Genomic DNA, 288,358 nt, shown 5'->3' on the forward strand with positions numbered 1-288,358 from the left:
ATTTCATTGCATTTGGAGCTCATTTGAGCTTATTAAGGCTAGAAGACAAATTTGGACAGACTCATGCTTGTACTGATCATAACTTGCCCAAAAAATGTCCAAATTGAATTCTGAAAGTTGCTTGAGTGATAAGGAATCATTGGGATAAAAGTCACCTCATTCTGTCACAAAATACTTTATACGCGTATAATGTCTCAAGTATCAAAATAAAGGTTAGAATCACAAACTGAGACTTGAAATGGGTAGATGAGATAAATTTTGGTTTTATTTAGTCGTTTTTTGAGAGAAAAAAATTCAAAAAAGGGGGGTAGGAAAAATTCATAATCCACATGAAGAAAAGACTGAAGAGATAGTAAAGAAGGTCCAAGAAAATGACGAAACTTCACGAAGCATGTCTCAAAAGCCATACGCACAATGGATAATGTCAGAGCTAAGAAAAGAATGTTAATCACTCTTCAACAACAACATGAGGCCAAAAATGACTTAAAATGGTCATCAAACTCCGGGATGGACTATAGAGACAAAAGAAAGTTAGTGATCGACTGAACGGAAGCAGCCATCAAGTGTAAAGTTGCCTATCAGGAATTTCATGCAACTACAAGTCCATATACACGAAGTAGATCTTTATACTATAAATCTTCTATCTTTTATGTGACTTAATAAAGCCTAACAAACAAAAGGGACTACCTGTACTGACAAGAACAAAAGGGGCAGATGTCTGTAGAAGCAACCAAGTGTCAGGCCAAATTTTGGTCATCATCATTGGTTCTACATGTGTTTGGTAGCTTGAAGGTGCCAAAGATGCCAATCAGTCATTTCAAGACTAAAATCCAAAAAAATGTCAAATACAAGTCCAAATCAAGCCAAACCTTGTAAGGAGGCTATGAATAGAGAATAAAAGCTAAGGGTTTGAGAAAAAAAAGGGGCTATGAATAGAGAATACAAGCTTCAACAAAAAAAAAACTAACCCCTAGCCAAAGATGCAATTTTTTTCAAATTTGAAGCCATGATAGCCACCTGCATACCTTGTACATCATGTATATGAATTTTGAGGACTAATGCACCAACATCGACAACCAGGTCATGTCAGGGACGGCATGAATTCAGAGGGAGGGAGTGTTGACTGCTGGGTCAACAACACGACATAACTCAACAAAGCCTTATTTTTTGAGAGTTATGGAATGCTGAGGATTATGATTATAAACATCATTTGTAATAAGTAGGTAGTCTAGTTGTAGAAGCCCGGGTGCAATGGCACTTCCCGATTGTAAATACCAAGCCATTTGACCCCTCAAACTCTATTTTTTGGTTAGCCTAAGGTAGCCTTAGTATATAAGGTACCTAGGTCACTTTTATAAATACACTTTTATCATAATCATAGTTTTAAGCTACCGTCGACTGTGTGTGAGCGAGGAAGAGAGAGAGAGAGTGAGCTTCATCCTGCTGGTTGTAAGATCCCCAATTTTTGGGTCTGTTTTGAAAATAAGAAAAATAGCTTTCGGGATCTATTTTGTCAAATTTTGATTTAAGATGCTTGATTGACATTATTGGAAGGTTCTAAAGTAAAAAGCAAGGCCGTTTCCATGTTCTAGTAGGTTAGACGGATGTTTGGTTCAATTTTGGAAAAATCCGCTATTTTTATCTTTTCCATGCTTTTTATGCTTTTAGGTGTTTTTTTGTAAAAAGCAAGGTCGGATCCTTGATCTACATGTTCCAAGGAAGCTATGGTCCAGTTTTATAAAAATATGCTTTTTGAGTGCTATTAATTTTAGTCTCCGTCGGATTTAAAAATGATCACCCGGAGCAAAAACGAGACCAAACGAGATTTTTACGGGAATTATTTTTATAAAAAGCGGAACCGTAAATACGTCGGGGCAGTACGGGAAAGTCATAATTATGTCGAGACATTGCGGTGCGGCATAGTCTAGCTACAATCTTCGATAGCTGGCTGGATACTGTTCAATTGGCCAATTTTGCTGTAAAAATTGAATGGTAAGGGGGGAAATTGACCACCAAAAGCAAAGGCATATTTTTAGGAAAGTTTTCAAAAGCAGGAAACTATTCCTAGCTGTGAAACTAGTGCTACCTTCAACTTGGGGTACACTCCAAGCAATTGGAAAACCTATAAATTCGCATAGACACCTCAGTTTTCAGTGTCGTCTATTGCGTCTACTACCGCAAGGCTATACATCACTATCTCCATAAGCTCTTCTCGAGAAGAAGAAGAAGAAGGATAATCTCTCTCTACTTGCTTACTATCTTCTCTCTCGTTTCACGGTATACGCGCTCTCCAGAAGCTTTCGTGGTGAATACCTCTATGTAGCTCTCATCACCGCTCTCTTGCGGCAAAGCAAGAAGCCTTTTGACAGTCCCTAATCGATTCTAAAGCACAGTGAGAAGCTCAAAACGCCATAGCCATCATCATCTCTCTCTCTCTCTCTCTCTCTCTCTCTCTCTCTCTCTCTCTCTCTCTCTCTCTCTCTCTCTCTCTCTCTCTCTCTCTCTATGTCGTTTTTCTGAGTAGTCAACCTCTCAGTGATTTTTTTTCATATACGAGTGCATGTATAGATCAACCAAATACGTATGAAGTTGTTCCATAATTATTTCATCATGTTTAACACTCTGATTTATGCTCATGTCGCATTTATGATTACATGTGTGCATAAAAAGCGCTTTCCGTTTCACGTCATAAAGACGGTAGGAACATTGTTTTGGTCATAACTCGCAAATCGTTATGAATCAACCCAAACGCTTTATACCAAAGATAAAACACATCATTTAGAACATTTTCTCTCTTTGGTGTCATGTGAAAATCACGCATGAGCTAAGAGATATGGTCAAAAAACAGCTTGCTACCCAATGCACAACCAATTTTTTTGACTCCAGACTCCTTGGAGAACCACTATATAGATTCACCGGATGGGCAAACCCACTTAACCAATTGAAAATGTTGATGAAACTTGGTGATAAATGATTTTAGGTCTCCGTTATCACCTCGGGAATGCGAGTCATTAATCATTCCATAATCGGTTTTACCTACACGTATAGGGGTACTGCTACCAAGGGAGAGTACCGGTTTTACCTACACGTATAGGGGTACTGCTACCAAGGGAGAGTACCATATGAGGTCATGAGTTAACCGAGCTGATTATGTATGATTTATAGTTTGCTTTGGTGAGTTGATTTCAGTTATTAGATGCCCATAAACTTATGTGAAGGTTTATGGCTAGAAATCCCGAACCGCATAGGCAGATATGATTTAAAGTGGCTTCCTTTTGGGGTTACCATTTGTTGTGTGAGTACCATATGGGTGAAGTGATGTGATAGAGTGCTAGTCTATATTATGGATTTGAGCTTGATGCATTGTTTTGAGGTCAAATAATTTCATTTGCATGCTATGCACACTCTTGAAAATGTCGAAAAGTTGTTTTTTGCATATGTGTGAAGTTATGGTTTATGGCTGACCTAAAGGTCGGTTTTGCATCATGTTTGGGTGATGGAATGTTATCGTATGATGTATGGGAACTTATGGATTGATGTGGATGTCTCATATGCATGGTTATGATTACTTTCCACCTTTTTAGGTCAAAACTAGCTCTATGTGCTAGGGAGGTGAAGTGCAGATGTGATGCATCAACTTATCATGGTTTGATGTCGTCAATTTTTTTTTTTTTAGTATCATGGTTAGTTGTTGGTCGGACTCTTTTTATGCATAAAAGAATCATGTCTTAAGAGTCATATGTGTGTGGACTCTGATTGACTGCAAAGGATATATCAAAACCCAAGTGTGGGAGTTGGTTCAGTGTGCTTATGATTTATGGTTAAGGGATGACATTCCCTCATGGATTATGGTTCTAATTTTATGGTGGAAGCCAGTGTGGCTCATGGTTTTTTTTTTGGATATGGTTATGCTGCCGAAATTTTGGCAGCCATGTTATGTCTAAAGTGGTTATGCATGATTGGTTGTGCCTCACCCAAGTTGGGTGGAGTGCTCACCCATGTGATGTAATTGGATTATGGTTTATGGTTTTGCGATTGGATCATAAAGTGTTCTAGATGGTTCATGGTAGACGTGTAAGAGTAGAGACCCTGCACAGTTTCATTGTTTGGAAAAGATTGTTTGTGCATATGGAAAGTGCTATTGTGATTAAACTCATGTGTTATGTTTCTCATGGTAGCATCACTACAAGACTAAGGTCACCTACAATGCTTAGCCTTAGACTAAAGGGTCGTTGCCTACGGCTTTGCTAGATCGGGGGTGTTGCCTAGGTCTTCTTCTTTTTTTGTTAGGCTCATCTACATATTTAGTGCATCAGGGGTTGAAGGACCTACACGGCTAATGCATCGGGGATTTTGCCTTGGCTTTGCCTAAAAACCCGATGGTGGGCATCAAAGAGGCATAGCGCCTAATTTGGTATGGTTGGTGTTGATACCCTACCACCTGCCGGTACTTGGGATCCTTTCAGAGCTCAGGTTCATGGAGGGAGGCGAAGCGACCTCAGCTTATGTCTGACTCAAGTAGGTTGGAGGTGTTCTGGCTCGCTCTCGATGAAGTGAAATTCTCTATATCCCTAGTAGAGCATATGTGGATGGGTGGACCGGTCGATCCCTACACAGGGTCCGGTGCTTTGCTAGTTATTTTGTCATAAACTTTTGATGTTAGGGTATACCCAAATTTTGTCATTGCATTAATACATGGTTGTCTATTTCACTTAGATGGTGCATTTAAAGATTCTCTGTTGTCATTTTCTCATGTCTTTGTGCACTCTATTTCACCCTCCACTATATTCTCTCTCTCTCTTCCCACAACGCGGTGTACACATATATTTACCCTCCACAATGTTATATTTTCTCGAGTACGCTTTCATTTGCAACACCCATGCACGAGTAGCACTAGTCGCTAGGTACCTCTAGATGCAGTCCGGCTCATGGCCTAAACTCCATGCTTGGTCGGGTGTTAAGAACTCCTCTTCTATGCAAACGCTTTCGCAACTCTGATGTATATTGAAAATTGTATAAAGGTGTAAATTGTATATTTTGTGCATAGACCCCTAGGGAGGGGTATCTCTCACCTGGTATCAGAGCCTATGCTTAAGGTTATGAGGATAGCCTAAAGCATGATACTAGTCGGGTTAGTTATGCATCGTGCACGCATTCATGCATGCTGTTTGTGAAAGGATATTGTATTCATGATGCATCTATATGTGATAATGGTCGGTGGTAGTTGCTTGACTTGTCTTCTTGAGTGGAAGTGGTTGGTTTGAGTTATGGTGAAGTGGTTGAAGTGTTCACCCAACAACGGCGTTGTAATTTCTTTGAATGTTTGTTTTGTAGTAACAAATGGCTCCCAGAGTGACGTCTAAATGCTTTAGCCAGGGGAATGAGGTTTTGGCCATAGTGTTCAACAATATGGCGACACCGTTGTCCAGGGATGAACGGGAACTCTTTTACTTAGAAATCAGGATCAAAGTCTTTGGCATGCCAGGAAGCACAACTTGTTGGAAGAGTGCTAATCGTAGTTACCTTACCCGTCACCAAGAACCGTTTTGTCAATTCTTCATCTATATTGACGATAATCCAAGAGATTGGTTTTCCAACCTCAAGCTACTTCAACTCAGAATATGATTAGACCTAGAAGACATGTTCTACTATTTGGCAATGCACTCCCAAATGTTAAGGATTGCCAAAGTTGCTGAGAAGTTTGAAGTTCTTGAAGCTATCATTATAAAAAGAGAAACTAGAGGAGAACTATAGACCACGTTGTCGCATGGGAGGTCTGAGAGAATACCTTGTCATGAGAGTTAAGAGAATATTTAGGGAGTTAGCTCCAAGACACCCATAATATTGTAATGAAATCATAAAGATTCAATTTTGATGAATAAAAAAAGCATAGACTCAGTTTTGGTTCACTTGTGTACTAAGTTTTCTCTCTCCTTGTCTTGTTTTAGATGGATCTTCTTGATTGTCTAGATGAACTCTCGAGTGACTTTGCACAAAGAGTCTTTTTCAATTATGCGGTTGGATTGAGTATCCATCGGGGAATTGAAGTGGTTCGAGTTTCAAAAATGACTAGAGATTACCTTGTACCCAACACATACGTAGCATGGGAGTTATATGTTGAAGCTCAGCCTGAATATTGAACACAAGTGCCTGATAGATTTATGACCAACCCACAATTTTGGCTAAAGGAAAAGATCCAAGAAGGCAACGTTAAAGTGCAATGATATGTTCTTTACCTTAACTTATGTTCTCTTGTGGATATACCAACTCAAGAACTCATACTTAGTAAGAAGGCCCTCATGCTAAAACAAAGATACGGTTTTTGTGAGAAGGTCATGGTCAGAGCATGGAAGAAGTCAAATGGTAGAAACCGATTCTATTATGTACCCCAGGATTGGTTCAATAGAGTCCATGGACCTATTCTCAAATACAACCCTCACAATGTTACTGTTACTTTTGATGACAACGAGAAACCAAGGTGCATTAATGACTTTGCCCAAGCACAACCAATGACAATGAACTCGAGTAGATATTTCTACAGGGGTGATGTAAATGAACGGCATGCTCATGTAAACTTCTTTAATGGATTACCACCCATGGATGTATCACGGGGAGAGGAATGGTACAAAAAGGAAGACGTGAATTTCAATGCACAAGGTGAAGTACTAAACTTTGATACTCGAGATGTGAACAAATATAGGCGTAGAACCTCGGTCATAGGAACCAAGAATTGGTTCATAGGATCCTTTCATATGTATGTATCTCCCTAGAAACACTATGTACCTTTTTGGTCTTCTACAATTATAAAAATGTGATTTTGCTATAACGCATATTGTTTGGATGATATGATATTCGAGTTTGAATCTTGGTTTTATCATTCTAACTAACTTGAGTGATGGGGTGTGTGTATAGATGACTGACATCTTACCTCGAGGGATATGGGCGGATATACTCTCCCGTCTTATGGTGGAAGAGCATTTCCAAACTGGAGTGGAAGTGCAAAGGCTTTTCACTACCATGCATAATGGGGAAGAGAAGAAAAGGTTGATGTCTATGAATTTTATTGTAACTAATAAATTTTGAGCTTGGTATCATTATGCTGCAGAGAACCTCGAGTTTAAACCACCTGAGCAAAAAACCTCGCATGTTGGGAGTATTGAGTGGATACAAGTTGGGAACGGAGATTGTTGTCACTAATCAAATATTGTGCATAAATGCTTATGAACTTACCCTAAGACCGACAAAGGAAACATGGATGGCCAGAAACATACTTCCTTTAGTAATGGCTACGAGATGCTTTGACATTGTTATGTTTAATGTATGGGGCCGTCAATGCGAAAACAACGACCAACATTCCTTTAGCCCGGTACTTTGGAAGTTGTTCTTTGACTCATTTGGAAATTCACTAATCTACAATCCTTGCCATGTAAAGGTTTTATACAATGCCTACAACAGACCTCAATTTCTATCAGATTATGCAAATATACACCACTCAGTTGGATGGGATACACCGGATGGTTTCCAAAAGAATCTTCCTACTTTGATGACTACTTCGGGTACAAGAAGGCAATTGTTCACACCAAAATGGGGGTACCTATAACAAAAAGATCCCTTACTCAAGAATGGTATGACTCACACGCCAATGAAGAAATGTTCCAGCCAAATATAAAAAACGATTATACTCAAGGAATGGGACAACTATGCCCATTGGTGGAAGCATGTCACAATGGATATTACCGAGTGCATTATGTCAGAGCCATTAGGATTTATTAGAAACTTTCAAGACACTTTGTAGACTTTTTGAAAACCCAAAGTTTTGTGATATATGAATTGGGTTAAATTATTTGTTATTCTTTCTCTTAATTCTCTCTTATCTTATCTTGAATTGTCTATTCTATATGATTTAAGGACTTTGAGAAAATTAGATTATTTTACTAAGAGTGACCTCGGTTGATATGGTGCAATAAGTTACCATGCCTCCTAGAGGAAATGCAGCTGCTGCTAACGCAAATGCGTCTATTTTTTCTCAACACACCATCATCAATAGAGACATCAATGCTATACTTTGCAAGTCTCAACTTGGAAACTTTAGCAAGGAAGGCAAAGTTCTTGAAGATGAGATTGAGTGCATGGATGACTACTTTGATTTGGCTCATTCATCAGCAGTAAACAAAGCTATCATTGCTAAGTTCAAACTAGAGAAAACAGCCAAGCATTGGCGGAGAGACCATTGCACAGAGAACAATGTTGATCCTAATACTACAACTTGGGATTATGATAAAACCCAGCTCAAGAAGAACTATCAGAACAAAGTTTATCATTCAGACTGTATGAATGAGTTTCTTGATTGTACTCAAGAAACCAGAGATCTAGAATTATACTATCAACATTTCTTAACCCTTGTCAAGTATGCTCCAGTAGGGATGACTCAAGAGGTCAAAGTAGCTTGATTTGTGTGAGGGTTACATAATTTCATGAAGAATAGACTCCAGATTCTTCGTCTTACCAATTTTGTAGATGTCCTTGATGTAGGCAAACCAATTGAAATAGAGTTATCTACTACTGGAAAGAGGAAACCAAATTTTGTTCCTGTTCGTGAAATCAAAAAGTCTCGTCCCGAGCAGGAAAAAGGTCTAAAAATCAACAACAAAGAAGAGAGAACTTATTACATATGAAGGCCAGACAGGATCGTTTGTGCTACACTTGTCTTGATCTGGTCATCAATCCAAGGATTGTCCATTTAACAATTCAAGCTTCATAGGATTGGTGGAAAATTATGTATATAGAAACTTAAATACGAATCGAAATTTCAAAAACTTTAGACCCAAACCATTGGCAGTTCAGAGGAAATTCAGTCATCAAAACTTTAACCAAAACCAGAGACAACCTCAAAACCAAGGGAATTTTAGACCAAGCAGCCACCTTTTGTTTGGAATGGACCACATGCCAACAATAACAACAATGGAAATGTTAACCGTCAACCTCGTCTAAGAGGAGGAGGAAATCAAAGACCTCAAGGAAGACCTCAAGTTAACATAGCTCAAGGGGCTAGAGGTGAAGGAAATCAGGCAAACGCGTATGTTCATGCTAGAATTGAACATCAGGGAGTGAATGAACAATTTTAAGTAATTCAAACCCCAGTGAAGTATCAAGCTAACCATTTTACCTTATTGATTGATTTAAGGAGTACACATTCTTTCATATCTCCTAAGTGCATGAACACCCTGATACATACCTTACAGTACTTTAGTGGGTAGCTTAAATTTTGTTTTTGGATGGTCATAAGACTCCTGCAAACTTCAGAGTCTTACCCATAGGAATCTATGATGGAATTCTAGGAATGGATTGGCTTAAAGCCAATGATGCTCACATACATTGTAAAGACGCTTCATTGACTTTTGAAAATGACCAAACTCTAAAGTTACAATTACTGGGAAACTGGAAAGCCTAAGCTCAGACTAGTTAATTTTACGAAACTTATGAAGAGTCAAAGGAAAAATGTAAGGATTTACGCAGTAAAGCTTAATCCTAAGGAGAAGAAGATAGATTCACATGGACCCAAATGGATAATAGAATTTGATGATGTATTTCCTAAATAACTTTCACAATTACCACCCAAGCGTGATATTGATCATGCAATAGATTTTACTCCAGGAGCTCAACTAGTTGCTCTTAGACCTTACAAAATGTCAGTATCTGAATCTACGAAACTCAAGGAGCAACTAGCTCAACTCCTTGAACAAGGCTTCATTCGACCCAGCGTTTCTCCATGGAGTACTCATGTTCTCTTTAATCGAAAGAAAGATGGTACTCTACGTCTTTGTTATTGATTATCATGGATTGAACCAGGTAACGGTCAAGAATAAGTATGAAATACCAAGGATTAATGAACTACTTGACCAATTACATGGATCTTCTATCTTCACAAAGATTGATCTTAAGTCACGGTATTACCAAATCTGAATCAAGAAGGAGGACATACCAAAGACAGGAATTAATACTCGTTTTGGACATTATGAATTTATAGTTATGCCTTTTGGACTTACTAATGCTCCTGCAACTTTTAATCGTCTTATGATCTACGTCTCTCAAGAGCATCTTGATGATATGTCATCCCCGACATGATAGTAGAGCTGCTTCTTCAGGGAGGCTTTCGTGCATCTTCAAAACAGACTCATACCGTGCATGTTGGGCCAGTAATATAGGGCCGAATATATCTGTATTGATGGTGAAGAAACCGGTGTAGAAAGCTTCTTCAAAGGCCTGGAGATGGTACGAGGGCAAAAACATTATTCACTGGTAGAGGGCATGTATCACCTCATGGGAAGGTTGAGCAGACAGTTCATATGCACATCTATATGTATCTTGGAAGAAAAATATGATGTCTGTTGCCTGTCCAGGTTTAAAGATCTCAAAAACTGCCATAAGGGTTTTACAGATCTTCCTGAGCATAATGCAAGAGAGGTCAGGCGAGCCAGTGAACAATTTAATGACGCCCGTTATGGTTTTCACCATGTATTGCTCACTCATTCTCTCACCTGCCTTCAAGCCTGGCAGCTTTGGGTAGTTGAGCCACGTGGGGTGGCTTTTCTTCAGCAATTCTTGTTCTTTCCAAGTCCGCATCCTTGGTAGAGGGCAAAAGCTAAGGTTGTCTCTGATTATTTTAGGCGCCTCTACTAGATATACTAAATACTATGGGTATTTAGTTAGCCATGCCTTTCTCCATTTTGGCTGAGAGTCCACAATAAGCTTAACACCTTCTGGTTTGGTGATATCTTCTTCATATAGTGGCACTATCGGCTCCTCTTTAGTCCTCTTGTTTATTGTAGTAGCTTCATACTTGATAAGAGGATATGGGAGAGAGGGTTGTAGCCATTCATGTCGAACGACATTTGCATCTAATTTTTGAATGGTCATAGACTTCAATACCCTCTGCTCCCACTGCATTGCTTCTTTGGCGATGTCTTTTATGGCCGCTTCTATTGCCTTTTGTAGATTGTCTTCTTCTTCTTGTGTCAGATCACGGGGCTCTTGGGATGGTCCCACAAGGATGTCCTCTTGTATTGTTGTGTCCACTAGATCTAACACATTGTCTATATCAATTCCTTCCATAGTTGTTGGCCCTGTGCTCAAGTGTGGCTCTTCAGTCTGCTGTTGGTCTTTTAGCTCATCAATCTGCTTTTGATATTCTTTCTTTTCCTATTCAGCTTGATCCCCCATGGTCACTAAAAGGTCGTTCAATTCATCATTGGGTTTCTCAGCCTCTTCTAGCTTCTTCTTGGTGTCTTTATTTTTAGTTTGCATCTTCTTGAGATCCTTGTCCCTCTTCTTTTTCAAGGCTGCTAGCTCATCTTTCATGGCCTTGTTCTCATCCTCCAAACGGCTTTGCATCACTAGGGAGCCCTCGGCCAGCATCAATCTTTGTCTCTTCTCTAGTGTCAACTCCTTTTGGAGTTCCTTCATCTGTTCTTCATACATATCCTTCTCTGAAGCAGTGCTAGTTGAGGTAGCGGCTCTGACTCTTCCCGGAGATGCCCTTAGCCTCTGGATTGTCTGATCTTTCACTTTTATTTTATCTTTCAACTCTATAACTTTGTCTTGGCTGCCCTCATGTTCTAGGTCAGCTTTTTCCTTATCATTCCTCAAAGTCTCCACTTCTTTGGACTCATTAGCAAGCTGGAGTGTCAAGTTGTCTCTTTCTTTCTCCACATCCATCAGTGATTTGTTGATTTTCTTATACTCCTCATCTGCTCTTTGAAGCTTTTGGTCTGCTACCTGACTCTGACTTTCTAGCTCTTGGCATCTTTTTAGTGTCGTGTCTAGATCAGCTTGCAGCTTGGCTTGCTTCTGTGTGTTCTCTTGGTCCTGCTTTTGCAGCGAGTCTACCTCAGCTTTGATTTGAACTTCATTTTCTTTGAGATTATCAAACTCAATCTCAGTGGCCATAGACCTTGCTCTGAGCCCAATGAGTCTTTGCATCACCTCATCCCAATCATTGGCTTGTGGCTTTAAATCCATTGTATATGTGGCCATTTCCTTCAACTCCACCAATCGAGGGCTCAACATATATTCTTTGGGTCTATTGCTAGACAATTGAAAAGCTGCATTAGCTGCCTCTTCTCGAGAGTATCCAGCAGCTAGTAGATCAAGGAATATTCTATAGTTTTTTTCTTCTGGATCTGGCTTCTCATCTTTTAGTTCAATTTCTGCCTTCTGCTCTTCCTTTTTGTTCTCCTCTTCCTTTGAGTCTTGTTGCCCATCATATTTGTTCAACTCCTCAATTTGTCGGTGTTGACGAGGACTAGGAGGAGGTGGTGATGGTGGAGGACTTGACTCTCGGCTTGATGGCGGGGTTGATGGTTTCTTTTTAAAATCCCGGTCAGCTTTTGTTTTCCTCTCTCTTTCTTCCCTCCTGCTCTTCTAGCAGCTGCCGCCTCACATCATCAACTTCTTCTTCAGTAAAAGGTATGTTCGAGATATTCTCAGCTGTAGCATCTAAGATCTCGAAATTATTTATATAATCTTCAAAGCGATCCCTTTGAGTCCTTCGAGAAGATCCAGACATAGCCTCAAGTGAGGGCTTCCATAATTCTCTCAGATCCCCATTTAGCATCCTCTCAACTCTGAAACTCTCCATTAGTCTTTCCAACCTTGCTACTTTCTGTGACTTTGTTTCCTTTATTGGCACTTGTAGAGTTTGTTTCTTCCCCTTCTTGGGCTGTGGTGGCTCTTCTGGCACTGTCTCTAAACGGCACTTCAACCTTGTGGCTACCCTTGGAGCCTTAGGAGGCTCTTCTTCTTTGTCTTCCTTCAGCTTGAGCCAATCATTTTGGGAGGGAGGTAGAGGCCAATTTCCCTTGGCATCCAATGCTTTATAGATGACTTTGGTTATCAACTCACCAGGCACAATATAAGTGGGATTTTTGGTCCCCATTCTCACAAGGTTGTAGTGAATGTAAGCGGCATAGTTTATCTCCCTCGGGCGGCTCTTCTGCATCGCCCAAGTGAAAGTGGTGGCAATAGCTCCAGGTGGCATCCTGTATTTCTGTGGCCGCTTGGTACATATGTGGAAGTACTGATTGTATAATTGGCTCATGATGGCCACCTTCGGGTTTGCAATATCTTCAAATGTATAGTTATTTTTCTTCTTTGAGTAGACCTTAATGTCATCCCACCTCTTAGTCACAATGTCTCCTTTGTTAGAGAGGTCAAGTGCTGCTACCACCACCTTCTCTGTGATGAAAATCATCTTATTAGGCTTGCCTTGCAGATCTGTAACTCTGGCTATGCCGTCCTCTTTGATTGTGGTGACAAATTCCCACACTCTTTTAACATCAATCCCTTAGCTGGCAAGGCTTCAAAGTAATTGTGTAGATCTAGTTTCTCCAAGTAGTCCCCCATCTTGCTCCTGACAAATTCATTGAGCTCTTGAGGGATCATGGGTAGCTCCATTGCATTTCCTTCCGGATCTTTAAACACTCCTTGGTAGATTCTCAGATCATTGGTTTCTAGTAGGTCATCTTGAATCCAAGTGCTTGTGGGCTTCAAGGTTCCCTCTGGGATAACAAAAGGCTCCACTTCTTCTAAGTAGTCCTTGATAGTCATCCTCTTCTTCTTTGCAGGCGACTTTGTGGCTGCCATGGATCCTGTTGCACTCAGTAGTCCAAAGTTAGCGTTTTTTACAGATTAGCTGATAAACTGAGTTCTGACTACCCAAATGACTTGAAAATTGAAATAAGAACTCAAAAGGGACTAGGAAAGCCATGCATGTGTCCACAGTAGGTTTTTGGCTGAAAAATAAGCATGTAGACATCCTACGCATAGTATGTCTACTTCCTTTGATTTTGATGAAACTTGAGATGCTTGTGACCCTTGACCTGTGCAACATGGCTATGTACTTGGAATTTGGTTTGGACATCAAAAAGTGCAATTTTGAGCAGATTTAGGCTTTTGGCTCACAAAATGGGTAGGATGTCCTATATGGATGGGTAAATGATATCCAATTGGATTGAAATTTGATATATAGGCTTCTTATACCATGTAAAAGACTCGCATGATGTCAATTCCTACACAGAAGGTCAATATGACCCTGGAGACATCCTACACGTAGGATGTCCCTTATCTCAGAATGACTTGATTTTGGTTCTATGGGTAGCCCTTATCATGTAGAACATGGTCCCGTTCTTAGATTTTGATTTGGATAAGTATGGTATTGTTAGGAGCATGTTTAGTGTTTTTAGGCTTAGAAAAGTGCATCTTTGACGTTTTGCGGGCCAAATGTGATGGGTCTGGCTTGAAATTTAATATATGAGCTTGAGAAGATGTTATAAAGATATGTGGAACTCAAAACACCAGTTGGAGGTCAAATAGGGCATTTAGACATCCTACGCGTAGGATGTCTATTTCATTATTTTTCATATCTGACTCCACAGTTAGCTTGGCAATGTGATAATGAGTATATTGTGCAAGTTTCATGTGATTTGGACTAGTTTTGGTAGGTCTATGACCCTTTATTGCCTCTATGCTCTGACTTTTAGTTTTTTTATATGCATATGAGATCAACTCTTGTCCAAATGTGATGAAACTTGATGGCTAGCATGTATAAGCTATGTAGAAGCTGTGTATGAGGTGAGATATTGAGTTGGGTGTCCAAACATGGCCGTGAGACATCCTACGCGTAGGATGTCTCCTGATAAATTCTTTTGGAGAAGTGCTACTAGTATATGCCCGTAGCCCCCCTGAGTCCCCTTTAAGCCTTATTTCAATAAAAAAATCAAAAAGATAGATCGAAACTCCCTGCTTGGCTTTCAGAGCCTCTGAGTCGTTTTCTGACTCTTAGAGTGCTTTTCGGCGATGAAATTTCTTGATGTTAGTCTCCATAGCTTCATGGTTCCTAGGGGAACCTTGCCATATGGTTTTTGTTGGCTTTGGCTTCACCGGAGCTCCGTTTGGCGATTTGTTGCTCAGGAAGCACCTGTGGTTGCATTTGCATGCCGTCGATGACTTGTGGTGGTCTACCACCATAGGACTTGGTTGTTGATGGACATCCGGTTTGGGCCGTGAGAGCCAGTTGACGCTTTGTGTGTCCGATGCCGTTTCGGAAGCTTAGTCCCGCTTCGGGTTGCCTTATGGCCATGTGGGCTATATAACCTTATAGAGCATGTCGAGATGCTCCTACCCATGAGTTTTGGTAGCATTTGGGTGACTTTCCACCAATTTACCACTTGTTGGCCTCTTGCAGAGCTCTAGAAGTTAGGGTTTTTCCCGTTGGTTTTTTGCCGCCTTTGTGCATTCAAGAGTGGTCTCCTATGCTAGGGTAAACCCCCTATGAATCCTTATTGCTATTGGGTTTGCCGTTAGGTTGCTACCTCTACCTGTAGGTCTCTACTGCCCTTTCCCCGTGTGAACCCTACACTAGTTTTCGCAATAAAACATCAAACATACGCAAAAAGCTCAAGGTGTTGAGCCTACCTCTCATATCTGGAGTCTGTCAGGTGGTCGTGCGCTTCGTAGAAGCAGCTGGAAGTCCGATTCGTTCTAGGTGGCTAGAGCTCTCTCTCAGGAAGGAAATAGTAGAAATGAGCTCTAAGTGAAGTGAAAAAATCTTATAATGGGGGTCCCCGGACCAATTTCTATGAAATTTGACATGTGCTCCTAACTTCTTGCAAGATGCGGTTTAGGCTCCAAAAGTTCTTGCTTTGGAATCCGTTTGCCCAGTTTCCGGAAAATTTGACGTTTCGATCAAAATTTGGCCAAAACACGCCTCCCGCTCCATTCACATAATTGCACCCCCATTGTACCATAGGTTGTCCTATAGTCACTGATTATCCCCATATTTTTTCGTTTTTCATTACGACCATATTTCACCTGCTTTTTGTATTTTTGAAGTTTTTCTGTCGATAATTAGTAAAACTAAAAAGAAAATAGCAAAATAAACCCAAAAAATCCCCAAAAATCACAGTAACTCAAAAACATCACCGCAAAACACTATGTACACTCACATGCAATTTTTATGGCCAGATTTCTTTGTTTTACCAATATTTTGCTCAAAAAATGGCTATTTTTACATATATACACACACCTAGAGGCCTAATTTGGCGTTTGGCTACATATACTTGTAGATCCGTGCTGTATAAGGGCATATGTACTTAGTTTAGTCCAAAAAAAAATTCAATCAAACGAAAACCCTTCAAAATAGTCGAAAAACATGCCCTTTTTTTCTCTTTTCACCTTCATTGGGTCCGCATTGAGAATGCCTCCCCCCCTCCTAGTCGGAGTCCTCCCGAACAACAAGGTATCGCCTCGGGGTATGTGCAATTCATGGGTTAAAAATTGTGCTAATACGCGGCCTTGTAATGTGGCCCTATTTGATGCATACTCAGTCAATGCATGGAAAAATTAATGCTGTGCAAGAGGAGGGAATAAGCAAGATGCTTATTGGTATTCGACGTCGAGGTTTCCTGTTTGTTGTTGATTTGGTTGGCGGATTTTCTTTGCAAGTAAAAGTTGTAACTCTACAGCTCTTTGTTTGATCGTTCCTTTTGCAAAAGTTGCTTGGTTTGCCGCTACTGTTGATATGGCCGTGGTTGTTTCCGTGGATGGAAGTGTCATGTCCGTTGTAGCTATAATCTTGTTCTCTGTTAATTGATCTTTGGAGTTTTTTTCTGGAGGCTTTTGTAGGTTTATTGCCTCGTCCTTGGTCGTCATTGCTGTTCTGCTGATCGGCACCCACATAGATCGGTTTGCCGGTTTCGTATGTAATGAGTGTTTGGCTGCTCGTGTTGCTTGTACTGAAGGGAGTTCCTGTTGCTTTGGTTTGGGGATCCAAATGCGTGTCGCCTTTAAGTGGTTACTGAGCATTCTCTTCGGGATCCATATCTTTTTTATTCCCTTGGTTGTTGGTTTAACTGTGTTCTTCTGTTGACTTCTGCTGTTGTATTGTGGTTTGTATGCCAGGTCGCCTCTATCCTTCCGTACCCATACTTGTTTTTTGCATGTTGCTAACCTTGATCTATTCACTGTGGTCAATGTTGTCTTATTTTTGTAGTGAACATGGTTGGCAGTTCCCTAGTTGTTCTCCATGGGTATCGTGTTGTGCTTTATTGGCACCCATCCTTTTTGTTCTTTATCCAGTGATGGTGGTGCCATCATCTGGTTCTTTCGGGTTGGCTGAGCAAAGGCTACCACCTGTTGTTCTTGTGCATGTTGAATTTTGATTGTATTCGAATTCCAATCTATCTGCACATTATACTCTTTCTGCCAAGGTTGTCCCAACAACATGGGGTGTAGTGTGCTCGCATCCTCAACCACATAAAACTGGGGTAAACATATTGATGTATTTGTACATGCAATATTGTCCAGCCCAATGTTCCTAGTGAATGTGATGTACTACTTTCCAACACTTGTTGAGTAGGATGTAGTTGATCTTTGAGCTTGAGTTGTTTATATAATTTGTAAGAGATCAGATTTGCTTGAGCTCCAGGATCAAACAATGCCGTTGATTCAACTTCATTGCTACCCACTTTGACTACAATTATTGGTTCCCCTGTGTCTTCACCAAAATTCGTTAATTGAATAGCATTTATTCGCAACGGTGATCCACTTTGTTGTTGTTGTCGTAGAAGCCTTCTTTTTGCAATGCGTTCTTTTGCTTCTGCTTGTGCTTCTTCTCGTACCCTCTGTTTCTCCTTCATCCGTTGTTTTTCTTGATGGATTTGTTGAAGCATATCCTGTGTTAGTGATAAATGATACTTTTTTAACCGACACCTACTAATCCAATTTGGCATTTCTTCTCCTGCCAATGTAGCAAGTTTGACAGCTCCACTTTGTGATAAATCACTAATCACAAAGGGTCCCATCCCTCGCTTTTTAAGTTTCTTGGCATGTTGCTTCAAAGTATAAACAAGTACATAATCACCTGTTTTGAACTCTTTTGTACACATATGCTTGTCAAAAAACTTTTTTTCTCTTCTGTTTTTAGCATAGATCGAAGCTACAGCTCGCAGTCAAAGTTCATCTAGCTTTTCAAGATCATCTATTCTTGAAGAGAGCTCATGGCCTATCCATTCTAAGCGTTTCGCTACTCGTAGAGTTGGAACTAAAAACTCTATGGGTAATATAGCGTTTAGACCAAACACCATGTCGTATGGTGTGGTCCCGATTGATGTTTTGTAAGCTACCTTGTATGCCCATAGTGTTGAGTGTAATTGTTGATCCCAGTCTGTCCTTGACTCTAATACAATTTTAGTCAAAACAGTGCATAGGGTGTTATTTGTGGCCTAAGCTTGTCCATTTGCCTATGGATGATATGGAGCAGATTTTCTATGTATGACCATGAATTCCTTTAGCAGGTATTCAATGACTTCATTAAGAAAATGTGTTCCTCGATCACTGACAATTTCTATTGGTAATCCGTATCGTAGAAAGACATTCTCATACAAAAATTGTGCAGTGGTTCTTGCGTCTGTTTTTTGTGTTGCTTTGGCTTCCGCCCATTTTGTGAGATAGTCCGTAGCCACAATGATATATTGGGTATGGGTGCGATATGCAGGGGGTGAAATAGACCCCACAAAATCAATTCCCCATTTTGCAAATTCCCGTGCTCCCATCATTGGCCGTAGTGGCATCTCATCTCTCTTTATCGGCACCTTAGTGCGCTGACATGCGTCACAACGCTTTACAAACTCCTCGGCATCCATGTGCAATGTAGGCCACCATATTCCTGCGGTTAAGACAATTTTTGCCGTCTTATCGCCTGAAAAAGGGCCTCCACTTATTCCTCCATGTGCATGTTCTAAAATCAGCAGGTATTCACTTTCACTTGCACAGATTCTAAGTTGATTGTCCTTTCCTCTCTTGTAGAGTTGATTTCCAATTAAATTAAAGTCTCGAGCCTCCAACTCTATAGCCCTTTTTCGCGCTTTTGTTATGTTTTCAAGAAATATCCTTGTTGTTAAGAAATCAATGATATATTGACTCCATGCAGGTGCAATGGTTACCTGAAACAATGTCGCATGATCCACCGATCGTTTGGTACTACATATAGTACAATTGTTAACATAAGCATGTGTGTCAGCATACATAGTTGGCCAATAACTCCTAAGTGTTTCAATCTTTGGTGTGTTTTCATTGTTGAACAATGAAATGCACAATCTTGGATGTGTGCCTCTTCAAGATAACACTCGAATTCCTTTGGATTTATACATAATCATAGAATTTGATCCGAGCCTAGATGGTACAATCGTCCTGCAATCAACTGAAAATTTTTTGTTTGTCAAAATGTTTGTTGTTTGGATTTGTCTTCCTTGTTATCAAATCTACCTCCGAAGGAAAGAATGCTAACAATTTCCTGAGACCATTTGGGTATCATTTCAATATTGAAAAGATAAGCATCAGGTATGTCATCATCTACTCCTTCAGGAGCTTCCCCGTTTTGTAGCCTTGAAAGATGATCCGCCCGTAGATGAGTTTTATCCTTTTTTACTACCATTGTGAAGTCAAACTCTAGCAATATAATAAACCACCGTACAATTCTCCCAGTATTGCATGGTTTACTTACTAGATACAAAAGAGTTTGATGATTTGTGAAGAACACAAATTTGTTTGCAAGTAGGTAATGCCAAAATTTCTTTACAGCATAATTCATTCCTAATCCCTCTCTTTCAGTGGTGGTGTAGTTCTTTTCTGCACTATTTAGCTGTCGGCTCGCATAACAAACTGGGAAATCCATTGTTCCGTCTCCAAGTTGAGCCAGAATACTCCCAATTGTGTATGCAGATGCATCAATGTGAACATGGAATATCTTTTCCCAATCTGGTGCTTTAAGTACAGGTGCTGATACAAGGTTTTCCTTAAGCTTTTGGAATGAAGTTTCACACTCCTCAGTCCAGTCGAAACCGACTAATAAGCGATATAGAGGTTGTGCAATGACCGCATACATATATATGAATCTTTGATAATATCTGCAATGTCCCATGAAGGATTGTACTTGTTTGTCATTAGTAGCCTGGGCAAGTCTACTATGACTCTAATTTTGTCTAGGTCAGTGGTTATGCCATTTCTTGAGACAATATGTCCTAAGATGCGGCCTTGCCTTACCATAGAAATGCACTTTTCCGGGTTGAGACAGATTCGATATGTTCTGCACTTCTCAAATACCTTTTGTAAATGGTCAATATGTTCTTCTTGTATAAACGAGTGGACACAGAGATCATCCATATATATTTCAAAGAATATTCTTAGGTATTCTTTGAATGCATGAGTCATTAACCTTTGGAAGGTAGCTGGGGCATTGGTTAGGCCAAAAGGCATAACTCTATACGCATATATTCCCCACTCTGTGGCAAATGCTTTTTTGTGTTAATCCTCTATTGCAATTGCCAATTGGTTATACCCCGAAAACCCATCTAAAAAGGAATAAGCCCGTTTTTCATCCACCCTCTCAAGCACATACTCTGTGATCGGCAAGGGATAATTATCCCTTATTGTGGCTGCGTTCACTCTTTTGAGGTTCACACACACACGCAGCTTTTCGTTCTTTTTAGGGACAACCACAATGGGTGACACCCAATTTGTATGCTCGATTTCATAGATCAATTCAGAATCCATTAGCTTGTCAATCTCCTCTTTGATTCATTTAGCGAATGTGTCATTATATGTGTAAGGACGCTGTTTGCTAGGTTTGGCATCTGATTTCAAAGGAATTGTATGTTGGCATATCGATGGATCAACTCCTTTGAGGTCTTTGTAGGACCATGCAAACACATCTTTATACTTCTTGAGAAGTTCTGTCAGCCTTTCTTCTTCTTCATGCTCTAAATCAGTTACTATATAGACAGGCCGAAGCTCTTCACCTAGTGCAGCGAGGTCTATCCGTTTTGCATTTTTTGGCCCATCGTAAGATTCCTGGTTTATTCTTTCCCTTATTGGTGGTGTCATTATGATTTTTCTGTCTTGGATGGTGAATTTTTGATAGTGGGATGGTACATTCATGTTCCCTTTTTTTGAATCCTCCTTACCGTCACTTTCTCCCTCAGTAGTCCATACCTCTCGTAACGACCATTTTAGTTCTTGGTATTTCTTTTCATGCTCCATTTTGGTCCACTCTGGATCTTTTGTCTTTTCCTGTTTTGATTGTTGAGATTTTCTTGATTTTGTTTCTGTTTTAGTCTTCCGTGCTTGTTTTATTTCCTCATGTGTCCTTTCCCTTCGAACTCTTGAGAATCTTCCTGATTTTGGTCTTTTACACAATCCTCTGCCTTGACAAGCATTAGATAGTGAGTTTTATCTTTTATCATGGGCATCAGGTTCTCTCTAATTTTGTTTTCTGCTCTTTTTTTTCTATAGCGTTGGAGAGGGGGAATGGGGGAACACGCCCAGCACAAACAAAGTGGCCTCTCTATAGCTCAGGGCACACACAGCACCCCAATCCACTTAGTGAGCACCTTTGACTCACAGAATTCACACTATCACACACACGATCAAACACAACTCGACGCGCCTCAGCGCACACGCACTCAAACAGACCACCAATCAACCCGCGCCCACAAAACGGTTGCAATCGTCGCCTACCCTTGCACACATATTACCACTCTCTCTCTCTCTCTCTCTCTCTCTCTCTCTCTCTCTCTCTCTCTCTCTCTCTCTCTCTCTCTCTCTCTCTCTCTCTCTTTGCACACACACTCATCGGGGGGCGCACACGCCATCACACACCCGGCATCACATGCAACAAAATAGAGCAGGAGAAGGGGGGGGAAAGGAAATAGCACGACAAGAAACGCCCGTTCTCAATGGGGGAAACTCACTCCTTGCGAAAAAACACTGTAGCCGCACTCGGCTTCACGAAATACATAGGGGGAGGCGCCCTCTCGGCCCTTTGCAAACAAAAAAACCTTGGCTCTTTTCCCTATGGCTCCCAAGCTTCACTAGGTGATCAAAAAGCCCTTAAAAATGACAAAAAGGATCCCTTTATAGAGGGGGAGCACCCACTTTTACTATACTTGGTCTCTTTCCGACACCTGGCGAGATTTTTATCTCCCTCTCACTCTTACTCGCTTTGCTCTACTCGACTGCTGCGGGACCTCACCTTTACATGAGGGGGGGAGGGCAATAGCGATGTCGCTATTGCTCCCCTTCCTCTCCTTCAAAACTTTGGCCGCGGGACCACTCCCCATCGGGGTGCTACGTCACCGTTTCAAACTGCCGGACTCCGCCGCCGTGCCTGGCGTGCGCCACCGCGTCGCCGCCAAAGTCTGCCACGCTCCGCCTGCGCAGCGCTGCAAGCGCCCACGCCATAGCCACCACTTCGCGGAGCTCCTCACACTCCCCTTCATGCTCACTAAAGGGCACACGGCCCAGCTTATATACAGTCGCCGTCAAGCCCGGCCTTGCGCATATGGGCTTTCTCTACGCCATGTGGCAGCTGCCCGTGACATGCCTCCAAAAGCCCCTAAAATACCACCATTGTTTAACAAAAAAAAAGTCACTTTTGCTTGCATAGGATGCCCTACCATTCCCTGCTCTTTTACCCACTGTTCCGGTCGTCAAATCCCACCAAAAGTCTGCATTCCAGGCTTCCATCCCTCACCCTGGCTTGGCATTTCGATCACACTGCGTCCTCGATCCATGGACTCCAAAACAAAAAAAAATCATTTGTAGCTGCACCTCCATTGTCTACAGCCAACTTCGACTGGTCATTTCTCCATGCTCCGACCTCGAAACGGCACGCCGTCTCTTCCCGCGTGTCCCACATGCTGCATACCAACTCTGTAAACCGTGGCGATGCCCAAAAAAGCACTACAGGCACACTTTCCAGTGCGGCCAAGTGGGCTCAGACCCGGCCCCCGAAAAATCTTCACCTGACCATATCTTGCTATCGAGAGCTCCGATTCACATTCCGAAAAGACAGGCATGCTCCACAACTCGAGCACTACAGGCATATACACTGACATCCACCTAGTCCACCTGTCCCCAGCTGCCCTGTCCGTCGGGGATCTGCTACACACTTTACCTTTAAACCGCAATATCTCGAGCACCGGGGCTCCATTTGACGAGCCGTCTAGACCAGCTTCTAGAGCACACTGAACACCACATTCTAACACATAAAACCCACATCTCGGACACAATAGGCCACCCACCTGCTTGGTTCTTTGCAGCACATCTTTGGCCTAAAAAACCACTTTGAACATACACCTCTGCTATCCTTGGGCTGCCTAGGGCTTTGGTACCTGCCCTAGTCTTTTGCATTGCACTCACATGCTACCTCTGCCTGGCATAGACCATCTCCTAGCTCGGACCAACTTTGGCTGCACCATCATTGCCCACCCCCTCGTTGAACATTTATGTTCAACCACACATGGACTTATTGTACTAAAAAACTGCACACCAAAAACATACTCTCTGTACACTGCAAAACCACTTAACATATGTACACCACTGGCACCTGCTACCCGCTTTCTTTGCTCCTGTGGGTTGCCCAACCCCCTACTTTACCTGTAATCACCCTCCTGGGTCGAACACCTTGCATTGGTCTTTTCCACCCACCTGCAACACTCTTGCATAGTGCCACACCAAGGCACACACCCAACTGCATATCCAAACTACCATCCACATGCTTCTACCACTCCAATCACTCCTTGGCAAACTGCCCACTCGCAACCAAGTACCTTCAAGAACACCAAATAGAGCACCTTCGTGCTCACCATCAAAAAGCCTGCTTGTATTATCTCTCGCACCAAACGGACCTAACACATCTGACCCGTCCTCCCATCCATGTAAAGTTAGATCCTCGTCTAGCAGATCCTGTACCTGTTCAACAGCATACTGCACAGCTACCTTGATTAGCATTCCCTTCAGCCACCACTCACATACCTCCTTACAAAGCCTGGACACCGCCTTGGAATCAGTATCACCTGTCATACAGGGCACCAACTGCATAGGAAGCACCCCTAACTTTAGCTCCGCTTTGCCCTTCTCACTTGCCATGAACTCAATTCCAGTATCGTCGAGCTCCTCCTTGTCAATTGGCCCTTCAAGGTCAATAAGCACTGCTTGCCTATCAGCTTCAACCACTTGCTCTTCTACTACTGCATCCTCAAGCTCTGCCAAGGAAGAGAGAAACTCGTTCTCTACCGCATCCTCTTCGTTCTCTTCCACAGGTACCACTGCTTCACACTTTTTGGCACAACTTTGCACCTGCTGCACCACCATGGCATACTCCACCGCTATCTTCATCAACATAGCCATTAGCATGGCACTGCACACCAGCTTTACCTGCACATCACCACCTGTAGGGCTAGACTACTCCACTTGGCCTTCACTAAGTACCTCGGTTTGCACTTCATGCTGCTCCTTGTACATATTCACTGCCTCTCCACTCACACGTAAGAGGTCGAACTCATCATACCTGGATTGGGATGACTCGGTCTCCCAACTCGTATCTGCGTCCATAGAGCTACTGTCACTCGACATAGTCTCCACTTCGATTTCAAGCTCAGGAATCTCCTCTAGCTTCACCGCTTCAACCTTGTCTGCAAACCGCACTCGTTGCTCTTTACCGCACTTTAATGGAGCTTCAACAGCTTCACTCGAGCTTAGCAACACTTCCTTTGCCCACTCTGGAACCACCTGCACTTCCTCAATAATTTGAACTGCTCTAGCCGGCATCTTCGGCATAGGAACCATCTTGTCTCTTTGCAGCCAAAGAACCCTTGGTTCTTCTTGCACTTGCACTCCTCTTTGCACCACCTGTGGCTCGGCTACTACTGCATCACCCTGCTTTGGCATCACAGCACCTTGCGAACACCACCTAGCCTCTCGTTTCTTCAAAATCTTCTTGGTACGCCCTTTCGCTAGAGCTACCGCCTCTTCATGCGACATTGGACCATCTACTTCCACCTTATCTTGCACCTCCTCATGCAGGCAATCCATGAATTTACACAACTTCCAAAAACTGGCATTTCCTACAGCAGTTACCTTGATCAATTTCCCCCAAAGGGCTTTGAATTCCCACTCAAACGCTTGAAAATCTCCCTCCAAGATTTGCTTCAAACCATCCAGCTTCTGCTTTACTTCGTCTAGCTGCGCATCCGCAACAAATCTGTTTCAAAAAGCTGCCTCCAGGGCTTCACAATCTGCCTTTTCTTCTTCACCCAGGCCCTCGAACCATAGCTTTGCTTTACCACGAACCAGGAGCGGGAACACCTGTACCGCACCATCTTCTCTCGATAAACCGCTTTCCAACACGAACAATCCGTAGTCTTGAAGCCAAGTTTCCGCATCTTCAACCCCAGTGAAAATGGGAAATCCTGCCCAAGCCATCACTAGCAGCACCTGCTCTTCAAAGGCCGCACCTTTGGCATCACCGAAATCACTGCTTCGACTTCAACTAGGAGCATCAGCATACTCCTCCGTGGGGGCACCAGAAGATGGAGAGGGGGAATGGGGGAACACGCCCAGCACAAACAAAGTGGCCTCTCTATAGCTCAGGGCACACACAGCACCCCAATCCACTTAGTGAGCACCTTCGACTCACAGAATTCACACTATCGCACACACGATCAAACACAACTCGACGCGCCGCAGCGCACATGCACTCAAACAGACCACCAATCAACCCGCACCCACAAAACGGTTGCAATCGTCGCCTACCCTTGCACACATATTACCACTCTCTCTCTCTCTCTCTCTTTGCACACACACTCATCGGGGGGCGCACACGCCATCACACACTCGGCATCACATGCAACAGAATAGAGCAGGAGAAGGGGGGGGAAAGGAAATAGCACGACAAGAAACGCCCGTTCTCAATGGGGGAAACTCACTCCTTGCGAAAAAACATTGTAGCCGCACTCGGCTTCACGAAATACATAGGGGGAGGCGCCCTCTCGGCCCTTTGCAAACAAAAAAACCTTGGCTCTTTTCCCTGTGGCTCCCAAGCTTCACCAGGCGATCAAAAACCCCTTAAAAATGACAAAAAGGATCCCTTTATAGAGGGGGAGCACCCACTTTTAGTATACTTGGTCTCTTTCCGACACCTGGTGAGATTTTTATCTCCCTCTCACTCTTACTCGCTTTGCTGTGCTCGACTGCTGTGGGACCTCACCTTTACATGAGGGGGGGGAGGGCAATAGCGATGTCGCTATTGCTCCCCTTCCTCTCCTTCAAAACTTTGGCCGCGGGACCACTCCCCATCGGGGTGCTACGTCACCGTTTCAAACTGCCGGACTCCGCCGCCGTGCCTGGCGTGCGCCACCACGTCGCCGCCAAAGTCTGCCACGCTCCGCCTGCGCAGCGCTGCAAGCGCCCACGCCATAGCCACCACTTCGCGGAGCTCCTCACACTCCCCTTCATGCTCACTAAAGGGCGCACGGCCCAGCTTATATACAGTCGCCGTCAAGCCCATCCTTGCGCATATGGGCTTTCTCTACGCCATGTGGCAGCTGCCCGTGACATGCCTCCAAAAGCCCCTAAAATACTACCATTGTTTAACCAAAAAAAAGTCACTTTTGCTTGCATAGGATGCCCTTCCATTCCTTGCTCTTTTACCCACTGTTCCGGTCGTCAAATCCCACCAAAAGTCTGCATTCCAGGCTTCCATCCCTCACCCTGGCTTGGCATTTCGATCACACTGCGTCCTCGATCCATGGACTCCAAAACAAAAAAAATCATTTGTAGTTGCACCTCCATTGTCTACTGCCAACTTCGACTGGTCATTTCTCCACGCTCCGACCTCGAAACGGCACGCCGTCTCTTCCCGCCTGTCCCACATGCTGCATACCAACTCTATAAACCCTAGCGATGCCCAAAAAAGCACTACAGGCACACTTTCTAGTGCGGCCAAGTGGGCTCAGACCCGGCCCCCGAAAAATCTTCACCTGACCATATCTTGCTATCGAGAGCTCCGATTCACATTCCAAAAAGACAGGCATGCTCCACAACTCGAGCACTACAGGCATATACACTGACATCCACCTGGTCCACCTGTCCCCAGTTGCCCTGTCCGTCGGGGATCTGCTACACACTTTACCTTTAAACCGCAATATCTCGAGCATCGAGGCTCCGTTTGACGAGCCGTCTCTACCAGCTTCTAGAGCACACTGAACACCACATTCTAGCACATAAAACCCACATCTTGGACACAGTAGGCCACCCACCTGCTTGGTTCTTTGCAGCACATCTTTGGCCTAAAAAACCACTTTGAACATACACCTCCGCTATCCTTGGGCTGCCTAGGGCTTTGGTACCTGCCCTAGTCTTTTGCACTACACTCACATGCTACCTCTGCCTGGCATAGACCATCTCCTAGCTCGGACCAACTTTGGCTGCACCAGCATTCTTGGCGCTTGGCGTCTAGGGTGTTGATTTGTAAAATCATAAAACTTGATATTCATGGTTGTCTCCCCACGCTCGCTCGAGTTGTCTGAACACTCGTTATCTGCATCGTTACTTAATTCCATATGCTCAGAGGAGTTATAAAACTCTTCTTGTTCTGGTGAGTCTACATTCTCATCTCTTGTTGGTATAAGGCATACCATGTAATAGGGTAGCACATCATAGCCATCTTTATCATAAAATTTTGTCGTTGGACTATCTGTAATGGTACAGACATCCAATGTTGCTAGTATGTGTTCCCATTCCAGAGGTTCTAAGGCATCTTCGGAAAAAGGTTCCGGAATGTAATCCTTGTCCTCAATAGCTCTATCTAAAATAAAAAAATCCTCTCTTTTTCAGCTCCCACAATGTGAAGCTCCGCACATCCATAGCTCTTTTTTCTGCCCTAACCATGCTTGGAGTTCGGACCCTGCCAATATAGTTGAATCAAACTCTTTCACTGGTGTCTGGTTCACATCCTTGTAACTATGGTCTTTTAGGTATATTTTGGTTGTAGTCTCCCCACGTGTGAGGTATATGTGGTGGTAACCCCAATCTTGGACCATCTATAATTGTCTCATGAATGGTCTTCTCAAGATGATCTCGTAATTGTTCTTTTTGTTGAAATCAACTATTGCAAATGTATGCTCATACTCGATTCCGCAAGAGGTGAGAATTACTTTTTCTAAAAATCCTAGAGGCTTTTCCATGAACCCATCTACCAGTTGCAATTTCATTCTGGTAGCTCTCAAATCCGATTTTCCCCAGATTTCTTTGGTGGCGATAGCGACTCCAGCTCCACTGTCAAGAATAGCTTTGGAAACTACTCCCTAGAATTCTACTGGTAGTGTGGTATTTCCATCTTCTCCCTCGCAATATTCTCCAACCTTGTTTCAAGGTACTAGCCTAGTGTTTAGTTGAGGCTTGTCCAATTCTCTGATCCCTTCTTGAAGCTTCGAGGTAGGGTCTTTTACTCCAAATTTTTCTAAGCATTTGCCTACAGTGGTCCACATGTTTGGTCGTAACCTCAGGAGTTCGGCTAACGTGATTGTGCATGCCACAGGGGTGGACAATAACTCAATCAACCCTAGTGAATCCATCACTCTGCTGGAAGAAAGTCTTTGAGATGGGATTGCTCTCACCTCAGACTTAGCTTCATACTCCCCTAGGTAAGAGGGTAGAGTTTTTAGCGAGTCTTGTTGGCTATCCCGAACTAATTGAACCCTGGTCTCCCCCTTGTGAATGCATATCAAAGCTCATTTGTGATCTTGCCTCAAACTCTTCAATGGGAGGTAAGATCTCATTTTTCTCCTTTCTGATGCTATTTATTTGGTGGTTCACCCTGTCAGCTTCATTTGCTTCCCTGATTTGCTTCCACAGGTCATCTAGATTGTTACAATCCTTACCCATTTCTACCAATGTTTTAGGCTGGAAACCATCAATCGTCTCATCTGTTGTATTTGGCACTATGATAGGTTCTCTCCTAGACTTACAGGCAGTCGTGAGTCTCTCCTTCGTGTCTACTTGTTTCTCTAGAGTTGGTTTGATAGGGGTTGGAGATGGTACCTCGTGCCAACTTGCAGGTTTACGCATCGGTGGAAGCTGAGGAGATGCTACCTGAGTTTGGGGAGCATAAAGTTGCTCTGTCACATATCCCTTGTTATAATAACATTCCTCCGTCACATGGTTTGTCCATTTTTGTTCAATAGCACACCACTTCGGTTGCTTAGCCTGAGGCTTGGCATACATATTAAATGTTTTTAGCACTTCCTCCACAAGCTGCTCCTGGATTACAGCTACTTCTCCTTTCGGTGCTGTCTTAGCAGACTTGCTTCCACTTTGTTGTGAGGATGAATCGTCGTCAAGATCCTTGAATTCACCCTCCTTGTAGACCGCACAATTGTCTACAAGGTAAAGAGCCTCTTTAGCTAACTCATTGAACATCGTGCTCCTCTTCATATGTAAGTCCTTCTAGAGATCTGCGTTCCTTAGTCCTTGAATAAATATAAGCATAAGTCTGGACTGAGTTGGCAGTTCTTCCACAGAGCAGAACTTCACATATTTTTTTAGTTGTAGGGCTGCCTTTTGCACAGATTCCCCTTCTTTCTGTTTGAATTTATGGATTTTTGAGACTATATTATGAGCTAGTCTCCTTTGTGAGAATTCCTCAATAAACTCGTCAAAAACCTCCTCCATAGACTCGAAATCTCTACGCTCCACAGAGTCAAACCAAGTAGCGGCATCCTCTTCTAGGGTAAGCCCAAACCCTGCAAATTGAGTAGGGAAGTCCAAAACTTCTTCAACACTAATTACACGCACAAAGGCTGCTACATGATCCCTAGGATCTCTGTTTTTCGTGTATTTCTTGTTTACCCATTTTTACACCTGAGAAGGTCTAATTCTACGATGGTCTACAAATCTCATCATTGGTTCTGCGCGTCCTACTCGATATGTTGATGCCTTTTCTACCTCCTCTGGGAGAATTCGTTAGTATTCTCGCCCATACCTGTCAACAAAAATGATATCCTTCCCCATAGCAATTTCATAAGAGAACAAGTAAAGAACCTTGTCTTTGCTTAATTCATTTGGGTAAGGCTCTTTGCATTAAAAATAAGAGACTACTCCCTCGCTCTCATGCTTGTAAATTCCCACATTCTCATTATAGGTAGAGACTCTGGTTGTTTTTTTATCATACATAAAAAGAGCTCCATGTCGATCAATTTTTGGAGGTGGCTTTTGAGCCTCTGAGACCATTTTTTCTTTTGCCACATTATCTCCATATCTGTTGTAATCCTCAGGGTTACTAACTATCAGAAAGTGGTTCCCCTTTTCGTCTCGGAATCTATCTCCATCACCAAGACTCGAATTATCTCCAGTCTCTGAGAAGGTCTTTCTTCTATACAAATACACTTGCGTCCCCGATAGTCAGAATAAACTAGGGCTCCCCTAGAGTTTGTTCCTTCTAAGAAGATTATAGTGAACTTGGCATCGTTCAAAGGGTTTTGGGAGGTACTTCCTCCTAGCATTGGTCCTTCACCGGAGAAACCTCCTGGCTGTTGACTACCCATCATGAAGAAGGACTTATCTGATGAAGTGTCAGTATCACTACCCTCCTCAATGATCGGTGCTAATGGATCTAGCCTTACCTGAGTTACACTCTCCTCCGTGGACACTAAGCTACCCTGATCACCTGCCACTTTTTGGTCTCTAGGAATGTGTCTTCCCGATCTTAAATTCATCAAACATGAGCAATGCAATTTATCACAAATCCAACCACTCACCTGGCAAGGGATCAGTTTTCGCACAACTTCTTGCCTTGCCGCTGAATATTGTACACAAGCGTTTATTTCGGCAATCGAATCAAAGCATTTAACCGCTAGAGGTGGTCTTAGTAATGATTGGTATAACTGGAGGGTTAACCTCAATCACTACTATACTCTATACACTTCGGATATTCTTGATTAAATCTACTAATCTGGAACTGTACTTTACTCGAGTGTTTGTCAGTCTAGAGGTAAAGTCTTAATTCCATCTTTGCTCCGTCAAAAGGTCAAACAAGGTCCAAATTCACTTCTGAAAGAAGTTTTGGAACTCTTAATTCAATTGGAACATCACTCTATGTCCACGGTCATATTTTGACTTCAATATCATGCCTTAGACATACTACGCGTAGCATGTCTAACTGCTCAAAATTGCTCCAAATTCAAACCACAGACTCCTCTTAAGGTGGTGATCACTCTGGTATGCTCATAGTTGGATTTGGAGTGTTAAATCATTGTGAACACATCCTACACGTAGGATGTCTAAGTGCTCTGTTTGACCCCAAACGTGAGCCACAGCTTCCCCTTGATGTCAGCAACCCAATTCTATGCTTAGGTTTTAGTTTGGATTTCAAAAGACCCCAAATTTAGCTATTCTAGCCTTTTTCAATCAAAAATGCTAAAGTCTGCTTAAAACCCAATTTTCTCACCCAATTGACATGAAACCTTTCTCATGCACTGAATAAATCATGTAGATCATGATCATGAAGACATCCTATGGTTTTGGTCTTAAAATAATGCCTTGGGTCCAATTTGGGTAAGATGTCTGGCAATTTCCGTCTTTTGGCCTTATCCTGTCAAGATATGGTCAAGTTCCCCCTTCAAAGTGAATATAGGGTAATTGCTACCTTCTAAACACACTGGTCAACTCAGATTTTCAAAATTCTCACCAGAACACCTTGTAGACATCCTACGCGTAGGATGTCTACTGCTCCTTTTCTCAGACTAAAGTGCTACTTTGCCTTCCCTATGCTCTTAGCAAGTGCCAATATGCCTTACAAGTGCAAAAATATGAAAATTTCTCTCAATTTAAACCTTTTCTGAACTTTTACGTTTTCGGAGTCCGCCTTTTAGCTTTTGGGCAATCCAATAAGGGAAAAACACTCGTCTATATGTTACTAGGGTGAAACCCACCCTCAGAACACAAGGTGACCTCAGTTTCCCCAAATTCCCTGCCAAATACCCCCTGGAGACATGCTACGCGTAGGATGTCTACGGTCTTAAAAATTAAATTTTTTCTGACAGAAGTACTCCCTATGCTCTACAGCTCTCTCAAAAATACTCACAGAAACTTTTGAACTTCAGTTCAGCTTCTAAACACTCTTTTTCGTCTTTTACAGCTCTTTGATGAGTCTAACAGCAAATATAACATGCATGAAGTGCTCCAGATCATAAATCATGATGTCCTACTTACCCTACTCCTACTCATCATGTGAGATGGTGATTTTGGTGTCTCGGTTTCTTCCTTACCTCTCCGGACTCTCAAGCTATCCTTTCACCGCTTTTACCACCCCAACTCCTACTCTCCTACCTAATACTACTTAAGTCGAAGGTTCTGGGCCAGACACTCGCTCCCTAGACTCCTCCTAAGACCTAGAGAGTCCCCCACCCTCTGATCCTATCTAATGTAAAATAAGACTCTGGCAAGCCAGAGAATCCCTATCCTCAAGGACTAGTCTCGGTCACCTACCTAGGGTTTTCGTCCCCGGCAGCGGCGCCAATGTCGGCGGATACGCCGCGACAGACGTCAGCACACCGAGAACTCACCTAACAAGATTTGTCAGCTAAGAGATGAAGCTCAACCCGTAAGCGCGTGGAAGCAAGCATAGAGTGTCAACCTACACTCGACCGACTATTGACTACTTCCTACAGAGGTCTCTACCCAATGTTTAAGTTACAGCCTTCAAGAGTACACAAGAGGAGATTTCCTACAACGCTTTCAAGAGCCAAATACCCATCAAACGTTCTCGAAACGCTACGGAACTTGAGGGAAATCCTATTAACACCAATAGGTCGCTCTCCCTAAGGTCCATGACCCAAATCCCCAACCCTAAACACCCGGTGCAGAATCACGTAGGATGTCTGATCGAAATTTACAAGCCGATGATTTCTAAAAACTAAAGTGCCTAATGTGTAGCTCTACTCATTGCGAACGCCAGATATGCTGAAATGCAAAAACGGACAATGTATGCTCATTGAATCACCCGATATAGCTCATGGGTCTATCTTGCAAAGCTGGCCGTACACCTGCAATGTAGGTGTTGGTGCGCAGCTCTCTTCGGGGGCAGCACGTTGCACTTCTCCGCACTTGATTCCGACCACCAGTGTGCGCGTAGCGTCAAGATAAACTCTCACTCCCTCTCGTACACAGAGTACGCTCAACTCACACAGACAAAACTTATAAAAAATGACAAAAGGTTCTTTGCATTAAGGTCAAAAGTGGTATAAATGCCTTACAATCTCAAACCCTAATGTTCCAATTTAACCACTTACTAAGTCTAAATGTCAAAAATGGGATACAATTTGGAAGCTTCTCCAAGCCCCACTATTTCCAAAGGTGAAATGACGGTTTCTTCTCAATTAAGAAATGATTACAAAGGAAATTAGTATCCCGCCGGGAAATCATCCTCCGTTGAGTGTGTCCAGCCGCTAACAATGAGTACAATCAACAACCATCCATCAATCTTTTCTCCCATGCCAAGAAGCAAAACCGCTCCTCGTGGAACTCGTCGCTAGAGGAGGGGATAATGTCATGGAGGTTTGAGAGTTCCATCTTCTTGAGTTTCCTATAGGAAATCACTAAGGAGATTCTGAAAAGTCTTGGAAGATCTTGGAAGAAAGTTCTGGAAGACTCTAGAAGATGGCATCATTGCTCATAACATCACTTGCATCATTGTTGATGTCATCGCTTGTGTCATTATCTGTATCATCTTCTATGTCATCACCTATGTCATCATCACCTACATCATCATTGATGTCATCACCTATGCCATTTTTTGCATCATTGATGATGTCATCGCCTATTTCATTGCCTACATCATCACTGGAAGGCTCTAGAAGGATCTAGAAGATTCTAGAAGGTTCTAAAAGTATCAAGGAGATTCTAGAAGTTTCTAGAAGCTTGGTGAAGATTCCAAAAGAATCTAGAAGTTTTTGGAAAGCTCTAGAAAGTTAAAGAAGGATCTAGAAGATTCTAACCTCCTCAAGAAGAACCTAGAAAGGTCTAACCTCCTCAAGAACTAGTATAAATATGGGTCTTGAACCACAAGCCTCTCAGTCTTTCCAACACCAGTTGTGAGGCTCCTATGAGGAAATCCCTCTTCTAGTTCTTATGTTCAAGTCTTGTCCTTGCAGTCAAGCCTTGTCTTGTACTAAAGTCATGTGATCCAAGTCTTGTATCTAGATCTCTTAATAAAGTATTAAGTCTTGTAATCAACATTAATCTTATCATCAAGTCCCAAGTTCTTGTACATTCTGAGCGTCTCCTCTTGCGTCTCCTCTTGCTCTATACGCGTTCATAACACTCTCTCTCTATGTCGTTTTTTGAGTAGTCACCCTCTCATTGATTGTTTTTCGTATACGAGTGCATGTATGGATTACCGGAATACGTATGAAGTTGCCCCATGATTATTTCATCATGTTTAACACGTTGATTTATGCTCATGATGCATTTATGATCACGTGCGTGCATAAAAAGCGCTTTTCGTTTCACGTCATAGAGGCGGTAGGAACACTATTTTGGTCATAACTCACAAACCATTACAAATCAGTCGGAACCCTTTGTACCAGAGATAAAACACATCATTTAAAACATTTTCTCTCTTGGTGTCATGTGAAAATTACGCACGAGCTAAGAGATATGGTCAATGCACAACCAAATTTTTGAGTCCAGGCTTCTTGGAGAACCACTATATAGATTCAACGGATGGGAAACCCCACTTAACCAATTGAAAATATTGATGAAACTTGATGATAAATATATTTAGATCTCCATTATCACCTCGGGAATGCGACTTATTAATCATTCCATAACCGGTTTTACCTACACATATAGGGGTGCTATACCAAGGGGCAGTACCATATGACGTCATGAGTTAACCGAGCTCATTATGTATGATTTATAGTTTGTTTTGGTGATTTGATTTTAGTTATTAGATGCCCTTAAACTTATGTAAACATTTATGGTTAGACATCCTGAACCGCATAGGCAGATATGATTAAACTCGCTCTCTTTTGGGGTTACCGTTTGTTATGTGAGTACCTTATGGGTGAAGTGATGTGACAGAGTGCTAGTGTATATTATGAATCTGAGCTTGATGCATTGGTTTGAGGTCAAATACTTTCATTTTCATGTTACGCACGCTCTCGAAAATGTCAAAAAGTTGTCTTTTGCATATGTGTGAAGTTATGGTTTATGGTTGACCTAAAGGTCGGGGCTGTTTTGCATCATGTTTAGGGTGATGGAATGTATCATATGATGTATGGGAACTTATGGATTGATATGGATGCCTCATATGCATGGTTATGATTGCTTTCCACCTTTCTAGGTCAAAACTAGCTCTATGTGCTAGGGAGGTGAAGTGCAGATGTGATGCATCAACTTTGCATGGTTTGATGTTGTCAAAACTGATTTTTTTATATATCATGATTAGTTGCTAGTAGGCCTCTTTTTATGCATAAAAGAATCATGTCTTAAGAGTTATATGTGTGTGGACTCTGATTAACTGCAGGGGATATGTCAAACCCCAAGTGTGGGAGTTGGTTCAGTGTGGTTATGATTTATGGTTAAGAGATGAGATTCCCTCATGGATTATAGTTATGATTTTATGGTGGAAGCCGGTGTGACTCACGGTTTTTTTTGGATATGGTTATGCTGCCAAAATTTTTACAACCATGTTATGTCTAAAGTGGTTATGCAGGATTGGTTGTGCCTCACCCAAGTTGGGTGAAGTGTCACCCGTGTGATGTGATTTGATTGGATTATGGTTTATGGTTTTGGGATTGGATTATGAAGTGATCTAGATGGTTCATGGTAGACGTGTAAGGGTAGATACCCTGTACAGTCTAACTACTTGGAAAAGACTGTTTGTGCATATGGAAAGTGCTATTGTGATTGGACTCATGTGTTATGTTTCTCATGGCAGCGTCGCTACAAGACTAGGATCACCTACATCGCTTAGCCTTAGACTAAAGGGTCGTTGACCTAGGGATTTACTGGATCGGGGGTGTTGCCTAGGTCTTCTTCTTTTTTTGTTAGGCTCATCTACACGGTTAGTGCGTTGGGGGTTGAAGGACCTACAAGGCTAACGCGTTGGGGATTTTGCCTTGGCTTTGCCTAAACACCTGGTGCTAGGTATCAAAGAGGCATGGTGCCTAAACCGGTATAGTTGGTGTTGATACCCTACCACCTACTGGTACTTGGGATCCTTTCAGAGCTCGAGTTCATGGAGGGAGGCGAAGTGGAATCAGCTTATGTGTGGCTTAGGTAGGTTGGAGCTGTTCTGGCTCGCTCCTGGCGAAGTGAAATTCTCTCTGTCTTTAGTAGAGCGGATGTGGATGGGTGGACCGGTTGATCCCTACACAAGGTCCGATGCTCTGCTAGTTATTTTGTCATAAACTTTTTGATGTTTATGGTATACCCAGATTTTGTCATTGCATTAATACACGGTTGCCTGTTTCACTTAGATGGGGCATTTAAAGATTCTCTATTGTCATTTTCTCATGTTTCTATGCACTCTATTTCATCCTCCACTATATTCTCTCTCTCTCTTCCCGCAATGCGGTGTACACATATATTCACTCTCCACAATGTTATATTTTCTCAAGTACGCTTTCATTCATAACACCCATTCGGGGGTAGCACTAGTCGCTAGGTACCTTTGGATGCAGCCGAGCTCATGGCCTAAACTCCATGCTTGGTCGGATGCTGAGAACTCCTCCCATATGCCAATGCTTTGCAACTCTGATGTATATCAAAAATTGTATAACGGTGTAAATTGTATATTTTGTGCATAGACCCCCGGGGAGGGGTATCTCTCAGTGCTACTCCCCGCTCACTCATCACATTGGAGATCTGACTGTACCATCGTGTTAGGCTCGGAAAGAGCTACGCGACAACGACAAGCATTCCTCGCGGAATGGAGCATACGGGCTCGCGCATCTACGAGCTATTTGTGGTTGTAAGTATATCAAGCAATGTCTATTTTTTTCATGCAAATAGTCACTAGAATCGTGACGACATAACTACGCACAGGTACTCGAAGACCTCAGTTTTGGGAACTTTTGAAATCCGACTCTGTCTTTATACGCATTTTTCTTAGATGGGTTTAGAGTGTGGGTTTTGAGTGTAGAGGCTTTGGGACAGGTGTATCCTAGTGAGGGGACAGTGTTCCTTAAGTTTTGTATGGTTCTGGCATGGTTTAGTGGCTAGGTGGTGTAGTGAGATTCTAGATTGTGGTTTAGTTGGCCTTCCAGAGTATTGTATGTGTAGGATGGTCTCAGCCTGACAAGCTAAGGAGATTTCCTCCATGTGCCTATCGTGTCATCTATGTCCTCGATTGACATTATGTTGTCTAGGTTGTGTTGCATGCACTTTATGGGTGGTGTGATTCGCTCCCGCAACATAGCTCTTCAGTCCAAATTTTGAGTTATTTGTCACATTTTTTGATCCAAAACCTCCCATATCTCACATAGAGAGTCTATAGCATGTCTAGAACCAATTTAAAAGAAAAAATGTTCAAATTGATGAAAATGTAAATAATCGCGATTATTTACATTGTGCCCAAATGAGCCCAAATCTCATCTTTGACCTCATGGGACCAAAGTAGATGATGTGACAAGTCCACCAGTCATGTTTTATGATATTTGGATCTCAAAAACCCAAAATTCCTTATATCCACTGTTTCACATTCTGCAGACCAAATCTGGTACCATTTCCACCCTGTACACTCAAATGAGCTCAAATGTGACTCAGAGTATCTAAATCACATGTTCTTCAAGCCTACGAAGTCAAAAGTGCAAAAATATGAAGAAAAGTCCTTATTGTAAATAATTGCAATTACTGACTTTGCTTGCAAATTTTTGCATGGAGTGGATGATTTTGATCTATACATGTTTTTATGCATCTATCCATGCTCCAAAATTGGTTTGAAGCAAAACGGACATCATTTGCCAGCAATTCAGACAAAAAGCATGTCAAAGAGGAATTTGTGGAATTTCCTAACTGTGAAATTGTATTTTTACTCATAGGCGCAATGCAAGCTGCTGAGAAAGCAAAGAGGAGAAAGACAGAAAAAGAAAAGTTGCAAGAGCTTCCACCATATCAATTGGAGCCCAGTTCTATGAAAACGGTCGAAGGAACCTACTTGTCGAAAGAACAGCTTGAGGAGCACAACACCATAGTCTTCACCGGGAAATTCAAAAGTGAAGATGGAAGTCAGGTGGAGTTGCAAATGCTACAAAAGGAAGTATATGACGTAGCAGCTAAGTCGGCTATGAGAGGAGCCAATAGGAGGTTGGGACTTCAAGCGTTTTAGATCAAGAACCATGTGGAGTAGATTTCCAAAGGGCTTACAAACTACTGTTGACAATTAAAGAGGATGGATTTGCCCAAATCACACATCACCAAGGACAGAAAGTCGTGGTAGTCATTAACAAAGATATAGTGGCTGAAGCACTAAAGCTGCCAACAAAAGATATGACAATGAGAGCAAGAGATAGGAAAATAACTGGAACAGTCACAAAGAGTATAGCTTCCGACACCTTCTTCGATCTTACGCTAAAGCAAGTAGAGGATCCCACCCGCCTATACCACCAGCACTTCCACTTCCTCACCAAGAAACCACCAAGGTACACTACCCCAAATCATTTTGTGGCAACCACATTCATGCAAGCATTGAAGTCATCAGGTAGACACACCATAGATCATGCTTAGTATGTTCTTAAAACACTCAAGAGCACAAAGAAGGAAGGAAAAGTCACATACTTAGGAGCTCCAAAAGTCCTAACCCGAATTGCATACCATGCCATTGGATGGTTGATAACTTGCCGCCAGTCCCAAATCAAAACACATGGATAATCACTGAGAAAGCTCAACCCTCTCCATAAAGATCAAGATCAAAAAAGAAAGGGATTTATAAGTCAGATGAAGGGTCAACTGAAAGCTCACATGAAGCCCATATCAGTGAAGAAAGTTCTGATAATGAAGAAAAAAGGGCAAGAAGGGAAGAGATGATGAGAACAGTAGTGGCACAATTGGAAAGGGAAAAAGAAGCTTATGAACAAAGTCGACAAGCTACAGGACAGACTTTAGTTCTATGGGATCCAAGGGAACTCAAGGGTCCTAGGATCAAAAACCCTAAGAAGAAGCTCCAAGAAAATCCTGTAGAAATGCTAGAAAGGATGTATGAGGAGGCTGAAGCCCTGAATAGACAAGAGGCATTGGACGAAGCTCAAATCAAAGCCAGAGAATAATCAACTGCTCAACAACCACATCAAGAAGAAGCTGAGATACCAACTGAAACATAGCATGAAAGGGAGGTGATGTCTCCACGACTACCCTCACCCATTCTCGAACAGTTGGATCAGCCTCTTCCTAGCCCAAGCTCTTCATCAACTAACAAATCATATGAAATCATGGATATAGATGGAGGTGGGTTAGAGATACATGAAGTTTGAAAATCCACACAACCTTCCGAAGACACAATATCTCAAGAAAAGCTACTTCCAAGTGAGGAGGTGAGTCAAAGTATCAAGGAATTAGGGGAAAAGCCTATAAGTCCGGAACAAAAAGAAACTAAGCTAATGGAAATTTCACCAGCGATGATGATAAAAGAGAAGGAATCCATTCAAGAGCAGCTACCAAAAACAACCAAAGATGTGACTCGACCTTTCCAAAGAGCCTCAAGCAGTATCCGAAGAGTGGGACACAAATGACAAAGTTATCAGTCAAGCAATATACAAAGAGTGGGACACAATTGATGAAGTTATCACTCAAGTCAATGAATATGAAAAGCAGACGCAACTGATGACTGAAACAATGCGGATAGCAGCTCTTAGCCGCAGTGCTAGAGCTCGAGAACTTGAAAAGGTGATTGATGCGCTCCAAGGCGAGCCTAAAGATAGAATGAATATCATTGAAAATCTTCAAAGCCAAATGAAAAGGCTCACATCTCACAGGATGAACTAACAAAGATACCAACAAATATCTTTATTGGGAGATTTCAGGCTGTGGATGGCACCAAAGTTGGGACTACCATTTTTCCAATAGAGCTCTAGACTTTGCACCAACAACAAGAAGTCATAGAGGGATCGAAATGTCTACAAATGGACATTTTCTTCAAACTACCACCATGGGGAACGGATTTTCAGAGACATTAGGAAGAGAATGGGGTCTAGGAGGGGCTCTTTATTTGGTAGTTAAGGGAGTCAAAGCTCTAGTATTAAGAAAGCAATCAAAGGACAACTTTTAAATTCAAACACGCAAAATGGCTAGTTTATTTGAATTCAAAATTTCCCCCCAAAGCGAAATTTAAAATCTAACAGGCAAAACCACATCATGTAAGATATCTATGGAAAGAGTTGGGCGTGTAAATTACAAATCTACAATCTCTGCTGAAATCAAAGATTGTATGTAGGAGTTATGGAGGGCCAAAAATCATAAAGTTGTCCACCCCTTTTTTGGGAGGGAAAAGTGTATCCTTTGAACACTCTTACACCTCTCTTACACACCCATCATCCTTGCACATATGGCATGCACCTATTCGTCAGAATGTTAATCACCTCCATAATCTCATGGCAAATAAAGAGGCCCTCCTAGAACCCAATCTCTTCCTAATGAGCACTTGATTCGATGAGCTCGATTCAATACAAAGGTGAGGCCACATTGACGGATAAAGATAGAGAGACGATGAAGGTTTGGATTACCACAGATCTAATCAACCAAGATCTCCACCTACTTCTTGGAAACCACAACCTACTGCTCAAGACAAAGGCCATAAATAATGACAAAGCATTTGTCAAGCAGCATGGGTACAAACTTGCATACAAAGAGTTGGTCTACTCAGAGATGGAATTGCCACTTCGGTTGATCTCCCAACACATCAAGGTACAGAAGCTGCCAAGATACACAGAGCCTAATATGCACATTGTTGGAGTCATGGCCATGGGGCTCTCTTGACAAAGAGTGGTCTGCTACGACTTGGGAAACTACATCCTAGAAAATTTGGTCGTGGCCAACCTCAAGAGAAATGAGAGAAATAAGGCTTACATGAATGGAGGACCGATGCTCATCAAGATAGCATACCAAGCACTTGGCATGATCGACCAACTACGGCCGGCCGATTCCCATATTCATCTCTTACAAAAGTCAAAGCATGTGGTCTGGGTGGTAGGTGGACCATCATCGACACCTGGTACTAAGTAAACAAGGAGACAAAGCTCCAAAAAGAAGACCTCAGATAGTGAAAAAAGGAAAACTGACATTGAGCTCAGCAACAAGATCAAACCTAGAAATAGAGACACACCATCGGGATTCTAGACCAGGTCGGATGAAGAAGATGAACATGAAGAAGAAGATTTTACCATCCCACTAGAAGGAGATCAACTGAGCCAAAGGACAAAATTTCAATCTTCTAGGCACAAAGATGTATGGAAGAAGCAAAAAAAAATGAGGGTGTGGGTGGGCTTCCCAGCCTCACTCTTATCTTATTGTAGACATAACGAGAACCACAAACATAATTGTCAATCCATGGGACGAAGATGACTCGACTAGTGCATGGAGGCTACAAGAGGGTGTCGATCTTTTGGAAAACAATAGACAACTCGCATCTAACTCAAGCTACTCTCAAATGACCTAAGTCAGCAAAAGCTAGTCACTGATGGGCAAGTAAACCACGATCATCACAAGAGGGTGTCAATCTCTTGGAAAACAATAGACAATTTGCATCTAACTCAAGCTACACTCAAATGACCTAAGTCAGCAAAAGCTAGTCGCTAATCGGCAAGCAAACCACGATCATTACATCATCAAATGACATCCGAATGCTATAAAACTTCTAGACAAATATATAAAACATAAGCACACATGCTTAGGGTCTCAAATCTCACTTTCAATGAGTGGCAAAAAATGCGATTATTAACAGTAGTGAGATTTTTACCCAGTCGTTTTGGACCCTGAATGCATCTAAATGCTTAGCAATTATGCGCCGATACCCAACCTATACTTACTTTGTGGTTTCCTAGCTTAAATTCCTACTTATGATGAAATTTAGGCCGCGGGTCAGCAACGTCAAATGCTACAATTTACCGTGGTATGCTTAGGTCAATGCATAGAGCTCTTACCTGTGGATGCAACGTAACAGACAGCACTGCAGTGTGATAATCAACAAGGGAGATAGAAGCAGAGGGCATTGTAGTGTGATAATCAACAGACGGCACTGTAGTGTGATAATCAACAAGGGAGATAGAACCAGGAAAAGGATAGAGGAGAGCACTGTAAGCTCACGCCGTGTATTTTATTACCCAAAACTTAATAGAAACTTTACAAAGTTGGCTTTTATACCTTAGCCAAGGTTTCTTAGGTCAAAAACTAATCATCTGGGAGCTCTATTCAAGTATTTATTAATACAATCTGGAAGCTTATAGCTTCAGCTCATAGATTACAATATTCACTCGTCAAATAGGAGTTACAATATTCTCGATTTATCAAAAGAATAAGTGTTTTTACAATGAAGCTCCCAAAAAATGTTAATGGGTTAGCTTGCTGCTAACATTCCCCCCCTCCTCAATTGTGTCGTCCCTTGACACAGTTTCATGGAATGAAGTAGTCTTTGGGTTGACATCTATTGAGGTGGTCTATAAGTGTGCTTGAAGAGATTTTTGATATCAGTTGCATCGTTCTTTGTTAGGAACTTGCAAAAATTGAGTAGTAACTCTATTCTTTAGTTCTATGGCTAAATATCCAACAAACCTTGTAGTTAAATTGTTGATCACTGGTCCAAAAACTTGTGTACGCCATGTGAAGAACCTGGTGTAAAAGGCTTCTTCAAATGCCAACATATTGCTCGATGGCAAGAACATGCATCTAGCATAGAATTCGTAAAGGACTACTTCTAAAGGTTTCCCACTTAAATCATAGCATCAGCCTTGATTACCTTCTAAAAAGGACATCCATTGGGATTTCACTTGTTCAAACTCATGGAAAAATTGGATACATGTGAGCAGCATTTTGCAAATTTTAAAAAGCATTGCACACGAGAGGTTAGGAAAGCTCTTGAAGAAGTTCATGGTGCCCGTTAGAGTTATCACCATGTATTCTTCAGTTGCCTGTCCTTGCTTTGGTGATGGTAGTTTCGGGTAGTTAAGCCAAGTCGGCCTTTTCTTTTTGAGTGCTTCATGTGATTGCCATGTCCTTACCCTTGATATATGACAGAATGATGGGTCGTTTTGAATTCATGTCGCTGCCCTTGTAAACAATATGAGGTACCTTGAATTTTTGTTGAGCCAAATTTTCCTCCATATGGGGTGGAGAGCACTTGGCCCTTGGTCTTGCATATCCTTGTAAAGTCTTTCTTTTATTTGCAACAGCTCCACCTTTATCAAAGGATATCGAAGAAACTGTTGATGCCATTGAGAATTGATTTGATTGGGAGTGAGCTGAGTTACATTGACATAGTGAAGTACTCTCAACTCCTAATCCATAGCCGCTTTCCATTCAACATCCATTTCTTGAAAAATATGCTCTTTAAGTGCATCTTCTTCAGCTTTGGAGAGACGGAACATTGGCATTGTTCCTTGTCAGTGATTGGTACCTGCAATTGAAAACTTTCTGCCTGATCTTCAGTTGGTTGTGTTTCTAAGTCAGCAAAGGAGATTGATAGTATCTCTAGGGTCGACTGTTCAGATGTACCTGCCTCCTCCAGTGTTTCCACATTCCCTTCTCTTAGCAACTGATTGGCCTTTTTCCATTCTTTTATCCCTTTAAGAAACTACTCTTCCCTTTACATGCGCATTAGGTGAGGACCCTTCCTTGTTTTTGTTCCAGCTTCAGCTCAATTCTTTGTTTTTTCTTTCTAAAGTTTTGTAAACTTCATCAGTTCCCCTAAGTGAAGCAACTGATGGGTTTTTCCTTATTTGCTTTAAAGATACCGCTTGGTCATTGAATCTCTGCTCTGAGTATTGCAAAGAAGAATTTGCTACATTCAACTGTACGTGGAGCTTTTGTACAGACTGGCTAGTATTCATAAGTTTATTTGTCACTTCAATCAGCTACTGCTCCTTGTCTTGCACGCATCTGATAACTTTGTGAGGAGTTCTTACACCACTTGGTAGGGGGGAGCTCCCGACTGCTTCCTTGGTCATCTACGAGGCATTCTAGCATCAGAAATTCATGTAATTAGCTCCAAAAGTTGGCCAAAAAGTTGTCGAGAAAGTTAAAAAAAATACAAATTGGACCATAAAATGCAAAATGAGCATAACTTGATCAAAACAAGTCCAAACTTGACCAGACTTCTAGTGCATATGGATAACTACATGCACTAGGTCATGTGGCTAAGTCAATTTTGGCTAACAGGTTCATGGATCGCGATCCATGTTAGAACACATATGGAACTTTTGGTGATACCATCTGGTAAAGCAAGCTTTGGGAATGCTATGGTTCACTTCTTTTTGAATTTGGATCATTACTTGAAAATTTATAACACTTTTTGGAAATTTCCTCAACTTAGAGAACTTTTGCATTTTGACAAGGGTTTTGAATTTCAAATGACTTGAAATTTTAGGGTTGGGTCATCTTTGGAATTTGGGACCTGGTGATATGATTTTGGCCTCGAAAGCTTGTAGGGGGTCATGGATTGTGATCCATGTTCAACAACCATTTGAGGTGAAACTTGGGAAACCTATTTCTATAGCATATCCTAACACACTGGTGATATATATATTAAATTTGGACAAGTTTCTCTAAAATTTTCCCATTTTCCCAAGTTATGGCCCAATTTGGTCCAACTTTGGCAATTTTGACCCTTGATGGTGGTGATCAATATGTTTAGTGTTTAGCTCTTCTGATGATTTGGGATTGAAGTGTTGCCCAAATTCTAGCTATCTATTGATTTCTGGCCCAATTGGAGTCTCTTTGACCTCTTTAGTTTCCTTGGCAAGTTTAGACCATTGTCTAAGCATTTCTTGTGTTGCCATAGGTTCACAAGTTTTCCTTGACCTTGCACTTTGCACTTAGACCAGAACACTCTCTGATATTACTGGACTTTGACAAATGAAGCACGTTTTAGGCCTCAAAAATTGAAAGGATGACGCAAAGCACATTTCTTGGCTTGTACACACACTTTGCACTTAAATCTGACAAAGTTTGGTTGTGGGGGTCATGGATCGCAATCCATGTTCAACACCCAAATTCAACAAAACTTCATGGGTAGAAGACTCCTAGCATGTTTGCCAAGCTGCTGATGCACTTTCTTCCAAGTTTGGACCAATTTTGTCATGATTGTGACGTATTCTTTGTCTTTGTTATTACATTATACACTCTTCTTGATTCATTATAGATGTGGATGCAAAGTGTGACTAACTCAGGAGGACCCCTGTTCTTGAATGGTCACAACCCTTCGCTTTAAAGTCATGACTCTTCACCAACAGCCACACTCCTTCGACGACTAGTCATGCCCCTTCAACCAACCGGACTGCGGCTCTTCATTGAATGGATGTGTCTATTTGCCTAAAAACATGTCTATTCACCTAAAGGATGTGTCTCTTCATGAAGGGTCTTACCTTTTAATTTGTGACTCTTCGTCTCCTATATAAGGAGCCTATTGTACTCACTTTTGAGGCATTCATTCAATCAATCAAACACACATTCAATCTCTTGAGTCTCAGCTTGATCTTAAGTATGAAGTTTTAAATCTTAAATATAAGATTAGCATTCTATTCAAAGTGTCATTATAATTTACTCTAAAAAGAATGCTCGTATGAAATATTCACAAGTTTTTCTTTAAATTTAAGAAATAAGGTTTTTCTTCTTTTAAAGAGAAAAAGAGCATGTGGTATCATAGCAAATTTTTTTCCGGGACTCGGAGGTTGTGAGCCTCTCGCCCTCACCGCTACCCTCTCCCCTCCTCTCCCAGAGTTGTATGGAAGCAGAAAAACGGTGGTACACACACCCAAAAAATCATGAGGGAGCATGAATTTTTCTATTCCAATCATAGAAATAACGGAGAGAATCACAGATGTGTGTGCGCGGCGTGCCACGTACCCGGTGAATTTCGGGCAAACTTCTATTGGTGACCTTTTGTGTGCCTCTTCATCAAGTGGTGTCCCTTCAGGATTGCACTGACACCTATTCATGTGAAAGGGTAACACCTCTTCACCTTATTGGCACCCTTTTGCATAAAGGAGTACCTCTTTGCAGGTGTGGCGCTCCCTTTGCTAGTGGCTGAATTCTCTTTGTTTGCTAGTGCACATCAAAAGGGGCACCTCTTTGTGAAAAAGAAGACACCCCTTCACTTTGATGGCACCCTTTCCCCAAGGGTTGCACATAGAGTGTACCCCTTCTCCCTTTCACACACCCTCTGGTGTTGCAATTCTTGATGTTGACGCTGAAATTTACTTGCACTGACTCCTTTGCGCAATTTCCCCAAACATTGAAGCGTTGGCTGAATTGCACCCTTTCCAAAACACTAAATTGCTGGGCTGAATTTGCCTCTGCGCTAGCATCCTTTCGCTAGCTGTTTTTACGTAAGCAATCTGCAGCGCAACATTTTTAAAACCTCACCAAAGGTTTTTATAACTACTTATAATGTGAACACACTTTTAAGTGCACCTCTTCAATAATTAACACTTATGTAACTAAACACAATGACAGCCAGCCAGTGATTTGAATTTCCGCAAGCTGCTCCTACCCCATCACCTAGTGTTGGCCTTGTGTGCATCTTGTGCGTGCGGTACATTTTGCAGCCATTTCCTACAAACCTCTTTCGCATATTTTGTACATGGACAAAGTTCCCAAGGAAGACTTACTGGCATATCCTTTCCCTACCTCGGAGGTCATTGTCATTCCAGACACTTTAGAGCATGAGCCCGAGCCAAAGTGTATCATAATTCCCGATTCCTCGACTCCAAAACCCAAACCAGTCCTAGAACTGGCTCCCTCACCCACTCTAGTTCCTTTGCCACAAGAAAAACTTTTGCCCCAAAAAATTACCCGGTTTATGTTACACACCACCATTTCTTTGAGTTCCAAACGTGGGTGGTGTGGCATATTTACTTGACATACAAGTCACGTCATTTGCCGCACTTTGAGTACATCCTTGGCGAGTCACCTCCTATTGACGAGGTCAAGGACATTTCCAATTCCGACCTTGGATCAGATTTCTTGGTAGCACTTGGAGATGAGTAGGCATCCGCTTCGCTCGACTACGTACCACACATGTCGCCAACCTCCCCTCATTATTCCCTTTGAGGAGTAACCATGCGGACATCACAAGAAGGAGAATGACAATCAAAAAATTCCCTCGCTCTTATCAAGGAGCAGATGACAGCACTTTCCATGAGCCTTGCATCACTTCACACTTGCTTGGAGTAGATGCAAACACAAACCTCTTCCCAAAGTCACCCTATTAGATTTTAGAGGACCCATGCTAATTCTTTGCCATCTTCTTTTGAAGCTTCAGTGGTCGACCACGAAGAACCACTAAAATGAAAGGCTTTGAAACTCAAATTTTCTCACCCAAAGTATGGTTTCTCAGAGACAACTAGACACAAAGTACCTTCGTGCGAGCAGCAAAAAATCTCATCATGAATATTCTTCGAAATGTTACAATTCTAAGCAACCTACTTCTTATTGGAATCATCAGCAACAGAAGCAGCAACATGAAGCTTCTAAAGTATCTCATCTTAAAAAGAACTCAGCCATATTAAGATGGGCTTACTTAGTGGCACATATATCCAAGTACTCGATCGTGAATGCCACGATGCTGGACCAGTTCCCCCTCGCAAGCCATGCCCTACATTTAAGTCTTTCTTATCTGCTGGTGGTAAAGTTGAAGATCTATTGATCCTTTCCTTGTGCAAGAGGATCCTTTGAAGATCTAAGAAGCAAAAACTCCCTCAGCCTCCCCCTTCTCAATTGGAAGTCTTAATACCTGCTGAAACAAGTGAAGGTTCAAAAGATTCAGGTTCTTGTGTGACAACAACCAATAAGCACATACCCCCTTCTTTGGCCATGTTCCACGTAGAAAAATTTTCTTCATCACTGCCCTTACAAAATAAAGTCTTTGTCTTTGAACAGATACCAAATGCAATGGTGAACGATAATTTTTCAAACGAAGATACCAATCCTTACCTTCAGTGGTGCAAAGGATAAATAAGATGCAGACTCTTGCAGCACGACTTTAGTCATTGCAATTGAATCTTTGGACACAAATTTTTCTCTCAGTCTATGACATTCCTTCATGAGGATTTTTTGTTCCAAACAAACCAATTGAATACCTACTGGTCATTATTCAATAGAAAACTCAAGTAAATTTACCAATACTTTCACTCGAAGCAAATAAAGATTCTATCTTTTCTTGGACAAAGCTCAAAGTTACAAATGATTTTGACAAAAGCACTAATCAAGTTGCAAATATGAATAGTTTTCAGTTTGGCAAAATAGTCATGGTCAATAATAGTGCCATACATGGGACTTAACATTTAGAGCTTTGGATGCAGAAGCAAGCATGAATACATTTTCCTTCTCCCGGAGTTTTTACAACTACCCCTGAGTTTTATTTTAAATGGGAGGGAATGTACCAATTGTGATGTATTCTTTGTCTTTCTTATTACATTATACACTCTTCTTGATTCATAACAAATGCAGATGCTAAGTGTGACTAACCCAGGAGGACCCCTGTTCTCAAATAGTCACAACCCTTTGCTCTAAAGTCATGCCTCTTCACCAGCAACCACACTCCTTCGACAACTAGTCAAGCCCCTTCAACCAATGGTTGCGGCTCTTCATCGAATGGATGTGTCTATTCGCCTAAAGACATGTATATTTGCCTAAAGGATGTGTCTCTTCGTGAAGGGTCATAGCTTTCATTTGTGACTCTTCGTCTCCTTTATAAGGAGCCTATTGTACTCAATTTTGAGGCATTCATTCAATCAATGAAACACACATTCATTCTCTTGAGTCTCAGTTTGATCTTAAGTATGAAGTTTTAAGTCTTAAATATAGGATTAGCACCACTAATCCTCACAAATTCAAAATGACCATTCAATGATTGATATTTTGATTTAACTTGATTTTTTGTGCTTTTGATGTCCATTCCACACCAAAGTTGCAAGGAACTCTTCCCAAGGCATGTGCAAACTGTCTGAACCAGAAATTTCTAGTTTGGACAAGTGGGGGGTCATGGATCATGACCCATGTTCATGAGAAATTTATTGTGTGATTGCAGTAGCATTTAGGCGCTTTTATCATCATCAATTTGCATCACTCAGTTTTGACTTTGGAGGTGGGGGTTCATGGATTCCGATCCATGTTCCACCCCATTTCCCAACTGTGATTGCATGGCTGAATTCTGCTAGTGATTTGGGACTCCCCCATGCACTTGTTTGTGAGTTTGAATGTGGTTTACCTTTCCTATTGTGCTCTGATAGATTCTCAAAATCTCATCTTGAATCTGATGGTTCTATTGTTTTGGATATTTGTTTGCTCATTTGACCATCTATAGATGTTCATGTACTGGTAAGGATCATACCTATGAAATTTGGTGTAGAGTGCGTGTCCGAGGTGGCCGTAGCAAGCAAAAACCCAAAGATTAGCTCTAGGTCACAAACTCTCTCTCTCTCTCTCTCTCTCTCTCTCTCTCTCTGTGTGTGTGTGTGTGTGTGTGTGTGTGTGTGTGTGTGTGTGTGTGTGTGTGTGTGTGTGTGTGTGTGAGAAAAGGGTTATTTGCAAATGAGGCTTGATTTGTCTATATGTGTCTGCCTTGTCCGAAGTGCATTGTGCATACTTACCTTACTTGCCCACCTTGTGCATGTCATACCACCTCTGGCTAATACAACTCATCATTTGGATACCTCGCAATTAATTGGTCATGCTTCTGCAATTTCGGTCCGTTTTAAGTTGGCCCAAATTTTGTCATGTGCCAAATCCTTCCATATTGACATGCTTGAAGCTCTTGCTTTGTAGATTTGGCGTTTGCTTTCAAAAGCCAAATCCAAATTTTTTGGCTCTGTTTATTAATTTTTTATCTTTATCAGGTTAAAAAGGCAAAAAAATTGCTAAAAATTACTATTAGCTCGCTAAAAATTTACCAAAACTATTCCTCACAGTCATATGTAAGTACTCTCACTCTAGGCATCTCATTCGTCAAAATTTGTCAATATGGCTCAATATTTTTCTTGATAAGAGCAGAATTCTGCTAAAATTTGACCAAAAAAAGAAGAATTTAATCATCAAAACACACTTTATATATTGTACACATAATCTCTCAACATCTTGCAGCCTCCGTCAAGTTGGAAGATTTATTATGAAGCAATGCTTTTGGTATCCACATCTGTTGCGGTTTTGATTTTTTGACCCCAACTTGCTTAACCTTATTTCCACAAAGGAGTGTAGATTGTTGGTGTTGAAGATATATTTGTTGTTTGCCCATCACAGATGCTCGCATCTGAGGTTGTACATCCCAAATGTGATATGTTTGTGCCAAGGGCATAACATAAGCTATGCCCGTGAGATTGTATTTCAAAGTGTCATCCTGCCACTGAGGAATTTCTTTGTAAGTGCGCATCCATGAAACTCCCAAAATTATTTTCTTATTCAGGTTCGTATCAGCCATGATGTGGAATTGATATGGGCAATGGTTACCATCAACGCTAGTTTGAGACATTGGCTTGTCCCAAACTAACCATTGTCCCTTTGTTAGCTGCCTTTAGATCAATATTAGTTGGTTCAATCATGGAGTCTGATAATTTAAGATATGTCGAATACCGCATAGCATTAACATGCACCCCAGTTGCTCTTTCTATCATTCCATCGACTGGCTGGACATTGATTCATACATACATTCCTCCAAGCCAACTTTGCTATATTTGGACTGTTGCAATAAGAGGAGAAGGTGGTTCAACTTGCCATAATGGAGCTGGATTTTGTCGTTCCTTACGCTTCAAGATTTGGTGATGTGTGATTGATCACAAATGGACCGTTATTTTGTTTTTTCAGTGTCTTGGAGTGTTGTTTCAAGGTGTAAATTAATACATAGTCACCCTTTTGAAACTCCTTGTTGATGATGTGTTGGTCATGAAATTCTTTCATCTCCCATTTTTGTGCATAGATGGCCGCTTTAAACCTCAACTTATCTAGTTGTGTATCTATTCTAGTCTATCTGGTAACTTGTGTCCCATCCATCCTAATTTTCATGCAACACAAAGTGTAGGAATCAAGAATTCCACAAACAATATGAATTTATTCCAAACACTAAATTAAAAGGTGTCGCATTCTGTGGCCTTTTGTATAGTACCCAATATGCCCATAAAATTGAGAGTACTTTTTGATCCCAATCCGTTCTTGATTTGCTGACAATTTTTGTGAGCATTGTGCACAAAATTTTGTTTGTGCTCTCAGCTTGCCGTTTGCTTGAGGGTGGTATGGCATTGAATTAAAATGAAGCACCATAAACTCTCACAATAGATACTCAACCATATTCTTTATGAAATGCATCCCTTAATCACTCACTATCTCAATTGGAAGCCCATATATTGTGAATATGTTCTCATACAAGAACTGACTGTTGTTATGGCATCATTCTTTTGTGTCGCTTTGGCTTCTTTCCATTTGGCTAAATAGTTTGTGGCCACTATGATGTATTGAGCGTGCGTTCGATATGCATGTGTGGTGAGATAGGTCCAACAAAGTCTATCCCCCATTTGGTAAAATCCCTTGCCCCCATCATTGGTTTCATCAGCATTTCATCTCGTTGTAGAGACACCATTCGCTTGAGGGTGGTATGGCACTGATTTAAAATGAAGCACCATAAACTCTCACAATAGATACTCAACCATATCTTTTATGAAATGCATCCCTTGATCACTCGCTATCTCAATGTGAATCCCATATATTGTGAATATGTTCTCATACAAGAACGGAGTTGTCATTCTGGCATCATTCTTTTGTGTCTCTTTGGCTTCTATCCATTTGGCTAAATAGTTTGTGGCCACTATGATGTATTGAGCATGCATTCGATATGCATGTGTGGTGAGATAGGTCCAACAAAGTTTATCCCCATTTGGCAAAAGCCCTTTCCTCCATCATTGTTTTCCATGAGAGTGTTAATAACATCACATTCACAAGCACCTATTGGAACCGGCCTTTCTTGTTAGCCCGACGGTATTTTTGGTTGGCCCGGTGAGGCCCGACGGGTGAGATGTCATACCTGGCGGGCTCGTCGGCTATATCCTCCTCTTGCCCCCATTTTTGGAGGTGGCTATATAAACAATATCTCATACTTACCTCAGTCTGTTTTTGCACACTTGTTGGCTTATTTGAGGTCTCAATTTTCATTCAGGTTGCTTTGATTCCTATGTTTTTTAACAACACGAATTGTTACGACTGACTTTCCCTTGGGTGTCTATTCGCCTGGAAACAGGTTTGGGTAGGGAGCATCCTTGCAGAGGGTATAGGTGGTGCAAGTGCTTGGGGCTCATTACTATGGTTGGAATGGAGCGCTCATTATCACTACACCTATGTATTGTTTGTTACGTATAGTTACCTCCCTTGGGTGTCTATCCGCCTCGAAACAAGTTGGGTAGGGAGCATCCTTGCAGAGGGTATAGGTGGTGCAAGTGCTTGGGGCTCATTTCTATGGTTGAAATGGAGTGCTCCTTATCACTACACCTATGTATTGTTTGTTACATATAGTTAGCTCCAGTGGGTGTCTATCCGCCTGGAAACAGGTTTGGGTAGGGAGCATCCTTGCGGAGGGTATAGGTGGTGCAAGTGCTTGGGGCTCATTTCTATGGTTGGAATGGAGAACTCCTTATCACTACACGTACGTATTGTTTGTTACATATAGTTAACTCCCTTGGGTGTCTATCCGCATGGAAACAGGTTTGTGTAGGGAGCATCTTTGTGGAGGGTATAGGTGGTGCAAGTGCTTGGGGCTCATTTCTGTGGTTGGAATGGAGTTCTCCTTATCACTACACCTACGTATTGTTATTTACATATACTTACCTCCCTCGGGTGTCTATCCACCTGGAAACAGGTTTGGGTAGGGAGCATCCTTGCGGAGGGTATAGGTGGTTGCAAGTGCTTGGGGCACGTTTTTTGCTTTATGTTTATATGTATATTATTTTACTTTATTGTACAATTGTTCAATTAAATTCTATTTTTTAAAAAGTTATTATTTTTACGATTGTATGAATGTATAGGTGGCTTGTGAACTTATCATGGATGCCAATGCTTGCTCTCAGAACATCCATGCAGCTACTTCTAGTCGCCCATCGACTAGTGGTGAAGTATCAAACAATGGAGCTTCCAATAAAGGGAAGTGCAAGGCCGTCGGTGGTAAGGTGCCACGACCTGAGTGTAAATTTTCCGACAATGTAAGATCATTTATAGATTGGCGTTGCAAATGATGTGGCAAAGAAAAATCAGGAGGTGCACTTCGTATTAGGGAACACTTCCTTGGATCAGGGAATAGAGCAACTAATAGGTCTAATGGAGGCATATGTAATGGTATAGGTCATGAGAGTGCCGCGAAACGCTTGAAAGAGTTGTTAGGAGGTGTAGCCAATGCAAGGCGACCTACAATACCGACTCCAAGCCATCATGCTTCAGAGCACCAAGGCAATGCTGCCTCAACACAAGGTGGACAAAATAATGGTGCACCCTACATGCCGACCAACACACACACAGACACTCACACACACAAAGAGCTAGCACTCAAGATGGATCACCCGAGTTTATGGTTGAAATGCATAGAACGAGGCAAGTAAGTCTAGAGCAAAGCTTTTGATCAATTGCTCTTGAAGAGGCACAACTGCTCTTGCACAAGCTATCTATTTTACAAGCGGTTCTATGTTGATGGTCACACGAGAGTCATGGAAGCATGCATGGAAGAAGATTGGTGAGTATGGGGCTGGATTTTCCCCTCTATCATATCATCAAATACGGACAACCTTCTTGGATAAATGCTTCAACGAAACCCAAAAAGAAGTTGATAGATTGATCTTGAAATCAGTTGATCAAACAGGATGCACTATAGTCAGTGATGGATGGTCAAACGTCCAACGCAGGCCGCTGATCAATGTTATGATATTCAGTCCTCGAGGGAGTGCTTCATTAAATCGATTGATAGCTCAGGTGAGATAAAGTCAAGGAGCTATATAGCCAATTAATCATAGAAAGAATTCATAAAGTTGGTGTCCAAAATGTAGTACAGGTGATAATAGACAATGCCAAAAATTGTAGAGCAGCAGGTCGTCTCTTGGAGGAGCGCTTTCCTAGCTTGTACACGTTTGGTTGCAATGCACATAGCTTGAATCTTGTGTTGCATGATTGGTATAAGAAAGAGGACATTGATTGGTTCAAAATCATTATAGATAATGCAAGGAAGGTGGTGAAGTTTATTTTGAAGAGACAACGTGTGCTGGGCATGTATCGGCAACGTATGTCCACAATATTGAAGCTTCCATGTGAAAAGCAGATTTTGCACTAACTTCTACACTGTGGAGAGTCTTTTGCAAAATAAAAATGTTGTTTTGGAGACATTTGTTTTTGCAAGCTTCTATGAGTGGGAAGCAGAGCAACCACTACGAGTAAAAACAAAGGTTCGATCTGTGAAAGTTCTTATTGACGATAGACACCTTTGGTCTGATGTTGGGGACACATACTTGGTGATGAGGCCTGTGATAATATTTTTGCGTTAGTTTGATCTTAAGTTACCCAATATAGGAAAGGTGTCATGGGTTGGTACTCACCTTTAGAGCCAAAAATTGTTTGATCAAGCCCTAGAGAGCACCTTTTAAAGGCCATGCTTCCATCACCATCTCTGTGGTGACGTCTCTGTTGATGTCTTTCCATGTTTGACATTTAATGAGTGCATGTGTGTGTGAATGCATACATGCGTGCATGGTGCGGTGCATGCGGGGAAGGGGGAAGAGCACAAGCCAGTGTGGGTGGAGCAGCCTCACAAGACTAAGATGAGGAGCTCCTTATTCTCATATGTAATGAAGAAAAGGGTATGTACACACGTGGGCGGGTGTCCGGACACTCGACGTCCGGACGGGCAAAAGGTGTAGCGCCTTTATCCCAACAATCTCCCACTTAAAGGCAATGCACCAATAAGTGAGGCCTACTAGCTAAACTACTAGTATGTACAAGAAACTAGGTGAGAGACTCTCTCAACCTACACCCACTAGCTCACTCTGTCGATCTACACGCAGTCGTATCGACTCTGGTGGTAGGCTAGTGTGCGTACCCACACTAGAGCCTGCATGTAAATCTCGTAGAAAACTCTATATGGTCAGCAAAGCTCCATGAAGCGTCATGCTACTGTCATCCATCGTACGGCTGACAATCCTTGCTACAAATGCTCCCACTGCAGCTGCTACGTCGGGCCTCGACAGTAACAAGTCAAACATGAGACGCCTGAACGCTGACAAAATCTACACAAGAGTGGTTATACTCACCTCATGCTATCTGCAAAAGCTGCATCCTCAAGACTAGCCATCGCGTATGGATGTGTCGACACTGACACTGGGGAAGCTACATCCCTCTCACCCATAGCAAAATTGTACATCCTGGCACCAACTCATCAGTCCCTAACATGAGCATGTCAAAAAACTCCATATCTGTCAGCTCTGTCTGTGTCTCTAGGGAGCAGATCTGCTCTACCTCTGCCTGCACAAAGTCTGACAACACCTGCTGTGTCTCACTAGAGTACTGCCGCTCTATCTCTGTCTCTATAGAGTCTACTAGCATGTCCTGCATAGCTAAATGCTTTGTCTCCTGAGCATGATGGAGATCAATGGTGAAAAAGACATGTCTCGTCTCTCACTCAAAGCATGCTAGCAACAAAACCAAGACTACGCCGTCTCGAACCTCAGACACATGCATAGGATATACCAGGCCGCTACGGGCTCCTCTAGCAATCATCACTAGTGACCTGCAATGCATTTTGAAAAGACTGCTCTCTAAGAAGTACCTGACAACCAAAAGCTGCCAACTGTCTCACTGAGATCAAGCCCTATCTTAGCTGAGGAACGTAGCGCACATGTCGTAGCGTGTATGACACACCACTGGGAAATGACAAACAAATATCTCGGCCACCCTCTATGTCAAACGCTGAACCATCGGCCAAGTGCACACAACCAAGTCTCTCACTAGAAAATGTGCTAAACCACTGACGACATGGTGTGACGTGGAAAATTGCATCGCTATCTAGTAACCACTGTGGAGAAAGTGTGCTAACCATAGACAAATCTGCAAGAGGTACACTAAGAACAAGCGTGATATCACCGTCACTGGCATAGATTACCACTCGAACTGCCTTTCTAACATCTGTCAAAGCCATATCTGCATCTCGCATACATCTCTGGTGCTGCCTCATACATCTGAAACAACGGTGTCTATTGTGCCTGTGTGACCGCAATGCCAACAACGCAAGTATCGGCAAGTACGAGACCGCCATCTCTCAATGTCACACATGTCTGCTGCCATAAGTGAACGCAAAAAATGGCAATAGTGGGAGATCACTCGACCACTACGCTAATCAAGCATAAACCAACCAGTAGCTCAATAGTGAAAACCTGTAACTTGCATGTTGTAGTCTCACGCTTGAAATATGCGTCGATGTGAGAACATGAAGCCAAACCAAAGGAAACCTGTAACCACTATGAGCATACCATAAATGTATGGCTAAGAACCAAAGTATGGTGAGAAATATGGGAAAAATATGACAGAATCTCTCCTATAAACTGAGCAAAATCTCAAGTACAATCTCAACCATAAACCATGTCAAACTGGCAACAAAGTGGGAGGTAACTCGACCACTACACAATGCTCAAAAGCATGATCAATTGCATCAAATATGACGCTAACATATGCCTAAAAGCAACTCCACAATCTACAAACTCTGCAAGCATAAACTGGGACAAACTGCTCAACTGAGCGTAAAGCGCATAACCATATACGCAAGTAGAGAACAAGCTAGCTCAAAACGCATACCACGAGAGAAACTACCTGCAAAATATCTGCAAAAACCTGTGAAACCTGTGACTGTTTATCTGTAGCCACACAAGCATACACAATTGCAATCCTCACTCCTGCGAGAGTGGGTACAAGAACACCAAACCGTGTCCAAACTGACAAAACCTGTCAAAATCTATCAAAGTGAGAGTAAGCACTCGATCACTGTCAAAGTGGGAATATATCGACCACTGTAGAAAATGGCATAACATTGCGAACTTTTATGGCGAGAAGATGGGAAAAAATGAACAATGAGTCAAAACTCAACGCAAACTGCAAACCAAAAAATTGCAGATAACTGCCAAAGTGGGAGTCAACTTGACCATTAAACCATCAGAGAGCAAACTCTGAATACGTGCAAACCATGGCAAGAATCTGGGAAAATTTTGGTAGAGTTTCCCCTGGAAACTGAGTACAAACTCAAAAAATCTCACCAAGTCGCATGAAAAATAGACACACAGTGTCTCAGTAAACAAATCCACAAATTATCTTATACGCTGCCAAAAGCCTGGCAAACTAGCTCACTCCTGACCGAGTGAATCTATGGACGTGTACCTGTCCAAAAACACCTGTAAATCTGCTACCTACGAGCTATACCTAGCTCAACCTGTATCCACATAGCATACATAGCCTGAAACTGCACCAAACTGTGCAAAAAACTGCTCTCTAGTGCTCCACACAAGCTGCACGGCAACCTGTGAGCAAAACCGCTGAAAATTGGCAACTAGTACCTCATCGATCTGTAAACACGTCAATCAAAAATGCTTTCCAAGAGCTGTGTGCGCTCAAGGAAAAAAAACCTGCTCTGGAATGGTCCGTGAGAGTCGTATCTGTCGGTATGTGCCGACAAAGCCGAAACTAGAGACGACCGTCAAAGTCAAAAATTCGGGGATCGCCGTCGGAGCCGTTTTCCATTGCCCAGCGAAAGTTCCAATGTTATGGCTGCCTGTGCTCGAAGTCAAGAAAATGCTCGATGTCGGCTTTCGCTGCCGGGCGAAAGCGCGCTAGTCAAATAGCCGCAAATCGGTGTCGAAACCGATACGCCAAGTCGAGTTGTCATTGCTCGAAGCCGTAGAGGAGGAATGTCGAGACGTTGAGAAAAGATGCCGAAAACGGTGTCGAAACCGTTGTCGGGTCACCGCAATCTGAAGGCGGAAAGAGGAGAAAAAATCGATGTAAAGGGCGGCGAAATTGGGCTGATGCCTGGCGATGTCCGGGCTTACTCACCGGTACCTTTACACGTTTGCATGTGTGCGTGAGCGCACGTCAAAAGAGGCGGGCTCTATCTCAACTCTCACTCGCTCGCTCGCTATCTCTCTCTCTCATGCTACTGTCTTCAAGCTGGCTGAAAGAAGTTCTTCTTGTCTCTGTTAGCTGTGTTTCAAGCAGGATCAAGGAGTTCGGGGCGGGGGGGGGGGGGCTTGGCGAGAACCCCATGTGAGCTTTCGAAGGTCGAAGAGTTGGGGGTGGGGGTGGGGGAAACACTCCCTTGCACACACAATGAACTTTTAAGGCTCAAAAGAAAAAAATCGATTTTTGCCTGCAACACTGTCGATTGCTACAGTGCCGATTTTGACTGTGTGTGCGCGTGTGTGTGGGGGGGGATAAACCTGCTCAAATGCTCCTGCCTAAGAGCTCATTCTCTTGAGTCTTGCTTGGTGCAGCACTGCTGCTCGGGTTGCACTTGCAATTTTCCCAAAGCTCCTATGGAGAGTGTGTGTGTGTATGTGTACCGACCTGATGCCCCGACTCGACTTCCCCCAATTGGATGCCTTCAAGCCTCGGTTCAATTGACTGCCACCTACTGCTCTCGTTACCTGCTGCCCGAATTGCACATGTCCGATTCCTTGGCTGCCTTAATTGGCTCACCCAATTCCCAATTTTCTTGCTTGCAATTCTCAGTTGCCGAGACCTCACAGAGTGTGTGTGTGTGTGTGTGTGTGTGTGTGTGTAACCCCATACTGTGCCGGCTCCAAGCCATGTGTAGTTTCTCGAGAGCTTGGCATTGCAGCCCGATTCTTCCACACTTGCTCACTGTTTGAGAATATTTTGCAAGCTTCGACCTGGCTACTACCCTGCTCTCAGTGCCCGCTTTGCTTATGGCTCAATTGACTTTGCAGGGCTGTGCCACTGTGTGTGTGTGTGTGCGCGCGCGCGCGCGCGCACCACCACACAACACAGGAACGGAGCATTGTCCTGGTCCAAAAGCTCAACACCAGCCAACTTCTTTTGCAATTGAAATTGCCCCCCAAAACACTTACAAAGCCTTCGACTGTTGCTCGATTGTTCTCCTGCACAATTCGATGCAATGCTCACTCGAGAGTTGTTGCTCACAGCCCTGCTTCACCTGTTGCTTTCTTTCTCTAGAGCTTGCATTGCTTTTTTTTTTAACACACGTAGCTTCAAGATCCCTTCTTGCTCGACACTGTTCTTGCAGATCTCTGTTTCTCCAGAGATGCTTCGAGAATCTCCAAGATCACTCACATGCCGAACAGGGGCTGCGCACGTTGAGTAGCCGAGAACCACCGAGATCCCCTCTGAGTGCTCCGATTCATGTCGGATTTGTTGCCACCACCAAGGTCAAGCTTGAGCTCCGGGCTCCGCCATAGCCGGCGAGCTCTGTCGCTTTCGAGTCGGTCATCGGAGAGCGGTCGCACACACGTCATTCGCTATCGTAGCTCTGATACCAATTGATGAGTGCGCGTGTGTGTGGATGCTTACATGCATGCGTGGTGCAGTGCTTGCGGGGAAGGGGGAAGAGCACAAGCCGGTGTGGGTGGAGCACCCTCACAAAACTAAGATGAGGAGCTCCTTATTCTCATATGTAATGAAGAATAAGGGTATGTACACACGTGGGCGGGTGGCCGGACACTAGACGTCCAGACGGATAAAAGGCATAGTGCCTTTACCCCAATAACATTCACCGACGCCCACTCACTGGTCCTTGCAACAACTCTTGCTTGGTCGTTCGGACAAGTTGCATCAGCAAGTGCATGCAAGCGATTGTATGCTTTTTTAGATTTTTTCACGCTCGTCCATACCTATCACAATCACACTACAATATCTCAAAGTGCGATAGAACTTAAATTTGCATCACAGATACGTTTGCAAATCCACTGGTACACCTTGGTTTAAGTTATCACAACACACCACACTTTGTATTAATCATTGTGCACCATGACTTTATTTGCAAATACAGTGTCCATATTTCAACTAAAACTATAACAACATACCACATTGATCGCTTTGCTCCATTATTACTAAAAGACTTTACTTTTGAATACAGATTCAAAAATTCAATAGAAAATATCACGACACATCGCATTGTGTATTAATTGCTTTGCCCCATGACTACATCATTATAAAATGGTACAATTTAAGTCAATGGTCCATGAATATACAAAAAGCTCCATTTACATATATGTCAGATAATCCAAAAGAGACTGTTGTTTACAAAGCTAATCAAAGTAAACTAAAATCTATGCATCATCTCACTAAGCAGACGTAAACACATCTCCGAGTTGAGCTCTAACATATCTAAATGCTCACTCATATTCAGCAATGTCTTTCTCTGCCTAGGCCCTTGTTGTAAGTAGTTTTTCCATAGTATGTTGGCAATCATGCCGCAATCAATTTGCTTTGGCTTTTGCCAAGACACATTGTAATGCTCTGAAAAATATTTGCACCAATCACATAGTTGCTCAATGCAAAAAGCAACTGCATAGGTGTCAGTGGCTTTCGAATATGGACAAGCAGTTTTTGGGTTGCAATGCAAAAAGCAACTGCATAGGTGTCAGTGGCTTTCGAATATGGACAAGCAGTTTTTGGGTTGCAAAGCTTGGGGGAACTCCAAGGATGTAGGGCATGCTCTGTGGGGTCTTTGATGTTGGTTGCTCGCTTCTCAATGCCAACTCGTATTGCCAACCCCCAATTAATGACACCCACACGTGGCACACCTTCCTTAGTGAAGTCAGTCATGATGTTCGATGGGTGCAAGTCACAGTGTATAATTCCTTTGCTATGTGCATGTGCCATATTCTTCACCAGAGCATCCACAAAAGAAGGCGCCCAATTGAGCATATGCTTGTACATCTCTAACTCTTGCTCTGTGGGAGGGCGTCTAGGATCTTCTTTTTGAGCCACCAGTATGTTAGAGAATTTTCCTTTGGGTGGTGGAACACACTCTAACATGTCACCCAAATCCATTCCATTGAAGCGAGGAAAAACAAGAGACCATGGCTCTTGGTGTGTTTGTGCAATGCATCTAACGATGCCCATGTGGAACAATTGCAGGCTCGCCTCTCGAGCGAAAGATTGGCGGCTCTCTGCTGCATCTCCTTTGAAGTATTTGACCACATATTGCACCTCTGGCGCACTACAACACTAAATGAAGATATCGACGTGTCTATATCGACGGCCATGCTTTTCCACGCATATATCGACGACATTAGCGGGCGTCGCTATACACGTCGCAGTGTGCGTCGATATACGCGTGGAAAGGCTTTATTTGCCACGCGTATAGCGATGCAAAAAAATTTGGGAGAAAAAAGCGAAACCGCGCGTAGGGGCGATTTTCGCCTGCTCGGGTCTTGGCCGAAACCTGCTGCGCAGGTATTATGTCCATCTCCACCCTCCCCAACCCCTCTCTCTCTCTCTCTCTCTCTCTCTCTCTCTCTCTCTCTCTTTCCTATCTCTCTTTCCTACACACACACACACACACACACACACACGATGTAGAGGTAGAGAGAGAGAGAGAGAGAGAGAGAGAGAGAGAGAGAGAGAGAGAGCGGTGTGTGTGTGTGTGTGTAGGAAAGAGAGAGAGAGAGAGGTGTGTGTATGTGTGTGTGTGTAGGAAATAGAGAGAGAGAGCGGTGCGTGTGTGTGTAGGAAAGAGAGAGAGAGAGAGAGAGAGAGAGAGAGAAATGTGTGTGTGTGTGTAGGTAATCAAAGAGAGAGAGAGAGAGAGAGAGAGAGAGAGAGAGAGAGAGAATTAATGTATGCTTAGGAAATTAAAATTAAAGAAAAAAAAATTAAAGAGAGAAATGAAATGAAATGTTATATTAACGTCTTCGAAAGGCCAAAGTGACCTATGAGACATGAGACAAGAAAGTTACAATGTGATGGATCTAATACAAAGTCAGAGTAAGAAGATGACAGAATAAAATATTATGGAATCCTAAACTGCTGGGTGTGGACTAAACGGCTAAACGAGCTAGTTGGGATAGGTAGATCTCCTCCATGGTCAGTACTCTGACCGGGCGTTGTGCATGTCACGATCGAGCCAAAGTGACCTAGCTAGATCCTCTGATGCAGCCTCTGTCGATGTTGTGTAGTCCTCCGCAGTCGTGGGAGTCTAGATCTCCCTAGATCAATCGCTCGCTCGATCATTAGAGAGATAGGGAAGTAGAGAGGGAGAGAGAGAGAGAGAGAGAGAGAGAGAGAGAGAGAGAGAGAGAGAGAGAGAGGTAAGTAGAGAGAGAGAGAGAGAGAGAGAAAGAGAGAGAGAGAGATAGAGAAAGAGAGTTATATATATATATATATGTATATATATATATATATATATAGAGAGAGAGAGAGAGAGAGAGAGAGAGAGAGAGAGAGAGAGAGATAGGGAAGTGGAGCTCCAGGAGTTATGGCAGAGAAATAGGAAAATAGAGAAATAGAGAGAGATAGGAAAATAGGGAAATAGAGAGAGAAAGAGAGATAGCGAGAGCGAGATCGAGAGAGAGAGAGAGAGAGAGAGAGAGAGAGAGAGAGAGAGAAAGAGAGATAGCGACAGCAAGATCGAGAGAGAAAGAGAGATAGCGAGAGCGAGATCGAGAGAGAAAGAACGAGAGATAGGGTACGTAGACAGAGAAGAAACTATGGAACTAAAAGAGGCAAAGGGGTTTTGCCTGCTACATGCATTGCCATGTACACCTGGGAGTGCACGTATGTGTCTACCCATATAGGATTTGACCAATAAAGACGAGATTTTGACCCCGTGGTCCTGATCTCCTTACACCTTTGGACTGAGGTGTACGGAGATTGGGCAAGACTAGAGAATGCGAGGTAGTTTACATTGTGAGGAGTATATATATATATATATATATATTAAAACAACATTCATCATCATTGTAGATGGCAACGTCATCAACTAACATGGAGGAAAATATTGCATGCTCATGCACGCTCTGCAAGTATCAAATCCTGCGTAAGCGTAGGATATGTAATGAGCATGTGCACAAGTACGGAGAGTTTGCTAGAGAAACCGTACAGAATCTGCGATACGACTCCTACGGAACAGGCATTGATTTCCGCGACATAGCACCTACATCTGAGAGAGAGAGAGAGAGAGAGAAAAAAGATTATGCGTGAAGGTCCGACCAATATAGAGCCACGGATGGAAGCAGAAAAGGGCTTACAGACAGAAGACAACGGCATGGAGGAGATGCTGGATGCCTTCTTCCAGACAAGCGAGGAGAACGCGAACGAAGCAGCACCAGAAGCCGTGCGCCTATCTCCTAAAGACATGTTGAGGAAGTTGGCACGTCAACCAATCTATGAAGGCGCCAAAATATATGTGCGTCGTACTTGTCTGGCATTTTTGAATCTTCAGTCAGTGTACGGGTGGTCAAATGCAAGCGTCACTGCTTTGTTTAGGTACATAAATTACAAAAGAGATTTTCCGATTGCAACGGTGATGTGCTCGGAGAGCTTTTTAATTTAATGTGGCTTAAACAGGTTATTGCGGGAGCAACTTCTCCCGGCTGGCAATGAAATGCCCCCCTCCAGGCCAGATGCAAAGCAACTTCTGACCTCAGTTGGCTTGGACTACAACAAGATTCATGCATGTCCAAATGATTGCATTCTTTTTCGCAATGAATTCATTGTCTGTCATGTCCTAAGTGCGGAGCAATGCGCTACAAACAAGATGCAAATGGCGAGACAGTGCCAGCTAAAGTGTTGCGGCATTTCCCTATTATTCCTAGGATAAAAAACATGTTTTGTTGTGGTTCCATTGCAAAGTTGATGCGGTGGCATTCTACGAATAGATCCACTGACGCAACATTTAGGGTGTCCGCTGATTCGAAGGCTTGGAGGCACATTGAAGATACCTGGCCACATTTTAAGAATGAACCACGCAATTTGCGTTTGGGCATGGCAATGGATGGAGTCAATCCATTTGGCTTGAGAAGCTCGTCATGGAGCACTTGGCCTGTGTGCCTTATCAATTACAACCTCCCGCCGTGGCTTGCTATCAAGAAGGGTCATTTGATTTTAAGCTTGATTGTACCTGGTAAGTTCAAGGCAAAAAACATGGATGTTTATCTAGCTCCACTAGTTGACGAGCTCCAGGAGTTATGGCATGGGATCGACATAGCAGATGCGGTTGAACCAGTAGGACAACAGCATGCAAGGATCCATGGACTTCTTATGTGGACTATGCATGATTGGCCAGGATATGGAGACGCTTCTGGTAATGGTTATTGATTTACAAAATTCTCGCTATTCGCAAGCCCTTTGTCTTGGCCTAATTCATGCTTTGATATATGCAGAACTAACAACTTCGGGATACAATGCATGTCCAATTTGCGGGTAGTCTTTGGATGTGCGCTATTCTACCTCTCTTCGAAAGACAATTTATCAAGGACACCACCGTTATCTTCCAGATGGCCATCACTTGCGCGAAGGCCATCTTGGTCGCGTCGAATGTCGTCCTATGCATGTACAAGAGTGGCGTTGCCGATGGGAGCAACATGAGGGGCAACCTATTCCAGGAATGAAACGTTTGTCCATTCTCCATACGTTGCCGTACTGGGGTGATCTACTAATTAACCATTTGCTGATCCAATGCATATATTCAAGAATGTGGGAGAGCTCCTCTGGAAGACAATCATGGGAATGAAAGACAATCGAGCTTCACGAGATGATTTGCAGTCGGTTGGAAAGATGCCAGAGCTGTGGCCTTTCACCAATGTAGCTGGTCAAACAAAACTTCCAAGAGCGCCATGGGTATTGCTAAAAAACGAAGAGCGACTAGTGAAAAGGGTGATTTCAGAGTTCAGGACGCCAACAGGATATATGCGATGTCTCAAGACAGCATTCACCCGTGACGATCAACTGTCAAGGTTGAAATCGCACGACTGGCATAAGTTCTTGCAATTCATTCTTCCAATTGCGATCAAGGGGTGTTTAACGGAGGAAGTGCGGACCTGCATATACAAGATTTCAGACCTAGTGGGGTGGATCTCTTCGAAGGAGATACGGGAGGAATCTATTGCAGTCACAAGGGCTAACTCCATTGAGGCAGTTTGCATGATTGAGAAGTATCTACCCACGAGCTGCCTAACTATCCAAATGCACTTGCTCGTCCATGTAGTAGATGAGGTTGCAGTGGCAGGTACAGTCCACAGCCGTTGGATGTTCTTTCTAGAGCGGTTCATGAAAACACTTAAGGGTTTTGTTCGCCAAAAAGCGCGTATACTAAATTCAACGCCGATGCAAAAATGGCTTGAAAGGTACGAAGAAGAGAAAGAGAGACGCAATCTAGAGCGACACGATTTCAGGCGAAGTCGAACGACTAGAGGCTTACCCTTGCCAGACTATCTCGCTCCTCTACCTGAATTCCCTACAATGGCATGGTTGGACAAGACAGTGAGAGCAACTCGACAGATCGGAGAACCCATATCTCTAGAAGAGGAAGAGCTGGCTATTGGATGTGACTGGAAGTATCATACATACATGGCACTGTGGTCGGATGGAAATCATTTCAGAACACAACAAATTGACAGCAGAAGAAACACGTTTGACAGTGGGGTAATGGTTAGTTTCATGCAAAAGAGGAGGGCCAGTGCTAGAGACACGAATGAGAGCACTAGCAACCTAGATTACTGTGGTCTGGTGTCAGATATCCTGAAAGTAAGCTTCAGGCGGTTTAAGATGTTTTTGTTGGATGTGAAGTGGTTCAAGGTGATTACTTCTGGTCGTAATGCAACGGTATGGAGAGATGGAAACAAACTTGTGCAAATAGATTCTACAAAGATTTGGACAGATGCGAGCGACACATTTGCTCTCCCCGAACATTGCAAGCAAGTGGTCTTTGTACCGGACCCTCGAGAGCGTCAATGGTGGTTTGTGGTTCAGGTTGCTCCAAGAAATAAACAAGTATTTGAAGGGCAAGATCTCCTGGAGGAAAGTCAGTTAGACCACGTCCATACTACTGTGACATTAGATGAGATGGACGAAGGTATGGCAGAGGAAGCTGGCAGATATACGAGGGATGACGTAGACGAGCCAGAATTGACACTTGTAGATGAAGATGCAATGGATGAAGACAATCTTCCAGAACGAGTTGGGACAGAGTTATGTTTGCAATTAGAGATAGACGATGATACGGTGCAAGATCTCATCGATGATGCCTCACTCGTCGAGGTCTAGGTCTGTAAGTGTTTGTGTGAAAACTTTGATTTAAAATTAAGCTTAAAGTTAATTTAAACAACTGTGTTCTGATGCTTTATTTTACTTTCTTTGTGTAGGACTTTAGTATGGCAGACGAGATTCCAGATCCCGCTTCCATGAGTGCAGATGCATTCATGGGCTTCGTTACACGGATGACGCATGCTCAGATGACAGAGGCTTCTCAGTACTGGGTAGCCAGAGGGTACTACGCCTCCGGGCTTCACAGTCGAGGGTCCGACGCCTAGGGGGAGGACACCTACGGGGTTCAGGACGCCTATGGGTACGACGCCTTCTTCTCCCATCACGACCGCTTCGACACCTGGGGGTGGGGCAGAGGCGGGTACGTCCTCATCTCCGCAGCACAGGCGCACTCGCCGATCTCGACGATCGTCAGGTGGAGGTGGTGGTTGCTGCGGAGGAGGATCCACAGATGCTTCGACCCCTCCTCGCTCACGACCCCCGTCCTACCCAGGCACACCTCTCGACACACCTCTTGGCACACCTCGGACACCTTGGGGGACACACGATCCTAGTGCCTCCAAGCTCTATACTGTACGGGGAGATGGTTCTGTTGACATGGATAGAGTCGGGACTGAGGTGCGACAACGGATTTGCCAACTCGTGGAGCTGTAGTTTTCGACCAGCATTCTGACGTCTTGGGATCAGCAAGAAAAGGAAAAAGTCACTTACATAGTGGAGACCATCCTGAGAGAGTACCAGCCTGCTCCGGGTTCTTTCGTTGTTCCGGTGCGGTGGATCAAGGGTGTTGCACGGGACACCGTGAAACATCGACGAGATGCAGCTTGGAAGGCTTTCAGGACCGGCTCGCCAAAGCCTTCGGGCATCCCACACGAGACGTGGCTGCAGATCAGGGAGGATGAGCGGACTGCAGCCACGCGGTTCAGACAGCAGCGTGAGGCCGCGCAGGTACGACAGATGACTAGGGGGACATCTCATCTTGGCAGCAGATGCTTCGACACCTTTCGCTATGAGTTTGTGAGTTTCTACTCCAATCTTAACTATGGCGTTTTTTAAAACGCGATGAAGCATGTATTCTTATTACTTTGATTTTTGTATAAACGTAGAATCTTGCGATGCATCGAGCTCCGACACGCGAGGAGGAGTCAGATGGATATCGCAGAGGTATCTATGAAGTACTGAATGATCTTGAAGCTTCAGGAGAGCCTATAGACTGGGAGGCCTTACAGTCTCGCTGATCGCTTGAGGTGAGACGTTAATATGTGTGAGTTGATTTAATTAAGTCAGTATATGTGAAGTAATATCAATACTAATTTTGTGAGTTGTCCTATGTGCAGGTTGCGACACCTAGTCATTAGTGGATCAGATTTCATATATATGCTTTGTGAGACACAGACACGCTTTTGTCTCTCTTTTTTGTACAAACAGTTAGTGTTCAGACAGTTATTGTTTCCCTTATGGTTATGATTATTGTCATTGTCATTGTATAGACAGTTATTGTTTCTCTTTCTGGTTATGCTTATGGTTATTGTTAATTTTGTTTATGGTTATGGTTATTTGCATTATGGTTTTGATCAAAGTGGTTATAGCCGGTTATGGTTTTAAGTTATGGTTATGGTTCGTTATGGTTATGCTTTTAAGTTATGGTTATGGTTCGTTATGATTATGCTTTTAAGTATGGTTATGCTTTTCAATTGGTACGGTTGTCTTTTATTGGCTTTAAATCTCATGTGAGATCCTACATGGATAGCATGTAGGAGGCGTATACATGATATGGTTTTTTTTGAAAAGTTTATGTAAAACCAAAGGGAACTCTGTCGAAATTTTTGCGCGCGGGAGCATGGTTGATATTTTGGTGCTGCTCGCTTTCTTGGGCAGAGGGCAGGAAGTCTGGCTGTGGCTGTGTCCATCTTTTAACTGGGCACAGGCCAGGCTACCTGCCCTCTACCCAAGAAAAAAATTTTCTACTATAGTCGTCGCTATGTGCGTGGCAATCTACGTCGCTATATGCGTGGCAATCTGCGTCTCTATACGCGTCTATACCTGCGTCGCAAATAGCGACTGGTTTCACAGCGACGCGCATAGCGACGATATCTACGTCGATAACACCTTTTTTTGTTGTAGTGGCGGAAACCAAGTGACTCCATCAATTATGCACTTTGACACAACTCCATAGCATCCTTTCCCAAGCTTTTGACCATGTTTGATAGCTTCAAGTGTGAATTAAACACCAATGGCACACTGAGACATAAAGCGCGTGTGTAGCAAATGCTCCATCCCAGCTTCTGAATCTGAGCTTGCACCTATCGTATCTTGAGAAGAGGTTGTTGAATAAAAGATGGTTCTAGCTTGTAGCTTGGCTAGATCTTCATCCGCTGGTGCATCAACACCCAAGTCTCTTAAGCATTGTGTCATATTGCCCACAATACTATCTATTAGCCTACGGATAGTCTTTGCTTCTACAGCTGAGAAGTGTGCCTGAACTGCTTCAATTATCATATCAAAGAAACGATCTCTGCGTGTCTCACTCTCTTATAAAAAGGTGATCTCCTCCATGGTCAGGGCACATATGTACGTGACCAACAAAGATTTGATCTTGGTTTTTAACTCCTTCATTTTCATAGGATCCATGTTTGCCACAATCAACACATATTTTATGATTTTTAAAGACAACATAACTTTAAATTATGGTTTTAATAGTTTTTTCCCTGATTCTTTTTGCCCTATTTGATGGTTATAGAGGCTACCTGACCTAGTCTTAAGTATTGGAATTGATCCTATGATGAAAAACCAACAAATGGTGCAAAATAGAAAGAAACATGGATAACGGAACAATACATTGAAAGTATCAAAAAATATGCATAATGAAATGCTTTTGTATCTCCCTCACAACTATCAATACCTCTCAAGAATAGACCTAGCAAGTCACCGACTTCTATCCTCTACCAAACACCAAACCCCGTGTCTAGCTGCCTGACTACCAAAGTGTAAATGGAATGGAAATCAAAATCATAGGTCTCTAAGTAAAAAGGTATGACTAGGTCCCTCACCACCTAACAATCACTTTCCCTGGCAACGGCGCCAATTTTAGCGGGTCACCGTGATGGACGTCTATAGCATAGTTATCTGGCACTAGCATAATGTCAATACTTAGTGAAGTGACTCAGATGGGGCATGGAGACTCTTTGAGGGTGTCAACCTCAAGAATTGAATCTATGAAATGAAGTCATCTAATGCACTAGCAAATATATCACCTCAAACTTGGCAAGCTGCATATGTCTTATATCACCACACTAGGTTGTCACGTCATTTGAGCACTCAAACAAAGTCTAATTGCTACAAAACTTTAGGATTGGTACCTCATCAGATTGTGACAAAACTTGGTAGGATTGTGCCTCGGGTGTCACGATCCATCATAATCAAGGTCCAAAAAATTGCATTAGAACATACCGAAAAGGTCACCTTATGGTCCAAGAACACTCTCTTATGGTCGAAATGTCAAAAAACAACCATTAACGCCCTCAAAATAGCTGATTTAGCTCACTAACACGTAGTTGTGAAACACAACAAAATTGAGAATGATTATGTGATTATCAGATCTCAAGATATGATGATTACAAAGCACGTGAGAGTAGCCTCTGTCAATCGTACGCTCCAAAACTCATAAAACCTTGTGATAATGATAAGTGTCATTTTCCCACTTACAATAGGTTTTTTGGTCAATGACCGACTTTACACAATTCAGACTCATTTACAGACTTTACAACTCAGATTTGGTGTAAACAAACTCAGAATCCTTTTAATTAAAATCAAGACTCTCTTATAATTACAAAGCTTTTCAAAAAAAAAAAATCACGAACATAAAAAATTTAGGGCTCATGAAGAAGGGGTTGACTAGGAGGGCACGCATTTGGTTCGGTTGCCAACAACTTGGATACTAACAACACTTTATTGATAGATGACACACCACATAAGGGTTTGCTTAATCCACCCGGTACAACTATCTCCCCACCCTCATTTGAAGGACATTAATATGATTTCTACATAGGGATATTTTAATTCCATAGTTACAATAATTTTATTTAAGCCTCTTAAGTGCCTCTGAATTTGTACTTGCAAATACACTTCGTAATGCTAACTTATCGAGGTGATGCCAATGATCTGAGAGAGAGAGAGAGAGAGAGTTGGATTCATATCACTCAACACACACAGTTGAAATAAAGATTCAAATTTATCCAAAAGATACATTGTTGTGGAAGTCATCCAAGATGCATACATTGGCACGATTTCAAGTTGGCCACAAGGATCTCTACCAAAAAAATTATTTTCACTTTGTTGCACTACTTTGCCAATCCGCCCAGTAGGAAAATAAAATTTTGAAGGGTCATTGTCCATAGTCTTCTCTAATGATGTCATGCTGGAGCTGCAGCACGTTGCATTGATCCCTTATTGTTATCATAGTAGTATATATTTTTGGTAAGGAAAGGAGCCCATCATACAACGGCAAAATAAGCATTTAATTGAAATAAGGATAAAGGCCATGCAAACTTTCATCGTGGACGTCGAGAAATGAATAGGCTAGATAATGTAACTCAAGTCAAGATATCATAAGGGAGTTTCCACTTAGAACTTCCTCATAACCCTAGACCATGAAGATGTTGTTCCTATAGCTAAAAGAGAAAGCAAGATCCTTGCTAAGTTTCTCGACATCATAATGTCAAGGATGGAAACATCCAAAGCGTTATCCATTTGCTGTTTCCTACGAGCGAGGTGGCGGAATGCAGATAACCTTATTATGCATGTGACATTGGATTGATACCTAGAAGTTTCTTGGGAACTTTAACAGCTCTTGGTCAATGTTGCCATTGATTCCATTAACACATGTATTAGCGTCAATTATTTGTTCCTTAGTATGGCCCATAGATCAACACATGATCTTTATAGTCTAGAATGTAAGCTCTCTTACGTGTTTTCTTATTTGCTAGTATCCCTTTACGTGTACAAAGCATTTTATGAATTCATATTAAACTTCTTATTGCTTGCTTAGACTTTAGAAGTTAGTGCTGACGATTCCCTTGTATGCTTGCACCCTTTGACTAAGCTTTCTTATTCATGATTGCCCTTGCAAAGTGTTAGGGTTGAAATTTCTCCTCGAGTGTTTGTTTGGATTGTTGACTATAAACTTCCCAAGGTTTCCAATTTCCTTTGAGATGAGCAATCACATGATTCCTCATTGCTCCGGAAAAAAACAAGGTCATGGTGGCTTTCTAAAAAAAATAAGAAAGTGATAAAGTGGATAGGTTGAGTTTCATTGAAAATTTCAGTGGAAAAGGATTGCCTCAACTTAGCCTTGAGTTGGTTGAAAATCAAGACTAGCCAATTGCAAACCATGGTAAAGGGAAGAAGAACGATGAAATATGTGAGAAAATAGTTCAAAAATCATGCAAATTTTACATTTATGCTAGTATTTTTAGTTCGCTTCTTTGTGAGGAGGAAATTCGATCGACGATCGCTTATTAAAAGAAACTTTCTCAAATATTGACTATAATTAATTTATAGAATGCAAAAAAAGGCAATCCATATGAGGTTGTGAAATGAGATGCGAAATAAAAAGGTGTGTGTGTGTGTATTGTATAATTTACTAGAATTATGCAAAGTGAGCTTCACTTCAGCATTCTTAAACAATAGAATGCAAGGAAAGGCAAGGCATGTCAGGATGTGAAATAAAAAGATCCATTACTATTTTAAAACTGAAATAACATTTAAGACAAGTCTCAATCATCACTGAAAACATTGAAAGTGTGCCTAACCCAACTCTCCTCTAAGGCTTCTTTTAGAAAGCCAAAAAGATATTGAGACTCTGGACAATGTTTGGAAACAAAGCTTTGCACTACATGCACATAACATTTACGATGGGAAGGAGATGATCCATTGTTAACTTGCAAGACTAGCACACATCATTTTGTTCGAGAGGATGCGTGTGGTTGATTAGCAAGAGTCTCAAGTAACAACCAGACGATCAAAATCAAGTGTAATCCAATCTTGCAAAGAAGTCATTCATACCCATGCCTCCACCCATTTGAGTTTTGTGCTTCAAAATTGAGGGCCATTCAACTACAACTCTTAATCTCTCACAATTGACAAGTAGTAGCAGAAGACGCATAAGGCTTGTGTTAGCTTCAAACCCCTAGAAAGTTAGACTCGATGTGAAATATCAAATTCCAAAGTGGGGCAAAACAAATTATACTTTGTATTATCATAAGACAACATTTGTGTGAGTGTTCGAGCTGTAACAAAACTCATGTATCTGTAGGGAAACCTAGAAGTAGTATGTAGGCGTGCACGCATGAGGCAAGTGAGGGGCTTATAATTTGAAATGTACTGCTTTCCTACATTCCCAAAAATACCCTAAGAATTTTATTTCAATTATTTTTTATAGAAGAGCAATTGACAAGCATAAGGTGCTTTTGGTCTTTGTAATGGGATCAAAATTGGTTGAAGATTTGTTCTTAAAATAGCTATAGGACATGCTTGAAGAGATAGGATGAAAGTATGAGATTTGTAGACCCATGAAGATTGCACCCATGTCTGGCATAGAGAGGAGTATTGCCTTGAAAGAGCAGCCACTATAATAAGCAAGCATCAGGTGCCTCCAAGCTAGATTGTTCTTGGCAAGATGAGTAAAAAATTGTTTGATGATTCATCAAAAGCTGATTGAATATATTAAAATGAAACTAACAAGAACAGAAAGGATGAAAGTGACTACAAGTATAGGGTCAATACACAATTGTAAGTGTCGCACCAAGAGGATGAGGGCCACCATGAAGTGCGGTTCAATACTTCCCTCCCAAGTTGTGGATCATGGAAATCAGTTGGGGTGCAGAAATGACTGAAGAGTCATGCGCAAGAGACTTTGAGTTAGATTGCTCACCTTTAAATGGTGCAAAAATAACAAGGCATCTATAGAGCAACAAGCAGACGCTGGCACTTTGTTTCGAGCCATACCTTTGCTAGTTTTGTGTTCGCTTTACATGGGCTCTAAAAAGCTCCACATAGCACTACTAGAACCCCAGATAGTCCTTGCCTTTTGAGACCAACATTGCAACAACTGAAAGTCAATAGGAGACTAGGAGTTTCAAACTTACAATGGAGAGTCACGTACAACACACCCCCACAATTTAGAATCAAAAGTTGAAATAAACTTGGAATCTTGCTTATGTGTTTGCTAAAAACCGTCCAACTGTTGGTCCTTGGGTGTCTCTAATCCCTCAAAAGCCTCAAATATCAAACTTTCTCAAATTGATAATCCAAATCTAATCGAAAAACTATCAATCTTGGTATTATGGAACTTGTCTTTCCATGAGGAATCTCATGCAATTTTCAGATTTCAAATTTGATGAAATTTGGATGGAGGTTTTGTGAGCTTCTAAAATAGAGCAAATTGAAGTCACAAAAGGTTGAAAAAAAAGTGACGCCAAATCATTGCTTCTCTGCTGCAAGCGCACAGCATTGTGAGAGGGGCGAACGAGGAGAGAACTTTTGCGTTCTCGTTTGATCAGATCATCTTTCACATCAATCAACTTTCCAAACTGCGAGATTGCGTCTTCTCCTCAAACAAAATAGCGGTAAGCAGAGATGGGCTAGAGCTTTCTGGGCCGCACTTGGCTGTGGCCAAGTCTGGAGCTTCAGCAAGCACTCAGCATTGCTTACTTCAAATTTTGAGCCTATTTTCGGCCAATCCAGCAGAATAAGTCACTCTGCGGGGTAAATCTTGCTCGCTCAATTCCTCTGTCTCATTCACATCTCTGCTAAATTAAGCAGAGGGAGCCCCTTAAGATGAATCCTCTCTGGTTAGGCTCCTAAGTTTGCGCAGGGCACGCGTATCAGGCTTGCAACTCACCATTTTTACTCTTTGGGGTCCTCTTGGAAGACAACCTATAAGCATGCATGTAAGGATTCGAAAGCCATGGATATCACTAGTAACGCTGGAGCAGAGAAGGAAGAATGTGTCAGCACCAAGACTTGGTCAGACCAAGAGAAGGGTTTTCGAGCCTATGCTCAACAACAGCTACATCAAAGAGCCTCCGGCAAAGCAAGACATCCTCCCCGGTTGATTGTCAACCGTCCAGTAAGTATACCTACTTTTTGTTCTACCTTCTTAGTTCCTATGATTATTCCAGCTTACCGACAATCTGAAACTTACTCAGAAACCGTTTTAAGCATTTTATCCAAAGACGTCTAATTTTCTAAACCTGTCTTGTTGATGGTACAAAGGCCCTGGGGACAGAAACTTTCATAAGGATTTTTGGAATGGTTTGACATTAGAGTGGAAGTCCAGCATGCTTAGATTGCTATTTTATTGAGCTTTTAAATCTGGCTCCAAGTTTTGTGAAAACGTTGGACAACACTCTATAATAGAAAATTGGCAATGACTATGACATGTTCTAGTGTTTTTTGAGATTTAGGAACTTATTTAGCTACGTTTTTGTTCATTTGTGATGCCAAGGTGCAATGTGATTGTACCTTGCGACAGTACATGAGCACAATTTGTTGGAAAAGAGAAGCTTTGTAGATAGCACTCATAATAACGAAGGAAGACATTGTTAAGCGAATAGCCTACCATTTAAACCACATTAGACCATTAGTGATGCCTTTGAAGAAGTAAAGTTGTTTTAGCACCTTTCTAAGATGATTCATGGGCTATTGCAGGGTGGTATCATATTTTTGGATTTCCACCTTACAACACAATGTTAAGTTTTCTAGTTCTAGGCTAATGTGCTGCTCAAATTTTTGCAATTTTTTTAAAAATCCCCGAAACCAAATTTGTTAGGACTTGGCCTATGCAAAAGCTCTCTCTTTCCCAGCTGGCATTTACATGGGTTCTGGCTGCCCAGCCCACTTTCCCTTTTTCAATCATGGACCAACGAGGTGAAGCGCCAACTTTGATGCCTTTCAGACTGAGCAATGGACACCTGCTTGTCATGCTGAGTTGACAACCTGACTCACGTCCCAACCTCCTTGGACCCACCCATCGTGCCCATAGCTCGCTTCCTCTGCTCCCAACCAATCACACTTCAGCCCTACCTGTGCAATCGCTTCCTTTTCTGGGTGTGTATGCATATGAATATAGTCGAGGGATAGGGGGGGATGGTGCTGTACAGTGGGTGGAAAAGTGAGTTTATGTAGGCTCAAGAGAGGTGGCACTCTGAATGGTGCTTTTGTTTCCTGCGGTTTTCAGCCATGTGTCACTTGTGATGATGCGGCATTTGATGGAGGGGCCTGTTTTGATCCATATCATGGAGTATGAGAGTTGCGCAGCCATCGGGGATCCCTATATAGGGACCTCTGGCCCTCCCCATTGTATCATTGACTCATCGCAGATATGCAGCCAGCATATCTGCGATGAGTCAATGATTCATCGACTCATCGCAGATATGCAGCCAGCATATCTGAGCATATCCCTATATAGGGACCTCTGGCCCTCCCCATTGTATCATTGACTCATCGCAGATATGCAGCCAGCATTTTGGCCTCCTTATTGTGCTTTGCTTTCTCTCTCTCCATCTGTGATCTTTGTTTCTCTCTCATCTGCAGTCACTCTCCCTTCATCGCTCTTATGGTGCGCACATGGAGCTGTTCACTTCTGCGTTCAGCCAAAAAGCAGATGCCACTTTTAGCACGTTCAGCAAGGGTTCCCCTCGTTCGCATGGCGGGAAGGAAACTCAGAGAGCAGCCAACCTGCAAAAGCTGCCATGACGTTGGCGTGGACGAGCTGGAGCCATACGCGCTTCTGCAATACTACTGTGATCAGATAATCAGCTCTGAACTCTGCGACCGATCGTCTGCATGTGCGCAAGATCATAATCGGTCGTCACCCGTTCAATAGTGAACGATCACCTACGTGAACGGCGCATGTGCCACCTAAGTCTTTGATCAGGTTGTGTATGGGCTGCCCAACCAGCGCTTGACGGAGATTTATGAGCATAGGCGGCTGTCCGTTGTGTAGGGAAGCTGCGATTGAGTCTGGCTGACCACACTCGGGGAGAGTGTTCTTCATCGGCTGCAGCCCTGTTCATGATAGTGGAGCAACGTGTGCTGAGGAGTGGGAACATTTATCAGAACTTGTTTTGAGGGGCTGATTTTATGCAAGAAAGAAGAGTGTATGGTTGGTTGCTGCCGTTTTCCACCGTTTGGGGCTGATATGCTACTGTTTGGAGTACCCTCTTTATCTCTTCCTGGTTTAGCCTCTTCACATGCCAAAGTTGTCAAAGTGCAGTAGAAGGCGTGGTGACAAGGGAACACGAGGGAGAGTAGAGGAGAAGAGAGAGAAACGCTAGAGAGAGAATGTCACAAATTGATGACGTGGCAGAGCAGCCCGGACACACGCACCCACAAAGTGATGACGTGGTTGCTTGTACGGAATCCTGCAATTCACTCTGACTGGCTGACGTGGTAGCTGTTGTAACAGACTTGGACACTCCAAGTCAAGAATCAATCGCGACAGCACCAAATAACCACTTCAAAACAATTCACAGATCACAATAGATTTGCACTGGCTCGGCGGAGTTGCGTGCCTAGAGATATTGGCCCCAAAGACTGGCGCCCCTTTCGGTATTTCTTTATGTATTAAATCAATGTCAAAGTGCAAAGAGCGGTTAGGGTTTCACTCTCAGACTCTATGTCTAGATGCTCTGAGAAGTGAGCCCTAATCCGTGTATTTAAAGGTTACAAGGGATGCCCAAAAGCAGAGCTCCAAAAGCTTTCAGTTCAAGCAGTTTCTCTCTCTCTCTCACAATGAGAGCAAAATAAAGCATATCCATTCTCTCTCTCTCATCTCAACTTTGCGTAGCCAAAAGCATGTAAAACTTGCATCGCTAGTTGCTTTTTTCTCAACTTCCGCAATTTTTAGAAATTCCGTACACTGCTGCCACGTGGCACTAGCGCCAGCTTTTAGGGTTTTTCAGCCACTTAGGGTTTCAGCCAGCAGTTAGGTTTAGGGTTTCCAGAAAGTAGGGTTTCTGCAAAATTAGCGTTTCTAGCAGAAATTAGGGTTTCTGCTATCGGTAGCACGCCATCACTTTGTGACATACCCCCCTCTTGAAAGCATTGTAATCGACCGCGATTACGCCTGCAAAACCAACAGAAGCCATAAACCGTCTTAGGAGACACTGACTGTTAGTACCTATGTACTAGGAACACACATCTAGCACATGTACCAAACTGACAGTCACATCACACGACATCACAGGACATCACATGACATTCAACATTCGTTCGGATCTTAGACCATGATTTATCGACAATGTAGCTAGCAATCGCATGTAGGTCCAATCGGGACCTCATCGATGTCCGATTGACTAACCCCTATTGCAACCATGTTTATTTGAGATCAATCAGACCAAAATGCTGCAGTCATTTCGTCTATCAGTTCTTGCACTTAAGAGAAGTCAAGAACAAATCGGTATCATAATCAGGAATTCCATTTCATTAAAGTCATACATCTGAATGCTGTCAGCTTTCAGTATCCCTAAAGCTCAAAGAGACATCAATGACTCTAGTATCTAAATCAATGCATTTGTTGACAAAGGAGTGGAGTGACTTCCCTCTTGTGCATCCTATTGCACCAGATCTCCGGCCAAGCTGAATTCTGGGTTCCGTTTGGAGTAGACTATGCTAAACCAAAAGCATCGAGGTAAAGTTTCACAATCTGAGGAGTATCTGCTAGGTCCTCCTCCTCCATCTACTTCGCATCCAATGCAGGATAGTTCTTGAACTTAACCAAGAACCGCCTTCGGAGTTTACCTTTCTTCGTATCCTTATGTGCCAAAATCTGTTCAGGAACAAGGATTTCCTCGTTTTCTTCCACTTCGGGTTGCTCATGATGAAACCGGCCTGTTCAATCCAAAAAGGGCGGTAGACTTTACTTCAAACCTTGATTTAGCTTTCACCCATTATTAGTCGTCTAGTCTATCTGCGCTATAATGACACAAGAGAGGGGAATGGGATACAGATGCTAGAATGCACCTGTATGAGAAGACCGACACCAGATTGGCCCCTAACTTAGGCGCCCCTTTCGGTATTTCTTTATTGTTCAAAAGAGGGAATAAACGCTGTGGTTCTTTCCAAGCTGCCCCGCACAACCTTGGCTGAATTTTGACTGTTCATGCCTGATTTCGGCAGCATAACTGTACTAGAACCCTTCACGGTCAGTATTCCCACGCATTAAATGATTTTCCCGACGCATACGGGCACTTTGCAAAACCTGGCGAGAATCTGCAGCACGCTGAATTCTCTGTTTTCAGCCCTGAAAATGCGCCAGAACACCTGTACAGCGGTCCCCTTGCGTCCCTGAACCTCCTGGGGGTATTAGGGTCCGTTTAGGGCCAAAACCCTAAACCTGCAAAAATACACAGCAGGCTGTAATTTACTGTTTCGGGCTCCGTTTCGCGTGCCGGTCGCATCCATAGCAAGTCCTCGAGCTCCCGCACCTGTAGGGCCACTTGCCCTTTGAAACGGACGAGATTTCTGGCGTGAAACCTCTCCGAATTCACCTGTACCTACGGGGGGATTAGCCGCTAGCTAATCCAGTACCTGTGCAAGAGGCTCTTGCCTCGGCAATCGCGCATGAACCCACACAATTGTACATTGGTCAAATGAAGAGCCCACTAGTGGGGCATAACATACTGCCAAAGGGGAGAGAGAGGGCAGTGCGTAGCGTGCAGGGCATCACTCCTGGCACCGCACTGTGCATAAGAGGGAAAGCAAGCACTCCATAGCTCTTAACCTGTGACGAAATCTGCAAATGAGCTCTCCTCCTCCTAAATTCAGCGCCAACTCTCTCTTGCATTAGAAACTGCACCAGAATGTGCCACTTGGCACATTTACAAGCATTTTCCCGTTTCGGGGTTGCCGCCTAAAAATCTCCCAACCGGTTGCTCAGTTGACTTCACGGCAAAGTAAGAAAATGTTCCCCTTGTCATTCCGGAGGTAATGACGCCAACACATTTTCAGGTCCCAAAATAGCAGTTTCCTAAATTTTAGGAGATGCTGCCATTGTATCTTTCTAGGTCATCCGACCCTCTTTGTACACTGCGGCCACATCCAGAACTGAAATGTAGCCTCTGTAGCAAAGGATTCCACTTTGGCTGGTCAATGACCCCACTTGGCTAACCATAGTCCTTGTCCAACCTTAGTGCTCTCTTGCCCTCAGGCCTGGTCTCCCTCTGGACAGTTCCACACTAGCTATGCAAATGCAGGGCAGTTAGATTTCCCGAGGGGTGTTTCCAAGAAGTGAAAGTAAATCAATAATAAGAAAGAAATCAGCAAAAAGGATAGATAGTAGTCACACGCTGGTGACATACCCCCTTATTGAAAACTCAAACGTCCTCGTTTGCATCTATGTCGTACATGCTCATAGTCAACACTGATGTATTCATCACCTGTCGACACATATACGACACATACATGCTCGTTGTCAACCCTGGTGTATTCAACACCTCGTCGACTCATGTATTGCCTGCGTGTGAACCCTGTTCCAATGACATAGTGGTAGCTTCGCACTCTGCCATTGCTTTGAGTCAATAACTTTCCAATGACAAAATGGTCGTCACCCATTTTGCCACTGACTTATAGTACACGTTGGATTCGTAACACTTTCGAGCATACCCAAACCGGCAGTTTAAGAATGCAGTCACACATGTACCCTTTAATAGAAGCAATTATTGTATCCTTGACAAAGTGACAAGAAATACTCACTTCTATAGCACTAAGCACACTTTTGGACATTCCATAAGAGCAATTGCCAAACTGACAATCTGTACAACTCTAACATTTATGTAATAGGTATTTCATTTGAGCTCACTTTAAATACCATGTACATCATTTGTTTCAAAAGCCATTGTCACACTGACAATCCATGTAGCTTTGAAACTCATGGGGTCAAGGTAGGTTGCAAATCGAAGGCTTTAAGGTAAAGTGATAACACAGTTGGTGACTCTGCAAGTTCACCTTCTTCCATCCACTTAGCATCCATTGGTGGATAGTTTTTGAACTTCACCAAGTAACGCCTAGCAACCTTGCCTTTCACTTTTCTTTCCTTATGTGCCAAAATCTGTTCTGGGACCAAGATCTCGTCAAGTTCCTCGACTTCCGGCTGATCTTCAGCTGGCATATCCTCTGGCACATCACCCACATAGGGTCTGAGAAGACTCACATGAAACGCATTGTGAATCTTCCAACTGTCAGGCAATTAAAGCCTATATGCAACATCACTGATTATGTCGCATACTTGAAAAGGCCCATAGTAACGCATGCTGAGCTTTGGAAACAATCTTTCCTTGCCCTTCATCTTCTTTAACCTTGTCTTTTCAAAGCGTAAAAGCACCCACTCACCTAGTGAATATACCACTTCACGATGGTGACGATCAGCTGCTTTCTTTTGCTTTGCTCGAGTCTTTTCTAAGGCCACTTTGACCTTCTTGTACATTTCATCCATGTCCTGAACATACTTATCTGCTTCAAATATCTTGTCCTTTGTATGCAGTATGGGAGGAACTTTCTTGCCACCTTCAACTATCTCGAAAGGTGCCTTGCCAGTTGATGAATGCACTGTATTATTGTATGCATACTCCACCAATGGCAAATACTGCTCCCACTTTCCTTTATGCTCTGACACATAACACTTCAGCAGATCTAGGACAGTAGAATTTGCCTCTTCTGACTGCCCATCTGTTTGAGGATGAAATGACGAAGAGAATTTGAGCGTTGTGCCCATATTCTTAAATAAGCCTCTCCAGAACAAACTTGTCATGCGTGGATCACGGTCGCTAACAATCGATTGTGGCATGCCATGATACTTGAAAATATTTCTCATAAACAAGCGTGCCATCTGATCTAGTTTTATCTTCTTCCTGACAGGAATAAAATGAGCCTGTTTGCTAAATCTGCAAATAATGGTCCAAATACCATCGTTTCCTGTCTGCGTTCTCGGAAGATCAAAGATAAAATCCATAGCAATACTTTTCCATGGTTTATCTGGAATAGGTAGTGGTTGCAATAACCCTGGTGCCTTTTGCCTGTCAAACTTGACCTTTTGGCATATTAGGCATTCTCGCACAAAGGCATCCACATCTCTTCTCAATGTAGGCCAGTAGAAGAATGTCTCAACCGCTTTAACTGTAGCATCGATACCACGATGCCCTGCATACGGTGGGACATGACTCTCTTCCATAACTTTGCGTCGCAATGGCTTTGTGACACACAATCTGCCATGCATCATCATGAACCCATCTTTGAGAAGATAGTGTTCATGACGTTGTCCATGCATTAGCTGCTCAAAGACCCTTGCAAAATCTTCATCATTTTCATACTGTTCCCTCATATCATCAAGTTCATGATGATAAGGAATTGACACAGCTGAAATTTGTGGCTTCCTTGACAAAGCATCAGCCACAACGTTCTTCTTGCCTTCCACATGCACAATCTGAAAATGGAACATAGACAAGATATTTGCCCATCGCATATGCTTCTCAGATAACTTTGTTTGTGTCAAGAAGTATCGCAAGGTCTGATGGTCCGTTTGGACAACGAAATCTGCTCCTAGCAGGTAGTGTTTCCAACTTAAGAGCGCATGAATCACAGCCAGTAACTCTTTCTCATAGACCTGCATGGTCATCTCTGGCCCTTGCAAAATTCTGCTCTCATAGGCTACTACCCTGCCATCTTGCATTAGCACTGCACCAATGCTACTACCGCAGGCGTCACACTGGACCACAAATGACTTCCTAAGATTTGGCAACACAATAACTGGATCTGAAGTCATCTTTTCCTTTAAGAGATTAAAAGCTGAAATCTCTTTCTGTGTCCATCTAAAGGTGACTGCCTTCTTTTGAAGAGCATGTAAAGGTGAAGCAATCTCAACGAAATTTCGGATAAACCTTCTGTAATAGGAGCATAGTCCCAAGAAGCTTCGGACATCATGCACCGTCTTCAAATTTGGCCATGACTTGATCGCTTCAACTTTTGCAAGATCCATTCTGACACCATCCTTTGAGACAATGTGTCCCAGAAAGTGAATCTCTTCCAGGAAAAATTCACTTTTCTTTGCATTGACAAGCAACCTATGACTGCGTAGCTCTTTGAACACAATGGCCAAGTGATGCCTATGCTCCTCTTCATTCTTTGAGTAGACTATCATGTCATCAAAGAATGTACAAACAAACTGTTGGTGTGGACTGAAAATTCTGTCCATCATCCTATTAAACGTAGCAGGAGCATTTGTGAGACCAAAGGGCATCACTAAGAATTCGTAAAGGCCAAACGTTGTTCTAAAAGCAGTCTTGTGCACATCCTCTGATCTAATGCGGATCTGATGGTACCCACTCTTTAGATCTATCCTGCTAAACATAGCTGCTCCTTCTAATTTGTCTAGAATATCATCAATTCTAGGTATAGGGAACCTATTCTTGATGGTATTCTTGTTCAGTGCACGGTAGTCGATGCACATACGCCACGAGCCATCCTTTTTCTGCACCAACAACACTGGAGAACAGAATGGAGATGAACTGGGCTGAATCAGCCCCTTGTCTAACAGCTCCTGTACTTGGCTCATTATCTCTTTCTGCTGAGCTGCACTAACCCGGTACGGAGGCTTATTTGGTGGGCTACTGCCTGGCACCAAATCTATCGCATGGTCCTCGGGTCTCTTTGGCGGTAATTGAGACGGTAATGAATCGGAAAAACAGTCACTATATTGTTGTAAAAACATTGACCTTTCTTTATCTAACACAGATAAATTTGATTCATCACAATCTGACACTTCACGTGCAAAAACCAAGTACGCAGAAAGATGCTTTTTCATTAGAGAAGTAATAGCAGAAGCTGATAAAGTGGGAATAGACTCCCCTTTAAGCTTTACATCTAGAATGTGAGTCTTTCCCCTGCTCTGTACAATGATCTTTTTGTTGTAGGCATCCAGGATTCCCTGTACACGAAACAACCAATGAATACCTAACAACACATCACATCCGTCCAGTGGCATGATGTAAAATTCTTCAGCATCTACATAGGACTGGATATGTAGACGCAACTTTCCGATGATGGGTGTCACAGCCTCTGTATGGCCAGGGCATGCCAAACCTGCCTCTGCTGTATACCCCATCTCCTCAGGTCTAATTCCCAACTTTGAAGCCAATTCTGGGGAAATAAAGTTGGCTTTGGCACCTGGATCAAAGAAGATAAGCACTGTTTGATCCCTAACCTTTCCCCATGCTCTGCAAAGCTCACTTGCATCTGAATTTGGCTTGTCGCCCACCATATCTGGCACTAAACCAGCCATGGGCTTCTTTCCTTTCTTGTCTTCCTTGTCATCAGAATTAGCTGGCCTTTTCTTTGTAGGACAATTGTAAGCAATGTGGCCAGGCTGCTCACAGATAAAGCATTTGTTTTCTGTCCTCAGGACCTTCTTTTGCTCTTCCGATTTACGAGGAAAACGTCTTTTCCATTTCTTTGCTGGTCCCTTTTCTGATTCAGCCGTAGCTTTATCTTTCCCTGCGTTGGCCGACTCCTGAGTCCCTTTAGGAGCCTCATTAGGAACGTGCTTCTTGGCTGAATTTTTTTTGCCTGATCCTGCCTTGACGCCAGTGTTAAATTCACAATCTTCTCCCTTGAGCAAACCATTGCCAATGTTTGATACCTCGATGAGCTGCGTCAAAGTAGTGACTTTTGTCTTCGTACAGTACTTTCTCAATCCTTTAGGTAGGCCACAACAGTATTTTTCAATCTGTTCTGTCAATGGCACAAACCTATAGGAAGTTACTGGAAGTAGAGCTTTCCAAAACTTCCGATTGTAATCATCCAGATTTCTGCAAGTGGCAGCATTAAGCTGGTGCCATTCTGTCATGACATCTGCTTCAAAGTAATCAGATAACCATGCTGCTGCAAAAATCTGCTTGAAGTAAATCCATGTGGACGGAGCTTGCCGTTGAAGCAATAAAGTTGTCCACCATTGTCCCGCATTCCCTGTCAAGAAAGTGGCTGCCTTGCGGACCTTTGAAGCCTCTGTAAAGTTTCCCCCTGCATAGGCCTTATCAAACTGCTGGAGGAATGAGAGAGCCTTCTTCCTGTCATCAAACCCTGTAAAGGTCGTGAAAGACACACCTTTGCCACCTTCTTTGTACAGAGTTGGCCTCTCCAGCGGCGTTAAATTGTCATATGGAAGTGACTGAAACATGGGAACACTAGTAGGGTTCATCTGTGTTCCTTGGCGGCTATTAACTTGACCTGGAAATGCCATATTTGGCTGCTGATTTGTAATTCCAGCCCTGAGTGCTTTGAAACCCTGGTTGCATACCCATGACACTGTACATGGGGTTAGGCATCATCTTTTGAGCACCCCCGAACACTATTCCTGGCGTGTAAAACTGATTTCCAAGTGCATGACCAGCCATGCTCTGGAATACCGATCCACCTCCAAAATAGCCAGGGTGTACTGAAGGTGGTGGGAAGACTTGTTGCATAGCCTGTAGGTTGCTTCCCTGTCCATTAGAACCAGCTATAGGCTGCTGAAAGGTGGCGGGCTGAACTGGTACAGCTTGAAAGACTGGCATTTCAGCCACCTGTTCTTGCACCTTAGGCACAGGTTGTGGAGATTGCATGTTCTCCGTCAAGTGTACAGGTGTTTCCATTGATTGTGCAGTATGAATCACCTGTGCTCGAGCCTTAACAGGCTTTTGAATATGATCCAGTGACCCAACTTGCTGAGACTGAACAAGAGGTTGCAGAAAAGCTAAAAACCTCGGGTTCTGCATTACTTGTGTGAACATAGTGACAGCAGTAGCCAACTGGGTCCTGAATATATCATCATCCGTCTGTGGTGGTCTTGATGACTCACCCACTTCATGTGTCTGTTGACCCTGTGAAGAGGAAACCTCTTCAGTCACATCATCTGGTCTGTCAGCCATAATTGCAATTTCCTGTGTCTGGTCTATGATCCCCTGTGTCTTCAAGCCCAATCTGACCAAGGCTCACTTCTATGGGAAAAAGTGATTTAATCCCGTCGATGGAACCATGTAACCGGCCTGTTCAATCCAAAAAGGGCGGTAGACTTTACTTCAAACCTTGATTTAGCTTTCACTCATTATTAGTCGTCTAGTCTATCTGCGCTATAATGACACAAGAGAGGGGAATGGGATACAGATGCTAGAATGCACTTGTATGAGAAGACCGACACCAGATTGGCCCCTAACTTAGGCGCCCCTTTCGGTATTTCTTTATTGTTCAAAAGAGGGAATAAACGCTGTGGTTCTTTCCAAGCTTCCCCGCACAACCTTGGCTGAATTTTGACTGTTCATGCCTGATTTCGGCAGCATAACTGTACTAGAACCCTTCACGGTCAGTATTCCCACGCATTAAATGATTTTCCCGACGCATACGGGCACTTTGCAAAACCTGGCGAGAATCTGCCTGAATTCTCTGTTTTCAGCCCTGAAAATGCGCCAGAACACCTGTACAGCAGTCCCCTTGCGTCCCCGAACCTCCTGGGGGTATTAGGGTCCGTTTAGGGCCAAAACCCTAAACCTGCAAAAATACACAGCAGGCTGTAATTTACTGTTTCGGGCTCCGTTTCGCGTGCCGGTCGCATCCATAGCAAGTCCTCGAGCTCCCGCACTTGTAGGGCCACTTGCCCTTTGAAACGGACGAGATTTCTGGCGTGAAACCTCTCCGAATTCACCTGTACCTGCGGGGGGATTAGCCGCTAGCTAATCCAGTACCTGTGCAAGAGGCTCTTGCCTCGGCAATCGCGCATGAACCCACACAATTGTACATTGGTCAAATGAAGAGCCCACTAGTGGGGCATAACATACTGCCAAAGGGGAGAGAGAGGGCATTGCGTAGCGTGCAGGGCATCACTCCTGGCACCGCACTGTGCATAAGAGGGAAAGCAAGCACTCCATAGCTCTTAACCTGTGACGAAATCTGCAAATGAGCTCTCCTCCTCCTAAATTCAGCGCCAACTCTCTCTTGCATTAGAAACTGCACTAGAATGTGCCACTTGGCACATTTACAAGCATTTTCCCGTTTTGGGGTTGCCGCCTAAAAATCTCCCAACCGGTTGCCCAGTTGACTTCACGGCAAAGTAAGAAAATGTTCCTCTTGTCATTCCAGAGGTAATGACGCCAACACATTTTCAGGTCCCAAAATAGCAGTTCCCTAAATTTTAGGAGATGCTGCCATTGTATCTTTCTAGGTCATCCTACCCTCTTTGTACATTGCGGCCACATCCAGAACTGAAATGTAGCCTCTGTAGCAAAGGATTCCACTTTGGCTAGTCAATGACCCCACTTGGCTAACCATAGTCCTTGTCCAACCTTAGTGCTCTCTTGCCCTCAGGCCTGGACTCCCTCTGGACAGTTCCACACTAGCTATGCAAATGCAGGGCAGTTAGATTTCCCGAGGGGTGTTTCCAAGAAGTGAAAGTAAATCAATAATAAGAAAGAAATCAGCAAAAAGGATAGATAGTAGTCACACGCTGGTGACACATGAGGCTCCCCATCATCAGGCACATCACCTTAAAAAAGTTTCAAGAGACTCACATGAAATGCATTGTGAATCCTCCAAGTATCAGGCAGTTTCAGTCGGAAGGAGACATCATTTATCTTTTCAGTGACATGGAAAGGTCCATAGTATCGCATACTAAGCTTTGGAAAAAGCCTCTCCTTTCCCTTTTTCTTTCTCAGGCGTGCCTTCTCAAAACGTAAGAGCACCCAATCATCCTCCTTCAATCTCAAGTCGCGACGATTGCGATCCGCTGCCTTTTTCTGTCGTTCTTGAGACTTCTGCAAAGTCTCGCGAACCTTGGCAAAAGCCGTATCTAAGTCTCGCGTATATTCATCCGCTTCAAAAATCTTATCTTTCGTGCTTAGGAAGGGTGGAACCTTCGCAGCACCTTCAACAATCTCAAATGGCGCCTTCCCTGTCGAAGAGTGTATCGTGTTATTGTAGGCAAATTCCACCAACCCATTGAGTCTTCTGATCCGAGATATAAGACTTCAATAAATCTAGAACCACTGAATTTGCAATCTCAGATTGCCCATCAGTCTGCGGGTGGAACGATGACGAGAACTGCAACCGCGTGCCAATGTTCTCCCAAATTGCCTTCCAAAACAAACTCGTGAATCTGGGGTCTCTGTCGGAGACAATCGTCTCAGGCATGCCATGTAATCTGAAGATCTGGGCCACAAACAGTCTCGCTAAGTGATCCGGCTTGACTATTTTCTTCATTGGAATGAAATGAGCCTGTTTGCTAAATCTGTCAATAACAGTCCAGATACCATCGTGACCACTTTGTGTTCTCGGGAGATCAAAAATGAAATCCATCGCAATACTTTCCCATGGGCGGGTGGGTATGGGTAAAGGATGTAACAATCCCTTTTCCTTATGCCTGTCAAACTCGACCTTCTCGCATACTAAGCAACTGCGCACAAACTCTTCCACATCTTTTTTGAGTCTCGGCCAAAAGAAGTATCTCTCTACCCCCTTCATGGTGGTAGCAATGCCGCGATGACCCGTAAAAGGTGGACAGTGGCATTCAGTCATAACCTCTTCCCTCAATGGGTGTGTAACGCACAACATAGTCTTTCTCATCAAGTAGCCTTCCCTAATGGAGTATCCTGCTACTGTCTCTCCATCCCGTATCCGTGTGAAAATATCTGCAAAATTTGTATTTGTGGTATACTGATCGACCATATCCTCGAAGCTCCTATGATGTATCGCGGAAATAGTCAGAACCAGCGGCTTCCGAGACAAAGCATCTGCCACCACATTCTTCTGTCCCTGCACATGGATAATCTGGAAGTGAAACTGTGACAAGATGTTTGCCCACCGCATCTGCTTTTTTGAAAGGTGCTTCTGTGACAAGAAGTAGCGCAAACTCTGATGGTCTGTAAAGACAGTAAAATCCGCTCCGAGTAGGTAATGCCGCCACTGAGTAAGAGCATGGATAACCGCCAAAAGCTCTTTCTCATATATCTGTGCTGTCATCTCCGGCCTAGAGAACAATCGGCTCTCGTAAGCAATGACATAGCCTTCTTGCATCAAGACCGCACCCAGGCTACGATCACAAGCATCACAATATACTTCAAATGACTTCTGCAAATCCGGCAAAGTCAAAACTGGTCCCGTAGTCAATTTTTCTTTCAATTTCTGAAAGGCAGTCACCTCTGTAGATCCCCACGAGAAAGGGACTCCTTTCTGTGTCAAGACATGCAAAGGGGAAGCAACCTTTGCAAACTTTCGTACGAACCGCCTGTAGTACGAACACAGTCCCAAGAAGCTTCTAACTTCATGGACATTCTTCAAATCGGGCCAATCACGTATAATCTCTATCTTGGCCGGATCCATTTGCACTCCTGCTGCTGAGGCAATGTGTCCCAAAAAGTGTATCTCTGGTAGGAAAAATTCACTTTTCTTTGCATTAATCACTAACTTGTGATCTCGTAATGCCTGAAAGACCTGAAGCAGATGATCTTTGTGTTCTGCCTCATTCTTGGAGAAAACAATGATGTCGTCAAAGAAAGTGCCAACAAATAGCCTGTACTCTCGAAAAATCCTGTCCATCATCCGGTTAAATGTCCCAAGAGCATTGGTTAAGCCAAAAGGCATCACCAAAAACTCAAATAACCCAAAAGTAGTCCGAAAGGCTGCCTTGTAGACGTCTCCCGGCGCGATTCGGATCTGATGATATCCACTCTTCAAGTCAATCCTGCTAAAGCCCGAGGATCCCTGTAACTTGTCGAGTATATCATCGATCCTAGGAATAGGAAATCTGTTCTTGATGGTGATTTTGTTGAGAGCTCTATAATCGATGCACATCCTCCAAGATCCGTCTTTCTTCAAAACCAACAACACTGGAGAGCAATACGGTGAAGTACTAGGCTGGACAAGACCCTTTTCCAAGAGGTCTTTCACTTGGTTCATAATCTCTTCATTCTGTGATCGGCTCACATGGTAAGGTGGCCGGTTCGGTGGTGTGCTTCCAGGTATCAGATCAATGGTACGATCTTCAAGACGAGCAGGTGGTAGCTCTCCTGGTAGGCCCTCTGAGAAGCAATTGGCATGAGAGTGGAGAAAATCTTGGCGTTCTTTATCAAGGTTAGACATATTTGTCCTATCCTTATCGCTCAATTCTTTCATAAAGATCGAGTAAACAAACAGACTGGATTTCATTAATTTTGAAATGGCCGAAGCTGATACAATAGGGACAGGCTCGCCCTTTAGTTTAATATCAAGTACAATTGTTCTGCCCTTTTCTGTAGTCAAAGTCGCTTTTCTCGCCCGATAATCCACCACGGCATTGTTCTTGTGGTACCAGGGTATCCCTAAGAGAACATCACAACCCTCCAAAGGCATTATGAAGAAGTCCTCATGCCCCAAATACCCCTGACAATGCAACCGAAGTTTGCCAATGACAGGTGTAATGGCTACGTCCGTACTGGGTGCCGCTAGAACTGCCTCCGCAAGTGGTCCCATCCGATCGGGTGTAATCTCGAGCCGCGCCGCCAATTCCGGTGAAATGAAGTTGGCCTTGGCTCCTCCATCAAAGAAAATCAGGGCCTCTTGATCTTTCACTTTGCCCCAAGCTCGGCAAAGTTCTGTACTCTCGTCCCTGGTGTCAGGATCGGTACCCACACAATCTGGAACCAGTCTTGTTTTCATCTTGCCTTTTCGTCCACGTTCCTTAGCTGCTCTCGAACTCTCAGGCCTGTCATCGTCCTTATCATTTTGTTCTTTCTGTGCCTTTTTAGGGCACTTCGTGGAGATGTGTCCGGTCATCTTGCCTTCACCTGCCGATTGAATTCTCCTCAAGAGGTACTCTCGACCTCACGCTGATCTAGCGCAGCCTTTCCCTGCCGCCTTGTCTTTGCCGATGCTGAGGAGGGCCTCCTCACAAGAAGGCCGGAGGTTGAGTGATGCCTCCCGCAGTGACGGTCTATGAGATAGCATTGCTCATACACATAAGCCAACGTCAGCCCAATCAGAGTGGGCACATCTTCAACAGAAGACTGGCAAGCAAGCAAAGCCACCTAAATTCGGGCTCAGACAGGAGCCTCTCCAAGGTAAAGACAACAAGTATGCCTACATCCGGCCCCCTTGGAACTCTCTCAGCCCACTTTGGGCTAACTTGGAAAAATGCCGAAAAATCCCGGACCGCCTCGGGTCTGGGTGGGCTGAACCTGCTAGCAGCCCATCGGTTGAGAATGAGGAGCGCCACGGGCACGCGTTCATGAGTGTGCATGGTTGAACTCGAAGAGGAAGTCGAGGTCTCCGCGTGGAGTACCTTAACGTCCAAAACGGACAAGCCGTCCGCGTGTAGCGTCGAGCCGATGCTCGCCGAAAAGAACCGACTATGAATCTGCCGCAGCCTTCGTCTGCGAACGAGGAGCACGTCGGGCACGCGTTCGTGAATGTACTTGGCTGAGCTCGAAGAGGAAGTCAAGACCTCCCCGTGGAGTACTTGAACGTCCAAAACGGACAACCCGTCCGCGTGTAGCGCCTTGCCGACGCTCGCCGATGAGACCCGCCGGCTACGAGCCGACGGCCCCGAAACTGGGTCATGGAGTCCCCGTGCGTGGCGGACTCTCCCGATTACCTCCATATGATGAAGTGGAGGGGGACACTCCCATTACCGGGCACTCTCAAACCCCCGCACGCGTCCGTAGTACCTAGAACGGTGAGGTGAGGAGAAAATCAAGGTCAGGACTATGTCCCATCGTCCGTCGTCCCCAACCGGGTCCATTGTGCGTCCCCGCGGCACCGAGCAGTGGTTTGCCAAGATCGGGTGGTCACTCGTCCACCGTCACCTCGGAGACCTCCGAATCAACCGGAGTCTAACATGCAAACCCCCCCCCTTAGAAAACTCTCGTCCCGAGAGTAGCATTGTTAGGGCAAGAAACTCCCTGGTTAATGCTTTGGAGGGTGTAGAGCTACGTGCGTCTACGAAATCCAAAATGGGCTGCATGAGCGGTCTTACCGAGAAGGCAGTGTCTATCTCAAACAGTCGTGCTTGCTGAAAGGCAGAAAAGCTGTGGGTACCAAGTCCGCTTGGCACTTTTGCTGGGGCTTAACTGATAGGAATATATACATTGAGTGGCATAGACCACGTTGCTGCGTTGATCCATGCCGAGGAACCTGTCTGTTCCGGATATTATACCTGATTGCTGCAGTGACGATGCAGCACTTGTCTTGAGGGTGAGAACCAAGTCGCGTTGATTCCCACTGCTTCTTGGAAGCTGATTTGGCTGACTTCGTGCTGATTCCTTCTTGAATGGCGACGAAGGTCCACTTTGCGTTTAGCTGAGTTGATTGCATGGTGCAGAGTTACATCCTGTGCACTGAAAAAGATTTGCTCGCTTCACATTCCATGGAGAGTAAGTTACTCTGCCGAATTGGATCCTTGGGCTTGATTGCCGAGGTGTTGAGGCCTCCTGAAGATTTCGCCTTTGGATTTTCCTTCTTGAAGCACTTACTGAGTGCTCATGTAGACCTGGAAGTCTTGATACGAGCTTATCTGTACGTTGCGGAAGATACCTTCTAGGCTTATTGAGCATCGGAAAGAAGCGTGGACCACCAAGTGCGAGCATTCCCCTTAAAGTAAGAGGCAGCTCTCCGAATCTTGGAGTGCTCTGAATAGCGTCCTCCCGCGAAAGCGATGTCAAACTGCTGTATAAAAGACACAGCCTTTGAAGCATCGTATCCTGAAAAAGTATCAAACTTGATCGAGTGGCCACCTTCCTTAAACTCTCGGACTTTCTTGCTTTTATCTTCGAGAAAGTCATACTGGTTGGTGTCACGTGACACATCCAACACTATGTGCCCGTGGACAAGCTACAGCATGAGCAGGGTTTCCGTCAGTCCAGTCAGTCTAGATTAGAAGTGATCTGGCACTTTTTGTGAGTCTATTCGTAGATCGTGCATGCCCAGTCTCTTAGTGTAGATGCATATCCTCTGGTTGCACACAGCATGATCATCAGCATTCCCATCAGAATCCATCAGAATCCTTCAGGGGAATTTTCCAGTGCATTTAGCCTATTTTACCTATTTTTGACATTTTTTACTTATTATTTTTAAGCGACTTTTGTTGGAAAGTAGGTAGGGCAATTTTGCTAAGTTTGTATATAAGCAAACTAGAGCTAGCACTATTTGGCAGAAGAGGCAACAGGAGCCAAGCTCAGCAGGCAACTTCTCAACAAGACCTTGGCGGTTTCCTCCACCAAGCAAGAAGACCATTGCCATCAGACCCCTTCCACTAGCGTTTTTGGAAAAGCTGCACTAGCTTGGCGTTTTTGCATTAGCAACTTCCCTCGCCAGAACCAAGCCCATCCTAGCGTTTTGCATCATCATCCCTCGCCGGAAGAAGCAGACAAGCCAGCGTTTTTGAAAACCAGCAGCCTAGCGTTTTTGGATCTACCCAGAGTTTGCAGATTCGAGCCCTTACAGCCTTCAGCCCGGCGATTTTCAGCATTAGAAGACCATCAAGATCAGCCCAAAGAAGTAGCAGATTCAGCCTGGATAGACCGTCGATTTTCAGCCTAAAGACACCTCAGTTTTCAGCCCTAAACCTGCATATTTTCAGCGTCAAAGACCCACAGAAACAACCCCCAAATCAACGTTTTTGGACGAGTCGCAGATTTCAGCCCATAGCGTTTTTGGACAGCAGTAGAAAGATTGCAGATTTCAGCCCTTAGGTCGACTTCGTCATCCCCGTCGTCATCGCCGACATAGCCTAGATTTGCATCAGCCACATGCATCAGCATTGTACCACTTTGTGCAATCAATAGTAGACCACTCTCGCCGACGAGAGTAGGGCCTTCGGAGGAGGGTTTTACAACGTCTCTGGTGTCGTATCTCTCTTCTCTCTCTATCTCTCAGTCTCATACACTTGCACGCACAGTGTCCATTCACTTTGTTTGTGATCATAGCATTCTCTCATTAAGTACGGAAGGCTCTACCTTCCATAAGAACAAAAGGAACCTTGAGCACAGTTCGGAGCACTCATCTTGAGCAAAGCGCAAACATTCATACCGCTGCACCTAACAGTTGGCTTTGTAAAAATTCTTCTTGTTCGCATAAAAGTTTCCGTCGTCGGAATCTGAGCTGTTTGTAGACGAGTCCACAGTAGAACTGTCAGTCTCTGGGCGAGATTTAGTCTTCTTTGCCTTTTTTTTGCCCTTTCCGAAGCTTTGTTTCTTGCTTCGCTTTTTACCTTTTCTGTCTTCTTCGCTCGAATCTGAAGAGCTAGAAGAACTGTCAGAAGAAGCAGAAGAAGAAGAAGAAGAAGAACTGGGTACTCCTTCAAATCGAACACTCTTCTTCTGTTTCTTTGCCTTGTTAAATGTCGACTGACGACCCAAATATCTCGAGAAGTCAGTGCCTTTCTTCTGCTTTTTGCCGTGCTTTTTGGCTTTCTTTTGCGTGTCAAAAAGCTGAGCAATCCGTGCATCAACCACCTCTTGTAATTCCTTCTCTAAATACTGTTTGTGATAAGAAGGTTTCTTGAGAGGGGGTTTCAGGGGTGTAGTGGTTTTCTGCCATTGTGCATGCACTTGCTGAAAAGAAGTCTCGCTCATATATTTTGCCAATTTCAGATCCTTCACAAAACTGAGCATCATCTTTGTTGCATCGCCGATCAATTGACGACGCTTCATCTCTCTTTGTTCCGCTTGAGTAGGCCGAGGCAGGCCATACTCTCTGCCGGAATCTTCGTTGTGATCCTTGCCCGCATCTCCAGATGCAGAGGGAATCGACTGATCCTTGCGTGAAGCCATAGGTGCCGCGGAAAAAACAAATTGGGGATCGGATTTCCCGCAGAAGAGAAATCGGCCATGCTTTGATACCACTGTAACAGACTTGGACACTCCAAGTCATGAATCAATCGCAACAGCACCAAATAACCACTTCAAAACAATTCACAGATCACAATAGATTTGCACTGGCCTGACGGAGTTCCGTGCCTAGAGATATTGGCCCCAAAGACTGGCGCCCCTTTCGGTATTTCTATATGTATTAAATCAATGTCAAAGTACAAAGAGCTGTTAGGGTTTCACTCTCAGACTCCGCGTCCAGATGCTCTGAGAAGTGACCCCTAATCCGTGTCTCTAAAGGTTACAAGGGATGCCCAAAAGCAGAGCCCCAAAAGCTTTCAGTTCAAAAAGCAGTCTCTCTCTCTCTCTCTCTCTCTCTCTCTCTCTCTCTCTCTCTCTCTCTCTCTCAATGAGAGCAAAATAAAGCATATCCATTCTCTCTCTCTCTCTCATCTCAACTTTGCGTAGCCAAAAGCATGTAGAACTCGCGTCACTAGTTGCTTTTTTCTCAGCTTCTGCAATTTCCGACAATTCCGTACACTGCTGCCACGTGGCACTAGCGCCAGCTTTTAGGGTTTTTCACCACTTAGGGTTTCAGCCAGCAGTTAGGGTTAGGGTTTCTAGAAATAGGGTTTTTGCAAAATTAGGGTTTTTGGAAAATTTTAGGGTTTGCAGGATTTTTAGGGTTTCTGGCAGAAATTAGGGTTTCTACTGTCGGTAGCGATGTCATCACTTTGTGACAACTGTACGGAACCCCACGATTTGCGTTGGCCTGCTGACGTGGCAGAATGTACGGAACTTCGCTTTTTGCGTTGGTGCTGACGTGGTTGGCTGTACGGATTTCCGCAATTGGCACTGACTGCTTTTGCTGGCAGATTTTAGCCAAAGATGCTTTTGGACCAAATTGCTTTTAAGTTTAATGCTTTTGGGGCTTTGCTTTTAGCATCCCTTGTAACCTTTAGAATGAACCCAAGGGGCTCACTCTGCAGAGAATCCAGACACAGAGTTTGAGAGCGAGCACCCGTGAGCGGTTGTACTTTGCTCAAAGATAAATATAAAAAGAAATATTGAAAGGGGCGCTAGTCTTTGAGGCTAATATCTCTTGGCATGGAACTACGCCGGGCTATGTCGACTGTGAAATTTGTGAAGTGTTTTGAAGTGAATCTCTGCTGTGTCGCGACAGAATCTTGACTTGGGGTGTCCAAGTTTGTTACAGTGGTATCATAGCACGGCCGATTTCTCTTCTACTGGGAAATTCGATCCCTTTACTCGCGACACTTATGGATTCCAAAAAGCATCAATCGACCTCTTCTGCAACCGTTGAGGTGGGAGGAGGCAACCCTGAAGATTTAAACGACTTAACTAAAGATGAGTATGGGCCACCTCGGCCTACACGGTATGAACTTTTGGAGATGCAACATCGACAACAGGTTGACGAGTGCACAAAGCAGATGCTTCAGTTTGTTAAAGATCCCCAGTTTGCAAAATTTTTGACTCAGCAGTCCATGGCTGAAGTGTATACTCAGTGATAGAAAGCCACCGAACCACCAATTAAAGCGGCAATCAAGAAACCTCCTACTCCGAGGATGTTTACAGAAGAGGAACTTCAAGAGGTGGTTCAGGCCCAGATTAGGCAGCTTTTGGACTCGAAAAGTCAATCAAAAAAGCAGCTGAAGAAGCGCAAGAATGGGACTGACTACCCTGGTTACTTGAGCTGTCGATCTTCTTTTCCATCTGCAAGAAAGCAGAAGAAGCATGTGTGTTTTGAAGGACTACCCAGTTCTTCTTCCTCTTCTTCTGACAGTTCTTCTAGCTCTTCCGACTCGAGTGAGGAGGACAGAAAGGGCAAGAAGCGAAGCAAAAGCAAAGCTTCGGAAAGAGCAAGAAAAAGGCAAAGAAACTCAGATTCCGACCAGTTTCTGATAGCTCTACTCTGACAGTTCGGACTCCGACAACCACATGTTTTATGCGAAGAAGAAGCACTTTTACAGATGCAACCAATACGACTTCCTCGAAGACATACCAAGAAGACTAAGGAATTTAAAGAGGGTGGACAGTCAATAAAATTTGAATCCTTTTCTGGATTCCGAGATGCTCCAAGGGCTTTGGCCTTCATCCAATAGTTTGACATAGCCTTCTCTGGAGGGCATTACTCAGAGCACTCCAAGATCAGGAGGGCTGCATCTTTTCTAAAAGGAAATGCTTGAACATGGTGGTCCACTCTTCTTTTGAGGAAAGAAGCTCCAGTCAAGCGGTTGAAATTTATTTCTTCTTGGTTGACCCGGGAGTACGAATGGGATGTGAGAACCGCTTGGAACTATCTTCGGATGACCAAGGGAGATTCTTTGGATGCATATTGCGAGAGGTTTTGGGACTCTTTTCTACTGACCTCTTCGTTTAAGGAGGTCACCTTTAAGGAACAGATTGAGTGGTTTTGCTGCGGACTCCCTACAGAGCTCCGAGATTATTGCCTTGAACAAAAGTCGGACTCTATTCAAGAATTAATGGGTCATGCGAAACGGGGTTTCTCGATACATTCGGGGAATTTGACCTACTCCACTGATGAAATCTTGATTCAAAGGACCAGACAGACTTCGAACAATGAAAATAGAAAGAAAAAGAGTCCCCAAGAAAAGGAAAAGAAAGATACATGACCCCGACTGACTCTTAGAGAAAGGGCTAACTATCTCAAAGAGGGGAAGTGTTTTGGTTGCGGGGAACAAGGGCACATCTCTGCAAAGTGCCCCAAAAAGGCACAATAAGGACAGACTGAAGGCAGACCAGAGAGTTCTAGAGCGGCATAGGAACGTGGCAGAAAATGCAAGATGAAAGCAAGACTGATATCGGATTGCATTGGAACTAACCCAAGCGAGATAGATGAAAGTACAAAACTTTACTGAGCTTGGGGCAAAGTGAAAGATCAAGAAGCCCTTATCTTTTTCGATGGAGGAGCCAAGGTTAACTTCATTTCACATGAATTGGCGGCGCGGCTCGAGATTACGCCCGACAGGATGAGCCACCAGCAGAGGCAGTTCTAGCGGCGCGCGAACGGGATGTAGCCATTACGCCTGTCATTGGCAATCTTCGTTTGCATTGTCAGGGGTATTTAGGGCACGAGGACTTTTACATCATGCCTTTGGAAGGGTGTGACGTCTTCCTAGGAGTCCCTTGGTACCATAAGAATAATACCGTGGTCGACTATTGGGCCAAGAAAGCGGCTTTGACAAATAAAAAGGGCAGAAAAATTGTACTAGATGTAAAATTGAAGGGCGAGTCAGTCCCTGTTGTATCGACTCAGTCCCTGTTGTATCGACTTCGGCCATGTCAAAATTAATGAAATCCAGTCTTTTTGTTTACTCAATCTATTTGAAAGAGTTGAATGATGAACATAGAGCGAACATGTCTGAACTAGACAAAGAACACCAAGATTTTCTTCACACACATGCTGATTGTTTCTCTGAAGGCTTGCCACGTGAGTTACCCCCATCTCGTCATGAGGATTATATACGCTGAACTTTGTGTTGATGTATGCTCATGTGTGTGTGCGTGTGGTGTGTGTTGTGCTGGGGAGCATATGTTAGTACCTAGTTCTAAACGCACTATTGGGCGCTGACGACGTTAGTGGGGATGTCGTGGTATTTAGTCAATACTATGCATGATGGAGCTGATGGTTATATCGTCTTGTGGGTGACTAATGGGTCTATACCTTGTACTTTCCTTCAAGGGCGAATCTGGGCTTATCCTGGATTCATCTAGGTATATATTATACTATTGATCTGATTCCTGGAAGCACACCACCGAACCGGCCACCTTACTGTGTTAGTCGAGCCCAGAATGAAGAAATCATGAACCAAGTGAAAGACCTTCTTGAAAAGGGTCTTATCCAGCAGAGTACTTTGCCTTACTGCTCTCCGGTTTTGTTGGTATTAAAGAAAGACGGATCTTGGAGAATGTGCATTGATTATAGAGCTCTCAATAAAATCACTATCAAGATCAGATTTCCAATTCTAAGGATCGATGATATTCTTGACCGACTTCAAGGATCCTCTTGTTTCAGCAGGATTGATGAAAAGCGGATATCATCAGATCAGAATCGCTTCGGGAGATGTCTATAAGACAGCCTTTCGGACAAGCTTTGGTTCATACGAATTTTTGGTGATGCCTTTGGACTTACCAATGCTTCAACGACTTTCAACCAAATGATGGATAGGATTTTTCGAGACCATTGATCTTTTGTCGGCACTTTCTTTGATGATATTATAGTTTTTTCCAAGGATGAAGCAGAACATCGCCACCATCTGCTACAGGTCTTTCAGGCATTGCGTGATCACAAATTAGTTATCAATGCCAAAAATAGTGAATTTTTCTTGCCGGAGATACACTTTCTGGGAAACATCGTCTTAGCAACAGGGGTACATATGGACCCGGCCAAGATGGAGTCTATCCGCGATTGGCCAGACTTGAAGAATGTTCATGAAGTTAGAAGCTTCTTGGGGTTGTGTTCTTACTACATGCGGTTCATTCGGACGTTTGCGGAGGTAGCTTCCCCTTCACGCATATTGACTCAGAAAGGAGTTCCTTTCTTGTGGGGACCGACAGAGGTGACTGCCTTGCAGACACTTAAGAAAAAACTGACTACTGGATTAGTGTTGGCTTTGCCAGACTTGCAAAAGCCATTTGAAGTTAATTGTGATGCTCGTGGTCATAGTCTGGGAGCGGTCTTAATGCAAGAAGGCCATGCGATTGCTTATGAAAGCAGATCGTTTTCAAGGCCAGAATTGACAACACAGATTTATGAGAGAGAGCTATTGGCAGTGGTCCATGCTCTTACTCAGTGGCGACATTACCTACTCGGAGCCGATTTCACGGTCTTTACTGATCATTAGAGTTTACGCTACTTCTTGTCACAGAAGCAGCTTTTGAAACAGCAGATGCGGTGGGCTAACATCTTGTCACAGTTTCACTTCCTGATTGTCCATGTTCAGGGACATAAAAACTTGGTGGCAGATGCATTGTCTCAGAAGCCCCTAGTCTTGGCTATTTCCGCAATCTATCATAGAAGCTTCGAGGATATGGTTGATCAGTACGCCACCAATTCGAATTTTTTTGATGTTTTTACTCGGATACAAAATGGGGAGATAGTGCAAAATGGGGAGATAGTGCCAGGATATTCCACACCGGATTGCTATTTGATGAAGAAAACAATGTTGTGTGTTACACAGCCGTTGAGGGAAAAGGTTTTGATTGAGTGCCATTGTCCACCTTTTACGGGTCACCGCTGTTAGATTTACACCAGTCTGCTGCTTCACAGGTCTAGGGCATACTTGTACAGCTAGTATGTCTTCGGGCTGGCCACCCATAGCTTAGGTTCCTCCTAGTCCGGTCGTCTTGAGTTTGGGGCCGGCCTCCCACTTGTCCGGGGGCCCACATATATTTCCATATATCATTTTTTCTGCTGGGTCGTGGATTAGGCCTTGCCCTACCTCCCCTTGGGCACCTATTTATAGGGCCAGGGGGGTACCCACTTCCACATCTCATCTCATCTCATCTCACAGAGATCACACATCTGTCGTACTGAGGTTCTCTTGCTCTGGTAGTCAGTGGGGGCCTGATCGCCCCCTCTTCACCATACCTTGCGTCTCTCTCTCTCTCTCTCTCTCTCTCTCTCTCTCTCTCTCTCTCTCGCTTCCGCATACGCGCACTCTCACATGGTATCAGCAGCTTAGGTTTTCCATGGCCTGGGACAGCGCATCTCCGCATCAGGTTCTCCACCCAAGATCAACATAACCAGCATTTTTATGCAAAATCTGCCAGCGTTTTGCAAACAACCAGGCGCGCAATGAGATGTGCTTTTTTCATCGCGGAGGATCCCCCTCCACCTGCGTTTTTGCAGATCAGATCAGCGTTTTTGTATCAAGCTGCTAGCGCTTCACTTCTGGGATCATTTCATCGTTGGAAACCTCCTCTGCTCCATCTGCGTTTTTGGGTTTTCAGCCCATTTTCGGCGGTTTTATTGGTCACTTTGTGTCGTTGACACCTTCCACAATTTGTTGGGCACCTAGGGTACCCATCAAGCCTTTGTTTTTTCAGCAAACAGAAGGTTTTTGATGCCAACAAGTGCAACAAAAGTGGTCTGCAAATTGACCTGCGTTTTTGCAGCAGGAGTGCAACGCTCAACTTCTGAACCCCGGATCTCGCCACCACCTACCTGCTTTGCATCTGGTGCATTGCCGGCGAGTATCCTCACCGACTTCATTAGATTTCAGCCATTACCCCTTGCTGTTTTCTCTGCTTTCAGCCCATTTGGGGCAGTGACAGTGATTCACCACCCTTCCCATACTCCTCTGCACCGCTCCGGACCTTGCCGGGATCGTACGAGCACGCTGAAAATCACTGGAAAGCAGCGTTTTCAACACCTCGCAATTGAGCTTTTGGGTGGACAACAGCCACATGGCTTGTGTTTTTCAAAGAGGATGAAGTTACCTCCTGCCAGGACACCATCCGGTGGTGGTCCGTGCGGTCTCTCTGTGACTGCTGCAGTACACGGTATCTTTGACATCGGCTTGATCATCTACGGGCGTACGATCCTTGGGAGATCCATTCATTCCAGCCATCCTTCGGCGATTGCGCACTCTAGAGGGGGTGGTGACTTGTGGTTTGCTATGGACACACCTATGCACTCATCAGAGGAGTTCACACGAGATATGGCCATGCTCATGGCATATGGGATTCCGACATTCCTAGAGAAGACACCACCATCTTGGGTGGACAGACACTTACCACTTGACCTCGACACGTCAGATCACTTGTTTACACAGGTGCATCTACATGGACTTAGGGAGAGGATCTTGGATCTCTTCTTGGACAGGTTCATTGCTTGGATCTACAGACGGGAGTGGGACTTCAGTGCTTTGGACTCTCTTGGAGGGTTTACCCGCACAATGCGGGAGATCAGGCATTACACGACTACAGTTGGAGTCACCTGGAGCTTGGCTTGGATGGTAGTGCAGTTGCTCTTCTACTCTCCTGATCATATGGATTGCTACCTTCAGAGTTGCTTACACTCACCCTTGGTAACCTTACAACAGACTTATCCCCGGACTTGGACAGTAGACCACTCCCAGCTCATTCACATTGAGAGCCACATTGAGATGCAGTTTGGTGGCGTTGTTGGCGCGGATTCTGTTTTGGTTGACACCGGATGATTGGAGGTAGGAGATACAGGCAAAAGGGCGCAGGCATCTCAGTCTGGCCTTTCCTCTTCTCAGAGGATCTTTAGAGTGCAGACTTCTCAATCTGGCTTCCCTTCTTCATACATGATGATTACGGTGCAGACAGCTTGGTCTGACCACACCTCTTCTCAGAGCCTCATATCTTCGGCTTCATGCGGTTTGTTTAGCATCCAGTATTGAGAGGGGGTGTTAGATTTACACCACTCTGCTGCTTCACAGGTCTAGGGCATACTTGTACGGCTAGTATGACTGTGGGCTGGCCACCCATAGCCTTAGGTTGCTCCTGGTCCCGGTTGCACGAGTTTGGGACCGGCCGCCCACTTTTGTCCGGGCGCCCACATATATTTCCATATATCATTTTTTCTGCTGTGTCGTGGGGATTTTTATCAAGCCTTGCCCTACCTCCCCTTGGGCACCTATTTATAGGGCCAAGGGGGTACCCACTTCCACATCTCATCTCATCTCACAGAGATCACACATCTGTTGTACTGAGGTTCTCTTGCTCTGGTAGTCAATGGGGGGCTGATCGCACCCTCTTCACCATACCTTGCGTCTCTCTCTCTCTCTCTCTCTCTCTCTCTCTCTCTCTCTCTCTCTCACATGCGCACTCTCACAACCGTAGCATCGACACCACCTTGAAAGGTGTGGAGCGTTATTTCTTTTGGCCGAGACTCAAGAAGGATGTGGACGACTTTGTTCGCAGTTGTTTAGTATGCCAGGAGGTCAAGTTCGACAGGCATAAGGCACAGGGATTACTACAGCCTTCACCCATTCCCACCCGCCCCTGGGATAATATTGCAATGGATTTCATCTTTGATCTCGTGAAGACACAGAGTGGGCATGATGGCATTTGGACTGTCATTGACAGATTTAGCAAGCAAGCTTACTTCATTCCAGTGAAGAAAACAGTCAAGCCGGACCATTTAGCGAGACTGTTCATTGCACAGATATTTCGATTGCATGGCATGCATGAGACAATAGTCTTCGAAAGAGATCCCCGATTCACGAGTTTGTTTTGGAGGGCTATTTTGGGAGAACATTGACACACGGTTGCAGTTCTCGTCATCATTCCACCCGCAGACAGATGGGCGATCTGAGATTGCAAATTCAGTTGTTCTGGATTTATTGAAGTGTTACATCTCTGATCAGAAGACTCAATGGGATTTTTTTTTGCCTTTGGTGGAATTTGCCTACAACAACACGGTTCACTCTTCGACGGGGAAGACGCCATTTGAGATAATTGAAGGTGGTGCGAAGGTTCCATTCTTTCTCAGCAGTAAAGACAAGATTTTTGAAGCCGAGTAGTACACGAGGGACTTGGACACTGCTTTTGCCAAGGTCCGGGAGGCTTTAGTGAAATCTCAAGAGCAACATAAGAAGGCAGCAGATCGACATCAACGAGAATTGAACTTAAAAGAAGACGATTGGGTGCTCTTACGTTTTGAGAAGGCACACTTAAGGAAAGGAAAAGGAAAGGAGCGGCTTTTTCCAAAGCTTACCATGAGGTATTATGGCCCTTTCTAGATAAAAGAAAAGATAAATGATGTCTCCTTTCGACTCAAGTTGCCCAATACTTGGAAGATTCACAATGCATTCCATGCGAGTCTCCTGAAACCTTTTAAAGGTGATGTGCCAGTTGATGGGGAGCCTGATGAGCAACCCAAAATGGAAGAAAGCGAGCCCGAGACAATCACTAGCCGTGCAAAATGGCGAAGCAACGGTGGTGTAACACTTTTTATATTAACAATTGAGCAAAGCTACAACTCCCGAAGGGTCCTCTGCTCTCAGACTTTGCATTCAGATGCTCTGAAGAGCGAGGCCCCTAAGGGTCCTTTTATTCTCATAAGGGATGCCAAAAGTAGAGCCCCAAAAGCAGTTGAACTTAAAAGCAATTGGTTCCTAAAAGCAATAATCCCAAAAGCATCTTGTTCCAAAAAGCAACTTTCCAAAAGCTGGCAGAAAAGGCATCAGTGCAAAAATTGGAATTCCGTACAATTTGCCGCGTCAGCACCTTGTTAGCGCATTCTATGGGCATCCGTACTGTAGGCTTGTCAACGCATTTCACGGAAGTCCGTACAGTAAGCATGCTGTACTGTCGTACAGTTTTCCACGTCATCTGCTGCCGGTACCTTCTGCCATGTCATCTGTTGTACTGTTCAGGCAGTACTGCCACGTCATCATTTTGTATTGTCCGGGCAGTATTGCCACGTCATCATTTTGTGATAGTGATTGAAGGTCCGTGTCTCATTCTTGCCTCGTGGGATGATCCCTTCAAGGTATAGACGGATGCGAGTAATGTCGCATTGGAGCTGTGCTGCAATAGCATGGCTGCTCAATTGCATTTCTCCGTAGGAAGTTAAACAATATAGGAAAGAATTACTTAGTGTACGATAAGGAACTTCTCTCTATTTTTCATTGCCTAAAGCATTGGAAGCATTTTTTGTATGTAGAAATTTTATGGCTCGTAGTGATCCAAGTCCTTAAGTGGCTCGAGTCTATGCCTCATGCACATTGGAGTGACCATCAAGCTAGGTGACCACAATTTTTTGAGAAATTTGGTGGTTTGATTGAATATGTTTCAGGTAAAACAGAGTTAATTCGCAAAGGATAGGTCTTGACTCTCGAGTCCAGGGCCACAGTCTCCTTGATAGGAGTATCTTTTGATAGCATGAAAAAGTATGCAGATTCCGAGTTTGGTAACCAATGGTTGCAGGCTCTTGCTACACAAGGACCCAACAAATATTTTATTCGTTATGGTCTCTGGTATTTTTGTCACTGTCTGTGTGTTATCTTCTCTTAGTAGGGAAGCCATATTGCAAGATGCATGTGATGCACTCACGGGAAGACACAAAGGCATGAATACGACTTTAGAAAAGGTAGAAAGATTCTTTTATTGGCCTAAAATGTGAAAATATATTTTTGAATATGTCAGATAGTGTTCCATTTGTCAAAAATTTAAAGCCCCTAGGGGTTAGCAGCAAGGTCTTATGATGCCGTTGCCTATTCTTGAAGGCCCAGTTTAGGACATTTCCATGGATGTGTTTAACCATTATTGATCGTTGTAGTAAGCTTTGCATGCTTATTCCTTGTAAGGCCACAATCACAGCATAAGATGTAGCACGTTTTTCATTAAGCATTGGTATCCCCTTTGTGGTTTGTCAAAGTCAATTCTTTAGATAGAGGCGTTAAGTTTACGTCCCATTTTTGTCAAGCACTCTTTGAAAATTTCGACACCAAGTTAAATTTTTTATCTCCATTTCATCCACGGTCAGCTTGCCAAATGATGTTTTAAAGTCATATGTTCATGATCAACAGTCTCATTGGGAACAATTTCTCCCACTATCTCCATAGTCAGTTTGCCAAATGATGTTTTAAAGTCGTATGTTCATGATCAATAGTCTCATTGGGAACAATATCTCCCACTAGTACAAGCAATTTTGAATGACTCCTATTCTAGTGCCATTGGTAGAAATCCGTATGCTGCATTTGGCCATTTGTTCTAGTCTTTGTTGACTAGATTGGTTAGTCAATTGCTTGACGCCAATGCTGAGGGCCAGTCCTTGGAAGAGGTTACTGAGAGTATGAAGCTTTAGCTAAGCAAGGCTTTAGAAACTTATTCAAGGTAGGCTAACAAGCATTTGTCAGCATGTTTTTATGGGATTGACACTCCCCAGTGCCTACATCTAGCAGACACCTGTGGTGATCCTATGCAATCAGAGAGTATGCAACTAACACAGGCTAACAAGATTTCCAGAATACATCCTAGGTTGTCTTAAACCATAGAAGTTGGAGTATAGCTTGTCCACATGCACATAGGGTTAGATGTACATATCCCCCCTTTTTTAAGGTGAGGTACTGGTACCGAGCTGCATGGCTTCCTTGTATTCCGCCAAAAACACTCAACAATTGATGAAGAAATCTTCGTCGACCCACACTGCGTCAAAAGTTCCGAAATCCTTGAACTTCAGAAAGTAATTTCTTGCTTGCTTCTTGCCGAAAGCGATGTAGTAAAATCTACTCCGGCTCCATGGCTTCGTTTATGATCTCGAGTTCATCCTCTTCAAGAATCTCCTCTAGGAGACTCCCTGAAAAAACTTCAACCAAGAAACACGAAAAACGTTGTGCAATGTGCATTGACCATGAATTAGGCAACCGCAACTTCATAGACACATCATTTATCTACTAACATAATATGGCGGAGTACATAACCCTTCACATGTGTCTCTCTCTGCCAGATGAAGGCTAAACGCCAAGTGAGATGAAGGGGAGCGGAAGAGAGAGAGAGAGAGGTCGCCGAAGGTGGCCGGCAGTACTCGTCTTTTTAATGACTGGAAATGGACCATACATCCTAAAACACAACTTTGGACACTTCTTTTCTACTTGTTTAAGCCTTTGCTTCAAGAGCGTTTTACAACGCCAACGCTAGGGCTGCCAGGGATAGCGAGGGCATGAAGAGAAGGGGGGAGGAGGTGAAGTGCGCTGAAACTCCAACGTTTTAAAACGCCAATTGCAGAGTGAGAGGGATGGTGGCGCCGCCTGCAACATAGGGATTTCTAGGGGTTCTCTTTCACGAGACGCCTTGCTCGCCGAAGGTCAAGGAACACACAACTCTGATACCATGTCAAAGTCGACGATGCGGAAGTGTAGAGACCAAGGGGAGAAAGCATGAGAGAGAGAGAGAGAGAGAGAGAGAGAGAGAGAGAGAGAGAGAGAGAGAGAGAGAGAGAGAGAGAGAGAGAGAGAGAGAGAGGGTTGGGCATCATTGATGCAGAGTGGTTCTCTGCTGTCCAAACTTATAGTTAGAGGCTTATTTCTTGGGGCCGAGCCTTGGAAACAATTTTTGTATCATGCTTTGTCCCATGCAGTGCCACATTTTGGATCATTAGATGCAAAGGGGCCTTAGGCGCACGATTATCCGTTTCATGAGATCACTTTTACGGATTTGGCTGACTTTACGTCAGGGTATGATTCACCGAAGACTGCGATGCATTGAGGAGATTGAGAGACAACCCTTGATTTGGAATGCATATGTTTGTGATCATGAGGGACGTCAGTTAGGGGAGCGGACTCATATTGACTGGGCAAGATGGGATGATGGGCCAGCTGCTTCTGTACGAATCTGGTTAGAGGCAGGTTTGCTTGATGTGGATTTCATTAGCATTGAGTTCAGTATACGCAGGGGAGCTGCCACCCGAATGCTAGAGTTTGAGGATGCTCTTCCTTCGGATTGGCGGTAGGCTATCCTGGGTGACTCGGATCTGCCCATGCATGAGGGCTGGTGGGATTTTCTTGATGATGACAGGCGTCCACGCTTGGTGCGCAAAGGCACTCTGTCTACTCGCTTGTAGATCACGGACATAGTAGAGGGCACATGCGCCTGACATTTCAGGGCTCTTCTCCTTTGGATGAGCAACCTGATTTGCATTATGAGCCAGTTCGAGTGGTAGGTGCGTTTGGCAAGCGCTAATGTGTAGACTTTGTGTTTTCTTCAGAGGAGGTAGCGTTATGGAGGTTGTGGGTCCGGGAAGGTTTACCACTAGCACAACTTGTCTGGGATCTGGGAGAGTGGATGTGGCCGAGACATATTGCAGAGGAGACGGTGTCATGTTTTGAGTACAACGCGCACATTTTGAGATATCATTTTTCGCCACCAGACTGTCCATCATCAGCCACGCCATCTACAACATTGGTTGGAGCAAAAGCTCTCTCATGCATTCATGTATCAGTATTGGTCATGCATTTGGAGCCTTCATGTCAGATGCCGTATTTCGTATTTCCTCTGGATGCTAACGCACGCAGGTCTCCCGGTTGGGACTTGAGCTGCTCGGGCAGGACACGATCTTGCTTGTCATTGTTGTTCGACACAGGTGGAGGAGACGCTCCACCATTGTTTCTCGATCTGCCCACATGCACATTATGTATGGAGTGTTGTTTGCTGCCTTTTTTTGTAGACTTGGGATTCAAGAGGGTTTTGTGACGTGGGGGGATGTCACCTGGCTTTTGCGACATCTGGGCTCACATACCATGTATGAGGGATCTTCCACAGATCTAGTATTTTTGCTAATTGCCTTGGGATACAGACGGGGCATTGGACATGATGCCTATTTTAGTACACGAGTTTGACATATAGCCTCATGATATTCTATTTGCTACGATATGCATCATAGTATTGTGGATTATATGGAAGGCTAGCTGTGCTCAGGTTCTGGGTGGTCGTCCTTCCCATGTGACCACTACTTTGGTTGTAGTTTGGTCTGAGCTTTTGCATATCTTGCGCAGCCAATGGGATTCTTCAGTAGGCCTCTATAGGGCAGCAGAGAGGAGACGACATCAGTTTCTTCGACTATGGGCGTGTACTACAGTTCTTTTCAGTATGGATAGAGGCACGATCACGTGGCATTATGCCCTTCCACTGTGGTTTATTCATCATTCTTCTCAGTTTCCACCTTGATGTACACACAGTCCTGCCATTGATCATCCACAGTTTGTACTTATTCTAGAAGATAGGCTCTCTTGAGCATCTTTAGAAGTCTCTCTGTACTCAGTAAATAGCAACTGTTCTTGAGAGAGAGAGAGAGAGAGAGAGAGAGAGAGAGAGAGTCTCGTGAACCAACCAACCTTGGCAATGGATTGATTGTGATACAATGGGGGCAAGGGGTTGCTTATATAGCAACCTCAGTAAATTGCCCTACCCAGACTTTGACAAATAAGTAAAATAAATACTTAAAAGCCAAGCTAAATAATGGGATCACATTGGGCAGTTCACTTGAGATGCCAAAACTCTAACAACATCGAGGGTATGTTGAAAAGGGTGGAAAAGTATTTCTATTGGCCTCAACTCAAGAAGGATGTGGACGAGTTTTTGCGCACTTGTTTGGTGTGTCAAAAGGTAAAGTATGAATGGCACAAATTGGAAGGACTCCTACAGCCTTTACCTATTCCTAACGGACCTTAGGAAAGTATAGCAATGGATGGATCTTCCGAAGACTTAAAGTGGGCACGATGGTATTTGGACCGTAATTAATAGATTCAACAAGCAGATTCACTGCGTACCAGTAAAGAAGGCAGTGAAAGCTGATGTGATGTGATAGTAACGAGATTTAGTAAATCAAGTTCGTGAAAAGATCAGTGCGGTCTGGATGTGATTGCTAAGTAAGTTACAATGATCTTGATTCTCATTTGTGATCTCGACGGGGATAATGATGTGACTGTGATGTGACTGTTTCAGTGACTGTCATCTTTGTGCAAGTGGTGGATGTGTGTGGCTTGGTGCATTAAGTACATAAGAGTCATTGTCTACTGAGCTAGTTATCCTTTGTCTGTTTTGCATGAGTAATCGAGGGTGATCACTCTTCTTTCAAGAGGCGGGTATGTCACAAGTGAGATGATGTGGCATAGGGCCCTAATGGCACCGTATAGAGGCCCGCGGGCTTAATGGGGATGAAAGACCACGCCCAAGTCAGAAGAAAAGGCCAGCGCAAAATCTGCCGCAAATTGCGGACTTAGTCCTGACACGTAGTCCGTACGGCAGTTGCAAGGAAAGTTCTTTGCATGGGATTTTCAAGGCTCCGCATTTGGCCGATGAAAAGCATCATCGGTGCCCAATTTAGAGGCCTATGCAATCTATAAATAAGTGCCTTGGGTTCTCCTCCCGGCAATTTAGCTTGGGAGCAGGAAGAAGGAGATCCTCGGCTCTTGTACTTTATGGAGCATCAATCAAGCAAGTAATACCCATAGGGGCGCTAGTCTTTGGGGGCAGTGCATTTGAAAGCGGAACTCTACCGCTTTGTGTCGACTCTCTCTCTCTCTCTCTCTCTCTCTCTCTCTCTCGGCGCTAAACAAGTTCAATTTTTGCAGTTTTTGTTTGTGTTATTGGTTCCTCGCTTGGGTGTCCAAGCGAGTTACAACTTCAAGAGATCCTCTCTCTCTCTCTCTCTCTCTCTCTCTCTCTCTCTCTCTCTATTCAAGTTCAGTTTTTGCAGTTTTTGTTTGTGTTGCTATCGATTCCTCGCTTGGGTGTTGAAGCCTATTACAACTTCTGGAGGTCCTCTTTCAACTCCTCCCAATGAAGCGTGAGATGACCATCACTTCATTGGCTGCTTTATGAGCGTCCGACTTCTTATCCATCCACTCATCCTTCCAGGTGATAGCATCATCCGTGAGATGCATCGAGGTTAGGAGGACCTTATTTTTTTACAAAACTTTTTCAAAACAACGAAGTAAGAAATAATTTGATGCAACCATGAGTAATTTACAATCGCATCCGTCTTACCGTCATACTTACTGAACGTGATTTTCTCAGGGTTGTTGATGTTTCCTGTAAGTTTGGTTGCCTCCGCAATGGTTTTAGCAAGCTTATCATAATTTGGCTGTGTGGGCATTGGATCAAATCGGGAACGTAGAGAGGAAATGAGGTCACACATGATTGCCCGCTCGTGCTTTGGACCCTCTATCTCGGCCTCGTGCTCCCTCCTTTGAGCTTGAGCTTCTGCTTCGCGATGACGTTCACGAGTTTCCGCCTTGGCCGCCAATCACCGTTCCTAACGCTTTTCTGCCTCCACATGCTCTTGTCGTCGAGCCTTCTCTTGCCGCATCATCATGTCTATCATCATCCACATCATGGAATCCATAGGACTAGTTGCTGTCGGTGGGGGTGAGGCTGGAGAAGGTGGGGTAACTGAAGAATCCACTGGTTAATCTTGTGGAGGAGGGTGCTCGCCTTGTGGATTTTCGAAGTAATCCATATCACTACGAGTCTTGACCATGAAAGGAGGATTTTTGGAGTATTCCATGTAACCACAAGTCTTGACCATGCAAGGATTCCTTCCCTTATGCAAAAGGAGTGTCGTAGACTTATCTTCGGGGCAACTTTTCTACCCCCTTGTCGGTGCACCATGAATGCAATACCGGGTGTACACTTGTTTGCTTTTGCCGACACTCAAATCATAGTCCCACACGCAATGGCAGGCCTGCAATTCCAAGAGTGGGAGGAGTGGCCCGAACAAATTCCAAAGAGTGGGAGGAGTGCCCCAAAATACTGCAAAACACAGCCTCAAACGCAAGAGAGAATTTTATTTTGGGATTAGCGGATTAGTGCGAAATCCAAGCTCTGATACCAATGTAGAGAAATAGTTAGAAGTGTGCTATCACACTTCCACAATACTTTGCTCTTTCCTTGTAATAATGAATGCAACTTTGGGTAATTGATGGTTCCTTTAAGTTACTTGAGAGAGAAAGCCAAAGATATGAGGTAGAGATGTTGAGAGAGAGAGAAGTGAAAATGAAATGAAGTGTTATATTAACGTCTTCAGAAGGCCAGAATGACCTATGAGACCAGAAAGTTACAATGTGGTGGATCTGATACAAAGTCAAAGTAACAAAAATGACAGAATAAAATGCTATGGAATCTGAAACAGCTAGGTGTGATCTAAGCAGATAGGTGGGATAGCTAAATCACAAATCACAAAAGATCCAGCTAGGTGGGATAGCTAAATCATAGATCACAAAAGATCCAGCATTGGTCGCTGGCGAATCTCATCAATCTCCTCCATGGTCAATAGCCTGACCGGGCGTCGTGCATGCTGGGCCAAAGTGATCCGAATCCTCTGATGCAACCTCCGTTGATGCTGTGTAGTCCTCCGCAGTCGTGGGCGTCTGGATCTCCCTAGCTCGGTCGCTCGGTCGATCAGTGTGTCTCCAGTGTGAGGCGGTGAGCTCTCTTGTGGTAGTAGCTCCTCCGGGTGTCAAGTGTCTGCTCTAAAGAAGTCTGTGATCCGTCTCTGAGACTTGTTGACCTCTCCTCTCATCAGGCTCTCTTTGTGTCTGCACAGCTCGAGCAAAAACAGACCCAAGCATCTTTGATCCTCGTACCGCATGACTCTGGAGAGTGGTCCAAAGCCCTCTCTGAACAAGCAGTGGAAGTGGCCGCGTATCTTGTAGTAGACGGGGCAGTGGCATGTGTAGTGCAACTCTGTCTCAGGCTCCAGGTCACATAGGAGACATGTCCTGGCCTTTGCTGGTACTCTGCTGTATCTCCCAGTCTCGATCCACGAGAAAGAGAGAGAGAGAGAGAGAGAGAGAGAGAGAGAGAGAGAGAGAGAGAGAGAGAGAGAGAGAGAGAGAGAGAGAGAGAGAGAGAGAGAGAGAGAGAGAGAGAGAGAGAAGAAATGAAATGAAATGTTATATTAACATCTTCAAAAGGCCAAAGTGACCTATGAGACCAGAAAGTTACAATGTGGTGGATCTGATACAAAGTCAGAGTAACAAGATGACAAAAATGAAATGACAGAATGACAAAATAAAATCTATGGAATCCTAAACTGCTAGGTGTGAACTAAGTAGCTAGCTGTGATAGCTAGATCACAAGAGATCCAGCATCGGTCGCTGGCGGATCTCATCAATCTCCTCCATGGTCAGTAGTCTGACAGGGCGTCGTGCATGTCGGGCCAAAGTGATCCGAATCCTCTGATGCAGCCTCCGTCGATGCTGTGTAGTCCTCCGCAGTCGTGGGCGTCTGGATCTCCCCAGCTCAGTCGCTCGGTCGATTAGTGTGCCCCTGGTGTGAGGCGACGAGCTCTGCTGTGGTAGTAACTCCTCCGCATGTCCAGTGGCAGCTCTAAAGTAGTCTGTGATCTGTCTTTGAGACTGGTTAGCTTCTCCTATGGGGTTCCAACCGACCCTCTCAAGGGTCCCCCACACCGTTTCCGATTTTAGATTACGTAAATGGAACACGATGCAATACCTCAAACCAAGACTCGACTCGACTAGAATGGATGATGTAGCCTTTGTATTTCTTCAGGATGAAGCACCGGGGATGATTCTATGCAGCTTCTGGATCCAACTCGATGTGGGTTGCGGATGGTCTTCAAAAGGAAGCTTTGGGGCTGATTTGCACACCTGACGTGAGAGGAAACAATGAAGATGAAGGTAGATGAAGCAAGTGTGTAAAAGCCGGAACGGCTCCCTCAATGGACTCCAAGTCTGAATTGGATTCTTCAAACAATTCCGTGTTCCCCGTGGTTATGACATATCACCTCCTCCTTGGATCTCTCACCAACGCTTGGTCCCAAAAGTACTTGAATCGCTAACTATTATTTGTTCCTTGTATCATTAGTTGTTTCCCCCCTATGGTTTTGTAATCTCATGATATTTTATGGTCTTTTTCAGTGCCAGTTGGTTATGAATAATGCCCGCAGGATTTTGTAATGCCTTCCTTATGTAAGACAAAAGGTTTCACTTTTTCTGCAATTAAAAAGATATGCATTGAGCCCATCGTGAATAGAGCTCCATGTAGCCCTCATTTATTTGCCTACCACTATTTTCATACGTGTTATACCATCCACACACTCCTACACAGTCTATGACATAGATACATCATAGCAGAGACAGATGGCAGCAGCCAATTACAAGATACAACAGAGGTGAAAAAACCCCTCTCACACACCCACACCCCTCTCTCACATTCAGTTAACAAGTGCATGCTTGGTTATAGTCAAAAGGTTGAAATCTGGAGGTGCAAGAACAGCTCAACCATGTTCCAAAGCTAGCTCAAGGAAATGCTGCCTCCGGACTTCTTCAAAGAAAAAACCACTCAAGCATCAGTTTCTGTCGCACTTCCTACCCACTTTTAAAGCTCTATGACCATGCCAAAATGGGTGGCAGAAAGAATGATGACATTAGCACATGAGAGAGAACAAGACAACCATTTGCATGAGCATGATACAACTACTGACCCTGACTGTGGAGGTGAGACCCCCAAGAGTAACAACATGATAATACAGTTGCAAAATGGAATGATGGTGGCCTATGACGGCACACTCAAGGTAGGAATATGAAAGTGGGCGTGACTCGCTGCCTGGGGATGGATGCTTTATGTAGGACTTATTGGCTCAAGTTGGACAAAGATATCCCCCTTGTGAGGGAAGATTCTTCCTAGGATAATGTGGCCACAAGAGTGTCCTCTCTGAAGGGACTTACACACAGGAATCTAAGCTAAATGTGGGCCATTCATACAGGATAATGTGGCCCCATGGCCCAAGGTCGTCCATTCTTATAAGAGGGTAGGCTAAATATAGAGCGTTCATACAGGAGTAGCACACTGCTAACACTTTGCAAAAAGAAAGAAGTGCTGCCATTACCCCTGCTAACCCTGGGGGTCAGTGTGTCCATCCCTGTCAGTCATTCCCACCTACCCTTTCCTGTTTTTGGGATTCTTTTCTTGATCATCTAAATTGCAGGAATCCAAGCTGAGCTGATCCATCTGCAGTGGGGCTCTTGGCTGTTATAGCATACTCTTTGTGCCTTCTCCTTCCTGTGCCCTGCACAGCGAACTCAAAGTACGTCCTTGAAGGAGTTTCAAACTTTCATGTAAGCTATCTCAGCACCAAGCCCTTACCTTTACACATTTTTGAAGAGGTTCCTTTTCCAGTGAGGTCCTTAAAAAGATTCTGACTTCTCTAATCCTCCCTTGGCAAAATTCTTGGCACTACTAAACAGCTCCCCTTCCAGCATTGGCCTCCGTTTTGGATGATAATGTTGAAGGCTTCTTACCACAGAGCTCTCATCTTGCTAAAATGTTCTGATGTTTGCAAGTGCTTTTGAAACTGTCATAGCTTATAAATAAGTATGCCCTTGCTTACTCAATAGCCCACATGTATTCCATCAATTTTGGTCTTTTGCATCCTTGTGTTGCTTCAGTTTTTTTAACATTCAGGATGTGGCACATTGTAGATTTTGGTCAAACTGACAAAGGAGATTGTGGAAACTTTCCAAATGTGCAATCCTTCCTATACATTTCCAGAACCATTAAATTCAAAACGATACTTGACAACTCCTTCTGTTCCAGCGTCCAATGGAGGTCTTGACAATGAGAAGTCAGATTTGATTCTTGCTGTAAATGATGTACTTGCAAATGATCAGACTCATCACAGGTGAGGATACTTTGTTTGCTGGTACCTCTTGCAATATGTGGTGGTTTATTCACTGCTCGTTGCTTCAGCTTTAATAAGTCAATTTTTTCTTGATATTTTTTTTCACAACAAGGGCTCTGTTATTTCTCCCAGGTATATCATAAAAGACCTCCTTGGTCAAGGGACATTTGGGCAAGTTGCAAAGTGCTGGTCAGAAGATAGGGATTGTTTTGTTGCAGTTAAGGTTATAAAAAATCAGCCGGCATATCACCAACAAGCAATCGTTGAAGTTTCTATACTTGATATGGTAAATCCTTTTTTTGCTAGATCTGGAAAGTTTTGTCACTCAAAGTTCCTGAAGTTGGTGTGTGCATTGATATTCATGCAGCTGAATAGCAAGTTTGATCCAGAGGACAATCATCAAATTGTACGCATGATTGAACATTTTTATTATCAGGAGCATCTCTGCATCGTATTTGAAATGCTTGGTGTCAACCTGTAAGCTCCTTTTTTCCTTTTATCTTGTCAAATTACTTACAGACAAAAACCCTTGGCTTGTTTTCAAACAACAAAAAAACTCTTTGAATTCATTCGGTCATTTGTTTGTCTTTGTGCTAAATTAGTGATGCATTATTGAAAGAAGAATCTCTCCCCCGCCAACCACCCCCCCCCCCCCCCCCCCCCCCCCCCCCCCCCCCCCCCCGCCCTTTCTTCTTTACTCGGAAATCTTCTCATTAAAGGGAACATCAATAGGGCACAACCTCAAGATAAATGTACAGAGCCGATCAGCACAGAGATGTAATCCTTAAAATGCCCATAAAATATACAGTTAGTGACCAAGAGTATTTCTTGGTTTTAGAAAAGAGTCTCTCAAATTTTCTTAACATATATAATTTTATGTAATCAAAGCCGTGGAAAGCTCTCCTCGTACTAGGTCATGAGCACAGCAAGAGGAACATGATCTTTGTCAGAACAACATGAAGGTACAAAAGCATCCCCAAGAACCTTATCGGGCTCATGAGAGGCAGGTGGTATCTTTGCAAAAGAAGAGCAAGCCTAAAGAGGTGGATCCTGTCGAGGATCCCTGCGTCTGTAAACTTGTCTAATTGGAGTAGCCTCTATTGCTCTACCACCACCTCCACTTCTTTGCTTCTCTCCTCCTAGCTCTCTTAGCCTTTGACCTTCTACTGCCTGATGATCCGTCTCTCCTACTGCCGTTGCTTTGGACTCTCTATCCTCCCAGTGCTTTCAATTGCCATATGCCTTGCTCTACAACATGCAAAACAATGTCACCTCCATGATAGTAGGGGGAGATGAACCGAGGTGGATTCTTCAAAAGAGAGGGATGACGAATCAATACGAGGGTCGGTGTGTATACACCATTCGACGGTGTACCACTCTCACTCAAGAAAATGCCCAGACTACTGTCAATCTTTGTAATATGCGCTGGAAGTAAACTCTTGCCTAGTCTAGGTAGATCTATAGCTTGCCTCCATTTGTACAAGTGACAAATCTCTATTGAAGCTGAGAGGACTGGGTGCCAATGCTAGACTAGCCTCGTCCGATGTCTCAAAGTGAATCTGTAGAAACCTCTCCCCAATGGGGGGATAATCAAAGCTCCGAGAATAGGTGACATGAGAAAGGCAGCTTTGAGGAAGTCCAAAAGATGTTGCGTTGACAGCCTTTCTCCTACCTCTTTGCATTCTAAAAATTAACATCATGCCACCTTGTAGCCAATGAAGTGTGGATGGAGCTAAGTGTATGTGCCGAGAGTTTGATTCCGATGGATAGCTTAGTCGAATCCATGATGAAGAGCAAGCTCACTTCCAATGATTAAACTCAAGGCGATCCAATTCTGGTGATGGTGACCTAGTGGGATTCCCCACCAAAAGAGTGGCTTACTAGAGTTTTGAACTTGGAAGGCTTATGTGTTGCAAGCATATCACGAGGCTGTGGAAACCACTAACCTTAGTTGCTGGTTTCTTTCCCTTGATTTTTATTTAATCTTTGGGACCCTCTTTTTGAAGTCACAAATGGCCGGACATTATGTGGCCAGTGTGAAACGGCCGATGGCAGAGAGTTTCACCCGTAGTCGGGAAGGGCAGGTCGCCACAAGACGGTTGGGCTAGTCGACATTGGAATCTGAGCAGTACAAGGGTGTCTAGGCTTAGTTCAAAGTCATTAGGCCCCTCGCTACAAGTTATAAGTCGGTGGGTACTAGGAATTAACTCAAAAGAGGCAAACTGGACACGTGGCGGCTCGGGGTGCACTTGCCAAGCCCATCCCAACTGGGGGGGGGGGGGGGGGGCGCCCATTTTTGAGCGAGGGGCTGATTATTGCACTTCATTGCGCTACAGTGTGTGTGTGAGTAGTGGGTGCAAGTGATCACAACTTTAATGGAAAGCTTGCCTTCTCCCTTGCTCTATGTAGCGCGACGATTTGCTCTCACGCATCTCTCTCTCCCCTTGGCACATATGGTAATGTCCCACTAGTTGGGCTTCTCGGATGACCATGTACAGTTCTGGGGGTTTTATGCGCGTTTGCCAAGGCGAGAGCCTTCTGAACTGATAGGCATAAGGCACCAAGTCTTCTACCTATTCCTAGCCGACCTTGGGAGAGTATCTGTCACGAGGACGTGGCAACTGCTAATTACCGTCAGAAGGACATGGCAGTTGTAATCTTAGTTGTTGGTTTCTTTTCGATGATTTTTATTTAATTTTTGGGACCCTCTTTTTGAAGTCACAAATGCCCGGACATTGTGTGGCTAGTGTGAAGCGGCCGACGGCCGAGAGTTTCACCCGCAGACGGGAAGGCCTTGTCGCCACGAGTTGGTCGGGCCGACCGGGCACGAGGGTGTCTAGGCTCAGCTCAAAGTCATTTAGGCCCCCTCGCTACACTTATAAGTTACTAGAAAATCAACTCAAAAGAGGCAAACTGGACACTTGGCGGCCTGTGAGCCATTGTGCATTAAGTGACTACAGAGTGTGGGTGAGTAGTGGGTGCATGTTTCACAGCTTTGATGGAAAGCTTGCCTTCTCCCTTTTCTTATGTAGCGCGATGATTCCGCTCTCGTGCATCTCTCCCCCCTTTGAATACAGAAACGTGATGCCCCGCTCGAGGGCTTTTCATCTATATGTATAGTTGTGTGGGTTTATGCGCGATTGCCGAGGCAAGGGCCTCTTGCACAGGTATTGGATTAGCTAGTTGCTAATCCCCCACAGGTACAGGTGAATTCAAAGAGATTTCACGCGAGGAATCTCGTCTGATTCAAAGGGCAAGTAGCCCTATAGATGTGGGAGCTCGAGGGCTTGCTACAGATGCGACCACCACGCGAAATGGAGCCCAAAACAGGGAATTATAGCATGCTGTGTATATTTTCAGGTTTAGGGTTTTGGCCCAATCGATCCCTAAGATCCCTAGGAGGTTCGGTGACGCGAGGGAATCATTGTACATGCGATCTGGTGCATTTTCGGGGCAGAAAACAGAGAATTCAGCGTGCTGTAGATTCTCGCGAGGTTTGGGAAAGTGCGTGTATGTGCCAGGAAAGTCATCTATTGCGTGTGGATTTTGTCTGTGAAGCTTCCAAGAACGGTTATGTTGCTGAAATCGGGCCATAACAGGTCTTTTTCAGCCCGGATTATGCGGGACAGCTTGTAGGAAATCGCAGGTTTTATTCCCTCTTTGAATATAATAAAGAAATACCAAAAGGGGCGCTAGTCTTTGAAGTTTGGGGCCAACAGGTTGTCGGCGTCTACTTGGTAGCGCTCTAGCTTCCAAGCCGTGTGTGTACACCACGAGCATCCCTACTTAGTATGCAACTACTAAAGAGAAAAAATACAGTATACTGTTGATGCTAATCTCAACTGCACCCGCATTTGTGGTTTAGCAAGAGAAGCTCTTTACATGCCGCAATATTGGCTGTATTGTCTGTAAACTTTCTGCTATCCCACCCAGTTGATGAATGGCCAGCAGTGAACTGCTGCTGGAGAATAATAGGTGGTGACATATTGGTATGCCTGTACAGACAGGGGTGGCCTCAAACTCTCACCAACCTCAAACACTGTAGGTATTGCCTGCCTGTCTCGCGAAGAGGAACCCTCTTCCATAATGCCTTTCCCTTTGTCAGTCATAGTGTAATCCCGCGTTCCTATACTCTGTGTCTTCACCAAAAACCAACCGAGGCTCACTTCTTGAAGAAAAAGTGATTCAGTCCCGGCGACGGAACCATGAAACCGGCCCGTAGGGCGGTAGACTTTGGCTTTCACCCGAAACTTTACTTTAGACTTTAGGGGACAGAGAGACTTTGCAAATAAAAACCTACTGGTATTAACACCTCAAACCCTTTTGTTGATGTGAATGCTCCACCAGTGCAGGGCTTTATGACTAGGCAACTTGAAGATGATGCAGTCAGGATTCAGTTGGTTGCGGTTGTAAATGTTTTCACTCCAAGTTGATGAAGATGTTGAAGAGAGCTTTGGTGAAGATATATGCACAATACTCTAGGACAATACTCTAGCTCCACAATTTCATCCTCAATTAGCTCTCGAACATAATGATATTGAACCTCAATATGCTTTGTGCGTGCATGGAAGACGGCGTTCTTGGCAATCGCCATGCAACTCTCGTTGTCGCATTGAAGTGTTGTTGCTGAATCAAGTGAAACACCTAAGTCCATGAGGACTCGCCTTAGCCAAACTGCTTCACAAGCTGCAAAACAAGCAGCTTTATACTCTGCTTCCGTTGAAGAAAGAGCGACGATTGACTGCTTTTTGCTGATCCAAGAAAACACTCCAGACCCAAGTGAGAAACAAAATCCAGAAACTGACTTTCTGGAGTCACAATCTCCTGCCCAATCGGAGTCGCAATGCCGCCACTGTGAGTGCACCTCATCAAAAGAGGTTCTGGCTCATATATTTTGCAAATTTCGGGTCCTTTGCAAAATTAAGCATCATCTTTGTTGCATCGCCGATCAATCGTCGACGCTCCATCTCTTCAAGCTCCGCCTGAGTAGGCCGAGGCGGGCCGTACTCGCGTGAATCTTCGTTGTGATCTCTTCCCGCATCCCCGAATGTAGAGGAAGTCGACTGATAACTGCCTGAAGCCATAAGTGCTGCATAAAAAGGATCGGATTTCCCGTAGAAGAAAAATCGGCCGTGCCCTGATATTACTGTAACAGACTTGGACACTCTAAGTCGAGAATCTACTGCGACACCACAATAAATCACTTCAAACAGTTCACAGTTCACATTTGACTCGACACTGGCCCGCTGGCGGAGTTCCGTGCCTAGAGATATTGGCCCCAAAGACTGGCGCCCCTCTCGGTATTTCTTTTTATATTAATCTGCAACTCAAAGTACAAAGGAGTGGTCGAGACTCACTCTCAGACTCTGCGTCCATATGCAAAACCGCTAATAAATAGGTTTACATGGGATGCTAAAAGCAGAGCCCAAAAGCTTTCAAAATCAAAAGCATATTCTCTCTTTCTCTGGCTCTCTCTTGAGCCAAAATAAAGCAAAAGAGCCTCTCTCTCTCTCTCTCTCTCTCTAATTTGAGTAGCTAGAAAAAGCAAAAGCCCACGCAAATCTGACCTGCTTTTTTGCTGCCGCAAATCCCGCCGCAATTTACGGGATGCCACGACAACAGTCCGTACTGTAGTGCTAGGTCAGCATTTTCTGTAGGGGTTTTTTCCGTGGGGATTATCCATGCCTGGGTAGTGTGTGTGAGTATGCCACATCAACAGTTTGTGACAGTTTTGGAGCACACAGGTGGAGCTTCTTTCACAGGTTTTCACAGGATACTTTGGCAGTGATTTTGTGCTTGGATTCATGGTCTTTGCGGATGGTCTCATATGGTGATGGCACATGGTTGATGCCCATTGTACATGCATTTTGGCGAGCACTTTCAAGTGTCAGTGAGCTCTCTTGAGAGCATTGTTTTTGCATTTATCAAGTTTCCGGATTGCAATTCTTTTGGCGCTTGCTCATGTGCGGTCACTCCGTTGATGTACGTTGAGTGCGGATTGCCATTGTATGTGAAAATGTTTGATATTTCTACTCATTGGCATTGAGTTGTCTTATGGTTTATGGTAGAGATTGTACTTGAGTTTTTGCTCAGTTTTCAAGGAAAACTTTGCCGGATTTTTCCCAGATTCTCGCCATGGTTTATGCGTATTCACAATTTGCTCTCTGATGGTATAGTGGTCGATATATTTCCACTTTGACAATGATCGAGTGTTTACTCTCACTTTGGCAGGTTTTGTCAGTTTGGACACAGTTTAATGTTCTTGTACCCACTCTCGCAGGAGTGAGGAGAGGTTATTGCAGAGGCTAGTGAGCTTGACCGTTTGCTCACCTTCTTTGCTTGAGACAGTGGTTTGCTCTCGGGCGGGAGAGTCTTGTGATCTCGAGCATTGTTTGCCATAGTTTTGGCATGGATAAGGAGATGCTTCAGGTTAGAGGCGGTTCTCACTCACGATCGCGATTGACATGTTGGCAGTGGGCACTGCGGACACGATGGTTATATTAGGCGCCGTTGCTTCAGGCATATGAGGCAGCGGAAGAGGCAGATGCATATGGTGCTACTGTGAGGACAGATGCTAGAGAGTTTGCATGTGACGGCCATGTCACGTTTGAGTTTAGCTTGCCTTTAGACTACTTTGTGTCTTGGGATAGCACATTGTCTATGCGTTTTCTACTAGACGATCATGTAGTTTTTCACTTGACGCCATGTCGTGATTTGTTTTGCTCTTTCTCTAGTGGGAGACTTGGTTGTGCGCAGTTTGCTGATGGTTCAACGTATGACATAGAGGGTGCTGGAATATATGCATGTCTTTACCTAGCGGTGCATTGCTTACGTTACGAGATGTACGTTATGTACCAGGACTCAGCCAGAGTCTCATTTTAGTGTGTTAGTTGCAGAGTAGTAGACAATGGACATTGTGTACTGCTTGGAGAGCGGTCATTTCAGATGCATAGGGGATCACTGGTGATAACCAGAGGTACTAGGAGTGGTCTGGTATACCCTTTGCATATTTCTGACACACGAGGTGGTGTAGTCTCTGTGTATTTGCAGCCATGTTTGGAGCGAGAGATGAGGCGTGTCTCTTTTGCGGACGTGTTGCATGGAGAGCAGATTGTGCATTTGTCTTGTGGTGACGTTCACGCAGATAGTGATATCTCTTGGGATGCACAACTTTGTGTTAGGTGCAGCGGAATGAATGTTGTATTTTCTCAAGATTAGTGATCTTTATTGCTCAAGGTTCCTTTTAGTTCTTTAGGGAAAGAGAGAGCTTTCCGTCTTGTGGAGAGTGTTGTGGTCACGAACAAAGTGAGTGGATATTGTGCGTGCAAGTGAATGAGACTGAGAGAAGGAGAGAGAAGAGATACGACCCCGAGAGGTTGTAAAACCCTCCTCCGAAGGTCCCACTCTCGTAGCGAGAGTGGTCTATTCTTTGATTGCACAAAGGTGTACAATGCGTATGCAATGGACTATGCAACTTGGTCTATGCCGACGACGACGACGTGACGACGACGACGACGATGTCTGAAATCTGAGATCTTCTAATCGCTGAATTTCGGGACTGTTTCGGTGGCTGAAAATGACTGTTTTGGCTGCGTTTTCTTGGCTGAAAAATGAGGTTTCTTAGGGCTGAAAACTGATGGTCTTTACGGGCTGAATCTCCTACACTTTAGGTGAATATTGCCGGTCTTAATTTGCTGCTGAAATCCAAAAACGCCAGGGGCTGAAATTGGTCCTTCTGTCGCCGGGGTTCTGAAAATGCAAAAACGCTAGGCTGATCTACTCTGTCGTGGTGACGCCGGGGCTGATCTGCTGTGCACAAATCGCCAAGGCTGATCTGATGCAAAACGCTAGGTCTTCTGTGGAGAAAACGCCAGAGTAGTTGCAGGTGTTGGTCTTGCTGAGAAGTTGCCTGTTGAGCAAGGTGCTCCTGCTGCCTCTTCTGCCAGAAAGTGTGAACTTTGGTTTGCTTATATATTAACTTAGCAAAATTGCTCTACCTACTTTTGTAAGAAAGTCACTTAAAAATAATAAGTGAAAATCCCATAAATAGGAAAATAGGCTAAATGCATTGGAAAATTCCCCTAACTGATGCTAATGGATTCGGATGGGAATTCCAATGATCATGCTGTGTGCAACCGGAGGATATGCATCTATGCTAAGTGACTGGACATGCACGGTCTACGAATAGACTCACAAAAGTGCCAGATCACTGCTAATCTAAACTGACTGAACCCTGCTGTGGTGTAGCTTGTCCACGGACACATAGGGTTGGGATGTGTCACGTGACATCCCCTCCTTTTCAAAGTGAGGTACTGGTACCGAACTGTATGGCGCCGAGGGAGATCGCCAACAGCATCCGGAATCCTTGAAGAGACTCTTCGCCGGCCCACTCTGATGTGTGGGTCGTGCGGTATTTGAACTTCATAAAGGTCTGCAACGCTTGCTTCTTTGGGCTGCGCCGAAAGCGACACAAAGTCTTCTGAATCTCCTTTCTTGCTTCAACTTCGTCTAGAGTCCTGCTTCTTTCGTCTTCAAGAATCTCCATGGCTGAAAATTCCTGAAACAATCTCCAACAAAAAATGTAACCGGCCCGTAGGGCGGTGGGCGTTGGCTTTCACCCGAAATTCTTTACTTTCGACACACACACAGAGCACTTTACAAAGAGAACCTGCGACGGGAATTAACACTTGAATACACACACGGCTTGGAAGCTAGAATGCTCCGAGCAGACACCAACAACCTGTAGGCCCCAAAATTGGCGCCCCTTTCGGTATTTCTTTATTCTTTAGGAGGGTAAATTACAAGGTAAGGTCCTGGGAATCCTTCACGTGTATCCACCTAGATACCATTTGACTTGGCCAAATTTCGGCAGCATAACAGCCCCACAACTTGCGCGAAACCGATTCCCTTGTTGGAACTCGCTTGCATTGACGTATACCCTCTGATTCTTGTCCAAAAACAGTAAATTCAGCACGCTGTATTTATTGGTTTTTGCCCTGTTTTCAGTCCCAAATAGTCCCCTAACTGTCCTTTGCTAGTGGGGCACGATTCCCAATGATCCTGGCGTCCGTACGACTGAAAAACAGTAAAATTACAGCGCATACACATCGCTGATTTTGCACCTGTACGGTGAGGTTATGACCCTCACCAGTGCCTGCTTTGGAGCAGTAGCTAGCTACCCCTGTTCCTGCTCAAGGAGGCTCTTGCCTCAGCGCAAAAGCATGAACCCACACAACTGTACATCAGTCAAATGAGGAGCCCTCTTGTGGGGCATCACATAACTGCACGTAGGGGAGAGAGAGAGCAGTGTGTAGTGTGCAGGGCATCACTCCTAGCACCACACTGTACATGAGAGGGAAAGGAAGCACTCCATAGCTCTTAACCTGTGACAGGCTCTCAATGAAGCATCCCCCCAGCATAAATCGAGCACCCTCTCTTCTGCCCTTGACCTGTAATGCATCTGTGAACAAATAGATGCAAAAAGGAGAAGATTTCCATGGCTGCCAAAACCTGCGTATCGCTGAAAACGCAGCAAAACAGCCCTGTAAACACGCATCTGATGCCTTCCAATGCTGAAAATGAGCTCCTTGGACCTAGGCAAAGTCATGGGAAGCTCAAAAATGGAGAGAAATGGCTGAAAATCCAAGTTAACAACCTCCAAAACTGCTCCCAAAAGTCAGTTACGGGTTCTGTACTCCCAGACTTGGTAAATTGACCAAAAAGTGCCACTTGGCACTCATACATGCAATTTCCCCGCATTGGGCTTCCTGCTTAAAAATCTCTCAACATGTGCATCAGTTGACTTTGCAGAAAAGTAATAAAATGTTCCCTTGGTCATACCGAAGGTAATGACGCGAACACATTTCACGGCCTAAAATAGCAATTCCCTAAATTTTAGGAAATGCTTCCGTCGGGCTCCCGCTAGTCCTCTGACCATCTATCCTCATTGGGACCGCATCCAAAAGTGCAATATGGCCCAACTGTCGGATACTTTCTGTTGGTGATCCCACCTTGACTTTATGCCTTTATTGAGTTCACTTCCTAGTATCCACCAACTTGCTAAGTGTGACGGGGGGACCTACATGATCTTGCTTTGAGCCTAGACATCCTTTTACTTTACGAATTCCAGTGCCGACCAACTTCCCGTGTGCGGGTGAAACTACCGTTCACATTGGCCATACAATGTCAGACCATTTGCAACTTCGAAAAGAGGGTCTCAAAAATTAAACAAAAATCATTGGAAAGAAACCAACAACTAAGGTTAGCAGTTGCCACGTCCTCGTGACACAAAACCATGAATATACCCATTCCATGTAAAGTGAAGGAAAAAAATATTGTCTTCTCTAAAGACTGTGCATGCAATGTAGATGAACAAATAGACGGAGTGACAACCCGTTCATCAAACACATGCAAACAATGAGATGGAATTTTTTTTGTATGATCAAAATCAATCAACTGTGGCAAATCACAATGGAAATGCCCATGCTTGGTGCTCATACAATCATGTGCTTGTTGGAAACTGTGTCATGCCAAGGAAGAGACATGGAATGTGACTTCCTGACATACAAACTTTTCAACTTTTCATGAACAATCCGCATACATTCGTGCTCATCCATGAGAGAAACGTGCTCAACATACAATATGTCATGCATAGAAAAAGGGATCACATAAGGATGCTGACTAAAATACAGGAAACCTTCACGAATGAAACACTCGAACAATGCGTGCGTATCAATCCTGCGAACACATAGTACTTCCTGTGATGGCTCTTTGAACCAAGGCTCGAGAGCCAAGATCGCTTCTTCGGGATCTATCGAATCTTCTTGTGGGGGTTCTTTGGACCTCGACTCGAAAGCCAAGATCGGTTCTGCGTGATTGATCGACTCTACAACGAGGTTAGCTTCGCTAGGAAAAGCATTCACTAACACATCATCTTTGTGAACAATCACATCATCTTCATGCAACTCATCATGCTTGTGAGAAATCACATCTTGATCATGCAAATCATCATGCTTGTCATTGTCATCCAAATCATTATGCAAATCATTGTCATCCAAATCATCATGCTTATCATTGTGCTTAAAATCATCATGCAAATCATTGTCAATCAAATCATCATCATGCTTCACACAATCATGCAAATCCTTTGTATCCTGCTTTGGAGAAGAAGAGACTGAGAGAGTCTCCTTTCCCCAAATCTCTTGCATCTGTGCCTGAACTTGAGAATAGAGTTGCCAAAACTCTTTGTTTTGTCGGTCGCTTTGTTCTTGTATTGCTTTTCTTTTTGCTTTGTCTTTTGCATGCCTGCGATCCATTTCTGCTTTTCTTTTTGCATGTCTGCGTTCCATTTCTGCTTTTCTTTCTTTGAATTCACGATCAAATTCTGTCATTCTTTTTGCATTTCTTGCTTCGCGTTCTAACTTCCTTTCCATAAATATCTGGTTCAAAATCTCCATAGGAGTTAGTGCAATCCTTGACGTAGATGGGGAAGGGGGAGGGTCGAAAAAACCTCCTGGTGGGGAAAATTCTTCTTCGCCTCTCTCATGCTCATCACCTCCAAGCGAAGTATCCATTCCGCTTCGAGTGATGACCATTCTGCAATCGTGGGTTCTTGTGGGTTCTTGGGGTCTTGGGTTCTTAAGTCCACGAGGAACTTGGGTTCTTGCGGGTCTTGGGTTCTTAAGTTCACGAGGAACTTGGGTTCTTGAGGGTCTTGAAGTGTTCTTTCACTTGCAAATCGCGTTGGAGAAGGATCTTCTCTTCACCCGAGTTCTACCCTTTTCTGCGGGCGCACCCCTTGGCGGCCTTGTGCTCACACCAAGGTTGCTTTTTCTCACCTCACGTCGATTGGCCGGCCGCTAAGTGCACGGTCCGCTCTCAATGAGTGAAAAGAGACACAAGGGGAGGCTGGACAAGCCCTTCTTTCTTGGGAGTCCTGTCACTCTTCAACAAAACACGATTAGGAATCGCCACGCCCAAGTAAACTTGGATTAGTGCGATCGCAACAAGCAAAAAAAAATTCTTGTGGTTCTTGTGGTTCTTTCCTTGAGTAATGCAGAACACTTCCAAAGCTCTGATACCAATGTTAGGTGCAGCGGAATGAATGTTGTATTTTCTCAAGATTAGTGATCTTTATTGCTCAAGGTTCCTTTTAGTTCTTTAGGGAAAGAGAGAGCTTTCCGTCTTGTGGAGAGTGCTGTGGTCACGAACAAAGTGAGTGGATATTGTGCGTGCAAGTGAATGAGATTGAGAGAAGGAGAGAGAAGAGATACGACACCCGAGAGGTTGTAAAACCCTCTTCCGAAGGCCCACTCTCGTCGGCGAGAGTGGTCTATTCTTTGATTGCACAAAGGTGTACAATGCGTATGCAATGGACTATGCAACTTGGTCTATGCCGATGATGACGGTGGTGACGACGATGACGACGACGACGACGACGATGGCTGAAATCTGAGATCTTCTAATCGCTCAATTTCGGGACTGTTTCGGTGGCTGAAAATAACTGTTTTGGCTGCGTTTTCTTGGCTGAAAAATGAGGTTTCTTAGGGCTGAAAACTGATGGTCTTTACGGGCTGAATCTGCTACACTTTAGGTGAATATTGCCGGTCTTACTTTGCTGCTGAAATCCAAAAACGCCAGGGGCTGAAATTGGTCCTTCTGTCGCCAGGGTTCTGCAAATGCAAAAACGCTAGGCTGATCTACTGTGTCGTGGTGACGCCGGGGCTGATCTGCTGTGCACAAATCGCAAAGGCTGATCTGATGCAAATACGCTAGGTCTTCTGTGGAGAGTAGTTGCGGGTGTTGGTCTTGCTGAGAAGTTGCCTGTTGAGCAAGGTGCTCCTGTTGCCTCTTCTGCCAGAAAGTGTGCAAGGTGCTCCTGCTGCCTCTTCTGCCAGAAAGTGTGAACTTTGGTTTGCTTATATATTAACTTAGCAAAATTGCTCTACCTACTTTTGTAAGAAAGTCACTTAAAAATAATAAGTGAAAATCCCATAAATAGGAAAATAGGCTAAATGCATTGGAAAATTCCCCTAACTGATGCTAATGGATTCGGATGGGAATTCCGATGATCATGCTGTGTGCAACCGGAGGATATGCATCTATGCTAAGTGACTGGACATGCACGGTCTACGAATAGACTCACAAAGTGCCAGATCACTGCTAATCTAAACTGACTGAACCCTGCTGTGGTGTAGCTTGTCCACGGACACATAGGGTTGGGATGTGTCACGTGACACTTTGTCAGTCATCAGTTGAGGTGACATTAGTTGAGCCAGAGACCGATGCATTGTTCTTTGATGCGTCTGATACGTTTGAGGGCGATAGTGTCGTTCAAACAGCTGTGTGTGATTGTAGTGGTGCTGATTTTTTAGTTTTATAGTCATTCTCAGCAGATATGCCTTTGCCAGACGATGCTGACATGGTGATGCATAATCAGGTGGTTCCTGATGAGGATGCATATGGCACTGAGGTTGCTGACGGCTTGGGTCTCTCATATCTGACCTTTTGGTCTCGAGACCTGATTTTGCTTATGCGGTTGATGCATTTGCAATGGGAGTTGTCAATTGTGCGATGACTAACATTGGCATTGTGCATTGTGGAGCCATGCATCAAGAGTGTCATCGTAGCTCTAGCCCTAGTGATATGCATGTTTCATCTATACTAGAGCGGTTACAGATGCACTCACGTGTTTGGAGTGAGCCAATGGGCATAGGTTGAGAGCCATCTTCTCTCACTTCTTGTATATACTAGTTGTAGGCTAGTCTTCTCGCCACTTATCGGCACACAGTCTTTAGTGGGAGAATGTTAGGTAAAGGCGGTGTGCCTCACCGTGCTTTTTCCGTGTCCGTCAGCCAGTGTTCGGCCGCCCACATTTATCTCCTTATTCTTTATACATACAAAGAATAAGGAGCTCTCAACTCATTCTCACACTGCGCTCATACAGTGAGATTTGGGAGCTCCACCCACATCCTCTCTCTCTCTCTCTCTCTCTCTCTCTCTCTCTCTCTCTCTCTCTCTCCCCTTCTCACTCTCCGCACACGCACCGCATTCGAGCACTCACACTCAAGTCTTTGGGGGGAGTACTTCTAGCCTTTAGTGGGAGAATGTTAGGTAAAGGCGGTGTGCCTCACCTTGCTTTGCCCGTGTCCGCCAGCCAATGTCCGGCCGCCCACATTTATCTCCTTATTCTTTATACATACAAAGAATAAGGAGCTCTCACTCATTCTCACACTGTGCTCATAGAGTGAGATCTGGGAGCTCCACCCACATCCTCTCTCTCTCTCTCTCTCTCTCTCTCTCTCTCTCTAATGTGAGCATAAGGGCAACAGGACAAGCTGGATTCAGGAGGGGTTATTCCACTTTAGATCATATTCTTACGCTCAGAGCCATTATTGAGGAAGGAAGAGCAAGCGGGAGAAGGATGTATTGTTGCTTTGTGGATTTTCAGAAAGCTTTTGATACAGTACCAAGGGCCAGATTGATGCGCAGGATGCAAGAGTTAGGGGTCCCCAAAGAGATTATTTGGGGGATCATGGCCTTATACGGGTCAGTAACTGGTTATGTACGTACTCCAGAAGGGGATTCCGACATTGTTCATTCCACCGTTGGAGTAAAGCAGGGATGCCCACTGTCCCCTACTTTATTTGATATGTACATAGATGAGGTATCAGATTACATTGATAGAGAAGGTGACAGAGGTGCTCAACTTGCAGGGTCATGGATCCCTTTGTTGTTGATATTGTATTGATAGCAGAATCACCAGATGGAATGCAGAGGCAGCTAGATGCATTACATAAATTCGCGGAGGACAGTCGACTGTCGGTAAACTTGGGTAAAACCAAAGTTATGGTGTTTAACACCACACCGCAGTGGGTTAGGAGATTGGCACCTACATTGTCATATGGCCAGGATACAGTAGAGTACACAGATGCATACACATACCTGGGTGTGGTATTTGCAGGACCGAAGTTTACTCCTAAGAAAGCAGCGGATGCTAGATTGTCCAGAGCCTCTGCGGCCTTGGGAGGGTTGGAGAGGATGTGTTCACAAGTGCAGTTTCAGGAACCACAAACAATACTTTGGCTCTTTGATACTGTGGTGGCTTCGGCTATGCTTTATGGGGTCCAGATTTGGGGACCATCTGTGGATCAGGATAATTGGAAGTCAATGGAGAGACCTTTGGTATCTATGATTTCCCGAATGATTAGAGCCAAGGCCTCCGTACCACACGCGATTACCCGAGCGGAACTAGCTGCCCCTCCGATAGAAATTGAAGCTCTTACCAGATCAGTGTCCTTTATACATGGTTTGTGGGATACAAATAATTGCCGATATACTAGACTGGCCCTTGAATCTTCTCGACAATTAGCAATGAAAGGGGATACATCATGCTGGTATGCGCAACTGTCCTCGTGGTTTCAGAGACACGGGTTCAATATGGAAAGATTAGCCCCCTTCCAATACTCTCTTGCGGCTCCATCACTGGCAATTACACGAACGGAGATTAATAAAATCATCCGTTAGGATCTTATACAGTTGGATACTAAGAGGACATGGGTAGACCCTACACAAGAATTGGGCACGAAGATGGCCGACTACAAAGAAAATTTCCTACAGCTATCTGAAGATGGATTTGTGATTCGCCCGAGCTACATGGATACCCACCTGTCTCATGGTTTGAGATGTGCTATTGGTCAGATTTGTACATCCTCACATCAGCTGGAAATTGAATTTGGCAGATTTAGGGGAATCCCACCTGAGAGCAGAATTTGCAAGTTTTGCGGAATGGAGCCGGAGACAGAATTACACTACATATGCCATTGCACCGTATACTATGAGATACGTGGGCGTTTCCATTGCCTATTTAAAGAAGGCTTTGGACCTCTAGATAGAGTCATGCAATACCAAGATCAAAGATGCTTAGGCTTGTACCTACTGGAACTACATCGGCACAGGGATAATCTAATGAGAAGACAAAGAGCACTACATCCTCAAAGGCAGATCACAGATTTCTTCGGATCGAGAGAAGCAGGAGTGGAAGGAGAAGCAAGAGGCCAACAGCCAGCACAAAGGAGTACCCACATTCATACCAAAGGCACCCTCATTGACAGGGCGATTGATCTTAGGAAATCGAGACGACCACGACCGAGATGCAGAAGCACACTTCATCGGAGGAGACTACAACAAAGGATTAGAAGCATTATAGCCAGACACCCAGAATGCTCCTAAGAAGTTTATTTCATAATTTGTATTTAGTTTTTCACATTTAATTTCACACTTTCACACTTTTCACACTTAGTACTTTAGTACTAAGGTACCCAGACATTGGCACAGATTTACCACTTTTGTATCAGTTTGGTCTCATAGGTCATTCTGGCCTTTTGAAGACGTTAATATAACATTTCATTTCATTTCATCTCTCTCTCTCTCTCTCTCTCTCTCTCTCTCTCTCTCTCTCTCTCTCTCTCTCTCTCTCTCTCTCCTTCTCACTCTCCGTACACGCACCGCATTCGCACACTCACACTCAAGTCTTTGGGGGGAGTACTTCTAGGCACGGAACTCCACCGTGCCGTGTCGTCTCTCTCTCTCTCTCTGTCCCTTAGTTTTGAATGTTCTTTAGTTTCTCTCGCGTGTGCTGCACTAGATCTTCGGCTTGGAGTGTCAAAGTCTATTACAAGTTGAACCTTGTGTAAGACACTGTTTGAGAACATTGTTTGCCAATCGTTTAAACTCGTTTAATCTTGATTGGACCTGTTTGAGAATACTATTTGAAACTTGTGTAAGACACTGTTTGAGAACATTGTTTGCCAATTGTTTAAACTCGTCTAATCTTGATTGTACCTGTTTGAACTTGTTTGGATTTAGTTGGTATTTGTCTCAACCCGTTTCACTTGGTTTAAGCTTGACAAAATACCCGCTTTGAGCGGAGGGAAAAACCTGCTGTGAACAAGGTTATTTCGTGCTTTGAACAGATGGACCTGTCTACAACATTGTTGTCATGCCTTGCTGTATGGTCGAACAAGAGTCTATGCTCCATACAATGGGATTGATTTGAGTATTTGGACTCTATGTATTCATGTTTATGTGAATGCATTTGTGAGTTGTGCATCTATGACATTGGCATGGCAGTGTATTGCATTTGTGAAGCATTCTTTTTCTAAATTTAACCGTAGTGCATCAAGAGTTCTTGCTTGTATGAGATAAAAAGGGTAGATGGTAAACTTAGTGCATCAAGAGTTTTCCACCAATGAGGTGACTTGGCAGATCATCATTCTGGAATATAAAAAGATTTGAAAAGAATGAGATGAATTGCAAAACTGGATTTTGCGGGGATGCTGCTCCAGAATGTACTATCTAGTAGAGATGGTCATTGGCATGTCTGTAGGAACTTTGAAGACAGTGTCTTGTCAAGAATCGGATTTCTTTTTGCAGGTGTAATCGGGGGCAATTACCATTCTCTAAGGTGGTTGGGGGGAGGATGTCACAACTTGGTGATGGCATGCTGACACTGGACTGGAAGAGAAGAGGAAGAGTCGACCCGAGCCTGCACCTAGCAAGTGGACCCGAGCCTGGTGGCAGCAGCCCATAAGACTCGTTGGAAGTTACGCTCTGAGTCGCAATGGGATTTCCAAGCAGTGTACGAAATGATGATGTAGCAACGAGAAGCTTTCTGGGCATCAGCTTCAGAAGCAGTTGACATCCGAATTTTTGAAGGCTTGATATAAGTGACTTTTGGTGCTTTTGAGCACGTGTAAAAGCAAGGAGCTAAGTGCCTATAAAAGGAGGCCTTGTGAGAGCTCTAGGAGCTAGACTCGTACCGGCAGTTGTATCTGAGGAGATGAATAATAAAGAAATACTGCAAGGGATGCCTAGGTGAGGGGCGAGTGCATCTGGGAGTGGAACTCCGCCACTCCGTGTCTCGTGTCAAGTGTGATGGTCTCTTTCAATTTCAGTATTTAAAGTCGTCTCAATTTTGTTCCGGTTGTGTTAAAGTCTGTTCCAGTCGATCTTTCCTGTTGGCATGTGGTGCTCTCTATTTAAGATTTTTATGTGTGCAATGTGAATGACGATGGTCATTACATGCCTCATGTGGTTCTGCTGGGCCACCTTTCTAGTGCCAATCATGACATTACAGTTTGCTAAATCTCGACGTTGTTTGTAAATTTTAATGATGTATGTTTTACTAAGAAGAAGGGGTCGATTTCTAGATTTGAACTGCTGAAGGCAAACAATTTCAAAGGATTTTCCCTGAACCTGATACGAACTTTTACTAAACAGGCAAACGTCAACCTTTTCTTGACACTAAGGTTTGAAGGTTTTATTGCATTTGTATACTAGTTGTAGTAAGTCATTTGAGGGATTGCAGATACTTAAAGCTCTGGCATTACTTCGTGATGCGGGTATCATCCACTGTGATGTTAAGCCAGAGAACATTCTTCTTACGACGAGGTACAAGAGGTTATTTGCTTTAGGTAAACCATCACCTCATTTGAGCTTGCAGAGTTTTGATGTTTATGGTAATGTTTGGTTACTGCAGTCCAGGATCGGCAGAAATAAAGCTCATAGATTTTGGGTCTGCATGCAGAGAAGATCGGACAGTTTACTCTTACATTCAGGTTATTGAACTTAGAATAGTCTATGACAATTGAATGATGGTTGCGGGATCATTATCAAAGAAATTTGTGCAATGGTGTATATCTATTTGGCAGGGTAGTTAGTGTGGGGAAATGTACAGATTTCTATGAATATTTGCCTGTACAATATTGCTCTTTCAAATCAGATAAATGTTTAAGTCAAGGTATTTTGATGTGTTCGCAGAGCCGCTTTTATCGTTCGCCTGAGGTCGTTCTTGGACATGCGTATCCTTAAATGAGGGTGGGTTTCACTTCAGCAAAGTTATTAGGGTTCATACTGTCTTGTTTTTGTAAGGGCTTCTATCGATATTACTCCTTTGCTAGGTAGAGTAATGTTACCTTTAAAAGAAGGTACTGTAAGATGGCTCAATCTTGTTGAGCAAAAGACAAATTTAAGGTCTCTCTGATTTCTTAACAATTAGCGATCAAGGTTACAACCACGCACACATGCACAATTTGGTTTTGTGAAAAGAATGCTTTCTTTGAACTTTAACGAGGGGTGATGCCTCTATTCTATATAAATCATTGCTAGCGCACAACATTAAGGTATATTCAACCAGCACCTGCAGTTACCAGGATTGGATTGTGTTTCACATCTCAGAACGAAGTGGTCGCTTGCAGAATAAGATAATCAGTGGTTCCAATATTCTATTACGTAACTAGCTTTTGTCACTTGCTGTGTTTACTTAACCATGCATCAGCTATACAACTGCAATTGATATGTGGTCCCTAGGATGCGTTGCTGCAGAGCTCTTTTTAGGTTTACCATTGTTTCCTGCTCAATCTCAATACGACCTCCTCCAGCGTTTGATGAAAGTCCTGGGGTAAGTAGCCTTCTCTACTTAATGTGCACATGAGGATTGTAACCACTCTCTTTCAACTGGTAAAGTGTGTGTGTGTGTGTTGTATGGAGGAAAGGAAGGGGGGGGGGTGTGGGGGGCATGGATGCAAGTATGGGCAATCTGCAATTAGTTGTGCTGTTTTCATGGTAAGAAACTTCTTCACACCTACAGAGGGGCAATTGGTCACTTTTGGTGAGCAGGCCTCGCTCTGGTGATTTGAAAGTCTTAATAGTGCCAAATACAAAAGTTGGTGCACAATGAACATTTTGCAAGAACTAAGAGGACAGTGAGTCTGGATCCAGTACTACCTACTCATTTTGAGATAGTGAAAGAATAGTGGTTTTGCTTAATAATATCAAATAGCCAAAAAGGGTCTTTTTTAATTTGTGTTCTTAACACTCCTGAGCTACTTAGATGTGACCTGATATGAACTGTGAAGTGTTTTATAAATTTTGACTTCTACTTAGATTTTCTTTGCTCTATATCCCAGCTGCAAGCGTTCGTTTGTATTGAAATACAAAGTGTTGTTTTTTTGTCTTTCATTAGAAGCATAATATATCTTAATCTTAATTACTTTCAGAGGAAAACCACCGGACTTCATTCTTAGATATGCAAAGAACACAAGCAAATATTTCAAGATTGGAAGAGCACCAAACGAAGAGAGTGTTTTGATGGGGGAGAGACAACATTCTTCTTACCAATTTTTGATGCCAGATGATATAAGACTTGTAAGGACCCACTTAGATGTAACTAATGATTATGCCGGTGGACTTTTACTTATGAAACTCAATGGAAAGACTCTTGTCTGCTTGTAGAGGGAGAATGAAGCTCCAGTCATAGGAAGGCATTACTTTCCGGAGGATTGGGATCTAGAGAAGCTGATTACAAGCTATCACATGAAGAGGGGGATGAGCGAAGAAGAAATTAAAAGAGGTTTGTTAGCTCCTCGAAAAATAAAGTTCTGACGACGCTTTGAACATGAAATGTAATGTATGCGTCCTCTTGAATGCGTAGAAAGCAGTAGAAGACTGGTTTTTGTGGATTTTCTTAAAGGTTTGGTGGACATGGATCCTCTGAAGCGTTGGACACCAAATCAGGTAGTTTTTCTAATTTGATATGAATCTGTACAATTTTTTCTGGCACGCAATTTTTATGCTGTTCATGTTCTGTTGTTTATTAGCATTTGGCTTTACCAAATGTTGCGTATAATTTTTTTTTTTTGTAAATCCATGAGCACTACTTCAACGATACCATTGGAAGTACACTCATTACTCCAATGCTTAGGCCCTCCTATAATGAAGGAGCCATTTTTCGCCCTCTTCATCGAGCATGGTTATGCAGGGTAGCATGTAAGCGTCCCGAACAACGTAGCGTGCTTTGCTCACCACTCGAAGTCAACATAAGTACAATGCATGAGAATGTCAACCAACAAGACAAGAAACAGACACAACAAGGGTTAAAGATGTGCGCCCCCCCCCCCCCCCCCCCCCCCCCCCCCCCCCCCAAAAAAAAAGAAAAAAAGAAAAAAAAACCCAATCCTCTTCTCTCTCTCTCACACGAAGCGAGAGGAGAAGCTAGATGGCGCTTAGCGCAGAGGAGAAAATTTCAGCAAAGGGGTGATGAAAAAAGGGGCTGTATTTATAGATAAATTTGCCTCATGAACAAGAAGGATAAGTGAGCCTTGAGGTAGCTTTGAGACAAGCATCCAGCTGCATGTGAAAAAGGTGAAGCATGTGTGGTAGATGTCCTTACACTCATCTCTTCGTGGAAGCTATGTGACAAGTGTCCCATCTTCTAGAAGCTGTGTAACAAGTGTCTCACCTCTTTTATGTAACCTTTGCACATTTGTCCCATCCTTTGGAAGCTATGTGACAACTTATCTAGAAGCTTCCTTCTAGACTAACCAAAAGAACCATCAATATGGATATCAAATGACAGCTCTTTCTGTGTACAACACGGTTCGAGCTTCCAAACATCAATTCTAAATTTTTATGAAGAGAGAAAAGCATCTAGGTATATTTAAGTCGTGTATAGTGGACATGCAAACTTCACATTGTGAAGTTTTCGTTTGGGTTACGACGAGTTGATATTGTGTTGATTCTTTCTATCTTCGGTGGTGCGTATGCTCTATTAACTACCTATTTTTTGTGCTAATTTTGCCTATCTAATACTTCTTTTAGTGCTAGGTTTCATCATGTCAGTCTACCTTGCATCTTAGTGAAACTCAGTATGCAGATCTTTGTATTGATGTATGCTATTGAACCGTCAGTTGTAGTGTATGCATAAGAAGGGAATATTCTGGATGCGTCACTAGGGGAATGACATAGAGCGGAATATCTGTCGAGCCATCCTAGAATAGATATTCCTAGTGCATCATTTCAAGGGAATGATCAGCGTTGTAAAAGGGAATATCTGATAGGAAGTTTTGGCTGACCATCTAGAGGAAGGATCTGATCATCTGGAACGGGCATTTTTGGTGCGTCATGGGGGGTGACATTAAGCATTGCTTCATAAAGTTTGGTAAGGCAGTGACGAAGTATGAGCATTTCTAGTGCGTCACAATGTGACGGTGACAAGAGCATTGGTATGGGTATGATTTATGGTCTAAAGCAATTCCGGACTAGATAAATGACGTGTGCCAATGACGAGGCATATGAATGAAAATGGTTTTTCAGAAAGCTTTTCGGAAAAGCAGTTGCTTTTAAGGTCTTTATGGGAAAGCAGGGGGTTTCCCGTGACAAAGTCAATGTTGGCAAAGCATAACTGCATGAGACTGCGAGCATAATTTTCACCTAACCGTTTTTTATTGATCTTTGTAGTTCTAGATCATTTTAAAAGTGTCCGTCTGCCCATAATAAAAGTGTTTTGTTTTATCTAGTTTTGTTTTAGTAGCAAATAAATTGGTTTTTTTTTCGTCTTCTTGTTGTCATGTGTAGTTTTGTGAGTGTTTTATCCCCTCTTATAATTCGGGAGTTCAGACTATAAGATATACTTATAAAAATTCAGCCAAAAATCTGGGTGCTGTTAAAAAGCAACTCCTTATTCCCTAAAAACAGCTCATCGATCCCTCTCTCCCCTGTTTTAGCTTGGGAAAAAGTAACCGGTCTAAAAGACCGAGATGATGTGGAAGGGGAAGTCAAAGAACTTCTCCGCATGATGGGTAGTGAGGCTACTCATACAAAGGCATGGAGGGTAGGGAAGAAGACACAAGGCAATGGGGACACTTCAAAAGGGAGAGCTTTAATCATCCGTTTCCCATTCATGGAGGCAAAGAAGGACTTCTTGAAGAAGCACCCTACACTAAAGAAAACGGGCATATTCCTTGGAGATGACCTCACTCTCACACAGCTTGCGCATATGAGGGAGGTAATGCCAGAGATTCAAGCTGCAAGGGAGAAGGGAAAGACGGGTGGTGATTGTAGAGCGGCGCTCCACATGACGGTGCGAGACCTATGGGACCACACTCAAAGTTGCCACCTGGAATTGTAATGGATCTATGCGCCTTGATGTGGGTGCTTTTGAGGATAGTTTTACGGGAAGAGACATTGTCTTCTACTCTGAGACACATCAGGCCCTGGGGCAATCTATGCCTCACATTAATGGATATAGATGGGAGACAGCATGTAGACAGGAGACACGATCAGAGCACAGAGGGCGGGGCTCAGGAGGAGTGGCAGTGTTATTTAGGGAGGAGTTGCAGCCATTGATACATATAGCCCGTAGGGATGAGCAAGCTAGGTACATGTGGGTGAGATTGAGAGCAGAGACAGGCAAATATCTTTACATTGCTATTTGCTACATTCCCCTGAGTACGTCAGTTTATGCACCACCCAGAGGACAGTCCCCCTTCTCTATTTTGGATGATGACATATGGGAGTTCTCTAGAGATGGTGACATCATCATTCTAGGGGATTTCAATGCTAGGACTGCCCATCATCAGACAGTATTTTATGATACTTCAGAGGAGATGCTGAGAGAGTTGGATGTTGCATAGACGGGCCTATCCAGACTATCACAGGATGGAGAACACACTGAGTATGGACGACACTTGATAGACATGGGGACTGCACATGGATTGGCCACCTTGAATGGCCTACACAGATTTCTCACTGTCGGGGGCTTTACATGCTTTCCACACAGACATGGAGCCAGCACAGTGGATTATGTCATGGCGTAGTCGAGCCTCATCTCTAGTATCCAGGATCTCACGGTTGGACCCAGACCTGTTGGTGTGGCAGTGGACCATGCTCTTGTGTCGTTGACCATCTCTTTTCAGTTTAGTGTAGCACACAGGCTACGGGAAGCAGCCCCTACTCGCTACACCTTCACGCGGGAGACGGACTCTGTATACATAGATGGGATCTACAGACGCTTGTGCACAGAGGAGCCAGGGCGACCTCTGGAGGATCTTACTACTAGGGAAGATTATTAGAGCGACTTGATCGTTTTTACATTGGCCCTTGGGCAGCAGCTCTAGGTGGATTTACTACTATTTGGCGAGGGACCAGCCTCTCGGATCATTTACCCATCTCATTGTTTATCTCTTTCACTAGATCCTCTGCACAGAGACGAGGCTGCCGCATCCCTGACAGTGTTCTCACCACTGAAGTTTTGCAGCAGCAGATTCGTGACTTGTGGTCCACGGGTGCTTCTTATTGTGGTCCCCCTAGAGAGTTCCTTGCCCATTGCATTACTCAGTTTAGTATTTACTGCCGTGAGCAGATTGCTAATATTCATCGTCAGTTGAGAGTACGCGAGTCTGACCTCCACATTCCTCTTGGTTCCACACAGCGCTTGCTTGAGGAGTGGCCTCAGGATGCTTATCTCGCTGCTAGACAAACAGAGCTCACAGAGGAAATTCGTCGCGTACAGGAGGCTAGGTCTGAGTTCACTCATCATGCTTCAGTATCTCATTGGATAGCTAAAGCTGATTGAATGAATAAGGACTTCTTCGCTGCGCATAAAGAGCGCCCTCCTGGCACCACCCTTCGGACTTTGTGCGATGCTCAGGGAACACTACATATGCATCGTGATGTTATTCTTGATATGTCTGCATATTATTTTGAGGCATTGTTCACTGCTGATGTATGCACTACTGAGGTTTTACTTGCCCGTGAGCAGATCTGGCATCACACGCGACGTCGTTGTACAGACACTATGGCAGAGCTCTTGTTGGCTCCATTCACACTTGCAGAGCTTTATGCTGCTATCGAGAGTCTAGATCCATCTTCCTGTCCAGGAGAGGATGGCCTCACTAGAGTTTTCTTTTTGACTTATTGGGATGTATTGCATATACCACTGCTTCGCGGTTGTCAGGATATCTTTGCATCAGGATATATGCATCCGGATCTTTGTTCAGGTCTCATATCTCGTATTCCAAAAGGGGGTGACACCACTCAGCTCCGCCAGTGGAGACCTATTACCCTACTCCCTTCGGTCTATAAGATATTAGTGTTACTGATCAGCCATCGCTTGCGACCGTTCTTACCAGATATTATGGATCGATGCATACTGGATAATATCTTCACTTTTTATGAGGCAATAGAGTGGGCCAGATCATCTTCTGAACCTCTCGCTTTTTTCATCCTTTACTTCAAGAAAGCATACGATCGTGTTGAGTGGGAGTTTCTCGAAGGATCATTAGCCAGGATGGGTTTCCCTTCGAGATGGATCTCAGGCATTTCCGCTCTCTTTAGGACTGCCAACAGTGCTATTACTATTGGTGGTCGTGTCAGTCGCAGTTTTGAGCTCTCTCGATCTGTCCGTCAGGGATGTCCTTTAGCAGCATATCTGTATCTGTTTGTAGGAGAGACTATGTCTGACTTTCTTCGTGCTCAGAGTCATTCATTTTGTGGCTTGACCATGCTAGTACCTTCAGCTCCGGACCTTATCGATCAGGAGTTTGCTAATGACACTATGCTGATGTTGCGCTATTTGCTAGCAGCTCTTGATGCCATGCGGGAGGCCCTGGAGGTTTTTTGCATTGCCAGTGGTGCACGCATTAACTGGCATAAATCCTATGGGTTACTGGTTGGCAGTGATGACATACCTACTTGGGGGGTAACTGATGGTTTCACATGGCTGCAGCCGGGTCAGACATGCAGATATCTGGGCTTTCAGGTTGGATTTGACGTTTCCTCACAGCAGCAGTTTGCACCCGTACTACAGTCTATTCGCAGGAAGCTATGTCATTGGTCTTCACGTCATCTGTCGTTGGCTGGCCGTGCATTGGTCGCCAACCAGGTCATTCTGGCTACAGTATGGTATACGGCCTCTTGTTGGATGCTACATTCTGGTGTGATAGCTCAGCTCCGCAGACTCCTGCGGAACTTTTTATGGAGTGACACAGATGGGACTATTGATACTCGTGCTCGAGTTCGCTGGTCCACGATTATTCGTCCTAGGTCAGCAGGCGGCCTCGGCATTATTGATCCACAATTACAGAGCTGCGCTCAAACCGGCCTGTTCAATCCATTAAGGGCGGTAGACTTTACTATAAACCTTGATTTAGCTTTCACCCATTATTAGTCGTCTATTTTACCTGTACTTTCAAGACACAACAAAGGGGAGAGGGATACAGGCTGGTAGATTGCACCTGTATGAGTAGACGGACACCAGATTGGCCCCTAACTTAGGCGCCCCTTTCGGTATTTCTTTATTGTTCAAAAGAGGGAATAAACGCTGTGGTTCCCTACAAGCTGCCCCGCACAAACTCGGCTGAATTTCCACTGTTCCAGCCCGATTTCGGCAGCATAACTGTACTAGAACCCTTCACAGTCAGTATTCCCACGCATTGAATGACTTTCCCGACGCATACGGGCACTTTGCAAAACCTGGCGAGAATCTGCAGCACGCTGAATTCTCTGTTTTCAGCCCTAAAAATGCGCCAGATCACTTGCACAGCGGTCCCCTTGCATCCCCAAACCTCCTGGGGGTATTAGGGTCCATTTAGGGCCAAAACCCTAAACCTGCAAAAATACACAGCAGGCTGTAATTCACTGTTTCGGGCTCCGTTTCGCGTGCCGGTGGCATCCGTAGCAAGTCCTCGAGCTCCCGCACCTGTAGGGCTACTTGCCCTTTGAATCGGACGAGATTTCTGGCGTGAAACCTCTCCGAATTCACCTGTACCTGCAGGTGGATTAGCCGCTAGCTAATCCAGTACTTGTGCAAGAGGCTCTTGCCTCGGCAATCGCGCATGAACCCACACAACTGTACATTGGTCAAATGAAGAGCCCACTAGAGGGGCATAACATACTGCCAAAGGGGAGAGAGAGGGCAGTGCGTAGCGTGCAGGGCATCACTCCTGGCACCGCACTGTACATAGGAGGGAAAGCAAGCACTCCATAGCTCTTAACCTGTGACAAAATCTGAAAATGAGGCTCTCCCCTCTTCAAATTCAGCGCCACTTCTTGTTGCATGAGGCAAGTGCACCAGAATGTGCCACTTGGCACATTTACAAGCATTTTCCCGTTTCGGGGTTGCCGCCTAAAAATATCCCAACCGGTTGCCTAGTTGACTTCACGGCAGAGTAAGAAAATGTTCCCTTTGTCATTCCGGAGTTAATGACGCCAACACATTTTCAGGTCCCAAAATAGCAGTTCCCTAAATTTTAGGAGATGCTGCCATTGTATCTTTCTAGGTCATCCGACCCTCTTTGTACACTGCGGCCACATCCAGAACTGAAATGTAGCCTCTGTAGCAAAGGATTCCACTTTGGCTAGTCAATGACCCCACTTGGCTAACCATAGTCCTTGTCCAACCTTAGTGCTCTCTTGCCCTCAGGCGTGGACTCCCTCTGGACAGTTCCACACTAGCTATGCAATGCAGGGCAGTTAGATTTCCCGAGGGGTGTTTCCAAAAAGTGAAAGTAAATAGATAATAAGAAAGAAATCAACAAAAAGGATAGATAGTAGTCACACGCTGGTGACATGCGCCCTTCTTACCAAGCTTATTGTTTTGGTCAAGAACCTTGGAAGATGCTTCTTCAGGCTGCTCTTTCCACAGCGACTCCACGCCTCGGCACTAGAGATGGCCATACTTGGCATACAGGGTATCGTTTTCTCTTTACGGATGCCCCCTTGTGCACCAGCACTCTCTCACCCTTCATCGGATCGCTCCTTCAGATTTGGGTATCCATGCGACGGGCTATCATACGCTCACCTCCCTCATGCCGTGAGGAGGTTGAGCGCCAGCCTCTCATTTGGAATGATGCAGTTCTTGATTCTTCGGTTAATCCACCCCGTCAACTTGGAGAGAGGACTCACATTGATTGGGCTGCTTGGGACACTGGCCCTGCTGCCTCTATGCGGTTGTTTCATGAGACACGTATGCTGGATGCAGATTTTGTGGCAGAACATTATGACATTGGTCGCGGGGTAACAGACAGACTGCTTGAGATTGACTCCGCCATTCCTTCACACTGGGACGCAGTCATGCGAGGCACGGTTCAGATGCCTCCACATAGTGGCTGGGAAGGCCTCTTTGCTCAGAGCACTCTCTCTTTTTAGTTTGTTTAGACACCATGCTGTTCACAGTTGATACTGCCTACTCTCAGGGGATGCATGCTAGATTGACATATGATACCACCTCTCCGCACCTTGTCTACCCCGGCGCTCGATGGGAGGCCATACGAGTAGTTGGCTCCCGCGGGAAGCGTCGTTGTGTTGACCCCCGTTTTGTTCGGTTGATGCTGCACTTTGGAGGCTTTGGGTGTGGGAGGGTCGTGCCCTATCTCAGCTTTATTGGGACCCAGGAGAGTGGCATTGGCCTCACTCTAACCCCACCGGTGCACATGTATCATTCTTTGAGTACACTGTCAGAATTGGAAGATTAGCATTGATGAGACAGCACCCAGAGCAGCCCACTCGTATGCGTTTCTGGTTACATTCAGGTCTCTCCCATGCCTATCTACAGCAGTTTTGGTCAGCTATCTGGGATTTACATGTGGCTCGTCGTATTTCTTTTTTCATGTGGATGATTGCACATGCAGGACTTCCAGTTGGGACTTGGCTAGCTTCTATGGGTCATGATCCGTTATGTACTTGCTGTCCTTTGCGACTACCTGAGTCACCTGCACACTGTCTTTGGTCTTGCTCGTCTTCTCACGTAGTGTGGCTAGCAGTTTGCTTTTTACTTAGCAGAGCCGGTGTTCAGCATGGATTTCTCAGTTGGGGATCTGTCTCCTGGTTGATGCCGATGCCCGGACCGCATCTTTTCTACGAGGGCTCAGACACAGATCCAGCTCTTATGCTTACCTCGATTGGTTATCGGCGAGGGACTTTGGCTATGTTACCACAGATTGCTTGGCAGGGGGATCCTCAGACACGTGATAAAATCTTCTCAGTCATCACTAGCATTGCACTATGGAATGTTTGGAGAGCTCGTTGTCTTCACATTCTCAGTGCGGCTCCACAGCTCCTCCCGGATACCCTCACTGCCATTTGGCTGGACATCATTCACACCCTCATTTGGCTGTGGGATTCTTCCTCAGGTACATCTAGAGCAGCCGAGGCTCGTCGATTTGACTTCCTTCGGCGTTGGGCCCGATCTCCACTCTTCTTCACACTTACAGGTGGACAGATTACATGGCATTATGCACCTCCTCGGTGGTTTCTCCTCCACTCATCACACAGACCACCATGAGATTGTTCTAGTCGAGTTGGCACTATAGTGGCTCTCACCCTTACATTCAGCTTGTACACCCCACGTGATAGGCTATTTTGGCATCCGCTGGGGATTATATTGTACTCAATAATATACAGCCCTGATTTTTCCAAAAAGAGAGAGAGAGAGAGAGAGAGAGAGAGAGAGAGAGAGAGAGAGAGAGAGAGAGAGAGAGAGAGAGAGAGAGAGAGAGAGAGAGAGAGAGAGAGAGAGAGAGAGAGAGAGAGAGAGAGAGAGACGGCCCGGCATAGTTCCGTGCCCAGAGGTATTGGCCCCAGAGTGTGGCGCCCCTTTCAGTATTTGTTTATCATTATTCATTTCAAAGTACAACTCCAGAGGGACCTCTGCTCTTAGACTCTGCTTCTAGATGCTCTGCAGAGTGAGGCTCCAAGGGCTTTTTAAACATTACAAGGGATGCCAAAAACAGAGCCCCAAAAGCAATTAATTCAAAAGCTTCAAGTCCCAAAAGCATCTAGCCCAAAAATTGGCGTCCAAAGCTTCCAATGCAAATTGCGGAATTTAGTACAGTGCCACGTCTGCAGCCAACGCGTTTTGGGACGTCCATACAACTTGCCACGTCAGCACTTTCCATGCAATATTCTTTTCTGGCAAATTTTAATTGCCTCGTGTCCCTTGGGCCCCCTTGGAAAGGACCCATAAGTTGGAACACATAAATGTGTGCAACCTGTTCAGGACGTGAAAACATCCTGCTCTCGTAAGCGATGACATGGTCTTCTTGCATCAAGACTGCTCCCAGACTGCGACCACAAGCATCACAGTAAACGTCAAAGGACTTTTGAAAGTTTGGTAAAGCCAATACTAGTCCGGTTGTCAACTTTTCCTTGAGAGTTTGAAAGGCTTCAATCTTTGATTGTCCCCAAATAAAAGGAACTCCTTTCTGAATCAACACATGCAAAGGACAAGCTATCTCTGCAAATTTTCGAATGAACCGATGAACCGCGGATAATAGGAGCACAAGCCTAGAAAGCTTTGAACCTCATGGACATTCTTCAAATCAAGCCAATCACAAATAGTCTAAATGTTAGCAGGGTCTATCTTTACCCCTTTTGCTGAGACGATGTGTCTTAAGAAGTGTATCTCAGGAAAGAAAAATTCACTCTTTTTCGTATTTATAACCAATTTATGCTTCTGTAGTGCTTGGAAGACCTGCAACAGATGGTGAATGTGTTGTGCTTCATTCTTGGAGAAGACGATAATATTGTCAAAGGAAGTGCCCACAAATGATCGGCTCTGTGAAAATCCTATTTATCATGCGGTTGAATGTAGCCGGAGCATTTGTAAGACCAAAAGGCATCACCAAATATTCATGCAAACCAGAGAACTGTCTCGTAGACGTCTCGAGGAGCAAGCCGGATCTGTTGATAACCACTCTTCAGATCAATTCGGCAAGTAGAATCCTCAAGTCTGTCGAGTAGATCATTGATCCTTAGAATGGGGAATCTGTTCGGGCTCATTATTTCTTTATTTTGGGCTCGACTAGGTTGGTAAGATGGCCGGTTTGGTGGTGTACTATCGGGAATCAAATGAATCATATGTTTTTTAGGACATGGAGGCGATAACTCGCTTGGTAAGCCTTTAGAGAAACAGTCGGTCTGCGCATGTAGAGATTCTTGTCGTTTATTTTCTAGATACTTTGTTACTCATTGAATTCTTTCGAGAAAATCGAGTAAACAATTTGAAGAGGTTGAAGTCGATGCCAGTGGGACAGACTCGCCCTTCAATGCAATCTCTTTGCCCTTCTCATTCTTCAAGATGGCTTTCCTTGCCCTATAATCGACCACGACTGTTCTTGGGGAACCAAGGGATTCCTCGGAGGATGTCACACCCTTGCCAAAGGCATGATGTAAAAGTCCTCGTGCCCTAAATACCCCTGACAATGCAAACTTAGTTTGCCAATGACATGTGTAATGGCAACATCCTGTTCGGGTGCCTCTAGAACAGCCTCCGCCTGTGGCCCCATTTCCTTGGGCGTAATTCTAAGTCAAGCCGCCAATTCGGTTGAAATGAAGTTGGTCTTGGCAAGAAGATAAGGGCTTCCTAGTCTGGCACTTTGCCCCATGCCAAGGTGGAAAGGTACGAAGTGTACGGTACGTAATCAGTACGTAAGGTACGTACTTCTGTATGGATCGGCCTTTAAGGTACGTGACCAGTACGTAACATTTGTAACAACAAAAAGAATAATGACTTTAGCCTTTTTCAACCTATACATACTAGGAACTACATAGAGTCTAGACAGAGATACTACTTCAAACATCCATTAGATACTGCTTCAATGTCCATTAGATACTGCTTCAAATGTTATCCGTACTTAACTCTTAGAATACATCACTTAGTCAAATTTCAATAGCACTAAACATGAGTCACAATTGCAAAAACTTAAAACTTAAAACTTCAACATACCATGATACCGGAATCAAAATACATAAAACATCAAGAGTCAAGATTGAGGACTGATTATCAATCCTCATACAAAGATGGATACATCATACTATAGTGACCAGTCTAGACTCTACCATCAAAAAGACAGAAAAATGGGAATACACTATATAATACAATAAACTTTAGTCCATTGCCCAATGGCAAGATGCCCCTAAAAGAAAAAAAAAAAACAAAAAAAAAAAAAAGGGGGCGGGGGGGGGGGGGACATACACTATCTATCTGTACGTACAGAACCGTACCGTACGGCTGTACCATATTGTACGGATCCGTACGTACGTACGGATGCAACCTTGCCCCATGCTTTGCAAAGCTCGGTACTTTTCGTCCATCTGATTAGGGTCGGTACTAGTCTTGCTTTCGTCTTTCCTTTTCTTCTGCGCTCTTCGACTGCGTTGGAATTCCCTTGCTTGTCCTCTGGTGGACCTTTGGTTCTTCTTTTTAAGAATTTTGTCCAACTCTTTCGGCGAGTATAGGTTTCGCTTTTTTGTACTCGTCTGTTCTTTCAGCTTTCCTCCCGACTTGAGAGGAGGCCTCTAACCATCTCGAGTAAATCTCATCAATCTGGTAATCCTTCAGGTGTTTCGCAAGTCTTGGATCTTTGGAACAATCTTTTCACACATGTATCAACCTGCAGATGACATTTGTACTCCGCTCTGGCATTCTTGAAGAATTTGTCCAAATCTTTATTCTTTTCTTCAGTTCCCGCACTGAATTGCAACTTCTCTTTGCCTACCCTGTAATAGACTTGGACACTCCAATCTCCAAGTCAAGAATCTACCGTGACACGACAGGAATTCACTTCAAAACAGTTCACAATTAGATTCGACACCGACGCGCGGAGTTCCGTGCCAAGAGGAATTGGCCCCAAAGACTGGCGCCCCTTTTGGTATTTCTTTTTTTATATTGATCTTCGAGAAAAATATAACTCCCACGGGTGCTCTCTCTCTCTCAGATTGTGTCCAGATGCTGTGCAAAGGGAGCCCCCTTGGGTTTTTAATAAAGCTGCCTTTTTCTGAGATTTTTGCAAAGCCTTCCGGACCAAGTCCAAGTCCCTCGTGAACTGGTCGGCTTCAAAGACAAAACTTATCTTTCGTGCCAAGGAAGGATAAAACCTTCGTAACAAATTCAATAATCTCAAATGGCACCTTCCCCATCAAATAGTTAATCGTGTTTCTGTAGGCATATTCCACCAAAGGTAAAAACCCTTTACCCATGAAGTCTTCAGATTCAAAGAAGAAAACTTCAACAAATCCAGTACCAGTGAATTAGCAATCTCTGATTGCCTGTCACTCTGCCGGTGGAACGATGACGAGGACTGCAACCGCGTGCCAATGTTCTCCCAAATAGCCTTCCAAAACAAACTCGTGAATCTGGGGTCTCTGTCGGAGACAATTGTCTAAGGCATGCCATGTAATCTGAATATTTGGGCAATAAACAATCGTGCCCACGTTGTGTTTTCGGGAGATCAACAATGAAATCCATTGTAATACTTTTCTAGGGGCGGGTGGGTATGGGTAAAGGCTGTAACAATCCCTGTGCTTTATGCCTGTCAAAACTTGACCTTCAGGCATACCAAGCAACTGCGTACAAAATCGTCCACGTCCTTCTTGAGTCTCGGCCCAACAAAAGTATCTCTCCACACCTTTCAAGGTGGTAACAATGCCGCGGTGACCCGTAAAAAGGTGGACAGTGGCATTCCGTTAGAACCTTTTCCTTCAACGGCTGTGTAACGCACAACATCGTTTTCTTCATCAAGTATCCATCCCGAATGGAATATTCCACTTCTATCTCCCCATTCTGTATTCAATTGAATACATCTGCAAAAAAAAATGTATGTGGCGTACTGACCGACCATATCCTCAAAGCTTCTATGATGTATTGCGGAAATAGCTAGAACCAACGACTTCGAGGACAAAGTATCTACCACCAATTTCTTCTATCCTTGCACATGGACAATCCGAACGTAAAAGTGTGACCAGATGTTTGCCCACCGCATCTGCTTTTTCGATAGCTGCTCCTGTGACAAGAAGTAGCATAAACTCCAGCCATCTGTGAAAACCATAAAATCGGCTCCGAGTAGGTAATGTCACCACCAAAAGCTCTGTCTCTCAGATATGTACTGTCAATTCCGGCCTTGAAAACAATCGGCTCTCATAGGCAATGACATGGCCTTCATGCATTAAGACCGCATCCAGACTACGACCACAAGTATCACAATATACCTTAAATGACTTCTGCAAATCCGGCAAAGTCAAAACTGGTCCTGTAGTCAAATGTTGTTTCAATTTCTGAATGGTAGTCACCTCTGTGGGTCCCCACGAGAAAGGGACTCCTTTCTGTGTCAACATAGGCAAAGGGGTAAGCAACCTCTGCAAACTTTCTAATGAACCGCCGATAGTAAGAACATAAGCCCAAAAGCTTCTAACTTCATGGACATTCTTCAAATTGGGCCAATCACGGATAATCTCTATCTTGGCCGGGTCCATCTGCACTTTTGCAGCCGAGACAATGTGTCCCAAAAAAGGTGTATCTCTGGGCTCGGCTCACATGGTATGGTGGCCGGTTCGGTGGTGTATTTCCAGATATCAGATCAATGGTATGATCCTCAGGACGAGCTGGCGGCAACTCGCCTAGCAGGCCCTGTGAAAAGCAATTGGCATGAGTGTGGAGAAAATCTTGGCGTTCTTTTTCAAGGTCAAAACATATTCGTCCTTCAATCATCATTCAGTCCTTTCCAGAAAGTAAAGAAACCGAAGTTCATCAAGTACAATCTCTATGCCCTTCATTCGTCAAAGTCGCTTTCTCGGCCCGGTAGTCAACCACGGCGTTGCTCTTGTGGTACCAACGGATTTTGAGTAGGACGTCACAACCTCCCAAGGGAATTACCTAGAAATCCTCGTGCCCTAAACACCCCTGACATTGCAAACGAAGTTTGCCAATGATCTGTGTAATGGCAACATCCCGTCCGGGCGTAATTCCAAATCGAGCCGCCAGTTCAAGTGAAAAGAAGTTGGCCTTGGCTCCTTCATTCTTAGAAAAAGAGGGCTTTCTGATGTTTCACTTTGCCCTAAAAGTGGCAAAATTTTGAACTTTCAATAATTTGATTCGGTTCGGGCCCCACGCAATGTGGTACCAGTTTTGCTTTCATCTGCCTTTTCTGCCACGTTCCTCAGCTGCTTTCGAACTCTCTGACCTTTCTTCAATCTGTTCTTTCGGTCCCTTTTTAGGGCACTTCGCGGAGATATGCCTAGTTTCCCTGCATTCAAAACACTTCCCCTCTTTGATGTAGCTGATCCTCTCTCGAAGAGTGAGTGCATCCTTTTATTTCTTTTCTGGGGTGCTCTTCTTCTTTCTACTTTCATTATTTGAAGTCTGTTCGGTTCTCTGCGCCATGATCTCATCTGTGGGTAAGTCAAATTGCTTGAATGAATGGCAAAACCCCGTTTCGCACGACTCATCGGATCTCTATAGGAAGTCCCAAGGTAAATCGCCCAATCTGTTCTTTAAACTAAATCTTCTTAAATGAAGAAGCTGGTACAAAAGAGCTCTACAATCTCTTGCAATATGCGTCCAATGTATCTTTCTTGGTCATCCGAAGATGGTTCCAAGCAGTTTGTATGTCGCGCTCGTACTACCGAGTGTAAGGTGCAGCGGAATGAATGTTTGAACTTTGCTCAAGATGAGTGCTTCGAACTGTGCTCAAGGTTCCTTTTTGTTCTTATGGAAGGTAGAGCCTTCCGTTCTTAATGAGAGAGTGCAATGATCACAAACAAAGTGAATGGACACTGTGCGTGCAAGTGTATGAGACTGAGAGAGAAGAGAATACGACAACAGAGACTGTTGTAAAACCCTCCTCCGAAGGCCCCACTCTCGTCGGCGAGAGTGGTCTACTTATGATTGCACAAGCTGGTACGAATTGAATGCATGTGACTGATGCAAGTCTAGGCTATGTCGACGACGACGACGGGGATGACGACACCGAGCTAAGGGCTGAAATCTGCAATCTTTTATCTGCTGTCCAAAAACGCTATGGGCTGAAATCTGCTGCAAATCCAAAACGCTGGTTTTGGGGCTGCTTTCTGCTGATCTTTGTCGCTGAAAATCTGTGGGTCTTAGGGCTGAAAACTGAGGTTCTTTTAGGGCTGAATCTGAGACTGCTTCATTGCTGAAAAACGCTGCATGGCTGAGGTTTTATCTGCTGAAAAATGCTAGGCCAGAAGTGGGCGATCTGGGGATTTTAGTAACGCTAGGGCTGAGGGGTTTCTTGCGGTGAAGCCTTGGATCAAAAACGCTAGGCGTGTGGTCTGTTGGTGATGAGGGAGATCTGGAAACGCCAAGTGCTGGGGGTGTATGGCGAGGATCACCTTGATGAAAAACGCCAAGGATGGGATCTTGCTTGGTTGAGAAGTTGCCTGTTGAGCTTGGCTCCTGTTGCCTCTTCTGCCAATTAGTGCTAGTTTAGGTTTGCTTATATACTAACTTAGCAAAATTGCCCTACCTACTTTCCAACAAAAGTCACTTAAAAATATTAAGTGAAAAATGTTAAAAATAGTTAAAATAGGCTAAATGCACTGGAAAATTCCCCTAAAGGATTCTAATGGGAATGCTTATGATCATGCTGTGTGCAACCAGAGGATATGCATCTACACTAAGTGTCTGGACATGCACGGTCTGTGAATAGATTCACAAAAGTGCCAGATCACTTCTAATCTAGACTGACTGAACTGACTGAACCCTTGTTGTACTGTAGCTTGTCCACGGACACATAGGGTTAGGTGTGTCACGTGACATCCCCTCCTTTTCAAAGTGAGGTACTGGTACCGAACTGTATGGCGTCGAGGGAGATCGCCAATAGCATCCGGAATCCTGGAAGGGACTCTTCGCCGACCCACTCACATGTGTGGGTCGTGCGGTACTTGAACTTCATGAAGGTCTGCAACGCTTGCTTCTTTGGGCCGCGCCGAAAGGGACACAAAATCTTGTGTGGCTCCTTCAATGCTTCAACTTCGTTTAGAGTCCTACTTCTTTCTTCTTTAAGAATCTCCATGGTTGAAAATTGGTGAAACCATTTGCAACAGGAAACCATGAACATATTTATTCCATGTAAAGTGAGCGGAAAAAATCTTGTCTTCCTCAAAGACTGTGCATGCAATGTAGATGAACAAATAGACGGAGTGCCAAACGGTTCACTACACACACGCAAACAATGAGATCTAATCTTGTCTTGCAGATCTAAATCAATCAACTATGGCAATTCACAATGGAAATGCCGATGCTTGGTGCTCATACTTTCATGTGCTCTTTCTACAAATGTGTCATACCAAGGAAGAGACATGGACCGTGACTTCCTTGAATGCATACTTTTCAGCTTTCATGAACAATCCGCAGACATTCGTGCTGTGAAACGTGCTCAACATACAATATGTCATGCCTAGGAAAAGTGATCACATAGAGATGCTGACTAAAATACAGGAAACGTTCACGAATGAAACACTCGAAGAATGCATGTGTATCAATCATGCGAACACATAATACTTCCTGTGAGGGTTCGTGAGACCTAGGCTTGAGAGCCAAGATTGGTTCTTTCTGTTTGATCGAATCTTCCTGTGGGGGTTCTGTGGACCTCGACTCCAGAGCCAAGATCGATTCTTCGTGATTGATCAAATCTACAACGAGGTTAGCTTCGCTAGAAAAAGCATCAACTAACCCATCATCCTTGTGAACAATCACGTCATCTTCATGCAAATCATCATGTTTGTGAGAAATCACATCGTGATCATGCAAATCATCATGCTTGTCAGTGTCATCCAAATCATCATGCTCATCATTATCATTCGAATCATCATGCTCATCATTATCATTCAAATCATCATGCTTATCATCATGCAAATCCTGTGTATCGTGAATCGTGATTTGGAGAAGAAGAGACTGAGAGAGTCTCCTTTTCCCGAATCTCTTGCATTTGTGCCTGCACTTGAGAAAAGAGTCACAAGAACTCTTTCATGTGTCGGTCGCTCTTTTCTTTGAGGGCGGTTGCCATTCTTTCTTGGTGTTTGCGCTTCATTTCTGCTCTTCTTTCTGCGTGTCTGCGATCCATTTCTGCCATTCTTTCTGCATGTCTTGCTTCATGTTCTAACTTCCTTTCCATAAACATCTGGTCCAAAACCTGCATAGGAGTTAGTGCAATCCTTGACGTAGATGGGGAAGGGGGAGGGTCGGAAAAACCTCCTGGTGGGGAAAATTCTTCTTCGCCTCTCTCATGCTCATCACCTCCAAGCGAAGTAGCTATTCCGCTTTGAGTGATGAGTATCCACTGAAGTCTTGGGTTGTTGTGGGTTCTTGTGGTCTTGGGTTCTTAAGTTCACGAGAAACTTGGGTTCTTGGGGGTCTTGGGGTTCTTGGTTCTTGGGGTTCTTGAGTTCTTGAGGTTCTTCTTTCGCTTGCAATGTGTGTTTGAGAAGGATCTTCTCTTCACCCGAGTTATGCTCTTTTCCGCGTGCGCACCCCTTGGCGGCCTTGCGCTCACACCAAGGTTGCTTTTTCCCACCTCACGTCGATTGGCCGGCCGCTAAGTGCACGGTCCGCTCTCAATGAGTGAAAAGAGGCACAAGGGGAGGCTGGACAAGCCCTTCTTTCTTGGGTTTCCTGTCACTCTTCAAAAACACGATTAGGAGTCGACACGCCAAAGCGACTTTGGGTTCGTGCGACCGCAACAAGCAAAAAAATTTCTTGTGATTCTTGTGGTTCTTTTCTTGAGCGATACAAAACACTGCCAAAGCTCTCATACCAATGTAAGGTGCAGCGGAATGAATGTTTGAACTTTGCTCAAGATGAGTGTTCCGAACTGTGCTCAAGGTTCCTTTTTGTTCTTATGGAAGGTAGAGCCTTCCGTTCTTAATGAGAGAGTGCAATGATCACAAACAAAGTGAATGGACACTGTGCGTGTAAGTGTATGAGACTGAGAGATAGAGACAGAAGAGAATACGACACCAGAGACTGTTGTAAAACCCTCCTCCGAAGGCCCCACTCACGTCCGCGAGAGTGGTCTGCTTATGATTGCTCAAACTGGTACAAACTGAATGCATGTGACTGATGCAAGTCTAGGCTATGTCGGCGACGACGACGGGGATGACGACACCGAGCTAAGGGCTGAAATCTGCAATCTTTTATCTGCTGTCCAAAAACGCTATGGGCTGAAATCTGCTGCAAATCCAAAACGCTGGTTTTGGGGCTGCTTTCTGCTGATCTTTGTCGCTGAAAATCTGTGGGTCTTAGGGCTGAAAACTGAGGTTCTTTTAGGGCTGAATTTGAGACTGCTTCATTGCTGAAAAACGCTGCATGGCTGAGGTTTTATCTGCTGAAAAACGCTAGGCCAGAAGTGGGCGATCTGGGGATTTCACTAACGCTAGGGCTGAGGGGTTTCTTGCGGTGAAGCCTGGGATAAAAAACGCTAGGCGTGTGGTCTGTTGGTGATGAGGGAGATCTGGAAACGCCAAGTGCTGGGGGTGTATGGCGAGGATCACCTTGATGAAAAACGCCAAGGATGGGATCTTGCTTGGAGGAGAAACCCCCAAGGTTCTTGCTTGAGAAGTTGCTTGTTGAGCTTGGCTCTTGTTGCCTCTTTTGCCAATTAGTGCTAGTCTTGGTTTGCTTATATACAAACTTAGCAAAATTGCCCTACCTACTTTCCAACAAAAGTCACTTAAAAATAAGAAGTGGAAAATGTCCAAAATAGGTAAAATAAGCTAAATGCACTAGAAAATTTCCCTATAAATTTCTGATGGGAATGCTTATGATCATGCTGTGTGCAACCAGAGGATATGCATCTACACTAAGTGTCTGGACATGCACGGTCTGCGAACAGACTCACAAAAGTGCCATATCACTTCTAATCTAGACTTACTGGACTGACTCAACCCTTGTCGTACTGTAGCTTGTCCACGGACACATAGGGTTGGATGTGTCACGTGACACCGGGTCAGCCGTGAAGAAATAAAAAGCCTTTTAAATATCAACTATTTAAGTGGTGCTTTTTTGTTCAATAGAAGAGTGGACCACTAAGTTCGAGCATTTCTCTTGAAGGAAGAGGTAGCCCTCTGAATCTTGGAGTGCTCTGAGTAATGTCCTCCAGAGAAAGCTATGTCAAACTGTTGTATAAGGCCAAAGCCTTCGAAGCATCTCGAAATCCAGAAAACGTGTTAAATTTAATTGACTGTCCACCTTCTTTAAATTCTCCGACTTTCTTGCTTTTATCTTCCAGAAAGTCTTACTGGTTGGCTTTATAAAAATTCTTCTTCCTTGCTAAATTCTGCTGTCATCGGAGTCCAAACTATCCGAAGACGAGTCCTCTGTAGAACTGTCCGAAACTGGGCGAGATCTAGACTTCTTTGCCTTTTTCTTGCCCTTTTCGAAGCGTTGCTTTTTGCTTCGCTTTATCCCTTTTCTGTCTTCTTCGCTCGAGTTGGAAGAGCTAGAAGAACTGTCAGAAGAAGAAGAACTAGGTACTCCTTTAAACCGCACACGCTTCTTTTGCTTTCTTGCCGAGGCAAAAGTAGATTGACGACCCAAATAACCCGGGAAATCCGATCCTTTCTTCTGTTTTTTGTCGTGCTTTATTCTGCGCGTCCGAAAGCTGGCTAATCCGTGCATCAACCACCTCTTCTAATTCTTGCTCTGTAAACATCCTCGGCGTAGGAGGTTGTTTGAGCGCCGGTTTGAGAGGGGTGGCTCCGTGATTTTCCGCCACTGTGAGTGCACCTCGTCGAAGGAGGTGCTAGGCTTAAAAATAAAGCAAGTTTTCCCCCAAAAGCTCCTCAAAAATTGCGTAAGCTTTTCTTGCTGCTTTTCCCCAGCGTAAAACGCGGAATTTCGTACAACATGCCACGTCAATAGAGTTCCGTGTTTTCCACCGCAAATTGCAAGCTGCCACGTCAGCATTTCAACGTGCTTTACTCCCGGGACTGCCAGGATGTGTGTACTGCTGCCCTAATGCAATTGTGTCTAGGGCCATGCCATGCCACGTCACCCATTTGTGACATACCCACCAGAGGTGTTATCTCTGTCGGATTCTCCGCGAGAACCCATGTGTAATTTGGGGCTCTTTATGGCTTATGCCCTGTAAGGCAGAGTGATGAAGACGGGAGTGCGCCCGATGTGCCATGTACGAAGGTGGGAGTGGCTAATAAGTCCGGGGTCAAGACAGGAAGATTCTTTCACAAAAGTGTGTTGCAAAAAGGATTGGATACTCCATAGAAGAAGAATTTTACTGAGCTCTATTACCACTATAACAGGCTTGGACACTCCAAGCGAGAAATCAATAGCAATACACGAATAGAAACTTCAAAATCATTGAACTTACGGAGATTCTTTCACAAAAACCTGCGTAGTTCCGTGTCCAGAGGTGTTGGCCCCAAAATTTGGCGCCCCTTTCGGTATTTCTTTATCATTATTCATTTCAAAGTACAACTCTCGAGGGACCTCTGCTCTCAGACCCTGCTTCCAAATGCTCTGCAGAGTGAGGCCCCAAGGGCTCTTTTAAAGAGTACAAGGGATGCCAAGAGTAGAGCCCCAAAAGCAATCAGTTCAAAAGCTTCAAGTCCCAAAAGCATGTGGCCCAAAAACTGGCGCCCAAAAGCTGCCAGCGAAAATCGTGGAATTCCGTACAGTGCCACGTCAGCAGCCAGTGTGTGCTGCGGACGTCCGTACAGCCTGCCACGTGAGGCAATTTTATTCGTTGGAAAATTTTAATCGCCTCGTGTCCCTTGGGCCCGATCGAAAAGGACCCATAAGTTGGAACAACTTATAAAATCATTTTTATCTACTTGTCTGGATGGTCATGCCACGTAAACACTTTTTGACACACTCTTCTGAGTTTGGAGAGGAGTTTGACTACTCAGTAGGTCTTGCATCTGTTATCTGAGATCTTACCTGCATAGTTCTTAACTTCTTTGCAGTTGGTCCATGGAGATTCGGAGATGTCTTTTTGAGTAGTGGGCCGTTATGTGTTCGCATGTTTTTCCTGCAGCTGTCAGGAATAGGTCATGTTTTCCTCGGTCCAGAGAGAGCTTCGATGATCAAATATCAAAGTGCAGGTTTTACATGAGGACTCCCTTTGGAGGAGGGAGACTGTTTATGATACCATACAGGAACAGACAATGGTTGAGGCCAACTACTTTATGGATATCAGACAAGCGGCCGATTTTCTGGAGAGTCAGTTTAGTGAGGCCGTGGGGAAGTTGGTTTGGTCAGAAAGGTCTGCATCTTGGTGCCTCCCTTGGCTTTTGAGGTGGACGACAAGTGGGTCCCTCGTGCCTATCTTATAGTTTGCTTGTGTTGTAGATCTGCATCCTTTTTTGGGGTACATCATCATGAAATGTTAAGAGTGGATGCGGGTGATTTTGGAAGCATAGTCCTTGGCTTTTGTGAGCTGCTACAGGAGGTTTTTGCAGCGGATGCTTTATATCGGTTAGATACGCAACACTTGACTGTGTGGTTTTTGCTACACCACTCGAGGTGGATAGAGCTTTCGACAGATTGTGTAAACTTGATCACACTCTAGATGGCTACATTTCACCACCGGATTAGAGTATCTTTTTCCCTAGATGTTTCTTGTGGTTTGATCTCATTGTATATCCTTCAGGGTTTTTCCCATATTTCTTGTATATGGACCTATGGTCGATTTGATATGATGCAAAGGGTCAAAGCCCCACTTTTAGATATATATATATATATATATATATATATATATATATATATATATATATATATATATATATATATATATATATACATATACATATATACATACATATATATACATACATATATACATATATACATACATATATATATACATATATATATACATACATACATACATATATATATATACATATATACATACATACATATATACATACATACATACATATATATACATATATACATATATATATACATATATACATATATACATACATATATATATACATATATACACACACACACACACACACACACACACACACACACACACACACACACACACACACACACACACACACACATATATATATATATATATATATATATATATATAGAGAGAGAGAGAGAGAGAGAGAGAGAGAGAGAGAGATGAAATAAAGTGTTATATTAACGTCTTCAAAAGGCCAAAATGACCTATGAGACCAATCTGTTACAAAATGGTGAATCTAATATCTGGGTTTAAAAGAACTAGAACAAAGATACTACTACTAGAATCCATCCTCATCTGCACTCTGGATGTCGAGAGAGTATGGCTCGAATCGTCTGCTGTAGTCTCCGTCGATGCTGTGTAGTCCCTCTCCTCAATCGTGGCCGTCTGGATCTCCGTAGCTCTAGTGCTCGGTCGATGAGAGTGCCAGTAGTGGTCGAATGAGTGTGGGTTGAGCTCTGCAGTGATGGCTGCTCCTCTGGCTGTCCCATATCTAGTGAAAAGAAATCTGTAATACGTCTCTGGGACTCTCTCTCTCTCTATCTCTCCCCAGTAAAGTGTCTCTATATCTGTGTAACTCAAGTAGATATGGGCCAGGACATTTCTGATCTCCATAACTCATGACCCTCTAGAAAGGACCAAAACCCTCTCTGAATAAGCAGTGGAAACTGCCCCGACACTGTGCAATGACATATGTAATGTAGCTCTGTCTCTGGCTTTGGCTCTGGCTGGCATAAGCGGCATATCCTGCTATCTGCTGGTATCCCTCTAAATCTACCAATCTCAATCTCCAGCTGATGTGAGGATGTGCGTATCTGACCAGTGGCACACCACAAACCATGAGACGTATGTGTGTCCGTGTAACTGGGTCGAATTACAAACCCATCTCCTGTGAGGTGGAGAAGATGCTCTCTATAGAAAGCCATCTTCGTGCCCAACTCCTGTGGCGGATCTATCCATGCCCTCCTGGTATCCAGCTGGATCAGGTTTTGAGGAATGAGTCTAGTAATCTTCACCCGTCTAAGAGACATCGAAGGTGCCTGAAGAGAGTACTGGAAAGGGGGAAGCCTGTCCATGGTGAAGGCATGCGTCTTAAACCATGATGTCATCTGTGCATACCAGCATGAAGTGTCCCCCTCAAGGGCTAACTGTCTGGAAGACTCATGGGCCAGTCTAGTATATCTGTCTCCAATACAAGCTGTGCACAAAGGAGACTGATCTAGTGAGCGCCTCAATCTCCATAGGAGGGGCAGCTAGCTCTGCTCGAATGATAGCGTGGGGTACGGAGGCCTTGGCTCTGATTAGTCGGGAGATCATAGATACCAAGGGCCTCTCCATCCCCATATTTGCACTCCATAGAACATAGCTGAGGCTACTTAAGTATCAAAAAGCCATAACTTTGTCCGGGAACTGAACCTGCGAACACATCCTCTCCAAGCCTCCCAAGGCCTCAAAAGCTCTTTGGCTATGCTCTCCCCAAAGAAAACCTCGGCCCATTGAAGACAACCCCAAGGTAAGTGTATGCATCTGTATACTCTACAATCTCTTGACCATATGTAAAGTCGGTGCCGATCTCTTGATCCACGGTGGTGTGGTGTTAAACACCATAACCTTGGTTTTACCAAGGTTTAGAGACAATCCACTATCCTTTGCAAAACTGTGTAATGCATCAACTGTCGCTGCATACCCTCTGGTGAGTCAGAGATCAACGCAATATCATCAGCATATAACAACAATGGGATCCACGTCCCTGCGAGCTGGGCACCTCTATCACCCTCTCCGTCAATGTAATCAGACATCTCATCAACACACATACCAAATAGAGTAGGAGACAATGGGCAACCTTGTTTCACCCAATGGTGGAGTGAACTAAAGCAGATATCCCCTCCAGGGTGCGTACATGTCCCATCACTGATCTGTATAGAGCCATAATCCCCCAAATCAACACTATGGGCACCATGGTTACCGGGGAACGCCTATATGGGGCCTTGGAATGCCGGAACGGCGTTCCGGCCAGTCAGAAATTTAGGGAACGCGTCGGAACGGACTGCCGTTCCGACAGGCAAGACATCACCGGAACGGACCGGCTGGAACGGGGCGGAACGGCCGGAACGGCAGCAACGGGCAGTTTTTCAACTTTTAAAAATATAGCTGTTTGGGAGATTTGGGCAGCCAACGGCCATTTAAATTTTACAGCCCTATATAAATCCCCCCTTCCCCCATTCTTCACCAAAGCATCAAGGAAGTTTGAAGGGGGCCATCTCTCCCTTGCTCTCAACTCTCGAGTCTCAAGCCATAGGGGCCTAGCCTCTAGCTCTCAAGCCATAACCTCTCTCTCTCTTGGGCTAACCCTCAAGGCTCAAGGGTCAAACTCTCTCTCTCGGTCTCAACTTCCAAGAGGTGAAGCCTCTCTCTCGAGTCTCAAGCTCTCTATCTCAACTTCTCATTGCTCAAGCCTCAAGCAAGAACGGAATCAAGCCTCTCTCTCTCTCAAGCCCTCTCTCAAGCTCTCTCTCTCTCTCAAATCCTCAAAGATCAAGCTCTCTCTCTTTCACGGATAATCCATGGCCTCTTCTTCTCGTTCAACCCCCTCCGTTCATGCGGGCAACACTCAAAAGGTGAAGGAATGGTCGTGGTGGGATGAAGTGACCTCGGAGGGCACCTTGTCGGCGGCGGGAGGTTCTCGTGCATGGGGATGCAAGCTATGCTCTTACACACGGAAAGGGGGGCATGACAAAGTGAGGGCACACTTTCTTCGAGTGCCGGGACATGAGGTGAAATTTTGTGCCAACGTAACCATCGAGAAGAGGAAGGAGCTCGAGGAAAAGGATCGGCAATTTAACCATAAAGCCAAGCCGGCACGCAAAGGTATTGATCCAAAGACCCTCATTTTCCCTTCTTCCTCTCTACCCGGTGTAGGTGTTGGTGCATCTTCACAAGGTCCAATTCGTCGCCAAAAGACCCTTGCTACCTCTTGGGACCCAAAGAAGAAGGAAGAGGTGGATGCGGCCGTGGCCCGATTCTTCTATCACGACCATATCCCATTTGTCGCAGCGAGGTATGTTCATTGTTTTATGATTTATCAATCTTCTCTCTCATTTCTTCCGTTATCGTCGGTTCCACTTTTTTGATACTAACCTCTTCTATGTTTGATCGAAATAGGTCGGAGTATTGGAAAGTCATGGTGCAACGGATTGGAGAGTATGGCACCGGCTATGTGCCGCCATCTTCAGAGGCTCTCCGAACCACCTTGCTCATTGTTGTTCATCTGGCTATGTACTCTGGGCGCCTCACATCCCAATCAAGTCATAATAAGGTTAAATGGTCTTCGAATCGTGTTTTTTGTGGGTATTAGAGTCAAAGGACTCTAATACTACTTGTATTCAAACACATAACGCTAAAAAAAATAATATTTGGGTGTTTTTTTAGCCTGCCGTTCCGCGCCGTTCCCGTTCCGGGCCCATTCCCGTTCCCCCGTTTCGCAGGGAGGCCCGTCGCCGTTCCCGTTCCGCGTTCCGGGTAACTCTGATGGGCACCCCCATCTCCTGCAGTGTGCGCATCAATCAAGCTCTCCGTACCATGTCAAATGTTTTGCGGAAATCCACAAAGCTAGAATAAATTTGTCTCCCATATGACCTGCCCTCCTCAATGATGGCTCTAAGTGTCAGAATATGATCAAGAGTGGAGAAACCCCTCCTGAAAGCGGTTTGGCCCTTTGATCGTACACCCTCACCCTCTGCCAATTACTCAACTGCTGCTCAAGAATGGATGCATACAACCGTGTCAACGTGTGCCCAACCATAATAGTGCGGTAATTCCCAGGCTCTGTAGGATCACCTGCGTTGAAGATAGGCACAATAGTAGACAACCTCCAAGTCTCAGGTAACCCCTCACACATGGCACGATTGAACGACACTGCAAGGACCTCTACGAGCATATCTCTAGCATGTGTAAAGTGCTCTGCTACTAGACCATCATGATCATATGCGCTGCTGGTCCTCATCCTGTCAATGGCTCTCTTTACCATCTCAGTGGTAAAGAAGGTGCTGGTAGGTGGGCATGGCTCTGTAGGATTTGGCAGGGGGTTCTGTCCAAGAACCGTATATAACGATGAGGCATACTGGCCCCACACATCACGAGAAGTAATCACTGGGGGAGGGGAGTGCTCATAAAAGAATCGCCATGCCTCTCATGAGTTTCTACTCAAGAACAACTGATACAAGTCTCGCTCCATCTGGGCCAAGTAAGCTCGTTTCTTTCGTCGCACAAGGCGCCGGGAAGCAATCCGAGAATGTCTGTAAGTGATGACTTCTAAAAGAAGATCTCTCTGAAGCTGGGCTCTCATCTCTCTGCACTCCTCATCATACCAACTAAGTTGGGGCATACTCCCAGAATGTCGCCTCCGACCCGGCTTAGTGTGTGGGTATGCCTCTGATGCTGCACCATGCAGTGTCTCAGTCATTTAAGTGGTGCACTCCTTTACTGAGAGGCTAGGACCAGCTGTGCATAGACGGCTATAGATCTCCTCTGTATAAACCGAGGCAGTCTCTGTTGTAAATGTATAACGGGTATGTGACTTGCCTCTTGATGGCTGGGCTGTACTATACTGAAATGAAACAGACAATGTCAAAAGAGCATGATCCATTGCTACGCCCATTGGTGTGGCTCCCACTATGAAATCCTGAATAAAGGGAATAAAGCTCGGCTGTGCCATAACATAGTCCAACGATACTGGCCCGTGTCTGTGTGGAAAGCATGTGAAACCGGGTGCCTAGGAAATCGCTGTAAGCCATTAAGTATGGCTAACCCATGTGTAGTCTTCTTCGTGAGGTATCTCCCATACTCCGTCTGCTCTCTGTCATGTGAGCATTTGTCAAGCCCCAACTCACCCACATCCAGCTCTCTAAGCATCTCATCCGAAGTGTCGTAGAAGACTGTCTGAGAGTTGCCCGTTCGGGCATTGAAGGCCCCTAGGAGGATGATATCACCATCCCTAGAAAACTCCCATATATCATCATCTAGTATAGAGAAAGGCGACTATCCTCTGGATGATTGGGGGGAAGTAACATATGGCAATGTATAGAAATCGGCCTGTGTCAGCTCTCAGCCTCACCCGCATGTATCTAGCATGAGTATCTCTTTGTACAATATGTAGTAGTGGCTGTAACTCCTCCCTGAATAGCACTGTTACTCCTCTTGAACCTCTACTCCCATGCTCAGGTCTCGCGACTGTCCTGTGGGCTGTCTCCCATTTGTATTCCACCACATGTGGCATAAGCTGTCTAGGGGCCTGATGAGTCTCTAAGAAGAAAGCAATGTCTCTTTCTCTGAAACTGTCCTCAAAGGCACCAACGTCTAACCTCATAGATCCATTACAATTCCAAGTAGCCATCTTCAATGTGGTCCCATAGGTCTCACACCGTCATGTAGAGCGCCGCTCTACAATCACCACCCGACCATCTCTGTAAAAGGCCATCTTTCCCTTCTCCCTTGCCGCCGTAATCTCTGGCATTACCTCTCTCATATGCGCAAGGTGTGAGAGTGAGATCATCACTGAGGAAAATACCTATCTTCTTGAGAGTAGGCCTCTTTCTCAAGAATTCCTTCTTCTCTTCCAAGAACGGAAGCGTAGTAAGAGAGCTCTCCCTTTTGAAGATTCTCCCGGGCCATCAGTCTTCTTGCCCACTCTCCATGCCTTTGTGTGTGAAGGCTTGTGATCTCTTTTTCCCCATTTTGTTTATGTCCGTGAGGCCGGTTACCCTCACATGTAAAGCCCGCATCCTCCTCCTTTGTTCCTCTTCGAGGGTCATGTTAATAAGAGTGGGTGTACAAGGAGCTTACTTACCTTTCCTTTCTTGGCAACCTCAATCCATTTTTTGGCCTCCTACTTTCTTTTGTGTTGCGGAGATGACCACGGAGTGGGTGTACAAGGAGCTTCCTTACCTTTCTACGAGGGTCATGTTAATAAGAGTGGGTGTACAAGGAGCTTCCTTACTTTTCCCTTTCTTGGCAACCTCAATCCATTTTTTGGCCTCTACTTTCTTTTGTGTTACGGAGATGACCACGGCCCATGACTTCTTCTCCTCACCTTCCTTGATAACCTGTATTTCTTCTCTCATGGTATTCAATTCTTTCATCATGGATGGCTGAATTTCGCTTCTTCGAGCTGCCCACTTTTTGCTTGTAGATTTCGGATGATGGAATCTTGGATGACCACTTTCTCCTCGAGCGAAGCGATCCTCCTACGCATGCCATCTCTTTCTTCGGTCCATCTTTGAAGAATAGTGCTCCTCTCCTTCCTCCACTCTTCCACTTCGTTTCTCCATTCTCTCATTTCCTTCTCTATTGCAGACATCCTCTTCCCTATCCGCATGAAAGAGGCTTTGTGGGCGGCTAGCGAGGGATGCGTCTTCTTACACGTGAGGGAAGCCGTTGGACCTTCACCGATGCTTTTTGTGAGAGAGAGAGAGAGAGAGAGAGAGAGAGAGAGAGAGAGAGAGAGAGAGAGAGACTAAAACAGCAAAAAAATACAAGAAACCCTAAAAAACAGTAAGAAACACTTGTGAAACCTCAAAAAACAGCAAAATACAGATTTGAAACCCTCAAAAACAGCAAAAAACAGTGGTGAAACCCTAAAAGACAGCATGAAACAATGACAAAACCCTAAAAAACAAAAAAAAAACAATGACAAAATCCTAAAAACAGCCAAAAAGCAATTTCGAAACCCTAAAAACAGCAAAGAAGTGACGAAACCCTAAAAACAGAGAGAGAGAGAGAGAGAGAGAGAGAGAGAGAGGCCGGCAACTCAATAACTCCAGAGGTAGAATGATACAAGATGTCTTGAAAGTGGACATGGGCTGAATTGATTTATCGAGCCAACTCCCGGTCCGGGCAAAACCTCTAAATTTACCCAGCATAAAAAATCTCAAGAAATTGGGAGAAACATAAAATCGGCAAAATGCCCAGTGCAAACCCTATATGTGCCCAGAATCCCTACTAGAAGGGTGAAAGGGTGGCCAATCCACATGAAAGGGCTTGAGTGCAGCTGTAAGTAGGAGTGAAGGCATGGAAGGCGAATGTAAAGCTCTGACAAGGTCAAGACCCTAAACTAGTGTGGGTTTGCGTGCTAAACAACCATCACAACAACATGTGTATCTTTCTTTTGGCAGTTAAATAGTAACTATTGCTATTGGAATCGAGTCCTATTGGAAGGATATTCACGTTATTAAAAAAGACTGCAATTTTTCCTATACCTAGAACAATGTCTGTATTGTGGTTAAAAGACCTGGATGATATATTCGAGGTACTTTGGGAACCCTACTTGCAAAAGGGAAACTCATGGTAAGGATGAAGTGTGCAGCCAAGTACCGCAAGGATCATTTGATTTTGGAAGAATGGAAGTGAATGCTCCTCTACAAGATGGTGTCTGGTCCTATAGTCATATTGATGCATACGTGTGGTTTTGTTCAGCCAATATTTTCAGGACTTTTATCAATGCTTTTGTTGTCTTTGGCAAAAGTAGTGTTTGTTCTCAAAAAAAAGTTTGTTAACTTTACGAAGTTTGTTTTCAAAGGATATCAAGCTCTTTGGTGACTTATCAGTATTTAAGCACGTGTTTGTTTGACCTAATTTATAACAGGCTGAGCAACATCCTTTCCTCACTGAAGCCCCATTCACAGGTCCATTTCAGCCTCCGCAAGATGTTCCTCGTCTTGTAAGTCTCCAATTTCAGGGATCTCAAGCTGAGTTCAGAGTAGTTCAAAGAAAGTCAAGAGATAACTAATGTTTTCTTGGCTAAAACAGCCCATTCGTCAAGTCATGAATATGGACCATAACCCAGTCACAGGGCACTGGTTTGGTGCTGGTCTTTCACCACAGGTATAGAAGCACTTTCACTCTCAACATCATTGTTATACATCCAATTCTAATCGATGTTATAATTCAGAGAGCATAAAGTTAAGAATTTGGTGAAACAAAATCCTGTTTTATTTGCGAAGCCTTTTCTGTTGGACAATGTAACCCTTGCAAGAACTGTCATTTTTGCAAAGGATCATCTATCATGCAAAAGCAGTGTGACTCTAGTATGGACCAGTCTAGTGCATTATCTTTCCTCTCCTTGCTACTAATAAGCTACTTGGTTCTCGTCTTAACTAACCTCAAGCTCTGCTTAATTTCTCCCATGCCCATATGATAATGACTGCACCGGTGACATGGGTGGTGTAAGCCATTAGGTGTTTAAATGAGCTAATCTCAGGTTGATTTGTTGCTGACTGGATCTAATCTTAGACCCGTCACGTGCAGGTTGGATCCAACCATGCTTTCCAGTTTGGGAGCCCCCAGCATCATGGGCTCTCTGTGTCTTATGGGAGTAGTTATGCTGGAAGCTATGGGAGTTTTGTTGGGGATGTGGGTGCTGGACCTGGAAGTAGTTTTGGAAGTAATAATGGTGAATCTCTAGATTCACAGTTCAATTATCGAACTCCACCAAATGCTGGTCTTGGAGTGAGTCCTGATGTTTGGCGCAGAAAGGGTCATAAGCCTCTCCATTCCTTTGGCTATGCCCATGTAGGGATGAGTCCATCAGGTGGATCATATATTACTTCCTTGGGAGCAAGTCCTTCGAATCTTGGCTCACCAACCTCCCACTTCCAACACTCGCCTGGGTCCCCGTCGGTTGGATCATCAAGCAGGTTTGGCCCCACTTCTCCGGCTCGGACCGGTGGTGGTGCAACCTCATTGGGTAAAGCAGCTGCTTTTGGGCAATATAACAAGCGCAGGGGATGGGGCTCACCTGGATCAGTGGTGAATGCAAACAGTGAGAGTCGTAATACTGCTCATGACAGCTCATTTCCCTCTCCATATACTTATGATCGTTCTTCTGCCAGGAATGATACTAGCATGAATGCTGGAACAGAAAGTTTTACACAGAACACGTTTTTGGATTCTCCTCGTAGTCCATCTTATTATGGGTCACAGTTTAGACCAAGAAACATTGAAATTGCAGGAACAAACAGCATCCACGGGCAAAGTGCTCAGTCGCCCAATTTTGTGACTGGTTCTTCAGGTGATTATATTCAAAGGAGAGGAGTGGCCTCAACTAAAGAGGAAGAAGCACTCCCACCCCCTACTCCTGCTGATTGGGATCCCACCTACAGGTATGCACATGCCCTAGTGATTTGTTGATGCATTAGCTGAAGTGAGCCAGGCATGATTGTTATTTGTGCATCTGGTTAAAAACCTTAACAATTCATTTAGTGTCCTCGAGACTGACGTTGTTGTGTATGAGTTTGCCTTATAGGTCATTATGGCCTTTAAAAGAGGTAAATAGAGTCTCTTTCTTTGTGTGTAGGACGTCTTATCGCATGGCACAATGGTTTTTACGGATAGTTTCCAGATGCATGCTTGGGCACTGACCCTTTTTATTTTTGGACCCACTAGATAGCTAACATCTGAATAATCTAATCAAATTTTTATCTCTCTCTCTCTCTCTCTCTCTCTCTCTCTCATTCTCATGTAAGGTGTGAGCTTTGTCCTGGAGTCACGAGAGTGTGAGTCAAGGAGAGAGGAGGTGGAATTATCCCACATGTATTGGTGCACGGGTGTAGAGCTACTTAAAGCTCATTTCATGAATAAACAAAACCATTCCATTTTGCATTACATCTCTCTTGTTTATGGTGAGCTTGTGATGGCTTAGCAACTACTCAAGATTGTGTTTATGAGTCCAAGTTAATTCATCTTGGAACCTAATTCGCTTGAGTGATAATCTAGCTTACACACACACACTTGTGTGCACGATGTTTCTCTTTCATCCACCCTAGCTAGCACGATCCCATTCCCATCAAGTGGTATCAGAGCTCCAGGTTATGCTAGCTGGATTATTGTGATGCTTTTGTGTGTTTTGATGTGATTAGCATTCACTAATTAGCTACCCTAATTACGCACTTGATTACTTAAAAAAAATAAAAATCACGTGTTAGTAGCAAATAAGCCACACAATTGCGGTGCGACTCTCTTGGATTTTGGGCTGCCATGTTCATGGCGGGCCACTACCCTCATCCATGAGAGGAATGTGCGATTAATGGCAATTAGTAGCAATTAGTACATTTGCATTTAATTTTTTGTGCATTTTGGCATCGATTTTACATGCTTTGCATCTTCAATTATTCCCGCCTTGTATATCCTTTGCTTGCATTATCCATGTGTGGAGAAAGGATTCTTTGAGCTCTCTTCGACGAGCCTTCAAGCTCTCCATTCCGAGCCCGGGAGCCCCGTCATCTTCATCCCCCAATCTATGCTATTATTAGGTGTGTGCTTATTTGTGTGCGCGCGCGCGCCCCTGCTCAGTTAAGAATAAAAGTTTCATTTTTGGCTCCTCTCACACAACAAAGCTTTGAGGCTTAGTGGCTTACTTTATTTGGGGAGACTCATGAGGTCAAGAGCTCGAATTTAGGTCGCCTAAGTTGGGCTATGTGGGCGGACGTGAGATATACGGTCAAGTTCGGTCTAATTCCATTGGTGGTTCTGTGACTGTGGTTCTAACGTGTTCCCATTTTGGGGCAGCATCCGGACGTGAGCATTTTTATCAAAACCAAATTTTGGGGCGTTTTTCGGCTCCGCAGGTGGGCGCTCCTGTGCAAGCGCTTCTCAACCTGGCAGTCCCACGCTCGTTTTGGTGACCTTCCCCACCACAGGGGCCGTTCTCGCGGCCGGTGCTCAACTCCTTATAAGGCCGTCGTCCCGTGGCACTTATGCAAAGATCTCTAGAGCCCTAAGCCATTCAAGGCCAAGCAACCATTCCCATCCAGTGGGCCTGTCATACTCGTAGAAGAACTTCAAAAGGGCCGCAAAATCAACTACTTCAACGAGACTAAAACCTCAAGCAGTTAACCAAGCATTGCGAAAGGGATTTCAAGGTTTTTCAAGAGGCATTCTAGCAAAGATTTAATAAGGAGTTCTTTTCAAGCATCTTCAAGGCTTCAACAAGCACAACTTTATGTTCTGTCTGCCATGCCTATTAATGAGCTCAAGCTCAAGGGGAGGATTAGCATGAAATTTCCATGTGTTATGCACTTAGTTTACATGATTTTTCACAAACTTTATTTTTGCGTCTTGTACAAATTCTTGCATCCATATTTGCATGCACTCAAAGCAAAATAAAAGGAGCTTTTATGATATATGGAGTTCCAGACAGTGGCCTTGGAGAGTCTTCAAGTGCAAAGACCGCTCCAAGGCACCATGGGAAAAGTGGCAGCAACAACAACAGAAGCTACAAAGGCAAGAAACGTGTCAGAGGATCAACTCATGTAGTACAAGGTGCGGCTAGAAGACAAAGCTTTGAAGAAGACGAAGGTGCTCTTGGATTAGAGCGAAGCAGACATTTTTCAAGATTTTGGTCTTGGATTAGAGCGTTGTTTTTGCTCCTGGATTGGAGTGTGGCTTCTGGATTGGAGTGTTATGCTGTTTGTCTCCTGGATTGGGGATGTATGTTGTCTCTGCTCATTGTTGTCTTTCTTGATCAAGTTGTAGCCCAAAGTTCAAGGGGAGGATTCCTCTTTTATTGTCATTCTGTGTGGATACAATGTGTCATCCTTAGTGGATAAAGAACCTTCATTGTATTGTCCTAGCCCAAACCTCAAGGGAAGGATTGCAAGGTGTGAGCTTTGTCCTAGAGTCACGAGAGTGTGAGTCAAGGAGAGGAGAGGTGGAATTATCCCACATGTATTGGTGCAAGGCTATAGAGCTACTTAAGGTCATTTCATGAATAAACAAAACCATTCCATTTTGCATTATATCTCTCTTGTTTATGGTGCTCTTGTGATGGCTTAGCAACTACTCAAGATCGTGTTTATGGGTCCAAGTTAATTCATCTTGGAACCTAGTTCGCTTGAATGATAATCTAGCCTACACACACTCACTTGTGTGCACGAAGTCTCTTTGATCCACTCTAGCTAGCACGATCCCATTCCCATCATCTCGCACGCCCCCCCCCCCCCCCCCGCCCCGAGAGCTGACCATGGAGGACATTGAGGCCATATTGCAGAGACCCATGAGAGAGCTCATGGGATGATCACCATTGTCTACCTCACCCATGGTGCATCTCATTAGCCCTCATGTGAATGTACCCAACCCCCATATGTTTTGAGCTGATGTACTTTTTTTATCTTTATGTTCCCCCCGACACTGTACTAGAGTCACACATGGTTGTAACCTTTTCTCTCTCTCTCTCTCTCTCTCTCTCTCTCTCTCTCTCTCTCTCTTAGTTTGATGATCTCAACTCTTTCTCTCATTGAGGAGGAAGTTGTCTTAGCCTTCCAAGGCACGATTCGAGTTTCAATTGAAAGAAGGAGAGGCACTTATTGCTTCTAAAAGTACAAGGAAGTCTAGGAGCCGTTGTTATAATTGTGGAAAGCGTGGTCATTTGTCTCGGGATTGCAAATCTAAAGGTAAAGGCAAAAGCTTGACAAAAGAGAAATGGGAAGGGAAGCTTGATGAGGAGATCGACTACAATGATTCTACCAAGATTCAATGGAGCCTGCCGGTGTGACACAGACTACACTAGCAATAGCTCTAGCTTTCTAATTCGGTGGGGTTGTTGCAACATGCTTTAGCCAAAGAGGCATGTGAGCAGTAGAGAGAGGCAATTTGGGGCGCCCAATACTTGATTTCAATCCAGGTGTCGAAGTTCACGTCATCACTGTTTGAACTTATGTGTCAAAGTTCAAGGCACATTGCATCTAGCAAGGAACCAACATGATGTATACAAAACAATATGGATGTCCTATAGACAATTTGTTGTTGTCGATGTGAGGGTGTTTTCCAAAGTTCATTATCTTGTAAAATCTTGGACATGGTGTGTTACAGTTCACAAATGGAGGGGATTCTTGGACATAGTCTGGTCTAGAGTTGTTCAACTTTCTATGAGGAAATCGGTGCTCAAGATGACATTCTTTTCAAGTGACAAGTGGCTGCAAATCCAAGGTGTATCTAGTAGTTAGCTGCTGCTGGGGTATCCATGGTAGCTTCTTCATCGACTTTTGTCTTCCTAAATATGTCCACTATGAGGGTGTTAAAGTTTATGCATCTGAAGTGAATGCCCAATGTGATCCCATTATTTATATTGTCTTTCAGGTATTATTTTACTTATTTGACATGATTCTGGGTAGGGCATTTTATTGGGGTCCCCAAGTTGCTATGTAAGAGCACTCAACCCCCATTGTATAATCTATCTAATTTAGGCCTAGTTGGTTGGTTCAACAAACTCTCTCTCTCTCTCTCTCTCTCCCCCCCCCCCCCCCCCCCCCCCCCCCCCCCCCCCCTAACTCTACGCTTTCGCATTGTTAGAGGATCATAAAATAAAGATACTGTTGGGGACTTAGTGCCGCCAACATTCTGTGGAAGGGAACTTACCCCTTCTTCGTATAGGTTATTGTGCCTCTTTCTGATTTATTTTCATGTTTTGTCTCTAGTACTCTCTGTGTAAATATTATTAATTTGTTTTATATACTAAAAATCACTAGTATACTACCGGGCCCCCTCCTCCCTCGCCCTTGGTATCCTTCCTCCTCCTTGCTTGCTTGGGCCACCTCTTCCAGATGGGTTTGCAGCAAGTAGAGCTCTTCCATCCTCTTTCCTTTCGTTGTACAGACATAGATGGAGACCTCTGCTTCACCTTTGAGGGACTTGTACGAAGCCCCACCGACACTGCAAAGCCTACAATCCCACTTACTCCTCATCGACGGATGCAACAGAGGTGGAGTACCTCCAGGCCACCTCTGTTATTTGCAAGATTATCGGCACCTGATCTAGCAGGGGTGAGGTGCACAATCTCCTCCAGCCCCGCCTTCTCTTGGAGGTGGGAAAGATCATCAATATGCAGTTTCTTGGGCGTGTCTACTACCAGATCGAGTTTGAGACTCGAAAGATGAAGACCAATGTCATTTCGATGAGCCCACCAACCATCCAAGCAGTCTGGGCCCATTTTCGGCAGTGGCACCATGGTTTTGACCCTACCTCAGATGCTCTCGTCAAGGAAGCAGAATTGCCCATTTTGGTCTGTTTCTATGGCCTGAGGAGAGAATATCCAAGATTGGCTTCAAGATTGGGACAATCTTGGTGACCCCCTTGCACGGTAACTTCAGTTGCTGCCAAGGTAGAAGGTATCCATGCGCACTTTGGTTTGAGACAACCGCTCCCTTCCGAAGGGAGTCCTACTGCCTAGGGGGTGTGGTGAATGAGTCCGCAAGAGAGTGGAGTATTCGGGACTACTGAACCAATGCTTCATTTGTAGACAGACGGGCCATCTTGCGAAGGCTTGCCCTAGTAGGAGACCCAAACTTGCACCACAGCCTCAACCTACCAAGGCTGGCCAGACACAACAGAGAGACTCAGGGTGCACTAGCCGGCACCTCCTCAAAGACAGGTGGCTAGTCAGCTGATGGTGGGCAGGCAATAGGTGGATAGGCATGCCCCACAGCTCCCCTTGGTGGTCGACCTGTGACAGGCCGACATCATTGAGTTCTTAAAGGGAATCATTTCGATTCTCTCCAGTAGGAGTCTCTAGAGGAGACTCCTTTCACTTACCGCTAGCTCCCTCCCCTCCCCCTCCGCCTGGCGACTCCACTTCCCAGCCTTTTAACATCCCCCCCCCCCCCCTCCCAACAAAAAAAAAAAAAAAAAAAACCCACCACCACCCTCTCCTTTCGCCCCTCCCATCCTAGTGCGTCTCACACCCCACTACCTGCTCAGGAGATAGGACACTCTCTAGTAGCTCGGAGACCTCTTGTAGTGCGTTTGCCATGAGCCGTCTAGCTCGGGAGGAACATCTTTACTTGAGGACGCCACTCTTGGTGCTTGCTTCCCCATTGAGTTAGTCCCTTGAGGGCTAACCAGCTTTGACATTTGCCAGTGATGGGATTTTTTGCCTTTGACTACACATTTCCTTGGTGATCCATCTCATGACCTTGAGGCAGCCTGCTTCAGAGTACATGTTCTTTTTCTAGCTGCTAGAGGAGTAGATGCCTTGGACAAAGCGATTGGTTTTTCTTTCCTGCTGTGGCAGGGACCACATTGAGTGGACTATGTACACAGTTTTGGATTGGCTCCATGTTCACGCTCTTGAGTTCTCTCACCACACAAGGGACTTGGGAGTAACAGACTTGATACAAACCTTATGGCCATTGGCCAAGTTCTTGATGACGCCCCTTGATGTAGCACAATGTAGTCACATCGTGTTATATTTCTCTGTAGAAACTCAGAGTATGCGTCGCTATGTATATGTACATGAGGATTCTTGCATAGAGGATGTAGCTCTACGAAGTGCACGTGTTAGAAATTGCTAGCATGTCAAGCCATTGGAGACCCAGAGAGTTAGGAGTCCTTGAGCCTAACCCTAGCCAACTTGTAGATTCTGGCAGAGGGGCCTAAACCCTAGCAAAAGAAGAAGTCCTCACCAACTTATAGGTTCGCGTCGAGTGGCCGAAATTATTAATAGGTTAGGATTAATAATCCTAACCCCAACCCAACTTACAAAAACTGGCCGAGGGGCCTAAACCCTAAAATAAAGCAGATTACACAACTTGCGCAAAAACTGATGACGTGGTAGGCTATAAGGAAATCTATGAATTATGCTGGCTGCTGATGACGTGGCAGCGTTGTACGGACAGCCCTGTGGGCGCTAGCTTTTGGACCATATGCTTTTAGAGCTATTGCTTTTCATGTAACTGCTTTTGTATAGGCCAAGGGCCTTTAAATATATGTTGTGGGATCTCTCTCTGGCATTCTACCGCATGGAGTAGTAGATTAGAGATCCCAGAGCTTGTACTTAGTGGAAGGAATATAAAGAAATACGGAAAGGGGTGCTAGGGTTTGGGGCTAGTGCCTTGTGAGAGTGGAACTCTGCCACTCCGTGTCGTGTGGATTCTCTCTCTCTCTCTCTCTCTCTCTCTCTCTCTGTATTCCGTTGTTTTGAAGTGCTAAATGTCTATTCCAGTCTGTTCTTTCAGTTGGCACGTGGTGTGGTCTCGTTACAGTGGTATGAGAGCTTAGAGTTGTACTTTTCTGGTCCTCCCAAGAACAGATAGAGCAAGATGGTGTTTCTAGATTTTACAGAGTACCCACAATTTCTCCTCAGCGCGGCATCCTCAAAAGAATCTCCCGGTTTTGCAAAGCTTTCAGCAGTTCCTGAATTACATGTTGCCCCCTCTATTGCCTTGAGCAATACCATCTCCTCTAGCACCAAAAAGCACAAGGGCCTCTAACCGATAACCTACTTAGTCTTCTATTCCAATTGGGGGAGTTGTCAGGAACATGGTCAACCCTCTGACCTTGATTCGATGCAACCAACTTTGCCACCGCCATTGCCACCACCTCCTCCACTACCACCTCCTGGATACTATGGTTGGAACCCATATGGATATCCCTATTACTATCGCATCCTAGATTTGCACCAAACCAACCAAAGTATTTCAAGGATGGTGGATCTACATTAATTTTTTTTACCTTTTCCAGCGTGAAAGATAAGAAGAAAGCCCTCCAGTTTCTGCAACAAGTTGACAACATCTATGGTCTACGAGAATTATAGTGAGGGAGCAAAAATTTCTCGAGCCGTTGGTTTTCTGAAAGATATTGCTATGCAATGGTGGAGTTCTATAACTACCGAGCTGCACGCTCCACGGACTTGGCAGGCTTTCGAGAATATTTTTGCCTGGAGCCACATGACATACCTATTTGAATTACAACTTTGGTAGAATGGGGTAACTTGAATATGCTTGCCACGGAAACCATGGAAGATTACAATCAAAGGGTTCTCGATGTTTATCTTCCGGTGTCATTCTTCAAGTTGATCACCTTGGAGGACGAGTGGAAAGGTTATACTAGTGGACTTTCATCACCTTTACAAGAGTATTGTTTATCCAAATAAGTTGTTACAATGCAAGAACTTATGGACCATACTGCGGTCGGATACAAGCCTACTAGAGTTTACTTCAGAAGACCAACCCTCAAATAATTAGAATCCTTGACCTCAACGGACAAATTCTCGGGTTTCTCGTGATAGTCCAACAGAAAGGCATGCTTTGACTCCACGAGAATGAGAAACTCTATTGCAAGACGACCGGTGTTTTGGATTTTCTCAAACAAGACATAATTTTTATACATGTGCTCAAAGAGCAGATAGATCCTCAAAGCAAACTCCTGCTCAGACTGCAGATAGAACGTCGGGACAACATCCGGCTGAAAGAGCCGAAACTACGGTTGGACTTGTTCCCGACGTTTATGGTATAAATCTTGCATTCAATGAATTGTGTGGAGCATATGGAAAAATCAACAGCTTAAACACACTTAGAAGTTAGCTGCCACCACCCCGGAGCTACTAAGAATTTCATCCATCCAGTTTTCCTTGAGCAGATGGACTTCGAGTATGACCAGTTTACTGGAGAGATTGAAGCGGAGTTAGCCATAGGGCAAACTCAAAAGATTGTACCACTATCCATGGGTACCACGGAAAGGCAGACTTCCATATTATAAAGTTAGGTAACTGCGATGCTCTTTTGGGCATGCCTTGGCACGACAAGAATTATGCAACTATCCAGGTCCTGAACCGCACCATCACTTTGATGTAGAAAGACAAGCCAGTCGTCCTTAAAGTTTGATTGACAAAAACAAGCCTTGAATAAATTTTACCATTCCTTTGTATTTGGATACTTTTTCTAGAAATATAAAGTCGTCGATGAACACTCCCCCTGCAAATAACCATCCAGGTTTGGGCTATGAGCTATTCAACGACTCCCTCATCACTCCGGTAAATAATCTAAAAAGGTATGGGCCATGAGTATAGAGGCCTTTTACAACCAAATGCTCCCAAGACCGGAGCCTGCGCCGCTTGGAGATTCCAAGTGTAAATACTTCTCGGACTGTATCGAATTTTCTTTTCAATACTCCTCCCACAAATAATCAACAAGGTCGGGGCCATGAGTAAGGTACCACTTTTCAATCATTGAAGAGTCCCATAAATAGCCAACAAGGTCCGGGCCATGAGATATTCAGACATTATCAAGCACCAATTCTTCTCTTCGGTGCTCCTCTGAGGAAGCCCGAACACTGAGTATCGAAAAGTGTTCCAAAAACATGGAAACCAATATCAAAACAAGAATCAAGCAATCTCAAATCGCCACCAAAACAAGCTCAAAATAGATAATATCCATGTCAAACAAATTCTAGACAGTATTCTCAAGCAAAATTTCAAGCAACTCCTCGTTGCAAAAGAGTGGATCTCCAGCTCCCCGCTCCAAATGCTTCCAGTATTACATGTTGTATGCAAAAAGCACCCAAAACATCATTTTGACCCATGTTGCAGGAACCCTAATTTACTACTGAAAACCCTAAATTTTTGAAATTAGAAATCGGCTTGTGTGAATGCATAGGGCTCGTTGAGAACATCAACTTTGAATTCTGTTGCATATTCAAATTCTCAACGTTTAAAGAGATTTTTGGAGGCCTTTGCAACGTAGAAAAGTATCAAGAAGCATGTTTTAGAGCTTTTTAGGGCAAATACGAACTCCTTCTCCTTCATCTTCTTCATCCAACCCCATAGCTTCCATTTGTAGGCTCATGTGGGTCCTGCTTTCTGTAACAGACTTGGACACTATAAGTCGAGAATCTACCGCGACACCACAATAAATCACTTCAAAACAGTTCACAGTTTACAATTGATTCGACATTGGCCCGGCGGAGTTCCGTGCCTAGAGATATTGGCCCCAAAGATTGGCGTCCCTTTCGGTATTTCTTTTTGTATTAATTTGCAACTCAAAATACAAGCGAGTCATCGGAACTCACTCTCAGACTCTGCGTCCAGATGCTCTCAGAAGTGAGAGCCCAAAGACCCTTTTAAAGGTTTTACAAGGGATGCTAAAAGCAGAGCTTTGTCTGTGTGTATGCGTGTGCGCGCACACATATTGGAGTGTATTGATGTAAGGCTGGTTGTGTGCACTAAGTGGGACTAATGGACTCTGGAGTGATTGGAAAGCGGAGACTAAAATGTATGACCAAGGCTGAACAGGGCATTGGAAATGTGCGATCAAGGCCGAGTGAAAGTGCAGTTGAAACGTAAAAGGGTGGTGGATAAGGCCGAACAAACTAGATCGTAAGGAGAGGCTGCGACCGCACACACACACGGACACATGCGAGCGCGCGCGCACACACAGAGGATGTGTTCATAGGTTCAGTTCCAAGAGCCTCGCACCAAGCTATAGCTTTTTGATACTCTGGTTGCCTCAGCTATGCCATATGGAGTGCAAATAGGAGGACCCTCAATAGATCATCATAGTCGTCAGCATGGACGTATGGATGGGTGGCGAGACATGGAGAGGCCACTTATCTCCATGATATCCAAGATGATCAAGGTTAAGGTCTCGGTTCCCCATGCGATCATCCGAGAAAAGCCGGCTACCCCTCCTTTGGTGGTTGAGGCTCTTACGACATTAGTGGCATTCATATACAACTTATGGGAGCTCCCATGAGATTCCTTATACTCAGCTAACTGTGGAGTCCTCCCGACACTTGACAGCTCAGGAAGATAAATCATCTTGGTATGCTGAGATTGCAGCATGGCTTGAGCTACATGGTTTCTCTATGGAGAGGCTCCCCCCTTTCAGGTGCTCTCTCTCTCTCTCACACACACACACACACACACACACACGCACGCGCACGCGCACGCGCGCGCACACACACACACACACACACACACACACACACACACACACACACACACACACACACACACACACACACACACGAAGGGAGGCCAATAGACTTATACAATAGGATCCGTTTCAGCTAATCATGCAAAGGACATGGATTTAGGCTATACAGAAGTTGAGCACAAAGATGACTATATATATAGAGAGCATTTTCTCCAGCTCACAATGGAGGGGTTTTTATTTGGCCTGCCTACATGGACACTCTCTTGCCCCACAGATTACGATGTGCTACTGGACAGATTTAGACATTTTCACATTAGTTGGAGATTGAGACTGGTCAATATCAAGGCATTTCAGCTAAGGCTAGGTTGTGCCAGCTGTGTGAGAGGGAGCCAAAGACAAAGCTTCACTCTATATCTCACTATACAACATACTATGAGATACGTGGCCGCTTTCACTGCCTCTTTAGAGGGGGTTTTGGGCCTCTATCTAGAGTTATGAGATACGAGGATAAGAGATGTCTTGGCCCCTATCTATTGGAGATTCAACGATATCGAGCAGGGTTATTGAGAGAGAGAGAGAGAGAGAGAGAGAGAGAGAGAGAGAGAGAGAGAGAGAGAGAGAGAGAGAGAGAGAGAGAGAGAGAGAGAGAGAGAGAGAGAGAGAGAGGTTTTTTGCATTGCCAATGGTGCACGCATTAACTGGCATAAATCCTATGGGTTACTGGTTGGCAGTGACGACATACCTACTTGGGGGGTAGCTGATGGTTTCACATGGCTGCGATCGAGTCAGACATGCAGATATCTGGGCTTTCAGGTTGGATTAGATGTTACCTCACAGCAGAAGTTTGCACCCGTGCTACAGTCTATTCGCAGGAAGCTATGCCATTGGTCTTCACGTCATCTGTCGTTGGCTGGCCGTGCATTGGTCGCCAACCAGGTCATTCTGGCTACAGTATGGTATACGGCTTCTTGTTGGATGTTACATTCTGGTGTGATGGCTACGCTCCTCCGCCTAGTGCGGAACTTTTTATGGAGTGGCACAGACGGGACTATTGATACCCGTGCTCGAGTCCGCTGGCCCACGATCATTCGTCCTAGGTCAGAGGGAGGCCTTGGCATTATTGATCCAGAGTTACAGAGCCGCACCCTTCTTACCAAGCTTATTGTTCGGGGTCTTTTTCCCGGACAAGAACCTTGGAAGACGCTTCTGCAGGCCGCTCTTTGCGCAGTGACTCCACGACTCGGCACTAGAGATGGTCATACTTGGCAGACAGGGTATCGTTTTCTCTTTACTGATGCCCCCTTGTCCACCACCTCCCTCTCCCCCTTTATCCGATCACTCCTTCAGATTTGGGTTTCCATGCGACGGGCTATCATACGCTCACCTCCCTCATGTCGTGAGGAGATTGAGCGTCAGCCTCTCATTTGGAATGCTGCAGTTCTTGATTCTTTGGTTGATCCACCCCGTCAGCTTGGAGAGCGAACTCACTTTGATTGGGCTGCCTGGAACGCTGGCCCTGCTGCCTCTATGCGGTTGTTTCATGAGACACGGATGCTAGATGTTGATTTTGTGGCATAGCATTATGACATTGGTCGCAGGGTGGCAGACAGATTGCTTGAGATTGATACCGCCCTTCCTTCACAGTGGGATGCAGTCATGAGAGGCATGGTTAAGATGCCTCCCCATTGCGGCTGGGAAGGCCTCTTTGCTGAGAGCACGCTCTTATTAGTTCGTTTAGACACCATGCTGTTCACAGTTGATACTAACCATTCTGAGGGGATTCATACTAGATTGACATATGATGCCACCTTTCCACATCCTATCCTTCCCGGAGCTTGATGGGAGGCAATCAGAGTAGTTGGCTCCCGCGGGAAGTGTCGTTGTGTTGACCCTCGTTGCGCTTCCGCTGATGCTGCAGTTTGGAGGCTTTGGGTGTGGGAGGGTCGTGTCCTATCTCAGCTATATTGGGACCCAGGAGAGTGGCATTGGCCTCACTCTGACCCTACATGTGCACCTGTATCCTTCTTTGAGTACACTCTCAGGATTGGACGGTTAGCATTGATGAGACAGCAGCCAGAGCAGCCCACTCGTATGCGTTTCTGGTTACACTCCGGTCTCTCTCATGCCTATCTGCAGCAGTTTTGGTCCGCCATCTGGGATTTACATGCGGCTCGTCGTATTTCTTTTTTCATGTGGATGATTGCGCATGCGGGACTTCCAGCTCGGACTTTTCTAGCTACTGTGGGTCATGATCCGTTATGTACTCGCTGTCCTTTGCGACTCCTTGAGTCACCTGCACACTGTCTTTGGTCATGCTCAGCTTCCCATGTAGTGTGGCTTGCAGTTTGCTTTCTACTTAGCAGAGCAGGTGTTCAACATGGATTTCTTACTTGGGGATCTGTCTCATGGTTGATGCCGATGCCCGGCCCCCATTTTTTTTACGAGGGCTCAGACACAGATCCAGCCTTTATGTTTACCTTGGCTGGTTATCAGCGAGGGACTTTGGCTATGCTACAGCCTACCACAGATTGCTTGGCAGGGGGATTCTCAGACACGTGATGAGGTTTTTTCAGTCATCACTAGTATTACACTATGGAATGTTTGGATAGCTCGTTGTCTCCACATTCTCAGTGCGGCTCCACAGCTCCTTTTATTAGTGTTTTAGTTTCTCTCTTTCTTTTTATCCAGACTTTGTGTCACAAGACGGGCACCACGTGCCAATAGAAAAGAACAGACTGAACAGACTTTTAGCACTTCAATAACAGCTAAACTGAGAGAGAGAGAGAGAGAGAGAGAGAGAGAGAGAGAGAGAGAGAGAGAGAGAGAGAGAGAGAGAGAGAGAGAGAGAGAGAGAGAGAGAGAGAGAGAGAGTCACACACTGGAAGACACACCCAGAGTCAGATCACATATAGAGAGAATGAACAAAGACGAGACGAACGAGAGAGGAGGGATACATGGCACATCGCTAGCAAAGGTATACTGGGTGATTGAGCAGCAGAGTTGGGGAGATCCAAGAGGCTTAGGATGAGGAGATGCTCCCATCGACGAAGGAGGTTGTAGCAAAGGATGAGATCTATATTTGCGAGACATGGGAGATGCCCTGTGCAGACTCTCACCATGGAGAAAATCGTCACGATCATGCAGCGATCGATGCGAGCCATCTTTGGATTCTGATACACATATCCACCATTTTGTATCTGTTCTCGGAGATACACACCCACTTTTTGTATATGTACCTCTCAGGCTTTTGATACCCACCTTTTAGAACCTATTAGTGTTTTAGTTTCTCTCTTTCTTTTTATCCAGACTTTGTGTCACAAGACGGGCACCACTTGCCAATAGAAAAGAACAGACTGAACAGACTTTTAGCACTTCAATAACAGCTAAACTGAGAGAGAGAGAGAGAGAGAGAGAGAGAGAGAGAGAGAGAGAGAGAGAGAGAGAGAGAGAGAGAGAGAGAGAGAGAGAGAGAGAGAGAGAGAGAGAGAGAGAGATGACACCGACACGGAGTGGCGGAATTCCACCCCAGAGAGTATTGGCCCCAAACCTTGTCGCACCTTTTGATATTTCTTTATATTGTATCAACACAGTACAAGCCGGTACTCTTGACTCTGCACCTTCTCCAGAAAGCATGCCAGAGAATGAGCCCATGCCTCATATTTCAAGGCCCTAGGCCCCAAAAGCAGTTTACATGAAAAGCCTTTAAACTCAAAAGCATCTGGTCTAAAAGCAATGCTCAAAAGCTGCCAGCGTAAATCATGAAAATCCGTAAAACTGCCAATTCAGCAGTCAGTGCAAACCATGAAAATCCGTACAGTCTGCCACGTCATCAGTCAATGGAAAATCTGGAGCGTCCGTACAGTTGCCACGTCATCAATTTTTGCGCAAGTCTTGGTGTATGTGTGTGTGTGGGTCTTGCTTTATTTTAATTCCTTTGTCAGTGGGGCCCCATTAGACAGGTTCCCCATAAGTTGGTAGGACTTCTTCTTCTGTTACTTGTTCTTCTTAGGGTTTAGGTCCCTCGGCCAGGATTGCAAATTGGCTCCATTCTTTAGGGCTTTGACAGGTCAGCAATATGTGACATCCCCTCTTCTTGAGAGAAAGTAATCGTCCGCGATTATAGCATATCTGCAAAACAACTCCAGTTAGCTCAAAATTTTTCCGAGGGACAATCAGTTTGCTCTTTTTTTTTTTGTTATGGAGTTGATTTCTCCTTTTGGCTCTTTTGATCAAGGAGTTGGCTTCTCCTTTGATCAAGGAGTTGGCTTCTCCTCTCGTCCAGGTCGGAACTCTTGGTATTCCGGTGTAGTAAAACTAGCCATCAAACCCAGATCACACTGATCTTCCACGGGTGTCTCGATGCACTAAAATTACATACCCAGGCAATCTCATCCAATCAGGAATATTCAGTGGTTGGCGCATCACAATGCAACACAAATGCTTACATATGCATGTTACAGACACAATAAACAGCGCCACTGAGCACTCCCTCGAGACAAACGGTCTGCGGTATGAAGCTACTCAATGACTACCTTGTCACTCCCCTCGCAAATAACCTAAAAAGGTCCGGGCCATGAGCTCAGAGGATTGTACAACCAAACGCTCCCCAGACCGCAACTTACATCGCTTGAAGGTTCAAGCATACAACCAAACGCTCCCCAGACATCCCGTCTGCGCGGTTTGGAGGTTTTCTAGCATACAACGAAACGCTCCCCAGACATCCCGTCTGCATTGTTCCGAGGTTTAAACAATATCAAAACAACATTTCTCACTACTCCACCCGGGAGTAAAATCACCAATCATTGAAAGCAATTTTTAAAACCAGAATCAAACAATTCAAATCGGCACCAAGACAGGTTTAAAACCGGTAGCATCCATTTCAAACAATACTTTCTCAAACAATGTTCAAAAGTATCTAACTATTAAACAATTAGAGAGCTCATTCAGGGCTTTGTTCGGACACCCCAACTTTGAGGATGACTGGCTTGCCCTTCTGTGTCACGGTGATGGTTCGGTTCCGAACGGTTCCGAACGGTTCCGAACCTGGAGAGTGGTGTAACAAACTGATGACGTATCAAAGCCTTGAAGAATGGAGCCAACTTACAGATGCCGGCTGAGGGCCTAAACCCTAAGAAGAACAAGTCACAAAAGAAGTCGTCCTACCAACTTATGGGGACCCCGTCCGATGGGGCCCCAAGTGACATAAAGGAAATAAAGCGGGACCCACACACACACAAGAAATTGCGTAGCACCTCATGACGTGGCAGATTTCCGAAAATTACGTTGGCTGATGATATGGCAGCTGGACGGATTTTCATAAATTACGCTGGCAGCTTTTTGGCATTGCTTTTTGGACTAGAAGCTTTTGAGTTTGAAGGGTTTTTATGTAAACTCCTTTTCAGAGGCCAAGGGCCTTTAAATATGTGCTAAGGGCTCATTCTCTGGCATGCTTCCTGGAGAAGGTGCGGAGTCTGGCGTACCGGCTTCTACAGTGTTGATGCAATATAAAGAAATACCGAAAGGCGCGACAAGGTTTGGGGCCAATACTCTCTGGGGTGGAATTTCGCCACTCAGTGTCGCGTGTCATCTCTCTCTTTCAATTCAAGTATTATTGAAGTGCTAAAAGTCTGTTCAGTTTGTTCTTTTCTATTGGCACGTGGTGCCCGTCTTGTGACCGTGGTATCAGAGCATCAGGCGTGTGCTTTTTGGAAAGCATACCGGTCCCACCAAAGAGCCGAAAAAGCAAGATCGCACTTCTTAAGTTCATTGGAAATTTTAGCTTCTGTCTCCGACCCCGGACTTATTAGCCACTCCCACCCTTACTTCATCGCGCATCGGGCGCGCTCCCGTCTTCACCGCTCATGTCTTACAGGGCATAAGCCATAAAGATCACTTGTAAGAGAAGGATCCAAAATTTGTCTCGAGTCACTGTTTTTCTCAAAAGCAGTGCAGTGCCATGCAGATGTTGATGTCTACAGCTACCAAGCAACACACTCCAAGGACTTGGCAAGCTTTCAAGAAAATTTTTCCCCGAAGTTTTATGTTTTCTAACATCTTCCTTCGAAGTGCAACTTCTGGCAGAGTGGGATATTCTGAAATGCTTGCCATGGGAACCCTAGTAGATTATAACTTGAAATTTCTCCACATCTCTCAGTAGATGTCTCTTCACGAGCAGATGACCTTGGAGATCCAATGCGATTGCTATCTTGGGACTATCATCGCCGCCAACCTAAACACTCTCTGTCCAAGAGCTGATAGACCATGTTGTGCTTGGCTACGACCTTGGGGCAGTAACCTAACCCTAATTTTTGGTTCAGGTTTCAGGATGGAAAGTCAGCCGACTTTTCAAGCTCGTCTGATGTCGAGATTGCTTTTTAAGTGTTTGAAATCTGTTTGAGAATTTGTTTGGTGATCCTGTTTGAAATGGATGGTATCTGTTTTGAACCTGTTTTAGTGCCGATTTGAAATGTTTGACTCTGGTTTTAATACTGATGTCATTGATTGGTGATTTTTACTCCCGGGTGGAGAAGTGAGAAATACTATTTTGGTATTGTTTGAACCTCCGAACGACGCAGGCCGATGCCTGGGGAGCGTTCTGTTGTATGCTAGAAAACCTCCGAACGACGTAGGCTGATGCCTGGGGAGCGTTTGGTTGTATGCTTGAACCTCCAAAGCGATACAAAGTGCAGTTTGGGGAGCGTTTGGTTGTACAGTCCTCTGAGCTCCTGGCCCGGACCTTTTTAGGTTATTTGCGGGGGGAGTGACGAGGTAGTCGTTGAGTAGCCTCATACCGCAGACCGCTTGTCTCAAGGGAGTGCTCAGCGGCGCTGTTTGTTGTATCTTGTAACATGCATATGTAAGCATTTGTGCTGTATTGTGATGTGCCAACTATTGAATATTCCTAATTGGATGAGATTGCCTGGGTATGTAATTTTAGTGCATTAAGACAACTCGTGGAAGATCAACGTGGTCTGAATGTGATGGCTAATTTTACTACGTTGAAATATCAAGAGTCCGATCTGGACGAAAGGAGAAGCTAACTCCTTGATCAAAAGAGCAGAAAGGAGAAGCGAACTCCTTAACAAAAAGAGCAAATTGATTGTCCCCCGGAATGACCCTCGAAAATTTTTGAGCTAACTTGAGTTGTTTTGCAGATATGCTGTAATCGCGGATGATTACTCTCTTTCAAGAAGGGGAGATGTAACAAACTGCTACGTGTCAAAACCCTGAAGAATGGAGCCACTTATAGATGCCGGCCGAGGGGCCTAAACCCTAAGAAGAACAAGTCCAGAAGAAGAAGAAGTCCTACCAACTTATGGGGACCCCGTCCGATGGGTCCCCAAGTGACATAAAGGAAATAAAGCAGGACCCACACACACACAAGAAATTGCGCAGCTGTTGATAACGTGGCAGATTTCCGAAAATTACACTGGCTGATGACATGGCAGGCTGTATGGATTTTCGCGTTTTGCGCTGACTGCTGACGTGGCAGCCGTACGTATTTCCGTAAATTACGCTGACAGCTTTTGGGCATTGCTTTTTGGACCAGAAGCTTTTGAGTTTGAAGGCTTTTCATAGGCCAAGGGCCTTTAAATATGTGGGCTAATTCTCTGGCATGCTTCTTGGAGAAGGTGCAGAGTTTGGAGTACCGGCAGTGTTGATGCAATATAAAGAAATACCGAAAGGGGCGCCAAGGTTTGGGGCCAATACCCTCTGGGGTGGAATTTCGCCACTCTGTGTCACGTGTCATCTCTCTCCTTCAGTTCAATTGTTATTGAAGTGCTAAAAGTCTGTTCATTCTGTTCTTTTCTATTGGCACGTGGTGCCCGTCTTGTGACAAGTCGCATCATTCTTGTCGTGCCATGGCATGCCCAAGCGAAGGTCGCAATTGCCCAACTTCAGAATGTGGAAACCGGCTTTTCCATGATAATCTTGGATAGTCACTGGAAGAGCACCAATGAGTGGTACCACTTTGTGAGTTTGCCCTGTGGCTAGCTCAGCTTGGATTTCTCCATCCTCTGCATCATAATCAAAGTGCATCTGCTTCAAGAATTTTGGATGGATGAAGTTCTTCGTAGCTCCGGGGTCAAAGAAAATAAGGGCTTTGAAGCCGTTGACTTTGCCATATGCTCGACACATTTCATTTGTACTTTCAAGGCGTATGCAATAGATATTAGGGACTAGTCCAATAGCGGGTCTAGCACTCTTGGCTGGCGGTGGCCCTGAAGATTGTTCTGTCATGTGAGCAGAAGGTTACTCTGAAGACGTTGAGGCTTGCTCAGGACATGTAGTAAATGTATGTCTTGTTTGAAAACATCCAAAGCATCGGCCTTCTTGTAAAAGGGTTTGTCGTTGACATTGTGTCAGACGAGGCCTTTGAGGTTGGGTGTCACGAGACTTCCGAGCATTTGTTCATTGTTGTCGAGAGTTATTGTTAGTGGCCGGAGGTTCTTCTGTGATAAACTCCAACTTTCCCTTCATGAGCTTGTAGTCGACCGTGGCATGGTCCATAAGCTCTTGCATGGTAGAGACTTGCTTGGAGAGACAGTATTCTTGCAATGGTGATGGTAGTCCAATGGTGTAGCGCTTGCACTGGTCCTCCAAGGAAATGAACTTAAAGAAGGACACCGGAAGGTACACAACGAGAAACCTTTGGTTATAGTCGCCCATGGTTTCGGTGACAAGTTGTCCCACTCTGTCAAAATCCGCACTTCAAACATAGAAGTCATGTAACTGTGTGCAAAAACTGTCTTGAAAGCTTGCCAGGTCCTTGGCATGTGTTGTGTCGTGATTGAACTCCACCATTGCATCTTTAAGAAATCCCGCTGCACGAGAAATCTTGGATTCTTCTGTATAGTTCTCCAAAGCATAGATGTTGTCGAGGAGGAGGTACCACCTGGGGCATCAAAGGGGGTAACATGTAGTTCAAAAATTGCTGAAAACTTTGCAGCATCGGAAGATTTTGCTGAGGATGTCACCAGCATGTGACTACTATCTATCTTTTTGTTGATTTCTTTCTTATTATCTATTTATTCACTTTTTGGAAACACCGCTCTAGAAATCTAACTGCCCTCAATTGCATAGCTAGTGTGGAACTGTTCAGAGGGAATCCAGGCCTGAGGGCAAGAGAGCACTAAGGTTGGACAAGGACTATGGTTAGCCAAAGTGGGGTCATTGACTAGCCAAAGTGGAATCCTTTGCTACATAGGCTACATTTAAGTTCTTGGTGTGGCTGTAGTGTACAAAGAGGGTCAGATGACCTAGAAAGATAGAATGGCAGCATCTCCTAAAATTTAGGGAACTGCTATTTTGGACCTGAAAATGTGTTCGTGTCATTAGCTCTGGAATGACAAGAGGAATATTTTATTGCTCTGCTGCCAAGTCAACTGACGCACCAGTTGAGATATTTTTAGCCAAGTTGGCCAAAACGAGAAACTGGGCGAGGTGTCACTCTGTGAGCACTTCCCCACTTTGAGGGGACTCTACAAGAAGAAGGGGGCACCATTTTCAACTGTAAGTGGATTGCAACAGGTTGCAAGAGCTATGGAGTGCTTCCTTTCCCTCTTATGTACAATACGGTGCCAGGAGTGATGCCCTGCACGCTACGCACTGCTCTCTCTCTCTCTCTCTCTCTCTCCTCTATGAGCAGTATGTTATGCCCCTCAAGTGGGCTTTTCATTTGACCAATGTACAGTTATGTGGGTTCATGCGCGATTGCCGAGGCAAGAGCCTCTTGCACAGGTATTGGATTAGCTAGCGGCTAATCCCCCGCAGGTACAGGTGAATTCGGAGAGGTTTCACGTGCGAAATCCCGTCCGATTCAAAGGGCAAGTAGCCCTACAGGTGCGGGAGCTCGAGGACTTGCTATGGATGCGACTGGCACGCGAAATGATGCCCGAAGCAGTGAATTACAGCCTGCTGTGTATTTTTGCAGGTTTAGGGTTTCGGCCCTAAACGGAACCTAATACCCCCAGGAGGTTCGGGGACGCGAGGGGACCGCTGTACAGGTGATCTGGCGCATTTTCGGGGCAGAAAACAGAGAATTCAGCGTGCTGCAGATTCTCGCCAGGTTTTGCAAAGTGTCCGTATGCGTCGGGAAAGTCATCTAATACGTGGGGATACTGACTGTGAAGGGTCCTAGTACAGTTATGTTGCCGAAATTGGGCCAGAACAGATGAAATTCAGCCCAGATTGTGCGGGGCAGCTTGTAGGGAACCACAGCTTTTATTCCCTCTTTTAAAGAATAAAGAAATACCGAAAGGGGCGCCTATTTAGGGGCCAATCTGGTGTCGGTCTTCTCATACAGGTGCAATCTAGCAACCTGTATCCCTTTCCCCTTTGTTGTGTGTTGAAAGTAGAGGTAAAGTGGGCGACAAATTAAATGGGTGAAAGCAAATAAAGTTTAAGTCTAAGGTTTACCGCCCTTTTTGGATTAAACAGGCCGGTTTCATGGTTCGATTGCCGGGATTTGAACCCGGGTCGTCTGGGTGAAAGCAGCCTATAGTTGGTTCTAATGGTCAGGGAAGCAACCTACAGGCTATGCAACAAGTCTTCCCACCACCTTCAGTACACCCTGGCATGGCTGGTCATGCACATGGAAATCAGTTTTACATGCCAGGAACAGTGTGCGGGGATGCTCAAACAATGATGCATAACCTCATGTATGGTGGCATTGGCATGCAACCAGGGTTTCAAAGCACTCACGGCCAATTTGGAATGCCACAGGCAAATTTTGGTATGGCTGGAACTACAAATCAACAGCCAAATATGGCATCTCCAGGTCAACTTAATAGCGGCCAAGGAACACAGATGAACCCTAAGAGTGTTCCGATGTTTTAGTCACTTCCATATGACAACTTAAGGCCACTTGAGAAGCCAACTCCGTACAAAGAAGGTGGCAAAGGTGTGACATTCACGACCTTTACAGGGTTTGATGACAGGATGAAGGCGCTCTCATTCCTCCAGCAGTTTGGCAAGGCCTATGCAGGAGAAAACTTTACAGAGGCTTCAAAGGTCCGCAAGGCAGCCACCTTCTTGACAGGGAATGCGGGACAATGGTGGACAACTTTATTGCTTCAAGGGCAAGCTCTGTCCACATGGATTTACTTCAAGCAGATTTTTGCATCAGCATGGTTATCTGATGACTTTGAAGCAGATGTCATGACAGAATGGCACCAGCTTAATGCTGCTACTTGCAAGAATCTGGATGACTTCAATCGAAAGTTTTGGAAAGCTCTACTTCCAGTAACTTCCTACAGGTTTGTGCCATTGACAGAACAGATTGAAAAATACTGTTGTGGCGTATCCAAAGGATTGAGAAAGGATTGCACGAAGACCAAAGTCACTACTTTGACGCAGCTCATCGAGGTAGCAAACACTGGCAATGGTTTGCTCAAGGGAGATGATTGTGAATTCAATACTGGCGTCAGCGAAGAAGTACGTTCTCAATGAGGTTCCTAGAGCGACTCAGGAGCCAGCCAAAGCATGGAAAAGCAAAGCCACGGCTGAACCAGCAAAGGGACCAGCAAAGAAATGGAAAAGACCTTTTCCTCGCAAGTTGGAAGAGCAAAGGAAGGTCCTAAGGTCAGAGAACAAATGCTTTATCTGTGAGCAGCCTGGCCACATTGCTCAGAATTGTCCTCAAAAGAAAAGGCCAGCTGATTCCGAAGACAAGGAGGACAGGAAAGGAAAGAGGCCCATGGCTGGTCTAGTGCCAGATATGGTGGGCGACAAAGCCAAATTCAGATGCAAGTGAGCTTTACAAAGCATGGGGAAAGGTCAGGGATCAAACAGTGCTTATCTTCTTTGATCCAGGTGCCAAAGCCAACTTCATTTCCCCAGAATTGGCTTCAAAGTTGGGAATCAGACCTGAAGAGATGGGGTATACAGCAAAGGCAGGTTTGGCATGTTTTGGCCATACAGAGGTTGTGACACCCATCATCAGAAAGTTGCGCCTACATATCCAGTCCTATGTAGATGCTGAAGAATTTTACATCATGCCACTGGATGGATGTGATGTGTTGCTAGGCATTCCTTGGTTGTTTCGTGTACAGGGAATCATGGATGCCTACAACAAAAAGATCACTGTACAAAACAGGGGAAAGACTCACATTCTGGATGTAAAGCTTAAAGGGGAGTCTATTCCCACTGTATCAGCTTCTGCTATTACTTCTGTGATGAAAAAGCATCTTTTTGCGTACTTGGTTTTTGCACGTGAAGTGTCAGATTGTGATGAATCAAATTTATCTGTGCTAGATAAAGAAAGGTCAATGTTTTTACAACAGTATAGTGACTGTTTTTCCGATTCGTTACCATCTCAATTACCGCCAGAGAGACCCGAGGACCATGTGATAGATTTGGTGCCAGGCAGTAGCCCACCAAATAGGCCTCCGTACAGGGTTAGTGCGGCTCAGCAGAAAGAGAGAATGAGCCAAGTACAGGAGCTGTTAGAAAAGGGGCTGATTCAGCCTAGTTCATCTCCGTTCTGTTCTCCAGTGTTGTTGGTGCAGAAAAAGGATGGCTCATGGCGTATGTGCATCGACTACCGTGCACTGAACAAGAATACCATCAAGAATAGGTTCCCTATACCTAGAATTGATGATATTCTGGACAAATTAGGAGCAACAACTATGTTTAGCAGGATAGATCTAAAGAGTGGGTACCATCAGATCCGCATTAGATCAGAGGATGTGCACAAGACTGCTTTTAGAACGACGTTTAGCCTTTACGAATTTTTAGTGATGCCTTCTGGTCTCACAATTGCTCCTGCTACGTTCAATAGGATGATGGACAGAATTTTCCGTCCACACCTGCAGTTTGTTGGTACATTCTTTGACAACATGATAGTCTACTGAAAGAATGAAGAGGAGCATAGGCATCACTTGGCCATTGTGTTCAAAGACCCACGCAGCCATAGGTTGCTCATCAATGCAAAGAAAAGTGAATTTTTTCTGGAAGAGATTCACTTTCTGGGACACATTGTCTCAAAGGATGGTGTCAGAATGGATCCTGCTAAAGTTGAAGCGATCAAGTCATGGCCAGATTTGAAGACGGTGCACGATGTCCGAAGCTTTTTGCGACTATGCTCCTATTACAGAAGGTTTATCCGAAATTTTGCTAAGATTGCTTCACCTCTACATGCTCTTCAAAAGAAGGTAGTCACCTTCAGATGGACACAAAAAGAGATTTCAGCTTTTAATCTCTTAAAGGAAAAGATGACTTCAGATCCAGTCATTGTGTTGCCAGATCTTAGGAAGTCATTTGTGGTCCAGTGTGACGCTTGCGGTAGTAGCATTGGTGCAGTGCTAATGCAAGATGGCAGGGTAGTAGCCTATGAGAGTAGAATCTTGCAAGGGCCAGAAAAGACAATGCAAGTCTCTGAAAAAGAACTGTAGGCTGTGATTCATGCGCTCTTAAGTTGGAAACACTACCTGCTGGGTGCAGATTTCGTTGTCCAAACGGATCATCAGAACTTGCGATACTTCGTGACACAGGCAAAGTTATCTGAGAAGCATATGCGATGGGCAAATATCTTGTCCATGTTTCATTTTCAGATTGTGCATGTGGAAGGCAAGAAGAACGTTGTGGTGATGCCTTGTCAAGGAAGCCACAAATTTCAGCTGTGTCAATTCCTTATCAGCATGAGCTTGATGATATGAGGGAACAGTATGCAAATGATGAAGATTTTGCAAGGGTCTTCGAGCAGCTAATTAATGGACAACGTCATGAACCCTATCTTTTTAAAGATGGCTTTATGATGAAGCATGGCAGATTGTGTGTCACAAAGCCATTGCGATGCAAAGTTATGGAAGAGAGTCATGTCCCACCGTATGCAGGGCATCGTGGTATCGATGCTACAGTCAAAGCGGTTGAGACATTCTTCTACTGGTCTACATTGGGAAGAGATGTGGATGCCTTTGTGCGAGAATGCCTAATATGCCAGAAGGTCAAGTTTGACAGGCAAAAGGCACGAGGGTTATTGCAACCACTATCTATTCCAGATAAACCATGGGAAAGTATTGCTATGGATCTTCTTTATCTTTGATCTTCCGAGAACGCAGACAGGAAATGATGGTATTTGGACCATCATTTGCAGATTCAGCAAGCATGCTCATTTTATTCTTGTCAGGAAGAAGATAAAGCCAGATCAGATGGCACGCTTGTTTATGAGCAATATTTTCAAGTATCATGGCATGCCACAATCGATTGTTAGCGGCCGTGATCCACGCATGACACGTTTGTTCTGGAGAGGCTTGTTTGAGAATATGGGCACACTGCTCAAATTCTCTTCGTTATTTCATCCTCAAACAGATGGGCAGTCAGAAGAGGCAAATTCTACTGTCCTAGATTTGCTCAAGTGCTATGTGTCAGAGCATAAAGAAAAGTGGGAGCAGTATTTGCCATTGGTGGAGTATGCATACAATAATACAGTGCATTCATCAACTGGCAAGGCACCTTTGGAGATAGTTGAAGGTGGCAAGAAAGTTCCTCCTATAGTGTATACAAAGGACAAGATATTTGAAGCAGATAAATATGTTCAGGACATGGATGAAATGTACAAGAAGGTCAAAGTGGCCTTAGAAAAGACTGAGGCAAAGCAAAAGAAAGCAGCTGATCGTTGTCGTCGTGAACTGGTATTTTCACTTGGTGATTGGGTGCTTTTGCGCTTTGAAAAGGCAAGGTTAGAGAAGATGAAGGGCAAGGAAAAACTGTTTCCAAAGCTCAGCATGCGTTACTATGGGCCTTTTCAAGTATGTGACATAATCAATGATGTTGCATATAGGCTGAAATTGCCTGAGATGGAAGATTCACAATGCGTTTCATGTGAGTCTTCTCAGACCCTATGTGGGTGATGTGCCAGAAGATATGCTTGCTGAAGATCAGTCGGAAGTCGAGGAACTTGACGAGATCTTGGTCCCGGAACAGATTTTGACACATAAAGAAAGAAAAGTGAAAGGCAAGGTTGCTAGGCGTTACTTGGTGAAGCTCAGAAACTATCCACCAATGGATGCTAAGTGGATGGAAGAAGGTGAACTTGCAGAGTCACCAACTGTGTTATCACTTTACCTTGAAGCCTTCGATTTGCAACCTATTTTGACCCCTTTCAGAGCTACTTGGATTGTCAGTGTGACAATGGCTTCTGAAAGAAATGATGTACATGTTATTTAAAGTGAGCTCAAATGAAGTACATGTTACATGAATGTTAGAGCTGTAGAGAATGTCCAAAAGTTTGGTTAGTGCTATAGAAGTGAGTATTTCTTGTCAGTTTGTCAAGGATACAATAATTGCTTCTATTTAAGAGTACATGTGTAACTGCATTCTTAAACTGTCGGTTTTGGGTATGCTCGAAAGTGTTACTGGATCCAACGTCTATCCTTTTTGTTGATTTCTTTCTTATTACCTATTTATTTTCACTTTTTGGAAACACCGCTCTAGAAATCTAATTGCCCTCAATTGCATAGCTAGTGTGGAACTGTTCAGAGGGAGTCCAGGCCTGAGGGCAAGAGAGCACTAAGGTTGGACAAGGACTATGGTTAGCCAAAGTGGGGTCATTGACTAGCCAAAGTGGAATCCTTTGCCACATAGGCTACATTTCAGTTCTTGGTGTGGCTGCAGTGTACAAAGAGGGTCAGATGACCTAGAAAGATACAATGGCAGCATCTCCTAAAATTTAGGGAACTGCTATTTTGGACCTGAAAATGTGTTCGCGTTATTAGCTTTGGAATGACAAGAGGAACATTTTATTGCTCTGCTGCCAAGTCAACTGACGCAGCAGTTGAGATATTTTAAGCCAAGTTGGCCAAAACCGGAAACTGGGCGAGGTATCACTTTGTGAGCACTTCTGCAACTTTGAGGGGAGTCTACAAGAAGAAGGGGGTGCCATTTTAAGCTATAAGTGGATTGCAACAGGTTGCAAGAGCTATGGAGTGCTTCCTTTCCCTCTTATGTACAGTGCGGTGTCAGGAGTGATGCCCTGCACGCTACGCACTGCTCCCTCTCTCTCCTGTATGAGCAGTATGTTATGCCCCTCTAGTGGGCTTTTCATTTGACCAATGTACAATTATGTGGGTTCATGCGCGATTGCCGAGGCAAGAGCCTCTTGCACAGGTACTGGCTTAGCTAGCGGCTAATCCCCCGCAGGTACAGGTGAATTCGGAGAGGTTTCACGTGCGAAATCCCGTCCGATTCAAAGGGCAAGTATCCCTACAAGTGCGGGAGCTCGAGGACTTGCTACGGATGCGACCGACACGCGAAACGGAGCCCGAAACAGTGAATTACAGCCTCCTGTGTATTTTTGCAGGTTTAGGGTTTCGGCCCTAAACGGACCCTAATACCCCTGGGACGTGAGGGGACCGCTGTACAGGTGATCTGGCGCATTTTCGGGGCAGAAAACAGAGAATTCAGCGTGCTGCAGATTCTCGCCAGGTTTTGCAAAGTGTCCGTATGCGTCGGGAAAGTCATCTAATGCGTGGGGATACTGACTGTGAAGGGTCCTAGTACAATTATGCTACCGAAATTGGGCCAGAATACATGAAATTCAGCCTAGATTCTGCGGGGCAGCTTGTAGGGAACCACAGTTTTTATTCCCTCTTTTAAAGAATAAAGAAATACCGAAAGGGGCGCCTATTTAGGGGCCAATCTGGTGTTGGTCTTCTCATACAGGTGCAATCTAGCAACCTGTATCCCTTTCCCCTTTGTTGTTTGTTGAAAGTATAGGTAAAGTGGGCGACAAATTAAATGGGTGAAAGCAAATAAAGTTTAAGTCTAAGGTTTACCGCCCTTTTTGGATTAAACAGGCCGGTTTCAGAGGATGCCGCGAAAGAATGTGGTGAAGCTCGTCGAGCAGAAAGTGCAAATATTCTGCTAAATCCATGAATTCCATGTCTTGGGTTCTTTATGGCTTATGCCCTGTAAGACAGAGCGATGAAGACGGGAGTGCGCCCGCTGCGCGATGAAGTAAGGGTGGGAGTGCCTAATAAGTCCGGGCTCGGGACTTGAAGATACTCCAAATAAAATTCTAGTAGCCTCTGGTTTTCTCTGTCTGCTCTTTTGTAGGACCGGTATGCTTTTAGAAAAGCACACGACTGATGCTCTGATACCAGTGTCACAAGACGGGCACCACGTGCCAATAGAAAAGAACAGACTGAACAGACTTTTAGCACTTCAATAACAACTGAACTTTGAGAGAGAGAGAGAGAGAGAGAGAGAGAGAGAGAGAGAGAGAGAGAGAGAGAGAGAGAGAGAGAGAGAGAGAGAGAACCCGACACGGAGTGGCGGAATTCCACCCCAGAGAGTATTGGCCCCAAACCTTGGCCCCCCTTTCGGTATTTTTTTATATTGCATCAACACAGTACAAGCCGATACTCCAGACTCTACACCTTCTCTAGGAAGCATGCCAGAGAATAAGCCCATGGCCCTAGGCCCCAAAAGCAGTTTACATGAAAAGCCTTCAAACTCAAAAGCATCTGGTCCAAAAGCAATGCCTAAAAGTTGCCAGCGTAAATCACGGAAATCCGGACAACTGCCACGTCAGTAGTCAGTGCAAAACACGAAGATCCGTACAATCTGCCACGTCATCAGTAAGCGAAAAATCCGGAGCATTCGTATAGCTGCCTTGTCATCATTTTTTGTGCAAGTCTTGGTGTGTGTGACGTGTGTGGGTCCTGCTTTATTTTAATTCCTTTGTCGTTGGGCCTCCATTGGACGGGGTCCCCATAAGTTGGTAGCACTTCTTCTTCTATTACTTTTTCTTCTTAGGGTTTAGGCCCCTCGGCCAGGATTTGCAAGTTGGCTCCATCCTTCAGGGCTTTGACATGTTAGCAGTTTGTGACATTTTGTATCGGATTCACCATGATGTAACTTTGGGTCTCATACGACAATATGGCCTTTAGTAGAAGTTAATATCATTCCTCTCTCTCTCTCTCTCTCTCTCTCTCTCTCTCTCTCTCTCTCAATAAAAGTGGGGCTTTGACCCTTTGCATTACATAAAAATCCACCATCGGTCCATATACAAGAAATATGGATTGATGAGAGCATGGGGGAAATTCCCATAACAAACCCCAAGATACATCCAAAGATAAAGATACTCTAATCAGGCAATGAAAGGTAGCTAGCTATCCGGATAGCAATCAAGTCTACACAAATCTGCCCAAAGCTCTATCCACCTCGAACAGTGTAGCAAAAACCACAAAAGTCTAGAACTGTGTATCTGGCTGATATAAAGCATCCATTGCAAAAGCTGCCTATAGCAACTCACAAAACCCAAGGGACCGTGAAACCTCTAGGCGGTGCCTCTGAAATGATCCGCATCCACTCCAACAATTCCTTATGGTGAACTCCAAAAAAGGAAGCAAAGCTATGGCAAAACCATAGAGAGTCAGGAGGGACGCACTCGTCGTTCACCTCAAAAGCCAAGGGAAGGTACCCAGATGCACGTCTCTTTGACCAAAACAACTTCCCTAGAGCCTCGTTAAACTGACTCTCAAACAAATTTGCAAACTGTTTGATATCCATAAAAAAATCGTTGGCCTCAACCATGATCTGCTCCTGTATGGTATCATAACAGCTTCCCTCGTCCAAAAGGAGCCCTCATGTAAAATATGTACTCTGTATCTGATCATGGGAGCTCTCTTTGGACCAAGGAGAAAGTGACGCGTTCCTGACCGTTGTAAAAAAACCATGTCAACCCGTAGTGGCCCACTCCTCAAAGAGATAGCTAGAGATCTCTAAGGACCAAGCACTGAGTGAATCTCCAAGAGATCCAAAGTCTGTTGAACTGGCCTATCCTAGGGCAACTTCGGTTGGTCCTGAATTGCCACCGAGTGATGATCCCGCTCTATCCCCCTGTCCAATTGCTTTGGGTCCTCGTGATCCCAATCTAGTAACCTCTCCTCTGGAGGCCTATATGGAGGTTGCTCCACCACACCCAACCTCTATCTCACTACCTGTCTATAAACAAGGAGAGGTTGTGCCTGTACGTGTCTACCTGCCTGTCTTTGTATTTGTACCTGGTCAAAACTATGCTGCTACTGACATTGACTCCTCTGATCTCTATCATGCTGTTGCACAGAGTCATACTGTGGCTGTGAGGGTTGTCTCCTGTTATGGTCAGTGGTTCTTTCTTTGTTGTCGCCCTCTAGGGTAGATGCCCCATCTCATGACATCTAAGGCACGGGCTCGGTCTGCCCATAACCACAATCCATTGTAACACCCCTTGCCACTCAAAAGTGATGGTATCTGGAAAGACTGGAAAGGATGGTAGCTACCTTTATAGATGGCACAGATGTCTGGATCTAAATTGAACTCATGAATGGTGTGCCAAACATAGAACCCATTTGTCTCAAGATGTCTGGCAACAAAAACTGTGCAGGTAACTCTGGGAAAGCTATTTTAATAGGATACTTCGGGATCTAACATCTATCCTCAAAAGCAGCTAATGTAAAATCCTCATACCATGGGTGCAGACCGAAGCCGAGAGGAGTGCCCTTTGATGAGAAAATAGCAATGAACGTGCCTTTGCCGAGCAAGGTAATGTCCTCTACTTCGCCTTCATCCAAACCGTTTAGAGAGCATGTGAGCCACTCTCGGATGTTGAGACGAGCATATAGGAACATCCAGCTAGGCGACTGGCAATGCCTATGAGAGAGAGAGTCTTTATACGGTCACCAATCTTTTGCTGAAGATCGTTTGACATAATAAATGATGGCTCCATAGCACTCGAGAGAGAGGGATTAAATTAAAAACCAAAGCTGTAGCGGTGAAAACCTGGTTGTGCAGTGCCACAGGGCTAAGGCAGGCTGGTGGGGCAAGGCGGGCAGTGGCTGGGCAAGGCGGGCAGGCAGGGGCAAGGTGGGCAGTGGCGGTGGCAGTTCGGGCAGCTGGGGCACAGGCACAGGCAGCCCTGAGAGCTTGCGGCCAGACAGGGCAGCGATGAGCGATGGCGAAGAAGTGAGCTCAGCGGTACACAGAGCCGCTGCAGCATACCCTAACAGAGGCTCCCACAAGGCAGCATGGCAGTTTTTTAGGGAGTGAACAGCACACGCAGGTCTAGGGTTACAGAAGAAGGACTCTCTCTCTCTCTCTCTCTCTCTCTCTCATATTACCTTCACCTCTCTATGTATCTTGTCTAGACTCTATCTTAAGGAACCAAGGAACTAAGCAATCAAGCAATGAGTATTTTGTTAGTGTGACAACTGATTCTTACGGCACGTTTTATCATCCTTTTTTTTTGTTCACGTTGTTCATCTAAACTTTCCTTTCTATCGTGCTTTCTTTTCATGTAGTTTATCTAATCTCCCCAAATTTGCACTCTGTTTTGAAGGAGTTTCACCAAAAATTCACCATTGCAAGTGTTCACATGCGGGGTAAGACGGGCTTATGTCTGTTATCGAGGTGGGAGTTCATGGTTGCACTTACCTCTGATGCTGATAGCATCATTTTGATTTGTAAAGACTTGGAGCTTGATCTGGGCTTCTTTATGCATTATCTTTTTCTTGAGAAATTTGTGTCTTACTGGTGAAACTCGAGATGATAGCCCATTTTCACATGTTCAACTCGTCTTTTCATTCGAGAAAAAGATAATCAATGTATAAACCAAACAGAGGGGTACAATCCTTTGTGCAACTGCCAACATTTCAAGAGTCTTGGAGAGTCTGAAATTTTCAATAAGACATGCAAACTTTACAATTGTGAAGTTTTCGTCCGAGTTGCGACCAGTTGATATTGTGCTAATTCTTTCTATCTTCTGTGGTGTGTATGCCATATCAACTACCTTATTTTTGTGCTAATCTTTCCTATTTAAGGTTTCTGCTAGCGCTAGGCTTCATTATGGCTGAGTCTGCCTTACATCTCTAGATTTATGACAGAAACCCAGTACGCAGATCTGTGTGTGTGGGAGCATATATTAGCACCTAGTTCTACATCCGCTATTGGGCGCTAACGACGTTAGTGGGGATATCGTAGTATTTAGTCAATACTATGCATGATGGAGCTATTGGTTATATTGTCTTATGGATAAGTCTATGCCTTGCACTTCCCTTTGAAGGTGAATGTGGGCTTCTCCTAGATTCATCTAGGTATGTGTTGATATGAGAGAGTCTAACTAATTGTTGTTAACTAATTGTATTGCATGTCGGAAGCTTTAAAGCTTCCAAGCAGCACTCTTGTTTGTGATTGCTCGTGCGTCTGTCTTGGATACCAGTGGCTACTCATGTGGTGGAATAAGTAATAAATTTAAAAGTTCCTCAAATGTGGTTAATTCTATTAACAAGATTAGGGAAGCATCACCAGAAGCCTATATGCTGGTGGTTATCTGAGGTACATTTTATGTAATTTGTATTTAGCAAATTTTGGGTTTGACTGTGGCTCTTAAATTGCAGTGAGGAACTCTTGTTTGAAGAAGGGGATGTGATTTCCACCGATGTCCCATCTGTCACAAACTTGCTGGAAGTGACTGGAATGAGTGATACACGCAATCCTGGTTTTGCAAATAGTGCATCTTTGCCTGGCTCCGGCAAAATAGGACAGCAGAGTATGCAGTTTCGACCTGGGCAGGTGGCTACTGGCTACAGGTATCTACACTCAACAGGCCCATTGATGACATATTTTTGGTTGATCATTTGATTATAAGATGGAGAAATTTCTTTGGGTGTACCTCATTGGTTTATGTGACTAGATGATAACATACTAATTTCTAAAGAGCACCAGGTAGGTTTATGTTTCTGATGTATATTTACATACTGTGCAGGCCAGCTACAACAGGGCCTGTTTACACTGATGGTGGGTCACCCACGTCTCGTGGGTGGAATACTCATTACAGACCTTACCATAATCATCATCCCCAGCAGATTTCTCAAAGTCGTCTTGGTCAGCAGTCTAGTCACTTTGATCAGCATCAACAACAATATCCTTTCCAATCACTGAGTGTGCGCTCATCTGAGCAACTTCCCATTCCCTTCTCGCTAGCCCATCCTCAGCTTGGCCACCAATTCTTAGCCCAAAGTATTCAGGCATCTGTGGGCCCTTTTGTTATGCCAGGTAATGTACATACTCATGTGATAAGGTCATAAAAAATTTGTCTGCTTGAATCGACTGATAATTTCAGTCATTTTCAGGTGCCTCTGTACCTGCACAGGGGATGCCCATACATAACCAGATGAGTCCTGTAGGGCCTCCTCATTGGGCTTCAGGCTTTCCTGGTCAGAGACGTTCATGAATTTAAGCTCAATTATAACCTTCTTTTAATGCAAGTTTCTTACACTTACTGCATGTCAAACAGGTCAAAGGTATGGACCTTTAAGTAGGGCATTCCCGCCCATTCATACTCGAAAAGATGGAAGGACAGATATGTAGCTTGTTGATGAATCAAGAATTCTCAGATACGATGCTGCATCATCGTGATTGGGATTGCTTTCTAAAGTGATATTTATTTAGCAAAGGTCAAATCATTTTTCAAGCCTTCGCTTTCAAAGAGGAGAGGAGTGTCAGATGAGCTCGAGGAGTATATGACATGTATGAAGTTCAAGCCAATCCTCCAAAGGGGAGAGAAAAGCAGAAAGAAAGTCGACTTCTTTACCTTGCCCATTTCAGCGGTGCGTATTATACACGGTGGATACCAAGCAGTTAGCATCTCATTAAATGTTTGTGAACACAGCAATACATTCAATACAAGCATTGGACATCAAAGGAATGTGGTTATGTATCTTTAACCCATCCTTCCAGGCTAGTTGCCGCTGCTCTTGTTAGCTGCTATCTTTACTCTCTTTATTCTTGTCGAGAAGGATAGTTATTGCCCATATTGCTTTCTTCATTCTTCATAAGTCTCATTGTACTTTGTTAAGCAGTAAAGCTGTATTAAGCAGGGACGTGACCACTTGTGCTTTGTGTGCTCCATTATGAGACATCTGCTATTTCATGAGGTGATGTGGATATTCTCTCCCTCTCTCTCTCTCTCTCTCTCTCTCTCTCTCTCTCTCTCATGGCTTTGATGGGGGTTCATGAGCCGATGCACTCAAGAGCTTGGAGAATGTGCAACAAGAAAAATGGGAGCAAGGGGGAAACCTCGAAAGAAAGGGCACTCATCCTTCGCTTTTCCTCCATCGAAGCGATGGACTTTTTGAAGAAGAGACCTACTCTTAAGAAAACGGGCATCTTTCTCGGGGATGATCTTACTCTCACAGATCGCTGATATTCAGGAGGTATGCCAGAGATTAGAGCGGCAAAGGAAAAAGGTAAGATTGCCTTTTACCGAGATGGAAGAGTGGTGATATTGGAACCACGCTCCACATGACGGTGTGAGACCTATGGGACTGCACTCAAAGTTGCTACCTGGAATTGTAATGGATCTATGCGTCTTGATGTGGGTGCTTTTGAGGAAAGTTTTAGTGGGAGAGACATCATCTTCTACTCTGAGACACACCAGGCCCGTGGGCAGTCTATGCCTTACATTAGTGGATACAGATGGGAGACCACCTATAGACAGGAGACACGATCATAGCACCGAGGGCGGGGCTCAGGAGGAGTGACAATGCTATTCAGGGTGGAGTTACATCCATTCATACATATAGCTCGCATGGATGAGCAAGCTTGTTACATTTGGGTGAGACTGAGAGCAGAGGCAAATATCTTTACATTGCTATTTGCTACTTTCCCCCGAGTACGTCAGTGTATGCACCACCAGAGATGGTGACATCATCATTTTAGGGCACTTCAATGCTAGGACTGCCCATCATCAGACAGTTTTTTATGATACTTTAGAGGAGATGCTGAGAGAGCTGGATGTTGCAGAGACGGGCCTATCCAAACTATCACAAGATGGGGAATATACTGAGTATGGATGACACTTGATAGACATGGGGACTGCACATGGAGTGATCATCTTGAATGGCCTACAAAGATTTCCCAATGCGGGGGGTTCTACATGCTTTCCACACAGACATGGAGCCAGCACAGTGGATTATGTCATGGCACTACCGAGTCTCATCCCTGGTATCCAAGATCTCACGGTTGGACCCAGACCTGTTGGTGTGGCAGTGGATCATGCTCTTGTGTCGCTGACCATCTCTTTCCAGTTTAGTGTAGCACACAGGCCATAGGCAGTAGCCCCTACTCGCTACACCTTCACACGAGAAACGGACTGTGTATACATAGATGGGATCTACAGACGCCTGTGTACAAAAGAGCCAGGGCGACCTCTGGAGGAGCTTACTACTATACTGACAGAGACATTACATGATGCAGCAGCGGAGGCATATCCACACACCCAACCTGAGCAGAGACGCTGTTTTGGGAGCATGCCCCAGAACAGTTGGTATGATGAGGAATGCCGCGAGACTAGAGCTAGAATTCAGAGGGAGGTGCGATGGGCAGAGAGAGAGAGGATATGCGCAGCCGGGCAGGCAGGGTTCGTGAGAGGTTTTTCTACTCTTGACCATATCTTGATACTCATAGCCATCATTGAGGAGGGCATATCACATGGGCGACGGATCTATTGTAGCTTTGTGGACTTCCGCAAAGTGTTTGACACAGTACCCAGAGCTAGATTGATGCGCAGATTACACGAGATGGGAGTACCCATAGAGCTCATTCGGGGGGTCATGGCATTATATAGGTCAATAGTGGGGCATGTACGCACCTCAGAGGGCCTATCTACAGCGGTTCACTCCACTATTGGAGTGAAGTAGGGTTGCCCGCTCTCTCCTACTCTATTTGGTATGTATGTGGATGAGGTTTCTAACTATATTGAGAGAGATGGTGATAGAGGTGCACAGCTGGGAGGGACATGGATTCCACTATTGTTATATGCTGATGATATTGTGTTGATCTCCGACTCTCCGGAGGGGATGCAACGTCACTTGGATGCTTTGCATAGGTTCGCTCATGAAAGTGGTTTGTCTATCAACCTTGGTAAAGCCAAGGTCATGGTATTTAATGCCACCCCACAGTGGATCAGGAGGTCAGCGCCCGCATTCACATACGTCCAAGAGACAGTGGAGTATACAGATGCTTACACTTATCTTTGAGTCCTTTTCAATGGACCAGCATTTTCATTGAGGAGAGCAACAGAGACTAGATTGACTAGAGCCCACGCAGGATTGGGTAGATTGGAGAGGATGTGTTCACATGTTCAGTTTTAGGAGGCTCGGACGAAGCTCTGGCTCTTTGACACTTTGGTGGCTTCTGCATTGCTCTATGGAGCTGAGATTTGGGGACCTTCATTGGACCATCACGGGAGGACAGGTCGCAGTGATGGATGGGGGGACATGGAGAAGCCACTAGTCTCTATGATCTCGCCGCTCATTAGAGCCAAGGCTTCAGTACCACGTGCCATTATCCGGGCAGAGCTAGCTGTCCCCCCCACTAGTGATGGAGGCCTTCACTAGATCTGTCTGCTTCATACACCGCATGTGGGAACTTCCTAGAGATAGATATGTCCGCCTTGCACTTGAGTCCTCTTCACAGTTAGCCATGCAGGGAGATACAGCATGCTGGTATGGGGAAATGACAAAATGGTTTCAGGCGCATGGGTTCAGCATAGACAGATTGCCCCCCTTCCAGTACTCACTGGATGCACCCTCTCTGACTCTTACACAATCCGAGAACACCAGGCTCATCCGCCAAGACTTGACTCAACTAGACACCTGGACAACATGGATACAACCAGCTTAGGAGTTGGACACGAAGATGGCTTTCTACATAGAGCATCTTCTCCAGCTTACGGAGGACGGTTTTGTGACGAAGCCCGGATACATGGACACCCACCTGTCTCATGGGATACGATGTGCTATTGGTCAGATACGCACATCTTCACACCACTTACGGATTGAGACTGGGAGATATAGTGGAGTACCGGCAGAGGCGAGGACATGCCTCCTATGTGACATGGAGCCTGAGACAGAGTTGCACTACACTTGCCACTGCCCCGTTTACTACGAGATACGTGGCCGCTTCCACTGCTTGTTCAGAGAGGGCTTTGGACCACTCTCTAGAGTCATGTGATACGAGGATCAGAGATGCTTGGGTCTGTTTTTTCTCGAGCTGCGCAGACACAGAGAGAGCCTGACGAGGGGAGAGGCTAGCCAGTCTTAGAGACGGATCACAGACTTCTTTAGAGAAGACACTAGACACCCAGAGGAGCTACTACCACAGGAGAGCTCGTCGCCTCACACGAGAGGCACACTGATCGACCGAGCGACCGAGCTAGGGAGATCCAGAGGCCCACGACTGCGGAGGACTACACAGCATCGACGGAGGTTGCATCAAAGGATTCGGATCACTCTGGCTTGACAGGCACGACGCCCGGTCAGGCTATTGACCATGGAGGAGATTGATGAGATCCGCCGGCGACCGATGTTGGATCTTTTGTGATTTAGCTATCCCACCTAGCTGCTTAGCTCACACCTAGCAGTTTAGGATTCCATAGTATTTATTTTGTCAGTTTTGTTACACTGACCTTGTATCAGATTTATCACATTGTAACTTTCTGGTCTCATAGGTCACTTTGGCCTTTTGAAGACGTTAATATAACATTTCATTTCATTTCATCTCTCTCTCTCTCTCTCTCTCCCTCTCTCTCTCTCTCTCTCTCTCTCTCTCTCTCTCTCTCAGGATGTGGAGCATACTGAGTATGGACGGCACTTGATAGACATGGGGACTGCACATGGACTGGCCATCTTGAATGGCCTACAAAGATTTCCTACTGCGGGAGGTTTTACATGCTTTCCACATAGACATGGTGCCAGCACAATGGATTATGTCATGGCACAGCCGAACGTTATCTCTAGTATCCAGGACCTAAAGTTGGACCCATACCTGTTGAGGTGGTAGTGGATCATGCCCTTGTATCGATGACCATCTCTTTCCAGTTTAGTGTAGTACTCATGCCATGGGTAGCAGCCCCTACTCTCTACACCTTTACACCGGAGACGGACTTTGTCTACATAGACAAGATCTACAGACGCCTGTGCACTGAGGAGCCATGGCGACCTCTGGAGTACTACTGTGCTGACACAGACACTGCATGATGCAGAAGCAGAGGCATACCAACACACCCAGCCTGAGCGGAGAGGACGGTCTGGGAGCATGCCCCAGAACAGTTGGTATGATGAGGAGTGCCTTGAGATGAGAGAGAGACTTTAGAGGGACACCGGTGCTCTTGGGGGACATCACTCACAGAGAGTCTCAGATTGCCTTCCGATGCCTAGTGCGGTGGAAGAAGAGGGCTTTTTTGGCTGGACTAGAGCAGGATCTATATTAGCTATTCTTGAGTCAAGACTCAGGTGAGGCATGGCGACTCTTTCATGAGCACTCCCCCCCTCCTGCCATTACTTTTACAAAGGCCTGGGCTAGTATGCATCATCTTTGTACACAGTTCTTGGACAACCGCCTCTTCCCAACCCCCTCGAGCCATGCCTACACACGTGCTTTTTTAACCGCTGAGTTGGTGAAGAAGGCCATTGATAGGATGAGGACTGGGAGAGCATATGATCATGATGGCTTAGTGGCTGAGCATTTTATACATACCAGGGATCTGATCACAAAGCTTCTAGCAGTGGTGTTCAACCGTGCCATGTGTGTGGGCATGGCTGATACTTGGAGTTTATCTACTATTTTACCCATCTTCAAGTCAAGAGACCCTATGGAGCTTGGGAACCATCGCACTATCATGATTGGACACACATTGGTATGGTTGTACGCATCCATTCTTGAACAACAGCCGAGTAGATGGGCAGAGAGGGAGGGCATACGTGCAGCGGGGCAAGCAATGTTCAGGAGAGGTTTCTCTACTCTTGACCACATTCTGACACTCAGAGCCATTGTTGAGGAGGGCAGATCACATGGGAGACGGATCTATTGTAGCTTTGTGGATTTTTGCAAAGCATTTGACACAGTGCCCACAGCTAGATTGATGCGCAGACTACAGGAGATGGAGTACCCACAGAGCTGATTTGGGGAATCATGGCATTATACAGGTCAGTAGAGGGGCATGTACGCACTCCCGAGGGGCTATGTACATTGGTTCACTCCACTATCGGGGTGAAGCAGGGTTGTCCGCTCTCTCCTACTCTATTTGGTATGTATGTAGATGGGGTTTCTATGTATATTGAGAGAGATGGTGATAGAGGAGCACATTTGGCAGTGACATGGATTCCACTATTTCCTATATTCTGATGAATTGTGTTGATCTCTGACTCTCCGGAGGGGATGCAACGTCACTTGGATGCATTGCATAGGTTTGCCCACGACCGTGGTTCGTCTGTCAACCTTGGTAAAACCGAGGTTATGGTGTTTAATACCACCCCAAGTGGATCAGGAGAGCAAGACCCGCATTCACATACGGCCATGAGACAGTGGAGTGTACAGATGCTCACACCTACCTTGGGGTGGTCTTTAGTGGACCAACATTTTCATTGAGGAGAGCAGCAGAGACCGGATTGACCAGAGCCTATGCAGCATTGGGGGGATTGGAGAGGATGTGTTCACAAATTCAGTTTCAGGAGCCTAGCTTTTTGACACTCTGGTGGCTTCCGCATTGCTCTATGTATGGAGTTTAGATATGGGGGCCCTCTTTAGACCATCATGGGAGATCGGGTAGCATTGATGGATGGAGAGGCATGGAGAAGCCTCTGGTCTCTATGATCTCGCGGCTTATTAGAGCCAAGGTGTCAGTACCACATGATATTATTCGAGCAGAGCTAGCTGCCCCCCCACTAGTGGTTGAGGCACTCATCAGATCAGTCTCCTTTATACACCGCTTATGGGACCTCCCTAGAGATAGATATGCCCGCCTAGCGCTTGTGTCCTCTTGACAGCTAGCTATGTAGGGAGATATAACATGCTGGTATGGGGAGATGACATCATGGTTTCAGGGACATGGATTCAGCATGGACAGATTGCCCCCTTTCCAGTACTCATTGGATGCACCATCTTTGGCTCTTACACAGTCCGAGATCACCAGGCTAATCCGCTAGGACCTGACTCAGCTAGATACGAGGAGGACTTGGATATAGCCGACACAGGAACTTGGCACGAAGATCGCTTTCTATAGAGAGCATCTTCTCCAGCTTATTGAGGATGGTTTTGTGACGAGGCCCAGATACATGGATACCCACTTATCTCATGGGATACGATGCGCTATTGGCCAGATACGCACATCTTCACACCAACTTCGTGTCGAGACTGGTAGATACAACGGAGTACCAGCAGAGGCGAGGACATGTCCCCTATGTCACATGGAGCCGGAGACAGAGTTGCACTACACATACCTTTGCCGAGTTAACTATGAGATACGAGGCCGCTTTCACTGCCTGTTCAGAGAGGGCTTTGGACCCGTCTCTACAGTCATGGGGTATGAGGCTCAGAGATGTAGCGTAGACACAGAGAGAGTCTAATGAGAGGAGAGGCTAGCCAGTCTCAGAGACGAATCATAGACTTCTTTAGAGCGGGCACTAGGTAGCCGGAGGAGCAGCTACCGCAACAGAGCTCACATTCTCCTTATACCAAAGGCATGTTGATCGATAAAGCGACCGAGCTAGGAAGATCCGGACATCCACGACTGCGGAGGACTACACAGCTTCGTCGGAGGCTGCATCAGAGGATTTGGGTCACTTTGGCCCGACATGATATCTGTTGCGTGGTAGCTCCCATGTGCTATGAATGAAAGACACTGCTCTAGCAAGAGCCTCCACTACAATTGGTGGTGCGTTCATCTCAACTCTGATAATCTCATGTGGCACTGAGGCTTTCACCCGGATCAGCCTGGAGATCATAAATACAAGTGGTCTCTCCATGGATCTCCATCCATCATACGTGCGCCCTAATCTACTATGATGGTCCAAGCTAAGCCCCCATATCTGCACTCCATAAAGTATGGTGGAAGTGACCAATGTGTCAAATAGCCACAGCTTAGTTTGTGGCTCCTGAAACTGCACTTGTGAACATATCCTCTCTAGTCCTCCTAATGCTGCATATCCCCTCATCAATCTCGACTCTGCAGCACCTCTCGTAAAGAAAGTAGGTCCACTAAATACAACACCAAGATATGAATAAGAGTTTACATACTCTACTACTATCCATATGTGAAAATAGGTGCTGATCTCCTGACCCACTGCGTTGTAGTGCCGAAGACCATCATCTTGGTTTTGCAAGGTTGATGGAGAGCCCACTGTTATGTGCATGAGCATTTAACGCATCTAGATGTCTCTGCATACCCTTAAGAGAGCCTAAAATAAGCACAATATCATCGGCATAAAGCAATAGAGGTATCCATGTGCTTGACACTTGTGCTCCTCTATCTCCTGCAGTCTCAATATAGTCAGCAATCTCATCAATAAACAATCCAAACAAAGTCGGAGAAAGTGGGCATCCCTCCTTTACCCCAATAGTAGAGTGAACAAGGTCTAAAAGACCCTCTGTTGTCCGTACTCCCCCTATAACTGTCTCATACAGTACCGTGATACCCCATACAAGCTCCTATGGGATTCCCAAGTCATGTAGTCACTGTATCAACCTGGCTCTCGGGACTTGTCACGGGACTGTGTCAAAGGCTTTGCGGAAATCCACTAAACTACAATAAATCCTTCTCCCATGTGCTCTGCCCTCCTCAATGATCACTTTAAGTGTGAAGATATGGTCAAGTGTAGAGAATCTCCTCCTCAATCCAGCCTGCCTTGAAGCTTGTACACCCTCTCTCTCTGCCTATCTGCTCAACTCATGCTCAAGTATATCTAGATGCATATAGCTTGGCCAAAGAGTGGCCAATCATGATAGTAAGACAGTTAGTTGGCAAGGTTGGATCTCCAGACTTGAGTAGTGGTACAATCGTAGATGTACTCCAAGTCTCAAGAAACCCCTCACACATGGCCTTATTGAACATGAAGGCATCAATATGGGGGTGAAAGTAGTGGATGAGGGTTAATATAACACACTGGGGGTATGTGTGTGGTATAAGATGAGAGCAATGTACAATCCCCAAAAGAGCTAAATCACAAGAGATCCATCATTGGTCGCTGGCAGATCTCATCAATCTCATCCATGGTCAGTAGTTTGACCGGGCCGCGTGGCACGACTAGCGCTCGAGTCATCGTGACAATTGCTAGTGAGGGTGATACTCCATGTTGGTTTGCACAGATATCAACTTTGTTTGAGCTACATTGTTTTAGTATGGACAGGCTGCCCCCTTTTCAGTATTCCCTGGATGCACCATTCCTCGCCCTCACACTTTCAGAGATTAGCAGGATTATCAGACATGATCTCATTTAGTTGGATACTAGGAGGATGGTTGTCTCCGTCACATGAGTTGGGGATGAAGATGGCTTTTTATTGAGATTATCTTCTTCGGATGACAGATGATGGGGTTATCTCACGCCCCAAGTATATGGACACCCACCTATCTCATGGGCATTATATGTGTTATTGGTCAGCTACGCACCTCATCTCAGGAGTTGGAGATAGGCTCTCACCGATACAGAGGTATACCCCCAAAGGAGAGATTATACCAGGTTTGCTAGAGAGTGAGAGAGAGGAGCAATACGTCTTTCAATGCACAACATACTATGAGATCTGCAGGCATTTTCATTGCTTATTCAGAGAGGGCTTTGGTCTCTTATCCCACATCATGGATTACTATGATCAGAGGTGCCTAGGTCTCAATTGCTGGAGATCCATAGACTCAGAGAGACTACCCTTAGCCTTTAGGAGCAGAGTATCTACACATAGAGGATCCATACAGAGCCAGATCACTACTCTTTATAGAGGGACTCAAGATGGCCCACCATAGGTTACCTAGTCACACCCCCATCGGGGCATTCTTTTTTATCGAGCCATCGAGCTTGGCCACTCACGACGCTCGAGGATGCGAGGATCTTCACATTGTACATGATGTCTACATTGGAGGCTACGGAGCATCATTGAACCTTTTGGTCTCATATGTCATTTTGGCCTTTTGAAGAAGTTAATATAACGTTTCGTTTTCATTTCATTTCATGTGTGTGTGTGTGTGTACTTCAGAATTATATGCACATACATTACACTTTCAAAATAGGTGCGCATGATGCAATGGCTTTCTTGTGCTGATTTTCAATTCTTTTGGTCAAGTTGTTTTGCAAAATGGTTGCAGAATTTTGTAGATGAATTGCTCTTTTGGCTTAGCATCCAAATCACAATGATAACATTCCATAAAGTTTTAGCTTTAGATGGTAAGAATATCTCCCCTCCCTGTTTACTAGAAGTTGCTTTGGGCACGTTCATGTGTTTCAAAGGAGCATTTGTTGAGCAAGGAGTGGGATTCGCTCAAGTGCAGCCTTTCTAAGCCCCGATATTAAATTGTAAACTCAATGTAAAGTATCTTTAAAAACATCAACAAAATATCTCCTTTCATTGTGGCCTTCACAAAAGGTTGTGTACTCTTGTATCTGAATGAAATATTGTTGCTGAAACAAAATTCCTTTGTAGAATGTATAGCTTCCTTCCAAGTTTAGCTTCAAGTTAGGACACTATTTCATTTGTAATGTTTTGAAAGGTGTATTTGCATCACTTACAATAAGCGAGTTTTGAACTTTAAAAAAAATAAATTTAATGGGAAAACCTCAAAAACGAGGAAACCCATGGAAAACATTACTTGTGGCAAATCAGAAATAGTCAAAGTAGAGCTTATAATGAAGGGGAAAGAGCTCATCCAAGTCACGAGCAAATTTAAGAGACTATTGAATGGAGGTTTTGAAGAGAAATACATAATCCACTTAAACTTGTTGAAACATGAGAAAATTACATGCTTTCTAAACTATCCAGAATCTAATCCAGTCGAAAAAGTATGCATATAGCCGAAGCAGCGGTGTGGAAGCACTCTAGAAATCCAGAAATATCAACTAAAAATGTATCTCAGGGAAACGAGTGCAAAGACATGTTGAGATCGTATGAGAACAAAAGCACGATAAATGTGGAATATTGTTAGTGTCGGCACCACAATGAACACATCGCGAGGAAGCCATTCCTCTCAAGAAAAGAAATTTACCAGTTGGGAGAATCCCAATGATACATCTCCACATGAACGAACACTCTTTCAAGGGAAGTTTAGCATGTCACTCTCTCATAACTTTGTTGCGCCACCATGTAGTACCTTTATCCATATGCCATACCTTATTGTGGTGTTCCTCTAGCTCGGAAGATGATTGCAAATGGTGATATACTTTTTTTGCAGATAGCGAGGATCGAGGAGCCCTTATAATACCAATCGCAAAGTCGATCCTCAAAGACAAGCTACTGAATGGAAGACCTAGAGTCATCAATATCCTTAGTGATTTGCCATGTGTGTTTGTACATTCCAAGACCAAAAGTAAGAGTAGCTTGTCGAAATGAAAGTACATGCCCATCAGCATCGACAACATCCAATATCACATCATCGCCTTTTTGGAAGAGAGAATATGCTTGTCTTGCAGGCTGTTGAACAAGGATCTAATCAAAAGCCAGATTCCAATTCAAACTCTCAAGCCTGAGCAAGCTGCCACTCGCGTCATCCCTACCATGCCACGCCAATTGCTTCATGACTTGTTTCCAATCAACTACCTGACTAGAAGTGAGGGGGCAACCAAAAATCATAGCTTCAAATTTTAAAAAAATGACATCTCAGTAGGAAGGTTGCCAATGACCAAAAGCACGTGTAGAAACCGCATGAGTGCAAAGAAGCAAACATCAACGTCTAGGGTTGTTTTTGTTCCACTAGTACCAATATCAACATGGCCTTCCTTGCAATAACATGAGAATACAAATGTAAGATATTCAGACCACCACACTTCTTTGTAGTACATAGTTTATCCATAGCAAGCAATTACAACCTTTTTTTGCGAGAGCAAGTAGATCCTAAATGGTCCAAAATTTGAGACATGAAAGCATGAAGACGAGGAGGTGGCCAATGCAGCAATGGCTGGAAAAATTGCATATATGCCATCAAGATGGAATGCACTATTTTGAGTTGTACATGTAACGGGTAGGTAGACAATTTTCAATACTGTAATTTGGATCTAAATTTATGCTCAACCTAATCCAAACATTTGTCATTATTCACCAACCAAGCCGAAGGGTATCCAAGATGTTGTACAAGCTGATCTGGCTTCACTATCTCACTTGGCTATAGTATAGAATGCCAAATTTGATGTAATGACAAAAGGTTAGATTTTTGAAAGTTATCATAAAGACGGCAACCAACCCATAAATGTGCAAGGCATCCATGATACAACGAACATTATCTGGTTGATTTCTGGCAGGACATGGAATCATCAGCATATGCTTTGCCACAAAAAGATTGCGAGATGGTAATTTCAATCCATGTAATTGACCATATGTCATCAAGGAGTCCAAATAAAGCAACAGAGGATGAGTGACAATAGCATATAGCATGGCAAAGGGTATCATTGCGTGGCAGAATGACCAAGATCTCACGATTGTGTCAGCTCACCATCAATTATACTCGAAGATTGACTATGTTCATAAAGAAAGCAGACCACACGATGCATTCTCAATCCAAAACCTAATCCCACCATGATCTATGCAATGAAGTCCCAATGAACACTATCAAATGCTTTCTCTATATCAGCTTGCGTGATAAGCACATCTTGTCTAGTATACTTTTTATACTTAGTGCCGATGAAAGCGTTAGCAAGATTATCCATAATTTTCCTGTGAGGAATGAATCCATACTAAGTGGCATGTATGCCAAAGAAATTAATGATCTTTTATGCATTTTTGACATTAATTTGTATGCGACCAACGTAAGCGTACTTGGACACCAATGAGAAAAGGATTCACAGAGTGCTTGCTTAAGCAACAATTTCACCAAGACTTCTTTCTACAATTGTGGCAGAGATTTTGTAGTCCATGCATGATTTATCATGAAAAGTAGAGGTGGTTTTAGGAATTGTTAAAAACAAAAGGAAATACTCAATTGTAAGACCATCCCATCCAGGAGATTTCAAATGACGAAGATGCAACAAATTGCTATGCAGTTCAACTTTAATAAAGTTAGAAAAGTGTATCTGCATCATCCACAGTAACTATAGGATGTACATACGATAACAATTGTCTAGATTTCAAGACCTCCTACAAGGGACCCATAAGAGCTGCAGAAACATCTTGAAAATGATTCATCATGGAATGTGCTAATTGGACTTTATTGGTAGTCCATTTTCTAGAATCATCAACTCTTTTAATGGTTGTAGATTGTCGTGAATGATGCAAGTGCTTAAAAAATTGTTTTGATGAACAACCTTTGTCCATGAGAGCATATTGTCACGATCTGACTTTCCATTTGTTTAGTTTTCGCTTGTTATTATGCATCAAAGAGACTTAGCAACGCATAAACTCTATTGCTTGGAGACAATAAGCAGTTTAAAATCCACGAGATTTTCTAACTCTTGGTAGGTTGCCGTATCTGCTTTCACCTTGCCTCTTTGGTGTTGCATGTCCCATGAAGCTTAATCCTTTATGACTGCCTGGATGCGCATAGCAAAACGATGCCAAACCACATCCACATCAAAAACATATGAGAAACAAGAGGAGGAATCACTGCTTCATTCATATTTTGGAAGGCTTTGTGTGAGGTATATGCATTATTGATATGCAATAACCGCTTGCGGGGAAGAGGAGCATCATCAAGAGATGCATCAAAATAAACCAACATCCAAAGGGAAAAATGATTGTATAAGGTAAAGGAACGATCAATCCTCATATTACATGCAAACATATCATATTGTTGAGTAACGAGCAAGTACTAGTGATCCAACCGTGGTTGGTATTTTAAGTGCGCATCATGAGTAAAAGTATAACCCCTCTCTGTGGAGCGAGCAAGGGCCCATAAATTTAAAATACCTACATCACTGATCATATTGCCCCAAGGAGAAAGCTCAGAGCATATACAAATGACCAGATGTACTGTCAGTGTTTGCAGGTGCTTTACTAAAATTCCCACACCAAAATGCATGCGATCGCCAAGGGTATTTGGCTAGATCTTGCCAAAGGTGGCTTCTTTAGGCCAAAGAAGTATAAGAATATATAATAGAAACTTCCAAAATATTTCTATGAATAAGACATTGAAAAACCATCCATCACCCTTTAGCGTCATTGTGTGCCAACACTGGCTACAATTCATCACGCACCATCATCAAAACACAGAATAAGTACTAGTGTCAGTATAAGCAATCCAAAATCTTGCAAAGTACAAATATTGACCAGCAAATGCTTGTTGATTATGCTCCTATAAAACTACAATATCTACTTTACATGTATGTACATAATGACAAGTCAGCTTCCACTCATCATGGTTGCACAACCCGTGCAGATTGTATGTGAAACGTCTGAGAGGTGAATGCATTTGTAGAGTATTTACATGAGAACCAAAGGAAGAGACGATCAAAAATTAGTGTCCATTGGCACATTTGCATCCATGCCAACAACCAACAAAGAAGAATCCACATGCATTCCTTTGCGAAGAAGGGTGGTGCATATGCCATGATACATATGTGGAAGTAATCAAAGCATCTTTGTAAGAGCGAACGACTCTATCCCACACTTCAACCAGCATTTTGTGATCATGAGAGGTAAAGGCACAGTGCCCACCCCTTTTCGCATCTGGAGCAGTCACATAGTTTCTTGATATAGGTGGAAAACGTGGTTTAGTTGCCTTTTTGGAGTTTGCCAACCATCATTAGAATCAACCAGTTTATCTTTACCCTTAGTAACAGTCTTCAAATTAGATTGTACATATGCTAGAATCTTATTTTTGTCTTTCTCTTGTTGAGTTTGCATGTTTCCACTAAAATCTCCCATCTTTGTCTTCATAGACGAAGAAGAGGGAGAAGCAACCTGATTTTTGAATGGAGGAACAACAGAGGGTGGCGGTTTCAACGGAGGCTCTTGACATTCATATTGCATATGTCCAAGTTCATCACAACCAAAACATGCACCTGTAAATTTCTTCATTTAAGTTTAAAAGGCCTTTTTCCAACCACAGGATCCCCAGAATTGACCATAATTCTAATAGGTGTAGGTTTATCTGTATCCCAAAGCAAATAGAATTGATTGGAATTGGTATACAACTTGGGGGGACATATGACTTTGCCTAACTGAGCAGCCAAGAGAGGTAGGAAATGTTTCCATGTGCCTGAAAATCCCACTCTTTCCACCCAAAGTGGACACTTGTGGCGAATCAAACTCTGCTAATCTTTAGTAAGTGCCCACGACAATACATGCATCATTTACATATCGAAAAACAAAGGTGAAATTTTCAAAAATTATGAGCAAGCGTCCACATTTGCCAGCACGACTTCATAAAAGCGTCACGTACCAAAATATACGCCTCTAACAACTTGTCTTTTAAGAAAAAAAATCAATCCACTGACCTATATCTTGTGCAGAGGGCATTTTGTCTTAAAAAAACAAGATAACGACATTCAAAGAATATTGGGCAACGCGAATCCATAAGTTCCTGAACCGAAATGACCACTTCAGAGGTAAATTCTTGGCTTTCCTAGGTATTTCGGGCATCTGTAAAATCCTCAGATAGACATTCTTTGATGATTAATGCCGCATCCATTGAGGTGAAATATAAATGGTTCCTTCATTTGTATATTGCTTCTTTTGCCATAAGAAGAACAATGTACTACCACACCCTAATCGAGGAAGAAGAGAAAAGACATTGGGATAAACCATCGGAGGAGAAACATAGCACTCACTACCATCTCTCTCTCTCTCTCTCTCTCTCTCTCTCTCTCACTCACACACACACACACACACACACACACACACACACACACACACACACACACACACACACACACACCTCGCATGCACACACCACTCAGAGTAGTATTGATACATACAGAGATGTGGATAAGATCACAATGTTAGATCGATCTCAACAAACACCTACCGTGCGTGCGCACACACACACTCCCACCCACCCACACACACACACACACACACACACACACACACACACACACACACACACACACACACACACACACACACACACACACACACACACACACACACACACACACACACACACACACACTAGAACATATGCTCTCTCTTTTACAAACACTATAAAAGATTGAATCCAAAATTGCAAACACTTAGCCGAGAAAAAAAGAGAGAGGATTGAGGTGAAGAAAGCAGGCTTGTTCAAGCCATGTGTAGTGTAGCACCACATGGTGGGTGATCTATAAACACTTCAATTCATGTTCCTAATGTGAAACATTGCCATGATTACCAACCCATCATTGTCATGTTCATGAACCCAATGGGAACTTTAGAGAAGACTACTAAATGGAGACTATAATTCAAGTGCCGGATGTTTCGGTGTCTCCCAACTTTTGCAAATTGCATGGTATTCTATCTTGGAGGGTGCTTGGAACTTTTGCGGATTTCCCTTACATCCTTTATTGACTTTGAGGCTAACACTTGGAGTTTTTCTCATGCAAACCTTCCTAAAAAGACACTTCCATCATGTATTTAATAGTGAATAAGATACCTAAAAGGAGATTTTCATAATACTAATATCAAATTCTCCTAAATTATTTTCTCATGTTAAATTGATCATTTAATATGGAAAGTACCAGGTGAGAAAAAGCTAGAATATTGGTTAGGCTGGCGGACCAGTCACAGTAGGGATCCAAAGGATGGAAAATAGGGATCCAAAGGGGGGCCCATATGCAAAATAATAATGTGCATTAATGGGCTTCAAAGACCCCAAGGTTCATGTTGGAATTAGGGTTACAGAGAAACGCACACAGCTTGGAGAAGATGAAGGAAGCTCAAGGCACACAATAGAGAGTGTGTTACTTAGTATGCAATGGAAAGATAGAGAGCCCTAGAGTGATGGGAGTCTATACAATGCTCGGGGGAAAAAACCTCCTAAAGAGGGGAAAAATGCCCCGGCGGTCCTAGTGTGTTCACACACATCACTACCACATGTATATGGTAACAAATCCCCCCTGGAGTGATGCGGTGAATGAGAGCTGGCACATGAGTAAAGGGAAGTGACATGCCCTGAGGACATGATCAGTCCACAAAGGGGAGTAAGCCCAAAGCTTTGCAGAAAGCTTCAAGCTTCTCACGAGAGAATGCCTTTGTGAAAAGATCTGCAAGGTTGTCCTGTGTTGGCACATAAGCCAAGATGATCTCTCCTGCTGAGAGCCTCTCCCTGACATAGTGGTAATGCACCTCAATGTGCTTTGTGCGAGCATGAAAAACTGGGTTCCTTGCAACTGCCAATGCGCTGTGACTATCAATGTAGATAGTATTGACAGTGTCCTGTCCAACACCCAAATCAGCCATAAGGCGTCTGAGCCATACACACTCAACCGTAGCTGTGAAGAGTGCCCTGTACTTAGCCTCACAACGCAAAATGGCCACAGTAGGTTGCTTCTTGCTCAACCATGATATACATGAACTGCCAAGCATGAAACAAAAACCACTTGTGGACACTCGCGTGTCAAAACAACCAGCCCAATCTGAGTTCGAAAAAGCATGTAAGTCTGGCGGCAATGATCCCCGTTGGGATAAAAGAAGCCAAGATGTAAAGTGCCACTAAGGTAGCAGAAAATCCTTTTGACAGCCTGCCAATGCTTAGACCTTGGGCTATGCATAAATCTGCTGACCTGTGAGACTGCAAACTGAATATCTGGCCTCATGTTGCATACATAAATGAGGCAGCCAACAGCAGTTTGGTAAAGGGTGACATCAGCAGGATCGCCAACATCATGTAGACTCAACTTCAAACCTGTTTCCATGGGAGTGGCAATAGGTTTTCAGTCCAAGTCCAAACTTACATAGCAATGTCTCTATGTAACTTTTCTGACACAAGGCAATACCACCATCACACTGCTTAAACTGTATACCCAAGTAATGATGCAACAGCCCCAAATCTTTCATCTTGAAAGTAGCATTCAAAAGCCTTAAATTCATGAATATGTCTCTCATTTGGTCCAGTGATCAACAAATCATCGACATAAAGAACCACAATGAGAATTACATCACCCTCACGCTTTACATACAATGTGCTTTCTGTTGGACTGTTACAAAAGCCTCGTTTGACCAAATGAGTGTCAGCTTTCTCATACCAAGCACGAGGAGATTGCTTCAACACATACAAAGCCTTCTTACATCTGCACACTTTGTCCTCTTGTCCTCTTATGACAAAGCCGCAAGGCTGCGTTACATAAACTTCCTCAAATATGTCACCATTCAAGAAAGCAGTAACAATGTCTGATTGATGTACATCCCAACCAAAATGAGCTGCCAATGCACGTAGAAAACGCACAATAGTCATACGACGAGTGGGAGCAAAAGTCTCTTCATAATCTATGCCTTTTTGCTGTGCATAACCCTTTGCAACAAGTCGAGCCTTATGGCGATCGATCTCACCATTCGGCTTGCGTTTCAACTTGTAAACCCACTTCGTACCAATGGCCTTTTTGCCAGGAGGCAAATCACATAAAGTCCATGTGTCATTTTCTATAAGTGCATCATATTCTGATTGCATGGCAGTCATCCAATTTTCTGAATTCTGTGCTTCATCAAAAGACAGAGGCTCCTCAACATCATGTAAGCTAGACACAGCCAAAGCATAACAATCTGATGCATAAGATGCATGGCGAGAGCCTGAACGAGTACGACTAGACAAAGGTGCATCCAATTTACTGTCACGCAAAGTGTGCACCATCCATTTTGGCATACCTCTAGCCTGCTCATTTTCAGCCCCTCCTCATCAAGTACATCATGTACATCTGCATCGGTAATAGGCTGATCTGTAACATTTTCAGAAAACCCCATATGCTATACATTTGCCTCATTGGAAATTACATTCGTATTTCCACGACTGAAAAGAGGCAACAAAGTGTCATAAATGTCATGTGAGCTTTTGTTTGCAGATGATAAACCTGTAATCTTTGCTTTCAGCACTATAACCAACAAAAATACATTTGACAGCCTTATCATCCAATTTTTTGCGCTGTGTTTGTGGCACCAAAGCATATGCCAAACATCGAAAAACACGCATGTGCTCAATAGAAGGCTTTCTATCATGCCATGCTTCATATGGAGTAATAGACTGCAAAGCTTTCATAGGACACCTGTTAAGTACGTAAGTGGCACACATGATGGCCTCAATCCAAAAAGAATGCGGCAAAGCTTGACTTTTGACCATACATCGTGCCATTTCCGTCAGTGACCCGTTTCTCCTCTTAGCAACACCATTTTGCTGAGGTGTGTAAGGCATTGCACATTGGTGTTTTATCCCACAACTAGCCAGAAATGCACTAAATTCATGAGATGTATACTCCCCCCCTCGATTGGAACAGAGGGTGCCCATAGTACATTTCGAGACATTTTCAGCCATAGCTAGAAATTGTTTGAAGCACATAAAAACTTCGGACTTTGCTTTAAGCGGAAATACCCATGCATGCCTGGAGTAATCATCAATGAAAGTCACGAAGTAAAGGTAGTTGGCCAAGGACGGAGTTTGCATGGGCCCACAAACATCACTATGCACAAGCTGCAACCTGTATGTGGCCCGAACTGAACCATCCTTTGGAAACTTAGAACGCTGCATTTTACCCAAAATACATCCTTCACAAACATGTTTGACAGGTGCTTCAAGAGGTGGCAAAGAAGCAACCATACTAGATTTCTGCAAACGTAGCAAACTAGCAAAATTCATATGACCAAAATGTGCATGCCAAAGTTTTGCATCTGAAATAGCCCTTGAATCTGCAACAGCATTTGCAAAATTTTGTCCACACTTGTCATACAAAGTGAGCTTATACAACCCATGGCACAAAAGGCCAGATGCAACAATTTCATCACCAAAACTGAGATCATGAATTGTACATCTGTCATCCACAAATTTGACTACAAGTCCAAGTCTAGCAAGTACGGATACAGACAAAAGATTCTTCTTGATCCCAGTTACATAAAGTGCATCAACAAGTGTGAAAGAACTTCCATTAGTAGCAGTAGGCACAATCTTTCCAACTCCTTGAACTGGATAAGAGGCATTGTTGGCACAAGTGACAGAATTCTCATGAGGGACAGACTCGAGAGAGCTGAACAATTCACAATGTGAGGTAATGTGCTTTGTAGCACCACTATCGAAATACCACACATGTGAATCTGCAAAAACTGACAAGCATGCATCATGGAAATCAGGATTGTAAGTGCACTCTGCGCTAAAAGCCCATTCTGCATCGACATCAGCATCACAGTCTCCTTTCACAGAAGACTCAACAATGGCTGCATTTGTAGTGGAACCAACATTTGCAGTGGAACCACGCTCTTTCTTCTTAGCCTCTTTGGCCTTCAACTTAGGACACTGCTTGATCAAGTGATCATTAGCTTTACAATAATGGCAACACATCTTCTTTTTGCCCTTATCACCAGAATTTCCAGACGAATTGCTGCCAGCAGAAGCATTAGGAACATAAGTTTTTCCACTCACAGCAGAACCATAAGAAGTGGCTGCATTGTTGTTACCACCCTTTCTTTGAGAAGCAATAAAAGCCTGTTCAACTGCATGCTGTCTAGTTCTATTTTTTTTGGAAAGTGACTCTTGCAACGACAATGTGCATAATGCATCAAACTTGACAACTTCAGGATTTCCTTGGGTCATAAGTCTCCAAGTACTAGCAAAAGTCTGGTAGGAATCTGGTAAGGCATCAAGAATAGTCTGCACAAGGGAACTGTCTGAAATGACTTCACCTGTAGAAATAAGTTGCTCATTGATATCCTTGACACCAGCAAGGAAAGTGTCCATATCATCTTCCTCATGCATAATCTTCGACTCCAGGTCTTTACGCAGCAAAGAAATTTTAGCCTCATTGCGGCTTGCATAAAGACCTGCTAGAATATCCCAAGCCTGTATTGTAGATTTTGCTAAACGGACGTGAGGAACAATAGTGCGCTTCACAGACAACGCAATCAATGCATGAGCCTGCACATCCTTTACATCCCAACGAGCTTGTTCTGCCGTAGGCAAAACAACTCTAATAGCACCAATCCTTACAGCAAGTCCTGCAACATCCTCAGAACCAGGACGTACATCAATGCCCTGCACAATATTCTAGACGCCCTTTGACACAAGAACGTGTTGCATCATATAAGCCCACATAGGGTAACTGTCCCCATCCAACCTGTCCTTAGCAGCAAACATCTTGAAGACATCTGTGTTGTTGTCAGCCATGGTAAATGCTGCACCTGATGTGAAAACTGCTCGAAAATAGGAGAAACGGAGCGGGAACACGTTCTATATAGCACAAACCGTAGAAGATTGTAAGACACCTGTTATGCAGAAAACCGCACTGACAGAAACTCTGCACAAAATGACGAAATAGCCTGTGATGTACTGCCTGTAGTGGAAACGGAGGCTGAAATGAGCCCTAATCGAAAATCTGAGCAGACCAAGATTTATGAGATCTCTCGAAATATTTGTCGACCTACGAATGCTCGCCAAATCTCACTGAAATCGGAGAAAGTGAGCAGGCGTGTACTAGCTGGCAACTAAGCCCGGGAGGACGCAACCTGCTCTGATACCAATTGTTGGAATTAGGGTTGTAGAGAAACGCACACAGCTTGGAGAAGACGAAGGAAGCTCAAGGCACACAATAGAGAGTGTGTTACTTAGTATGCAATGGAAAGATAGATAGCCCTAGAGTGATGGGCGTATATACAATGCTCGGGGGAAAAAACCTCCTAAAGAGGGGAAAAATGCGCCGGTGGCCCTAGTGTGTTCACACACATCACTACCACATGTATATGGTAACAGTTCAGCCCATTAAGACTTCCAAAATGCTAAGGTTCCAAAATTCAAAGGCTATGTCCAATGGTCCGGCCTTAGGGTAAATTGGATGCTTGTGGGAAGACTCAAAAGTCTTCCCACATCCCTATCTAGGAGGGGCCTAGCCTTATATGTAGGGGATGAGAGAGAAACAAACACACACTCTTGCAAGATCCCTTTACACAAAGGGCATAGTGGCATAATCAAGTAGTTGATGCACTCTCAAGATGCCCGAGAGTGAATGCGGTTTCCATAGCAACTCACAATGATCTATCTTCTATAATAGATGAGTACGCTTTTGATCCTGATTTTAGAGATGTGATTTCAGCCCTTGCACTAGGGAAGAAAGAGGAACCATTTACCTTACAAGATGGTTATCTTCTCTATGGCAATAGACTATGTGTTACTAACTCACTACGTGAGAAAGTAATGTATGAATCTCATGCTCCTCCTTATGCGGGGCATAGAGGGATTCAAAGGGGATAGAAACATATTTTTATTGGCCTGCCATGGAAGCAAACATATAAGAGTATGTTTCTAAATGTGTGGTATGCCAAAAGACAAAGTTTGATAGTGAGAAGCAACCTGGATTGATGCAACCTTTGCCAATCCCTAATTCACCATGGGAGAGCATATCCATGGATTTATCTTTGGATTGCCCAAGTCTATCCATGAGATTACGGGAATATGGACGATAGTAGACACGTTCAGCAAACAAGCTCATTTTATACCTGTTAGAATGACTATCAAAGCCCATCAAATGGCAGCCCTCTTCATATAAAAAATCTTCAAGTACCATGGCTTTCCGATGTCCATAGTGTCGGATACAGATCCTAGAATGACTAGTAATTTTTGGAAGGGTCTCTTTCAGGACAAGGCTAAACTTCTCTTTGGCCTATCACCTGCAAACGGATGGCCAAAGTGAAATAGCTAACCTAAGAATTCTTGATCTACTAAAAGCCTATGTAACGAAAGTAGATCAAAGGTCCCAATGGGAGAGTACTTACCCTTAGTGGAGTATGCCTACAATAATACTATACATACCTCCACGAGAAAATTACCTTTTGAGGTAATTGAGAGAAGATCCAAAAGTCCCCTGCTACTTAAGGTACTTGGGAAGATCTTCACTACAGATGACTATAGCCGAGACCTACAAGAATCTTTCCAAAAGATTAAGGATTCTATCTATATCTCACAGCAAAGGCAAAAGGCTGCTGCTGATAAGCACAAAAGAGCCCAAGCCTTTAAAGAAAATGATTGGGTCTTGCTTAAATTTCCAAAGGATTGATTAAGGCACACGACGGGCAAGAATCCTACGGGACACCAAAAGTCCTATGCTAAATTAGCAAATAGGTACTATGGTCCCTTCCAGATTCTCAGACCAATCAATGAGATGGCCAATCAACTCAAGTTGCCTAGTCATTGGCTCATACAAAATGCTTTTGATGTGATCCTACTAAAGCCTTACAAAGGAGAGCCACCTCAAGAACCAACTATTGAAGACCCATCAGAGATCGAGGACCAAGAAGAGGTGCTGCAACCCGAGTCCATTCTCCGACATGAAGACAAGGTATTGAGAGGCGGTAAGATCGGTATCTTATTAAGTTTAAGAACTATCCTTTTGAGGATGCTAGATGGATGCAAGGCATACAATTAAAGGATAACCTAAACCTTGTCAATGCTTACACTGCTTACCTAGAGTAAGCAAATGTAAAGATGTTTGAAATGAACAAAGTTTTTGTCTTATAAGACTCTCTTTTTCTTTCTTGTGCACAAATGTTAAGAAGTATGCATGCTTAAGATCAAGTTTGCGGAGACGATGTCTTCCAAACACCAAGTAGAGCTTTTCACTCTACTATGGAAGATTGATAGGACTAATGCGCAGACATGCTTGTGGTGGAAGTTTAGGCTCTCAAGCGCCAAATGCATTAGTTATCCATTTTGGAACGATGTCATAGGGTAAGATAGGGATACTCTACCCGCTAGAAAAAGGACTAATGAATAGGCTTTATCTTCTCTACCCCATAGTCGAGGAAGACTATGATTTCAAGAGAGAGGTAATGTCATAATAACTAATATCTAATTCTCCTAAATGATTTTCTCATGTTAAACTGATCATTTAATATGGGAAGTACTAGGGGAGAAAAAGGTAGAATATTGGTTAGGCTGGTAGATTGATCACAGTAGGGATCCAAATGAGGGAAAATAGGGATCCAAAGGGAGGGCCATATGCAAAAGAGAAATTTGTATTAATGGGCTTCAAAGACCCTAAGGTTCAGCCCATTAAGACTTCCAAAATGCTAAGGGTCCAAAATTCAAAGGTTATGTCCAATGGTCCAGCCTTAGGGTAAATTGGATGCTTGTGGGAAGACTCAAAATTCTTCCCACATCCCTATCTAGGAGGGGACGAGCCTTATATGTAGGGGATGAAAGAGAAACACGTGTGCATACACACACACACACACACACACACACACACACACACACACACACACACACACACACACACACACACACACTTGCAAGCTCCCTTCACACAAAAGGCATAGTGGACACATGTCAGCTCCCTAGCCCAGTTGCCCCCAATGTTCATTCAAGATTCCTACGGGGCTTGCCTACGGCTTAACCACTATTGAGCTATTAGAAGCTTGACAAAAACAGGTACTATTTTGGTGGTGAAAGACCCTCTCTTCTATTCCTAGCAATCAATGATATTCGAGCCACGGGTACAAGAGCTTGAGTGCTTTTCTAAAGGGGTTAAGAGAAGTAGCAACTAGGGCTTGCAGTGTCAAAGTACACTTAAAAATTTTACACCTAAAAGTTGTTAGAATGGCTGACAATAGTAAAGAGAGTGAATTAATGATGTTATTTTTTTTATTTTGCTAATGAAGAGGCTACTAATGATGCCCCTATGCTTGTTAATTACCTTGTTTCTAAGCTTCAACAAGCCATGGGCAATCCATCCCTCCAAAGTGAAGTGAAACGGCATCTACGTGCTCCTGGGATTCTCCAAGCTCCCCACCAAGAAGAGAGAGTACCTAGGAAGCCTCCTTGTGAGACTTCCAAAAGAGGCCTCTCTCTGATAAGGGAAGAAGAAGAGGATCCGTACGAAGGGCTCAAAAATATACTACTTGACGAGGCATCTCCTTCTCAAAGGAGAACTCAAGTTTCAAGATTAGAGCCCCCACTGAAAGAACGAGAAAGAAGTGAGTCTCCTGCCACCTCGGCGGAGATGGCTCCACGAAGACAGCGGGCAAAACACTCTCCATCACCCCCTAAACACAGAAGACCATCTCACACTTCTCCACACCATAATTCAAAGAGGGATGAGAGAAAACAAGAGAAGAAAAAGGCAAGAAAGAGGTCATCCTCTTCTCCGTCTTCTTCATCCTCTTCCTCTTATGAAGAAAGTGATAGGTATTTCAAACCACACCTCAAAACATGCCAGAGTTTGTTACATCAATGGATCAAAATTATTACCTATGGGAGCCAATACTGATTTTATTGGTGATCCCTCTCAAGGAGCAAGGGGTGGAGCCTGTTGAGCATGTCTCTTAGCTTGCCAACTCTAATTATTAGTTTCTTGGTTTGTGATAGTCTGATAATCAAATTTAAAAAGGTGGTTGTGCTAAAGTATATGACTAGGGCATATGTCTCTATGGTTGTGTTTGGGGCTACTAAGCCATGCAAGGATTTTTGTAAGGGCTTGCCCTTGTTAGATGTCCCATTTTGTGACAAATGAAGCATTGACTTTTGTACCTTGACATGGGGAGAAGGATCTTCCTTGGGAGAATGTGAGAATTATGTAAAGAAACTCAAATCCTAGGATCCCGCTCACTTCTGTGGCAGACTAAAGAAACAATTTATGGGGAAATTGGTGAGATTTCTAAGCTAAGGAAGTAGGGAAAATATACCTCGTCATAGGCAAGGGAGGCAAGTTGAAACTAGAAATTATATCTCCCTCCTAGGTAATAGCATCAAGTCTTAGATCAAATCCTTAGGGCCAAAAGTGAAAAAATAAGGCTCCATAAAGAAAAGATCGCCTTGTTGATTTACAAAAGGTTATAGTAAATCACCTTGCAAAAGTAGCAATTATAATTGGGTCTACACGTATATTTTTTCTTTAATGACTCTTTTTGGAACCAATGTTAGTACTACTTAAAGGATCGGGAAGAGGAGGTTGCTAGTCTGACTTTCAATAAAGCTTCTGGGCTGGCCTCCAAAGAAGAACACAAAAGGTGGCTGGAAGCAATATCCAAACTTGCCGAGCAGTAGCTCAAGGAGGTCAAGAGGGCGAGATTGATATCTAGGGAGACCTTCCCCCAGCGAGAGGCCGCTAATCAAGTACATTTTTTTAGGCCCCTGAAAATCCAGAAGAGCCGCGGCTCCGTCCACTCGCTCACAGATGAGAATGGGAATGCTACACAAGAGCAAGAGGTAATGGCTAGGATGATGCTAGATCACCTTAGACAAATCATTGGCCAACCAGAGACCCGCTCTCAAGAAGTGGATGAAGCCAGAGCGACCTTGATTGAGAGTGTCAACAGGAAAATTTTCCAACCTAAAGCCAATCGTCTTGCGATGGCCTTTTCTAAAGACGAATGCTCGTTTGCATTGCAAGCTCTTGGCAAGGAGAAATCCCTTGGTTGGGATGGTATAACAACTTGATTCTTTAGGGAGTTCTGGGAGGACCTTAAGGTCTCAATCACGTGTATGGATAACCAGGCTTTAGTCAAGGGATCCTTGGATTCCAATGTGAAAAGAGGGCTTATCAAGCCTATCACGAAACAGGTTTGCTACTCGTAGCTTAAGCACCGGCGTCCCATAACTATGATGTATGTGGCATACAAGATCATTGCCAAGGCAATTTCTCTTAGAATGGTCCCCCCTCCTTGTTGGCAGAGTCATCTTCTCTCATCAGCACATGTTTATCAAAGGAAGGTCAATATATGACAACATCTTGACAGCAATTGTTGGCAATGAGTATGCAACCTTCACAAAGCAAGAGTGCATTTTTCTTCAGCTAGATATGGACAAGGCTTATGATAGAATTGTGTGGTCCTTCATTGAAGACGTCATGAAATCACTGGGCTTTGGACCGCGCCTCTGTCAGCTTATACACACTCTTGGTGTGGGCAGTCAATATGAGCTCTTATTTAATGATAGAATTGTGGACTCCTTTGAATCCAAAAGTGTTACAAGACTGGGCACCCTCCTGTTGTAGTGGTTAGCTGCAATTGGTATAGCTGACGTAATGGTTAATTATGTGCTGTCGATTTATTTTTCTAACTGAGTTGATGATGATAATTTCATAGAATGGAACGTGGGGAGTTTACGAAGAGGCGTAGGCAATAACTCTTGGCCATTTTATACTCGCATATTATTTTACATTTTCATTTCAATAAGCCACTATGGCTGTATAAATAATTTTAGTGGGAGCTTCCCCTTATGGGTCATGCAAGAACTAATGGGCTTCACTTATTTACAAAAGTGAAGTGGTTGTAAAAGGGGGGCCTCAAATCTTGGCATCTTAAACTCCCAAATAATATATTAAATACCAATTCCACAAAAGAGGTGCCGTGGAGTTTGGGGCTAGATTTAGGCCTTTCTCTTGCAGATTCTTTTCTCTACACTCTTATGCTATGCTTAATTTGATGTGTACTCTCTATCAAGTCTCTTTCTCTTCCACACTCTTACAATTTTGTCTATGTCAATTCCATGTTCTATGTGTGTGTGCACGCTTGGAAATTGGGAAAAGAGATGGACAGGTTGATGGTGATGTCTGTGAGCAAGGTTGAATGGTTCTAAGCAACTGGTCTTCCCCTCTTCTCCCAATAGTGGTATAAGAGCAAACAGGCTTGATTTAATTGGCATCAGATTTCAATCTCAAGAAGGAAATTCCTCAAATTGACAAATTCAAAAATTGCAATTCATCAAATTTGCAATACAAGGATTCAAGGACTCGTGGAAATTCAAAGCTTAATTGGTCAAATTTGCAAACACAAAATTTTGCTTGGTCATTAACTGGCGATGAATTGGCTACTAATCGGCAACCGATTCTCAGTTTCCGCTTAATGAGGTCAAGAACGGAGATGTGCAGTACCTTGCTAGTGATTAATAATAAGGATATGAAGAATTTACGGATGAGCAAAAGAAGAACGGATTTTGGGGAAACTCGGTAAAGCTAGATCTAGCTTACAAAATCAAAGTAGAAGTTAATTGTCTGATAATTGACGATGAGGTGATATGATTGACACTGTACGTGTCTTGAACTCGGAGCTTCACCGTTGCAAGTAAGAGTTCAATTTCTGCACTCGGCTTGAATTCTTCGACGTCGTGGGAACCTTGGATTACACACAAAAGGTTATGCCATCAACCACTGCAAAAATGAGCCCAATTTGCATAGAAAGGATCGCCTTGGAGTTGGGAACATTTTCCCCTTCTTGCACTCGGGCCGAAACGGCCTGCAGAGGTCGCCATCTCCGTATTTTCCCTGCACGCCATCTCTATCAAAGACTTGCTCGCTGCCTCATGCTTTTCACCATGCAATTCACACCTTTTAATAAAGGTGTGGCCATTAAGCAAAGCCTCAGAAGTTGAATTACAATAAGAGGGTGGTCATCCCGCCCCTAGGCCGCGGCAATCGAGCATCAAAAGAAAAACCCGCCCCTAGGCCGACAACCGAGCATCAAAAGCAAGCTGATAATACTTGCTCCATTGGCCTACCGATAGCAATTTGTTCTGTCGAGTCCCACCAAGTTTGGCTGATCCCCTTTAACCAAGATAAATGGGGCGATTAGTCGGAAACCATCAAAGATCGTGCACCATTAACGACTATCATCTACGGCGGAAGGGAGCTTGGAAGTAACATCTAATTCAATTTGACGGTGACCCAATAACATCAATAACATAAATTGCCGATTGTATTGCCATTAATTTTGTGATACAAGAGATTGGACGCTGCGAAACTTGACCAACTCGCAGACGAACTGTCTGACCGCTCACTCTTTTGGCAATTTCCTAGCACATCGCCATTCTGGACTCGATGCCAACATGATTTTTCAGCTAAGTACATTTCATTTCTTTTATTTATTTTACTCTCTTTTACTTATTTCGCATGTTGTATCTGTAAATATCGCCATATAGACTTTTAAGCATTATTATTTTTTGTAAAAAGGAAAAGCAATCAATCATGGCACACCTTCCACAAGCACCCACATTTGCTAGACACCTTGCCAAACTGCAACAATCCCTCATGTATGAATGCATGCGAAAGCAAGAGCTTGAAGATAAATTATTGCATTCTGCATGCACAGAATCTATACCGGCACCCAAACAAAACAAAATTAGCAGAAAAGCCTTCACTTTCAAGGATTTTGATGGCACTAAAGATGCTAGCATGGTTCTAGCATGGGTTAGTTAGTTAGATGACTATTTTCATCATGAAGATTTTCCCGAACATGAAATGGTAATATGTGCATCAAATCATCTCACTAGTAGCGCTGCACTGTGTTGGAACGCCACCAAACAGCACAGGAAAAGACCACGTACCTGGCATGCATTTAAAAAAGTGTTTTTACCTCAGTTTTTTCCCACACAGCACAAAGCTAAAGCACGACGCCGATGGGATTTAATTTGACAGGGTCCAAATGAAGATGTACAGGGTTACACTGATCATTTTTTGAAATGTTTATAATTGCAAGCTATTGAACATGTTAGTCGCAAGAAATTGAAGCGTAAGTACATATCAGGCTTGGCACTACAAATTGGTGCTGAGGTAGATATATTCAAACCAGATTCTCTGTGAAAAGCTATTAATTTGGCTCTCAATATAGAGAAGAAGAAAGGTGGACAACCCTCTCACACTGATCAAACTGCTAACACTAACGGTAACAAGAGACCTTCTTTCTCTACTAACTTTGACAGAAGCAAACATCAAAGCCGTACATTTTTCAAGAGATGCAGATTTGACAATTCTCCTACAACTGTTCAACCTCATAGCAACAACAACAACAACACGCAGCAACAAGGCAACCAAAATTCTTTCAACCAACGCCCTGCTCAAAAATCTAATGGTAACAAAAAGGTGAAGTATTCTAAATGCTTTCAATATGGTCACTATGCAGATAAGTGCCCAAAAGATCCTGTTAAGAGCAATGGCCAATCCAATGGAGTCAACCAAAATCCAAGCCAAAAAACCTTCAACAACAACTGCCCCAACAGTGCTACTGTTAACCTCATCGAAGATACTAATCCCGATGACAATGAAGTGGAAGCTAATTACGATGAGGGATATGATTGTGAGTATGATCACAATGACAAGACATCTCCAGGTACTCCTATATCTTCTCACACATTGTTTAAAGTACAAGGCACTGTTAAGGGTGAAAGTGTCACAATTCTGTTAGATGATGGTAGTAGCCACGATTTCATTTCTACACGCTTGGCACGGCAACTCTCTCTCTCTCTCTCTCTCTCAAATCTCATCATCTCAAAAAGTCAAAACTATTTTTAATAATCAACGTTTAAAATGTAAAACCCAAGTCACTGTTGAAGTTTGCATTGGTGAATTTACACAAACACGAACATTTTTGGTAGAACCATTGCATAGTCTCGATATGATTTTGGGAATGCCATTTCATCATGAATTTGACTCGTTGATTAATTATAAAACACATACTATGTCTCTCACTCATAATAATAAAAATTTCTCTATCCAAGCAACACTAGCACATCAAAAATTTCCACTCCTCTCTCACACTCAAGCCAAAAGAGCAATTTGGAAATAGGGGAAAACATATCTAGTGTTGGTAAATCAAAATTCTGATGAAACTGAAACTTCACACAAATCTACAGACGATGAATTTCTCTCACAATTTAAGATTGTTTTATCCATGATCTGCCACCTGGAATTCCCCCTTCACGTCCCAAAGATCACAAAATAGATATTACATAGGGTAGTGAACCTCCTTCTAGAGCACCTTATTGTGTAAATCCAACCGCACACAGGGAGATACAAACTCAAATCATTGATTTACTAGACCGAGGCCTAATCCAACCTAGTAGTTCACCATATGGAGCTCCAGTACTTCTTGTCAAGAAGAAAAATGGAACCTTTCGTATGTGTATCGACTACAGGGCTTTAAACAAGATCATCATTAAGAATAGGTTTCCTATTCCTAGAGTGGATGACCTATTAGACAAACTGAAAGGGGAAAACATCTTTAGCAAAATTGACCTTAAATCAGGGTATCATCAAGTCAAAATGTTTGAACATGATGTCTACAAAACTGCTTTCAGAACACAAACTGGACACTATGAATTTCTTGTCATGCCATTTGGTTTGACAAATGCACCAGCCACATTCACACACATGATGAACAAAATTTCATTGACCATCAAGATTTTATGATTGTATTTTTTGATGAAATTTTGGTATTTAGTAAACCTGAAAAAGAGCATATAGAGCACTTAACACGTGTATTTGATCTGTTTGCACAAAATCACTTGTACTTGAATCCTGAAAAGAGTCATTTTTTCAATCTGAAATTGAATATTTGGGACTCTTAGTATCGGGTAAGGGAATACATGTAGAGCCCAAGAAAATTGAAGCCATTTAGTCATGGCCTAGACCCAAAAACTTGCATGAACTATATACATTCTTTCATCGAGATTTCTAGTTATTACAAGAAATTTGTTCGTAACTTTTCTTACAAGTCACATTATTTGACTCTCCTGTTGAAGAAAATGACACCTTATGAATGGACGGATTTACAAGAAAGCTCATTTAATGCACTTAAACATGTTTTGACTAATGCACCTGTATTGCAACTGCCTGATTTTGAAAGACAATTCTTTGTCGTAGTCACTGATGCTAGTGGAAAAGGTATCGGTGCAGTCCTTATGCAAGATAATCATCCACTCGCTTTTGAAAATCATAAATTCAAACCTTCTGAAATAAAGTTCAATACTTATGATAATGAATTGATTGTTGTGGTACATGCATTGAAAATCTGGAAATACTATGTAATGGGTACTGATTTGATCATTAAAACCGATCAACCAAGTATCAAATATTTACTTTCTCAACCCTTAATAGGTGATAGACATATTAAGTGGGCCGCTTTTATCCAAAGTCTCTTTAGGTGTCAAAATGCACCATGGTGAAGGGGGAATCCATGATAAAGGATCTATCACATGAGGACTTGATTGAGCCCAATTTTGGTTGCACTCTTGTCCTTGTCATTTAGTAAAGTAACCAGGAAACCTTCATTTATTGGGGCAAGTAAGGCATAATTACCAAATTACTTTCTCAACCCTTAATAGGTGATGACATATTAAGTGGGCCGCTTTTAGCCAACGTTTCTTTAGGTGTCAAAATGCACCATGGTGAAGGGGGAATCCATGATAAAGGATCTATCACATGAGGACTTGATTGAGCCCAATTTTGGTTGCACTCTTGTCCTTGTCATTTAGTAAAGTAACCAGGAAACCTTCATTGATTGGGGCAAGTAAGGCATAATCACCAAAACTCCACACTTTTTCATGTGTGTTTTGAGAAGAGTCATTTTAGTAGCCTATCTGGGATAAAGGGGTAGGTGGAGGTGTCTTTGGGTGAAGTGGATATGCCCAAGAAGGCTCCAATGACAACACATTCCTACATTACTAGCCTTTCTCATTTTCCTATAGCTCATTAAGCATGAGGCTACTTCTAGGATGGATTGGTTGGGATAAGGGATATTTAGGTGCTCCTTGTAGCATGCTTCTCCTACACTGCCTTATGAGAGGGTTATTTCCTATGAAAGCCCATAAAAACTCTCATGGTTGATGATAAATGTTCAGTCCATTCATGTTGGTGTCAGAATCAATAATAGCTCGTAGGTTAGCAATGATGTCTCTTTCCCTTGATACCACCATAGGTGGGCTTCTCTTGGGTAATGCATATAGCCTAAGCCATGTGAGAACATCAAGTGGTGATAACAGTAGGAGATCATAGATTTCTTTAGCTTCTATGTAATGTACGCCATGCTTAATAATAGTAGCATGGAAGCTACAATCTTTTGTGCATAGCAGCAAGACTTGTATAAGGCAAGGCAATGCGGGGAGCTTGTCTCCATATCCAAACTGGGTTAGATCTTCATGCCAAGTAGTAATAATATCCTACAAGGAATATGAGTTAAATGATTCAATGGCAAAGGGTTCCAGCTAGTATATGCTACTGAAACCATCAATATGTGTGTAAGCAACTATCAATACAACAAAAAAACCATTAAGCATTCCATGTGTTAAAAAAAGGCAATACATCCATTCGGAGTCAATGATAGTGTATAATATAACCAATTTTGCAAAATGTAAGAGAAAAAAAAGTGAGTCTACATGCATGGCCACCGATAATCTGTCTTCCTAGATAAGCTTTGAAGTTGCTACTTGCATCCATCATGAACAAAAAAACTTAAATTAGTTTTCTAATTCATGGATTGTAGGTGTTAGAATTGTAGAGCACTTGTTATCAAGGTCCACTTAGGGAAACCAATTTGGGGTTTCTAATTCATGGATTGTAGCTGTTAGAATTGCAGAGCACTTGTTATCGAGGTCCACTTAGGGAAACCAATTGGGGGTTTCGTATGCTTATCGCCTATGTGGAGGCCATGGAAACTCTTCAAGGTTGATATGTGTATGGGCCGACAAGCATGTCCTTGATTTTCCAATTGTGTGGGTTCGCAACCAATATTCCTTTAAGTAGCATTGTAGGCTATGTAGATTAGCAGAGTGGAGGGGAGTGTAGTGGTGACATGTTGTGTGTCCTACAAAAAAAGAGAGGGATATAACCTCTTCTTGCATGCATGTTTATGATGTAGACTACATGCTTTGTGACTTGCAGCCATTCCCTTACCAGTTTGAATTTGACCCCTTTGTTCTTCATGTTAAGTGAATCCGAATTGAAGGTACTAAAAAATAATAGAGAGCTATCACATGGTATGATTCCCATGGTTACTTTTTATAAAGTAGGGATAGTTATCCATGGTGTGCTCTATATTAGGATATGGCACGCATGCGCACGTGCGCGTGTGTGTATGTGTGTGTGTGTGTGTGTGTGTGTGTGTGTGTGTGTGTGTGAGAGAGAGAGAGAGAGAGAGAGAGAGAGAGAGAGAGAGAGAGAGAGAGAGAGAGAGAGAGAGAGAGAGAGAGAGAGAGAGAGAGAGAGAACGAACTTCTCCTTGAAGCCTTTGAAAGCTTACTTCACAAGAGGCTCTATGTGAATGTGCTCTCTACTAGAAAGGGTACTATTTTGTACAATGTGGAAAACTTGCTAGATAGGGATGAAATTAAGAAGATGGGGGGAGCCTTCTCTTAAGCTATAGCACCTCAATGATAGAGGTTGTGAGAAACAGCCCGTGGGAACTCTTTGTAGTCTCGAACATGAGATGAAAGCCCCATTCAAACTTTGATGAAGTCTGTGAGTGAGCCAAAAGGGTGTTGGAGCATCAAGTTTGAGAATTGTCTGCTATTTGTTGTGGATCCTAAATGGTCAATAAGTCCAATTGAAATCCAAGTAGCATCTTCCCACATGCCGCACAAGGCCCAAGGGTTGAGTCACGAGAAATAGTGAGTGAGAGTGCTGAACCCTCATCTGTACACACCCAATAATAGAATGGTGCTTTACCCATGAGACCAAGTCCTCTCATTGTTGAAGAGCCCAAAACAATGATTATTGATCTTTCTTCTACATAAATTAAAGAGCATGTTGAAGGTCCAATGTAAACCAAATGGAGTGTGCAAGGATTCAAATCAAAGCTTAGATCTTTTTTTTAAAAAAACACAGCTAATGTAAAAAAATGGATTTTAGAAGTGGATTTTTATGCAAGTGCAAAGTGATGAACATTTGGCATAAATACTATGCAACTCAAAAAGTAATAAGCGTACAACAATGACTAAGAGACACCTTTTTTGAGGAATTCCAGCACTTGCTATTCCTATCCCAAAAGTGGCTCAATCGTTGAAGTCCTTGATTGTCCATCCTTCTAGCAATTTCTCTCCAATAAGGGTTCAGTATAACCCCAACAGCTTTAGACAACTAGGAGGACCAGTGCGAGATGGAGTTCTAGAAGTATCTACTTAATTCACCCCATTCTAGTGTCCATGTAGCTCTATTGCACTTTTGCACCAGTTCTCTTGTGATGCCACTCAAGTCTTAGGCTAGCCCACCCCGGGGCTAAAAGTTTGTCGTGTACGTGATCCCTTTCCATTGACCACCTTCCGAGCAAAGTTTTGTCTTATCAATCATATCCTTGGTCATGATAGCCCAAGACTAGTCTTGATTTCTGATTGAGACCACAAACTTGGCACACACGGCCTCAACACGAACAACAGGGTTGAGAATTCCAAGGCCACCGTGGGCCAAGGGTTGAGCAATACCTTCCCACTTTTCCCATTGCCACGGCGATGAGGCTTTAGTGTTGTTCCTTTATAATAATCTTTTAATTGGTTTCAAAAACTCCTTCCAGTTACATTTGGCTATTTTGAGGAGCGCGCTGGTGAAGGCAATATACGGGAGAAAAATTGAGTTGATCACTCGCCTGTAGAAGGGAAGCAACACATACTCCCACCTTCTCATTTTCCTCTAAATCTTCTCAAGGACCCACTGGTACCTTTGCTTGTGAGTGACGTACGTCCCTAAGGGGGCCCCAGATGCCTGAAAATCCTACCTTTAGACACAATCTCCCCTGACTAGACCAATGGGTCAAATGATTCCATCAAGGAGATCAGTCTCGAGTTCTCAATACTACACTTTGACCCAGAAGCCACAACAAATGTTTGCACAATCTCAAGGGCCTTCCTGAGCACCTGAGGACAGGATTTCAAGAAGAGGAGGAAGTCGTCCGTAAAGATCTTGGCCAAGAGTTGCTCGTTACCAAGAAAAGTTAACCCTTGTATTGCCCCCGCTAAGCAGCAGCTTTGAGCATTGTTATCAGAGGATGTGACCCAATAGCGAAGAGAAGAGGGGTTAGGGGGACATCCGTGCTTGATAGATCTTTTTGTTGGAAGAAGAGGGGGAGACTGGTTGCTTAAAACCATTCAACCTTGCTCACAGACATCACCATCAACCTGTCCATCTCTTTTTCCAATTTCCAAGCGTGCGCACACACACGCACGCACACACGTAGACTATGACACATACACACACAGAACATGGAATTGACATAGACAAGATTGTAAGAGTGTGTAGGAGAAAGAGACTTGAATAGAGAGTACATAGGCAATTAAGCATATCATAAGAATATAGAGAAGAGAATCTGCAAGAGAAAGGCATAAATCTAACCCCAAACTCCACGGCACCTCTCTTGTGGAGTTGGTATTTAATATATTTTTTGGGAGTTTAAGGTGCCAAAATTTGAGGCCCCTCTTTTACAACCACTTCACTTTTGTAAATGAGTGAAGCTCATTAGTTCTTGCATGACCCATAAGGGGAAGTTACCACTAGAATTATTTACAGAGCCATAGGCTTATTGAAATAAAAATATAAAATATTGTACGAGTATAAAACGGCCGAGAGTTATTGCCTACGCCTCTTCGTCAACTCCCTGCATTCCACTCTACAAAATCATCATTATCAACTCAATTAGAAAAATAAATAGACAGCACGTAATTAACCATTACGCCAGCTATCCCAATTGCAGCTAACCACTACAACAGGAGGGTGCCCAGTCTCGTAACATCTCTCCCACCAGGGATAGCAATTGTCCTCAGTTGCTCAATAGAGAAATCAACTAGACCGTGAGTGATGGAAACTGTGGAGAAGGTCTAGGAAGTTGCGAAAGAAATTTTCAGGCATCCATTTGGCATCCTCTCTAGGGTGGCCCTTGAAAGTCAAAAGGTAATAGTTATAAACCATACCAGTGTGTGTAGTGGTGGTCTCATGATCAACTATTTTGTCAGGGATGAGTTGCTCTTCTTGGTCTACAAGTGAAGGTGGGTCTTCATAAATGTGATGTGTAGGTAGGGGTCCTCTGAATGGTCTTAAAATACTAATGTGAAATTCATTGTGAATGTGCCAATGTGCAGGTAGATCTAAACAAAAAGAAACATCATTAATGACAGCTGAAATTTTAAAGGTCCATAAAAACGAGGAGCAAGCTTAACAAAGACATTTGTATCAACACTTTTGATTTTCAATGCGAAGTAAAACATAATCACCTTCCTTAAACTGGTGTGCCTTTTGGTGCTTGTTAGCATGTTTAGTTTAAAGCTCTAGTGAGTGTTTTATTGCAGAATGCACACTTGCATAAACATCATGAAAATCAGTAGTGAAGTCATCAATGGTAGGCACAACAGTAGAAAGACGTGAAGTAGGAGTAGGAAGAGAGTGATCATATACAACTTCAAATGGAGATTTTCCCGTGGTAGTGTGAATGGTGTTGTTATATGCAAATTGTAGAATATGCAGGTAATCATCTCATTTCTTAAGTTGAGAAGAAACATAAGCCTCTAACAAATCAATGATAGTGAAATTGGTGACTTCAATTTGACCATTAGATTCAGGATGAAATGCAGAAGTGAAGTCAAGTGTAGTGCCAAGATTTTCAAACACAATAGTCCAAAAAGCACTATAGAATTTTGAATCGCGATAAAAAATAATGAATTTAGGTAAACCATGACGTGGGAAAACAATTTTAAGAAACAAAAGTGCAGCTTGATGTGCTGTGAGTGTTTTCTTGCAAGGAATGAAATACGCTTGTTTAGAAAAACGGTCAATAATAGTCCAAATCATGTCATGCTTGTGCGCTATGAGTGGGAAACCAGTAACAAAATCCATTGAAATATGTTCCCAAGGTTTTTCAGGAATAGGGAGAGGGTGTTAAAGTCCCAATTTCTTACCTATTGCTGCTTTGATCTTTTGGAAAATCAAACAAGTTGAAACATACTATTTAACATCAATTCTAATAGTAGGCCAATAGAAATCACGACATAAATTTAGAAAAGTTGCAGCAAATCCTCTATGTCCAGCATAGGGTAGTTTGGACAATTCTTCAATAATAAATGTATGAAAAGGTTTAGTCATACACAATTTTTGTTTGAAATGAAACTTGGGTGCGTCCTTGGAGTTGAATGGGTAACAACTCTCACGAGAAGGAACGAGAATTCCACTAATAAGCTATGGAATATACATCGGCTCAATTGTTGCCGTGTCTTCGTGGATGAAGCATACAAAGATGGAAATGTGCTATGGCTTGACCATGTGTTGGGATTTGTGCCTTGATCACACCTCCTCATGGAGACATCTCTTGCGCACTATGACTAGATACATTGAACCTTCCACTAGCTCCTTTAACTAGCTTTAGTATATGCTTGCATTCACTACCTTTTGACCCTTGGTGCCTCCAAATACACCCCCATATGAGCATCCATGAGATACCTAGACGATTTACACCTCTACAGGTTTCTCAACACATCACCGATGATGTCACCAAGATGATCTTTAATCTGCTCCAGAAAAGAGCCCCTCTTGTACTAACAATTAACCTTGAATCAATCAATCCTAGCACTCTATTTGCATCTCTCTATTGTGTATGATTAATTGGTCATTCTCTATTTCTTGTGGTGTGTGTGATTAGTGATAATTGGTCATTCTCCATTTCTTGTGGTGTGTGTGATTAGTGCTAATAACCTACATTATGCACACACCATGAATGCGCACACGTGTGCGTGCACACACACACACACACACACACACACTTACTCAACAAGTGGTATTAGAGCCTAATAAGGGCTATCATTTCCTAGCTTCATTAGATCTTGGTTTTGTGTGTGTGTAGGTGCATAATCCTCTATGCTAGATAATCTAAGCGCTCCCTCTTGCTTGGATTGATCGTCATTAGCATCTAGCATTGCATCTCATTAGTCAATAAAAGGATTGATTTTCTCCATATTGCATCAGTCAAAATCAAGAGTTCATCTAGACATTTCCCATTGTCAATTGTGTGTGAGACAAGTGCTTTCCAAGGGCTTTCATTTGAGCCCACTCTTGCTCAATTTGGAGCTTAAATGAGGCTTCTATTGTAGGGTCACTTGTTGCAGCGAGGTCAAAATCTACAGAGAGAAATTCTCCAACAAGCAAATAACGGTGATGCCTTGGTTTAAGGAAAGCATCCTATTTGTGGGGTGTGTGGGTTGTGAGGTCAAGGCCCGCATATCCTATTTTGACCAACTTCGGCGGATTTCAAATACCCTTCAATCGAGTTTGTGGCAAATGGCAGGTTTGTAGAGGCATTTCTCACGTCGATAACAATCTCAAACAGTTCATAAAATTTTTTGGGTAAAAGGCCCCCATTCCCACGTCGGTGCCTCTTTACAGTAATTCTTCACTCAATAAGGGTGCTTTCTCGTGACATGCAAACCCCTTGAACCTCTAGGTTCTTGCACCGCTTCCATAGCGGTCTTTCTCACTGATTGCAAAACCTGAGTCGGCCAAAAAAGGAGGGCATTCTTGTGTAGAGAAAGCAAAATGCCAAAAGGTGTATTTCCAACGATCTCTTCCATTTTGAGCAACTAGCACTCATTGCTAAACAAGGGCAACTTTTGTAGAGAGAGAATTTTGTGAAGAGTGGCTTCACTTGTATGAAGAGGTGCTTCACAAAATTATTCCATTGCATATTAAATTTACCTTGTCTGTACAAAAGTTAGACACTGCCATTAAAAATATGGTAAGACCTCTCTTGTTGACATTCATCACTAGCACAATGATTGATATGTATGCCATGCCTACACCATAGGCATCAACACAATCAACTTGCTTGGATAGCTCTAGTTTGAGGGGAGGAGATGACAACAAAAATGAAGACCATAAAGACCACATTTGACTACAATGACAAATTTGACAACAATACCAAAGTAAGAAAAAGCAGGGGGACCATTCCTCCTACTACACAAACACACTAGCACCATTTGGCATTAAAGATGTTCTTCAAACACAATATTTGACTTTTATATTTACACACCAAATTTGACTTTGCTTTGTCCTACCACCTTGTTGACCACTATTCTCAAGGGGAGGAAACTTTGACGTCCTCAACCTGGTTGAAATTCTCTAGGGTGGATATTTGACCTACCTACACCCTACTAGTACTAGTTCTCTAGGGGAGGTACACTACTTTGTGAGTCTATTTAGATGGGAGACTTAGACCCCAGTAGAAGGACATTCGACTTTGGTGTTCTTGGACACAAAAGGGGAGGCTTGTTGGGATTTGTGCCTTGATCACACCTCCTCTTGGAAGACATCTCTTGCACACTATGATTAGATACATTGAACCTTCCACTAGCTACTTTGACTAGCTTTAGTATATCCTTGCATACACTACCTTTTGACCCTTGGTTCCTCCAAATACACCCCCCATATGAGCACCCACAATCTACGTATTTGATTAGATTTCCCAACACAACATCAATGATGTCACCTAGATGCCCTTTGATCTGCTCTATAAAAGAGCCCCTCTTGTACTCACAATTAAGCTTGAATCAATCAATCCTAGCACTCTATTTGCATCTCTCTTGTGTATGCTTAAGTGGTCATTCTCCATTTCTTGTGGTGTGTGTGATTAGTGCTAATCACCTACATTATGCACACACCATGAATGCTCTACACACACACACACACACACACACACACACACACACACACACACACACACACACACACACACACACACACACACACACACACACACACACACCATCATAAACACAGTGGCATCTAGATAGGGGTTATGACTGCAGGTGTCTCCAAAGGAGCCTCAGCTTCAAAGCAAGAAGTGTCAAGTCGGGTGAGTTTCGGAGGAGTAGCGAGTGATGTGTAGCTAGAAGTGGCTGATGGTTGTGCAAAAGCCAGAGTAGAGAGGGACATCGTGGCCGGTGTGGGGACGGGCAAAGAAGGGGGAGGTGAGGAGTCTCAACAACTATGAGGCGGTGTGGAAGCATCAATGGAGCCTCCTCCACAACAACCCCCACCTCCACCACCAGAGCATCGATGCGTAGAGAAGTGTGTAGTCCGTTTAGTCGACACCGAGCTCTCGGAGCGTGCTAATCGTTCCAAAGCAGACAGAAACTTCAAAGGAGCTGAACAACGTGCATGTGAGCCAACGCCGTGGTGGACGTTGTACCACCTCCTTTGCTCGTGGTCCAACGAAGCGTAAAACTCATCTAGATCCATACCTGCATTAAAAAAAACATATTTGAAGTTAAAACATGTTAATCATAAAAGGAGAAGGAAATCTGAACCTGTTACAATTTGATTCATAGTTTAAGTTTCACAAATTTAGTATAGAGACAAGAGGGGGCAAAACTGCTCAAATACAATGTCTATGACAAAAGGGAGCAAAATTTCTCAAATACAATGTCTATGACTTTAAGAGGTCTCTCTCTCATCCTCGCATAACTCATCATAAGTCCTTATGTCTATATAGAGCTCTAGGTCTAAGAAAATGTCCCTTGTTTCATCTAGGAGGTCCTTTGTATGCATCCCTCTTTCAGAAGCAGTTTCAGGCTTGTCTGACACTACATCCATGGATTCTTGTTCCTTTTCCTTTTTGGTCTCCTCCACGAATGCCAAGGTGATTGAAGAATTGTAGCCCTCGTACACCCGTGCACTACATGGGGCTACCCCTATAACATACCACAAGTCTAGCTACGACTTTATAAGATGGAATATCACCTGCAAGAGTGATGTATCTTACATGAGTGGTCAAGGCACACAAGTCCTCTAAACTCGGATGAGGCAAAATTTATCGACTTACTTGTTCACAATGCTTGGGTAATAGAAAAGTGTCTTGAAGGTCGATCCACTTTTTGGTTGAGTCCACCTCATGGAAACCCGACTCTCCTTTGCACACAATACCATTGTGGTCGTTCATATTTATCTTGAACCATTGCACGTCGAACAGGTCCACTAAAAATCCTCTATAGTTTACCCTCAAAATTTCATGTAGCGTGCCAAAGTAAGCAAGTTCCGCTACCACAAGATGTGAATCGGAGGACTGTCGTCAACTTGATTGTTTGAATATTGCCATAACTACATAATCTTGTGTAAAATGCTTTTTGCCGATCCATTGTACCCTAAAATACCAACCTTTACACCATACTGCCACGACTTATACTACAACCAACAATGATAATGAGTGGCCATCCATACAAAAAATATGCCAGGGGTCTAAGATTATAAGCATACCTTGAGGTTGTATCCTTGCGAGTACTCCCACTCCTCCTCAGTCACCTGGTCGTCTCATTGTTGTGCGCTTTTCAAGGCATTGTGCAACCATCTTAAGCTCATGAATGTGGTAGGCTCTCAAGACCTGCCGGATAATGCACCGACGATCGTCTTCCCCATCTCCAATCAAGTCATGCCCTTTGTCGCTCTTGCTTTGCATCCTCGTACTCCAAAATCCACTTTTGCATCACTAGATTGTGAAACATGCAAAATTAATTGATCTTAGCCTCTAAATCCTCCGTCATGTTCATTTTCACATCGAGATTGCACATCACAATCCCAGAATTGCTCTCATCATCAATGGTGCACCAAAGCGTATCTCTTGCACGATCAGTTCCGGAGAGCCACTTTCCAATTACATAAGGGACTAGACATTCCTTCTGACGCACATATCCCTTGAGCATTTTCATAAAATGTTATAAAAAGAACATCAATCTGGAATGCATCATGTCTGCTATTTTCACCCCGTCAACTACGTGAATGAGAAGATGCACTTGAATGGTCATCATGGTAGTAAGAAAGCGTATCTCGAACATGCAAACGATCTTCACAACATTTTGTCTGGCGGATGGTATAGAAACTGCATTAATCTCCTTCTGGGAGATCCATTGCATCAATTTTGCAAGTTTGTAGATTGTTTGGTGGGTGCTTGGGGACAAACAACCTCAATGTTAACCGGCAAAATAAACTGCAAAACAAGTTTAGCATTGAGATCAAAGTCCACACATGGGTAATACTATGCACATCCTACTATGATATATTTAACTTCAAACATACCTCACATTTTATGCCAGTCATGTGACTTCAAATCAGTAAGCTTCCCTTCCTTTGTGAATGTTGTCTAGAGCAAGTACATTACGCCTGTGGACATAACACGAATCGAATGATCCCTTTCACTTTGTGTTCCTATTGTCCTGTCAAGATCCATGGTGCTTTAGGAAGCTTTAACAATCCGTTGTCTGTTGTTTGCGGCCAGTATTGCTCCATACGACCAGTATCCCTAAGGTTGATTCTAACTCCCAATGTATCTTTCTTGCCGATGAGATGGTGTCACAATAGATTACCCACATTCTTGAATATGTGCATTGGATCCAGCAAGTGATTGATCTTGAGTCTGGGTCAGTATGATAACTCATATCATAGAGAGAATCTTTGCATCCCTGGGGAAGACTGTCTTCACACATCTCCTTCTGCTCTAACCATGCTCGAGCAAACATCCTTGACGGTTCTCTTCCCAAGAAACCCTCTCGTAACTCGTAATTCTCTGGGAGATGTGCTCGATGACCTTCGTAGATTTGCTTCTTGAATGAGGACGCGTGACGTGCATCAAGTCTAGGGGCACATGTGACGCATGCATGTAACCACTTGTCAGAAGCCATGAACGCATACATAGGATAATACACCCACTAAAGCCGTGCATGGATACACATGACAATAAAACCCGATCACAAAATTTTGAGTCTCACCTGAGCATTATGTTAGCCCGGGATAGCCATGCATCATCCATATTAGAATGCCTCTAATCAAGGCATTGCGTTGACCTACATGTTGACTCATATCCACCACTTCTATGCCTGCCCACAATTGTTGTAGCTCTTCCAATAGGTGATAAAGATACACATCCATATTCTTCACTTTATACAGCCCTAGCACAATCAAGCTTAAAAATAGGTGTCCCTTCTTAATCGTAAGCTAACGGGGGAATGTTGTAGTTGACAATGGCAAATGGCCATACACTGGAAGATATTGACCTCTGAGCAAATGGATTTATGTAATCCATAGCCAGGCCGAGGTGCAAATTTTGAGCTTTTGGCCACATGTCATCAATATGCTTTCATGCCGCACAATTTGCACAGATCCGTAGCCTCGGGGGTTGCACCATGTAATCATGTCAATATATAACGTGAGTTCTAAAGAAGGGATTTTAAAATACAAAATTTTAGGCAATTTAACAGAGATACATTAAAATAAGAGATTTTTATATTCAAATTTAGAAAAACTTATTAAAATAAAGGGGTCATTTTATTCATTTAGACATGTTAAAAGAGGGGTTTTTTATTACCCCGCAAATGCACGTTATATGGGGGTATTGAACGGTGAACCCCCCAAGTCTGTAGCACACCATCCAAGAATTATTCTCCTTATGCCATGTTGCTAAGAACGGCCACGGACTTACATTCAAAGAAATGCTTGATGCGAAGCAACAAAGAAAAATATTGTAGCAACTTCTGCGGCACTTTTTGTCCATGGAGATCCGTTCGATATCTCGCGGAATCACATTTTGGACACTTCTGCATGTCCACTTATTCCCCCTTGAAAAGAATGCAGTCATTAGGACAAGCGTGAATGAAATTTTAATCCATCCTTGGGGTTCACAGAATCTTTCTTGCATCCTCTCTAGAATCTAGCATTACATTATCAACTAGTAATATGTGCTCCTTGAGCAATCTACACAGAGAGAAATAATTCATCCTCGGGGTTCATAGGATCTTTCTTGCATCCTCTCTAGAATCTAGCATTACATTACAACTAGTAATATGTGCTCCTTGAGCAATCTACACAGAGAGAAATAATAACATCTCTCGTAATTTAATACATTATAGATGTATAGTTTTTTATTGAAGTCAACACATTGCAAGAGATTACCTGAAAAGTTTTGTGACGCTAGTGTCACTCCATCTAAACTTTTCCTAAATGTTGAGAAGAACCAAGGGCGCTTTCAATCTAGACACTCGTGCTCCATTATACAAGGGTAGACGAGTCTTTTCAAATCCATGATCGTCTCGATCATTTCGTCGATCTTGGGCTCAAACATAGCCTGGTTGGGGATGTGCTCCGCATGATCACCATCCGATCTTAAAGAGGTTGCATTTTGTGTCCTCATGTATGTTGCTTGAGTAAACCGTCTGCAAATAGATCTATTAGGTTACAAGATTGTTTCTTATTGGTCAGCATCAGAGTCTGACAAGTTGTAATTGGCAACAACTTGATCTATAATAGATGGGTCTAACTCGCCAAACTCGGGAACGTGCTACAAAGAAATGCACCTTGTCCGTCACATAACATGTTTGCATTGATTACAAGGACATATGATCCTTGTTGCGAGATAGGCGTCTCAGCCGGACGGGCCCACATTATCGTCACTACTCAAAATGACTGTGAAAACCCTGAACCCTAAACATAAATTCATTTTTCTCTCTTTCTCTCTGGTAGCAATCAAGAAACCATAAATAACATTGTAAACTACCATATATTCTCTAGCCTTACCCGATCCCCGCACACTTCGGTTTAGAGGTGCATTGAGATCATGACCACCAAGTTATAATCTCATCTTTATTGGTCAATGTCTATATTTGTGGGTGCGATAAATTTTCACACCTATGTCTACATGACAATGTATGTAGTGGGAAAAAATCCTTTGCCTCTTGTTTAGCTCTAGCCATGCCCTAGTGTAAACTACCTCAGATTCTCTACATCCATGCCCGATTCTTGAGATGCAAAAACGCAACGAGCTTCAAAAACGACTTTCTCGCGAGTTATTTGCACATGTGAGCTTGCAAATGACTACTTACCTAAACCCATGGAAGCTACACATGCAAGCTCAGATACACAAACGACTCGCAGACAAGCCGTTCTCGAAGTTTGCCACATTTTTAGGATGCAAAAACGCAGTGAACTTCAAAAACGACTTTTTCGTGAGTCGTTTGTGCATGTGAGCTGACAAACAACTACAAATCTAAATCTAACAAGCTACATGCAAGCTATTTGGAAGCTCACATGCGCAAACGGCTCGCAGACAAGTAGTTTCAAAAGTTTGCAGCATTTTTAGAACGTAAAAACGCAACGAACTTCAAAAATGACTTTTTTGTGAGTTGTTTACGCATGTGCGTTTGCAAACGACTACATACCTAAACCTAACAAGCTACATGCAAGCGATCTGCAAGCTCACATGGTGCAAACGGCTCGTTGACAAGCTGTTTTCGAAGTATGCATTGTTTTTGGGATGCAAAAACGCAGCAGACTTCAGAAACGACTTTCCCACAAGTCGTTTGTGTATGTAAGCTTGCAAATGACTACATACTTAAACTAACAAGCTACATGCAAGCTCACATGCGCAAACTACTGCGGACAAGTGATTTCCAATGTCCGTGCTAAATTAAAATAATCTTAAACCTTAAACCTAAACCTAAAAACATATATACCTTGTAGTGGTCGTCACATACATAACCCTCAAGGGATATTCTACAATAAAAGATTCTACAATAAGAGAGAAGCTGGCTGCATAGTTAAAACGCAACATCAAAGACACAAATAGTACCTAGCCTAGCCATATGATTGTTTTGACATCAAAGATGTTTTTTGCTAGGGCAAGTAATAACTATAGAACCTAAAACTCTAGAGAGTTTGTTGGTTTTCTAAAAGAGGATAGCTTCTGATCCCCAAACTTCAATACCTCTTCCATGAAAGCACCGAGTGTGTAAGAATAGAGGATTGCTTACATTTGGATGGCCTACTCAAATATCTACATCACAGTCTTGCCATGTGAAAGACATGTTTTCCAAATAAAATACTCAATGCTAGAAACCCGTAGTTAATCACCCTTGACAAGATTGGAAAACCAAAAGGCAAAAAGACCCATAATTGACAATTTCGTAAATTACATATGCAACTCTTTTATGAAACCAAGAAGACTTGGTGGTTCCAAAAATTTGTTGCTCGGTAAAGAGATGCATTGTTGAAACAAGGCTTGCGTATGCACTTTTCTTATAAGGCAAAGGTGTTTCTTAGGCGGGCTAAGGCAGGAGGGCTTGCATTGGCTGTAGCTCAAACTTCAAAGCCATCTTCATTGTTCCTTTGGCATGTTTTTCTTTTACACCACTTAAAGATAAGGCAATAGACATTGTTTTCATTGCTTGCCATCTTGCCTACAAGGTATGGGCCTTTGTTTCCTTTTTTGCTTTTGAATCTTTTTCCCCTTTGTGACTAGATCTTACTTCGACAGCCATGCTTCCTTTAGCAAAGATTCATAGCCAATGGAATGCCTCAAATGACCACTCTACTAAGATTCATAGCTGATGAACTTATTTGTGGCTATACCTGACCATACATGTGGTAGAGATGCTTGTACCTCAATCGGTGGAGTCAAGATGTTACCCACTTGGTAGACTGGCTTGAGGTGGGACCTCTTGTCCTTGGTGTTTAGAGGTTAAAATTCAAATCCCTAGATGCCAAGTACCATTAGTTATTGATGTGGCATAAGTTTCCACATAGCAAGGTGTTGGGGGTCCCATCGTTGCATAGCTCCAATGACCAACAAAATTGTCAATACGGAGGGATGAGCTACCTGGCTAGGACATGGAAACACTCACACAGTTAGTGAGATAATCATGGCAACACAAATGGTTAAGTCTACAAATTGATCTTCTTGGCCTATGGAGGAGCTAAGCCACAATGAAGGGCAATCTCCACATCCACTTCTCTTCACCTCTAATCAACCCAATCACACACACTAACAATTGCAAGATGCATACAACACTAATCCTAGCATGCAACACACTAATTGCAAGCACACACACATAGATCTATCGAGCACCACACTCCAATCAAACCTATATGCACACACAAGCAAAAGAGGGCAATCACACAAGACTAGAGAGGGATTAACCACTAATTAGTTACGATCTAGCTAATCTAAGCATCATAGGCAATCATAAGAAGCATGAGAGAGGCATAGTGAAAGAGAATGAATCATTGATTAGTGTTAATCAAGTCTCATGAGCAAGGAGAAGCTCAAGGACTCCATAGCCACACACCTTAAGAGCTCTCACCAAAGAGTGCTCTCAACAAATGAGCTTGAGAACCCTAATTTCTTTTACACACTCCCTTATATATCTAGGTTAAAAATATGCAATGTCCGGGTGCTCAAGGCCCTTTAGGACTCCATTACTTACTAAATATGCTACCTAGGGACACTAATAATATATTCTTTACATCTTGGAACTCCCATTGAGCCCATAACACATTAAAATATTACAATGGCCTGAAATAAATCATTTATAATACGTGATCATTTTGGGAAAATGTAGAAAATGTGTAATTCCAATCTTCACTGCTTCTTCGTGTTGATCTTTGATGTGCATCCATACATCTTCGGTCTTTAACAGCTTCTAACTGACGTTGACTCAGTTAACATTCCCCCTTCCGATTTTAGTGCCCGTCCTCGGGCACTGTTGAAAAGTGTCCGTGGAGGCAAGAGAAGGTTTTTGATTGGTTGTTGATGGCCTGATTATCTTCATTTGTCATTGAATTTGTTGATGAGGTTCAATTTGCTGTAGCATCTTCATTGATCCGAATATGTCTGATGTGAGAGATGATATCACATTTGTCTATGATAATAGCATAATGAGGAGGCTTCTGTTTATTTATGAAAAGTATGTACAAGGGAAGTAGAATGATGAGGTTCTAAATTAGGGTCTAATACCGGGATGACCAAAGATAAAAAAACCTAGCGGGGAAAAAGTGCCTTTGGGATACGTGCATTATTGGAGTACTCACTCGCATGGAAAATATTAATAAAGTACTCAAGGGATTATTTGTTGATAGATATGGAAATAAAGAGACAACAAATATGAGAGGGTAGCATGATGGAACATTGGTTTGCCTGCTGTATTCCACTCAAGGTGCATAGGTGGAAGCAAAAAAGAGTGTCTAATGCATATTTCCAATGATGGGACATCTTATTTATGCATACACAAAAATGCATGGAAAACAATATGATGAGCAAGAAAGATTTTGAGGGGTTCTTCATAAAGATGGTGTAGCTATAAAAGCATATGACATGACTTTGCAAGTTGGCACCCCTTTAAGAATGGTTTTTTTTTGTCAAGGATATGTGTGCTCATCTTACTGTGCACTGTGCGTGAGTGTTGGACTCTACGACACTCCACCAATTGTAAGTTAATAGACTTCGACTCTTATGCTCATCTCATCCAGTATGAGCAACATGATTTTAGATATGCTCAACTCTTCTAGCTTGAGCGCATAAGCCTAATAACTACGACTCTTAGCACAGAGTTTAATATGACTTGAAGCTTTGGGACTAATGCTTTGCTCATTTCATGGCTCATCAGCCCGACTCTGACTATGCCAAAGAGTGGTTTTTGCACCGTGGCGACTTGACTTTTTACATTCTTGTGCTTACTACAAACATTTCTTCAGGTAAAAGTAAGCTTGAATCGTCAAAAAGAGGATTAATGAAGGACCAAGTTGGCATTGAAGGTCTCTTCTGCCATAACTATTTTATCATCTTTGAATATGCATTTGCGTTGGTTGAATTTTCCTTCTTAGACTAAGAAAAATCCATTATCTCTTTGATTCTCCAATTAGGCCTGTTGATAGGATTCTTTGATGTTGTTGTAGGCCTCTGGTTGACTGTCGGCATCTGGCTTTTGACTAGGAGCATTGGAAGACTTAGAAAACCAAATCTCTTGATGACCTTTGTATCTCCTTTGTTGAATTTGCTTAGTTGTAGGTCTTGTTGTGTTCTTGAGATCTTCATGCAGGTCTGGTGTAGTTGCAGTTGGCTTGCGGTTGACTGGTAGCCAAATCCTTGTATAGCCTGTGTAGAATACCTTGACTAAGAGGAACATTCTTTGAGATCCGTTTTGTTATGTATACTCTTGAGAGTTGTGGTAGACTTTAGCATCTTTCAATGTTTTTCTATTGTATACCTGCTTCTTAGGTATCTTAGGATATTGTCGAAGTTGATACTTTGTGGGTCTTCTTTCTTGGGAGGGACTTGACGTTACTTCATATGCCCTAACCTGCGGTTTGGTACCCATATCTGTCTGTTACCTTCATAGTACTCCTGCTCTTTTAAGGTCCATTGTGATGCTATCCATCCCATGTGTTTGTCTTTTTGTGTTGATTTCCCGTCTTTAATCCAAACTGGATCATTGACTTTGACTAAATTGCTCTGAACAAACACTCGATTGACTTTCCTTTGCTTTCTTGAGTACTTTGGTTGAAATATCTTTGCTTTTCTGGGTGTCTCCTTGGGTCAGCAATTGACTTTAAGTTTTGAAAGCCTGACTTGCTAGAAGAAGTTGATCCATGAGGGTTCTTTGATGTAGAGGCATATGATGTCACACCTTCTTTGCTAATCGGTGGAGGGTCCACTTTAGCTTTACCTTTGTCTGCAATTTTTGTCTTTGATTCTTGTGGCTTCTGCAACTCTGAATCTAGCATTATCGGTACCTGTAAATGTTGATGGCTACCTCTTGGAGAAGAGAGTATTAGCATTGTATCTTCTTTGTAGGCCTTGTGTTGGTCTAACCCCACTGATGTCCAAAGATGACATCTGCAAGCATTTCCTTTGAAGGCTTCACCTGAAACTTTACCTGCTCTTCATGATTCTGGATGCTAAGGGTAGCAACCATTTCTTTTTGACTTGTAGCCTTACCCATGATTTCTCTATTATCTGGCTTGCCTTGAATAATCTCTAGAATACTCTGGATGTTGTCTGCAATCATATTGCACTTTGATTCTTTATCCAATAGAGCATTGCATCTAACACTTGCTCCTTTTGTACTGCTAAGAACTATAGATATTCTTGTTGTTGGTTCTAATGAAGATTTATGTCCTGATTTTACCATGGTCTCATCTTGATCTAACTGTGTCTCTATGGAGGGTGACTTGAGACTTTTTGTTGCAATCTAACTTACAACAACTAATTTCTGCTGGCAATGAGTGATTGAGCTTTGGACTTCCTGTTGCTTTTTTCTTTGTTTGATCTACACTTGATATTTCTTGATTTGCTTTAAGCTCTTCTAAAGTTCTGATTGATGGAGATGAATCATCTTCAATAAGATTTGCTTTGATATAAGTCTCCATTTGAACTGTGCTTGAGGACCTTGTGCTATCATCCGCGCGTGACCAGTCTTGGTCTTCATTCTTTGCTGTCTCTAAAGACTGCATCTTCATTGAACTCTGTATCTCTAGGACCTTTTGGGCCATTGGCATTCCCATTATGATGTCATCTGACATATCTTTTGTTGTGATCACGTGAAATTGAGCTATGATGATTTGTGAACTTACTTGGTGGAGATGATTCCCCAGCATTCTCCTCGTTTGTTTCCTGATATGATCACAAATTTAGGAGCATATTCCAACTGTGGTTGGCCACATCTTTTCCAAGTGCAAAAAGACATGAGGTTCTTGTCTAACTAAAAATCTAGCTTTACTTCTCTTGACAGCTTTTCTTTGTTTTCACCAACAATGTTGCACTTGATCGTTTCAGGATTTCTTTTTGTATTGACTGCTTTTGCTGTGGCAATGTCCTTTGGTTGAGCTTTATCTGCATTTTCTTTGCTTTGATCACCTGCTTCAATTGATTTTGACTCATTGGTTGTAATATTGCACCTTTTTGCAATTGTTGAGCATTGTCTACCTGCATCTAAGTAACTCTTGATCTTAATAGATCCACTGTACTTTCTGGCAGAATTTGTCTCTTCCGAGGAGATTTTGGTGGTAACCTTTGTGTAGCTTTTTGGACTTTAGCTTTCATTGACTTTGAATGTTCTGTCACCTGTTCTGGTAGCTTGAGGCTTTGCATCATCTTCACATAGTCTTTGACTTCAGTCGGGCCATCCATAGGGGTTTGTACAAGATCATGATCTTGCTGATATTCATTACCATGTGCATCTTGATATGCATATGTGAGCTTGGTCACATGTAACTTTTTGAACACTATTGGATTTGTCGACTTTTGACTCTGACTTGTGAAGATCAATTGAAACTTTTGTCCCTGATAATCTTCATATAAGCATTTGTCTGTAGACTCTAATGGAATCTGGGTCATTTGGAATCTTCCAACAACCATATGATCTTTCAATGGTTTCTGCCTTGAAGGGGTTTGTTGGCTAGAAGCTCTAGGGATTCTAATTGGTGTAGCATTTCCTGGTATAAGAGCTGAGCTTGATGGATTTACAACTCCCCCCTTCCTAGGGTGATCACTATAGGCTGCTTCATTGTAAGAGTTCAAAACTGTTTGGCTCTCATTTAATCTCATCTTTTGGGACTATGAAGGTATACTTTGGGTAGCACTGTTGACATTTGGCATCTTTAAGCCTTCTACATAGTCTCCTATGTATCTTCGTGAAACATGACAAATTATTCTCCAAGTCAATCTATAAATAGAATTATCTTTTCCCTCATATTGTCCATCCCATGGGTCTCCTATGATATGAGCTTCTATGGTTTCAGGACCCGAGGCATCATAGATGCTAGACTCTCATCTATATCTACGACTGTTTTGATCAAAGTATATGCTCGTTTGGTCACAACATCAAAATTTGATTTTCGATGGAGGAGAGTTTGGCTCTGAACAGATTTATGGGTTCACTTGGGTAATATCCTTCAACTCTAGAGAGGATGGGCTATAATAGATTCTTTCCTATGAAATGAACCATCCTTTCTGATCTATCACTGGACGTACTTCTATGAGCTGGTATGTGGGCCGTTCAAACACTGGTTGATCCTTTTTGTACACTTTTCCTTTCTTGTCTGCATAGTGTGCATATGAATTATGGGTGCCATACAAAGCTAACATCATTCTGTTTGATGTGTCCCTTAGACTCATGAATGATTGCATACTTGTGGCAGTGGATGAAAATCATTTGCAAACCTAACAGTCTTTTCAACCTTTGGGGATATCTTGACACCTTTACTAAATTCATGCAAGAATTTGTTGTTCAAAGAATCAATTTTAAGCTTTTCGGGTGCCTCTGCATCTTTATGCTAATTTTGAACTTGCAGTGTTTTTAGTGGTGCTTCTAATGGTAATGCGAAATCATCCGATTGCATTAAAAGTGACAAGTTAAATGCACTTACATCGAGATTTGCATTTCCAGTTTTCTATGTACCTTGCTTGGCGGTTGATGTGTCCTTGTTTGCTGTCAGGATTTTTTGGACAATATTCAGAAAAATGTCCACCTTTTCTTCCACAATCTGAGCAATACGCCATGACTAGTGGTATTTTAATCGGCTCTGTCATGTCACGCTCTACCTGAGAAGCTTCTGTTTCTATGCTTGCCAAATTGTTGGCATCTTCTTTTAGAACACCAATCATCAAGCTGTAGACTGCTCCATCTAGACCTTTGCACCGTCTTTGGCCTGGTTCTCCAATTAGACTGGCTTCTATTGGTTGATCTGTTGGATCTTGCAATTGTGGCTCTTGACTATAGATCTGACCACTGTAAGCCATGTATAATGACCCTGATTGCATATGCACTAAATGGATGCTTTGATGGCTTGTGCAGATTTTTGGATAACCACTTGGATCAATTTTTTTCACTTCTATCTGCACTTCATCTTTAAGCTTGCAATACCTGGCTCCACTGAAGTCTGTGAACATCTGGGAGTTCCCTAAATCTAGCTTTACTCTGATCAATAGGATCTTGGCTCCTGTGTTGCTTTTACTGCTTATAAGGTACCTATGACCTTATGTACTTGTGTACAAAAATTTATCCCCATTGTAGCCACATAGCTGTAAAATCTGGTTTATTGCAGTTGTGCATGTGTTGCTACTGCTACCTGCTTGCTCGGTTGTACTTGAATTCTCGGCTCGATTTGAGTCCATGTTGGCTGGTTTTGTAAAAATTATCTCCTAGCAGATTCTGGTATCGGTTAGCAAATTTTTTTTGCTGCTTGTACTAGCCTAATCTGCAATCACATGTGAGTTCTGCCCCTGTTCGTCCAATTAGAAGCTCAATTTGCAATGCATTTGCTTGCACTTGCCAATTTTTGATTTTTTTTTTGTCCCTCAAACGGCTTTGAGTTGGTCGTTTTCTCGCTTTTTTCGGCTGATTTGATTCGCTTTTTTTTGCCCCTCAAACGGCTTTAAGTTGGTCGATTTCTCGCTTTTTCCGGCTGATCTGATTTGCTTTTTCTCGGTCTGCTCGATGTGCGGTACACTTTTTGGCTTTGCTTTTTTCTTTTTGGGGTCTTTTTCGGTCTCAATTTGGCTTTTTCTAGCTCTTTCTGTCTTTTTCTAGCACATCCGATGACTTTTTTTCCTTAATTGTTTTTATAAAATTTTAAATTTTCTAAATTTTTTTAGTGTTTTTATGATTTTTTATATTTTTTTGGGAAAGTTTTGAATTATAAGGATTTTTGTGATAATTTGTTAATTTTTTGGTAATTTTTTTAATTTCTATAAAATTTTTGATGGTTTTATGAATTCTGTGATTTATTGTGAATTTTTTCAACCACTTTTTGATTTTCATGGATTTTTTGTAAGCTGTTATGAATTTTTTACAATTTTTATGATTTATTTGTGAGTGTTTTTTTTTTAAAAAATACGTTTTTTTTTTTTTTAAATAATGATTTTAAAATTCTTTTTTGAAAAATTTTATTGAATTTTTTGATTTTTTGATTTTTTGTTCTTTTTTGTAATTTATTTGTTTTTTTGTGAATTTTTATTTGATTTTTCTATTTTATAAAATTTTAAAATCCCTTTTTTTCTTTTTTCAATCGGATTCTTGTGCTTTTTATTGGGATTTTTTGATTTTTTTAATTACTTTTATTGTTTTATTTTTAAATTGAGTATTTTGATTTTTTAATGCTTTTAATACTTATCTTGAGGCTTGCTTACCTGTCTGTGCCTCTGCATGCGGGGTTGACCTCGAGCTGGCAGCGGGTTGAAGGCAAGCAGCGCTGGGCAGTCAGTGCATGGATGGCGGGCTTGAAGGCGCACTAATCGCTAACATCCGTGCCTGGCGTGCAGAGGCAGGGCAGTGGCAATAGGGACAGTGCGCAGAGCAGCGATGACATGGCACAGCTGTGACGACAGGGACAAGCGCGCAGCGGCCTTCGAAGGCAAGGCAGAGAGAGAGCGAGATGGCAAACGCGTGCAGCTCACAACGGTACCTGGGGGGGAACACGACAATGGAGGAGCGTGTGTGTGTCTGTGTGTGGCGACAGGGTTTCCAATAGTTTCTGAATTATATGTTACCCCCTCTGATGCCTCTTGTGATACCTCCTCCTTCGGCACCAAAAAGTACAAGAGCTTCCAACCGACAACCTTCCCAGCTATCTGTTCTGATCGAGGGAGTCTTCAGGACTATGGTAGCCTACCACTTGTAATCAGCTAAGAATAGAAATTGGTATACCGAGGAGGAGGTAACTGGGCCAAAAGTTGGATGGACATGTCCTCTGAATTGATAAGCTTTCTCAAATGAAGTATCTTCTGTTGAAGCTCTTGCATACTGTTGATGTAATCCCTCATGGATGAGCATCCTGTTGATGTGATCCCTCATAGATGAGTGCTTCACATCTAGGGTCCCCAACTACACCTCTAAAGCTATCCGCTTCATCAGAGAGATTCGATCATATAGAGAATAAAGCCGATCCCAAATCAACTTCATGTCCTTCAAATCGACTGTGACTGATAACAAATGGTGTACTATTGAAGATTATGAAAGATTGGATTTGAGCATTGACATGCTCCCATAACTTTGCTCTCACAACATCCTTAAGCTTTTGAAAGATTCTCGATACAAACCCTCCAAGCTTGTAAGAGCCAAAGATTGCCATCATGGTCGCTTTCCAAATGGCATAGTTGTTGCCATTCAATTGTTGATATGAGGGGAGAGATAGGAGGGTAGGTATCTTGATTGGTTGATCATCTATGCCAGAGTAGAACTGGACCAATCTCTCCACTCCTCTCCACCACTGGGTGCTACCTCATGTCATACTTCTTCATCATGAACTAAATTGGCATCAGAGTCATCACTTCTCTCCATGGTGTGAGAGAATTTGGGCAAGTAATGAAAATGGCCTATGAACTTTGAGAGTAGCGGAATTAGGAAATTAGGTGAAGCACTTTTGTGAGATTACTTTGTGAGTATAGCGGGTGTACTTAATCGATGGTAGCAACAGAAACATAGTACTTAGTTAACTTGGCATGAATATACTTTTACAAGAGAGAAAGTTTAGAGAACATGACAATAGTTGAGGACCGGATTCATACGGAGCCGGTCCCCCCTCCAATAGGCATTTGCATTATAGTTTCTCCCATCAAGAGAGACTTGTTACAATACAATCTTTGTGTTCCTTATGACCTAGGTGATGCAATGAAGATGGAAAGCTTCATGCATCCCGAGCATAACATAAACTTTGTGGAAAGCATTAACTATCCCAAGCCTCAGTCCCAAGACCTGAAACACCTTCGAAGGTGAAGAGAGCTAGCAGGGAATGAGGGTAGGGAAGAGGAAGAAGAAACATTCCATAGGAGAAAGAAATCGTTCCTCACTTATCATCACTCTTCTTGTTAGCATACATAATAGCATAGTAATGAAGATGGCAAGCTTAAGCATTGAAGCATGGCTCTTGGTTGGATTTACATTCCATAGCCAAGAGTGTTGGTGTAGGCTCTCACTTCTCACAAGCTTGGAGAAGGAGGTGGAGTTCCTCTACTTTCACCAAGTGAGAATGAATCCACAAAATGAGTGTGTGTGTGTGTGGTGTATATCCCCCCAGCACCCCCCTTGCTTGCTTGGGGCAAGTTGTAGCTTTTACACATGTTTCAAGCTCATTGGACCCCTCTCCCCCCTAGCCAATCACATGCAACATGTATTCAAGTACATGGGTAGTCTTTGAACAAGTGTCCTCCTTACCCCTTAGAGAGAGAGAGAGAGAGCTTGAAAATATCTAGATATTTTTTGGATGGAACTAGAAGCTCATTGGACCCCTCTTTAACCCAACCAATAGCATTCAAGCACACCATGTGGTTAAGCATAGGGAGAGTCTGACATGTGTCCCATGTGCCCTTTGGGTGAGTGGAAGGTTAAGTCAAAGATTCCCCTAACTTTGGGACTTTCATGCATAGGAAGCTTCTCAAGCACCTTCCTCATTAAGTTTGTAGGGTCTCTTTTTGACTCAAGCACCTTACCCCCCATGCATGGGAAGCTTCTCAAGCACGTTCCTCATTAAGTTTGTAGGGTGTCTTTTTGACTCAAGCACCTTACCCCCCTTGCATGGGAAGCTTCTCAAGCACCTTCCTCATTAAGTATGACAAGTACCTCAAGTACCTTAGTCATCAAGCATGACAAGCACCTCAAGAACCTTAGTCATCAAGCACGCACCTTAGTCATCAAGCGTGACAAGCACCTCAAGCACGTTAGTCATCAAGCACACACCTTAGTCATTAAGCACGACAAGCATCTCAAGCTTAGGTCGGGTTCCCACCTCAGGCTCAGCCCTAGCTTGCCTAAGGTCAAAGGACTTTTAACACTAACCATTGGAGGTCTTTAATGAAGCTAACCCTAAGGTCTTTTAAGCTCCATTAGATGCACGTTTCTCTTTGATAGACTACCTCCTTCTGGACCCCTATTGAGATGTAACCATCTCTCCTCTTGATCCCCTTTTGAGGTAAGTCTAGAAGAACTTATGGCACATTGCTCTTTGATAGACCATCTCCTTTTGGACCCCAATTGAGATGCAACCATCTCTCTTTTGGTCCCCTGTTGAGATAGGTCTAGAAGCACATGTCTCTATTCTAACTCTTGTTCCCGTCTATTCTCCCACATTAAATGATCACTTTAATATGAGAAAATCATTTCGTAAAGTTAGATATTAGATTTTATGACAAGGCATGTGACGAGGCTAGGTTGAGGTAGAGAAAGGAAAACCTTCAAATCTGCCCACTACAAATCATCTGTTTTCGTCGCAAGAATTCAACACCAAAAACTTGCACAAATCACCAATCTAACTCAAAAGCACACCATGGCTCTAATTTTATGTCAAAGGTGCAGTGGAAAAGGGTGAATCAGGTGGCAAAAATGTATGCAACTCGCGACCGGGCAACCAATGGATGTTGGATCTATCACAATAGAACTCCTCGTAGACAAACCCTCATCATCAGGCACGGGTGCCCACTGCAAGGGGGAAACTTGCAAGTAGGGGATCACAACAGAGGGGAATAGAAGCTCTAGGAGGGAGAGAGATCGATGGCAAGAGAGAGAGAGAGAGAGAGAATGCTAGAGTTGAAGTATGCTAGATTTGAAATCACCAATCACCAATCCGACTCAAAAAATTGCACAAATCACCAATCCGACTCAAAAGCACAAATCAAAAACTTGCACAAATCACCAATCTAACTCAAAAGCACACATTGGTTCTAATTCCATGTCAAAGTGTAGTGGAAAAGGGTGAATCAGGTGGTGAATTTGTATGCAACTTGGGACCAGACAACCGCTGGATGTTGTATCTATCACAACAGAACTCCTCGTATACAAACCCTCATCGTCGCGCACAGGTGCCCACTGTAAGGGGGAAACCTACAAGTAGGGGATCACAACAGAGGGGAGTGTAAGCACTAGGAGGGAGAGCGATTGATGGCGAAAGAGAGAGAGAGAGAGAGAGAGAGAGAGAGAGAGAGAGAGAGAGAGAGAGAGAGAGAGAGAGAGAGAGAGAGAGAGAGAGAGAGAGAGAGAGAGAGAATGCTAGAGTTGAAGTATGCTAGATTTGAAATAGAGTTGAAATATGCTAGAGAGAGGAGAGAGAAATTTGAAATATTCTAGAGAGAGGAGAGAGAAAATGCTAGACTCACACAAAGCGCTAGAGTGAGAAAATACGAGAGAGTATGGCCCAAATCTTGGAACTGTGCATACAACTACTGATATGTCCAAAACACTTCAAGAGAGGCTACCTATATAGGTGTAAACTCAATTTTCCCTACCTATAGGTCGAAAACCCTACAACTCATAGATACTGGGCTAAATGCTAATACATGTGGAAAGTCATTAAACTGGCATGCTACACATATTTTTAGCAGTGGAAAATGTAGAACAGTGGGACATTGGTCGCGAGAAACCCTAGGAGCAGGGGTCCCGCCTCATGCCAGGTTACGAGGAGGGCAACATCATGGAGTGCACGGCCAAGAAGGTATGTCTATCTTAAGTATAGCCCTCACTTCCTAATATGCTCTTAGGGGATACTAAAGCCACCATGAGACATGAATATGAACTCTAACAACATGATGATGTGGTAGTGTTGACATGTAAGATGATTGGCATAGTTGATTTGGCATAGTACGGAATCTCCCAACATAAAAGCTTTTGTTACAATTTCACCTTGTGTCTGGTGGTGGCTCCGGTTTCTCCCAAGATCATATTAGGGAGCAAGGAGTGATTTGTGGCTATATCTGACCATACATGTGGTAGAGATACTTATATCTCGATCGATGGAGTCAAGATGTTATCCACTTGGTAGACTGGCTTGAGGTGGGACCTCTTGTGCTTGGTGTTTAGAGGTTAAAATTCAAAGCCCTAGATGCCAAGTTTCATTAGTTATTGATGTTGGGTAAGCTGCCACATAGCAAGGTGGTTCCAAACGTATTTTACGTGGAGGATCTGTATGTATTGTATGTTGTTCTATATAAATAATGTTTTTATGTATGTAAAAATATGTACTCTTGTTAAAAAACCTCAATTTATTGAATTTCTAGGACATTTCCAATGAAAAAAAATATTTCATGCATTAGCTTTTAGAGAGATTTAAAGACATGTTTTACAAGACATCCACAAATTGTCATACTATGTAACTATTGCAAGAGATTTTAGATGACATTGAACATTTGAACATTGGACGGGCAGATCAAAGTTCGAATGAAGTCTGAAATTGATAGGTGGGCTATGGTGGATGCCACCTTGGGCAAGCCATGGCGAGAGGGGAGGTCTGCAGATATTGAGAGAGAGAGACACTCGACACAACAAAAGCAAAATCACACGCTATTGTATTATGATTAAAAGCCTCTTTACATATAAAGGGTGAAATTGCCATGCAAAGTTCTACAAATAACTGACTCTGAACTGCATGCCTTATGAGGCTTGTTCCCACAGGCTTGGAAACCTAACTGGAAACCTAACAGAAATAACACACCAATACTAAAAACATCAAAGTACCATAGGTTATCAATAGTCTGTGTGCTTTAATAAAAGGCTCATCATAGAGCGTATGAATGTCATGAAACCATCCTGCTCAATAAATGTAACTTAACTCATCTAACTCAGAAATCACTCGATGGACTTATCCATCCCCCCCCCTTGTTTTTTACTTGTATGGATCCGTAAAGTATGATCGTATGGTATAGGTTGGATTTGTACGTATGTATATAAACAACCACGCTACATAGGCAACTAATGAGTGGAGCCGTTATAATAGTGATGTGGTATTATGTTGAGTGTGGCACGTGCGTGTGGATTGTAATTGTATTTTAGGGAGTTGACCAACCCATAGGCCCCTGTATTTAGTGGACAATAGAGTGCCCCGTGTATACTTTGAGTGGGTAGCAGTGATTGCTAGCATTTTGGGCTGCAACCCCCTCTCTTTATCTAGGTTTTTCTTGTTGCACTCTTTCTCTTGGGATATTTTCCAATATTGCTAAAATATTCTTCTTCTATAACTTCCCCTTCTTACTTGGTGGCTTTGTGGTTGCGTTCAGCCAGCAAAAGTGAGGGCGAATTTTCCTACAAAGTTGGGGGAGCAGACAAACAAGGCATGGGTGTTAGAGTTTTGGCATCTCAAGCAAACTGCCCAATGTGACCCCATTACTTATTTTGACTTTTTGGTAATTGTTTTACTTATTTGTCAAAGTCTGGATAGGGCAATTTACTGAGGTGGCTATATAAGCAACCCTCAGCCCCCATTGTATTGTATCAATTCATTTGCTAAGATTGGTTGGTTCTCTCTCTCTCTCTCTCTCTCTCTCTCTCTCTCTCTCTCTCTCTCTCTCTCTCTCTCTCTCTCTCTCTCTCTCTCTCTCTCTCTCTCTCTCTCTCTCTCTCTCTCTCTCTCTCTCTCTCTCTCTCTCTCTCTCTCTACTGTTTCACATCGTCAACTTTGACATCGTATCAAAGCGCGAAGCTCCTTGATCTTGGGAGACCACGGTGAGAAGAGGAAATAGAGAAGAAGACCTCCAATAGAGTTTTTGTGCCTTGTCTGTAGCATTTTGAAACGCTATCAGAGGCAACATCTCTGAATTGTGTTAAGGTGACATCATAGAAGATTCTTTTTAAGACATATCTATACAATTCTTTGATGAATTTTTTCTCCGCATGGAAAAATCCAAACAAGATTGAAATTTACATCCAAAATAGGATGTCACAAACTACTGCCACGTGTCAACTAGGATGTCACAAATTGCTGATGTGTCAAGCCACTTAAGACCCAACGGGTTGGGGTTCCCTAGACCCAACCCTAGCCGACCTGTAGATCCCGGCTGAGGGGCCTAAACCCTAAGAGAAAAATCAGCATAAGAAGTTTTACCAACTTGCGAAGTCTTGCCGAGTGGCCTATTTTTAAAGACAAGTTCCCACCAACTTATGGGACCCCGTCCAATGGGGCCCCAAGCTCCTAGGCCTTAACAACATTAAGATAAAACAACTCACACACCTAAAGTCTACACAACGTAAAAGTGATGATGTCACATTGCTATATGATAGTCCTAGATTTCACGTTGACATGCTGTACAAAATGCACCCAGTGTTTGCACTAACAATTCCAAGTGATAACATTACCGTTTTTCATATTTTGCACTGCAACATGCTAACATGGCATGTGTATGAAATTCCTTGTTTCATGCTGGCAGCTTTTTTGAGGTCAGATGATTTTAGAGTTAGTGATTTTTATGTATTGCTTTTTAAAGAGTCCAAGGGCCTTTAAAAACATGGGTTAGACTCTTCGTCTGGCATTCAACCGGGAGGTGATGCAAAGCAGAGTCCTAGAGTCTTGTAGAGTTGCACTTTGGTGAAGCAATATCAAGAAATACCGAGAGGGGTACTAGGGTTTGGGGGCAGTACTCTCTTGGGGTGGAACTATGTCACTCCCCGTCTTGAGTGTCATGTATCTCTTTGTGTTCAATGTATTTGAAATGCTAAAAGTCTGTCTCATTTGTTCCTTTCCATTGGCTTGTGGTGTCATCCCGTTACAGTGGTATCAGAGCTCCAGTCATGTGCTTTTCTCAAAGCATACCGGTCCTACCAAGAATGGACTAAGCACCATGGAGCTTATGGATTCACTAGAGTACCTGCAATTTCTCCTGGATGAACTTTGCAAGATTCTTTGAAGGCATCCGTAGAAGAATCTCCCTATGCTACAGGATTTCCAACAGTTTTTGAATTATATGTTACCCCCTCTTATGCCTCTCGTGGTACCTCCTCCTTTGGCACCAAAAGGTAAGAGAGCTTCAACCAACAACCTTCCCAACCATCTATTCTGATTGAGGGAGTCTTCAGGACTATGGTAGCCTACCACCTCCTCCTCCAGCACCAAAAAGTAAGAGAGATTTTGTTGGGATTCAGGCCAACTGTCCAGACATCCCAGTTACTACTAACCCATCTACTAACTTAACCATTATACACTTATTCTTAAATAGAACATAATAAGGAGCTGCAACAGGATAACGTTGTTGTGCACTCCACCCAAAGCAGGTCTCTCTCTCTCTCTCTCTCTCTCTCTCTCTCTCTCTCTCTCTCTCTCTCTCTCTCTCTCTCTCTCTCTCTCTCTCTCTCTCTCTCTCTCTCTCTCTCTCTCTCTCTCTCTCTCTCTCTCTTTGCTCTCGCACTTGCACTCGCACACGCTTCCCGCGACACCTTCAGCTTTCAATCGAAAATGTTCCCAACCATCTGTTCTGATTAAGGGAGTCTTCAAGACTATGGTAGCCTACCACTTGCAATCAGCTACAAATAGAAATTGGTATACCAAGGAGGATGAGATTTCTCAAACGAAGTATCTTCTGTTGAATCTCTTGCATCCTTTTGATGTGATCCCTCATGGATGATTGCTTTACATCCAGGGTCCCCAACTACACCTCTAAAGCTATCCGCTTCATCAGAGAGACTTGATCATATAGAAAAGAAAGCCGATACCAAATCAACTTCATGGCCTTTATCAATCAGATGTGATTGATAACAAATGGTGTACTATTGAAGATTATGAAAGGTTGGATTTGAGCATTGACATGCTCCTATAACTTTAATCTCATAGGATCCTTAAGCTTTTGAAAGTTTCTCGATACAAACCCTCCAAGCTTGTAAGACCCAAAGACTGCCATCATGGTTGCTTTCCAAATGGCATAGTTGATGACATTCAATTGTTGATACAAGGGAGAGATAGGGAGGGTAGGTATCTTGATTGGTTGATCACCTATTCCAGAGTAGAAGTGGACCAATCTCTCCACTTCTCTCCACCACTAGGTGCTACCTCAGGTCATACTTCTTCATCATGAACTGAATTGGCATTAGAGTCATCACTTCTCTCCATGGTGTGAGAGAATTTGGGCATGTGACGAGGCTAGGTTGAGGTAGAGAAAGGAAAACCTTCAAATATGCCCATGACAAATCGTCTGTTTTCATCGCAAAAATTCAGCACCAAAAACTTGCACAAATCACCAATTTGACTCAAAAGCACACCATGGCTCTAATTTTATGTCAAAGGTGCAGTGGAAAAGGGTGAATCAGGTGGTGAATTTGTATGCAACTTGCGACCGGGCAACCAATGGATGTTGGATCTATCACAACAGAACTCCTCGTAGACAAACCCTCATCATCAGGCACGGGTGCCCACTGCAAGGGGGAAACCTGCAAGTAGGGGATCACAACAGATAGGAATAGAATCTCTAGGAGGGAGAGAGATTGATGGCAAGAGAGAGAGAGAGAGAGAGAGAGAGAGAGAGAGAGAGAGAGGGAGAGAGAGAGAGAGAGAGAGAGAGAGAGAGAGAGAGAGAGAGAGAGAGAGAGAGAGAGAGAGAGAGAGAGAGTAATGGAAATGGCCTATTAACTTTGAGAGTAGCAAAAATTAGAGAAAGTACTTTTATGAAATTACTTTGAGAGCATAGTGGGTGAACTTAATTGATGGTAGCAACATAAACATAGCAATTACTTAACTTGGCTTGAACGATACTTTTGCAAGAGAGAGACTTTAGAGAACATGACATCAGTTGAGGACCGGATTATGTGGAGCCGGTCCCCCCTCCAATAGGCATTTGCATTATAGTTTCTCCCATCAAGAGAGACTTGCTACAATACAATCTTTGTGTTCCTTATGACCTAGGTGATGCAATGAAGATGGAAAGCTTCATGCATCCCGAGCATAACATAAACTTTGTGGAAAGCATTAACTATCCCAAGCCTCAGTCCCAAGACCCGAAACACCTTCAAAGGTGAAGAGAGCGAGCAGGGAATGAGGGTAGGGAAGAGGAAGAAGAAACATTTCATAGGAGAAATAATCAGTTCCTCGCTTATCATCACTCTTCTTGCTAGCATACATAATAGCATAGTAATGAAGATGGAGAAGATGTCAAGCTTAAGCATTGAAGTATGGCTCTTGGTTGGATTTGCATTCCATAGCCAAGAGTGTTGGTGTAAGCTCTCAACCTCTCTACTTGCTTGGAGAAGGAGAGGGACCTCTTGCACTTTGCATAAGACACAATGAGGATGTGTGTGTGTGTGTGTGTGTGTGTGTGTGTGTGTGTGGGAGAGTATACCCCCCCAAGCATGCCCCTAGCTTCCTTGGTCGGCCCCCCCTTGTAGCTCATGCTTGAAGCTCATTGGACCCCTCCTGGCCTAGTCAATCACAAGCAAGAGGCATTACAAGCAACAAGGGTGGTATTGGGACAAGTGTTGCCCTTTTCCCTTTGAGAGAGAGGACTTGATAAATGCAAAAAAATTAATTAAATCTTTTAAATTATCATTGGACCCCTTGGGTGGCCAATGATAGGCTTTAGCACACCATGAGGGCAACATGAGGAGGAACTTGACAAGTGTCTCTTTTGCTTTCTTTGTACCAAGCTTGCCTTGTGTGAGGATGTGTGTTCTCTCTCTGATTCCTTCTCTTGTAGGGCTCGCCCCCTCCTTGTAGGGATCATTGTTGACTTTTACACACCTTATACCCAAGCCCCTTAGTTAGCAAGCATGAAAAAGCACCTCAAGCCTGGGTAGTGTTCCCACAAGCACCTCAAGCTCCCTAGTCAGCAAGCACGACAAGCACCTCAAGCATCTTAATCATCAAGCATGACAAGCACCTTAGTTATCAAGCACGACAAGCACCTCATGCACCTTAGTCATTAAGCACGATAAGCACCTCAAGCTTGGGTCAGGTTCTCACCTCAAGTTCACCCCTAGCTTACCTAAGGTCAAAGGACTTTGTTACACTAACCTTTGGAGTTCTTTAATGAAGATAACCCTAAGGTCTTTAATCTCCATTAGCTAGCCTTTCTCTTTGACATACCATATCTCATTTGGACCCCTTTACCATTGGCCCCTTGTTGAGATAGATCTGAAAGCACATGTCTATATTCTAACACTTGTTCTGGTTTATTCTCCCACATTAAATGATTCTTTTAATATTAGAAAATCATTTGGGTTGGTTAGATATTAGTTTTTATGACATTACCTCTCTCTTGAAATCATAGTTGTCCTCAATTATGAGGTAGAAGAGATAAATCCTTAGTCATTAGTCAGTCTCGCTTAGCGGGTAGAGGATCCCTTTTTACCCTATGACATCTTTCCAAGATGGATGACTAATCCATTTGCTGCTTGGGAGACATAGCTACCGCAAGCATGTCTGCTCTTCAGTCCATTTCATTCTCCCAAGTAGAGTAACAAATTCCACTTGGTGTTTGAGAGAGGTCGTCATCACAAACATGATTCTAAGCATGCATGCTATTTAAATTTGTGCACAATAAAAATATATTTAGTCTTATAAGAAAAAAACTTGGTCGTTTAAAAGAAATTTGTACATTTGCTTACTCTAATGTGGCATTGTAAGCATTGATAAGGTTCATACTATCCTTAAGCTGTATTCCTTGCATCCATCTAGCATCTTCAAAAGGATAATTTTTGAGCTTAATAAGATACCATCAGATAATCTTACCATGTCGTAGTACCTTGTCTTCATGCCGAAGGATAGCTTTGGGTTGTAGCACCTCTTCTTGGTCTTCAACTTCGGGAGGGTCTTCAATAATTGGTTCACTTGGTGGCTCTCCTTTGTAGGGCTTAAATAGGCTCACATGAAAAGCATTGTGTATGAGCCAATGGTTGGGCAACTTGAGTTGGTAAGCCATTTGATTGATGGGCTTCAAGATTTGGAAAGGACCATAGTATCTTTTTGCTAGCTTAGCATAATAATTTTGATGGCCTGTAGGATTTTTGTCCGTTGTTTGCCTCAATCGAGCCTTAGGAAACTTACGTAAGACCCAATCATTTTCTTTGAACGTTAAGGCCCTTCTGTGCTTGTCAACACCAGCTTTTTGCCTTTGTTGAGAGATGGATATAGACTCCTTAATCTTTCGAAAAGATTCTTGTAGGTGATGGCTATACTCATCGGCAACGAAGATCTTCCCATGTACTTTAAGTAGCGAGGGACTTTTAGGTCTTCCCTGAATTATTTGAAAATGTGCTTTTCCCGTAGAAGTATGTACAGTATTATTGAGGCATACTCTAGAAGAGGTAAGTACTTTTCCCATTGTGAGCATTGATCTAATTCTGTAACATAAGTCTTTAGTAGATCGAGTATCGTAAAATTGGCTATCTCACTTTGGCCATCCGTTTGTGGGTGATAGGGCGAAGAGAAATTCAATCTTGTTCCTAGATTTTCAAAGAGACCTTTCTAGGATCTCTATCTGACATGATGGATGCTGGTAATCCATGGTGTTTGAAAATGTGTGATATGAAGAGAGTTTCCATTTGGTGTGCCTTAATAGTCTTTTTGACAAGAATAAAGTGTGTTTGCTTGCTAAACCTGTCACGACAATTGTCCATATTCCCGTATTCCCATGGATGAACTTGGGTAATCCAACGATAAAATCCATGGATATACTCTCCCATGGTGAATTTGGGATAGGAAATGGAGGGAGTAATCGAGGTTGATTCCCTCTATCATACTTGGTCTTTTGGCATACTACACATCTTGAAACATACTGTTGTATGTCCACTTTCATGGTAGGCCAATAGAAGTACGTTTCTACTCCTCCGAGAGTAGGTTGAATGCCTCTGTGACACGCATAGGGAGGAGCATGGGATTCATACATTACTTTCTCACGAAGGGAGTGGGTAACACATACCCTATTACCGTGGAGAAGATAACCATCCTGCAAGGTGAATGGTTCCTCTTTCTTCCCCAAAGCAAGGGCTAACATTATGTATATATAGTCAAGGTCAATAGCATACACATCTATCATAGAAGATACATCATTGTGAGTAGCTATAGACACCACATTAACTTTTGGTCGTCGTGAAAGTGCATCAACCACTTGATTGTGCTTACCAGCAATGTGAGCAATATGAAAATTAAACTGCAAAAGAAAATTTTCCCACCTCATTTGTTTGTCGAGAAGCTTGGTTTGTGTCATGAAGTACTTGAGACTTTGGTGGTCGGTTCGTAGAATAAAAGAAGTCCCCAATAAATAATGCTTCCATGCGTCTAGGGCATGCAGAACAATTAAAAGCTCTTTCTCATAAATGCCTAAGTCACGTTCATCTGTGTGAGGGCCATACCTAGACTCGACCTACTCACCTCCCTCAATCCTCCAGACTGTTCCAGGGAATGCCGTAGATCTATCTGCAGGTATCCCTCCCACTTGGGACCGACACTCAGACAGGACTCCAACCTATCTTGAATGCCAACCCAAGGGGGTACATCCCTTCATTCAATGATTCTATCCGCTTCTCATAATCAATCTGTCTTTGACAACTTTCCACACCCAAAATTGTGGTTTTTAGTTTTGATTCTCTTGTTCTTTAACTTGAGTATCTTCTCTTTCTTTCTTGTTCTCCCTTGGTTCATGGCGATAACCCCTTTTTCCTGACAAGCAGCACGGTAGTTATCACTTTCCCCTAAGAAGAGGGATCTTGCAATCCTACCTAGTCTCGTTCGTCCCCGATTACCCATTTTTATCCCACGTAGTCCTAGCGTTTAACATAAATTTTTTTAGTCAGCATCCGGCCATCTGACCCTCCGGATCCACCCATGCACCGAACCATTTCATGAAAATCCCTTCTCGAGGTAGTACTTAACTACTACAAAATCAGGAAGATAGCAGTCTATCTGACATCATCAAACAACAAGCAGCATGCAATCTGTTGCATACCCTCGTTTAGGGAAATTCATCTGGTTGTTCCCACCAGATCTTTATTTAGAAACTTTTAATTCATTTCCTTTCCTTTATTTTCTATAATTAGCTTGTAAGTAGTTTCCTAACTAATCATGCAACACATTTAGTTTCAACTAATTCATCTTGCCTCCCCATTTAGGCCAAGATAATCGGTTACAAGCCATCAAAATGGTAGCACCTTCACAATATTTCCCAGAATTAAGTGTTTGGGAAAGGATCAGCAAGTAATTTAATCATTCCTTCCTAAGCATTTTATTTCGAGAGGTATAGCACCATCTGGTGACAGATGCATAGGATAGCCCCTATATTCCTAGCCTTTCCAGTTCCTTTTTAAGCAACCAAGTCGAACAAATTTCCTTAATTAAATTCACATCATCCTCCCTGAGTATAACCTTCTCATCCAACTATTGTCATCAGGCCATACCCGGATTATGGTCGATTTCCAATAAGATACCGCAAGTACTTCACCCGGCCGGGCAAAAATAAAACAAACCCATTCATCCCTTATCCCTCGGGCATGAATGACCTAGGTATAACAACTTGTCGGTTACGCTACCCTAGCAAAAAAGGGCCAATCTCCGACAAGTTCCCCAAGAGAATCCTCTCAATGAGCCGGCCTTTTAATCAAATTGACCCCAAGAAGATCCATCTTGGTTCCCGGTCATTTCCAGACAATCTTCAAAACTCCTAGTTAAATCTATGTTTTGCAATGGGCTATCCCTATCACCTCTCGAGATTCCTTTTGAACTCCTAGTTGGTAATTTTCAGGTTCATTCATTTATCAACCTTAATTCCTACTTTCATTATTATCTACCAGCCAAGTTTATTTAGAAAATACAAGCGAGTTTTTGCCATAGGCATTTGATGGTTAATGTCTCTTCGAAAATGCCAACTTTTTTAAGTTCAATCCCTGTTTTATTGATTCTCAGGTTTTTGCAATCCTTTGCCATCCATGGGGCATCTCCATGGAAGCTTGTAGAGTTTTCGGTTCAAACAACACGGATATCAATTCCGCGAAGTTTTTCCCTATCTCTCCCATCTCGTATTTGCAAATAAACTTGAAATTGAAAACTTTAGAAATACTCTTCAATACCAAAAATTGAACTACTTATATCAAGCTTAGACAACTACTCTTTTCTTATGGTGCCTAGCTTTTCATTTTTTTGGAAGCTAGAAGGTCATCCTATAATTTATGAGTTTTCGAGCTTTCCATTAAAGCTTAAATCTAAAATACAAGGTAGTCACTAAAACTTACACCTAAGTGCAAAGTTACCATTAATGCTTAGCTTAAGAGTGAAAATCTACGTTTGAAACTTGACTTAATGATGTATAGACACTCTTAGCACTTAACCTAATTGCGAGGTTTCCATTAAAGCTTAAACCTAAAAATGCAAGGTAGTCACTAAAGCTTACACCTAAGTGCAAAGTTACCATTAAAGCTTAGCTTACGAGAGCAAATCTACCTTTGAAGCTTAACTTTATGATGCATAGATGCTCTTATCAGTTGACCCTAATTGCAAGGTTTTCATTAAAGCTTAGACCTAAAAATGCAAGGTAGTCAGTAAAGCTTACACCTAAGTGCAAAGTTACCATTAAAGCTTAGCTTACGAGAGCAAATCTACATTTGAAGCTTAACTTTATGATGCATAGATGCTCTTATCACTTGACCGTAATTGCAAGGTTTTCATTAAAGCTTAGACCTAAAAATGCAAGGTAGTCAGTAAAGCTTACACCTAAGTGTAAAGTTACCATTCAAGCTTAGCTTACGAGAGAAAATCTACCTTTGAATCTTAACTTTATGATGCATAGATGCTCTTATCACTTGACCCTAATTGCAAGGTTTCCATTAAAGCTTAAACCTAGAAATACAAGGTAGTCACTAAAGCTTACACCTAAGTGCAAAGTTACCATTAAAGCTTAGCTTACGAGAGTAAATCTACCTTTGAAGCTTAACTTTATGATGCATAGATACTCTTATCACTTGATCCTATTTGCAAGGTTTCCATTAAAGCTTAAACCTAAAAATGCAAGGTAGTCACGAAAGCTTACATCTAAGTGCAAAGCTATCATTAAAGCTTAGCTTATGAGTGCAAATATACCTTTGAAGCTTAACTTTATGATGCATAGACACTCTTATCACTTGACCCTAATTGCAAGGTTTTCATTAAAGCTTAAACCTAAAAATACAAGGTGGTCACTAAAGCTTACATCTAAGTGCAAAGTTACCATTCAAGCTTAGCTTATGAGTGCAAATTTACCTTTGAAGCTTAACTTTATGATGCATAGATACTCTTATCAATTGACCCTAATTGCGAGGTTTCCATTAAAGCTTAAACCTAAAAATGCAAGGTAGTCACTAAAGCTTACATCTAAGTGCAAAGTTACCATTGAATCTTAGCTTATGAGTGCAAATCTACCTTTGAAGCTTAACTTTATGATGCATAGATACTCTTATCACTTGACCCTAAATGCAAGGTTTCCATTAAAGCTTAAACCTAAAATGTGCACATAAACCTTCCTAGTATTAAAACACATGGATTAACTAATCCTACTAGAAATAAAGATTACCTCCTCTAAACAAGAGGAAAGTGGGATTGAATTCCTTCTTGAAGAGCTGTGAGGCTCAAGGAGGAAGGAGAGGGATTTAAGATGAAGAGGAAGGAGAGAGAAGCTTCTTCACAAAACCCTCAAGGGTTTGACCTTCAAGAGAAGGAGAGAGCAAGAGCAAGGTTTAATGGAAACCTTGATTTACTTAAGCATAATCTTGAGCATGGCAAGTATGCAAGTAGCTTAGTAATATGTGTCTAAAAATACAAAGGAGAGGGGGTGTTTATATAGGAAATGGTGGGTGGAATTCTCTTCTCAATTCCTATTGGACCCCAATTCTCTTCTCAATTCCTATTGGACCCCAAATTCTCTTCTCAAATGCTATTGGACTCTATTTCTCTTTTCAAATGCTATTGGACCCCAATTCTCTTCTTAATTCCTATTGGACCCCAATTTTTCTTCTTAGTTCTTATCTCTTAACTTTATCTTTTAATCAAGTTAGTCCCTTTTTCTCCCAGCTCCCAATCTAAATCAGTTTCCACGCGGATCTTCATGAAGAAGTATAAAAATAATTTTAATCTTTTTGAAAAACTATAGGGACAACGTAATTTCTTATCCAAAATATCATTGTCTTTTTATTTTGGAGTAAAGTTTCGTTGTCCGCATGACTTCTTTGTTGGTCTTGCCTTTTCTAAATTATTTTCTAGGCTGAAAAAAATTTCGAATGGCTGTAGGGTTTAGGGAGGGACCTTACAATCTGTATTGAGTCTTCGGATCTTGTATGCTATGGCATGCCCTTCTTGAAGCAAAACTGCTCCAAGGAAATCACCGCAAGCATCACTTTGGACCTCAAATGGCTTTGAGAGATCCGGAATCATGAGGACTTGTTGGGAGGTAAGCTTCTCTTTGAGCTTGTCAAAAGCATTTTTCTCCTTAGTAGTTCATAAATACTTAACGTTCTTCTTTGTTAAGTCATGTAATGGTCCTGCTATTTGAGAAAATTTTGCTACTATGAAGTGTCTATAGTATGCACACATACGAAAAAAGCTTCTTAGCTCATGTAGATTCCTTGGATTAGGCCATGCTCTGATACCAATGTAATTTAGGTGGCCTATGAGCTTTGAGAGTAGCGGAATTAGGAAATTAGGTGAAGCATTTTTTAGAGATTACTTTGTGAGCATAGCGGGTGAACTTAATTGATGGTAGCAACATAAACATGGTACTTAGTTAACTTCTCATGAAAAATACTTTTGCAAGAGAGAGATTTTAGAGAACATGACAATAGTTGAGGACCGGATTCATATGGAGCTGGTCCCCCCTCCAATAGACATTAGTATTATGGTTTTTCCCATCAAGAGAGACTTGGTACAATACAATATTTGTGTTCCTTGTGACCTACGTGATTCAATGAAGATGGAAAGGTTCATGCATCACAAGCATAACATAAACTTGTAGAAAGCATTAACTATCCCAAGGCCTCAAACACCTTCAAAGGTGGAGAGAGCTAGCGGGGAATGAGGGTAGGGAAGAGGAAGAAGAAACATTCCATAGGAGAAAGAAATAGTTCCTCACTTATCATTACTCTTCTTGCTAGCATACATAATAGCATAGTAATGGAGATGGAGAAGATGGCAAGCTTAAGCATTGAATCATAGCTCTTGGTTGGATTTTCATTCCATAGCCAAGAGTGTTGACGTAGGCTCTCACTTCTCACAAGCTTGGAGAAGGAGGTGGTGTTCCTCAACTTTACCCAAGTGAAAATGCCCCTCCAAATGAATGTGTGTGTGTGTTATATCCCCCTAGCACCCTCCCTCCTTGCTTTGGGTGAGTGGTAGATTTTTCACATGCTTCAATCTCATTGGACCCCTCTCCCCCTAGCCAATCACATGCAGCATGCAGTCAAGTACATGGGTAGTCTTTTGACAAGTGTCCTCCTTACCCCTTAGAGAGAGAGAGAGAGAGAGAGAGAGAGAGAGCTTAAAAATATCTAGATATTTATTGGATGGAAGTAGAATCTCATTGGACTCCTCTTTAGCCCAACCAATAGCATTCAAGCACCCGATGTGGTTAAGCTTAGTGAGAGTCTGACATGTGTCCCATGTGCCCTTTTAGAAAAGGGGTGCCCCTTGGGTGAGTGGAAGGTTAGGTCAAAGATTCCCCGAACTTTGTGACTTTTATGCATAGGAAGCTTCTCAACCAACTTCCTCATTAAGTGTGTACGGTCTCTTTTTGACTCAAGAATCTTACCCCCCATGCATAGGAAGCTTCTCAAGCAACTTCCTCATTAAGTGTGTAGGGTCTCTTTTTGACTCAAGCATCTTACCCCCCATGCATAGGAAGCTTCTCAAGCAACTTCCTTATTAAGTATGACAAGTACCTTAGTCATCAAGCATGACAAGCACCTTAGGTGGAGTTCCCACCTCAAGCTCAACCCTAGATTGCCTAAGGTCAAAGGAAAGTTTAGGTCGGGTTACCACCTCAAGCACAGCCCTAGCTTACTTAAGGTCCAAGACAAGTTTAGGTCGGGTTCCCACCTCAAGCTCAGCCCTAGCTTGCTTAAGGTCAAAGGACTTTTAAAACTAACCATTGGAGGTCTTTAATGAAGCTAACTCTAAGGTCTTTTAAGCTCCATTAATTAACCTTGCTCTTTGACATACCATCTCTCATTTGGGACCCTTTACCATTGGCCCCGTGTTGAGATAGATCCGTAAGCACATGTCTATATTCTAACCCTTGTTCCTGTTTATTATCCCACATTAAATGATCATTTTAATATGAGAAAATCATTTGGGTTGATTAGATATTAGATATTTAATGACAACCTCTAGCTTTGATGGATCCATACGAATACCATCTTGAGAAATAATATGACCTAAGTAGTGAATTTCTTGGATGAAAAAATTGCTTTTCTTTTGGTTGAGAAAAGCTTTTTCTCCCTCAATGCTTGAAAAATCACTTGGAGATGTTGCTTATGTTCCTCCAGGGACTTGGAGTAGATGATGATATCATCAAAGAACACTCCAGTAAATTTGTGGTAGGGTCTAAAGATTTTCTCCATTAATCGATTGAATGTAGTTGGTGCATTAGTCAAGCCAAAAGGCATGACTAGATATTTATAAAGACCAAACGTTGTGCAAAACGTGGTCTTTAGGATATCTTCATCCACTATCCTTATTTGATGATAGCCACTTCAATCCTACTGAAGTAGGTAAATCCTTGTAGCTTATCAAATAGATCTTCTGACCGAGGCACGATAAATTTTTTTTGATAGTGATATGGTTTAGTGCTCGATAGTCCACACACATACAGTATGTACCATCTTTCTTTTGCACTAAAAGGACTAGAGAACAAAAGGGAGAGGAGCTAGGTCTCACCATCCCTTTGGCGACCAATTATTGTACTTGCCTCATGATCTCCTGTTGTTGAACTTGAGAAACTCAATCAGGAGGCTTGTTAGGCGGTGAGCTTCCTGGTAGGAGCTCAATTCGATGGTCATCATCCCCTCATTTTGGAGGTAAGTCCATAGGAATATCATCGATGAACACATCTTAGAATCCTTTTAGAAATTCTAACTCTTCTTGATTCCTATCAATTACATTTGATGAAACAATAGGAACTTTTAGGGGCTCTTTGACAAAAATCATATACGCAAAAAATTGAGCTCTTCATTGATTTATCAGAAGCAAGAGGATTTATGTAACATTTAATGCACTAGTAACTTGTGTGTAATGAAAATTGATAACATAGTGAGAATTTCATTAAGAAAAAGTTCCTAATGAGCATAGAGAGAGTACTTAATTTGAGAAAGAAACATAGAAATTTACACCTAGCTAACTTGGCATTGAAAATACTTGAAACGAGAGAGAAATAGAACAATTGACAACAATTGAGGATCGGATTTACACGGAGCCGGTCCCCCCTCCATAAAGGCTTTGTATTATAGAGTTTTGTACAATACAATTCTTGTGTTCCTTGACAAAACTCGTTGGTACAATGAAGATGGAAGCTTCATGCACCAAATTATGCTTGAAAAACACACCTAGTGTCCCTGGCCTTAGTCCCAAGACTTCACACACCTTAAAAAATGGTGACAGCTAGCAGGGAATGAGGATAGATTGAGAGGAAGAATATGTATCTATGAGAAATAAGTATTATCCTCACATAATCACTCTAATAGCATAGATTATCTTAGTAATTAGCATGGTAGAGGATATGAGCATGCCATTGAAACTTGGCTCTTGGTTGGATTTGCATTCCATAGCCAAGAGTTGTTGGTGTAGGCCTCAACTACCCAATGCTTGGAGAAGGAGATGGAGTTCTTCTTGCACACATGAATTGTGTGTGTGTAGCAATGTCTTAGACTAAAATGAAGCCCTCTCTCTCTCCTCTTGATCGACCCCTCTTGCTATTTACTCATGCTAGACTCCCATTGGCTCCGGCAAAGCTTAGCCAATCACAATTTAGAAGCATAATTGATAGCCTTGTGACATGTGTCCCTCTTTCCCCTTTTGTGAGAGCTTTAGGTAATTGAATAATTCATTTAAACTCTCATTGGACCTTTTAGTCTTCTGGCCAATAGGAATCAGGCAAGCCATTGGGCTGTTGAATGCGCATTGGACCCCTTGGTAGACTGTCCAATAGTCTTCTAGGGAGCTTAATTTCTATTGGTTCTTTTATCAAGCATTTTTTAAATTGATTAGAATAATTTTACTCTAGCCTAATTCTCATTGGTTCACCTCTATGGCCATCCAATAGGATTTGAGGGGAAATTGGGGGCAACTGGCCTAGGAGTCTTCCATGTGTCCATTCTTCCCTTTGGGGTGTGCGTGTGTGTTTTTCTCTCATCCCCTACTATTATGTCTCGCCCCCTCCTTCCTAGGGATGTGGGAATAATTTTCCCATGACCATCCAATTTTTCCCTACTTCGGCCATTAGACAATTGAATTAAATTTAGGAACTTTAGCCTATGGAGGTCTTAATAGTGCTAAACCTTAGGTCTTTTAAGCCACATTGAAGCACATTTCTCTTTTGTAGACTGTTTTCCTTTGGATCCCTATTTTCCCTCCTTTGGATCCTTGCTATGGATACCACATTCACTCTCGGTCGTCTTGAGAGTGCATCACCCACTTGATTATGCTTGCCAACAATGTGAGCAATATGAAAATGAAATTGCAAAAGGAAATTTGCCCACCTCATTTGTTTGTCGGAGAGCTTGGTTTGCGTCATGAAGTACTTAAGGCTTTGGTGATCCATTCGCAGAATGAAAGGAGTCCCCAGTAAATAGTGCTTCCATGAATCTAGAGCATGTAGAACTGCTAAGAGTTCCTTCTCATATATGCCTAGAGCTTGCTCAGCAGGGTCAAGCCTTCGACTTTCATAGGCTATGGCGTGCCCTTCTTGAAGCAAAACAGCTCCAAGACAATCACCGCAGGTGTCGCATTGGACCTTGAATGGATTTGAGTGATTCGACAGTGTAAGCACAGGTTGAGAGATAAGATTCTCTTTAAGCTTTTTGAAAGCATTGTTCTCCTTGGTGGACCATACATACCTAACATTTTTTTTTGTTAGGTCATGTAATGGTCCCACAATTTGTGAGAACTTTTCTATAAATCATCTATAGTATGTACACATACCTATAAAGCTTCTTAGTTTATGCAGATTCCTTGGATTAGGCCATCCTTTTATTACCTCTAACTTTGATGGATCCATTTGGATGCCATCTTGAGAGATAATGTGACCTAAATATTGAATCTCTTGTAATAAAAATTCACTTTTCTTTTGATTAATATAAAGTTTATTCTCTCGTAAAATTTGAAATATTACCCAGAGATGTTGCTTGTGTGCATCTAATGAATTAGAGTAGATGATTATATCATCAAAGAACACTCCAGTAAAGGTTTAGTGAGGCTTGAATATCTTCTCCATCAAGAGATTAAATGCGGCTAGTGCATTGGTCAAGCCAGAAGGCATGACAATGTACTTGTAAAGACCAAATGTAGTCCAAAATGTGGTCTTTACAATGTCTTGATCAACTATCCTTATTTGATGGTAGCCACTTTTAAGGTCAATCCTATTAAGTAGTTCGACCCCTGTAGCTTATCAAGTAGGTCTTCTACCCGTGGGACCGAAAACCTATTCTTGATAGTGATCCTATTTAGTGCTCTATAGTCAACACACATATGATATGTGCCATCTTTCTTTTGCATTAATAACATTGGTGAACAAAATGGAGATGATCTAGGCCTAACCATGCCTTTATCAACCAACTCATGCACTTGCTACATAATCTCCTCTTGTTGAGCTTGGGAAACTTGATAAAAGGAGGTTTATTAGGCGGTGAGCTTCCTGGTATAAGTTCAATTGCATGGTCATCATCTCCTTGTTTGGGAGGTAGTTCATAAGGGATGTTTTCAATAAAAACATCTTGGAATCCCTTGAGGAACTTGAATAACTCTAGCCTTCAATAGAGAGTTTATTTTTGCCTTTATAAACTCCCTTCTCCTTAGCTTTGTTGTTGTTGGCATGGCCTTTTGGAAACTTTTGGATGTTGTCCTTCCCCTTCGGTGTTAGGAATGGGATCGTGCTAGCTATGGTGGATGAAAGAGAAACATGGTGCAAGTGTGTGAGTGTATGTAAGCAAGGTTATCACTCAAGTGAATTAGGTTCCAAGATAGAATTAGCTTGGACTCATAAACACAATCTTGAGTATTGACTTAGCTTAGCACAAGCTCACCATAGACAAGCATGTAGTGCAAAAATGAAGTTGTTGTTTATTCATTCAAGAAATGAGCTTTAAGTAGCTCTGTCGCCTTGCTCCACAGTATGTGGGATAATTCCACTCTCCTCTCCTTGACTCACACCTTAGGACAAAGCTCACACTTTACAATCCTCCCCTTCAGGTTTAGACTAAGACAAGATACTGAAGATGCATGATCCACACAGGCTAACAAAATCCACATAGGATGTGATACCCACACAGGAAAATAAAGTCCACAAAGTATGGTGATATCCACACAGGATGGTAAAATCCACACAAGAAAAATACACAAAGGATGGTGATGTCCCTATAGGATGATAATCTGGTATCCACATAGGAAAAAGTCCTCCCCTACAAGTAGAGAGTCTGCATCTTCAAAATGGGTCTTCATAAAAGACAACGCTGCTCTCATCTTCGTCCTTTTTGTCTTCTACTATGTGAGCTGATCCTCTGTCAGGTCTCTTGCCTTTGTTGCTTCTGCTGTTGCTTCTACTGCTGCTTCTTTCTCCACTGCTAGTGCCTCCACTTGAGTAGCATCGAGAAGGAGGGTGTCCCTTCCTACCACATTTGTTGCAAGGTTTGTTTGTGTAGCAATCTTTCACTATGTGTCCCATTCTTCCACATTCATAACACTTTCTTCCGTTTGTTGATGTTGATGGTGAGTATCTTCCCCTTGAAGATGTTGCGATGAAAACTCCTCCTGATGGGGTGAGTGAACCTCTTTGATTTCTTTCTTCTGCTTGGACTGAGTTGATGACATCTTGAAATGGTGGTGCTGGTTCTCTTTCTTCAAGAATTGTGACTAAGTGGTCATAAGAAGGTGGAAGTTCACTTAATAGTATGGCCACTTTGCCATCTTCTGGTACTTCAACTTGGATGTAAGTGAGCTGCGTGACAATGCTCTTAAGCCTATTTACTAGGCTAGCAATGTCCTCCCCTTCAATCATAGTAAATTTGGAAAGCTGTCTTTTAAGACTAACTTTGCTTCTTTTGGCCCTAGTTCCAAAATTACTTTCTAGGACATGCCAGGCTTCATGTGCATGCTTACATTCATCTATGAAATGCACATAGTTATCATGCAAGGAAGTGATGATAATTCCCAATGCTTGTTCGTCTTTGGCCAAATTCTGTGCACTTGCTATGAGTGTAGATTCCCTAGTGTGCACTCCATCGGGTTCAGCTTGTTGCTCTAAGGCAGTGAGCTAATGACAAACCACAAACATTTTTTCATAAGGTAGCCTATTAACTTCGTTTGCCAAGTGTGAAATCCCTCCCCATTGAATTTCTCTATTCCCTTGTCCCCCATTTGTGCCAATAGAGGGGTCTTAGCTTAGGAGATTCTCCTAGCTAGTGTCTGCCTCTTTACACGGTGCACAAATAAAGAAAGATGATTATTTATTTGCAAGTTATTGTGCTTGGCTACAAGATTTGAAAAGATGAGAAAGAGAGTAAGAGAAAATTCCTTTGAACTTTGTGAAGCTCCTCTTCACCGTCGGTGAAGCCCCTCTTCACAAAAGTCACCTTTGGTCGGGTTCTTTGATGCCTTTGAGGTTGCAATTTGGTGGGAGAAAGCCCTTACAGGGTTCTTGGAGGCTTTGAAGTCTCTTGGAGGTTTTCCTTGGAGCCGGTGCATAGGGTGGGAGCACCCCCCTTGTGGGAATTGGAAGTTGGCCCTTGAGGCTCTTGAGGCAGCACGGGAAGGGGGGCCCAACAAGGACGCTGGATTGGAGCTCTTGCTTGAGATTCGGGAGCACCGTGGGAATGGGGGCCCGAGAGGGCGGACCCAAAAATGCCTTAGAAAAGGCTTAAGCATGCCGGTAACGGAGCACACCGGACGGCGAGGGCGGTCGATGGTGGACGATCGGGGAGGCGCGGGCGCCGATGCAGGCAGGAGCAAACAGGCACGACTGGCCGGCCTGGGTCCGTTCTGACCCAAAAAACGGATTTCAAAAGGATTGACCACCTGGCTGAAGTCCACCTTGGGCGCCCAAGGTAATGGGGACGGGCCCTCCTCAAAAAGTAGTCAACTCCTAAAAATAGGAGGTTCCCACACACAACGATATTTTTTTAGGCTTGTTTTTCCACAATGGTGTGGTGAGCATTGAATGCTCTTCTAAGCGCACACACACACACACACACACACACACACACACACACACACAATTTGAGCCTTGATTCTGTAGGGAAAACCAGACAATGAGGGTAAAATTTGAGCAAGCTTTAGAATAGACAAAAGAGATGCAATTTTAGCACGGGTGGGTTTGACAGAAAGCACTTGAATGGGGCTACGCACACATACCAATGGTGAATGCCAATTTTTCTAAAATGAGGAGAAGATTTTGAATGCAAAATTCAAGTTTCTAATGGAAAATTAATGAAATCTTATGCTAATTAATCTTCCAATTAGCTAGTGAGTAGTGGCCCAAGAGTCTTTAGCTCAAGAACATGCTCATGCTAGCCAATGGAACACTAATGAGGCATGCCGTATGCAATAGAAGGCAAATCAAATGGATTTATCTAATGATGATAAAGTAATGCTAATTGTACTAACACACAAATGCATAACAACAATCCTAGCTAGCACACCATGGCTATGATACCATATGTTAGGAATGGGATCGTGCTAGCTATGGTGGATAAAAGAGAAACATGGTGCAAGTGTGTGAGTGTGTGTAAGCAAGGTTATCACTCAAGTGAATTAGGTTCCAATATAGAATTAGCTTCGACTCATAAACACAATCTTGAGTATTGACTTAGCTTAGCACAAGCTCACCATAGACAAGCATGTAGTGCAAAAATGAAGTTGTTGTTTATTCATTCAAGAAATGAGTTTTAAGTAGCTCTACAGCCTTGCTCCACAGTATGTGGGATAAATCCACTCTCCTCTCCTTGACTCACACTTTAGGACAAAGCTCACACTTTACATTAGGTTCGTTATGGTCCTTGTTTTCCTTGGGCTTAAGATTTCTCTTAGCCCCTTGGAACTTGATTTTGGAAGCCACCATGGTATGGTGTATGACCGCATATATGGTGTGTGGCCTTTGGGAGTTAACATACTCCGCCATATCCTTAGTTAAACCGACACAAATTTGTTTTTTTTGCTCTCCAAAATCCAAAGTTTTGAAGACAGTGTCTTTGAGCTGTAAATCCCAAAACTTTTCTACATATTTGTGAATAGATTCGTAGGGAGAGAGCTTCAAGCTTCACCATCCGGTGAGTACTTTGTCTTTGGCATCGGTAGCCAAAAACTAATTCATGATGGAAGCTCTTAAAGCTTTCCATGTTCGTGGAGCTTTACCGTTTTCTCGTAGGCTAGACCACCATTCCTTGACGGACTTTTGAAAATGCATGGCTACATGGCGTACCTTAGAGGAATCCATGAAGCCCTCATCTCCACACGCCGCATTGAATTGTTGGATAAAGGCCAAGATTTTGTCCGTAGCACCAAAAGCTCCATCGTAGGTAAGGAAAGAGATGTTATTTCCTCCCTGTTTGAACTTTTTGAGCTTGGACGACCTTTTCTAGGCGGCATAGGATTTCCTATCGCCTCTTCTTTTAGGTGGTTCGAGAGCTACAACATCACTTTCTTCAGAAGAGGAAGAGTATGAGGAGGATGGAGAACAGGGTGACCTCTTTCTCTCGTTTTTCTTCCCTTGTTCCTCGTCTGCACCATCACTTTCTTTAGAAGAGGAAGAGGATGAATAAGATGGAGACGAGGGTGACCTCTTTCTCGCCTTTTTCTTCTCATGTTTTCTCTCTTCCCTCTTTGAAATATGGTGTAGAGAATCAATGGTCTTCTCCATTTAGGGGGTGTTGGAGAGCGTTTTTCCCACCATCTTTGTGGAGCCATCTTCACGAAGGTGGCAGGAGACTCACTTCTTTCTCGTTCTTTTGGTGGGGACTCTACCATTGAGACTTGGGTTCTCCTTTGGGAGGGAGATGCCTCATCATGTAGTGACTTTTTGAGCCCTTCGTACGGATCCTCCTCTTCTTCCCTTATTGGAGAGAGTCTTCTTTTGGAAGTCTCACCAGGAGCTTTCCTAGTTACTCTCTCTTCTTGGTGTGGAGTTTGGAGAATACCATGGGTGTGCAATTGCCAAAGCACTTCACCTTGGAGGGATGGGTTGCCGAGGGCTTGTTGAAGCCTAGAAACAAGATAGTTTACAAGCATAGGGGCATCATTAGTTGATCTTTCATTAGCAAAATCAAAGCTATTAAAAATTCATTTCAATCTCTTTTCCCTTGTCAGCATACTAGAAAATTTTAGGTGTAAATTTTTACTTGTACTTTGGTACTAGGGCCTAGTTGATACTCCTCTTTACCTTCAAAGATAAGCACTCAAGCATATATACCCGTGGCTCGAATATTATTAATTGCAAGGAATAGAAGAGAGGGTTCAATATAGCCAAGACAGCACCGGTTCCTGTCAAGCTTCTAATAGCTCAATAATGGTTATAGGCAAGCCCCATAGGACTCCATTATTACGACCATAGCTCTTGATGGTATCCCCATTAACTGCATAAGTAGGCGTGCTTCAAGGATGAAAATTCCCTATTCTACTTATTCTTTTGCAATTATTAACACCAACCATTTGTAGCAAGCTTGAGGACCTCTCTTCTTAAGCAAGAAAAGAGAAATCAAGAGCTCTGATACCAATGTAACACTTGTGTGTAGCGGCAATTGATAACATAGTGAGAATTTCATTAAGAACAAGTTCCTAATGAGCATAGAGAGAGTACTTAATTTGAGAAAGAAACATAGCAATTTACACCTAGCTAATTTGGCATTGAAAATACTTGAAACGAGAGAGAAATAGAACAATTGACAACAATTGAGGATCGGTTTTACACAGAGCCGGGTCCCCCCTCCATAAAGGCTTTGTATTATAGAGTTTTGTACAGTACAATTCTTGTGTTCCTTGACAAAACTCGTTGGTGCAATGAAGATGGAAGCTTCATGCACCAAATTATGCTTGAAAAACACACCTAGTGTCCCTAGCCTTAGTCCCAAGACCTCACACATCTTAAAAAATGGTGAGATCTAGCAAGGAATGAGGATAGATTGAGAGGAAGAAGATGTATCTTACAAGAAAGAAGTATTCTCCTCACATAATCACTTTAATAGCATAGCTTAGCTTAGTAATTAGCATGGTAGAGGAGATGAGCATGCCATTAAAGCTTGGCTCTTGGTTGGATTTGCATTCCATAGCCAAGAGTTGTTGGTGTAGGCCGCAACTTCCCAATGCTTGGATAAGGAGATGGAGTTCTTTTTGCGCACATGAGTTGTGTGTGTGTAGCAATGTCTTAGACTAAAATGCATCCCTTTGTCTCTCCTCTTGGTCGACCCCTCTTGTTATTTACTCATGCTAGACTCCCATTGGCTCGTGTAAAGCTTATCCAATCACAAGTTAGAAGCATAATTGATAGCCTTTTGACATGTGTCCCCCTTTCCCCTTTTGTGAGAGCTTTAGGTAATCAAATAATTCATTTAAATTCTCATTGGAACTTTTAATCTTCTGGCCAATAGGAATCAGGCAAGCCATTGGGCTACTGAATGCTCATTGGACCCCTTGGTAGGCTGTCCAATAGTCTTCTATGGAGCTTAATTTCTTTTAGTTCTTTTATCAAGCATTTTTAAATTGATTAGAATAATTTTACTCTAACCTAATTCTTATTGGTCCACCTCTATGGCCATCCAATAGGATTTGAGGAGAAATTGGGGGCAACTACATTAGGAGTCTGCCATGTGTCCATTCTTCCCTTTGGGGAGAGCTTGGGTGTGTGTGTGTGTGTGTGTGTGTGTGTGTTTCTCTCTCATCCCCTACTATTAGGGCTCGACCCCTCCTTCCTAGGGATGTGGGAAGACTTTTTAGTCTTCCCATGACCATTTAATTTTCCCCTACTTTGGCCATTAGACAATTGAATTAAATTTAGGAATTTTAGCCTATGGAAGTCTTAACACTAGTTCTGTAATCGGACACTCAAATGTCTCGAGACACTAAAGTGTCCTGTTTTTCAAGCAACTTGTGATAATTATTTGGTGAATCTAGAAAAACAATTTATAGGTCACCTTCATATCTTAGGTCAGCTATGAGAGGAAGAACATAGCCAAATTTTACTTTTGCCAAAATTAATACCAAATTAAGATTATATTGATAAGTTTTAAGATGAAAAAATCATAGAAATTTAGTGCAGTTTTAACAAAAGTTTCATAAATTGAATATAACTTCTCATGAAAATAAGATTTTGCATAGATTTCAAGGTGTATGGATAGTAGAAAACTTATTATAGCAAGAAATTGAGCTTCATAACCTAGTTATGCGACTAGATTTTTGTTATAATCAAAAGACCAAAATCTTGAAAATGCTGACAAAGAGAAAAATTTTGGTCTTTCAAGGCCTCTTTCATTAATATGATGAGGTTATGGGACAAAACCTAAGGTGTATAATGTAACTATAGGTCAATACCCATCAACTAAGCATTTTTCAAGGGTTCAAACTCATATGCATTATGTGATTTAAGCTCATTTTTAAAAAATTGTAGTGCGTAATTTCTTGCAAAAAAAACATTGCTATGAAAAACTAATGTAAGTGTATATAAATCTCCCAATTGTGTCCATATGAGGTATTTGTATACAAATAAGTGAGATGAACGGAAAAATCCAAAAGTGGACTTTATTTTAAGTCCCATCTTTGATAAATAAAAAATCATAATTACAACATGCGCAGTTTTGGGGATATGCCATAAATCACCAAATGTGGCTTGCATAACCACTAAAAATTATCACCTTATGTAATGGAGTCATAGGTCTAGTATATATGTATCATAAGACATTGTAAATTTAGATGAAACAATTTTTCTTTTGTGATCGTTGCATGTTTGACCCATAGGACTTTCTATATTTAATTCTAGTCACAAAGGAGTTTTTTCTCACATGAAAATTGCAAAAATATCAAACACATATATAAGTAGTTACCATGGATTATTGCATGCACCCTGCTCAGTTTCTTCTTAGGCTAGAGTACGAGTTTTAATGAAACATTGAATGCTGTTTTGTGTAGGTTCTTTTCATGAGTGTAGTTATTATTGATGTTATGATGAAAAGTGAGGGATTGTAATTTTTATAAGTACTTTGAATAACATTTTATAAGTTTGCAAAAGCATTTCTTGAGATGTGTTCTAGATTTCATGTACCATTTTATTTAAATTCACAAAAAAAGGACACTAAAGTGTCCTTTTTGCTACCAAACTAGTGTTAATAGAGCTGAATATTAAATCGTTTAATCCCCATTGAAACACGTTGCTCTTTTGTAGACTATCCCCCTTTGAATCCCTATTTTCCCTCCTTTGGATCCCTGACAGAGATCGGTCTAGCAACCTTACCAATACTCTAGCTTCTACTCCCTTGGTACCTCCCCAAATTAAATGATTAGTTTAACATGAGAAACTCGTTTGGGAGTATTAGATATGAGTTTTTATGAAAATTTACAATTGGCATAGTACGACCATATTCACTAGCATATATATACTTGTTCTTTCCCTTGTAGGTGAAGTAGATTCTTCTTTCAGGGAGTCCAACAACTGAGGGGTTTGGTGGAAGAAACTCAACGAAAATTAGAACCTGAACCCAAACATATCCAGATGTCGGACACAGTGTTTCCCACACAAGTTCAACCTCACAAGAACTACAGGCCGTTAGCTATACCCAGTATCATTCGGGAAGACATGTTGGCAACCATGTGATCAAACCATGGCGCCCCTAGGATAGCATCCTCATGTTGGAGAGTAGAGATGAAAAAGTCTTCTTTGTTGACATAGCTTTGGACATGAGGCCTCAACTTCCCAATCAAGGGAATAACAGAGGCTTGCTATCCCTTGAAAGCTGTGTTAGCTGCTACAATATCTCCCATCTTGAAAGCTTGAATGCCCAACTTGGTGGCGAACTCTGTTGATATGAAGTAGTGAGTACAGCCAGGGTCAAACAAGATGAAGGCATCATGCTCCCTTACCTTTCCCCAAGCATAGGAGAGGGATGATACTTTGAAATGAGCATTCTCTTTTGGAGCTTCGATGGTGGAAGCCCTAAGAGTCTCATTGCGAACATTTTTCTTGGGGCAAGAACGATAGCCATCTCCTTTCTCCCCACACTTAAAACACTTATGGTCCTTGCAAAAATCTTCAAGCTCTTCAGGAGAGAGTTTGTTTTTGCCTTTGTAAACTCCCTTTTCCTTGGACCGATTTTTGTTGTTGTTGTTGGAAGTGCCTTGGGAAGAATTTTGGGCATTGGTTTTTTCCATTTGCATCATTTTTGTCTTTGTTTTCCATGGGCTTGACATTCCGTCTAGCCCCTTGTTGGAAGTTGATGCGTGAAGAAACCATTGTGTGATGGATTCATTCGGTGATAGAACCAGGCCATTGAGAGTTGACGTATTTGGCCATCTCTTCAGGTAATCCCACCTAGAATTTTTACTTTTGCTCGGCAAAGTCTATCTTTTGGAAGACATCAGCCTTGAAATGTAAATCCCAAAACTTGTCTAAATTTTTTTGGATAGACTCATGAGAGAGAAGCTTTAAACTGCACCATTTGATGAGCACTTTGTCCTTTGTATCACTTAGAAGGAATTGCTTCATGATGGAAACTCCTAGAGTTTTCCATGTCTTTGGGGCTTCGTCATTGCCATGAAGACTAGCCCACCATTAACGAGCCGATTTCTGGAAGTGCATAGCTACATGGCATAGCTTGGAGCACTCCGTGAAGCCCTCGTCTCCAAAGGCCACATCAAATTGTTGGATGAAGGCTAATACTTTGTTGGTGGCACCAAAAAGTGCCAGCATAGGGGAGAAAAGAGACACTCTTTCCTCCCTCTTAAAACTTATGGAGATTTTGTGACCTTCGCCATGTAGGGTATCTTTTGCGATGTCCTCCCCTCTTGTTTTCTCTAGGAGAATAGCCATAGCTTTCATGGGAAGAGGAGGAAGCTGAAGAAGAAGGAGAAGAGGGTGACCTCTTTCTTGCCCTTTTCTTCCTTTGTTTCCTCTCTTACCTTTTGTAGTGACGAGAAGGACTGTGTGTCGATCTTTTCCTCTTGGGAGGAGTTGGTGATCGCCTAGACCGTTGTCTTTGTGGAGACACATCTTTAGAGGAACTTAAAGTTTCATTGCTTTCTTGCTCTTTGGATTCCTCTTCTTGTATGGGAGAGAGTCTTCTTTTGGGGATCTCTTCAAGAGGCCTCCTAAGCTCTCTCTCCTCTTGGAGAGGAAGTGAAATCCCATCAGCGCGAATTTGTTGAGTAATTTTGGCTTGCAAAGCAAGGTTTCCCATAGCTTGCTGCAACCTAGTAACGAGATAATTGACAAACATATGGGCATCATCATTAGCACCTTCATGTGCAAAATCAAAGCTATCAATGTTCATTCTACTCTCTTGGTTATTTTCAGCCATGTTAACAAAATTTGTGTACTTACTTAGTGTATGCTTCGGCAATTCAAAACCGTAGTTGCCACTCCTCTTAGCCTTTGAAAATTGGCACTTAAGTATCTACATCCACGGCTCGAAGCGGTTAATTATAGAGAGTAGTGGTGTGGGTCTAAAATTGCAAAATTGTCGAGGGCTAGCTCCTTTCAGACTTCTTATGGCTCAATAATGGTAAAGCTGTAGACAAGTCTAAAAAGACCCCCTTATTAAGTCCAAAGCTCCCAAGGTGTGCACCATATCCCATGTAGTGGGCTCAGCAAGAACAAAAATAGATCCCAGTCCCACTTACCCTAATATAATTAACAAAATCAACCATTTAGAGACTACTTAAGGACCTCTCTTCTTAAGCAAGAAAAGAGAAACCAAATGCTCTGATACCAATGTAACGGAAATGGCCTATTAACTTTGAGAGTAGCGGATATTAGAGAAAGTACTTTAGTTACTTCTAGAGTATAGCGGGTGAACCTAATTGATGGTAGCAACATAAAGATAGCATTTAGTTAACTTGACTGAAAATAACCAAGAGAGTAGAATGAACATTGATAGCTTTGATTTTGCACATTAGACCCACTACACTCTATAATTAACCACTTCGAGCCCTGGGTGTAGATACTTAAGAGTGTTGGGTATGCAAGCCCAATTATGGGAATATCCAAATGTCCAGTGTCTAGCTCGTGGATACAGGCTCTATAGCATGCAGATCAACTTTAGTTGTAAGTCAAGTGGTGCATGGCTTTTTGCCTTTATATGTAAGGCTATACTTCAATAGAGAATACGTGTGTTTTTCAGGCCTAATCTCTGCTCTCTCTCTCTCTCTCGCATCTACTGCTCAGCACCACACCATGGATTGCCTCAGGCTACACCCACCATAGCTAGCTTAGAGCACAACAACTGGTATCAGAGCCACTGCTCTCGGCTCGAGTCGGCGTGCGGGAACCAGTGCCTGCAGAAGGGAAAGCAAACTGTCGACCTGCTCAAATCCGACCAAAAATGGCATCAACCTGATCACCCTGCTGTTGTAAGGCTTTTTCGACACTACGAGCATATCCAATTCGGCCTCTGTTGATCGCTACAAGTAGAACTACCCTCCTCGTCGACTGTTGCGCCATCTCTACACAGAGAAATTTCGCCCTTTTTGTTTTCATTTTCACACTATGACGTGTCATTCCTATTTTTTAGCCTTGGTCAAGAAGCGCTTCACACACATCACCTCGATAAAAGACATACTCACTCACACCCTCATCAAGTAATCTGTGCTCATTTTGGTGCGCGGCTTCAAGTTCGACAGCTGCTGCCAATTTCAGTTTCGGCAATTTCGACAATCAAATTCAATTGTCTGTCAAATATGGCATCAAAAGTCAACATGCACACAAATCGGCAAGATCCCACACTCGGAAAAGCTTCTCAAAACAATGAAGTGGTGCAAGAAAGCTTCAAGACAAGCTTTTCTCAGAGTATATCAAAACGCTTCAAAAGCTCAAGTCGGCAAGGAAGAGGCAAACAAGTTTTTTACACGCGGAGTTCCACTAAGGCCAAAGAAGATTTGCTTCGAGAACCAAGAGGTACATCAAAATATGTTGAGCATCCAAATCCGCTTCGAGACCACAGTACAAGTTTTTTCATCAACTGTTTTTTGCCAGTTTAGTGTCATAGTTTTTGTCAGCTTTTGTCTATTGTCAAAACCATCATAAACTTTCCAGTCAAAGCTTTTTCTTTTACATTGTCAGTTATTGTCATGCTTGTCAGTTGTCACATTGTACGAGTTATAGAAACTGCCACAAAGATAAGTGGTAAGACCTCCCAATTTTTATTAGTTCTCAGCCCATTTTTGTTGCACTCTCATGAGGTTATTGGGTACACCTTAAACCCAAGGTTTGGCAGTGAACCAAAAACTCCAATCATTTTTGGTAGCTAACTATTTTGCCTACACCCTATCTGTTCAAGGGGGGGTTACTGACATAGCACCAGGTTATGGATAAACCAGAAATCTTTGGTTGTGAGAAAACCTAAAACTCACGGTTGACGAGTCACCAAAAACTCGAGGTATCATGAGTTGCTTGTCCAGTTCGAGCTTGAGGGGGGGATTGTTGGGTATGCAAGCCCAATTATGGGAATATCCAAATGTCCGGTGCCTAGCTCGTGGATACAGGCTCTATAGCATGCAGATCAACTTTAGTTGTAAGTCAAGTGGTGCATGGCTTTTTGCCTTTATATGTAAGGCTATACTTCAATAGAGAATACGTGTGTTTTTCAGGCCTAATCTCTGCTCTCTCTCTCTCTCTCTCTCATCTACTGCTCAGCACCACACCATGGCTTGCCTCAGGCTACACCCACCATAGCTAGCTCAGAGCATAGCAAAGAGCTGATTTTCAAAGGCTAAGAGGAGTGGCAACTAAGGTTTTGAATTGCCAAAGCATACCCTAAGTACGTACACAAATTCTGTTAACATGGCTGACAATAACCATGAGAGTAGAATGAGCATTGATAGCTTTGATTTTACACATGAAGGTGCTAATGATGATGCCCCCATGTTTGTTAATTATCTTGTTACTAGGTTGTACCAAGCTATGGGAAACCCTGCTTTGCAAGCAGAAGTTGCTCAACAACTGTGTGCTTATGGGATTTCCCTTCCTCTCCAAGAGGAGAGAGAGCTTAGGAGGCCTCTTAAAGAGACCCCCAAAACAAGACTCTCTCCCATATGA

General features: G+C 43.4%; 1 protein-coding gene across 1 annotated transcript; it reads left to right on the forward strand.

Moving 5' to 3' along the window:
- The first annotated feature begins 73,786 nt into the window (after positions 1 to 73,786).
- LOC147428697 (dual specificity protein kinase YAK1 homolog) lies at positions 73,787 to 199,422 on the forward strand. Its single transcript, XM_086497217.1, has 19 exons — positions 73,787 to 74,470; positions 114,161 to 114,360; positions 114,493 to 114,646; positions 114,728 to 114,837; positions 132,570 to 132,639; positions 132,728 to 132,810; positions 132,899 to 132,977; positions 133,180 to 133,220; positions 133,697 to 133,819; positions 134,418 to 134,565; positions 134,653 to 134,770; positions 134,852 to 134,934; positions 164,572 to 164,646; positions 164,736 to 164,810; positions 165,234 to 166,087; positions 198,007 to 198,198; positions 198,375 to 198,664; positions 198,742 to 198,825; positions 198,906 to 199,422. Exons 1-19 carry the CDS (start codon positions 74,309 to 74,311, stop codon positions 198,977 to 198,979), a joined length of 3,015 nt encoding a protein of 1,004 aa, XP_086353343.1. The 5' UTR covers positions 73,787 to 74,308; the 3' UTR covers positions 198,980 to 199,422.
- The last annotated feature ends 88,936 nt before the right edge of the window (positions 199,423 to 288,358 follow it).

The sequence above is a fragment of the Adiantum capillus-veneris genome, chromosome 23, assembly GCF_014529385.1.
Source record: "Adiantum capillus-veneris isolate H3 chromosome 23, ASM1452938v2, whole genome shotgun sequence".
Classification (NCBI taxonomy): Eukaryota; Viridiplantae; Streptophyta; class Polypodiopsida; order Polypodiales; family Pteridaceae; genus Adiantum; species Adiantum capillus-veneris.

Bases quoted from the DNA above. Each gene is read 5' to 3' on its own strand.
- LOC147428697 (XM_086497217.1), top strand. From the start codon at position 74,309: ATGGATATCACTAGTAACGCTGGAGCAGAGAAGGAAGAATGTGTCAGC. The intron at 134,935-164,571 runs GTAGTTTTTCTA...AATTTATAACAG, and splicing joins AGCGTTGGACACCAAATCAG to GCTGAGCAACATCCTTTCCT. The intron at 166,088-198,006 runs GTATGCACATGC...CTTAAATTGCAG, and splicing joins GATTGGGATCCCACCTACAG to TGAGGAACTCTTGTTTGAAG.